At 45.2% G+C, this 250,784-nt stretch overlaps 5 protein-coding genes across 11 annotated transcripts; 2 read left to right on the forward strand and 3 right to left on the reverse strand.

The window, feature by feature from the left end:
• The first annotated feature begins 290 nt into the window (after positions 1-290).
• Cd80 (CD80 molecule) lies at positions 291-32,120 on the forward strand. 3 transcript variants are annotated; one of them, XM_075962506.1, is made up of 9 exons: positions 291-371; positions 462-607; positions 851-935; positions 1,564-1,879; positions 18,879-19,196; positions 22,675-22,956; positions 26,346-26,441; positions 28,286-28,376; positions 29,897-32,120. In XM_075962506.1, the coding sequence occupies exons 4-8, from the start codon at positions 1,777-1,779 to the stop codon at positions 28,372-28,374; spliced, it is 888 nt and encodes a 295-aa protein (XP_075818621.1). In that variant the 5' UTR covers positions 291-371; positions 462-607; positions 851-935; positions 1,564-1,776; the 3' UTR covers positions 28,375-28,376; positions 29,897-32,120. The 3 variants fall into 3 exon arrangements, with proteins under 3 accessions (XP_075818621.1, XP_075818613.1, XP_075818606.1); XM_075962498.1 differs by having other exon boundaries at positions 462-935; positions 1,576-1,879; XM_075962491.1 differs by lacking the exons at positions 291-371; positions 462-607; positions 851-935 and having other exon boundaries at positions 1,361-1,879.
• A 1,585-nt stretch (positions 32,121-33,705) lies between these two features.
• On the reverse strand, positions 33,706-57,814 carry Timmdc1 (translocase of inner mitochondrial membrane domain containing 1). Its single transcript, XM_075962517.1, has 7 exons — positions 57,500-57,814; positions 54,948-55,113; positions 49,620-49,708; positions 48,338-48,405; positions 41,889-41,967; positions 37,749-37,859; positions 33,706-34,257 (listed from the first exon to the last, which is right to left on the reverse strand). Exons 1-7 carry the CDS (start codon positions 57,688-57,690, stop codon positions 34,107-34,109), a joined length of 855 nt encoding a protein of 284 aa, XP_075818632.1. The 5' UTR covers positions 57,691-57,814; the 3' UTR covers positions 33,706-34,106.
• A 2,420-nt stretch (positions 57,815-60,234) lies between these two features.
• Poglut1 (protein O-glucosyltransferase 1) lies at positions 60,235-84,722 on the reverse strand. Of its 4 annotated transcripts, none has more exons than XM_075962552.1 (11): positions 84,565-84,722; positions 83,846-84,139; positions 82,419-82,562; positions 79,270-79,405; positions 76,054-76,175; positions 71,592-71,651; positions 69,359-69,458; positions 66,872-66,930; positions 64,661-64,828; positions 62,932-62,988; positions 60,235-62,043 (listed from the first exon to the last, which is right to left on the reverse strand). In XM_075962552.1, the coding sequence occupies exons 3-11, from the start codon at positions 82,511-82,513 to the stop codon at positions 61,887-61,889; spliced, it is 954 nt and encodes a 317-aa protein (XP_075818667.1). In that variant the 5' UTR covers positions 82,514-82,562; positions 83,846-84,139; positions 84,565-84,722; the 3' UTR covers positions 60,235-61,886. The 4 variants fall into 4 exon arrangements, with proteins under 4 accessions (XP_075818667.1, XP_075818640.1, XP_075818658.1 ...); XM_075962525.1 differs by having other exon boundaries at positions 83,846-83,936; positions 84,565-84,720; XM_075962533.1 differs by lacking the exon at positions 60,235-62,043 and adding an exon at positions 62,262-62,399 and having other exon boundaries at positions 83,846-83,936; positions 84,565-84,720.
• A 6,429-nt stretch (positions 84,723-91,151) lies between these two features.
• Tmem39a (transmembrane protein 39A) lies at positions 91,152-119,782 on the forward strand. 2 transcript variants are annotated; one of them, XM_075962562.1, is made up of 9 exons: positions 91,152-91,463; positions 92,449-92,635; positions 101,024-101,246; positions 103,152-103,235; positions 109,402-109,556; positions 113,665-114,007; positions 114,775-114,962; positions 116,683-116,803; positions 119,500-119,782. In XM_075962562.1, the coding sequence occupies exons 2-9, from the start codon at positions 92,523-92,525 to the stop codon at positions 119,731-119,733; spliced, it is 1,461 nt and encodes a 486-aa protein (XP_075818677.1). In that variant the 5' UTR covers positions 91,152-91,463; positions 92,449-92,522; the 3' UTR covers positions 119,734-119,782. The 2 variants fall into 2 exon arrangements, with proteins under 2 accessions (XP_075818677.1, XP_075818686.1); XM_075962571.1 differs by lacking the exons at positions 91,152-91,463; positions 92,449-92,635 and adding an exon at positions 93,799-93,967.
• Positions 119,783-125,831: 6,049 nt separating this feature from the next.
• On the reverse strand, positions 125,832-238,379 carry Arhgap31 (Rho GTPase activating protein 31). Its single transcript, XM_075962584.1, has 12 exons — positions 237,920-238,379; positions 163,502-163,604; positions 161,923-162,067; positions 150,870-150,952; positions 149,818-149,925; positions 149,055-149,197; positions 147,968-148,166; positions 145,126-145,250; positions 138,656-138,718; positions 136,860-137,408; positions 134,835-135,112; positions 125,832-132,342 (listed from the first exon to the last, which is right to left on the reverse strand). The coding sequence occupies exons 1-12, from the start codon at positions 238,017-238,019 to the stop codon at positions 129,949-129,951; spliced, it is 4,290 nt and encodes a 1,429-aa protein (XP_075818699.1). The 5' UTR covers positions 238,020-238,379; the 3' UTR covers positions 125,832-129,948.
• Between the last annotated feature and the right edge of the window lie 12,405 nt (positions 238,380-250,784).

Below are 250,784 nucleotides of genomic sequence, written 5' to 3' on the forward strand. Positions count from 1 at the left end.
TGTAGTTACGGCAAAGAGTAACTCAGTATGCAAACAGAATGCCAGATCAGTGTGGAAGCAGTCAGGATGGCTCCCACACCACAGTCCAGGCAGAGCCAGTGCCTGCCCCTTGCTCTTCCTCTTCTTAGACAGCCAAAACTCTCACCATGGTTAGTTCATCCCTGTGGTGAGGGTAGCCTGCTGGGCGTCTTGCCCAAGTCACACTCTCTCAAAGAGCAAGGGAGCTTCCTCAAGGTTTTGGTAAAGGGAAGTTGGAAAGGGGAAATTCCGCCCCCCCTGCTGTGTTAGTCATATAGACGACAGCAAGAGAAGGCTGTCAGTGGGCCCCACCTTTTGATTCTTAAGACACAAGAAAAAGACATCTTCAGCGAGTAAGTAAATACATTTATGATTTATCAACCGTGGGAAGCCTTAGTAGAACAATTTAACACCAACCTGACCTTTGTTCTTTTCTTTTTAAGACAACAGCTCCTATATCCCAGGCTGGCCTCCAACTTGCTATATAACCCAGGATGATCTGGAACTTCTGATCCTTCTGTCTCCACCTCCCCAGTGTCACCAAGCTGTTCATACAACTCTGGGGCTCGACCTTGGGGCTTCCTGCGTGGTAGGCAGACGTTCTACTGACAAAACCGCCTCCTCAGTCCCAACTTCACTGCTTTTAAAACAAGCATACAGTTGTGACTTGCCCTCAGAGGAGTCTTCTCACGGCTGTGGCATTTCAACACTCTTAGAAAACACCATCAGAATTCTTTTGCGTTTCCTGGATGCTAGCCAATATTTCTATAGGCTGACCTTGAGTTTTTCTAATCAATAAAATGCTAATGGAAAAGTCTCTTCAAACTTACAGGTTAGAGCGTGGCTAGTGAGAGACAATCTGGTATGGCTCGGGGATAGCTCCAAAAGAGGAGATCCACAAATCTGGCCAGTTGTAGGTATGACGTCATTCATTTTCATTTCTCAACTTTAATATGTTTTCTGGAAAAAAACATAAACAAGCCTCTTCACATTATATGGCATAGTCTAAATACATAGTGTTTTTCGTGTGTCTTTTCTTTGCTCTCTTTTTACTGGGACACCCCTCCGTTGGATGAAATCCTGTAGGAGTTATTGTGTTTAAGATCTGAGGTTTTTGATATCCTGTTAACAGATAAAACACTACCCTGGACAAATACATGTTTGCCAGTCCCTCTGTGTTTCTGCGTGTGACTGTGGGGGTGGAGGGTGGAGAAAGTGGGAGGTGGGATTTAAGCTTTCTTGGACTGGTTGATACTGAAGGGTCTCGGTGCTTTTCATTGTTATTGTTTGTGAAATGGGGTCTCACTGTGTTCTGATGTTAGCCACACTCCCAAGCAGAGAACCCTTTCACCCAACTGCTGCTAATTCTCGGAAATGTCCAGAACAAGTCACCTCCCCTAGAGTCCCCCCCCCCACCTTTAAATTCCCCTCATGGCCACACCCTGATTTAGAGGCCACTCAGATTAAGAACTCTCACTCCTCACCCCTCGCAGACGGGAGAGTTTTCAGCTTAGCTCACTCACTGCAAGCAACGACTCTTGTTAGTTTCTGTTTCAGGTTGTGAAACACAGCCTTCGGGGACTCAAGAACTGTCCCATCTCCGTGGAGCCATAGAATTGTCTTCAGCATCTGCCTGGTGTCTACCAACCAGGCTTCTCTCCTACTCTGTTTCCTGATTTTTGTGAACCTAGGAGGTGCCCGGGCTCCCTCTGGCTCTGGCTTCCTGGCTTTCACCATCTAACCAGAGCATCTGAAGCTATGGGGTGCCGACTGAGGCAGGATACACCACCACCCAGGTGTCCACTTCTCTGGCTCATTCATCTCTTTGTGCTGCTGGTTGGTCTTTCTCGAACGTCTTCAGGTAAGGAAGGAACTTCCAGGAACTTGACTTAAGCTCGACGGGTTTTGAGAAAGATGCTGTTCTCTGTGCTGGCTCCCTCGGCTTACTTTGTAGCTGTCTCCTTCTGCTCACTTTGTGAACCAGAGGGACCCTTCAGTGTGTTTCCAGAATACTTTAAAGCTAAGAAAGTTCTGGCTCAAAGACGGTAAAAGGACATTAGGTTCACACAGCAAATTAGAAACCAAGTTAAATCAAGAACTTCAACTCTAACACAGAAGTAGGGACAGCACTGTTTTAACAACACATAAGTCCAGAGAGCAGCTTAGGGCTGTGGCCTCCTCCATCTACAATAGATGTTCCATCACATCTTCTTATGTGCCTACAGCCTTGGTCTGGGATTCTGGTTTTCAAAGAATGTTTCTACGCTATGACTCAATTAATGTGGCCTTCCTGTAAGACCAAACAACGGTGACCTCTTCCGTTTGGTGGGTAGTTGAGAAATGTTATCTTCTTAGTGTGAAATCTTTCTCTTAATATTTCTTCTCGAGCTTTGCTTTCTTCCAGTGTGTCAACACTGACATCTGACTGCTAAGATGTAGTGCAAAATGATTGGTGTTTTAGTTGTTGCTGACAGGCTGTGTGTTTCATATGTGTTGTTTTCTAGTTGTTTCTGATGGCCTGTGTGTTTCCTATGTGTTCTTCAAAGAGCGTTTTGCTCTCAAGGTGATTTTGCTTCTATGTCGGTGGTCTGAAGGGGCTGGACTTCAGGCACTATCAGAAGGGGTGAGGGCTCTGCCCAGATCATGGTTTTCTTGGGAACTGCCATCCACCGTGTCCTGAATGACCTTTTTTAAAGGTCAGGAAACAAAAGATCTGCTTTCTAAGGAATAGCGCAGAAACTGTTTCTCACAAATGAGGAGGAAACCAGAGTTCCAGACAGCAATGCGGAAACTACACTCTCAGAGGCCCTGGTGTCAAATCATTCACCTAAAATCCTGCCCAGAATATCTAAGAATGTGAGAGACAGGAAGAGAGAAAGGAGGGGATGGAGGTACGCAAGCCACCTGCTACAATAGTAGCAGTTTTAGGTTTTCCGTCCCAAGCTGTGAGATTTGGTTGCAGAACCCAGACAACCATGACTTAAGTGCCCATTCATACATCAGGTTCTCTACATAGTCGGCACGTCCAACAGTTACAGTCTTTTCCTGGAGATTAGGGAAGCACTCCCAAACTCTAGTCTTCTGGAGCAACTCCAGACACCCCAAAATGGGGCTTGGGAGTGGATGGGTGGGGTGGAAAAACTCTTAAAAAAAGAGAGAAAGCTGACAACATTTAAAATTGAGAATTGTGCCAGAAAGAGTCAGAAACCAAGCATAGCTGATTCATTTTTAGCCATTAGGAAAGCACCAGGCCCTACAGCTGCCTTCAGTGTCTACTGGGCTGAGTCCCCGAGCATCTTATTCTGAGAGTTCACCTCACCTCAGAAGTAGTTGAGCATGCGCTTCGTGGCTTCAAACATGTTTGCATATGTAAATCCTGAAACGAATCCCACAAGAAATATGAAAATAGGAGGACTACCAAAGCCCAGGCTCTGAGAAAAGAGGGGGACAGGGTCGCTGGAGGAGTACAGCTGAGGGAGGCAGATGTGATAGAGGATTCTGGGCAGGGAGGCAAATTGGCAGACACCTTCTCCCCATTTTAGGCAGAGTCTCGTGTAGCCTAGGCTGGCCTTTACCTCCTACCTCCATCTCCTAAGTGCTAGGATTCCAGATACAGCACTTTGCCCAGTTTAGATATCAGATAGAGGGCATTCCGGGCAAGCACTTTGCCAACCGAGCTACACCATAACTGTCTAGCTCATTCTTTGTAAACACTTAATTCAACAAACACCAGGCAATTTCTGGGTACAAGACATGTTTATTGGTCCTGGGAACAAATTATGAGCTCCTTTCTTTCATGGAATTTATAGTCACTGGAAGGAAGAAGATGAACAATCTAATAATCATTGCATTTATGTGATGACCACAGAGGTGAGAACTTTGAAGGAAAGGTGTTGTTCCGAGGCGCCATTTTCACCTGCTGAGGACCCGCAGACAGACAGTGATGGAGAGAGCAGGACCAGAAGGGAGCATAGCCTCGGGCCTGAGCTTTTAGGGAATCTGAACGATATTCAAACTGCACTGGGAGGGCGAGGAAGGGTTTAGAGGGGGAGGTGGCACTATCTATCTCAGCGCTGGCCATACATTAATTGCGTATATTATCACCTGGGTGGGGGTTAAAAGGCTGTCCCTAGCACAGGGGATTTTTCAGAGAAGTGAAACTATTTTGCATAATCCTATAATGATGTATCTATTGATCATAGACATTTCAAACCCATAGAAAGCCCACCTCCTAGAGGGAATACTACACCGTGACTTGGGGTGAGGGTAATATGTCAGCGTAGGTTCACGGAGTGTGGCAAATGTGTCGCTGCCTCGTGGGATGCTGACGATAGAGGATACTTAGGACCGATCTGTGGGACTCCTGCAGGTTTGTCCACCCAGTTCTCCTGGGAACCTAACACTGCTCTGAAAAATATTTTAAGGTATTTTTGTTTTGGTTTCTAGAGTCAGGGTGTCACTCTGTAGTCCAGGCTGGCCTGGAATTCAGTATGTAGCTCAGGCTTGCCCCCAACCCCCTGCCTCAGCCTTCAGAGTAGCCAGGATTACATATGGGAGCTACCATGCCTGGCTTACGAATCTTACTTGAAAGGTTGCTTCTGCTTAGGTGGCCCAGAACCAGGGCCTGAGACTCTGCATTTATAGTAAGCATCCCAGTGATGCTGAGGCTGGTAGAGCCCTATTTGAGAAGTATGACTGCATGTAAATGATATTCAAAGAAAAACGGAAAGTCAGATGTGTTAACACAGGTGCCGGTAATCTTAGCTACTCCGGAGGTTGAGGCAGGAGGATCAAAAACTCAAAGCCTCAGGCTGGGTGGTGGTGGCTCACACCTTTAAACCCAGCACTTGGGAGGCAGAGGCAGGTGGATCTTTGTGAGTTCAAGGCCAACCTGGTCTACAAAGAGAGTTCCAGGACAGTCGAAGCAGTCACACAGAGAAACCCTGTCTTGAGAAACAAAAACAAAATTCAAGGCCTCCCTGGGTTATAAAGGGAATTCAGGGTTAGCATGGACAACTTAGTGAGACCCTGCCTTAAATAGAAATCATGGACTGGATAGCTCAGTGGGTAGTGTACTTGCGCAGCATACACAAGGTTCTGAGCTTCGACTCTAGTAGGGTATAAACTGGGCATGTGTGATCTCAGCACTTAGGGGGCATAGGCAGAGAGATGAGAAATTTAGAATCACTCTATAGGACATGGTGAATTTGAGACCAGCCTGAACTACAAGAGTCTTTATCTTAAAATAAAATAAAATAAAATAAAAAGCTGCAGATACAGCCCAAGGATAGAGTGCTTGCCTAGCAATGGGAGGCTCTGCATTCAGTTCCTAAGACTGAACAACACACAAAACTCTTGAGCTGGTGAAGCATGAGGAACGGCTCATAGAGCAACCACAATAATTGTGCAAAAACCTAACAGGAGGCTGTTTCTGGAGCCAGATGTGTACGGTGATGTGATTGATGGTTTTGGTGAGGAGAGAGGGGTCAGGTGTGGGAAGGATGGACTGAGACGCGAGCAATATGAAGCAGGTGAGAACTTGGCAGATTTTGGTGAGGATAGGAGTGGTCCGTGGTCCCTCAGGTCAGGTAAGGGAGGGCTGTTTGGGGGCTGTGGAGTTGCCATACCTTCAACCCTGCCCTGGGTCAGGAAGTCACGCCATGGTGATGTGGTCCCCTCTCCCCTTCTACTCTCCAGCCATTGACTTCCAGGGCAAGTGGGCCTTTGACTTTCACAAGATAGGATCCAGCCACACCCTCTCCACCGTCAGGTTTCAGGCATGGTCTCTTGAGGTAGAAATGCACGACTGTATTCCAGAAACTGGTGACTAGGAGGCAACCATCAGGGAAGCCTAAGTATAAGTAGGCTGCCTTTCCTTCGGGGCTGGAATCCTTTCAGGGTGGCTCAGCTCTGAGGGCTGGGGAAAAGCTTTCTGCAGAAGTTGGATAAGCTGGATATGGGTGCGTTAGGAGCTCTGAGGTAGAGAGAAAGCAAGTGTCACAAAGAGTAATCCCATCCACACCCTGCTATCCGAACACAACGGGCCAACACATTTTGTGAGTTATAACCTCTGCCATGGTTCCCCTGATAACTGTAGTTCAAATCTCACACCCTGCTATCTGAACACAACGGGCCAACACATCTCGTGAGTTATAACCTCTGCCACCGATACCCTGATAACTGTAGTTCAAATCTCAGCATCTAAGAGTTTTGAATTTAGGAGACAAAAAATAAAGACCTGATTTCTACAGACTGTAAGGGCTGTATCTAAACTGGAAGGAAAGTCAGGGGCAAGACTCAAATCGCCCCATGACCAGTGAGCCAGCACACATCCTTGTCCCGCTGGAATGCTGCACAGGCCTACCATCAGACCTGTGGAAATCACTTAACAAAAGTTTAGACGTGCCCCATAGTATCGCTTCCACAGAAAAGACTGTGTCCAAGCATCAACTGTCTCCTAACATATGCTAACCAGGCCCAACCCTTCTTAGCTTCCAAGATCCGTCAAGATAGGACACAATTGGTGTGATATGACTGTAGATCCGAATTTGAAATAAACATCTCCATGTATTAGGATGATAAGTAATATTTATGTTTCCCCCCTCTTTCATTCTTTTCAAATTTATTGTGGTTTTTTTTTCTGGCCTTGGAAAATGCTTATTTAACTAGCACATTTATATAATGTATATCACATCTCTTGAGTTATTTTATTTACTTTTTTTTTTTTTTTTTTTGCTTTCAGTGCCGAGCATCAAACCAAGCTTTTGGCAAGTGCACTACTACTGAGCTAACCTCCTCACCTGGTGGATTTTTTTTTTGACTTTTTGAGACAGGGTTTTTCTGTATAGCTTTGGTGCCTGTCCTGGGTCTAGCTCTTATTGACCAGGCTGGCCTTGAACTCACAGAGATTCACCTGCCTCTGTCTCCCGAGTGCTGGAATTAAAGTCTAGAATTAAAACCACTGCCGCCTGGCTTATGAATTTTAAGATGCTGTGCTTAGCTTGTTTCCTTTCTGTTAGGAGACCTGGTAATCCAGCACAAAGACCTTTGCCCAAGGGCTTGGCTACCAAGGAGCCTCCCTATTTGCTCCCGTAGTTAGACTCTAGAAAGATACATCAGACCTGTGTGGAGGAGTGTGAGTGCGTGGGTGCATGTGTGTGTGTGTGTGGTGTGTGTGTATGTGTGTGTGTGTGTGTGTGTATGTGTATGTGTGTGTGTGTGTGGTGTGTGTGTGTGTGTGTGTGTGCGTGTGCCACAACTCTCCTGTGGAGACCAAAGGGAAAACTTGCAAGATTTAGTTCTCTCTACCATGTGGGTCCAGGGTGGAACTCAGGTTATCAGGGTTAGTTATCATCAAGTGCCTAAGCCCATGGAGCCATCTTACCAACTTTTATTTTAATAAAATAATTTAAATAAATTTTAATAAAATAATTAGTTATTTTATTATTTTCTTACTTTCATCCAAAACACCCTTTTCTGAAAAATGTAAAAGTGGGTACATTGAAAGCACCCATTTGGTTTAGGTATGGGCTTTTTTTTTTTTTGAGACAAGTTCTCACTATGTAGCTCCAGCCAGCCTGGAACCCATTATGTAGACCAGGTTGACCTGCCTCTGCCTCCCAAAGGCGTGAGCCACCATGGCTGGTTGATGGCACTCTTAAAAAGAAAGATCTGTGTAGCCCCTAAGCTGCAAGCCGATCATAATACCAAAAATAAAGAGATAAAAACTTAGATTGTCTGAAAAGCTTTAAAACTAACCATTTTAAAGCTAGCGTTTGCTGGGTTTCCGCCTCTCATACTGTGATGAAGCTCTGACTGCTCTGTAGTTTCCGGGCATTTTCAACACCTCGTAACCAGACCCCTCCAGCGGCCACTCTTCCGTGTCGCCTGGCCTTGTCTTCTAGCTACCATGACTCTACTTCCCCTGTGGTGAACCATGCCTTTTCTGCGCGTTTCATAGAGTAGAAGTATATACCCTGAGGTGTCGCGTGTCTGGCTTCTTTTCAGGGTTCATCTATGTTGTAGGGTGTACTGGAGCATCATTGTCTTCACGGCTACTGATGCACTGCTGTAGACCGAGTTCTGAAAAGACGAGTTCGTGGTCTAAAACCAGTGGTCTTACTCTGATTTCTCTTCAAATTATATAACTCTTTCACCTTTTACTAAAACCAGAGGTTTTTATGTCTACTGGTTGGTAGCTCCCTCTCCAGGGTGCTAGTGACTGGGAGTTGAAGTTGGTAAGGGAGGCAGATGGCAAAGCTATCGGGAAAGGCCAGGGCTGCCCTAACCTAGCTGCTTAGTGTCCCCAGTTTGCCACCCAGAGGAGCAGTGCACACACATTTGTTAGAAGTTGTCTTAGGGTTTCTATTGCTGTGATGAAACACCATGACCAAACAATGATTCGGGGAGGGAAGGGTTTATTTGGCTTACACTGCTGTTCATTACTGAAGGAACTCAAGACAGGGACTCAAACAGGGCAGGATCCTGGAGGCAGGAGCTGATGCAGAGGCCATGGAGGGGTGCTGCTTACTGGCTTGCTTCCCATGGCTTCTTATAGAACACAGGACAAGCTGCCCAGGGATGGTACCACCTGCCATGGGCTGGCCCTCCCTTGATCACTAAATGAGAAAATGCCTTACAGCTGGTTTCACGGAGGCATTTCCTCAGCTGAGGCTCCCTCTGATGTCTCTAGCTTGTGTCAAGCTGACACACAAAAGCAGTCAGAGCAGCAGGAAACAGAGTTGTCTCCTCTTCCTACCCATTTTCTCTTACAGCCTCAGCTCCATCCAACTGCTGAGGCCTAGAAGGGGCCTGGTGAGCACCCCATTCAGACCACAGGTCAGACAGTTTCTGCCGTTCCATTCTGGGTGTGGCTCAACCAAGCAGGATGTGGTACATTGTTAGAAGAGCCCTGCCAAAACTTGTATTAGCACTGATGAGACGAATCTGCAGGAAAACACTGCAGGCCTAACGACCCAGGTTCAATCCCCATAATCAACAGCAAAGGAGGAGAACCGAGTCCTGACATTTGTCCTCTGATATCCACGCCATAGCATGTATTCATCCACTTGTTCACACACATAAATAATAAATACAATAAAGATGTAAGAGTCTATGTTTAAAAATTATACAGCGCCACAGTTAAGAAAGCACCTTGCTTGCGTCCTGGTATTACCGTGGTCATCACGTATGGGGTGGAGAGAGCACATCCAGTCTGCAGAAGTGAACCTGAGGCCCAAGGAGGTTTACCCTGCTTTTTAAGGTTATAGTCCTAACTTGTGGTCAGCTAAGCTCCTAATACTTAGCTATGCATTCAGCAGGGGTCCACTTTGTAGGCCCCATTCTCAACGCTGCAGAACAGGCAAAACTTCACAGATGGACTTGCATGTCGTTCATGTACACGGGTACCGTCTATCCCACGTGTAACCTGCATCAGCTGGAGCAAGACTGAAGCCAAAGCCATGCGTAGTGGCTTATACGTGTAATCACAGTATTCTGGCCAGATAAAGCCAGACAAAGGACCCGTAGGGATATGCCTCATCTCAAAAAGCAAAACCAAAACATAACAAAAAGATTGAAGACAAACATATCGGGGTCAGAGCCTAAGGAGCGGCTAGATGGTGATGTTAGAGGGGACTCTGGGAGAGACAGAGGAAGGCTTTTCTGAGTAGGGAACACCAGCCCAGAGTGACTTGGGCCCTGGACCATGTGGACCTCCTCAGGAAGATGCTGGCTTCTCTCACGTCCTAGGCATGGTGAGGAAAGTTAGGTTCAGTGTCCTGTTTGAATCCTCACTCTTGCTTTGTCTGGGGCGTTGAAGAGCCAAGTGGCAACAAACAAACTCGGAGATCCAGTGAGGTTTCAGGAACCCGGGTCCCTCCCGGAGTCACCCACACAGACAAAATTCTTCCAAGACGTTTCTTCCATTTTTTCTCATTGCTCAGCATGAGAGTGCGAACCTGGTTCCTGTGGGAATTTCCAGGCCGCACGGGAAAGTTTTGATTCCTCTTTTCAGTCTGGTTCTTCTTCAGCATGGGGGGTGTGAGGGGTGGGGGCTCAGACAGTAATGGAGAGTAGCCCATTGATGATGACTTGTAGAGAGACATCCATGCCTCTCTGCGTGTGAGTGCACAAAAACTCCTCAGGAACTGCCACTGAAACGAGACAGTTTTGCTTTTGATTATGATTTCTCTCTTGTTTGTATCATCCGGTGTCAAAAGCTGCTGGATGCATTGCATTCTATAGGATGGGAATCAGCAGGTCTGGGGAGGGGATACCCCACTATCTGGGGCCCCAATAAATGATCTGTTTTGTGTCGTAGTGTCCAATAGGTTCAAGCAAGACCAGAGTCCTATACAGCTGCTAAGATCTGTGAGTGAGATTGAAGCAACCAGAGGGGAAGATTTGGGGCAGGCAGAGGGAATGCTGATCCTCCTACAGAAGACTTGCTGTCCCAGGGTCTCCCTGCTTCTATAGTTTAATTGAATTTACTTTTGTGGTGCTCTGGGATATGCAGGTCTTGCACCCTTTTACGGATGAGAAGACAGCTAGCTCGACAAGTAGCAGAGCCCACTAGAGTCGAAGTCCATGGGAACATGTAGTCTGTGCTCTGTGACACATCTTTTAGCTTTCCTGCATCCGCAAATGTGTCCAGGTCATAGCTTGGTATCTTTTCACTCGTGTCGGTTATGACTCTAGAATAGGAATCAGTGACATTCGGCAAAGAAAGCCGGCGAGCTCAACTGTCTCCCATTATGGCTATGAGCTAGGAAGGTGTTACTGGTCCCATCTTGTTTTTCAAGACACAGGGGGCCTGGGAACGAGGCTGCACACATGGGCTTTCCCCAAGGGCACCTTTGTGACTCTGGGGGCACAAGGCAAGATAAATGCCGATGACGGCACTGGGTTGGGGCCTGAGAATTTGGGCTTTAGGGGACACTGCCCCGGAGCCATAACCCTGAGGTCTCATCTGATGAATTTTGTGGTATTGACACGTGCTAGGAGCTAATGAGTTGGGGTTTAGATATTGAAGTGTTGGGCTTTTTTGCGAGAGAGATATACTGATGAGGAAACACGTCTGGTTTTTTGTTGTTGTTGTTGTTGTTTGGTTTTGGTTTTGTTTTATGTGTATAGGATTTTGTACACATGCATGTGTTGTGTACCATGTGTGTGCCTGGTACCCCAGAGACCAGAAGAAGATGCAAGACCCCCCTAGAACTGGAGTTACAGGTGATTATGGGTCATCTTGTAGGAGCTGAGAATTGGAGAGAGGTCCCTCTGGAAGAAGAACCAGGGCTCTTAACCACTGAGCCGTCTCTCCAGCCCCAGGGACCAAGCTTTAAAACGAAACCCACTTAGTAAAACCATGCTAGAGGATAATTGGATGCACAGTGGACAGACAGCCAAGAGGACAGGGTGGAGAGGCCATCAGAGGGCAGGCGTAGGCCGCAAGTGTAAGCCTTGTCCATGTCCCGGGGTGCGGTGAGTCATTCCAGTCTGCAACCATGAGGTGAGTCAAAGCCCGGGAAAAAAGGGACTCTTTCATTTTTTATTTTGTTGGTTTTTTAGTTTTGTTCATTAGAAACAAGGTCTTTTGCAGTCTAGGCTGGCCTCGAACTCTCTGTGTAGCCAGGGATAACCTTACACTCTTGGTCTTCCTACTTCTGCCTCCCTAGGATTCTTGATTTTTATTGCTTGTTTGCTTATTACTTATTTATTTGTATGCACACCCATGGCAAGTGTTAGAGGCCAAAGGGCAACTTGCAGGAGTTAGTTCTCTCCTTCCAACACGTGGGCCCCGAGGATCAAAGCCAGGATGTCAGGTTTATTAACAGTTGCTCTTACCCACTGGTCCCTCCCAAGACTCCTCAAAGAGGAAGAGCTCTGTGGTGGGGCCAGGAGGGAGCCATGCAGGGTTGCCTTAGATCTTTGGGAACTGAATCCTAAAGCTGAGGGAGTCAGGCACCTCAGTTTCTTTTCCCGTCACCATAATAAAATGGCCAGACGAAAGTCACTCGGGGGAGGAAGGGCTCGTTCTGCCCCACAGTTTCAGGGTATCCGTCATGGCGAGGAGTCACGGCAGCAGGAGCAGGAAACAGCTGGCCACATGGCATCCCTGTCGAGAGAAAGTGTGGGAATGCTTGTGATACCCAGCTTCTGAGACGGTGCTGTCCATAACAGGCAGGTCCCCCGCCTCGGTGAGATCAGGATAATTCCCCATAGGCATGCTAAAATCTGACTGAATAAAAAATGAGGACATGGCCACTCCAAGGTGTGACTGGGAAGAAGGTTTTTTATTGTAGCTATGAGAGAGAGTACAGCCAGAGGTATCTGGAGGCATCCAGAGCGGAGAGAAAGATTAGCAGATTGAACATGGCCCGCAGAATAGACTGAGCCATGAGAGGAGAGAGGATGGGGAGAGGGAGAGAGGAAGAGAAGAGAGAGGGACGAGAGGGGGAACCAGGAGAAGGGAGTGTGACTGAAATGCCTGGGTTATTAGGGGAAGCTCAGGAGCTGGAGAGGTTTAGGGTAGAGGGCGGGGTTGTGAGGAGCAGAGAGGAGCCAGAACTCTGTAACAGTGCTTGCAATGCCCAGAGAGCCTGGAGGCCAGCATGGGTATGTTAAACAGGCACCATGGTTAGCCATTTGTCCTGAGTTTCTTTGGGAGCTGACACTGGTCTCTCCAGTGATTCTAGATTCTGTCAAGTGGACAGCTAACACTAATGATTGCAGCTGTCAATAAGAGAGGGGCCTTAAAAGTCGGGGCCAGTAAGAAATATACATAGAAATAGGGCAGCACCTTTTCCTTGGTCTAGTTTCCGTATCTGTAAAATAAGCTGCAGAAAGCAAATGCTGGTAGTGCCCCCCCAGACTTCACAGTCCTCAACTTTGTCCTCCATATTCTTTTGGGGCACAGCAGATTCTTTAACCTGCCCTGGCATTTTGTCTGGGGTCTCTTAAAACCCACCACCTTCTCATGGTACCGGAGGAGCATCCCACTCCCTGGGTGTCCCTGTCTCTGACCCGGTCCATAGGATGTGTATGTAAAATGAGCAAGTGCTTTTCCATTCGTTAGAATGTTCACTGTTTGTTATCCTGTGAATGTGTGGGAGAGAGGAAGATTCAGGGCAACTCCTTGTAGGGACATCGCCATTCTAGGTGCTCCACTGAATGGTACGTATGGTAGGAAAGTGGCAGGTTAATTGCCAATGTAGTAATGGGTATTCAAGGTATAAGGTTGCTGCAAAATACTGAGTTCACTTTAGGCTGCATAATCAGATTTCTATAAAGGAAGTGGCATCTCGACTCTCCTCTGAGTCAGTCTCTCATCTAGTGAAAGGTTTAGTGGCCTTTGCCCCCAAATCAAACTGTGTGGTGGGAAAATGAGAGTGCTCCAAACCACATTAGTAGCCATCAGTAGTGGCTTACACCATTCCTAGAATTCAGGAAGGAATAACTCCCAGCTGAATGATGGAGGTGGGTCTTGTGTATTATCTGTTGCTTTCATTGGTTAATTAATAAAGAAAACTGCTTGGCCTAATAGGACAGAAAATGAGGTAGGCGGAGTAAACAGAACAAAATACTGGGAGAAAGAAGCTGAGTCAGGCAGTCGCCATGATTCTCCCACCGACACAGCCGCAGGTTAAGATCTTCCCTGGTAAGCCACCTCGTGGGCTACACAGATTATTAGAAATGGGTTAGATCAATATGTAAGAGCTAGCTAATAAGAGGCTGGAACTAATGGGCCAGGCAGTGTTTAAAAGAATACAGTTTCCATGTAATTATTTCGGGACATAAGCTAGCTGGCGGCCAGGAGCTGGGCGGCAGGAACGCAGCCCGCTGTTCCTATTTCAACACCCAGCTGATGCAGGAGGATCAAGATAGTCTGCTTGAGCTTCCTAGGGTGACCTTGTCTCAAACAAAACAAAACAAAATGCAGTTCTGTGCAGTGTGTGTGTGTGTGTGTGTGTGTGTGTGGTGTCTGGGCATGCATGTGTGGTGTATATGTGTGTGTGTGCACGTATATGCATGTGTGTGCGTATATGCTTATGTGCATGGATGTGTGTGGTGTGTGTGTGTGAGCACGTAGATGTATGTGTACATATATGCTTATGCATGTGTGTGTATGTGTACATGCATGTGTGTATGTAGGGGAGAGAGAGAGTTGGGGAAAGAGCTGTAGAAGAAACCAAAGGGAAAGTTCCATTGGATAGATTTTTTTGGTTTGTAGTTTGCCTTGGCGGGTCACTCAGTTAGGGGTTGTAACCCGCCTGGCTGATCAGTTATTCCAGGGTCCCGGAGAGGCGCTATCTGAAAGATATGGGGGGGAGAGAGGAAGAAGGCCATGCTAGGTTTGTCAGAGCCTCCTTTTATTAGAGTCATGGTTACAGCTTATATAGCCCCTGGATGAGGAATTTGGGGGGGCAGGGGCATGACCAGAGCAGGAAGGGAACTTGCAGCGTGGTCCAAGCCGGTCACAAGGTCATCGGCCAGGAGGTTAGGTCACGATTCCTCGGTCAGGAAGTCACAAGTTGACACACCTAGTTCTCTAGACAGTTGGAAGGTAGGGCGGGTTCTGCTAACAGGTAATTGGGTGTGGGATAGGCTCTGCCAATTTTGGGGGGAAATGGCTCCTGACATGGTTGTTGTTTATCTTGTTGTGGTTGTTTTGTTGAGACAGAGTCATGTTATGTGGCACTGAGTCGACTAAAATCAGACAAAAGGGTCCTTGTTGCTCTATGAAAGGATCCTTGTTGCTCTATGAAAGGATCCTTGTTGTTGCTCTATGAACGCTGAAGCAAGACGGCAGAACTCCGTGCTCTTCTTCCTCTGTTGGAAATGTCAGACACTTGTGAGATGGAGGTCATAGCTCCCCACAGAGGTCTCAACAGAGACTTTGACATGCTTGGGAAGCTCAGGGCAAAGGGGACTATGATTCTATGCCTTGGGGCTCTTCATCATGAAGAAATAAGGAAGGCAGATAAGAGAAAATACAAAATTAAGAGGGCCATATTTTAAATAGGCAATACAACAGAACATCCTGATTCTTAGCGTTCACATTTGTGAATTGGCCTAGTCTCTGAAATTATTCACATTTTATTTGGGGTATGACAGGCCTTGCTGTGTAGCTCTGGTTGGCCTCTAACTGATGGCAATCCTCCTGCCTCAACCTCTTAAGCACTAGGGTTACAGAAATGTACCATCATGCACAGCTCCAGAATGTATTTAGAGCCCAGAGTCAATACTTGTAGAATTTTAGACATGGATAGAACAGCAGAACTTGTAAACGTCTCTCTATCATTGTTTTTCTCTGTTCTTTATTTCTTCTCTTACCTCTATGCAGATGAATCCTTTCTGTCTCTCTTGAAGTCTTCCTTCTAACTAAATTCATTTTTTCCCTTACAACTTATATACCCCGGGAAAATCTTTCAAGCAATATAAAGATTACAACATGGTTACATTCTATTTTTCAAAAGAATGATTACAATGAATACAAGTATAAAACAGCCTGTTTTCCGTATCTCCCATGTGATTAAACATTTTTTTGTATTACAGGTGAAAAGTTGTCCCAAGAACCCACACTCATTCATACCCAAGCAACTTGTTATCGATGAACACAGTGTAAGCAAGCGAGGGGTTGTTCTCAGCCAGTTCTTTTATTTGCAGGTTACATTTTCTGGTTACAAAGGAAGGACCAATCATTTTATTATTTATCGCAAAGGGTAATCTTTTAAGAAATCTTAGAAGAATCACAAATCTAAACTTTTATTTATAAAAAAGAATACGTGGGCTCTATTTTAAATCCTCGGGGTGCATACCCATTCATCAACAGTTTCTTCTTTAATTTTATTTTTTAAGAAAACTCTTCTTTCATTTTACATATCAATCCTAGTTACCACTCCCTCCCCTCCTCCCATCCCCACCACCATTCCTGCACCCTACCCCATCCCTCCTCAGAGGCTTTGAGGAAGGCCCAAGGCCCTCCTTGCTATATCTAGGCTGAGCAACGTATCCGAATGTGAATGACAGTTGCATGGCTGGGGTGGACTGCAGGCCACTGGCAGAGAGACCAGAATTTATTCTCACTGCTTGCCCTGGCTTTTTGGAGCCCATTCTCTTTGAAGGGATACCTTGCATCAACAGTGTTTTATATCAGAGAGCTGAGGGCAGAAATGATTACCAACCCTTCTCGCAAGAAAGGTGCTCAGCCAGCAATAGCCAGGCTGTTATTATTCTTGTTCCCTGACCTCAACGAGGCCCTCGCTAAGTTATTAAAAATATTACTTTAAAATGTTTTTCAAGATTCTTTTTTACCTCAAAGCCATTAACAAAAACATCTTTGCTTAACCTTAAGTCATAGCAAGCTTTTTTTTTTTTTATGAGGCACACCGGAACCCGTGAACATATCTCTCAACATTAAGATCAAAAGAACTTGAGCTAACTTAGCTTCTGGGATTCAGTTGTTTTTCTTAATCAATAACCTAAGCCACAGTCTATACGGCTCCTCAAGAGAAACTAGCTATGTGACATTTCCTTGTTCCTATTTTCTATCCTTTGCTGCCCCTGGTTTATCAGGGATGGGGCCAACACTTTAAATAGTATATCTTAGGAGGAAATTATCTGTATACTATTCCACTGGTAAAAATGCCCAGTAGGACGGGTTATTTCCATGAGATAATCACTTCACGTTAAAGGCATTGGAGATCCCCCACACCCATTCACACCATGCCAGATACCAGAGAAAAATGGCAGCTGTGAACATGGAAAGACACAGCAGTAGCAAAAGACATGCTGGGTCCAAAGCCCTATCACACTTGCAGTTCCGAGATTCACCCTGCTTGCTGGTGGGCTGATCCCCTGAAATTAATTGCCGCCAGTTGTTCCTCTAACATGGCCACCAGCAACAAAAGAAACAAAAAAGGAAGGGTGTGATAGGTTTTGTGGTGCCAATGGCAGCACACCCACCCGAGATTTGGTCAAAGTCATTTTGTCTTTATCAACCAATATGGTAGACAGAGCACACAGGAAGTAAAAGAGCACTCAGTAGGTGGGGCAGGAAGGCCAGGAGTTTAAGGTCACCCTTGGCTACTTAGAGAATTCAAAGTTAGCCTGAGGTAGTATCAAACCTGACTGATCTGTGAAATCGGGGATATGAAGAGGCATTTGCACACCCATGCTCACAGCACTTATCCATGGCAATAACCAAGAGGTGGAAACAGCTCCGATGCCCATCAACAGATGAGTAGATTTATCAGTTGTGTGTGTGGGTGCGTATGCACATGCATGCATGCGTGTGGGTGGGTGTGAGTATACAACATATAAATTGAGAAAAGGATATATATAAACATATCGAGAGAGAGAAAGAGGGGAGGAGGAAGGGAGGGACACAGACAAAGGAAAATGGAAATTATTTGTGATCACATATCATGTCACGAGGAAATTATAATGGTAAAAATAAAATGGTGCTGTTCCCTGAGAGGTGACCGTGGGCAGCAGGCCACAAGTGGCAGAGAACCCCAGGCAGGGAACCGCATGGTGGGTCAGCCAGTCCCACGAGGAGCTGCAGTGGGTGAGAGACAGAGACGGATAGGCACGCCATGCATGAGGTTGGATATTTGTTTAGTGGGTTATGGAAGGGAAGGGGAAAGGGGACCTGGAGGGAAAAGGGAAAGAAGAGGAGAAGCTACCTCTTTAGGAGAGAGATGCAAAGGAAGAAGTTCAGGGGGGAAGCTGAAGGAAGATCCTCTTGCCTAGGCAGACAGGGGTGTGGGAGGTGCTTATCTCTTAAAGGGACAGAACAGACCATTACAGAAATTATGTCATATAACACAAGATAAATAAATCTTGAAGACATAATATAAAATAAAACAGGCCACCCACAAAAGTCCAGTATATCTAAAGTAGTCAGATTCATAGAAACCAGCAGGAGAACGGTGGTTCCAGGGTGAGAGAAATAGAGGGGAGTTTGTTGTTTAATGTGGAGAGAGATTCATGACACATACAAACAGCTCTGAGCTCTGTCTCACAGCAGTGTGAAGATATTTTTCCATCGTAAACTTAAAAATGGTCACTATAGTAAACTTGATGTATTTCTTCCAGTGCTGACAGCAAACCCCAGGGCCTTGCGCACAATACGCGTGTGCTCTACCATCGAACTACATCCCCAGCAGGGAGGGCCTGCCAGTGTAGGACAAGCTGGCCTCAAACTTCTTGTTCTCCTCCTCAGCTTCCCAAGTGCTAGGATTATAAGTATCCAACATACGTGGTGGTTTATGTGGTTTTTTTTTAACCACAATAAAAATTATAAATGTAAGCCAGCAGTAGAGGCACATGCCTTTAATTCCAGCACTCGGGACGCAGAAGCAGGCAGAGCTCTGTAAGTTCGAGGCCAGCCTGGTCTACAGAGCTAGTTCTAGGACAGGCAGGCTTGTTATACAGAGAAACAAACCCTGTTTCAAAAGACCAAAAATAAATAAATGAACCCATCATTTTGCACAATTAATATACAGTAATAAAACATTATAAAGAAGTGTCGAGGCTGGACGAGGTTGGGCCCACTTTTAATCCCATCACTCAGGAGGCAGGAAGCAGAAGGATCTTGTGAGTTCAGGGCCAGCCTGGTGTCCATCACAAGCTCCAGGACAGCTAGGCCTACATAGAGAAACCCTATCTCTAAAAAAACGATAACAAAACAAACAACATCAACAACAAAAACGTGTTGGGGATCAAAATAAAAATCCTGTCTCAAAAAACAAAAACAAAAATCCATTCTGGAGTCACTCATCACGGCTAGTCACTTGACAGAATGAGTCTGCTGTGCTCAATAACGGTGGTGCAGTCTTTCCTTACGTGTCTTCTAGGTGTTCCCAGAGTGTCCAGGTCGGTGAAAGAAAAGGTTTCATTGCCCTGTGGCTACAACTACTCTGTTGATGAGCTGGCCAGACTCCGGATCTACTGGCAGAAAGAGGGGAAAGTGGTGCTGAGCTACGTCTCTGGGGATAAAGTAGTGTGGCCCCAATATAAGAACCGGACTTTACTTGACATCACAGACAACTTCCGTCTCATGATCCTGCGCCTGTTCCTGTCAGACAGGGGCTTGTATACCTGTGTTGTTCAAAGGCAAGAACAAGGGTCTTACAAACGGAAGCACTTGGAATCTGTGGAGCTGTTGGTCAGAGGTGGGTAGGAGTCTCTGATTTACTGATTTGTAATGTCCTGAAAGTCTCGTCTCTACTGATGTAGGTGACAATTCTATCAAAGAAGGTGGAGTCTCATTTCCTACCTGAGGAGTGGGTTTCCAGTTTTACAGAGAATCTAACTGATGGTTCAAGGGGGAAAAAAATCTGTCAGTGTGCTTTTCTTGTATTTGGACCACACACACAAGGCCACAGTAATCAGACCAGGCACTAGATAGTGGTCTGAAATGCCTTCTGATTCTTGGGAATGTAACTTGAATGTGATGTGCCTGTACTCTGAACTGCACTTGAGAACTTCCTATCCCAGGTAACAAGTCATCTAGGTCACAGACTTTTGACCTTTCTGAATAATTTGTAACTCTACCTTTGTTCATAAACATCCTTATCTTCTCCACTGAGTGACCAAAACTTGTTACCTGAGTCATTTGAGATAAAAAGGACCAATCTTTTTTTTATTTGAACTGTGGTGTGTGTGTGTGTGTGTGCGCGCGCGCGCTTACAGTAGCCAGAAGAAGGTGTTGGATCCCTGGGAGCCACCCAATGTGAGTGCTGGCAACTGACCTTGGGTGTTCTGCAAAAGTAAATTAAGTTGAACACTTTACTCAGTACTTGGAACTGCTGAGCCATCCCTCCAGCCCCAAAAGGCTAATCTTTAGACAGCTCACAGTCTGCCAAGAGCTTCTGAGCAGTGATTCTAAACAGGTTATCTTGTGGAAGGGCTTGGACACAAGGCTGAGGCTGTTGTGAGCTCAGTCAGGTGTGGAAACAATGGCTCTTAGGGAGCTGACTGGTTCTCAGAAAAGCAGAATGAATGAACATGAGTAGTGACTTCCAACATAAGATGCTCAGACTTGCTACTCCAGGGTAAAGCCATGATGTGTGGTTAATAGAAACAAAAGTAACATTTTTATGTTGGCCATCAGTTTAGTAACTTGACTGGGGGGTATGAGCTAGTAAGTAGAAAATAAAAATGCCAACTATAAGTAGCTCAGGAACACATCAAACTTTATTTAGGAGCAAGGCCCATTTTTTATTTGTTTTTTTTTCTTTGTTTTATTTTTGGTTTTTGAAATAGAGTCTCACTATGTAGCTTTGGCTGGCCTGGAGGCTTCCATCAAACTCGAAGAGATTTACCACCAATTCATTATTATTATTATTATTATTGTTTAAAGTGACTTCCTCTCCAATAATATTAAGGGTTTTCCCTTTCCTGGTACCCTGTCAGTACTTGCCCTTCCCCCACTTCTCCCAGTACCACTATGCAGTTTTAGAAGTGCTTTTTGGCAACCTGATTTAAAAGAGAACATCTCCCTAAATACATCCTGTGTGCCAGGTCCCATGCTAAGTGGTTTCTAGTAATGATGTCATTTCCTCCCTTCAGTCCTGGAGCACAAGATTATTAACCCATCTTATTGATGAGCACACTAAGACTAAAAGCCAATTTGTTGTAGGAGCTGCAGGGCTGCATTCTGCCACCCAGCTCCCGCCACCGGCTAGCTTTACCCGAAATAACAACACACAAACTGTATTCCTTTTTTTTTTTCTTTTTTCTTTTTTTTTTTTTTGGTTTTTTGAGACAGGGTTTCTCTGTGGTTTTGGAGCCTGTCCTGGAACTAGCTCTTGTAGACCAGGCTGGTCTCGAACTCACAGAGATCCACCTGCCTCTGCCTCCCAAGTGCTGGGATTAAAGGCGTGCGCTACCACGGCCCGGCCAAACTGTATTCTTTTAAACACTGCTTGGCCCATTAACTCTAGCCCTTACAGGCTAATTCTCATATCCCGATCAACCCATCTCTTATAATCTGTGTAGCATCAGTCTTACGGGGAAAGATTCAGCATGTCTGACCTGGCAGCTTGCTTCATGGCGTCAGCCCGGGAGAGGGGGAGCATGGCCTCTGAGCTCACTTCCTCTTCCTCCTAGCATTCTGTTCTGTTTACCCCGCCTATCTAAATTCTGCCCTATCAGATGGGCCAAGGCAGTTGTTTTTTTTTTTATTACCAATGACCTTCCTCCATCACCAATTAACCCACAGTCACAGAATAGACCTCAGTTGAAGAACTGCTCTTGGTGACCTCTGACCTCGGCACACATGAGTTCTGCAGCACTCAGACTTCTAAGAAGAAAGTTCGTTCTATGGACTGAAGTGGGGGTTTGAGTCCCACGTGATAGGGAGGAGTTAAATCCCTAACGCCTGAGCGTGAGCGAGCAAGGAGTTCAGAGAAGTTTGCACACTTCGCTCTAAGCCTACTTTAGTATCCTACTGAAGGTCAGATACACAAATGGAGTCCTCTCCAGGAGGCCTCTATGTCCCTTCAAGGAATTGTATTGATGCAGGAAGGAATTAATAAAATGTCATGGCTGAGATTACAGATTCAATATTGTACATTTGGGATATAGTTTTATCCGAATACAAGCCTTTTTAAAAAAAATAGTTAGAAAGGGTCTTACTCTTAGCCTAAGCTGGCCTGGTGGAACTCAAAATCCAGGCTGGCCTCAAAATCCTCCCACCTCAGCCTCCAAAGTACAGCCGAGTTACACGTGTGCCCTACCATGCTCAGCTGATCTCAGTTCTGCCACAGGGCTGCGGGCTCCCCACACCTGTTGGTGTAGAAAATAAAATTACAAACATCAATCCATCAGGTTAGGGCTATTTAACTTCTTTTTTGTTTGTTTGTTTTGTTTTTCAAGGCAGGATTTCTCAGTGTAGCTTTGGAGCCTATACTAGAACTCACTCAGTAGACCAGGCTGACCTCAGACTCACAGAGACCCACCTGCCTCTGTCTCCTGAGTGCTGGGATTAAAGGCGTGCGCTGCCACCGCCCAGTGCTATTTAACATTTTTTCATTTTGTTTGTTTGTTTTTTGAGACTCTCTCTAGGTAGCCTTGGAACTCCCTCTGTAGACTAGGCTGGCCTCAAACTCACAAAAATACACCTACCTTTACCTCCCCAGTGTTGAAATTAAAGGCATGTGCCACCCTGGCGGGCTTTGGGCTTTTTTTTTTTTGACAGGGTCTCACTCTATTTTCCAGGTTGGCCCCACACTTGTGGAATCTGAGCAAGCCTTCTCCCTCAGCCTAGGACTCCAGGCATGCCCTACCCTTTTCACTTGATGCTTTACCCTATTAAAAGGCAGTCCGACCTCCTAAGGTTGTCATACAGAGAATTTCCAGAGTTAACTGACAGGAACTCAATAAGCATTCAGTTTTCTCATCTCCTCTTAAAGTAGCAAACAGTACATTTATCCACACAAACCTATTGCTCTCTCTAAGAGCTTTCCTATCTCCTTCAAGCTAGGAGACAACAGACGTGACCAATTTAAACCAGCTCTTTTACTAACGACTTATAGAGACTTGCACATTCGACCTTATTCTGTCATCCTTTTTGAAGCTTGATCACTTATTGACCATGTACACACAGATCTGTACCTGTGTATAATCGCACGTTTGTTCTGTCTCCAGCTGACTACGCAATCCCTAATATAACTCACTTTGGAAATCCATCTGCGGACATTAGAAGAATAATGTGCTTCTCCTCTGGAGGTTTCCCGAAGCCTGACCTCTCCTGGTTGGTAAATGGAAAAGAAATAAGAGGCATCAATACAACAATTTCTCAGGATCCTGAATCTGAACTATACACTGTCAGCAGCCAACTGGATTTCAACGTGACATACAACCACAGCATTGTGTGCCACATAGCATATGGAGACTCTCAAGTGTCAAAGAACTACACCTGGGAAAAACGTAAGCCACATTGCCCTGGAAAGTGTCTACCGTAGGGTATCCAAAAGAATAACCCAGCCAGCTTTATGTTAGAACTGAACTCCCTGACTCTGATGGTAATGTTAGTCATGTTAGACATTCAGGATGTGTCGTTATGACTCACTGACGTCACTAGACAGGTGATGGTGATATTACTAGACTCATTTTATTTTCTTTTAATAAATATTCTAAAATGTACAGGCCTAATAACGGCTGTCTTTTCTGAAAGCACCAAATTTTGTCCTTCTTTATAATTTCCTGACTCTGGCATTTTCAATCTCAATGGTCCCATGGTATCAAACCACTGTCTTTTTGGAATGGATTTTTGTTTTTAGAACTACTCATTCACTCTGGGTGTGGGGCTGGAGCACATCCAAAGCCCTAGATTTGATCCCAACTTCTGGTTCATCCAGAGCCAAGTCTGGTAAAGTTATGTGATCAGAGTCTTTAAGGACAATGGCTGGGATGGGTGGGAAATAGGTCATTTTGAGTCAATAGTTTTTCTTATAAGTAGTAAACTTATGGAATTCCCTTTCTCTAAAGGTGAAATTATAAAATGAAGAAACTGTTTTGATATAAACATATGTATCTGAAATTCGTGGCAGGTTTTCAGGGTTCTCAGATACCAGAATGCTCATCTAATTTGAAGGGGATTTGAATGAGTTTACTGAGGCCCACTAGGGACTCTCCTCCCAACTCAGCCCCACTCTAAGGACGTCTTCTGTGTCTGTGCAGTGCGGAAGCAAGGCAGTGTGACAGTCAGTAGTACATGTGCATTTAATGTGAGCGGCAGCATGGCTTCTGCCTTCCTCTTTATTTCCAGCTGACATAGCTCAGCAATTTATTCTTTCAGATCTGACCTGGATTCTTTTAACTATGTTCTTCTGTAGGTAATAAGGAAATTTCCTGAGAACATTAGTCTCCAGTACAAACCAAATATCTGCATGATTTTAACACCCCAAACTCATTTCTTCATCGCTTTTTATGTATTCTGAAATTTTACTTAAAAAAGTCTTGGCTCATAAAGTGGACACTAGTTTATTAATTTGAACTTCATTTTTACTTTAGAGAGCTATCACTAACAAGTTTTATATAATTTTAAAGGTGGGGATTTAGTTTAGTCAGTCATTTTTGTAATATGGGTATATGTGAGATTTAGGACAAAAGTGCTGGAATGTTTCTGGAAGAATTCAGACAGTATTTTAGACTCTGCAGGTCATGCAGACTCATCGCGATGCACCTGAATACGCACGCACAGGCGAGCACGGTCTTGCTGTGCAGCCTGAGTTGGCCTTGACCTCATTCCAACCTCGGCCTCCCTGGAAATAGAGAAATGAGCAACTGCACATGACTGATTTCTAATTTCTCGGCTCAGGCCCTGTTGCTTTGACTGCTCATGGGGTCTGCTTTTGTCGACGGAGAGTTTTATTATTTTTTTAAGATAAATCTATTTATTTATTTATTATGTGTTCAGTATTCTACTTGCAAACCAGAAGAGGGCACCAGATCTCTCTATAGATGGCTGTGAGCCACCATGTGGTTGCTGGGAATTGAACTCAGGACCTCAGGAAGAGCAGCCAATGCTCTTAACCTCTGAGCCATCTCTCCAGCCCTTGACGAAGAGTTTTAAAGAAAAGTCTCAAATCTCACTAACCAGACAGCCATCGTTGTTTGGGGCAAGAGTTAGGATAAGTGATTGTTTGTGAGATGAGTTTGGACGCTAGTGAGTGGCAGAAAGATCCAGACTAAGAAGGTCCTGGGGGAAAGGGGCTCGGCATCAGGGTCTTCTGAGACAGCACAGAAGTCCACAAAAGGCAGTTGGGAAATGAGAACAAGGAAGGTGTGACACGCTTGCTTGGGTGGCTGAGGATGCCGTTCAGGGCAGTGGCAAATGTGGGCAGTAGACGGTGGGCTTTGCGGGGGAAACCGTGAGCTGGGAAAGATGGCTCAGCAGGTAAGAATGTGGGCTGTTCTCCCAGAAGACCTGTCTTTCATGTCTAGAACCACAGAGTGGTTTACAAAAATCTGTAACTCCAGTCCCAGAAGAATTTGATGCCCTCTTCTGGCCTATGGTGCACAGACATACACACAGGCAAAACACCCACACACAGACAATAAAAACAGATAAAGCTTTAAGAAGAAAACACAGTGAATTTCGTTTGCATCAGTCGGCTTCCAGTCATGTGGTAAGCAGCTGGATCTATAATAAATACATCTAGAGTCGAGAAATGAGATAAGAAATGCAAGGTTCAAACTCAGAAATGAGATGGTATTTCAAGCTTTGGATGTGGATGAGATTATACTGGCAGACAGGGCCACAGACAGACACCATGGAAAGAAACAATGATATGGAGAAGCTAAGATGAGGAAAAAGTGCCTGCAAAGAAAGATGAATGTTACAAACAGAAACAGGGGAGTGTGGGATCTCAGATGCCAAGGACAAGGTGGTTCATGGGGCCAAAGGCTGAAATAAGCTCAAAGAGAAACTTCATCCACGAGGCTTGGTAATGGGAAAAGCTGAGAATGAATTAGTGTTTGAGATTTGCTTATAAGCCATTCCAGAGAAGCCAGAGAGGGAGGTTATGTTGCTAATATTCCCTTCAAATCATGTCCCTGGCCTTTCTTCAGATGTTGCTAGTTCTCAAAGCGAATAAGAAATGAATGGTATAGCTGCTACCTCAGTGAGGACTGGATGGCAGCAAAACACACATCAATCTCTTTGTCCTGCTGCCCCAGCAGGCTTTGTATCGGCCATGTGCTCCATGTGAGACTAGACATTCATCAGAAGCTATCACACATGGCTGTCTTCCAGTCTGGCCCTCTAATACCAATTCAGAGCCATTGTTGGCTCCTTTAGTCTCCCCCAAACTTAGGACTGGAAGGCAAAAGCAGATGAATCCTGAAGAGAATGCAAAGCCTCCTGAATCTTCAGGCAACCACTCCATGGAGTATAAGAGTGGAGGCGGAGGATGTGAAGAGACCATGCAAGAGAAAGACAGGGGGCGTAATAGAGGAGACAAGAGTAGGTCTGTCTGTTTATATTATGACATTGCTAGTAAGACTCAGTCATATCAGCTACAGAAATGAACTGTGGAGATAATAGCTTTTAAGGTATCTCCTTAGAATCTTCCTTCATGCCAAGTTAGCTCAGGCAATGCAAACGCTCACGTTACTTTTTTCATCTTCAGTATCTATCATTTGAACGTTAGCTGCCCACGATATGTTCTTGGTAGGATTTTGCAGGAGAGTGTGTATCTGTGTATCTGGCATAGTCAAAGATTCTCCACAGGTGCGCGGTGAAGAGGCACAGGATGGGAACCTGGCAATGGGCTGCACATTATAACTGATACTATTTTTTTTTCTCTCCACAGCCCCAGAAGCCCCTCCTGACAGAAATCACACAACCACAATCTTAATAATTGGGCTAGGAGTCTCTTTTGCAATACTTATAGCCTTCGTTATGTACAGTAAGTACTACCTTCATCATCGTGATTAATCCATGGAAGCCTAGACTCCATCATGCATGTCAGCACATCTTTGGCACCCCAGTCTAGTCTTTGATCATGTTTGCAGCAAATCTACAGGAACTTTAGATTCTTAATTATTTCTCTCATCAAATTCTGTCCATTCACCATAGAAAGAAAATCCTGGATCCCTACTGTATACCTAGGATTCTCCGAGGCATTAAAATTCTGAAGACAGAAAAGTCATGGTTCTTAAGACCCAGTCTGAAAGATAACTATAGGACACACACCTATAATCTCTGCACTCGTGAGACTGAAACAGGAGGACAGACAGCTAGAAACTGGACTGAGCTACACAGGAACTTTGAGGCTATAGCAAAGTCCTGTCTTAAAAGGGATGAGTGTATTTTAGATCAATCTTGCCAATTTCCCATACTTTCTATTTTTTTGGAGACACCGATGCTTTAGACTACTTTGAAAGCATCTCTGATGCTGACTGACACTCTCATCTCTGGATTTGGAGGAAAGGAAGAATGACAAGGTTCAGAGGCAGAGTCTTTTCTTTGGTAGAGATCACTAAGACCTAGGAAGCTAGATGCCATAAATTGGTGCGGGACAATTCTGTATTCTGTCAATTATGTTTTAAATAAATGCTGATTGGCCAGTAGCCAGGCAGAAAGTATAGGCAAGACAACCAGACAGGAAGTAGAGGTAGGGCAAGGGGAACAGGAGGATTCTGGGAAGGAGGAAGCCCATTCTTTCTGAAGTCCTGTCCAGACACCGAAGAAGCAGGATGTGCTCTGCCCTACTGAGAAAGGTACCGAGCCATGTGGCTAACATAGGTAAGAATAATGGGTTAATATAAGCTATGAGTTAATAAGAAGCCTGAGCTAATGGACCAATCAGTTTATAACTTATAGAGACCTCAGTGTGATTTTCTCTGGGACTAAATGGCTAGGGAACCGGGCAGACAGAAACCTCAGTCAACAACAAATGGCTTTTGCCAATCCTCAATTACTCAAAATATTTTTGTATCAATGAGGCTGTAGTTGGTTAGAAGATATGTCTAGGAAACTATAGGTTTTTAAATTGTGGCATTAGATATGGCCTGCCCTCAATCTCGGCGATTGACTAAAGAGGACTTTCTAGTTCAGACCTATGGTCATAATCACCCAGAAGCTATCAACTAGACTAGGAGTCACAGCCCCTGAGCAAATCAAATTAGAAGAGTAACATCTGCTGACTTTTTTTTTTTTTGGTTTTTCGAGACAGGGTTTCTCTGTGGCTTTGGAGCCTGTCCTGGAACTAGCTCTGTAGACCAGGCTGGTCTCGAACTGACAGAGATCCGCCTGCCTCTGCCTCCCGAGTGCTGGGATTAAAGGCGTGCGCCACCATCACCCGGCTTCATCTGCTGACTTTATAACCTTCAGCACACATAAGCAAAAAAAGTCAAAGCTCAAATAGATGTTATGCTCTGCTATGAGAAGATCACCTTAAGATACAAAAGCTAGTGAACTCATAATGTTTCTAAAACAAATTAACTAATCTTACTCTCCAGTTCAGAGTCTGTCATTCTCACCAAATAATACTTTGTTATAGTAGAATTTTACTATATATAAGATGTTCACAAGAGGATGCTTCCTCATCTTTCCACAAACAACAATAACAGCAAGACATTTTTTCAGGAATTGCCAATTGTCCCTGGAGATGGGAGGGAGGTATTTGAAACTCTCCTGGTTTAAGAACCATACTCTAGGTATAAGATAGTAGTGGGATGTTTTGCTGAAATACAGAGGCATGATTTATGGGATCCTCATCTGTTGTTATAATTTATCCTTCTCTTCAAGGATGTTTCAGAAGGAATGAGGCAAGCGAAAGAGAAAACAACATCATTTACCTAGGGCCTGTAGAAGTATCAACCGAACAGAATGTCTGAAGGTAACCATCTACCTTCCTTTAGCCCTTCTCTACCCATGTGGCATACATGGTATTATGTGGATCATGAGGTACAATCTTCCTTTCAGCACTGTGATAGCTGATCTTTTGGACGACTGGACACAAAATAGAAGAGAAAACCCTTAAATGAGGATTTCTCTCCATCAGGTTGCCTGCGAGCAAGTTTGAGCACTTGCTAGGTTGATGATTGACAGGGGAGGGCCCAGACCACTATGGGTAGTGACACTGCTCAGCAGGTGATCCTGGATGATAGGAGAAAGAGGAATGAGAAAGATGGGGAGTGAGGCAGTAGACGGCATCCTTTCATAGCCTTCACATCAGTCCTTGCTTCGTTTCTTGCTTGAGTTTCTACTTGCTTTACCTCGATGATGAGAACCTATAAGATGTAAACCTCCTCCTCCCCCAAATTTCTTTAGTTCAGTGTTTTATCACAACAGAAACCTAAGTAGGACATATATTGGTGCCAGGAGTGGGGTATTGTGTACTGACAGACCTGACCATGTTGTTATAGGGAGGACTGTGCAGTGCTTAGAGAGCTCTGGAAAAGCCATTGGTGCTTAATGCTCAATCCCTTGCTGCCTGTGGCATTGGGGGAGCTAGCCGGGGCCGAGCTGGAGGGCTCACCCTGGTGATGAGGTCGTAGAGCTGGTGGGCTAACCAAACTCAGCTACCACCCAGGCCCACATCCATGGCTATGAGTTGATCCACCCCACCAGTGAATTGCTGGAGCACACGAAGGAGCTGGTCCAGCATATCTCCATTGTTTTCCATGGCATGGTTTGCAGTCAGTTCATGTGAAATGCCGCGGTGCCTGCAGTGAAAACACACACTTTGGATTTGGTCCTGTGACTCCACATGAACTAGAACAGTGGAAGTCTAAATGCTCTTCCAGCCAGTGGGGTGAACACAGCATTAACTTCTGTGAAAATCACAGTTAACACCGGTCAAATGTGTGCATTTCTACAACTCCATGGTCGTTTATGGAAGAGAACACTGGGACTGAATGTATGTCTTTCAAAGCTCAAAGCAAAGGTCAGGTTGGAGGCACAGTTCATAGTCTACTAGTTTTACTGGACTGGCAATCTCTTTAGGCTAGTTAGCCCCCTTACATAATACTTGAGAAAGTTCTCATCTAAAATGAGATTATTTACTAAGTAGTAATCTATCTTCACATAAGTGACTGAGGTAATACTAGCCTTCCATAGAACTTCCAGACGCCTTGAAGTGGCTTTTGCTCTTTGGTACTTCTTGATCTACCAATGGAGAACTGAGAAGCAAAACCTAAGAGGTCACTTGGAGTGCCGGGTGCTTAATAAACATTTGCTTGGTGAATACATTGCATTTCATGCAATAAAAATTAGACTATTTTTATATTCCTTATCAGGTATCTATTATGTTACCTCAATTTAAGTATATAGTTGGCCTTGAGGTTTAAAACATAGTATTTTTCTCTCTTCAAATATTAGGGTTGAAATATTCATTTATTTCTTTTGTTCCCTCAGGTCTCACCTACATTTGCTACCGGCCTCTTCTGTAAATGTCTTCAGGAATCTAAGACTACCCAACAGTGCCTTGCAAACGTGTGTTCTCTAGGCGACGCCTCTCCAGTGTTTTGCAGAAGATCAGAGAGGGATGTAACACATACTACAGTAGCCATGTAGATCTTGAGAAAGCAGTTTAGAGACTGAATTCTTTGTCTGGAAGGGACATTGGGGAACACTAGCACATCTGCCCAACTACCATAGACCCGCACAATGTTTTAAAGTAGGATACACACAAACACACAAACACCTGGTGTTTTAAGATAGGGTCTTACCCTGTTGCTCAAGGTGACACAGAAGTCACTATGTGGCCCAGATAAGTTTCAAACACACGGCAATCCTCCTGCACTAACTAGTGCCAGAATTACAGGTGTGAGCTACCACACTTGGTAGAACACTAGTTGTATTAATGAAGACACTGAGTGAGGCTCCAGGAGGGGACCTGAATTTTGAAGGTGAGTCAGAATCCAGACTTCCCGGCTCTACTGCTCTCTCAGTTAGACCCTAAGCTCTGAGCTCGTAGATAAGCTAATTTGAAATGTTGGTATTACTTGCCTAGCTAGCATCTATGAGGCTCTAGGTGCTTTTTGTTTGTTTTTAGAGATAGGGTCCCTCTGTATCTGTAGCTCTGGCTGTCCTGACACTCACCTAGTAAATCAGGCTGGCCTCGAACTCAGAGACCCATGTGTCTCTGCCTCCCTAGTGCTGGGATTAAAGGCATGTGCCACCACTGCCCAGCTGTTTGTTTTCCTAAGGCCTATTGGGCCTAGTGTAATTTGTAGGAAATATTTTGGTATGTATACCCATACAAGGGTAATACAAATATTAGTAATTTAGTAATTTTCAGTCTGCATTTTTTCATGTATTTTCCTTTCATTTTCTCGGGTTCAAGAGAAAACAGAATGATCAAACATGATTTTTTTTTTCTGGTATCTAACATGAATGCATGTCTTTCAAACCTCAAAGCAAAAGTCAGGTTGGAGGCACAGTTCATAGTCTACTAGTTCATATTGGACTGGCAATCTCTTTAGGCTAGTTTGCCCCTTTACATAATACTTGAGATAAGTTCTCATTTAAAATGAGATCATTTACTAAGTAGTAATCTATCTTCACATAAGTGACTGAGGTGATACTAGCCTTCCATAGAACTTCCAGACGCCTTGAAGTGGCTTTTGCTCCTTGTTATTTCTTCATCTGCTACCAATGGAGAACTGAGAAGTAAGACGTAAGTCAGACACAGTAGCACACACCTGTAATCCCAGCACTGGATGGGGAGGGGGCGGTGTTAAGGCAGGAGGATTGAATTCCAGGCAGCATGGGTTGCATAAGACCCTAAGACCCACCTTCTCTCTGACCCCCAAAGGAAGGGAAAACAAGAAGTAGCCACTGCCGCTTCTACGTTGAAGGTTCCCTTTTCTCTGAAATCATCATCCACAACTTACACAAGGGCAGGAGTGGATTTGACTTAAGGCAAGACAGTCAGATATTCTCATTTGAAAATTTGGAGTTGGACATCAAAAGGCAGCCAAGTCTCAATGTGGCTGGATGAGTAATTTTAAGGACTCTGTTGTACTGTCCAAGAAATGGGCCCATTTTTATATGGCTGCTCTCAGAACAAGTCACCAAAGAAGATTAAAAGCAGTGGACTGGCAAGCTGGCAAAACATTGGAAGCAAACCCAAACAAGAGCGAGGGAAGCTGCTGCGTTTAACTAAGACTCAATGATCTTTAGGCTGACCAAATGAGACATCAAGAAGATTAAGTGATAAAAAGGAACAATCTATGGAGCAACTTAGGAAGTAAGCTGTATTAAATTATTGACTACTACATTTGATAAATGTTTTTTAGAGGTATACTTTGATTTTATTACTCAGGTATTTTTTAGGTTAAAAGTAAAATTATTTTTAAAAGCGACTCTCTAGTTTTATGAATTTTTTAAAGATCTCGTCTGTGTAACACAAGGAGCAGGATGATCTTGCTGATCTGTCATTTTTAAGGGGGTAATTATAGAAGACACGATTCATGAGAATGGTTCTAACACATAATTCACTGTGCCAATATACCTGTGTAGAGGCTTTTATATCCTTACAGCTATGAATATTTACTATCATTTAAGTATTGTGCTAAAATTTTTGTTGGGAAAAGTTCATGCACATATGCATCCCTCCTCCTTATACGTTTACCAACACAAAAGACTTCTGTGGCCACCAAAGCTGTGGGAGTTTCTCCCAGCCAGCCAGGAAGCCATTACTTTTGGATGGACGACAGCTCCAGTGTCTCCAAGGCCCTCCTTGTGTGATGAGTTTGCTTGATGAGCAAATCTCAGGCTGCAGGAAACACACCGAACTGGAACATGCCTTGGGCAAAACATGGGGAAGTGAGGAGTTTCTGCACCTTCCCTACAGGCCCGCCTCTGGGAACCGGCAGCTCTCCGCCACTGTCCAGCTGGGCAGTCAGGGAAGCCTCACAGGCACAGTGATTACATTTCTCAGCTCATCTCCCTAAGCAGAGGTTGTGAGCCGGAACAGGAAGCGCCTGTTCTCTACTCGGCTAAGAACTTGTAGATGACCCGGTCCTCATCCCCGAGAGGCCACCAGCCTTCCTGCGACTCTGCAACATGTACAAAGAAAGATACCATCACTTGTGGTTTCCAGGATTCAGGAAGCTGGGTGTCAAGGACGAAATGCAAATATATACTTAATACTATCACCCTCAAATAATCTCATTTAATGTCTACTTCCAAACATATACTACCATACTTAGTGAAAAATCTGAGCCTCAAAGTCCAATGGGGCTGAGGCTCTAACTCAGAGGCTGCTTGCCTAGTATGTGCGAGACTCCAGGGTTATCAAATGCTTTTGCAGTAAGTCACACAGTTACTGTGCTCCTGGCTGACATGGACAGTGAGTGGTTTGTCCCTGCAGGCTTCACCTTTAGCACTGTGCTATGCTGTTGTTACAGACCTCGCTTCAGAGTAGAACCAATTCACCGAGAGAATGCTAGCAGTTCCTTCCCTCCGTCAGATCCACAGGATGTATTCCAGGACCACAGTGGCCGCCTGAAGCTGTACACAGTGCAGGGTCCTTTCCCTCAAAGGGCACACTGCGAGCCTGTCTTAGTGCGCGGGAGCTGTCAGCAGCGCTACCCATGCACCCTGGAGCCACTGTTTTAACACAGGCACTGTCATTCCACGGACTCAATTTGATAACCAAGATCAGGTGACAGATGGACAGACAGAGTGGGGAATGCCAGGCCAAGGAGTATGTGCTATCTCAGGAGGCCTGGGGTGAGATTTCATCATCCAACCTAGAAAGGCACAACATTTAAAACTTGGTCCTCCTGGAATCTTCCATTTAATATTTCCAGACCAAAGCTAACTGCAAGCAACTAAAGCTAAAGAAAGCAAAACCAAAGACTAGAGAAGTGCTGCCTGCGTAGTTCAGTCTTTTGTTTCCTCCCCATCGGCTTCTCCTTGGTGTAGGGCTGGCGTGTCTTCTCTGGCATCTTCTGTACACTGAACACAGATGCTCCTTCAGCAATGGGGAGAGGAAACAAAGCTGGACAATATCCGCCTGCTTCCATTTCATTAAATCACATTCAAATGGCACAGGAATCACCTTTTATTCCTATTAAAGCGAAACTAAATGCACTGAGCCCACACTGTCTGAAGGCCCAGAGGAAGGTGATTTCACAGGCCATTTCCTTTACCTAGTTCCTTCTCTTTTCAGTCACTCCAAGAGAACATTCTTAAAAGACTGGGGAGAGAATAGGTAATCCAGACAATCCAGTTTTATTCTTTTGGGAAGTACTTTACTTGCATAAAATCTAGAGAGAAAGAGAAATATTAAGTATTCAGATGGATCAATGATCAGTATAGATAAGAGAATGCAACCCAATTCTATGGGTTATTTCTTGGTTCTGTTGTGGTTTTTGTGGGTACGTATTTTTGAAACAGGGTCTCATTATGTAGCTCATACTAACCGCACATCATCTTTCTCAGCCTCCCAAGCAGCTGGGATTAGTGTGTGGCACCAGCTTTGATGGCCTAATTCTTCCTGTGGAGAGAGAAGGTAAGAAGCAAGTCACTGCAACCACAGGTGCCAGCACCTGCATTTGTCAGGGCGAGAAGTAGCCTGGCACTGGCATTCCTAGACACACAGAGCCCCTCATCCTCAGTCTTTGTCTTGTTGATCTGGTGATGGAGGGTTCCTCGGGAGGTCCAGCAGCTCCTGGATTCTCTGAGCATCTTCCTCAGGCCGAATCCTCTCTAAGCCACTTTCAATTTCCTCAGGGAGGAGTTCAGTGAATTGCAGTTTTCTTCTCCTACGATCAAAGGATAAACACGCATCAAGCTCTGCTTCAGCACTTGTCCTTACAGACTCCAAACAAGATGGCAACGTCTATCACACACTCCCTACTTTGCCATGACAACTTATGAGCAAACATTGGTCTTTGCATTCACAATACAACACTTCTCTCTCCTACCCTGCTGTCTACCCATGATCTCCACATCACCAAAATGGACACTGACCACCCAACAAGATCTGGGACACTGTCCTGCATTCCTCCCAAAAGATGAATGAGAGCTAAAGTATACATTTCAAACTGGGCTGTCCTCCTCCCCTTCAGACTCGGGGGGCCGTGAGTCCCCGCCACCATGTAAACGTTCTCACAGAGCTTGTCTCAACTCATAAGACTGCACTGGTGATCTAGGTGATGCCAATTAGGCAACTCTACAGATACATATTTATGAAGAGTAGAATCTAATTCTACTAATTTCTAAGAGATTACTCCTTTTCCTAAATAGAATTTTAGTAACTATCTTCGTTTTTTGGTTTTTCAAGGGATTTTTTTTTATTTGGTTTGGATTTTTCCCCCTCTTTTCTTTTTTGGTTTTTTGAGACAGGGTTTCTCTGTAGCTTTGGAGTCTGTCCTGGCCTTGAACTCACAGAGATCTGCCTGCCTCTGCCTCCTGAGTGCTGGGATTAAAGGCGCGCGCCACCACAGCCCAGTTTAGTAACTTTCTTTAATTATCAAGGCCACCTACATCTTAAGTGTCAACCCAATCAAATTTGACCATTTTTCTATCGTAACTTTATGGCCAGTCTTCTATATTTTCTGCTAGGACGATTTTTTTAAAATTTATTTATTTATTAAAGATTTCTGTCTCTTCCCCACCACCGCCTCCCATTTCCCTCCCCCTCCCCCAATCAAGTCCCCCTCCCTCATCTGGCCAAAGAGCAATCAGGGTTCCCTGCCCTGTGGGAAGTCCAAGGACCACCCACCTCCATCCAGGTCTAGTAAGGTGAGCATCCAAACTGCGTAGGCTCCCACAAAGCCAGTACGTGCAGTAGGATCAAAAACCCATTGTCACTGATCTTGAATTCTCAGTACTCCTCATTGTCCGCTATGTTCAGCGAGTCCGGTTTTATCCCAGGCTTTTTCAGACCCAGGCCAGCTGGCCTTGGTGAGTTCCCGATAGAACATCCCCATTGTCTCAGTGTGTGGGTGCACCCCTCGCGGTCCTGAGGCCTTATCATACAACAAAAGTATATGCTCTACTATGTTCATAGCAGCATTGTTTGTAATAGCCAAAACCTGGAAACAACCTAGATGCCCTTCAATGGAAGAATGGATGAAGAAAGTATGGAATATATACATATTAGAGTACTACTCAGCAGTAAAAAACAAGGACTTCTTGAATTTTGCATGCAAATGGATGGAAATAGAAAACACTATCCTGGCCGGGCAATGGTGGCGCACGCCTTTAATCCCAGCACTCGGGAGGCAGAGGCAGGCGGATCTCTGTGAGTTCGAGACCAGCCTGGTCTACAGAGCTAGTTCCAGGACAGGCTCCAAAGCCACAGAGAAACCCTGTCTCGAAAAACCAAAAAAAAAAAAGAAAAAGAAAACACTATCCTGAGTGAGGTAAGCCAGACCCAAAAAGAGGAACATGGGACGTACTCACTCACATTTGGTTTCTAGCCATAAATAAAGGACATTGAGCCTATAATTAGTGATCCTAGAGAAGCTAAATAAGAAGGAGAACCCAAAGAAAAATATATAGGCATCCTCCTGAATATTAACCTTCATCAGGCGATGAAAGGAGACAGAGACAGAAACCCACATTGGAGCACCGGACAGAAATCTCAAGGTCCAAATCAGGAGAAGGAGAGAGAGCACGAGCTAGGACAATTTTTTAAGATGGTTTTATTTCTCTGTCATTTTCAGGCACAGAAGCTCAGACATAAAAGTGACATAAACATTTGAGCTAGCTCTTCCTAGGAATAAACAGTGAAACCAACTCTAGTTTATGTCAAACTGAGATTTAAGCCCAGGCTCCAAATCAAGGTTCTGCTCTTCTACAGCACTTAAGTACTTGGGAAGAGACCTACGTAGATCTATCACAAACGTCCATTTGTGTTTCTGTGTAACCAAAACAACTTCAAATAAAATCCCTGGGAAAAAAAACCCTGCTTATTTGTCCAATTAGAAAAGCAACAGCAGACAGAGGCAGGCTGATCTCTCTGAGTTTAAGGCCAGTCTGGTCTACAGAGTGAGCTCCAGGACAGCCAGGCTACAGAGAAACCTTGTCTAAAAAAAAAAAAAAAAAAAAAAAAAGGCAGCAGCTGTGCCAGCAGCTCTCGTCTCAGACAAGGAGCTGACCCGTGATGAGCGCCCACACTCAGGAGTGCTATAAGGCAGCAGCCAGGAGAGCCTGCACATTCTATACAGGGTCAGTCTCAGGCTCACCACCTTAGCCCACAAACTGGAGATTACTGAACCAGGCCCACAAGCCCAGTTACTAGGAGGCTGACAAAAGAGGACCACAAGTTCAGAGGGCAGTCTGGGCAACATGGTGAGACACTGGAGATTTGGTTCAGTGTACTTGTTTAGAGCACTTGTTTAGCATTGAGAAGGTCTCCAGCACTGAAAACAAATATTATAGCATATGAAATGATGAGACAGAAGCAAACATTTTCATAAACCACAGTGGCAACCCATCCACAAACAACTATTTTATCTACCTCATTTCTTCATCTAAATCAAGAAGTAAAATTTCAAATATGGACACATAGCAGATAACATATTCTCTCTCTCTCTCACTCTGTGTGTGTCTGTGTGTGTGAAACCAAGTAATACTACATAAACCAAGCTGACCAACATGATCACCCTGCCTCAGCTGACACTTTAAAAACAGAAGTATCCCATCTGCATTTCCCCTGCAGGGGAGTATTACAGAGGTAGGCAGAGGGTTAAGAGCTGGAGGAACTAGAATGTGGTGAACACTATCTTCTAGGCATGGACTGGCCTCAGCCTTGTGACCTCAGAGGAGCTGTAATTACCTGCATGAGACTTGCACAAGGCGGGCCTGTCAGCATTCCTTCCTGGGCCAGCATGCAGGCCCTCCCCAGCCCTGCATATTTATTTATAGGCAGTTCATGGTTACTGGGGAAGCAGAAGATGCTTTTGTCAGCACAGAGCCACATGCAAGGTGGCCATGCTCCTGCAGACAACTATGCACCAATGTTCTTGTAGTAACGGTAATTAAACCCACTGAGTCACAAAAGAAAAAGGAAGAAAAGGAGGAAGGACAGACAGACCTACAACAAGATCCTGATCAGACTAAAAATAAAATTGGAGTCTTTCATTTTTCCAATCCCTTAATGAAACAGAATTAAAAGACAATTCAGATGAAGAGGGCGGAAGGCTTGGCACACCCCCGTCTTTGAACTGTGTGGTAGTTGGGAGAGCCCGTGTCATAATGTGGGCTGTCTAGGAAGTCAGAGCAGCAGTCTTCGCACGCTCCTTACCACTCTTCCAGCTTCTGCTCACGGGATGCCTTCTGGTCCTTCTGCCTCCTCTCCTGGACCGTCTCATCACAGTAAGCCTGCAGTGCCATCATCAGGCTTCCCATGGGCGTGCTGAGGGAAAAGAGGAAGTTCAAGGAGAAAGTCATTAGCCTATTTGACACAGGACCGTCCCTGCCCGTCAACAGCAGAACCCGCTGTCAGATATGGAAGCATTTGACAATTTACACCTCTTTCAAACAGAAAAACATACTGAGGCCATTTTCCTCCTGGCTTGAACAACAAAGAAAAACAATCATTGTAGCTTCATTGAATAGTATAAAACAGTAACAGATCTAGAAATTGGTTCTTTCTTTTTTAAAATTATGAATAAGAAATAAACCAAGACAAAGGAGGAAATACATATATATGACTAGTTTAATTAAGCTGCTTCAAACTGGAAGCTTCTCAAAAAGGAATGACTAGTTCATTCAGGACAGTACCAGCCCCCGGAGGACAAGACCTGTGGAGAAGATGAAGATGCTACTGGCTTTGAGGGACGGGCCATGGAAACACCTTATAGTCTCGAGTCTACTATAACTGACAGCTGCTATGTCACCAGCTATGGATAAGAGATGGACAGAGGTGCTGGGGAGAAGGGGTTGCAGTAAGAGCTCTTGCTGCTCTCTCAGAGGACCCAGGTTTGGTTCATACTGCTTGTAACTCTGACTCCAAAGGACCGATGCCCTGCACATAAATACATGCAGGTATTCATATGCACACAGAAATTAAGAAGAAACGTCTTTAGGGGCTGGTAAAGTGCTTGCCATGCATGGGTGTTGAGTTTGCATCCCCAGCACCCATATAAAACCAGGTGTGGCAGTATCCCTAGGGCTTGCTCACTACCCTGTCCAGCTGATCCGTGAGCTCCAGGTTCACTGAATGATCCAATCACAAAAACAAAGTAGATGGGGCTGAGGATGTAGCTTAGTGGTAAAGCCATTTCCTATCATGGACAATGTCCTAGGTTTGAATCCCAGTAACACAATAAATAAATAAAGCAATAAGGTGGAAAGTGAGAGGAAGACACCCTAACACTGATCTCTGGCTTCCACACCCATGAACACAAATGTATGTGTATACTAAAACACATGTACATACACAAAAGAAACTGATTTAGATAATTATCATAGAAACAAACAGAATTTTCTTTCCTATGTCCTCAAGGAGCAAGTTTTGACTCTGACATAAGTCAAATTCTTTCTAGCTAGAACTTTAATAAACTCATTAAAAATTATCTTTGCTAAGCAAAAGAAATCAAAAACTACATCAGCAGAATGGATAAAGAAAATGCCCCCCCCCAGAGAGAGAGAGAGAGAGAGAGAGAGAGAATTATGCATCATTAAAAAAGGAAACTGTTACATGCCACAACATAAATAAATCTCAAGCATGTTATGCTAGGTGAAATAAAGCAGTTATAAAAGGACAAAATGTAATTCCATTCATTCAAATACTATATGATTCCAGTGTGTATGCCAAATTTATAGAAAATGGAAAGTAGAACGAAGGTTGCCAATAGCTGGGCATAGTGATGAGAAAGATTATAGTTTAAGATGTATAGAGTTACAGGTATAAGACAAAAAACATTTTGGAGGTGCTGTAAATATTTATATGTATAACACTACTGAACTGCACACTTAAAAATGGCTAAAATGTGGGAAAGGAAATAGGAGAAGATGACCAATAAGAACTTTACTCATGTGACTCTATAAAGTGTCTGATGCTCTGAATAAAATTGGCTACTGCATGAGACTTTAGTCTGCTTCATTTTTAGGCTCCATTTTCCCAGGTCCCACCACCTCTAGAGAAGTAGACACTCCATCATGAGCACAAGGAGACAGTACACCTGTGACTTTATCATGTCCCATGCAAACATGGATTTTGCAGATTTGAATCAATCAGAAAGATTACTGGGAGAGCCCTTTAAAAGCTGTTTCCTCTGGTTGGACAAAAGTAGACAATCCAAAGTGTGGGGAGAGGTACTGCGATTCTGAACGTGGACGGCATGAGAAAGATGAGGGTGGCCTCTAGGAACAGAAAGGGAGTGTCTGGCTTACAGTCCCAGTGAGGAAGCACACATTGCAGACCTATACACTTTGGCTCAGACTCATCCAGGTACATAGCAGGGAGTGGTATAGCTCAATCACGCAACAGTTTTAGCTTTACAGTTCATTTTGGTTTACTGTTATTTTTTGAGACAAGTTCTCATGTAGCCCAAGCTGGCTATGTACCAAAGATGACCTTGAATGCCCATCTTTATATTCTAAGAGCTGGGACTACAGGTGTGTGCAGCCACACAAAACACTGCTTTGGCTTTTTTAAGGCAGCTCCACACTGACTGTGATATTATCTGTACACCTTACACTCCTGCCAACAGCGCATGCAGATCCCTTTCACTCCTATCCTTGCCAACACAGACTAAACCAATATACCAAACATCTAAAGTTAACATTATTATAATGGGTATGTGATACACACAAGGGCACAACTGCACCTACACAGCATCCCTGACAAAAACACTTAACCCAAATCTAAAGCAAGAATGATCAGCTGCACGCCTTTAATCCCAGCATCATGAGGCAGAGACAGGCAAATCTCTGTGAGTTTGAGGCCAGCGTGGTCTACAGAGTGAGTTCCAGGACAGCCAGAGATACACAAAGAAATGTTGTCTTGGAAAACAACAACAACAACAACAAAAAGAATAAACAGAGCAAACTATGGGAGAACCACTCTGGGTGCTGCTGTGGAGGCTGAAGGACTTTGGAATCAGACTTCCTTTCATAGAAGAGCTGGAACACGCCTACTGCGGTACCTGTACCACAAGTTTACCGTAGGTGAGGCGTGCTGACACATTTAGCGGTAAGCATTTATAAAATCTCAAATAGTTTAACCAAAAAAGGGAAGAAAGGAAGAATGAATGTACCTCATACACATACAGAGATATAAATAACAAATATGGAAACGTTAGCAATTGGTGAATTCAAGTAAAAACCATATGCAGTCTTTGAGTTTTGCTGCTGTTTGATTTTTGAATAGTACTAAGAATTGAACTTAGCCTTGTGCAGATTGGGTAAATGCTGTTACTGAACTACATTCCCAGTCCTGACATGGGTCTTTATAGAAGGTGTGTGTTGTCCCTGCCCTGCCCCAACCCCTTTGTTTTTCGAGACAGTGTTTTCTGTGTAGCCCTAGCTGTCTTGGAACTTGCTTTGTCAACCAGGCTGGTCTTAAACTCAGAGATTTGCCTGCCTCTGCCACCCAAGTGCTGGGATTAAAGGTGTGTACCACCAAGCCACGCTTTATAAGGTCTTTTTGTTTTTGTTTTTGGAGACAGGGTTTCTTTGTAGCTTTGAAGCCTGCCCTGGAACTCACTCTGTAGACCAGTCTGGCCTTGAACTCACAAGGATCCACCTGCCTCTGGCGTTGAGTGCGTCACCACTGCCCAGCTCATAGGGTCTTAGTATATTTGTTAATCCAACTTTTCTGTAGGTTTGAAATTGTTCAATTTTTTTAGCATTTTAGCTAGGGAAGAAAACTTTAAATATGTATCCAGTTAAACAAAACAAATACAATTTTAAAACATTACAAAACACAAGTCCTATATGAACAATTTTCTGTTCATTTTTCTTGCTCCTTATGAATGTTTTTGTTCAAATTACAAGTAATTTCAAGAACTGGTGACATTTAAACATATTTTACCCAGTGAAAAGGAATCTTGAATATCCATGCTATTTCACTCCACGGTGCTGTTATTACTGTTTTAATTATACAGTGACGACTATAAATAAACAAGTGGACCGTCAGAGCTGGAGATATGGTTCAGCGATAAAGAATGAACACTGTTCTTGTAGAGAACCTCAGTTTTATTCCTGGCACCCATATCAGGCAGCTTACAACTGCCTGGAACACTCCTTGGGGACATACACATGTATACATAAACAATAAACATCTCATAGCCCCCTCCCCACAATAAGGAACTGAACAGTCACAGCCATTGTCAATAGAGGACATACACCGTTTAAAGACTGTGAGGACTAAATTTGTTCTTTATAATAGACACGTTTAGTAGACAACCCGTTTAGACTACACCATGTGAAGACTTACCCTAACAAAGCTCCAATTATACCACCAGCCACCAGGCCTCGAATACCCAAGTTTACTCTGAAAAGACCTCCGGTGACAGCTATTTAAAAGGAAAAAAACCAGAGGCGATATTAGGTCATCTTTAAATGCTAGACTTCTACTCTTTCACAGTAAGAACAAAGACCTCCAGGTGAACTTTCGGAACCACCATGAACAGTGTGATGACATCCAGGAAGGTAACTTTCTGTCCACTCCACAGACAAAGAAAGAAAATATTTTAACATTTTAAATATCCTCGGTGTTACTGGGTAGTGGTGGCACATGCCTTTAATCTCAGCACTTGGGAAACAGAGGTAAGTAACTGGATCTCTGAGTTTGATGACAGTCTGGTCTCCAGAGTGAGTCCCAGGACAGTCAGAGCTACACAGAGAAATTGTCTTAAAAAACAAAAACAAAAACCACCACCAAAAACAAACAAACCAACAAAAAAAACCCTCCATTTTTCCTAGGGCTCTACGACCATTCTACTTCTTTTTTTTCCTGCCCATTTTCTCTTAAACGTCGACAGACAGTTCACTTCACCTTCTCCCACAGCTCACACCTCTTTCATGTCTTTCTTCTTTGAGGCAACTTGGTCCAAAATGAAGAGAGCAGCAACAACAAACGCCTTTCTCCCAGCCTCGCCCATCTGCACGCTGGCTGCACTGTGCGCAGCAGATCTGCAGAGGCAGCATTTAGCATGGGATGCCACCTGGTGACCTACACAGGGGGTGCACCTCTTTTCACTACAATTTCATTTCTAGGACACTCATTTCATCTTCGTTTCTAAAAACAGGGTCTCATGTAACTCAGCAGGGAGTTGAGAATGACCTTGAACTTCAGGCCTCCACTTTCTGGGTGCTGAGATGACAGCCATGCACCACCACCTACAGTCTATGCGGTGCTCCTTGCATGCTAAGCCAGCGTGCTACCAACTGGGACACACACATTCCAGCTATTTCCCCCTTTATTCTGCACAGTACAACTAAGGACATCTTAGGTGGCAAAAATTTTCAGGTGTTTATCTGGGGTTTTCATTTCTATTTAACTATTATATTTTCATTGAAAATTTTCTAAATTAACAAGAATAAAAACCACTTTTAGTCTCATTACTCAGAAACGGCTAGTCTTCTAAACAAAATACTAAGAAACAAAATAGGGCCATGTTATTTATATATATTTAACTTTTAATTTTCTCTGAATATATTATTAAATTACATTATCATTAATTTTTCAGTTTCGGCCTGATGATGGTCATGCATACCTTTAATCCCAGCACTTGGGAGGCAGATCTCTGTGAGTTCAAGGCCAGCCTAGTCTACAAGAGCTAGTTCCAGGACAGTCAGGGCTGTTACACAGAGAAACTGTCTCAAAAAAAAAAAAAAGTCAGCTTTAATATTAAAGTTTCCTACATGATTCTATTACTGGATTGCATGGACATTCGGACATTCCACAAATTTTTATCTTAACACCAGTTTTCTATTTGTAAATGTTTTAAATAAAGACACTCCTGTGCATAAATCTTTATACATTTGATAGCTTTTTTAAAATAAACTCACAGAAATGAAATTTTGGGATAAGGGGTATGAAGATTTTTATTTAAAAAAAAAATTTATTTCAGAATGTGAGTTTGGGAGGGGTGTGGCCAGCACACCTGCTGCTAACTGCTGAGTCATCTCTCCAGCCCCAAGGTGTGCTGGCTATTCTTGCTTGTCAACTTGTCTACATCTGGAATTAACTAAGGTCCAAATATTGAGGAACACACCTGTGAGGGCTTTTTGCTTAACCTGAAACAGGAAGATGCGCTTCTAATATGAATCTTTAATCTGGCCCACACCTTCAGCTGGAAACCTCTATAAGCACAGGAAGAAGGGAACTTTTGCTCTTGCTTGGCCAGCACGTCCACTGGCATTAGAGCCTACTTATTCAGATTCTGGCACACACTGAAGACCAGGTGAGACAGCTAGCCCCACAGACTGAGCAACTACTGTTCATAAGTAGCCATTGTTGGATTAGCTGGACCACAACAGATCCCCTTTCTATATAATACTGAGGTTCATTCTGTAAATTCTTTTACCCCTAGAAAACCCTGACTAGTACACCAAGGTACGAACATTTTTAAGGCTTTGAACTTAAATTACTATGCTGCTATTCAAAAAAGGTACACACAGTTACCTCCAATTCAAAATATGCAATTGTACACTTCCCTCCATTCTTCCATTCTTCTTCTTCTTCTTCTTCTTCTTTTTTTCTTTGAGAAAGGGGCAATGAGGACCTTGTATAGCACAGACTGGCCTGGAACTCACTATGCAACCAAGATTTTTGATCCACTTGTTTCTGGCTCTCAAGAGCTCAAGTTAAAGATATATACGACCACATATGGATCTTCTACATTCTAGGTTGATGAGCCCCAATTTCACAGGCTTTAAAAATGGCAGCTAACTTAAATTATATTTCTCTTAACTATAGAGAAAGGTGAGTAATTAGTCACCTGTGTTATTTATGTCAGTTAAGTCTTTTTTGTTGTTGTTTATTTCATTGCCAATTAAGATAACCTTTCTTTTTGATATATAGGAATTTTTATTGAGTACTATCTGAACACATTATTACTCAGGGATCATTTCACATTTAATGTCTTCTGTAGTAGTTTATGCCAATCAAAGCATAAACTATATATAATTTCCTATAATTTAATTTTTATGCTTTAAAACATACACATAAACAAACATACATATTTATATATCTTCCTACTCAGAAAGCTAATACATATGCAGCTATATTCCCCCTAACATTTCATCAATTTTTACTTAAGTATTTTAATGAATCTTATATTTCATTATATTAAATACTGCTGCAATTTGATTTTTTCCCACACAATTAATAACTGTTATGAAGCCCATGAACTGTCAATCCTCTCTTCATGGATCTAATATATCACCTTTAGTTTAGACAGACCCGTACAATTAGTCTTTATTTCTAACTCTTTGAAGTCTGTCCAACAGCTCTGCAAACAACCCCAGTATGCTATATATTGTTTTTTATTCATGTTTGGATTTTACATGGAAATATTCCCTAATTCTTTAGGGAAATGTTTCGCTATGCTCATAGAATCAGCATTTTAGACAGATGCTATATAGTTTAGCAAGTTCTTTATTAAAACAAAAACAATTATAGCTTTTATTTGATTGCTTTTCATTTAATAACTGAGATCAAAGGCCGGTTTAGTTTTTCTGGTATGTAGAGGCACTTAAAATTGTTCAGTGTTTAACATTTCATAGGCTTTCCAATAGTATAGCCTCTAACAAGCCTAGGCTGCTCCAAGCCCTGGCCATAGGCTGTTTAGCTTATACCAAGAAGCTGGAAAGCATCTAAATCTGCACGCAGTGTGCACCAGGCAGACTTGAGGTGTTTGTGCTCAAGTATATGGTCCTTATGAGACTGTGCAAAACAGACAAGCACATTAACAGGGCACGGTGTCATAAGTGTGTCCCTGACAGGATCAAGAGGGATTTTCTAATTGAGGAAAAGACACTTTTCTTCCTTTTTTTTTTCCTTTTTTCTCTTTTTTTGGTTTTTCAAGACAGAGTTTCTCTGTGCAGCCTTGACTGTCCTGGTATGCACAGAGATCCACCTGTCTCTGCCTCCTGAGTGCTGGGATTAAAGATGTGCACCACCACAGCCCAGCAATATGGGGCTTTCTTAGTTATAAAAGTCAAGTCTCAGTTAAAAACCAAAACAAAAGAAGCCACTTTAGGTATAAACTGCCAAGGTGTGAATCTCCACGGTTATTTTTCTTGGAGTTTGCTGAACTTCTTAGATGAACATATTAACACATTCAGATTTGGAGAGGTTATTGTGCTTCTTTTCCCCAAATATGTTGCCTGCTTTTCTCCCTCTCCTCTCTAGCTAGTATTTCCATTACACATTAGTATACTCAGTGCATTTTCCTCACTCCTAAAATTCTGTCTTCCAGAGGAAATGATCTGTACTGATCTAGCTTCAAGTTCATTCAACTCTGTTCCTCCACCTGGCTAAACTTTTTTTAGCCAGGTGGTGGTGGCACACACTAATCCCAGCACTCGGGAGGCAGAGGCAGACAGATCTCTGAGTTAGAGGCCAGTCTTGTCTATAAAATGAGTTCCAGGACAACCAGGGCTACACAGAGAGACCCCCGCTCGAAAAAAGAAGCAACAAAAACAAAACAATTTTTTTTTACACAGTCTTACTCTACAGCCCACACTGTACTCAAACTTGAGGTATTTCTCCTATCTTCGCTGTCCAGTTGATGAGATTACAGGTGCGAGCCACCATGCCTGGTTGATTCTTTCCTCTGCTCTCTTAAATCTATGGTTCAGTTCTCCAGTAAAAATTTAAAAATATTTTTGTACACATACAACTGCACACTTGTGTGTTGGTATATGTGTGCACATGTATGCATGTATGTGTATGTGTGTACATATGTGCCATAGCATGTATGTAAAGTTCAAAGGAAAACTTCAGGTTATGGGTCCTCATTCTCCACTTAGTTGAGATAACGGTCTCTCTGTTGTCTTTCCACAGCTTACAGCAGGCTGGCTGGGCCCCAAAGAGTCTACAGATGCTCTCATTTCTGTATCCCATCTCCCAGTAGGAATGTTGGAATCACAGATACTTGTGCTGTGTATCTGGCTCTTACATAGGTTCTGAGGATTTGAACTTCGTCCCTTACATTTACATGGCAAGTGGTTTTACCCAGAGTCTTATCCCTAGTTGTCTAGTGGATTTTTAATTTCCAGTACTTCATTACCAACACCAGCTATTTCGATTTGATTACTTTAAAATTTCCTATCCTCATCATTACATTTTGATTTGACATTATTTGGGTTCATCAGCTCTTTCCAACATGTAGTTCCCTTCTACTTGTTAGTAACTTACACCCCACCCCATATTTTTCCATGTCTTGTTGCTATTACTGTTGAAAATGAACATTTTTGCTGGGTTGCATGGTGCACATCTTTAATCCCAGGACTAGGGAGGCAGGCACAGGCAGATCTCTGTGAATTCGAGGCCAGTCTAGTCTACAAAGCGAGTTCTAGGACAGCTAGGACTGTTTCACAGGAAAACTGTCTCAAACACACACACACACACACACACACACACACACAAACAAAACGAGAGAGAGAGAGAGAGAGAGAGAGAGAGAGAGAGAGAGAGAGAGAGAGAGAGAATGAACTTTTTCTTTTTGAGACAAAGGCTCATGTGGCCCAGTCTAGCCGCAAACTCTCTACATAGACAATAATGAGTCTGATTTTCTGATCTTCTCACCTCCATCTTCCAAGTGCTGGGATTATGGGAATGTGCTACAACTTACAGCTCGAAAACGGACTCATAAAGCAATATATTTTAGCAGCTCCTGAGTTGAACCGTGTCCCTCCCATGCTGAGGGTCTGCATTTAGGTAGTGATTTGCCTAGATCAAATCTATGTGTTTTCCTGAAGAGCAGAGCCACTGATGTCTGTTCTGAGTCCTTATTTTTATGTCTGGCTTCCTGAGAAGAGTCAGTCAACAACTCCTTGTACGTTGTGATTAAAGCTTGGCCAACAAACCTGTCTGTGGCTTAGCAAATGCATTTGAACTTCAGTTTACATTCCTTTCTAGCTTTCACACTGTGTCCACAAGAACTCACATACGACCAAAGAAAAACAGCTTCTAAGGCCCACACTAGTCTCTCCTGAGCACACATAGATCACCATTATTACCCTCTCCATTTGTTTTTGTTCTTTCTTATTTTTTATTTTTTAAGATACAGAGGCTTTACCTGCTGCCTGGGTTGGCCTTGAACTTGTGGCCTCAAATGATTTTCCTGTCTCAGCCTCTCAAGCAGCTACCTCTGGTTTTATTGTCTCCTCAACAGTTCCATTAAAATCCAGCCTGGTTTGTTAGTCTGTGGCTCATGCCAAATGGATTAGAACCTTAGGGTAGCTAGGTTAGAAGTCCCTGACTGCTTTAAACAACTTCCTAGATGTGGACTTTCCTGTGCTCTCTTCCAGAGGGTCCAAAGTGTAAAAACGAAAGGCACCTGTCACCACACATGGCTCCTCTACTCTATTTTTAATGCTCATTTTAAGTGGTGTGTCACCGCGAGAGAAGAGCTTTAAACAAAACCAAACTCTTACCACGAGAAAGTCTGACCCTTTCTTCTTCACACCTGTCTCACCTCAAGCTACTTCCCTTCCCTGTGCTTGAAACAACATCTCCAGCGATTTCCTGTTGACGCTCCTCTATCCCACTCTCCTACAGTTTTCTCCTCCCCAACCTGCAGCTGTCAGTTTGATGATCTCAAAGACTCAATGACCTGTCCATGTTCCATTATTTGCTACTTTCTGTCATAAATCCTATACATTCTAAACCATATGTGAAATTAAAATACGAACAAGAATAAAACATCTTACCTCCAGCAATGACAAAATGGCTCAAGGAGTTTTTATTTCGATACACTGTTAGTCCAGTGTTCACTGTGCTGGAAGGAGGAAAAACAAAACATTTCACCTTGCTAACTGCTATTTCATTGGAATGATAGTTTAAACACCCTGTTAGACGAAAGAGGCAGCTCATTTGGCAGAGTGCTTGCCTACCACACACAAGGTGCGGGTTCAATTCCTGCACCATACCAGACTAGGCATGGGAGTTCAAATCTCTAATCCCCGAATTGGGGATTAGGAGTCAGGAGAATCAGAAATCCAAAGTCATCCTCAGCTACACATGCAGACTGGGCTGCATGAGACCCTGCCTTAAAAACAAAAACAGAACCCAGAAACAACAACAGCAAAAGTCCCTGTATTTGAAAGCGTTGTCCTAGTCTAGGCTCCTTTGGTGTGTTCTAGACTAACATGCCTATGTGTTTTTAGGTAAAACTGCTGAAGAATGAAAAAAAAGAATCAAATTCCTAAAACAAATATTTATTCAGAAATAGCAATTTAGAAAGAAGGGATCTGCAGAATTGTCCTTTCTTCAAAACTTTAATTCTAGTTCTGGTATGGCAGCACACTGTAATCTCAGGATTTGGGAGGGTAAGAAGAGTTCAAGTTTGAGACCAGCCTTGGCTACACAGCAAGTTTAAGTTCAGCCTGAGTTTCATAGCAAGATGTTCACAGCAAAAAAATAAAAAAAAATAAAAAAAAACAAAAAAATAAAATAAAAAAAAACACAACAAAAAACAAAACAAAACAAAACCTATACCTGTTTTTGACCCTAGTTGTAGAGCTCTATCATGGATGCAGAACTAATACTGAACCAATTTCTCATGCACATACAAGTTATTAAGAAAAGGGCACTATGGGGTTAGCGGCACGACTCTGGGTAAGGACTCTGCAGCCCAGCCTGGCCTGCTTCAGTCCCCAGGGTTACACGGTGAAAGGAGAACTGATTCCTCCACGTTGTTCTTGGACTGCCACATGTACACTATGGCACAGGCATTTGCACACAGACACGGACATGGATACACACATACATGTAAAAGAATTTTTAAGAGACAAGTTTATGTACGTGTTCAGTTTCATAGCACCTCTTGCTCAAAGGATGCTCTCCTAAAGAACACTGGCATGGTGGCACATGTCTCAATTCCAGGAGAATGACAGTCTGAAGCCAGTAGAGACTGCACTGTGTTCTAGGTCACCAAGAGACTCTCCCCTACCCCCCAAAGATGAAGACTCTCTTGCACAACTGAGAACTTACTTGAATATGGTCACGAAGACCGCAGTTCTCCAACTCCAACGCCAGCCATACCGAATGAAGCCCCTCGTGGCAGCTCGGTGTGCACTTTGCTAAAAATAATTTGTTAAAATGCGGTGAGGTTCCAAGATACTCTGACATTTTCCTTATTCTAAAACTGTACTGCAGAAATGTCAGCTGCAAATTAATCAAGTACACCTAAATAGAAACATAGGGGAAAAAATTCTAGAATGATCATTAAGAACTAACATGAGCAACACCTTGGGAGTCAAAGAGAAAAGGGCTAAGATGCTATTGGCTCCTCCCTGTTTGAGAGACAATCATATCTTCTCATGCAGTGCCAGCTACATCCCTGATACATGATGGTGAAGACTGGAAGTATTTGGCTGTACTGGGCACCTGGTTACCAGAGCTACTTTTATCTCTAAGAAGTTAATGACCCATTAATCAATGACCATTAATCGACTTCAACTACATGGTTTACATGTTCCTGTATGATTCCAACTACGGCAAGTTCCACAGCATGGTCATGGCTCACAATGAGAAGAAACCCGTCATCACAGGGAAAGCCATCTCCATGTTCCAGGACAGAGATCCCATCAATAACACATGAAGTGACGCTGGTGACAAACACCCTGTGGAGTCTACCTGCATATTCAGGGCCCACTTGAAGGGTGGAGCCAAACCGTTATCATCTCCGCCTTCTGATGATCCCAAGCCAGTGATAGATGTGAACCACGGCGGGTTTAACAGCTCACTCAAAACCATAAGCAGTACCTTCTGTACCACTGTTTACCCTTATCCTCACCCCCTGGGCCAAGGTCATCCATGACAACTCCAGCATCATGGAAGAACTTCATCGATTCCAATCCAGAAGACCATGGACAGCCCCTTGGGAAACAAGCATGGGGCTGTGGGGTGGCTCTGCAACTACTCGTGTTGCCATGGTTGTGCACAAGGTTATATCAGAGCTAAGGGGGAGCTTCCGGACATGGTCTTCCAGGTTCTCACCCTCGGTAATTCATCACGAGTCTGGCATCAAGAAGGTAGTGAAATACAGATCGGAAGCCACCCTAAAGGGCACACAGAGCTCTATCAAATGCCAGGTTATCTCCTGCATCTTTAATAGTGATACCCACTCTTCCATCTTTGATGCTGAGGTCACTGCCCTTCATGACCACCCTGTCAAGCTCATTTTCTGGTATGACAACCAATTCAGGTAGGCAACAGAGTGATGGATCCCACCCACCTGGCCTTCCAGGACTTAGAAGCCCCAGAGTACCCATCCCAACAAGAACACAAGATCCTCTGCTTCTGGGTCCCAACTCAACCCCCAGTGCACTGGGCATCTTCCCTCAGTTTCCATCGCAGACCCCCAGAAGAAGTGCAGGGGCTTAGGGAGTCCTACTCTCAAGTACCATCAATAAAGTTCACTGTTGGGCTGGAGAGACGGCTCAGCAGTTAAGAGCACTTGCTAACCTTCCAGAGAACCTAAGTTCAGTTCCCCACACCCACATGGTGGCTCCTAACAATCCATAACTCCAGTGCCATTAGCTCCAACACCCTCTTTCTGACTTCTGCAGACAGCAGGCATGCCCACGGCACACACACATACACATGCGCATGCACACTTGTGCACAGGCAAACACTCATACATATTTAAAAAATAATTTTATTGTAAACCCCCACCGGAAGGAAGGAAGGAAGGAAGGAAGGAAGGAAGGAAGGAAGGAAGGAAGGAAGGGAGGGAGGGAAAGGCTTAAGCTCTAGTTTCAGTCAGGCACAGTGGCGCACACCTGTGAGGCAGGCAGACCTCTCTGAGTTCGAGGTCAGCCTCATCTACAGAGTGAGTTCCAGGACGGCCAGAACTGCAATAGTAACTCTGTCTCAGGAAAAAAAACAAAAAAAGAAAAACAAAAAGTGTTAGCTTCAACTAAGCGTCTGCCAATTAAGCAGTAAGCTCAATGACAGTTATAAAATCAGAAATAACAATACTTTTTACATTCAAAAGAAATGTGTGGGAAAAAAACAAATGCTGAGGAAACAATTAAAAGCAAGGATTAAAATAATATAGGTATGAAGGGAAAGAAGAGAAGAAAAAAATATTTACTGATAACCCTTTATACAAAATTGAAAAAAAAAAAAAAAGCTAATGGCTTAGCCAAAAGGAGCTAGCCACTAAAGCCTACAAGCCAAGTCTGAGCCTTGGAACCCACATCAAAACTGAAGCACAACTGCAGCGAGATGGGAGGAGACAGAAGAGTCACCTAGAAACTGGACGGCCAGCAAGCCAGAGTACAGGGAGCAGTGGTAGAAACATAGTGACCTTGGCGCTCAAGGTAGAAGGTGACTCCCAACACTGTCCTCTCGACATTCTACACATCTGGGCATACATGTATAAAAACTAAAATAATATAATAAAAAAAATAAAAAGTGAACCCATTACCTCATTCCCACTCTCTTCAGGGAAGTGTCTTAGCACTAACTAGAGCTTCCGCGGGAAGATTACCACTAGCATCTATAGGGCGGTAAGGAATAACCTCAGAACTGAAAGGTAAGAAGGCTGTCCCCAGAGCACATTTTTATCTATTAGCCATCACACATCAGGTCTAGTATAGCATCGTGAGATAAAATTTGTATTTGTAAGGATTGTAAGAAAATCCACATGATGATCCAAACTCCTATATGACCTTCGGCAAGTCAAAACTTCTCTACAAAGAACCAGTATAGGGGCTGGGAGAACTGGAGATGGCTCAGCAGCTAAGAAGGCTCGCCGCTCTTGCAGAGGACCTGAGCTTGGTTCCCAGCACCCATGCAGGACAGCTCACAACTTCCTGTAACTTCAACTCAGGGGATCTGATGTTTTTCTCTGGCTTCTGCAGACACCTACACATACAAGGCAGATACCACACACATGCACATGCAACACCCCCCCAACTTAAAAAAATAAAATAAATATTTTAAAAAAGTATCAGTATGAACTCATAGTTTTAAAAGATAGCTAACAATACTGACCTAGTGTCTGAATGCACAAACTATGGATCAAGATACATACACACAGACGCACAGACGCACAGACAGACAGACAGACAGACAGACAGACAGACAGACAGACACGCACGCATGTACCCTCCCTCTCTCTCTCTCCCCCAGTCAAAAACAATAATACCTTGGAAGAGTAGAGCACACAGAGGACCCGGGGCTTGATTTCTAAATACCAATCTTCCCTAAAAGAAACAGTAGTTCCACCAGACGTGATATAGCATGCCATTAATCTCAGCACTGGGAAGGCAAAGGCAGGAAGATCTCTGTGAGTTCGAGTCCAGCCTGGTCTACAGAGAGAGTTCTAGAACAGCCAGGTCTATATAGATAGACCTTGCCTAAAACAAAACCAAAACAACTCTGAATTCCTTGAAGAAATGGCTACTTTCAAGGAATAGAAAAAAGTTGAGTCAGCCAGGAATACTGTGAGCTGAAAGCCAGTCTGAACTACCAAGTAAGACCCTTCTTAAAAAGAAAAAAAAAAAAAAACCTCAAGGCCTGAGGAACTACTTAAAAGGTTACAATAGTCCCAAATACATGCCAAATGGAGTATCAGAACAAATGACAGCAATGGAATATAACTCTACTGAATAAAAATCTGACCCCAAGGTCCAAATCAGGAGCAGAAGGAGAGAGAGCACGAGCAAGGAACTCAGGACCGCGAGGGGTGCACCCACACACTGAGACAATGGGGATGTTCTATAGGGAACTCACCAAGGCCAGCTGGACTGGGTCTGAAAAAGCCTGGGATACAACCGGACTTGCTGAACATAGCGGACAATGAGGACTACTGAGAACTCAAGAACAATGGCAATGGGTTTTTGATCCTACTGCACATACTGGCTTTGTGGGAGCCCAGGCAGTTTGGATGCTCACCTTACTAGACCTGGATGGAGGTGGGTGGTTCTTGGACTTCCCACAGGGCAGGGAACCCTGATTGCTCTTTGGCCTGACGAGGGAGGGGGACTTGACTGGGAGAGGGGGAGGGAAATGGGAGGTGGTGGCGGGGAAGAGACAGAAATCTTTAATAAATAAATAAATTAAAAAAAAGAATTAGAAAAAGGCTATTCAACAATCATGTCAGTAAAAACCATTTCGAGAAAGAATGAATTGAATTCTAAAAGCACAGGGAAAATTAAAATGGAATATTTATAAAATCTCAGGGTTTCTAACAAGAATCTGTAAAATACGTATTTCCTTAAAAGAGAAAACATAGTAACCTTATATTATAGGAACCCGGCAGATCTCATCTTACCCAAGTAACTAAAGTTCACATCAAGAGTCAGAGAACAAACAGGATGTTTCTGAAACAAGGCACTGAAATATCATTTCTAGGGTACTGCACAAAACAAGTCTAAATCTCCCCTCTGTCTGTCTGTCCTGTGCAAGTGTGCCATGGCATACACATGGGTCAGAGGACAATTTATTAAGAGTCTGGTCTCTCCTTGCCTCCATCCTGGGGACCAAACTCAGGTTGTCTAGCTTGGCGGTAAGCGTCTTTAGCCACTGACCCATCTCAAGGCCCACAAATCTGATGTTTTTGGTTTTTGAGTGGAGGGATTCTCTTCAGAACCTCTAAATCTTTCGCCTTTCACAAATCTGAATTTTATCATGAGAAACTGTGGTGGCTTGAAAGAAAATGGCCCCCAAAGGAAGTGGCACTACTTAGGAGGTGTGGCCTTGTGGGAGGAAGTGTGTCACTGCGGAGGTAGGCTTTGAAGTCTCATATATGCTCAAGCCTCTCCTAGTGTCTCAGATCACTTCCTGCTGCCTACCTACCAAGATATAAAACTGTCAGCTCCTTCTCCAGCATCACATCTGCCTGCAGCCACCATGTCCCACTATGATAATGGACTAAACCTCTGAACTGTAAGCCAGTCCCAATTAAATGTTTTCCTTACTGTGAGTTGTCATGGTCATGGTGTCTCTCACAGCAATAGAAATCCTAAGATGGAAACTATCAAGCAGATTTAAATTGAGCGGCATTCTACAAGTGGTCTACAATCTTCAAAACTGCCCAAGACTAGCAGAAACTGTTTCAGACTAATGGATTCTAAAGAGGCATGCAGCAAATTCAGTAGGTAATCTATCGTTAGATGCTACACTAGAAAACAATGATCTTTCTTTTAGACAGTGGCTGAAGAAGAAAATTCATCTAGGTACTTTAGCATTAGTGTTCCATTGCTGCTAAGTGTAGATCTAACTTCTTCACCCTGACATACCTAACAAATCTGAAGCATACAGAGAATAGTAAAATTGGTGCTTCCCTATTAGCATTTCAATACTTACCACAGCATCAAAGCGGTTATGATACATCTCCCCCTGACTCTGCTCAATGTAGCGTTTTTTCGCATAAATAAAAGCAGGTATTCCTCCATACGCCCAGCCAATGATGCCTGCTGAAACAGCTGCCCTCAAGATATAGTCAACTTCCTTTGGAATTTTCTCTTGTTCACTAAAACCCAAAAAAGAAAATGCTGTTGGGACGTTATTCAAAATACTGTGTTCCAAATTATCCCAAATGCTGGTACCACACTTTCTGTGACGGGCAGAACGGATGAAATGCTGCTGTGAGTTCCACAGCAGCTACAGAAAGCAGCACAGGTCAGGTGTAACGGTGGACACTGCGATTACAGCACTCAGGAGGCTGGGGGAAGGGGAGGCATGAGATGGAAGCCAGCCTTTGCTACATAATGGAACCCTGCTCCAAAACCAAAACAGCAACACACTAACTGCACTCTATGCTATTAGAAAACTAGGATAATAACTGTCCTTGGAGGAAAGGGCACAAGGGGGAGCTCCTGGGATACAGGTAACAATTTCTGGTGTTGCTTGCACAGATATGCTCATCTATGAAAACTCATTAATAAGCACAGTTTGGTATATTTCTAATACTTCCATTTTTAAATTCTAAGCTAATAAACGCCACATGAACTCGAGATTTTTTTAATTTATTATTACATATACAGTGTTCTGCCTGCACGCCAGAAGAGGGCGCCAGACCTCATTACAGATGGTTGTGAGCCACCACAGGGTTACTGGGAATAGAATTCGGGACCTCTGGAAGAGCAACCTGTGCTCTTAACCTCCGAGCCATCTTTCCCACCCAATTCATGAGGTTTTTAAGAGCAACACATAAAATATGAATTTCAAACATCTGGAACGTGGATTCTAAAGATGTTAAAGCCCAGAGGCCAGAGCGATGGCTCAATGGGTAAGAGAACTTGCTGTACTTGCAGAGGACTCTGGTTCTCTTCCCAGAACCCACATGAGGGTTCCAACTGCAGGACATCTGACTCTCCTTACCCCTTTGGGTATGAAGCACCTGCACAGTGCACACACATACATGCAAACATTCAAACACATGAATAAAAAAATAAAAATCTTTTTTAGGAAAAAAAAGTCACAAGCCTTACTAAACACTGGCTTTATGATATACCCAGACTGGCACTAACAGAGCACTGGAAGCCATCACAATGGCCCCAGGCTATGCTCATGCCGCTGGAGAGGCTGAGGTGGGAAAATCTCTGAGGCCTGGAGTTCCAGGCCCGCCTGAAGAGCACAGCGAGTGTCACTCTTTATTGAGACAGCATCTCACATTGCCTGGGAACTCCTGATCCTCCCGCCTTCACCTCAGGGGATGGTACTGCAGGCTCGGGCCTCCATGCCTAGCTTTAAAATCGTACAAGGGAAAAAAGTCCTGAGAAAATTCACTATGCAGTAGGCAGCACAGGTCAATCTAAAGTAAGGAAGAGCTGTTTAATTCATGTTATGCCTCTCGAATACATAAAAACTAGAACTTTGTTTCCAGGATGGACTCTTTAAAATAGTTTAACAATATGGCACTTCTGCAGTGCCCCTCCTAAGGGAACCATTAGATGACAAGCTTTCTTCTCAAAGTGTGTGACCCTAATTCTCAACCACTACGCTCTGCCTTCATGCACAAAAGAAGTTAAAACTCTTTAGGAAACAAATCCTTACATTCACATTAATAAGAAAACTGCCATAATTTAAATTTTCCATTGATGGGCTGGAGAGATGGCTCAGTGGTTAAGAGCATTGCCTGCTCTTCCAAAGGTCCTGAGTTCAATTCCCGGCAACCACATGGTGGCTCACAACCATTTGTAATGAGGTCTGGTGCCCTCTTCTGGTCTGCAGGCATACACACAGACAGAACATTGTATACGTAATAAATAAATAAATATTTAAAAAAAATAAATTTTCCATTGAACATAACTTTAAAAAGTCATCTACATAAAAACTGATCGGGGTTCGGTTCCTAGAATCCTTGCCTGCTGGCTTGCAACTACAGGTAAACTCCACTTTCACGGAGCTCCGATGCCTCTGTGCACATATCACAAAATGAACGTACACATAAAAATGCAGGTGGGAACCCGGGGGCGGAGAGGAAAGAGCGGGCAGAGAAGGGAAAACAGCTGTCACTGTTTCTAGTTTCTTGTGCAAAATAAAACAAAATTGACAATTCTCTCTGCCCCTCCCCAATTCCCACTTGTAGTATATAGGGCCACTACTGGTCAAGAAAGATCAAAGTCTGAGACCAAATGAAATATGAAAAAGAATGTTAGTGTGAACTTATACAGTTCCCAGTGATTACCATATGACAATAACAGGGGCGGTCCGATTTTTCTAATATATACAATTAGGGTACGATGTTGTTTTAACAGCGTGACTTTGAATGAGTGTGCCTCAAACACCAGCGTGCCAACCACGTGCAGAAGGACGCTACGAGCAGGGCAGAGAACGTCAGCGTGGTCACTAGGCCCACGTGCCGCGGCCGGCGCCCCCCAGTCACCCTCCCCACACACCCGAGGCCTTTTTACTCTTTGGCAAACAGCTGCCGGAGGCGGTCCCATCCGGATTCCGGGGAACCGGGTTCGGAGACGCGGGAGTGCGCCTCCCGATCCGCAAAGCCTTGGGAATCCGCAGCCACAGCGCCGGCAGCAAAGACTCGGGGAAAGGGACCCCATGCCCGGCACAGGAAGCTGCGGGGTGCGGGCGGCGGCGCCTCCATGGCGCCCCCCAAACCCGCGGACAGGCACCCTGGGGCCGGCGAGCACCGTGGGCGACGGTGACCTGCACAGCAGAACAGGACGATGTTCGGGACACCGGACCTCACAGCCGGCCCCCGGAAGCACGAGACCGGAAGTCCCACCCCTAGCGGTGGAAAAGGCCGAGGGGAGGGTCGACGGCGGAACCCTGGCTGAAAGCTCTTCCGCTCAGGGGAGGGTGTGTGACGGTCGTGCCCCGGAAGTGAGTTGGCGGCGGCGGTATCTTTTCAATGAGATGCTAAGGTCTTTGGTCGAGTCAGTTGGTCTGGGGCGGGCTCCGCTCAGCGTAAGATGCTCACGGATTTAAGTGAGGTGACTCGTTTAAGATACAGAAAGCCCACGCAGAAGGCAACAGTACTTTATGCAGTGCAAATGGCTTGCGGAAAGAGAGAGGCGATGTGCCAAGCCCAAGCTTCACCAAGCTTCTCTGGTGGACCGAGCAGAGTTCACCCTTGCCCTGGCATTAGGGGCAGCCGTATAGCTCCAAGATTTGAGAAGGCTTTTTGAAGCATCAGCTCTGGGCATTTTTTTATAGCGTGGGTTCCGATACAAGTATTCATAGGCTTATTACTCTGAGAGGGCAAAAGATCTAGAATTTTAATCGTTTAATAACTGGAACTATTATTTCCTATTACCTTCTGCTAAGAACATGTGCTTCGAAGTCTAGCTTTCATTGCAATGCCCTCTCATTGGATGAAGTGTCCCAAGACTGGAATTTAAGCCTTTAGGAAATGGTGCAGGAGTCCTGATTTGGCCATACATGATGAGGCCGACCAGCCCGGGCTTCACAAGACCACAGCATGGTTCCCAGCACTTATATCAGGAATATCACAACCACCTGTACTCCAGTTCCAGCGTACCATACCAGTTCAGGACTCCCGAGGGCGCACCCGCACACATTTTTTTTTTCAAGTGTAAATTGTTCTCTATTCGCATATACACCTAAAGGCCAGAAGAGGGCATCAGATCCCACTACAGATGACTGTAAACCACTAAGTGGTTCATGGGAATCGAACTGGGGGACTTCTGGAAAAAATGTCGATGCTCTTAACTGCATGCTGAACCGTCTTTCCAGCCCCTACTTTTTTTTTTTTTTTAAGCAAACCGCCAAGGCAAAAAAAAGTTCACCAAGGTAAAATATTCCCAGTTGGTTTGTGTAATATGTAATCCTCGGCAGTTAGCACGTATCCCATATTCTTTGCGTACTCCTTCACCTACTTCCTTCTTTTCTAGTTAAAGTACCCGGCTGGATACACAGCTCAGTGGTGCTCTGCAGCCACCTCCATAGGGCACTAATTAATTAATTAGGAACTTTCACAAGATCTGTGTATATATAGTAAGTAGGATTTGGGGAGCCGACTGTGGGACACCTCTAAGATGAGGGCCAGAAACACCTGTCAACACTTACTGCAGTGTCGTCATTTCCTGTCTGCTGAGTTCTCTCAAGAGGACTGAAGCTGAACATTCATCTCTGCCCTTCTGGATCACCAATCTGTGTTTAACCCGAAGGAGCTGTTATTTCCACCCCCACCCCCATTTCTCTGTGTAGCCTTGGCTGTTCTATACTTTATAGAACAGGCTGGCCTCAAACTCAGAGATCTGCCTGCTTCAAGTAATTATCTGTTGAATAAAGAATTGAGATCCTAATACCTGGCTCTAGTTCGCACCTGTTTGGTGTCCCCCCTCTTTTTTTTTTAAAGGTGGGCACTGGGGTGAAGGTCATAAGGCTGGTAAGACCAACAAATGGTTGTATTGCCTGTCTGCCTGACCTGAAGGAAAAGCTGAGTGTTCTCATTGATCTGCCATTCCATTCTTGAGGTCTTGGGACTGATCCTCAGATCTGGAGCTAGAGTCATTCTGGAATCAGGGTAGCCTCCGAATGGGGACAGGGCAAAGGCTGGACAGACATTGACAAAATCATTTACATATAACTCAAATATCCCCAGGATCCTGTGCCCTGTAGACAGACACAAATGATAACAGATACATTCCACTAACCCTACAGACTGATTTTGTTGTATTAGGCGGTACTGGGAACTGAGCCTATGCCAGACAAGCTATTTTCCAGCCTCAACAATTCATTTGTAAAGTTGCCTTTGCTACCTCGGACCTTGGCTTCTGCTCCCCGTTCCTGCTCTTGCTCATCTCTCTCCAACTCTCTTCCTGGGTCAGCCTCCCATATTTCCCAGGCCATCAGAGCTTACCTTCTTGTTCCACAGGAAAGTACTCTGCCTCTCCTGTACTCTGATCATTCTGAAGGGTCTCAAAGTCACAAGGCTGTCGTGGAGGAGTGATCAAAGCTCACTTTAACACACCGCTCTTTCATCCTCAGGACATAGCTTGCAAACAGGGTAGCCAACAGTGACGGATCTCAATCATCACTGCTTGGAACCAATCACTCCTTGTTCCCCAGCCCATGGAGCTGAATTCTAAACCCAACAGCTTTTCCTGTTGTCAATTTTCTCTTGAGTCGGCAGGTTCCCTTGGGCAGGTTCACCAAGTACAACTCTTAGAAAACACATTATATTTGGTTATACCTTTTCCACAGTAGAGAGGATGAATTTTTCTGAGGAGAAAATGGTAAGTTTGGAGCTGAGCTAGCATGAAGGCTAACAAAATCTCCCCAAGTATGAGCACACAAACTATTTCCAAAAGCATTCACTTTACAGTGTTACACGTCATTCTCATGTGCACTGAGGGACACAGAACAGTATAAAACCCAAGGGACTTTTGTTGTTTTCAAAACAAAGATACCCCTTGCTACTCAAGAGGGCAAGAGACGATCTGTATTCATCCATTTCTTCTAATGCATCTCATCCACTCCGCAGTCAGTAACAGAGCAATTTAAAAATAGAATTTAGTTAAGTCAGGTGACTGTGTCAGTCCATCCCCCCCCCCTCCCCCCACGGTTCTTCAGTAACTGTTCTGTGTGAGGCACTGTGCTAGATAACGGGGACACCAAGAGCAGCGAAACATCGTTCTCACCATCAATAAGCTTACGGAACAGCGGAAGAAACAGCCAAGTAACTGCACCGCAGCGTGACAGCGTATCATACAGGCACGAGCAGACTGTTACAATAGTCCCTAGCGACCAAGAATGAAGCCCAGAGAGGTGATGTCGGAAATGTAGCTTGAACTAACTGTCCATACATGTGTTTCAGAAGGGAAATAAGGAAGTACTCCAATGATGATTTACACTAAAATACCTCTTGTAGGAGTAAAAATGACAGCTATAAGTGCTCTATGAATTGACACTTCATGATGTGTTCACATATGAAGATCAGGGTCTCTGCAAACTGAGATGGTCCTGCTGCTGCTAACTTAAGAAGGCAAAATCAAAGGCTTATGAGACAGGCCCTTGTGTAGTCAGACTGTCCTTGAACCCTTGTGTAGCTGATGGTGGCCATGAACTCATCCTCCGGCCTCTACTTCCGAAGTGTCAGGATAACAGGGACATTGTTTCGTTTTGTTTTTTTAACAAGATTGCTTCCTAAATGTATTAAGAAATCTCTCTCCTTTAGAGAGAGAATAAAAAGGGCATGAAGGCACAAAATGGGCACTTGAAACCCAATTGCAAAACTTACTCATGCAATTGAAGCATTATAGAAACCTCCTGAGGGCCAAAGAATTTATGCTTCTATAAAAGAGAACGCCAACAGCGCTGCACGGCACAGCCATTGCTTCCTTTGACTCTTCAGGAAATGGTCACTGCGGTACTTTTCACAAACCCCATAGGATTTCTACATTAAAATAAAGCAACAGACATCAAGCCTAGAATAACTTCAAAGTTGCAAATATGAATTATACCAAACGATGGATGGTCTGCTCCAAATAACAGAACAAAGGGCGTCTTCACAGGGAGCCAGTCAGTTTCACAGTGAGGATACATGGAGATGACCTGAGGCACACGCTGTGATTGGTCATGAGAAAAATGAAGGTTGGAATGCAGTTCCAAATCCGTCTTTCATGATTTCGGAGAGCTGTTCATCACGCACATTTTAGATCGTTCTTGTTACTCCCTTCAGATACAACATGATAAGGAAAACTAGAAGTTTGGCTTGGCCAAAGGTGTTCAAAGTCTAGTTGTCACGCTCATGGTACACATGTCACCACAGAACGTCACAGATCCGCTGTCAAGATTCCGGCCCTCCGATGATGACTACAGTTCAGTTTTCAGAAGTCTGGGAATGATCTGACCATATTCTTTCCTTCGTGTTACATTATAGGACAGGAACTTGGAGTATTCAGTCAAGAGGTTCTCCCAGTAACAGGTGATGTCGTCCATCTGCAAATGGTGGATGATGAACCTGCTTCCTCTAGAGATAAGATTAACAAGAGCATTTTACATCATAAGCTTTAAAAATAACAAGCCTACAAATGGTTAGGCTGCTTTACCATGAGCCTTGTTCTGAGTATTCTATTTGATTTAATTCACCTGCACCTCACAACCAACCCTGTAACTGTCCTATCCCTATGTATGTATTTAGCAATAGAACTTAATGTTTGTTTCCAAAAACAAGCATTATTACCAGCCAATATTCATTATAAACACTTAAGTTTGTCATTGTTGTTTTGTCTTGGTGTGATTTGGAATTTTGAGATGTCTTACTTTTTACTTCAGGATAGCCTAAAATTCACTTCACAGCCCTGATGGATGATGAACCTGCTTCCCCTAGAGATAAGATTAACAAGAGCATTTTACATCATAAGCTTTAAAAATAACAAGCCTACAAATGGTTGGTCTAGAACTCAAAGCAGTTCTCTTGACTCAGTCTCTCTGTTGCTGGGGTTACAGGTGTGAGTCATCACGCTCAGCTAAAAACATCTGTCTTAGTTCCTCAAAGACTGAGGTCTGGGGCTTGGAGAGAGGGTGCAATGGTTAAGGGTGTACTGCTCTGGCAAAGGACCAGCTCATACTGCTTTATCTCCAGTGCCAGGGGGCTGATGCCTCTGACCTGGACACCAGCCCTGATGTGCACATACCCAGACACAGACATACAATTTAAAAGTAAAATGAACCGTAAAAGACTGAAATCTATTTGTGTAAAAGGGGGAGCAATTGTGGACTGTGTATTTGGCTCCAGGACCGCTTTAACTCTGGGTTACCTTTGTAATGAAGCTGAGGTATGGACATTATCATGTAACTCTATTTAGAAAGCTTTAGGACAGATGAGGACAAAAAAGGACAAATGAATAGAGCTTACCTTTTAGCAATTTCCTGAGCAATATCATCATTTGCTTTTACAAATTCCAACAGCTCCCTAAAATGACAAGAACCATGACACTGTAGAGGCTGGGAAGGTGGCTCTGCTGCTAGCGAGTCAGCCATGCAAGCACAGGGACCCGTGTTCAACACCAGTACCACGGAAGAAGCCTAGAATGGTGGCTTGTGCTTTTGATTCCTGTGCTAGTAAGGTGGAGACCAGTGGATCCCTGGAGCTGTGGTCAGCCAGCCAATTCTAATAAGCGAGCACAAGGTCCCAGGAAGAGATTCTGTCTCAAAGAGAACAAAAGGTTTGGCCCCTGAAGAACACCACCTAAGGTTGACCTCTGTTCTTCATATACACATGAACAAACACACATGCACCACACACACACACACACACACACACACACACACACATCTTGAGCTTTTAAAATATAAACCACACTCATAATACCAAGTAAGAAAGACAATAGATACATCTGTAGATAAGTAGGTTGTAGATGATTTCTTTAAAACAAAGCTATCAGGGTGCCTGCCTAAAGAGCTAAAGTAACAGCAAAGATAAAACCTCAATATACAAAGCCAGGAATGATGGGGCATGGTGTATGCTGATAATCCCAGCACACAGGAGGCAGAAGCAGGAGGATCAGGAGTTCAAGGCCACCCCAACTATATAGCAAGTTTGAAGACAGCCTGAGTTACATAAAATGGTATCTCAAAAAATACAAAAGACAAAGGGAAAAAAATACAAGTTAAAGTAAGATTGTTACAATAATCATAATAAACCAAGTATAATAAATAATTTCTAGCCGGGAAGTGGTGGTGCACACTTTTAATCCCAGCACTCGGAAGGCAGAGGCAGGCGAGTCTCTGTGATTTCGAGGCCAGCCTGATCTATACAAGCTAGTTCCAGACAGGCTCCAAAGCTACAAAGAAACTCTGTCTCAAAAAAACAAAAAACAAAACAAAAAAGAGAACAAAAAACAAAAAAATCATTTCTGGGGCCAGAAAAATGGCTCAGCAGGTGGCAGCAACAGCCTGACAAGAAAAGTCTACCCTGGAACCCATATGAAAACTGGATGTGGTGGCAATCTTGTTATCTCAGCAGGAGGCAGGGACAGGAGAGTCACCAAGAAGCCCGAGAGCCAGTCAGCCTGGAGTGTACATCACAGTTGCCGAGACAAGCAGAAGGCAAGACCAGACTCCTGGAGTTATTCTCTGACGACTACATATACAATGGCATGTGCATATGCTCGCTGACAAGTGTTTCCCCCAACACACACACACACACACACACAAATAAATAAAAAAATTTAATTTCCAACTTGCTCTCCAAATTCTTGTTCTAGCCAGAGGAGGGAACTGGTTCCCATTCCTGGCCCTTCTCCACACCTCTTTCTGTCTCCCATCATGAAAGACTCGGCTAAGGCTTCACTAACCAACAACATAACAAGGCCAAATCTATCTTCAGTTGTTGAAAGAGCAAAGCCTCTCACTTCACGTACACATTACGTTAGAATCAGCACTGTGAATTAAAGCACTTTTCAAGTTCAATCCCATGTATCCCTGCCTGGATAATACACAGCAGTATACAGTGTGTATGGGGGGCGGGGGGAGATTTCATTGAAAATTGAAAATGAAATCACCCTGAGGAAACATAAGTAGTCACTTAAGAGACTTAGGAGAAAATGGCCATAGGAAACTGAGGTTGGGAGGTAAGTGCTTACTGAACATTGGAGAGGTCTGTTTTGACTGGGATGTAGTGAACCCATGGCTTTAACTGTGGGTAGAAGAATTCAACCCACTCATCACCAACATGGAAGACCAGCGAACCACACAAGAAGAGATGTTTGAACCGGAAACTTGCAGCTACACCTCGGAAATTAAACAGATACCTGAGAAAGAGAAGACAGCACACTTCACTTTCCGCAGCTGCCGCCACAAAGAATACCTCCCCCTTCTCCACACCATTCCCTCACTCCTGCTCTGTCTTAGGGTCTCCCTCCTTCCCTTTTATAATTCGTTCCTTTTTGGTTAGTTGTCACCTTGACACCAACTAGAATCACTTGGGAAGGACTCAGTTGAGAAGACTCCGCTATCAGTTTACCTATAGGCAAGTCAGTAGGGGCGTTTCATCGATTAGTGATTGGCATGGGAGAGCCCAGCTCGTGGGGGTGATGCCGCCCGTGGGCAGGCTATTCCGGGTCATATAAGGAGGCAGGCTTAGCAGGCCATAGGCAACAATCCAGTAATTAGTCCTCCTCTATGGCCTCTGCTTCAGTACCTGGCTCTAGGTTCCTACCTTGAGTTCCTGCCCTGAATCCCCTGGATGATGGACTGCAGGCTAGAAACTGAAATAAAGCCTTTCTCCTCAAGTGCTTTTTGGTCATGGTATTTTACTACAGTAATAAAAACCCTAACCATAGGCCGGGCAGTGGTGGCGCACGCCTTTAATCCCAGCACTCGGGAGGCAGAGGCAGGCGGATCTCTGTGAGTTCGAGACCAGCCTGGTCTACAAAAGATAGTTCCAGGACAGGCTTCAAAACCACAGAGAAACCCTGTCTCGAAAAAAAAAAGAAAGAAAGAAACCCTAACCATAACATAGTCTTGCGCTTTACCTTAAACTAGACTTAGACTCAGAAATCCTCCTGCCTCATTCCCCCAAGTGCTGAGGCTGTAGGGATTGAGCCACCATGCCCTATTCTCAGTCTTCAAAACCACATCAGTATATATCTGTGCAGTTTCCATAAATTCCTTGCTTTTCCTGGGTTGTTTCAGGAATATCAGCTAAACAAAAGAAATAATTTCTCCAGAGAGTTATGTGGGACCAGTAGCTATGTGCTAGGTAGAAAACAGATAAGATCAGGAAGAATAATAGGTTTGGTTTTGTTTTTATAGATTTTAGACATATATATATATATATATATATATATATATGTGTGTGTGTGTATGAAGTAATAATGATATACATTAAAACCAAAAGTAATAAAACTGGGCTGTAAAGTGGCTCAGCAGGTGCTCGCCACCAAGCCTGAGGCCTGCATCACATCTTCAGAGCCTGGAGAGTGAAGGGGAGAACAGATCCTACTGAGTTGTAGTAGGACCTCCACGTGTATGCAATGGCACCCAAGCACCCACACAAAATAATAAATGTAAAAAATACGCTTTGAAAAGAGTAAAGAACTCCACGTGTTCCATACGGTGGAACACACCTACGATCCCAGCCTCGGAGAGGTGGAGACAGAAGCAGCAGAAGCTCAAGCTCACCCCGGCTACATACTGAGTTATATACGGTGTCAGGCTCCCAAATCTTTGTTCCCCTCATCAGTCCACCAGGCCACAGACAGGCCGTCTTCTGGATATCACCTCTTCTTCCAAGGCACAGGGAGACAAGTCTAAGCTAAGCAGTCCTCGAGAAGATGTTCCCCGCAGAGAGCTCTGAGAGGACCGCAGAGACTGAGAAGACCGCAGAGAGCTCTGAGAGGACCGCAGAGACCTCTGAGAAGACTGCTCTCGTCTCAGCATTGCTCATTCAGTGGGCGTCTCCAACAGAGGAGCACCATCCTGCAAGTTCCACTGGGTATAACCAAACGGCCTCACTCCCGAGTCCCAGTTCAATCCTCCTCCCAGCCTCAGTTTGCCTGTTTGTTGTAATGATGGGAATGAACCTAGGGCCTCCATCATGCACATGCTCCAATGCCAAGTTGTACCTGGAGCTCCGCATTGTAACATGCGTCACTATGGCAAATATGTAATCTAACTGTTGGGAGGAGGGCGGTGGAGAGGTGATCCTGCCACTTTAATGAACGGTAATTAACTCAAGTCAGTGCACTGCATGCCTCAGGGAAAGCCAACCAAATTAACTAACACTTGAGATGAAAGTCTCCAAAGTGAAGAGTTTAGAAAGCAATACAGACATAAGTAACTGGAAGCCTTACTTGTATTTGCAGTGATCCACCAGGTGAACATCCTTAGCAGCTGGCTTTCCCAAGGTATCCTGTAGGTGAAAAGAAGTTCTCACCACTAGCACTGTTAAAACATTTCACCATCATCACCTCATTGAAGCATCGTGATGAACAAAATACACCCAGGAGGCGTTATCCTTCTCACCAGACCACTGAGGAGCCCAAGGTTTCCAGTGGGAACTTGCTCGGTGTCATGTTATCTTAATAGCAAATAGTTTGGACTCAGGTCTGTTTGGTTTGAGTCTGAACTCACCTGAAGTCAGGCTACCTTCCTTTGGACTAAGAGGCTGTGGTGCATCGCGCACCTCCCTCCGTGGGAACTACACACACACAGTCACCAGCGCTGACTAATGGAGCTCACAGCCGGAACTCCCAGAGACAGTCATTGAGCCTCTGCTAACATTTCACTAGGTGGCATGAGATTTCTCACAAAAGCCCACACCATGCCTGTAATCCCAATGGGGGATTTTACTGTTGAAGTTCAAGTGAAGGTGGAGTCGGGAGGATCAGTTCAACACCACCCTAAGTTGCATCAAAAGTTTAAGGCCAGCTTAGGCTACTGAAGACCCTATCTCAAATTCAATCAATCAATCAATCAATCAATCAATTAATCATTCATGAAAATCCAGATTTCTAAATTTTCCTGAAGGACAGTAACGATAACAAAGACCTAGCAAAGCAAGCTCCCGTCCCCACTTGGCAGCAGTCACCGGGAGCTGTCCATGCGCCTCCGGCCTGCTCTTGCCTGTTTGCTTCACCGTCCCCTCTACAGGAGGATGCTAACAACCTGTGTGATGAATCAAAGTGTGGGAACAGCTAGAGCATGGTAGCTTGGATTTCATCTGTTAGCAATTCCTGGTTTAAATGAATGGTTCTTCATCTCTTTGCTGGTGCTACCCTTCTCCTGCTTAGTTTAGGTTTTGAGACAGGGTTTCAGAGCCCGGTTAGGCTCAAAGTCACTAACTGTGGATGCTCTTGAATTCCTGTGCATATTTGTGTTAAGGTTTCTTAAACTCCTTTGCTCCAGTTTGACTAAAACTGCATAAGACAGGCTAAGGGTGGGGCTGGAGAGGGCTCAGTAGTTAAGAGTACTTGCTGCTCTTACAGAGGACCTGAGCTCAATTCCAAGCTTCCTCATGGCAGCTCACAACTGTCTATAACTCTAGCACCGTCTTCTGCAGGCACCAGGCACACATACATGTACTCTTACATACATACATGCAGGCAAAACACTCATACATATTATACATTTTTTTTCAAGACAGGCTTTCTCTGTAGCTTTGGAGCCTGTCCTGGAACTAGCTCTGTAGACCAGGCTGACCTCAAACTCACAAAGATCTGCCTATCTCTGCCTCCCGAGCGCTGGGATTAAAGACATGTGCCACCACCGTCCGGCTAAAACAAAAAATTTAAATTAAAAACAAAACAGGCTAATGGTGTAGCTCAAGTAGAGTGTCTGTCTAGCGCTCTAAGGTTTGATCCCCACTATGGCAACAATGAAAATGTATAAATAAAATTTATGCAAATAATTTCAGATATACACTGGGTTTTTCTCCATGAAGCTTAAACCTTTTTTCTCATACGCTGTGTTGAAATTGTAAATGAGAAAATTAGGACTTTAAATTCTTACTTAAGACAAGAAGTCACAGTCAGGACAGATGGACCTTAAAACTAAAGGTCACATTTTTCATCTTTTAAGGAAATGAAGATTCCTGGAACTCTGGCCCCAGACACTTAGTCATTTAACGCACTGTTTAAGCTCGTAGGTTTTACTCTACAGCCACTGAGAACCATTCATCTAAACCAGGGGTTGCTGAACTATAGCCCACAGACCAAATCCAGCCCGGCATGTGATGGCATAGAACTCGTGTTCTAGATATTCTCACATTTTCAAGGGACTGGGGGAAAAGGAGAAAGAAATATATCTTTGGTATGTAAAAATAACATGAACTGCAGGTATAGTGACATGCAACTTCAGTCCCATCACTTGGGAGGCAGAGAGAGGCAAGCTGATCTCTATGAGTTCGAGGCCAGCTTGATCTAGTAAGTTCCAGTATAGCTAGAGACACGTAGTGACACCCTGTCTCAAAAAAAAAAGAAAGAAAAAAGAAAAGACATGAAATTCAAATCTCACATGAAATTCAAATTTTTGGTGTCCATAAATAACTAGGAAATAGTCATGTTGTGAAGCTGCCTGCTCCTTTCACCGTTACTGCAGGCCATGCAGTAATGACCTGGGCAGACCCACATTTCCTATCTGGCCGAGTGGCTGACACACTCGGCACAGCACCGTGAGTGAAGTCTGAAGACAGAGTGTTACAGACGCGCTAATGCTGGTGCACGGAACTTGCTCCACGGTCATCTCACCGCTGAGCGGACACCTAATCTGAAATTCTACCCGGCTGCCACTGCTCGCAGAGTCACCACTGCTGTGGTTCTGGTCAGAGGGCGGCTGATTACTTTCATAGATTTCCAGGCCTGGTTTTTGGTGTATTCTGCATCAACGAGTTTGGGATTTTTCCGAGACAGAAGAATAAGGGGATCTCTTTCTGGGCTTGTCCTACGGAGAAAATACAGAACATAAATCTATGTGGCCTACACCATAATGTCCCAAGTCCCTAAAAGGTGAGCAGCACTGGCCAGGGAGGTGGCTGCTGGCACAGATGGGGTAATTCTCTGGGTCTGGTACAGTAAAGGGAGGGTATCGTGGGTAGTGCAACATTTTGGTGGTTCAGGCTACTCCCAATTTACACATCAAAGATGGGAAGTATTGAGTCTTTCTTTACTTACATCCAGTTTTACTGTTTTGAAACAGGATTGCATGTAGTCCAGGCTACCCTCGAACTAACCATATAGCCAATGTGGCCTTCAATTCCTGATCCTGATTGGTATCTCCCAGGCACTGGGATTATAAGTATGCGCCACCACATATGGCCTGCATCTGGTCAATATGATTGTACTGGCTAGGTTTACGTCAACTTGTTGTAAGCTAGAGTCATCAGAGAGGAGAGAGCCTCAGTTAAGGACATGTCACCCTAAGATCTGGCTGTAAGGCATTTTCTTAATCAGTGATCAATGGGGGCGGGCCCAGCCCATTGTGGGCTGTGCCATCCCTGGGCTGCTTTCTGTAAGAAAGCAGGCTGTGCAGGCCAGTAAGTAGCACTCCTTTGCAGCCACTGCATCAGTTCCTGCCTCCAGGTTCCTAGCTGTAAGTTCCTGGCTTTTGATGATGAACCGTTCCGTGGAACTGTGAAGGAAATAAACTCTTTCCTCCCCGAGTTGCTTTTGGTCATGGTGTTTCATCACAGTAACCCTAAGGCACTGATGTTCTAGTCACCACAGCTCTATTTCAGGGAATAGTTTTCTTTTTTTAGACGGTTCAACCAATACCTATCATCATTGCCTTTTACAGCTGTGTGGCTACATAACCACCACTCACCAAAAAAATAGCTACACGGCCTTTGTCGTGCACTGTGATGGCTATTCTTGGTTGCCAACCATGAATATATAATATTTAAAGTTGAAAACCAATATAGTATTTAAATTTGAAAACAAGCTAGGCATAGAAGCACATATCTTTAATCCCAGTATTCATGAGGCCAAGGAGGATCTCTGTGAGTTCAAGGCCAGTCTGAACTATATAGAGAGCTCCAGGCCAGTCAGGTCTACAAAGTGAGACCCTGTCTCAAAATATACACAAATGAAAAAAAAGACAAGACCACAGTAATTACATGCTACAAAGACTGAGTTAACTGTTGGGGACTTGACTTCTTTGAATTCCAGTTTAATTGTGAGTGATTCGGCAAATAGTTGATGCCCTATTTTGTTTTATTTTTTTATTCATTTATTTATTTATTTATTTATTTTGTAGTGATAAGACCATGACCAAAAGCAACTTGGGGAAGAAAGGTCTGATTGGCTTACATATCCTGATCACAATTGATTTTTGAGGAAACTGGGGAGCAACTTTGCAAAAGAAGGAACCACAGAGGAAAGTCACTTATTGGCTCGTTTCCAGCCAGGGTAATGTTTAGCTACTTTTCTTATCCTTTCTGGGACCTCATACCCAGGGAGGCATGGCCCACCAAGGGACAGGCCCTCCCACGTCAATCACCAAAGAAGAAACTGCCCCACGGGCATGGCTGTACAGTGATCTGAGGGAGGTATTTTTCTCAATGGAAGTTCTCTCCTCCCAGGTGACTCTAGTTTGGGTTAAGTTGACAAAAACTAACCAGCACAACTGGATTCTTCTCAGGTTTAAGATCCTGCCAGTACGTGTTGTTGGTGATGGTGGCTGTTTTGAGACAGGTCTCACCATATAATCCTGGTGGGCCTGGAAACCACTATGAGATTTAGGCTGGCCTGAAACTTAACCTATAGACCAGGCTGGTCTGGAACCCAATCCTGAAGACAAGGAAGGCCTGGGGCTTGTAGTCCTACTTCTGTCTCTGGATTGCAAGATTACAGATGGGTGCCACCACGCTTGGTCATCATTCCACATCCATTTCTGCCCCTGCGTCTTGAGTGCAAGATCACAGCTGTGTGCTCCTGCACCTAGCTATCACTCCTCGTTCACTTCCTGGTTATTTTAGCTTTCCCTTTGAGCAACAGGATACATTAGACCCTCAAGACTGCATAATTTTACCCACTGCTTGGAAGAATATTGTTATTACAGGTCAGAAAACATAATTACCTTGATCCTCGGAAATATGCTGTAGAATTTTTCTTTTCCCATGGCCACTGTGCTGCTGACCTGAAAATACAATTTTTTTTTTTAAATTAGTTTTGGGGCTTTTTTCTAGACTATCTGTTTTAACCATTTCTGAATATTAGTTCAGAACTTTGTACCTTTAAATAAACCTGTCCAAGGCTACTGAAACAAGCCATGAGTAAAAGCACAAACCCTTCGATTACTGTTTTGATGTTCTGAAGGGGCTTGCCAGGAATAGCTACAAATTCACAAACCCACTAACATTAACTTACTGAAACATGGTCCAGATGGCATTCATAGGACCATTGAGCTGGCAGTGAGGGTTTCCTCTCTGAGGAGAAGGCTATTAATAAAAATAGCACGTGACAAGAAATGCGAAGGAACTGAGTGAAAGGGAATTCACTTCCTGGCTTCATGCTTTGGGAATAAATCAAAGAGCACCAGATGTTATGTACTATGCTATCTGAAAGGACCCTGGGATTCTTAAGGCTTCATGATGCTCTAAGAAAGATGAAGTCCCTGAAAGGCAGGAGTTAGTGGACATTATCATGACCAGCCTTCCTTGCTAGAGTTCACATAGCTTTTAACTGCCCTTGCAGGAACACCCCCACCCTGCACAGAAGTCTATGCAGTGTCTTCCTCTATGTAGGGGAAGGCTGAGCTGGAGTAGATGAGGGACAGTGGGCTGTATTACAGAAACAGAAAAACACAGGATGTGAACTTTGTGAGGTCTAGGAGGATTTCAGACAGTGGCATACTTCTTGTTTCCACTCACCTGAGAGCGATGCTTGGTCCTTCCAAGGCTCTCAGACCTCTGCCCTCGGCTAACCTGGTCCATCCTTTAACCCTTTATTTTCCTTTCTTTTTACAGAAGGGCTACATGTAGTCCAGGCTGGCCTCACACTCTTGAGTCTCCTTGCTCTGCCTCCCAAGTGCCAGGATGCAGGTGAATGGCACCACTGCCTGGTTTCCAGCGGTGCTGAGAAAGACACCTAGGTCTCTAGGCATGCCGGAAAAGCAGTCTACCAACGAAAGACATCTCCAGTCCTATCTTTTCAATTGTGTATCCAAGGCTGGGACTTGCTATGTAGCCCAGTAGCTCAGGCTGGTCTTGAACTTGCCACCTTCCTGTTTTAGCCTTGCAAGCGCTGGGATTGCACCAGGTATATACCACCAGGCCCAGCTAGCACTTTCTTTTTGTCTTGAGCCAGGCTATCACTGTGCAGCCCTTACTGGCCTAGAGCTCGCTGCTTTGCTGAAGCTAACCATTTTTCTTTTCTTTTTTTAAAATTTATTTATTTATTATATATATGGTGTCCTGCTCAGTCATGCCTGCAGGCCAGAAGAGGGCACCCACCAGATCTCATTACAGATGGTTGTGAGCCACCATGTGGTTGCTGGGAATTGAACCCAGGACCTCTGGAAGAACAGCCAGTGCTCTTAACCTCTGAGTCATCTCTCCAGCCCCACTTTTCTTTTTCTAATGTGCATTGGTGTTTTTCCTGCATGTATGTCTGTGTGGAGTTACAGACAGTTGTTAGTTGCTATGAAGGTGCTGGGAGTTGAACCCCGGTCCTCTGAAAGAGCAGTCAGTGCCCTTAAACGCTGAGCCATTTATCCAGCCCCCGCCTTAGCTCTGCTATCTTAAAGCTTGCGTGAGGCCCCAGCCACTGCTTCCTGGGTGCTAGAACTGTAGCCATTGTTTGTGACAACTTTATCTGACTCTCCAGCCCAAGGCCAGAACTATTTCTTATTCCTCCGAAGTATAAACTATCCACTGATGGGAGGGTTTTGTCCTTTTGTCGTTAGTGGGAATGACACAGACATTTGTTTCAGAGTCTGTGGTAAAGCATAAAGCGTTGCAAAAGCACCTGGAATCCCCCTGCCCACAGCAGCTGGGGAAGACTCCAGTGACGACGTCCTCAGGGCTGGAGAGAAGGCTCATCAGATAAGGGTATGTGCTGCTCTGAGAGGGTACTGAGTTCAGTTCCCAGTACCCATGTTCCACAGCTAACAACTGTCCCGCTCCACAGACCCAACACCCTCTTCTGGCCTCTGAGGGCGCTGCGTTTGGTGCATAACCCCACACACAGAAACACACATACACATCAGTTAAACCTAAGAAAGAATTTGTCAAAGGATTTCCTTCCAACAGTGCTGGCACGCATCTGCAAGCTCGGCACTTGGGAAATCAAAGCAGAAAGATGACTAGGTCAAGGTCATCATTAACCACAAGGGGAATCTGAGGTCAACCTAGGCTGTATGTCTCAAAAGTAAATAAAATGAAACTGTCCATTCATTTCTCCACGTAGCTGGGTCCTCCTCCCCTTTTCACAGCACTAGACGCTTCGGCCAGTACCTTGCACATGCTAGGGAAGTGTTCTATTGCTGAGCCACATCTGTAGCCCTGACTGGCACTGTCTCTGTTTGCTTACCTACCCACGCGACATGTGGCTACGTCTGGAAACATTTCTGAGGAACTGCTACTGGCATTTAGTGGTCAGAGATGTTAAATATCCCAGAAGGAACAGGACAGCTCCTTACCACAAAGAACTACCCAGTCCAAGTATCAGTATTACCAAGCCTGAGCAGGCTCGCTCAATGGAACAGAAGGCACGCCACGTCTCCAGAGCACTTCTGTGTTTTAATCAGCCCCCTCTGAATCTCCAGCCACATTTGTAAAGGTAACAGACTCTGGGAACAAGATGAATTACATTATTTGCCCTCTTTGCATCCTAGAGACGACCTATAATGACTGTGTTTCTGGAAAAGTAAGTACCAATGAGCCAGGTACGGTGGTACATGCCTGTAATCCCAGCACTCAGTAGACTGAAGCTGGCCAATGGCAAATTCAAGATGAGCTTGCTTTACATGGCAAGACTCCATGGGCAGGGCACCACCAGCGTAACCCCGATACTGTGAAAATCATGACTGTAAGATATAGCTAGTTTAGGAAGTGTAGACGGCCAGACCCTGAGAAGTCTGGTAGGATGGAGTCAGTAGGCCAAGGCATGTCTCGGTCCCGAGGATTTGGAATATACTTGTCGTTAATATATGTAAGGGTCCACTACAACCCAGCATTAGCACCAATTATTAAGCACATTCCAAGTAATTTTAAAAAACCAAACAGAGCAGTAACTACCTATAAGGCTGGTATTTGGGAAGGCAAACCCCAGTATCCAGGAAGATCAGGGGTTTGAGCCCAGTCTGAGCTACACATTCAAGGACAGCCTGGGTTACAAAGTGAGACTGGTTCAACAGATTCTCTCCCCTTCCTCACAGCAAGGTCACTTAATTTATTCTCTCTTAACAAGATAACGACGCACAGCACGGAGTGTGGTGGCTCACGCCTGTAAACCCAGCACTCGGCAGAGTGAAACGGGAGGGCTGCTCCAGTCTGAGCTGGCCTGGGAGCTACATAACAACTTCCGGGTCAGGCTGGGGCACTGAGTGAGACCCTGTGTTTAAGAATATTTAAAATAAAAAAAAATTAAAAGAAAATGGTGCTGGAGAGATGATTCAGTGGTCAAGAGTACTTGGTGCCCTTGCAGAGGATCTGGGTTCAGTTCTCCGTGTTCACATGACAGCTCACAACCACCTGTAACTCTTAGTTCTAGAGGATCTGATGCCCTCTTCTATCTAGGGGACCTTAGGCGTGCATGTGGTACATATGCAGACGTGTAGGGAAACATGCAAATAAAATAAAAAATCATCTTAATAAAGCTTAAAGACTCTTGTAACCCTTCCCTGAGAGGCACTGCTGACAATTTAGGATAGTGTCTTCTGCCCTTTCTGATAGGGATCTCTAAAATTTGAGTAGGGTCTTCTTATTTCCAGGCTACCCTCAAACATGGTTGAGGTTGGTCTTGAACTTGGGATTCCCCTACCTCCACCTCTCCAGTGCTGGGATTACAGGCATGAGCCACCATGACCAGTCTGTGCAGTGCTGGGCATCGAATCCTGGGCTTCATGCCTGCAAGGTAAGTGTCCTCGGGCCCGACAGGAATACTTATATACACACAAAACTGCTCATACTACGTGACAGTCTCCTGACTTTTATATTGTGTGTGTGTATACTTTTCTATGCGTGAGCATATAACGGGGCTAGAAGAAGACATAGCTGTCAGACTTTATTCCCTCGAGATAGGTGTTTCACTGACAGGGCTCTGGCCATTTTTGCTAGGCGAGCTGGCCAGGGAGCTCCCAGGATCCACCTGTCTCTGGTCCCAGGAACTCTGGGGGTTACAGGCACACACAACTATGCCTGAGTTTTACGTGGATGCTCCATAGCCAAGCTCATATCCTCAGGCTGCACAGCTGGCACCCTCCCTACTAAGCCATCGCCTCAGCCCAGGTGGGAATCTTAAATTACTGACTGTATTCTGCTGCTTACCCCATGAAAACTCACAGCGAGGGAGAAACAAAACCTTTCCAAAGGACCTACCTTAGCAGATCTTCTCTGAAGAGGTCCCACCGTCCAAGACCAGTAGGATAAAGTGGCCATACAGCAGGGCCCCCTTCCCAAAATGTCCATGCAGGATACATGATATCATGGTACTCCGATGTCTTTGACAGAAACAGAAAGGCATTCTGAGTAAGTTTTGGGAGAGAATGAGAAGCAGCCAGTTGTATTCATTATACAGAGTTGGGATAAAGGCCTTCATGGTGCCAGGGAAATACTGCATTTGTCTGCGAGGTTAGCTCTGAGAACACAGGTCCATGACAGAGCACTTTATAGAGCACCTACTGACAACAAGTGAGGCCCTAAATGCAATACCCAACACCACAAAACATCATCTCTTTCTTTTTTCTTTTTTGAGACAGGGTTTCTCTGTGCAACAGCCCTGGCTGTCCTGTAACTAGCTCTTGTAGACTAGGCTGGCCTCGAACTCAGAGATCCGCCTGCCTCTGCCTCCTGAGTGCTGGGATTAAGGGCGTGCGCCACCAATGCCTGACTAAGGCATCACCTCTTATGCCTAGACTGTAGACATTAGAAGGCAAGAATTACCAGGGGTAAATATAGCAGATCTGCTGGGTTGGGGTGGTGCACACCTTTAAGTCCATCACTCTAGAGGCAGTGGCAGGTGGAATTCTGTGGGTTCGAGGCCAGCCACATCTATACAGTGAGTTCTAAGACAGCCAGGGCTACACAGTGAAACCCTGTCTTGAGGGGTAAAAAAAAGTAACAGACTCTCTGAATCCCAGAATTTTTAACCATATTAAAGGTCAAGTTTTTCAGTTCTTTAAAATTCTGGAGGTTTTTTTCTTTTTTTGAGGAAGGAAGGATAATATTCCCAATTATGAATAATCAGTTCTGTCAAAACGTAACTGCTGTTACATCCTCGTGTTTCCCCTGCTTTTCCAGTTCTGAGTTATTTCCCAGGGGGTATTCTGAGAGTAAGAATCAGGAAATAACACCGATCATGGTGGTCTGAACGCCGACTCTTCCTCTTCGCCAGAAGTGAGCGCTCCACTGTATGCCTCCATGTCCAGGGAATGGGGGAATAAAATCTACCTATGGATTTATTTTCCAAACCCAAGATGACTTACAACAGCTTGATAAGAAACTGTCTGATGACTAGTAAGTCATGATCTGGTGTCACCTCACACTGTGGGTGTCCCTGTTGAGCTCATACTGGCTGTTCGTGGATCAGAAGGACCAGGGGAAGAACGGAAGAATGCAAGGAGTCTAATCACATACATGGGTGAGGGGTGCTTGCTGTTGTTTTTTGTTTTTCGTTGATGTTTGTTTGTTTGTTTGTTTGTCTGAGATAGGACCTTACTGAATAACTCTGGCTGGCCTGGAACTTATCATAGACCAGGCTGGCCTCTAATATAGTGGTCCTTCCCTTTCTGCCTCCTCAGTGCTGGGATAAGCCAGGGATCTTACAGGCCGAAGCCAACAAGTCCAACACACATATTTTTGGGCAAAAGTTTAAAATCCTCTGTTCCTACCCTATGGCTGCCTCTATTATGTGGCTACTTACAAAGCCTTTAACCCACTGTTTCTCCACTGCAACTCCAGGTGTAAGGCCTAACTCCTCTCAAGCACTTAGAAAGTCCAGGTGACCCATCAAGCATCTCCAACAAAGCAGTTGTTCAGTAGGAACTTCTCAGTTAACCAAAGCCAACAGACTGCAATTCCTCCTCTGGATGTTGCTGTCAGAGACTGTGAGAGCCAGGAGGGAAGTAACAGGAAAACAAAGGCAATAAAAGTGACATCACACTGGAACCAGCTTTTGAGAAACCAGCATAAACCACTTAAAACACAGGAAGTAAGTCTCTCGAGAACACTGTGATAAAGAGAGAGGGGCGGCTAGGAGACGGCCCGAAAGGTAAAGTGTCTGTCTTGCAAGCATGAAGACCCAAGTTCCAGTCCCTGAAGTCACAAAAAGCTGGGCACAGTGGCACACAGTAGACCCCTGGGGCTTGCTGCCCTGCCAGGCAGCCTAGTCAGTAAGCTCCAGGCCAATGAGAGATCTTGACTCAAAAACAAGGCAGATGGCTCTGAGAAACAACACCCATGGTTGAGCTCTGGCCTCAGAGCCCACACACATACATCCATGTATTGACCTCTGGCCTCAGAATCCACACACATACATCCATGTATTGACCTCTGGCCTCAAAATCCACACACATACATCCATGTATTGACCTCTGGCCTAAGAGTCCACACATATACATCCATGTGCAACTGTCCCCACACAAAAACAAAAAGGAAAAAGAGAAAAGAAAGAAAAAAATTAAGAATGCTGCTTTGGCTGGGCATTGGTGGCACACACCTTTAATCCCAGCACCTGGGAGGCAGAAGCAGGTGGATGTCTGTAATTCAAGGCCAGCCTGATCTACAAAGCAAGTTCTAGGGTAGCCAGGGCAGTTACACAAGGAAACCCTGTCTTGGAAAAAAGAATACTATGTTGAAGAAAGCAAACCAGAGCACCTGTTCCTTCACTCAAAGTCCATGGCGTCCTAAACCCACTGTCTTTCGGCCATCCCACCCGATTCAGGATGCTTCATACCTGGTTTCTATAGAAGGTACTCCTTGCCAATACAGCATCTGCATGAGCCTGAGTACAGACAGGCTGCTTTCCTGCCCCAAATTCTCCAAGTCCATAGGTGTCACTCCACTTCTATCCTCCCTAATAGGATCCTAACTCCCTCTCACTCACCTTCTTGGTCACCCTAGGCCCATCTTTACAATACACTCTTTAGACACAAACCATGTATTACTCAGCACCTTCAATGTTAGATTTCGGCTATGCTGAGTGCCTGGGACACAGACAAAGACAGGACCGAGGATACTCAGCACTGTGGCTACTGGATACACTATAGGAATATGAGAAACATTTCTCAAATGACAGCACTCCCTAACTAAGCATGTGAGCTTTCCTGGATTCCTGTGAGAGCTGTAGGCTCCTAAGGCACCCTTCTCCCTAGCCATAGATACTAGGCTAAGGTACCCTTCTTACATTACATAGGGTCTTCAACTCTATTTCACCAGTCTTGTGGTTCGGTGATTGTGAATTAACACAGAACAAGTTCATTCCTGGATGATGGCCAGCCTCATCCTCACCATTACCCATCAGACTGCCGATGAAGATCTCTTGCTCCTATCGGAGGATCTCACCCTCTGTTCCCATGTGGCCCTTCCTGTGCTCACCTTACTGAAGGAGAAGACAGGGATGGTTGGCTCCATCCACTTAGGAACCTGAGGATAATCTCGTACATTGATGACCATTTCCATGTCTGGGAGACGCTGAATCACTGCCAAAAGAAAGTGTTCCACACCACTACACCTGTCAACCAGACAAAAACACAAAATCGTCAAGAGTCGTGCCTGCAAGCTGTAGGGCGAGGAAGGATGCTAACATTACGGTGAAACAAGCCAGTGCCCAGACCTTCAGCCCACTGCACAGTCCCCTGAATGCAATGCTTCTACAGCGACTACGCCCCTTTTCACAAGGCACAGTTTACTGTTCTTAGCTAAATTGCTTCCACAGTCCTAACTTTGAAGAGAATACCACTTCTACACACATCACTTCTCTGATCGTTACCCGGTCTTTCTTCCCACGACACAGACTAGTTTAATCAGTAGAAAAGACGCAAATTTTAATAGAGAAAGTGAAGACCTTATTTCCTAATTCTGTTCCTTCCCACACGAAGACACTGCTATAGCTTGGAGCTGGGATGTCTGGTCCTCGGCTGGAAGGTGACGGTAAACAGTTAACATAGGGTGGTTCTGGATCACAGAAGCCACGCTTCCAAGGAGAGCGTGAGCTGTTGCATTCTCTCCCTCCCTCCCGGGATCCTCACCGTCCCAAGTAACGGAGTGTAAGCAGGTTTCTCTACCCAGCATGCCCTCCATGCTGCCCTGAATAACCACAGACCCCAAAGCAAGACAGCCAACTGACCAGACTGAAACCATGAGCCAAAATAAAACGATCCTCTATGCTTACTGGTCTCAGATGTTTTGTTGCAGTAGCGGGAAGCTGACTAACATACAGAGTTAGGGTTTTTACTGCTGTGGAGAGACACCATGACAGCGGCAACTCTTATAAAGAAAGTATTTAATTGGGGTGGCATATAGTTCAGAGGTGCAATCCTTTATCATCAGGACAGAAAGTATGGTGGCATGCAGGCAGACGTAGTGAGTGTCATGACAGGTGACACGCACGCAGGCAGATGTGGTGCAGGCTATGGCTTGACCAGAAGGGAGCAGGAAGTTGACTGACTCACTGGGCAGAATTCTAAGCATAAGAAACCTCAAAGCCCACCCCCACAGTGACACACTTCCTCCAACAAGGCCACACCCACTCCAACAAAGCCACACCTCCAAAGAGTGCTACTCTCCATAAGATTATGAGGGCAAATTACATTCAAACTACCAATGGTACCATTTTACTTTCTTCCAAGGTTAGCTCTTGATGAAGGAAAACCTTTCATACGTTCAACCTAAATACAGATCATTATCAAAACTTGCTCTGCAAGACAGAAACAGACCGATAAAATCATGAAGACCAAAACACCACTTTCTCACTGCATTCCCTGAGAAGCCTCAGAGAACTTATTTATTTTTCTGAAAGAAAGGGAAAATGTTTGGCTTCTTTCTGCCCTATCCTTTGAGGTCCTACTGCCACCACTCCAGGAGCTGACAGATCTAGCAGCTCACCAACTGATCAGAATTTTCTGGCAACATGACTAGTCTGGAACTTACTACATAGACCATCTGGCCTCAAACTTTTGGTCATCTTCCTTCTCTGCCTCCCAAGACCCAACATTTCAGCCACTATGCCAGGCTAAAACAGTTTAACACACAAGGAGATAGCTACCAAATAAATATTATTTCTTATTATTTTATAGTCTATTATTACAATTATAATTATTAAATATTATTTATAAATATTACATACATATTTTACATGTAAGAAGATAACTACCAAATAAAATCAATGGTTCATAAACATAAAATACTTGTGTATGTAATGTATTAATAATAAGGAAGTGTCAATGAGACCAGATAACTTTTTAGAATATGATTGACAAAGATTCTAAAAGTCTAATACGCTGCATTGTAGTAGAGGGCATAAGGTTTACTTAAGAGCATGAGAGTCAGACTTGGTGGCACACATCTTCAATCCTAGCGCTATGGAGAAAGAAACAGGTGGAACTCTGAGTTCAAGGCCAGCCTGGTCTACGTAGCAAGTTCCAGGTCAACCAGAGCTACATAATGAAACACCGTCTCAAATAAATTAGTAAATGAATTAATTAAAAATCTTTAAAAAGCATGGGAAACAAAAAACAAAATACAGTACTTAGCCTAGCTATTCTGGGAATTCAGCCTACACGTGTACATGTCCATGACCAGTGTGCGCAGAGGTATATGCATATATAAGCATAGTAAAGCTTATATTGGTCAGATTTTATAGAGGTTTTGTAAGGAGTAATTTAAATATTCACTGATAGAGGACTAAATGAAGAAATCCATACAGTGAGCTATTACTATGCCGTCATAAACCTGCATAGAAATACCTGGCTCACAACACACATTTATAAATCCCTCTGCTTCACTTTCTCCTGTAGCCCACATTACCCTACCATGATGGAGGAAGGTCATTGGCTAATAAAGGAACTGCCTTGGCCCATCTCATTGGTTAGGAGATAGGTGGGAGGAGTAAACAGAACAGAACGCTGGGAGAAAGAGGAAGTGAGGTCAGACTCCACAGCTCTCCTCTCAGGAGCAGACACCTCAGAGAGACGCCATGCCCCAGCTCCGACCCAGGATGGACTTAGGCTAGAATCTTCCCGGTAAGACCGGTGCTACAGTTTATTAGAAATGGGTTGATCGGGATATCAGAATTAGCCAGTAAGGGCTAGAGCTCATGGGCCAAGCAGTGATTAAAAGAATACAGTGTCCGTGTAATTATTTCGGGGCATAAGCTAGCCGAGCAGGCGGCTGGGGTGTTGGGGACGCAGCCCCGCCGCCCTTATTACTACACTACCAGGTTTCATTACTCTAGTCTTCATAGCCTGTGAAACCAGGCCAACAAACAAACAAACAAACAAATAAATAAATGAAACAGAAGGCAGAGCCAATGCCATCAAAATTAATGATGTACAATAGATTGCGTAAAATAGCTGGTAATAAAAAATAAATAAAATCCCAGGCAAGGTGAGTTATCCACACTTCCTGAAATAGGAGGAAAGATTCACTCGTTAATCTTCTAAGTTGGCATCTAGGAGGACTTGACAGTATCGTTAGCCTACATGTAGCATCCTTAGAAGATACCAGAAGATACGTCTTCATCTTACCTGGAGGGGAACATGCAGTCATCTTCCCGAAATAATCTGTGCTTAATGATCTGGTAGTGGGTCCCTAGCTTCCGCCTGACCACCTCAGCCATCATCTTCCTGGAGATACCACCTCGGAAAGGAGTGAGGTCCCCTTGGATGACGCTGTGAAAGAATGGAAACCATTGAGGAAAGCAGGCCAAGAAATCCCGATAAATTCCGTCTATTCCCAAGTGCATCTTGTTCAAAGAATAAACTAAACAGGGGAAAGTAATGGATAGGAATGAGCAACTCTTCTAAAAGCACTATGGGTAACTAAAGAAAAAAAAAAAGATCAAACTCAGAACCTGGGGAAGATGGGCTTGCACAAGGTTCTGAGTTCACAACCCCAGCATCAGTGAACACAGCCATAACCCCAGCCCTGTGGAGGGTGGAGAGGCAGATCACCAAAGGCTCGCTGGCCCCAGTCTGGTTCAGTGAGAGACCCAGACTTTGCAGAATAAGGCACAGTGACACCTGAAAGAAACATACCAAAACACACACAATCCAACATGCTGAGGCGTAGTTCAGTTAAGAGTGCTTGCTTGGCATGGGCAAGGTCTTAGGTCTGGTCTCCAGCACCACAAAAGCAAAGTGTCAAACATAGCAAAGCAACAGGAAGAAGTCCATGTTTCTTCTTCTTTCCTCCATCAGGCTTGCCCCCCTCCCCTTGGATGGCCTATTCATGCCACACCCACGACCATAGCCCCGCCATCTCACAGATGTCCTATTTTCCTTTATTTTAACGGCGAGGCTCATGCTCCCCAGCATTGGCTGCAATCACCAGGAAATCAGTTGCTTTACATCTCTTTTCAAGTTCAGCACCATGTAAGTTTCAACAAGTATCGTTAGCATCAGGAGAATTTTTGAAGAATCTTAGAAAGACGAAGGGCAAGGACTGCTGTTTATCTGAGCTTTCGGAGGAATGACATGGCTTGCCATAAGGGGTAGTCAGTGGGAAACGTAGATTAGAACCCCTCAGGCTTGCTGTCCACGGGCTTATCTTTCTACTATACTAAACCCAGGCCAAACTTGCATACCTTAAAGATTAAAAACCAAGAGGAAATACTGATTATATTATATAGATGATATATACGCTCATTCCTTCAACAAGCAATTGCAAAGGGTCAGCACCAGAGAGAAGACATAGCATCAGGTCCAAAGATGTTTTCAGTCCGTGGGTGAAACAGAAAAGCACATTTGCTAAATCCCACAGGAAGTAGAGGCCATGTGGAGAATACTGAGCCTCCCAGGGCATTTTCTCATGGTGGAAGAGCCACCTAAGGTACCCCTTCAGCTCTCACGACATCCTTAGATCACTGATAACTGCCATCAAGATCTCTTGCAGGACTTTGGAAAGTTTCCCTAGGTCAAGAATCCAGCTCTCGGGGACACATTAAAGAACTCACCCGTGATAGCAGCTGCAGTTTTGACTTGTACATGGTTCATAATTCTCCAAAGCCCTGTTAATTTGGTCAATAAATACTTTCCATTTTGAGCCTTCAAAAAGTGAAGGAAATGAGAGTTAACAAAATACCCTTGGCATTCGCATGTGCAAGCAGCAGGCAGAAGCAACAGAAGACCAACACTTGCAGAAATCCCCTTCCTTTCCCAGTAGTGGAAACGAAATGCCAAGAAGGATTCTTTGTGTAACTTGTCGGGGCTTGAGTCAAGTCTGCTCCTCTACCTGGGCCATCAGGTATCTAAGAAATTGGAAAAGTCACAAGCTTAATGTTCGGCCTTAAACGGCTATGGATACAGTGGACTTCGACAAGGATTCTCACCTAATCAAACTGAGCCCCTTCGAGAGAGAACCAATGCAAAGTCTTAGACATAACCCTCCCTCATCTGTTGTTCTGCCATAACAGGTAGGAGTCTCCCTCTCAAAAGGGTGCAAAACACAGGGGACGTCCCTCTTTCTCCCTACCACCCCCAGTTCTGGAAGATGGGTCCAGGGATAGAAGCAGCAGAGGCCCAGACACCTCTGCTCTCCCCCGCCCACGCCGGCCGCCCAGCTCGCGCTGCAGCCACACGGCATTCTCCGCGCGCCGGGGGGCAGGAGCGAGCGCCTCGGGAACCAAGCGCACCCCAATTCGCGGCGGCAGGCTTGGCCCTGCCCGGAGCCCACCTGACTCCTTCTGGCGGGCCTGCACCCGGAGCAGGAGCAATAGCAGCATCCATGGCCCAAGCCGACAGCCCGCCAGCCGCTCCATCGCCCGCAGGCCACTGCGGATCCCGGCCTGCACGCCGGCGGAAGCGCCGCCCTGCACAGGGGTGGCCGCGGACGCCAGGCACGTGGGAGCTGCCCGACACAAAGATGGCTGCCCGGCACCCCGCCCCCACCTCCCCTGCAGGCACCTAGAAGCTAATCAAGATAGCACTGCTAGTAATGGTCATTCCTTCCGTTTTGTAACAAAATGAAGGTCAGAGGGAGTACATTTCTTGCCACAGCTACACACAGAGACTAGGCTAGGTCATCCCAGAACACCAAACAGTTTATTTATTGAGCATATGGATGGATGCAAACTGTCAAGTCACAAAGTGCTGCAAATAGGTTAGCATGGGTCACTTTACAATAGGAATTTATAGCAATTATAACACAAATTGGCGGTGGTAAACAAGATTTATAGTAAGCCCTTATCTTGAACTTAGGCTAGAATATCAAGCAAATTGAACATTTTAAAGCTATATCATTATCATTAAGTTCTTTTTTTTTTTTTTTTTTTTTTTTTTGGTTTTTTGAGACAGGGTTTCTCAGTGGTTTTGGAGCCTGTCCTGGAACTAGCTCTTGTACACCAGGCTGGTCTCGAACTCACAGAGATCCGCCTGCCTCTGCCTCCCGAGTGCTGGGATTAAAGGCGTGCGCCACCACCGCCCGGCCTCTTTTTTTTTTTCTTGAGACAGAGTGTTATTATATAGCTCAGGCTGATCTCTAACTCACTATCCTTTTGCCTCAGCTTCCAAAGTGTGGAGGTACATGAAATGCGGAACTGAACTTCAAATGTGTTAGTGTTTTTATAAGCAAACAACAAACCAGGAGACTCACAGCTGCCAATCACAAAAGGACTATACTGGAGACTTGGCTCAGCGACCACGAGCACACACTGCTGCTCCTGCAGAAGATCTGAGTTTAATTTTCAACACCAATGTCCCATGAGTCATAGCTGCCTGTAATTCCCCAGTTTCTAGGAGATCCAACATCTGGCCTCTGACCCCAGAGGACACCCACACTCAAGGGCACATACTTGCACACAGACTCATTTGTGCTTGACAATAATAAAAATCAATCTCTTTAAAAAGAGAAAAGGCCAGTGCAACCTGGGCAAGTATGATTTTTTTCTTTAAAAAATGTTTCTTATTAATAACTGTTATGGTAAAAATAAAACGCCGCAGGTCCCCCAGTGGCCCGGGGGCCATGAGGGGCAGTGGATCCCAGGCAGGGAAGTGTGTCGCGGATGAGAGACCTAGACGGATAGGCAAGCCATGCTGAGTCCTTTCAGATGAAAACAATTCAGGAGGAGAGCAGAGGGTTATTTGCAGAGACTATGACATAAAAAGGATGAGACATAAAGAAAAGGTTGGGAGGAGGGCCCAAACTAAACTCTCCTAGTCCCCTGACATCCCAGTCCCTTTCCTCCAGGATAACCAACTTAATAATTTTCAAGGCATTGTTCCTACCTTTCACATTTCCTATTATATTGTTACATTCCTCATTGCCATTCCTTCCAGGGGATATGGAAGTGATGTTTGTAGTGGGGGTGTTGTGTTGAGTGGTTATGAAGCTGGTTTTTGCTTGCTTGCTTGTTTTTGTTTTGTTTTAGTTTGCTTTGTATGGGTGGTCTTGACTTGATATATACAAGCAGGAACATGACAAGAGACCCTGACCACTTAAAGCTCATCAATGAAGCCTAAGGAAGGGCTTCCCTTCAGCAAAAAGGATTGGGTAGGGACATAAAGTAACAGGAAGAAAGAAAAAAAGAGACCAAAGGACAGTTTCTATTTTGTTTTATTGCTAGGACACTTTCTGACAAACCTGTTTCAGCTCTGGCTTAGCATAGGTAGGAAGTTTTCAACAAGCTATTTGGCATCAGTTCGTAAGTTTCTTCTGTAAAATGGGAATCATGGGGCTATCTAACAAGGTGTTCGCAGATTTCTTTTTTTAAGACTGGGTCTTTGTACTGTCCACACTACTATGTGTACTATGGTACTACGCCTGTAGGGTGGAGCCTGCACTACAGGACCATTCACGAGCTGGGAAAGGGCCTGGAGATTGAAACACACAAAGACACCCAGACAGAGAGGCAGGTCATCCTTGAAACAAGAATGCCTCCTTTATTGTGTACCAGAACCGCTAATATATGGATCCTTAACTGACAGCCACGCCCCCAGCCAAACCCATCAGAAAACACTCCCTTGCCATTAGGAACTCCTGAGGGTCTCATGCTCAGAGTAGCTGCAAACACAGGAAAACAAGTTGTTTTTCTCAGAGCAGCTGCAAGCACAACAGGTTGTTTACAGGAAATACAGGGTCTGGGTCCACAGTCCCAACAGGTCTTCTGTAACCCGGCTGAGGATGAAGCTGAGGATGACTTTGAACTCTTGAGCTTCCTGCCTCCACTTCTCAAGGGTTGAGATTACAGGCATGTGTGCCCACCCCTTGCAGTTTTTGTTTCCTTTTCAGTACTGGGGAGTCTCATTCTGGTTCTCACTTATGATAAATGCTCTGTCTCTAAGCTACATTCCCAGCCTGGTCGTGAAGTCAATGAAATATGTAGTCTAGCCGTATTCATTCCTACACAAATACACATGTGTAAAAATCAAGATGCCCAGCTGGGGGGAGGCTCAGTGGCTAAAGTGCTTGCTGTACAAGGTGAAGCAGGAGTTAATGCTTGTAAACCGCCTTCGCGGGTTACTCAGTCTAGGGGTTGTAACCTGCCTGGCAGGGTCAGTAATTCCAGGGTCCTGAGGAGGTGCTATCTGGAAGATATAAGTGGGAGACAGGAACAAGGCCAAGCAGGGTTCTTGTCAAAGCCTTCGTTTATTAGAGTATGGTTACAGCTTATATAGGATGAGGAATTTGGGGGGAGGGGGGAGGAGGCAGGAGCCTGGGCTCTCGCGGTCCACGTAGGTCACATAGGCCAGGAGGTTACGACAGGTCAGGTCACGATTCCTCAGCCAGGAATTCACAAGTTGACACACCTAGTTCCCTAGATAGTTTGGAATGTGGGGCGGGTTCCGCTAACAGATAGCTCTCTATTAACAGATAATTGGGTGTGGGGTAGGCTATGTCAATAAAACAGTTCTCAATACAATTGGGGGTGTGGGGTTCTCTGCAGACTCCCCAGGGCGATGGTTTCTGTAATAATTTTTGGGGGAAACGGCTCCTGACAAACGCTCTCCAGAACCTATGCAAAGCTGGACGTGGTAGTGCACATCTGTAATCCTAGCAAGCCTATGATAAGATGGGGTGGTGGCGGAGAGAGGGACTCCCCAGATGCTCATTATAGCAGCTCATAACCTGGCATAAGAAGCAGCCAACAAGCCGGGCGGTGGTGGCACACGCCTTTAATCCCAGCACTTGGGAGGCAGAGGCAGGCGGATCTCTGTAAATTTGAGGCCAGCCTGGTCTATAGAGCTAGTTCCAGGACAGCTAAGACTATAACACAGAAAAACCCTGTCTCAAAAAGAAAAAAAAAGCAGCAGTCAACATTAGAAACCCTGTCTCAGACAAGGTAGAAAGCAAAAACCAATACCCAAGGTTCTACGACCTCCACACTTCTCCCCTGGCATCCATATGCCACACCCATATATACATACATCACATACACATATATAAAAAAATTGATGTGCATATGAGATGGAACATGTGGCATTTCTCTTTTCAAACCTGGTACCTCGCCTTTAATCCCAGCACTTGGGAGGCAGAGGCAGGCGGATCTCTGTGAGTTCGAGACCAGCCTGGTCTACAGAGCGAGTTCCAGGACAGGCTCCAAAGCCACAGAGAAACCCTGTCTTGAAAAAGCAAAAAAAAAAAAAAAAAACCTGGTACCTCACTAATACAATATTTTCCAGTTCCATCCATTATATTGTTTTCCTTTGCAGCTTAATAAAATTCCATTGTATATGAACTGCATTTTATGATCCATTCATCTGTAGACTGACTCAGTTCCCTCGCTTTTGTGAATGGAACAGCAGTAAACATGGATGTGCAAACATCTTTGTGTATACATGTCTGGAACTGTTGCAGCTAGATCACAGATCAGTGTCTTTGTTTCCTTTTCAGACACCTCCTTGAAGATTTCCACAGTGGCTGCAACTCCACCAACTCTCCCCTTCCTAGCGAGCATTTTTTTTCTTGATAAATTCTGATAGAGATGAGATCAGAATTCTGATTCTGACTGAGGTAAGATGGAATCTCAAAGTGGCTTTAATTTGCATTTCTATGAGAGATAGGGATGTGGAACACCTTATTTATTTATTTATTTATTTATTTACTTATTTATTTAAGATTTCTGTCTCTTCTCCGCCACCGCCTCCCACATCCCTCCCCTCCCCCAACCAACTCCCCCTCTCTCATCAGCCTGAAGAGCAGACCAAGCAAACCAGGTTCCCTGCCCTGTGGGGAGTCCAAGGACCTCCCACCTCCTTCCAGGTCTAGTAAGGTGGAACACCTTTTTAAAAGAAGCCTCTATTAGCTCTTTTTTTCTTTAAATTTTATTTTACGTGCACTGGAGTGAATGTGTCAGATCTCCTGGAACTGGAGTTACAGAGTTGTGAACTGCCATGTGGTCACTGGGAATTGAACCTGGGTCCTCTGGAAGAGCAGCCAGTGCTCTTAATCACTGAGCCATCTCTCCATCAACAACCTCTTTTAAAATCATTTATTTTAAAAAAACAGAACACTTTTAAAATCATTTATTGGCCATTTTTCTTCAAGACAGAGTCTAAGTATAACAGGGCCCAGACCTTTGTAGGCCCTGAGACCTTAGTACAACTGACTCCATGATGTAAATGCCATTTATGCTGTAAAGCTCACCATGTAGATAGCACCACCTTCCAAAAACTAAAATAAAAACCTACAAAGCCCATAGTTCTGGGGAAGTCTCTAAATGTACTAACCTTGCTTTTTGGCATCTGTGGTTCCACTTCTGGCTAACTGTTCTTGCTAACTTAAGTGTGTCAACCAAGAACATGGTTTTTGTGCTTAGAAGCTCATCCTGAGAAAGGCTCAATACTACACTGGGATCCGAACACCCAGTGTGGTCACCTGCCAGCTAATAGACTTTCCGTTGGTTTAAATCCACATCCAAGCGGTCTTCTCTTGTGAGTGCCCGCGACACCATGCAGTCCCAGCTGGCTTGGAATTTGCTACATAAACCAGTGTGGCCTAGAACTCAGTGATCTGCCTGTCTCTGCCTCTTGAGTGCTGGGATTAAAGGTCTTGGATTTCTTTCTCATGAGAACTATCAGTCAGGTTCATTGGCTGAATTATTATTGATTGCCGTTTTTGTAGGTTGTTTTAACTTTTAAAATTCGCAGGCGTTTTTTTTTTTTTTTTTTTTTTTTTTTGGTTTTCGAGACAGGGTTTCTCTGTGATTTTGGAGTCTGTCCTGGAACTAGCTCTTGTAGACCAGGCTGGTCTCGAACTCACAGAGATCCACCTGCCTCTGCCTCCCAAGTGCTGGGATTAAAGGCGTGCGCCACCACCGCCCGCCCGGCTGTTTTTTTTTTTTTTTGTGAGGTCTTATATAGCACTGGCTTGCAAAGCAATTGAGGATAACCTTCAACTCTTGCTCCTTTGGCCCCCAACACACCAGGCTGCATTTTGATGGTATTTTAATTCTAAACTACTGACAGTTCTGGAACTCATATTTGAGCTGCCCATCTTTTTTTCTTTTTTTTTGCTGGGGTAAAGGTCGGGGCTTGAACTCAGCAAGGTAAGCGCTACCATTAGTCCTCCTTATCTTTTTATGCCTCACTTTCTATCCACAGGAAAACAGCTTAGTCATCTCTGGAGCCTCCGCTAAAATGCCAAACTCTCCGTAAACCTTTTTCAATATTGATGCTAGCCGGGTGGTGGTGGCGCACGCCTTTAATCCCAGCATTCGGGAGGCAGAGGCAGGCAGATCTCTGTGATTTCGAGGCCAGCCTGGTCTACAAGAGCTAGTTCCAGGACAGGCTCCAAAGCTACAGAGAAACCCTGTCTCGAAAAAAAAAAATATTGACGCTAGCGCCATCCTAGAGTTTATTAACTTCTTGTATGCCATACCTGGACCTCGGATATACTTTTAATCTTGCATTTATTGTTAACAGTATTACTGCGCCTGCTGCTGCATTCTTTTTTTTTTAATAGACTGAACTTTTCTAGATCTCGGTTTTTATTTCTAATATCTACCTAGTTCATTATTTATCCGTGCAAGGGGAAGTCTGGAGGCTCAAGCAATTTCAACATCTGATTTCAACAAGCAATTTATGCATGTGACTTTAGGTGGGGTCTCCGAATATCCCTCCTGCTGTGAGGGTACCACTGGCTGACTGAAGCCAGGGAGGTTTAAGAAAAACAAAAAAACAAAACGAAACCGCAAGCCACGCGTGGGCGGGAAAGCCCAGCCACCCGCCCCCAGGCCCGCGGGAGCGTCCCACTGCGCAGGTGCACCGGGAGGCTGGCCAGCCGGCTCCGCTGGCTGCAAGTCAGTTTCCGGGGGCCAGCTCGACGCGGAGCTGACGTCATCGCTGCGCGCTGCCACGTCTCCTCAGCTCCTGGGCGATGGAGGCTGAGGATGAGTGGTGATGGGGTCGGGCTCTGCTTCTGGGTTTAGCTCTGGCTCTGGCACGGACTCCCGGTCTGGGTCTGGTAATCTAGAGACCCTACCCGATTTTTCGACTCTCCAGTGGGTACCGGCCTGCGTCCCGGCAGCTGTTTTGGAGCGCTTCAAAGAAGGGAGGGAGTTCGGGTGCCTGGGGTCGGGTCTGTGAAGCCACCGCCTCCTCCCAGGAATCCTGCTCCGTGGCTGGCCTGTTCCATGCGTGAGTTTTCCTTACCTGCTTTGTCGTCCCGCTGTCCTGGCGTGCTTCGGCCCTTTCGGTCGCCGGGCTGGGACTGCTTGGTGATTTCTTCTGGGGGCTAGTCTATTCAAGTTTGTGGTTTCTGGCCGTCCACCTTGACCCACCCCCACGCTCTTGTGTCTCAGCCTTTCCCCCTTCACCTTACTTTCTCTTTAATTAAGGATCAGTTGTCCTTGCGTCTAACAGTTTGGATTCTTTGTCCCATCTGGCGTTAGTTGTTAGTCTGCAGACAGAGGATCTGGAATAGGGAACATCGGATCCCCCTGCAGTAGTAACAGTTCGAAAACGGGTTTTTTTCTTCTTTTTATCTCCCCCCGCCCCCAACGTATAGTTTCCGGAGTATTTTTAGTTGTATTTAGAAAATATTTGGCATATATTCTCAGAACCATATTTGCCTAAATTGAGGAAAACAATCCTTTTTTTTCTCCCCAGTGAAGATCTTTAAGTTTCATTAATTTTTTTAAAAAGTGGTTTTACAGTAGCTTTTCTGAAACAGGCAACCATTTGAATGAACTGAAGAAACCACGGGTTAAATGGCGTGGTCAAGGTCTGATAATACGGGGCACATCTTATCTCCGGCAGATCCCTGGATAACAAACAACCTATTATTTTGGGCAGTGATAAGCTTCCTGTATTTCAGGTGCCTTTAATGTGAAATACCCAATTGGACAGAAGTTGTGTTGTTTCATGTAAACTTTCACCTGACTGTGGTGTTTTATAGGACGAGAAGTCGGCAACAAAAGACACAGTTGTGACTTGCCCAATGCCGAGCAAAGCGTAGATCAGATTTTAAGCCTCTGACCTTACCCCAAGGTCCAAACAGTATCCACAAATGAGAACCAAACAAAATCTGCTCACTTAGTTTTAATGTTTGCTTGTTACACTGACTTCTTTAAGCACTTAACTGGTATTTAGGGTTTTATTTTTTTCCTTTTTTATTATTCAGAGTTGAAGTAAGTTGCCGACCATTAGCCTGGGTTGCAACTGCAGGTGGCATTGGAAACTGCCTGGGTCCTGGACATGCCCAGTAGAAGGAGGGGTCCTAGTCGGCAGCAGCTAAGCCGGTCAGCTTTACCTTCTATACAGACGTTGGTCGGTGGCGGCTGTGGCAATGGAACAGGCTTGAGAAACAGGTAAAGAAAAAAATGAGTGTGTGCGTGGTAATTTGCATAATTTGTGATATATTATCGGTAAGACTAATACAAAAGTCATTCTATTCAAATATTTGCTTATCAAACTTGGTTCTTGTCACTGACGTAGAAATTCTACCTTTGAAGACTGAGAGCTTACTATTTCACAGTACTTTGCAGGTCGAATGATAGTTCACAGGGACCCCAAAGTGGACGAGTATTTTTTTATTTTATTTCTCGCTTAACAATATTTTAAAATTTTTTATGTGTATGAGTATTTTGCCTGCATGTATGTCTGTGCACCACTTACATGCCTGGTGTCTACGGATGCCAAAAGAGGTTGTTGGATTCCCTAGACCTGGATGGAGTTGAGATGGTTCTGAGCCACCATATGTATTCTGGGGACCATATCTGAGTCCTCTGGAAGAGCAGCCAATGCTCTTAACCATGGAGCCATCTCTCAAGTCCCAACCTCCTTTTAAAAAGCTACCCATTGAGTCCACTTTGTGCCGCTCATATACTTGTGGTGGTGGGACCATTCACTGAAGTGTGGTTGGCCTGCCAGGTGCCACACCTTTAAAGAAAGAAGCCATCAGCTTTCCATAGCTCCTTTTAGGGATGGGGGCTCACAAGCCCTTTCCTCTGCTCTTGCCTCTCCACATTTTATTATTAAAAGTTAATCAGGCAAATGTTATTTGATATTAATAATAGCTGTCAACTGTAACACGAAATGCTAAGAATTGTGCCGTGTTACATAGGATACAAGAATTTGTTTGGGGTGTTGTGCGCGCAAGGTCAAGTGCTACTCCTCAGGTACTCATTAATTTTGAGACAGGGCTCTAAGTGGCCAAAAAGTCACCAGATAGGCTGGCTCAGCTTGTTGAGCTCCAGGCATCTGCCTGTCTCCTCAGTGCTGGGATTATAGCGTAGACCATTATGTCCAGTTTTTTAAAGAACCTTGTACATAAGCACTGTCTCTACATCACTCCCACCCCTCCTAGTTCCTCATGGTCTCTTTATTATTGTTATGTGTACATACATACATGTGTATATGTATAAACAACCCACTAAGTCCATTTACTGTTGCTCATATACCCATGCGTCCAGAGCTGACCCCTCCTAGACAGGAGTTCATCCCTGGAGGCAACTCATTCTCCCTTTCCCAGCGGTCGTTGACCACCTGCAGCTCTTCATCTGTGGTTGTGGAATTTCTCTGTCCGTGTTGGCAAGCCAGCTGCTTTCCCATTATGCTGGTCTTTTCTGGCATCCATAACGCATGAGATTTCATCGGTGTATTTTTTCCTGTCATGCCTCGGGGACACTATCTGCCAACAGGTATTCTGTAGACTCTTTCTGCCTGCCCTTCTGATAATTTTCCCCAAGCCCTAGGTGTAGGGGTTGTGTTGCAGATGGAGCAGTTGGAGTGGGCACCTCCCAGTCTATAACTGCATTTGACCAATTGTGGCCCTCTGTAATGGTCTCCATCTGCTGCAAAACGAAGCTTCTTTGATAAGGCCCGAGAGCTACACTTATCTGTGGGTCTAAAGATGAGGATTTAGATTATGGTTGGAAAACACAGGGTTAGGAGGAGGACGGCAGTAGGTTCTCTTCTCAGCCTTGTGAACTCTCTGGACATGGATAGCTGTCTATGTTTCTAGTACCAGGAATAAATTTCCTCTTATTGAGTGGTCTTAAAGTTCAGTTAAGACAGTTACTAGCTACCCCCAATATAAAAATGTTATTGTGCCATTGGGATATTGTTGTGGTTCATAGGCTTAAGCTGGGTAAGATTGCTACTCTCCTTTGGCAGCTTGCTTGCGTACATCTTCTCTTAGGAGAACTAGTCCTCATAAAATAACCTGGAGGATTCCAGAGCTGTTTCAGCTCAGTTTCTGTAAGTACTATGCCTGAAGTGTGTGGTGTCATCACAAAGTCTTACCTTCAAGTTCTGGAAGGCAGCAGCAATAGTCATATTGTTTGGGGAGACTCTTGTAGTCCTCTGACCAACAGCTCGAAGGGAGATTTCCCATGCTTGTGGGGTCTTGTTAGATAGTGAATGGCTCTTAGTGGGAGCATCGTCACCCTGTGTGGGATAACCCTATTATTAAAATACACACCCACAGATAAAAGCATGCTAAGCATGTGCTTTACTACTGAGTTACATACCCAGCCCAGGATGCGATATTTTGTGCTGATCGTATCCAGGGCAACTCTTGTCTTTGGAGGCTTGATCATGGAGCAGCGCAGAGATGCTTTTACCTAGTCATGCGTTTGGTCAAGATAATTTTTTCCTGAATATTTTTGTTTTCCCTTGTTTTAATGTTTGGTTTCCAGAGTTACCAATCAGTACCACTCCTGTCTTTCAGGCTCTCCTGATTATATTTGAGAGTTTGTTTGGAGGTTCCAGCACAGGAGCATAGCCACTCCTGACCTAACACTGGTCCTCTTCCATTCATGGAAGGTCATTCTCTGACGGAGAGCACAGCTTGGAGCTGTGAGGATAGACAGGATACCCATCCAGCCACTCAGGTTAGCTGAGTCAGCCCTGTTTTTCTTCCTCCTTGGCTTCCTTGACTCCTCTAGCTTATTGTGTTCCCAGAGCTGCTGCCTGCTTCCTCCTGATCTGCTCTAGGTAGCTTGGAAGGAAGAGGTGGCCAGGAAATCCTGGAAGTTGGGCCAGGTTTACTAGTCCTCTCAGCTAGACTAACTTTTTTTTCCAATTTATTTTTATTTTATGTGCATTGGTGTTTTGCCTGTATGCATGTTTGTGTGAGGATGCCAGATTCTCTGGAACTGGAGTTACAGACAGTGTGAGCTACCATGTGGTGCTTTAGGCCCCTAGACTAACTTTTAATGTTTAATTACTGGGATGGTGAAAATATCTTTAAGGCTAAGGAAAGCAAGCAATCTGCTATTTCAAAAGAGTTGAAGCCCAGCTTTGGTGGTGCACACCAGTATTCCGAGTACATGGGGGCTGGGCTGGGAGGATCTAGAGCACAAGGCCAACCTTGGCTACTTGTTCAGACCTTATCTCAAACAAACAAAAGTGACCAGAGCTGAAGTTTCATTCCTAGGTAGTTCTGCTTATACTTGGATTCTGTAAACACTGTAGTGGGAGGAAAGAGGAACATTTGAAAATGCTGATACTTTAGTATTTGTTTATTAAGACAGATTTTTTTTTCTTCAACACAGGGTTTCTCTGTGTAGCTTTGGAACTTGCCCTGGAACTCACTCCGTAGACCAGGCTGGCCTCGAACTCACAGAGATCTGCCTACCTCTGCCTCCCAAGTGCTGGGATTAAAGGTGTGTGTTACCACCTTTGGCTGAGACAGAGTCTTACTATGAAGTCTTGGCTAGCCTGAAGCAAACTGTGTATACCATGCTGGCCTCAAATGTACAGAGGTCTGCCTGCCTCGCCTCCTAAGTACAGGGTTAAAGGCACGTGCCACCAAGCCTACTGACAGTGTTGATAGTTACTAGATAGATAGATAGTTGATAGACACTTATTTTGAGTAGGGGGTTTCTATGTATGTTCCTATTTTTGTAGCTCCTATTGACTTTCAAGGTTTCAATGTATTATTTTGATCTACCATTTTCCAGCCCTCTTCCTTTTTTTTTTGGTTTGTCGAGACAAGGTTTTGCTGTAGCTTTGAGTCTGTCCTGGTACTAGCTCTTGTACACCAGGCTGGCCTCAAACTCACAAAGGTCGCCTTTCTCTGCCTCCCAGGTGCTAGGATTAAAGATGTGCGTCACCACCAACCAGCTTTTTTTCTACTTTTAATACATGTAATTTTTGCAATTTTAGTTGAGGGGATGGAAGAAAGTGTTTTTCAGTTGATTAAAATGAAAGAAGTATTTAGTTCACTTAAAAATCATTGTGACTGCCAGGCGGCGGTGGCACACACCTTTAATCCCAGCAGTTGGGAGGCAGAGGCAGGTGGGTCTCTGTGAGTTCGAGACCAGCCTGGTGTACAAGAGCTAGTTCCAGGACAGGCTCCGAAGCTACAGAGAAACCCTGTCTTGAAAAAAAAATTTTTTTATCATATGTTTACCTCAAAAGATTAGTTTGGACAAAGAAGTTTTTCCAAATCTCTTGCAGAGATTCCCCCACCTGTGCCTCCCAAGTGCCAGGATTGTGTGTGCCACCATACCTGGTTTCCCCTGGAAACTTTCTCGACTTATTCCTTTGTTTACCTAAATTCTGCTGCTTCCTGGCCCCATGAAGATATTGCTTGCTATATCCTTCTTACACATAAACTATATGCAAGAATATAGTAAGAGTTCAGTGTAAACATTTCACATACAGTTTAGGCACAGTGTACCATTTTTATTATCTAGGGAAAGTTGTTTTGTGTTTAATCCTTAGAGAGCGATGTTTACCAATCACGTTACTAAATACAGTCCTCCTAAGCAGGTCTTTGAAGACAGCTATATACATTACTTTTCTTATTGTGGCATCCAAGTCTGTCCAACACAGTTTATGGAAGGAAGGGTTTCTTGTGGTCCATAGCTTAAGAGAGTGTGGTCCCCTCATTGTGGGGAGGTGTGGCAGAGGTTGTGGGGGTAGGATATGCAGCTGGGACTCAACTTCTGGGGAGACATGAGAGCTATGCTACTCCTCATGATGCTTCCTCTTCTCCATTTCATCTCAGGCCGTGGGATCGTGACACCCATGTTCACAGTGAACTTTCCCTTCGATCGTGACACCCACGTTCACAGTGAACTTTCCCTTCTTAGTAATCCTTCGGGAAAGCCCTCACACAGGCCCAGAGGGGGAGAATCCAGTCCAGTTAGGTGAATGCCATCTTTTTTCTAGGGAAGTCTGGTGTTAGAGGAGAGTGTTCTTGTGGCTGGTCTCTAAAGAAAACCTTAGCCGTTGCCCAGTGTAGTGGTGAATGCCTGTAATCCTGGCACTTTGGAGGCGGAGGCAAGGAGAACTCTGGAGTTCAAAACTAACCTAGTCTATGCAGGGATTTCTAGGCCAGCCGGGGGCTACATAGAGCCTTAAGGACAAAAGAAAAAAAAAATCTAGGGTTTTGAGTTTCTAAAGAGCCTTCTTGGTAGATTCTTGGTACCTTGCATATATTGTAACAACTTGCTGCTATTGTATAGTGGTGTGGTGTGTTTTAATAAATAAAGCTTGCCTGAAGATCAGAGGGCAAAACTACAGAGAAACCCCTGTCTCAGAAAAAAAAAAAACCCAAAAAACAAACAAATTGTGTTTTAATAATCAAAGCTTGCCTGAAAGTCAGAGGGCAAAATAGCCATACAGGCCCGGGAGTGGTGGCACACACCTTTAATCCCAGGACTCGGGAGACAAAGGCAGATGGATTTCTGTGAGTTCAAGACTATCTAAAAGAGAAACAGCTCACTAAGTTGATCCCAGCACTTGGGATCACATGATTTTAATTCCAGCACTAGGGAGGTGGAGACAGAATTAATATGGCTGGGTGGAGAGAGGAGTATAAAGGGGAAGAGACAGAGTGTGGGGTGTGGTGTGTGTGGAGTCTTCAGGATTTGTAGAGATGGGATCTTGTCCAATTTCGGTGTGAGGTCGAGGTAAGAGCCAATTGCTGGCTTTTCTAGATCTTCAGGTGGAACTCCAATGTCCCTGGGTTTTTATAATTGGTGCTAGACTACTGGAATTAAGTGCGTCTGAATAGAATTCTTTTTTTGTTTGTTTGTTTGTTTTTTTCGAGACAGGGTTTCTCTGTGGCTTTGGAGCCTGTCCTGGAACTAGCTCTGTAGACCAGGCTGGTCTCGACTGAATAGAATTCTTAAATCTGGCTAAAGAATATAACACATGTAGAGTGTAGGCCTAGCATGCTAGAGGCTCTGAATTAGGTCTCCAGCAAACTGTTGAGCCAGGTGGGGACATACAGGTCTGTAATTTCCAATATTCCAGAGGCAAAAACAGGAGGATTAAGAGTTAAAAACAACAGCAACCAAAATAGCAAAGAAGTTGGGGTTCTTAAGTCTATATGTATATCCTACTAAAAGGTTCCCTCCCCCTGTGCTAGGATGCAACCCAGGGCTTTCCACATATTAGGCAGACACTTTATTACCCCTGAGCTGTACCCTCAGACTAGGTATAGTACTTTTACTTTTCCTAAATATTTACTTCGGCAATTAATTTTCTTACATGTATTCACTAAATGTATTTATTTTTAAACTATTTAGAATTTTAGTTTTCATTAGTGTATAATCATATATGGACTGTGACATAGTATTTTGATGTATCTGCATTGTACAATTATTTGAATGATTTTAGTTTGTAAGACTTTGGATATATCTCCCCTCTAGCTTTCAACTTTATCAGATGACTTGATCTGACAGATGCTATGGGACGGCTTTCCTTTTTCCTTCTGATGTCCTGTATTGCTGTGGCTTACCTTACCTCTTGTCTTTTGGCTTGAAGTGTAAAAGCTAAAGCTGCAGAAAGCATCACAAGTGTGGATCTCCTGTGTCAGTCCATACTTTGGAAGTTGGCTTGTTTAGTGGAACAAGTATCTCAATCTATTTTCCTTGGAGAGATTTTTATGACCTTTTAAACTCATAAATAGCATACGCATTGCACATGCTTTCACCCTTTATTTTTACTGAAGGGACAGGAATTGTTCATTTGTTAGATTCAGAGGCTCCTGACTTCGTTACATTTCATCAGCATTTTTAGTTTCGACAGTTATGGCTAACTGAAGTGAGGTAGCTGGGGTGCCAAGCCTTTGCATTCAAGTCATAGTGTTCTTCGTTATTCAGAATGAGCAAAGTTCATGTTCCCAGGAGTCCCTTAAAGTACCGTAAATGCCACATGCCAGCTAGGGTTCTATATTTGGAAATTTTAGAGTGGTAACACTAATACTGTTCCTTCTCTTGGTATTAAAACCAATCCTGTTTTTCCTCGTCATGTAAATAAGATCAGCCTTTCGATCTCTGTAACTATTTCTGTTTTTTCACTTGTATAGCGCTTCCTGATCTGTAAGTAGGCATGGCGGAAGAACAAGAAGATAAGAACTAACAATTCTAACTTTTGTGCTGTAAGAGATCTTTCTCTTTCATGATTGCATTGACCTGCTGTTTTCTTAAATGTGTGTATCAGCAGTGAATTAAAGAAAGCATATTCGAGACCATAATTTAGTAGCTAAGACATAAATCTATATAAATTATGTGATGGAATTAAAAGATATGCGAATAAAGGCATAATTTAAATTTGATGATAAGAGAGGTGTCAGTTTTGAGTTAGCGTGAACTCCACAGAGGATAGATATGTTCGAAACGTCCCCCAAATAATCCCCATGCTTTCCTCTTGTGCCTGTGGGGAGAGCGTATATAGTACCATAGCATGTGTGGGGTCAGAGGGGAGCTTGCAGGAGTTTGTGTTTTCTTACTGTACGGGTCCCAGTGTTCAAAATTGAGTTGTCAGTATTGGTGGCTGGCACCTCTACCCACCGAGCCATCCTCCTAGCTAGTTAGCTTTTCTTTTCGTTTTTTGTTTGTGATTCTACAGATCTAACCCAGATAATTGTATGTACTAAACTAATACTCTATCTTTGAGATAGCCCCCCTCCAAGTCCCTTAAAAATCTTGAAGAAGGAATAAAATAAGAATATCTAAAAAAAATTTTAAGGAAGGTGATTATGGAGGGAGGGCACTGCATTTAAAAGGAACAAAGTGCCCAAAGGGAATAATACATATGTTTCAGACAGCATATATGTGGACATCATATGTGCTACAGGTAGAGAAGGGACTGGTGGGAAGGTCACGTTGTTAAGAAAAGGCCTGTGTATGACTTACTAAAAAAAATTGGCTTTTAATTCATTGGCAATGGAGAACTATCTTGAAGATTCCAGTAAGAGAATAATCTCATAATTTCACTTAGAAAGATCCTTGAAGGCAGGTTAGAGGTCTTGATGAAGGTAGACTTGGGGTTTGTTGTAGTAATTTAGGTGAAAGTTGGTAAATGGTTGAGCCAAGATAGTGCATTGAGAGGGGAAAGTGAGGCTAAAGAAAATTTTATAAAGTAGAATCCAGTCCATTAGAGAGTGGTTGAATATGGAGAGGTAGAGGAGAAGTTCTAGCTTAGATTTTTTTTCCTGTGGGTGGCCAGCAGAATAAGCCATGGACTAGTGTCAAGGCTATGGGGTGGGTGGCACAGATGTTCAGTAGACAACTAGGTAATGAGACTAAACTCAAGGGAGCTCTGTGGTTTAGTCTCCATGCCCAGGAGATAATGGAAAGCATGGCTTCATTTTATCACTGATGTAATGTGTAGGAAGAGAAGAAAAATGGGAAAGCAGCAGTTAGAGGTGGGTGGAGGAGCCACCAGGGTTTTTAGGCACTGTGACACTGAATGAAGGCTATCACCATTTGAGTTAACTCTGATTTCTTTTTCAGGAATGGTAGTGCTATTGGCCTTCCAGTCCCACCTATCACAGCCTTAATCACCCCAGGTCCTGTTCGTCATTGCCAAATTCCTGACTTACCAGTAGATGGGAACCTGTTCTTTGAATTTCTTTTCTTCATCTACCTGCTGATTGTTCTGTTCATTCAGTACATCAACATCTATAAGACTGTGTGGTGGTACCCATACAATCATCCTGCATCTTGTACTTCACTGGTAAGTCTTCAGATGCCTAACGTTCATTGTCAGGAGGCAGGAAAGCAGCTGGAGACAGTGTTTTACATAGCCCAAGCTGGTCCGGAACTGAGTGTGTAGCCAAGGATGACCCTGAACTATTAATTCTTCTATTTCTGCCTCCAGAGTGCTACCACCTATCTAGAAATAAATCCTCTAATAAGGCATTGTGATACTAAAACTCAGATTTTCAGAAATAAAGCTTCCTAAATTGTTAAAATATAAATATTGCCAGAGGAAATGAAAGTAGAAATTAAAATGCAGGAAATGTTTAATAACATATCAAAAAGTGTTTGATGTTTGGCTTCCTCTGCTTCATGCTAAATGCATTGCCAGATGTCACTATGATTGTATTCCAGCAACGTTTCCACCCAAGAGGGTAGAAACTACCATCTTTTAATGTGTGACCTTCAAGGTGATATAGTTCAACTTTGTGATCCAGAAATGGAAGTGTGAATAGGAAAATAAAAAAGATTATTTTTGAGTCGGGCCTCATGTATTACATGTACTAAAGATGGTAGATTTCCAGTTCTCCTCCTCCTGTCTCCTGAAAGCTGGGATTATAAGTGCCTAGGTGGTGCTGGAACTGTAACTCAGGGTTTCATGCGCGCCAGGCAAGCAGTCTTATCAACTGAGCTATAGCCCAGTTCTTAAAGGAGCATGCCTTATGGGTCATGTTTCTATCAGTTTCCTATGTATGCTCCAAACAGTAAGGGAGGCTAGAATGTCCATATGTTAATCCGAATAAAATTGTATTCTGTTACCAAAACTAGCTCTGTGTGCTGAGTAGTCACCACATTATGGATTAGAGAGATGATTTAGCAGTTAAGAATGTTTCCTCCTCTTCCAGAAAACCCAGTTGTGTTCCTACACCTGATCTGTCTTTGACTCCCAACTACCTTAACTCCAGGTCCAGAGGGTACCTCTTCTGTCCTCCATCTACATGCACATGCACAGAACACATAATTAGAAAATATTTTTAAAAGGCAGACAGTAGGTTTGTTTGTTTTTTGTTTTTGTTTCCTCCGTTATTTAGAGAGGCAGTGACAGTCAGGAAGCAGAGAGAGTTTTCCAAAGAGGGTCTGTATAAAATGTTCATGATTCTAGGCAGAGTACTTGACATACACATTATCCAAGCCAGAAACCACTGGTCACTTAATTTGTGTGTGTTGAGGACCACAAAATATTTATCTTCCTTAGCACAGTGTCCTTAATGTTGGAAAGGCTGCCTGCCATTATTTGAGTGTTAGATACATATTTAAGCAAATGTACATTTCGGTTCCTAGGATACTGTTCCTAAAGCTTTGTTCTTGTCACAGTAATATGAACAGACTTAGAAGAAACTAGACTCTGGGTGAGGGCTGTTTTATAGAAGAGATGAGCTCCAAGACACATTTCTAAATCGTTAGGAACGGCAAATGAGCAGAAGAGATATAACACATAGTAGAAGGCTTAGCAGTAGACACTCAGATTAATGTGTACAGAGACGAACAGTTGTAACTCCTCAAACACTCAGAGTCCCAGATGATCTGTGTAATTGGACACACTATAGATCCGTTGTTTTCATAATTCTGCAGGGTATTACTCGTTAACTGTCTTTTTTTTGAGATCGTGTCTTGCTATCTAGAGCAGGCGTGTGTCACCATCACCATGCTCAGCTCTTTTCAAAATCAAAAGGGAATGCATTTTAGATAGTTGTTTAATGTTTGGACAGATACGGCAGTTTGTCGTGAAAAGAGAAGTAGCAGGTAGGCAGTCTTGGGGCATCTGAATCCCTGTGTTCTGTACTGGTCTCAGAAGACCTTCAGGGGTGGGCTCTGCTGCCGCTGTACAGTGAGCTGGGTGCGCACGGTGCTTCTCTGACGCACTTCTTTGTTTCTCTTATAGAATTTTCATCTCATTGATTATCACCTGGCAGCATTCATCACAGTGATGCTTGCGAGGAGGCTCGTTTGGGCCCTCATTTCAGAGGTATATTGGCTCGTTCACTTCTTCTGTCACCTGGGGCTGGGCTTAGTTGCTAGAATGGGATCAGATTCCAAATGTGAAATGACTAAATAGAATTTTAATACAACTACAAATTAATTGCTTCTGTATGCCTTGTTCTGATACTTAAGAAAAAAGTTTTCCTACAGTGTTTAAATTCCAAATGTGAAGTAATTTAAGAGAATTCTTTGAAATCTAATTTGTAGGATTGTAGGATCTGAGGTTATTTTAGCTGGTAGATTTTTTTTTTCTAAATGCAATCTTTAATTTTGAAGTTCTAGTTAAATACAGGATGTGTTTCAGGTAATGAGTTACTTGTACATGCATAGTTGAGTCTGAAATACTGTTTCAGATAACATTCACTTGAAATGGTTTGTATACCACTTTTGAAATTTCCTAACAAGAAATAATTTGAGGCTTTTAGGACTTACAGTTTTGAAAAGACAGTGTTAAATTTTGGTGTGATTAATTTTCAGAACCTAAGCTTTAGTGGGCCAAGGAGGAAAGAACTGCAGCATAAGGATCTTTTAAAAGCTTACTGTTATTGGTATGGTAGCATTGGCATTGGTATCATTTCTCAGATGTCTGTACACTTGGTGAGGGAGGAAAATGCTTTCATAACTTCTACTATATCTAACATGAAAATGATGTTCAAACAAAAATGGTAACTTAGCTAAAGTGGTTGATTATTTTTAATCTTGGAAAATTTTATTTCAGTGTGAAATTTTAAATGAATATTTGCTATAATCATGGGTAATTGAGACTCAACTTTCTCTTTTTTTTTTTTTGTTTGTTTTTTGTTTTTCGAGACAGAGTTTCTCTGTGGCTTTGGAGCCTGTCCCGGAACTAGCTCTGTAGACCAGGCTGGTCTCGAACTCACAGAGATCCGCCTGCCTCTGCCTCCCGAGTGCTGGGATTAAAGGCGTGCGCCACCATCGCCCGGCTCAACTTTCTCTTTTTAAAAGATTTTTTTTTTATTTGTATGTATGTGTTTGTGTGAGTGTATGTTGTGTGTGCTGGTGCCCATGGAGGCCAGAAGAGGGGGTTCAGATCTCTTGGAGCTGGACTTATAGATGGTTGTGAGCCACCTGATGTGGATGCTGGGGACCAAATTCTGTTCCTTTGGAAGAGAGCTTCAAGCTCTTGACCACCAAGCCATGTCTGAAGCCCCAGTGCTTTCCTCCAGAGCAGACATAAACATCTGTATGTGTGGGTTCTAACAGAAGAAGTGGATTTCTGTGAACGCAGTGGTTGAATTTAACTGCAAAGCTATGGTAGTAAGATGGCTTTTTTCCACAGTGGGAAACCTTTCACCAAGTTTGGTTTAGGTGATCAAAGTAGATATTGAGCTTGATGCAGTGGCACAGGCCTGAAGTACCAACACTTGGGAGGAAAAGGCCATATGATTAGCAGTCTTGCAAGTAGTGAGTTTCAGGCCAGCCTTTTTACATATTCAAAAGGAAACAAAATAAAAATTGCTTTTTTTTTTAGTATTAATTATGGAACCATGGCCTCATATATACTGGGCAAGTGCTGTATTCCTAAGCCTTCTTTTTGCTTATTATTTTGAGATAGAGTCTTATTAAATTACCTAGACTAGCTTTGAACCCACTCTATTGACCAGGCAAACCTTGAACTTCCTGTCTTCCTGCTTGAGTTTAATAGCTAAGATTATAGGTCTGGCCTAGATTGCCCCCCCCCCTTATTTTTTTTTCTTACTGGATGCTTAGTTTGGATAGTTCCAGAAATAAACTTCATTTAGAATAATTGTTTTGTTCTTTTGATTTAACTAAACATTGTTTTGTTTTCATCCTTCAGTTACTTAGAAATGGTATTTGTTAGTTGGGTGCAGTAGTGCTTACCTGTGATGCCAGCACTCAGGAGGATCAGGAAGAAGGCTATCCTTGGGTACACAGTGCGTTGAGGTCAGTCTAGGGTACCTGAGATCCTTTGCATATGTTCTGTTCTGCGACTGAGAATTCCTGTTGCTGCAGAGACTAAAACTTGAAGCACTTACTGCTTTTGTTGGTGACGTCATAATAAGCAACTTTTGCAGTGTGTTAGGAGTATGCATTAACTTTTTTCAGAGCTGTCTGCCATTCTTACTAGAAACAGATGCTGAATTTAGGCAGATTTTTAATCCAAGACTGAAATTGTACGTTGTACACGAAGGGAGTGTGTAGTAATTACAGCACATTCATATACTGGGTCTGTGTGCAGATATTGAAAGGTAGCAGGGTGTTTGCTGTTGACGTTCAAGTAAGCGCAGACGCATGGGGCTTTTAAAGAGAGTGGGTTTGTTGTTTGGTATGTTTGACAAAAGTTCCTAATATGTAACCCTGGCTAGCCTGGCACTTAACTGTGTGACCCCAGTTTGCCTTAGAACTCATGGTTGTCTGCCTGTCTCAGTCTCCTGGGTGCTGAGTTTCCAAGCTTGTACCATCATCCTTGGCTTTAAGACAGAAAAGTTGAAGGAACAAAGTCGTTCGCTGATGTGAAAACTTGTCTCTGCGAGGATATGCAGACTGATGCCAGGCCTTTGTTGGTGTCTGGGGACAGTACCAGGTTCCCACCAAAAACACTGTGTTTATCTTTTGTATCTGAGTGCTGTGGCTACCACCTATTAAAAAACTAAAAATCTAGAGCTGTATCATAATTCTCTCCTAAAATATCTAAATTAGGTGGGTAAAGCTCATCATAAAACATCTTTTCTAGAAGCCTTCCATTAAAATATGTTTGCCTTCTTTTGTTTTCTTATGCCACAGAAAGGATCCCTACCTGAGAAAGACCAGTCATTTTTAAGGACAGGCTGGAGGTAATTAATTCAGAAAGCTGAACTGCTCAGAAGGGACTACCTCTCTCCCTAGGTAGACTCTGTTCACCTCCAGGCCAAACCTGCTTTACTGCTCCACAAGACTAAACAGAAATTCAGCTTTCACCATTTTGAACCAATTCTTTTTAAACATTTCTCCAGGCAAGAAAATAGGGTATTCCATTGGAAAAAACTAAAAGCAAAGTAGAAAATTAAAAATTACAGTCCTATTATAAAGAACCAAATTTCTTCTAATCATTATATACATATAGAAGTTTGGTGTCTGTGTGTGTTTGTGTTTATGTATTTTTCATGTGTTCTGAGAACATATATTTGTCACTTAGTGTTACAAATATTTTTCTACCCTTTCCTTAGCCTTCCTTCGTTTTCCTCAGGTCTCAGTTTAAATATAATTAACGCTTGAGAATGGTGTGGGGCAGGAGTCCTAGGGACTGAACACAGGGCTTCCCCACACACCAGGCAAGAGACCTAGAGATCTCCTACTACATTGTAGCCATAGCCTATGTTTTACCTTCTGTTTCACTGAATGGCTCAGGCTAGACTTGAACTCACTCTGAGCCCAGGCAGGCGTTGGCCTTGCAGTCTTCCTGCCTCACTCAGTGTGTGGGCTCACAGGTCTGCACTACCAGGCACTAAATACTTGCCGCTAAAAGTCTTGTCATGTGCTCTCCTGGTAGCATAGGCTTTTCCTGTAGCACTCATCACACTTTAAAAATCATTGTTGAGGCCGGGCGGTGGTGGCGCACGCCTTTAATCCCAGCATTTGGGAGGCAGAGGCAGGTGGATCTCTGTGAGTTCAAGACCAGCCTGGTCTACAAGAGCTAGTTCCAGGCCAGGCTCCAAAACCACAGAGAAACCCTGTCTCAAAAAAAAAAAAAAAAAATCATTGTTGACGTTTAAGTTTAGCATTTGCATTTCTTGACTGGGTAGCTTCATCACAGTGGTTAAGAATTTGGGTTCTGGAATAAGGCAAAAATCACTGAGCAATACAAATCTACTTTAGTGCCACTACACGGAAGCAGTCTTTATTTTAGTTTTTGATACAGAGTCTTTGTGTGTAGTCCAGGCTGGCCTCAAACTCATGATCTTCCTGCCTTAGCTCCTCCTTGTTGGGAAGATAAGTATGTACCATGGTACTAGCTTGCCTTCTTTTAAATTCCTAACCTTTTTTTTTGTGTGTGGTTTTTTTTGAGGCAGGGTTTCTCTGTGGCTTTGGCCTCGAACTCACAGAGATCCCCTTGCCTCTGCCTCCTGAGTGCTGGGATTAAAGGAGTGCACCACCACCACCACCACCTGGCTTTAAATTTCTAATTTTAAGTTGAGAATGGAGATGGTGGAGTAGCTCCAGTGGCTTAAGTAACTTCCCCAGGATTACACATGAAGTCCTTTGGTGTGGGTATGTATTCAGGAGTGAAATGGAGCTATAGCTTAAAATATCTTGAGCCTTTCCCACAGTTTGATGCTTAAGCAGAGGTATAGCATTCATTTAATGATACTTCGCATTTTTACTTGCATATACTGTGTGTGTCTACAGTGTATCTGTGTGAGTATATGTACAAATGCTGTTGTGTAATGTAACGTAGTATAGTATAATGACACAAAAAGATCTGAGAAATACATTGCAAGGTTTTCTTGTGTGAACATTGCATAGCGTATTTACACAAACTTGGATGATGGTTGTCAGTCTCCCTGTGTGACTTCTTGATGTATTTAAGGGGTGATGCTGCCAGAGATGTACTGTGTACTATTCTATAGTAAGCTTATAATGAATAACATTAAGACATTGATCAGAGTATATGTAGTCTAGCTCCAATAGTTTTTATCAACATTATTGTATGTAACTGTGTTGTACTTTTATATAACTGGGAGTATAGTAGGTATGTTTGAATCAGCATCACCACACACACACTAGGAACTGTGACATTCTGACAGCTAAGTCACTGACGAGGAGTTTTTAAAGTCCATTTAATGCTTTCTTTAGAGATGAGGTCTTGCTATGTTGCTCAGACTGACTTCAGTCTTCAGACCCCAAGCAGCTGGTATGAAGGCATGTGATATAAATAGCATACAACTCTCTCTTAATTTTGTTCAAGCACTACAATGTATTCAGTCAACTGAGCATTACTGTAGTGTGTCGTACCTGTACATTATATGTGTTAAGTACCATGATCTTTAAGGCGTAGATGTAAAGAGAGACTCGAAACACTACCTCCCAATCTGTGTTGGTGACTGCAGATCACTTTTACTCCCTTTCTGGGTCCAAGACTACTGTTTAGAGCTGGTACATGTCTTAATCCCAAAGGAGGCTGAGACAGAGTTATGAGTCTGAGGTCAGCCTGTGTCTCTAAGAGAAAAACGACAACAGAACAAACAGAAGGACTGATGTGTGAGGTGAATGGGGACCTGCTGATCTCCCTGCAGTTTGTTCATGGTGTCTACATCATTTTAGAAAAAAAACAAACAAGAAAACATGACATGTGAAGCTTCAGCTTTTGACAAGTAACAAGTATTCCTTTTTTTTTTTGCTATATGTAGTTAGTTTTACATTTTTGGGATTAAGAAGGCATATTTGAGCAACTGGGGTAAAAAATCAAATGTGATAATTCATTGTTTCCATGTGTGCAGAAGTTTAAAAAAATTTAAAAAGAAATCACAAAAATTGATTATGGAACTTTAGTAGTTTATAAAATACCCAGCAAAAAGTTCAGAAGTAAAGATTTAAAAAAGAACTATTGAGGCCCTTGTTGTCTGGTAGGACATTAGGAGAGAAGAGTCAGCGATTCTCCATCTTTTGTTTCTTCTTTTTCATGGCACTGTTGAACCTAATTTAGCCAGGTGGCCTTGGGCTTGTCCAGGCGGATTTTAAACTTGTGACCTTCCTGCCTCAGCCTCCGCATAGCGGGGGCTCCGGGCCTTGCCCAGCACCTTCCATCTTGTTTGTACATAAAAATCCCATAGGTTGTTGAAATACAGATTCCTTGGTTCAGAATCTTGTTGCATATTTCTGGACAAGAAGTTAGGTATTGATGCATTTAATAAGCAGCTGGTGGTGTTCTGATGACCGATTCTGGGCCAGGGATAAGCAAGTGATAGTTGTGCAGACTTATGGGATGTCTGCATGAGGGGTATGCAGTAAAAAAAGGAAATAACAGTGCCTAGAGAAGTCTGAATTTCCAACTGTTAGGAAGGTAGGTGTGGATGGGGCAAGGTTTACTTTTTTGTGTTTAGTTTTCTCTAAATCCCAGCTCTTACTCTGAGGCACTGAGTAGCTGGTGTACAAATGTATACAAGTTTCTTTCCGTGCTTCCACACTTGCAGGCCACTAAGGCAGGTGCAGCATCCATGATTCACTACACGGCTCTGATACTGGCCCGCCTGGTGCTACTTACTCTGTGTGGATGGGTGCTTTGCTGGACCCTGGTTAATCTTTTCCGAAGCCATTCAGTCCTCAATCTCCTCTTCCTTGGATATCCGTGAGTATTTCAGTTTTAAATTTTATTGGCAAATCTTCAGAAGTTATTTGAGTTATGCAAATGACATAATGGAGGGGAAAATGAGATTCTTCATACATAAAGTAAGAATGTAGAAAATTGGAAAGCTAGTAGATACAATTTGTTTTCTTTTCTTAATTTTTTTATGATTTACTTATCTTTATTTTATGTGCATTGTTGTGAAGGTATCAGATTCCCTGGAACTAGATTTTCAGACAGTTGTGAGCTGCCATGTGGGTGCTGGGAATTGAACCCGGGTCCTCTGGAAGAGCAGTCAGTGCTCTTAACCGCTGAACCATTTCTCCAGCCTATAATTTATTTTCTAAACTAGGGTAGTTGGGGAAGCAGGTATAAACCAAGAGCACGTGGCTATCCTCCCGGTGGAGAATTAATTTCAATAAGCACTCTTCACCTAGTAAAGGTCTGTAGTTTAAGAGGAATGTGATCATCAAGATGGCTAGCAGACTTTTTAATTTAAATGGCTTATTGCAAAGCATGGTAGCTCGTGGCTTTAATCTCAGTACTTGGAAGGCAAGGCTGGTGAATCTCTTGAGTTCAAGACTAGCCAGGGCTACATGATGAGACATTGCTTCACCCTGCCCCCTCCAAAAGCTTATTTATTCTCTACATCCCACACAATAGTAATAAACATGTGCTATGGACAAATCTTGGGTTTAAATATATTTACCTTTTTTATGTTTTGAAACTTATATAATCTACCTTTTATATAAGCATTAATTAAAAAGGCATGAGAAATTTAAAATACTGAGTATTGGAACCACCACATCTTTTCCATTTATTCATAAGGTTGTTTTTTTTTTTAAAAGCCACCCTCATTTCTTCCCTTTGGTTTTCAGTGGATTCTTCGTAAATCAGTCCAAGTCTGACAACTGTGGCTCTTAACCATGCCCTGAATCTGCCCATTCCCAGCACTTGAAAGGTGGAGGCAGGAGGAGCATCAGTTCAGGGTCATCCTGAACTACATAGCTTGAGACTCAAATTTCAAGTGTGTTGTCGCTCCCTTCTTTAACGTCCTTCCTTGCCGGGCCAGAGAGATGGCTTAATGATTAAGAGCACTGGCTGCTCTCCAGAGGATCCTGTTTCGGTTCCGAGAACCTACCTGGTGGTGGCTCATAACCATCTATAGTTCCAGTTTCAGGCAATCTATTTCGTTGTTGGTTTTGATTTTGGTTTTTCGAGACAGGGTTTCTCTGTACTTTAGAGCCTGTCCTGGAACTATCTCTTGTAGCCCAGGCTGGCCTCGAACTCACAGAGATCCGCCTGCCTCTGCCTCCTGAGTGCTGGGATTAAAGGCGTGCGCCACTACTGGCCAGCTATTGTTTGTGATTTTTGAGACAGGGTTTCTCTGTGGAACATCCCTGGCTGTCCTGGAACCCTGTAGACCAGGCTGCTCTCAAACTCCCAGAGATCTGCCTGCCTCTGCCTCCTGAGTGCTGGGATTAAAGGTGTGCATCACCACCGCCCGTCTTCAGGCAATCTTGGCACTCTTTTCTGACCCCACAGGCATCGGGTACTCAGGTGGTTCTCATACATACATGCAGGCAAGTACACAGACATCCTTAAAAATGCTTTGCTGAATCCCTTAATTTATAGAGTCCTCTGTGGTCTGATGTTCTCTTCTGCTTCCTCTCATCTTACCCTCAGTCAGTTATTTGCTGCCATAGGACTTCACCACATGACATATCACCATGATAGATATTTATTGCATGGGTGTTGAGGTTAGCTGGGAATCGGGGCCTCTCCGGAACTATCTGCCTGGGTTTATCTACAGACTTGGGATTAACTGGCCACTATAATGCTACTCTCTGTTCCCCATGTCTCATCCTCTAGCAGGCTAGTCTGGGTATGATTACATGAGTTTGGCAGAGTATCAAGAGAGAGTATATCAAGAGAGTGTGATAGGGGTTGGTCACTTTACCCACAGGATGAAGCCAAGCAGTCACATAGGAAGTGTGATAGAACAAGGAAGACTGAAGAATTGGGGTCCCCATCACACTTTATTGTACATTTAACCTCTTGTTTTGTTTTGTTGAGTTTAGTTTTTGAGACAGGATTTCTTGTGTAACTCTTGACTGTCTTGGAACTCACTCTGTAGACCAGGCTGACCTCAAACTCAGCAATCCTCCTGCCTCTGCCTCCCAAGTACTGGAATTAAAAGCTTGTACCACCACTACCTGGTATGTTTCAGCAACATCAAATTTAATGAAACATATAGCTTTCATAGTTTTGAATGATTTTTTTTATTTGTTTTTGTTTGAGACAGGGTCTCACTGTATGGCCTAGAATGTACTATGTCGCCAAGGTTGACCTCAGACTTTTGGCAGGATACTTGTTTGATGGTTCCAAGTGCACAGGGGATTTTTCTACCTGCTTCTTGTGCTTCTTAACGCCATCCCACCCTCTCAAGGGCATCTTCACAGTGGGTCCTGGAGCTATCCCAAACCGTTCTCTCAATCAGTAAATAGCTCATCCTTTTCCTTCCATAGAAAATTATGAACAGGGGCTGGCGAGATGGCTCAGCGGTTGGGAGCATTGCATGCTCTTCCAAAGGTCCCGAGTTCAATTCCCAGCAACCACATGGTGGCTCACAACCATCTGTAATGAGGTCTGCTACCCTCTTCTGGCATGTGGGCATACACGCAGACAGAATACTTTATACATAATAAATAAATAAATTTTTTTTTAAAAAAAAGCTAGTTCTAGGACAGCCGGGACTGTTATAACACAGAGAAACCCTGTCTCGAAAAACCAACAAAATAAAATGCTTTAGGAATCAATAGTTAGAGTAAGTCTAAAATATTCACATGGATGGTTGGGAGGTATACACAGCTCAAGGTAGGTTTTTCTTAACATGTGCATTAAACATAAAGCATTAGCATTAAGCCCTGGGTTTAATCTCCAGGATCAAAAGAAAAATTGTCAATATTCTCAAAAAAATTAGTTCTTTATCCAAATATTACTGTGTGTAGAAATTTATTGTACTTGTAACCTTTTCGTTAATTTACCAAATATTTTCTGTGAGACTTTTATTTCATCAGCTATTTTAGGCACCAAGGTTATCAGTGAATTAACCAGACTTAAATTGTTTTGTAGAGTTTAAATTGGTAACGTGGGAAAGTAATCCAAGAAAATAATACCATCCCCAAATAATATATCTATTAAATGCACAGGAAGTAGTAAAGTCTTATGAAAAATAATAAGGAAATGAGTCAGTATTATGGGACTCCACGTGGTTTTGTTATGTTTTGTCCCTGCCCCAATAAGGTACTTGACAGTCCAGCTCCTCTACCCGTGTGCACTGTGCACACAGCCTTCTCTGAACAGTGCATCTAGCAGCCGTGGCCCCCACTTCAATCAGCTTCATATCCATCCCTCTCTGAGCCGGTGTGTGGCTGAGCAGCCAGGAATAAACAAGTGGCCTCCTACCACAGGTGTGGAATAGGTTTCTTCTCCCCTAACAATTACCAGATTTACACAGTTTTTTTTCAAATATATTCCCAACAAAGAATGCAAAGACTGAGCTGACCTTAAATTGTTGGGGTAGATAAACATTAAGTCACAGTCCTGAAGTGGATTTTGGGGGAAATCTTCTATTTATCATATTATGCAAGTGCATAATTTTGACTATGTAATTAGAATCAGATGCATTATGGGAAGGGATGTGCATAGTAGCAAAATGATTATATGGCATAATCTATCAATCAAAAGAGAGATCGCCCTCATTGCAATCCTGAGTAACTAAAGTCACCCTCCCTGAACCCCAGAAAAGAAGCCCTGAAGAGTAATCTGGGCCTTGGGCATCAGTGTGAGCCTTTATTTCAGTTCTTTGAGTAGGAGTCCAAGAACCTGGCAACACCCAGCTCAGACCCTGACCCCTGGCAGTCACCATATAGAAAAGCTGCATTCTGGAAAACTGTTCACTCAGTAAAAATGATCGTTTCTAGGTATTTTTATGTAGTGTCATTGGGCATAAAAGGCATTATTCTACAATGCATACATACTGCTCCATGATGTGGTTAACGTGATGTGTAAGAGTCGTCTCATTTTCCTGTTCACTCTTGTGTTACAGGTTTGGTGTTTATGTTCCTCTCTGCTGTTTCCACCAAGATAGTAGAGCCCATCTTCTTCTCACAGACTATGTGGTTCAGCACCAGGCAGTAGAGGAAGGTGCTTCCAATGTGGGCAGTTTGGCCAAATCCAAAGATTTCCTCTCCTTATTGCTGGAGTCGCTGAAAGAACAGTTTAATAATGCCACACCCATCCCCACCCACAGCTGCCCCCTATCTCCCGATCTCATTCGCAATGAAGTAGAATGCTTGAAAGCAGATTTCAACCACAGAATCAAGGAAGTTCTCTTCAACTCCCTCTTCAGTGCCTACTACGTTGCATTTCTCCCGCTGTGCTTTGTGAAGGTAAGCAGGTGGCCTGCTCTCTGGACTCCCTGGATTTGTGTGTCAATTACATAAGCTGGGTATTTCTTGTTTAATTCCCCTTTTCTCTGTCTCCCCTTTGGCAGCCTGGATGGTGGAGTTCGGCTGCATCTGGAGTGCACTAATACCGCTCCTGGTTGGCGGATAGGTATTTCCATATATGTGATGCACCCCATAGTAGCTCCCCCCTTTCTTCCTTCCTTCCTTTTTTCTTTGCTTTTCTTTTTTAATTTTTTTAAAAAAGTTTCTGGGAAAAATAAAGAGTGAACTTACAATAGAATTGTTACATAGCAGCTTAAGAGAACCAAGATTTCAATGAAATTTAGCCTGCTGTGGTTGATATTAACAGGGTCATCTTGAATTTAACCTAACCTCTATCTAAAATCAATTTATTTCAATAGAAAAGATAAATGATCTGGATATCACATGGGGCCCAAAGCTTTTGGGATGTTGTAGTGTCCTCCTCTCCCCATCAGAAGCACGCTGCAGCTGGACTGGCCCTTCAGACGCACTCGGGTCTTCCAGGAGGAAACACATAGAACATAATTGTCTCCCTCCCAGCCCTAACTCGCACAGCCAGAAAGTCAGGTTGATTTTGGAGGACTCTGCTCCTGAAGTTTCTGCACGGACAGCAGGACAACCAGTGCATGTTGACTCAGTGGCATTTGTCTGCAGGGCGTATGTCCACACCCTTCCCTGCCTCAGTTCACTGCCAGTGCATGGATCGCTTCTCTTATGGTCTCTTCCAGAGTACCCAGTATTACGACATGCGCTGGTCATGTGAGCACCTCATTATGGTGTGGATCAATGCTTTTGTCATGCTTACCACGCAGCTGCTGCCATCCAAATACTGTGATTTGCTACATAAATCAGCTGCTCACCTGGGCAAGTGGCAGAAGTTGGAACATGGGTTCTACAGCAATGCTCCACAGCACATGTGAGTAGGTTAGAGGGTAACCGTGTAACATTTCTCTTCATGATACTGGTCATGTTTATATGCTTTGTGCGTCATTCTCGTCCTCGCTTTAAACGTTTGTTTTTTATTTATGTGTGTGCTTGTCATCATACTAAAAAGAATACAGGACATTAACTCATTTCTACCACCGTCACCAGCTCCTCGAATGGGTCCACATTTCAGCTGCCCAGCCACTCCAGAGTGCATTATACTCTGGATTTTCCTTTCAGTCTTTACCTTTTGCCCAAATGCAAGAATATTTGGGAATATATGTGTATGTATGTCTTTTAACTGTAAGACATGAGGTTTGTCTTCTCATCTCCATTGCTGCAGCTGTGTAGCTTGAATTTGCTGCTTTCAACTTTTCTAATAAGTCCAAATCTGGTCTAGTAATTTTTCTTGCCTATATTTCTTTCCTTTTTCTTCCTAATCTCTGTACTGTTTGTCTCCCTGTCTCTGACTGTGTGCCTTTACTAGTCGTTTCTGTGCATGGTTCAGAATGCCTAACTTCCAAATGCTTTTCTCCCAAATGCTTTTCTTGTCAGTTCTGAGCACACTCTCATAACCGTCTCTTAGGCCTGGGCCATCTTCAAACATGGACCCTCTTCGCTTTCCTCCCTTTTATAATTTAAATATTCCGCAAATTTCATCTACCAGTTTCCCTCTCATGAAATGGGACAGATTGAGGTGACCTTCCTTCCCCTCTCCCCCCTCAGAGTTCTCCCTTCAATTATCTGCCTTGATGTCTGATACAGATTAGCACAGGCCTTCAAGCCCAGGAACTGAAAGAAAACCTGAATGTGGGCAAAGGACAGATTTCAGTAACAGTTGAAAGTCCAGTCCTAGTACTGTACATCTTCAGGCTACTGGTGGCCATGAGGTGTATCATCACCTTAATGCTGGTAAGTGTGAGCAAGGCCGGTGGAACGTGTTCTCAACTGGGAACACTTCAGGGTGCTAGAATAATTTTTATTTTTAACATATCTAAACTGCTGTCCCAGTTCTTATCCTAGGAAACTAACATTTCCAAAATCAGGAAGTGATAAATTAACTTAGATTTAAGTGAAAAAAAAGTTTAATTTGAAGATTTTCATCCTGCAACTCCATTACATTGATGCTGGAAAGAAACAAGCTTTTCCTTCCCTAATTTCTTTTCCTTAGAGAAACCTCTGTAGAAAAATGAACCAAGAAGATGGTAAAGAGAAATGTCTGTGTACTAGTACCATGTGTTCTGTGTTCTGCTTTATAGCTGCTCCCATCTGTGAGGCACTTGAGTTATGTGATTAGCAAACAGATCCTGTATGGGGTGTGTGACGCAGCAAATGTCTTCTTGCTGTTGTTGTCACCGGCTTTCACTTCTTGTTTGTATCCTCTTCCTGCTCACTTGGGATCCAGATGACAGTCGCCCTCTTATACTTTGTTTTCTGGCCTGCTCACTCTCCCACGCCTGTAAGTCCTTCAACACTGAGTCAACTGTATCACTCGGTAGTTTCTCTGTAATGTATAACAATGAAGTAAGTCATCGTAACAAATCCTTTCTAACTCCTAAGAGCTTGGCTATGGAATTACTGTATGTGTGTTCAGAATTCAGGCAGATGAAGCCTTGAATGCTTAATCTGATTTCCATAGAAATATAGCTGGCCTTTCAAAACACTGTCCCCCAATTCTCAGTGTTCTAATATTGCATTTCTTTCTCCCATAGTTGGTCAGAAAACACAATATGGCCTCAAGGGGTGCTGGTGCGGCACAGCAGATGTCTATATAGAGCCATGGGACCTTACAACGTGGCAGTGCCTTCAGATGTATCCCATGCCCGCTTTTATGCAAGTACCACTTACTTATTTCTCAAGAGTAAACTTAAAAGTGTTAGGAGGCCACTCTGTATGTAAGCATCTAGCACAGTATGTAATACACTATAGGAAGTTGATACTGGCCCTTGACCTTGAGAAATGTCTTTGGAAAGGCAGCCTGAAGTCCACATATCATTGCTCAAAATAAGGCAATTACGTGATTTCCTCTTTCACTTCATAGTTTAATTTGGTAGTGGTGTGGTTTGGGGTATCCTTCAGATACGTTGTATATGAGCCTGGCATGGTGGCGTATTGTATTCCCAGCACTTGGGAGGTGGAGGCAGGAGGATCAAGAACTCAAGGTCAGTCTTGTCTGTATTGACCCTGTCCAAGAATTAACGAGATCTGTGCATTAAAGTTAAAGTACTATTTAATGCAGTAATAATGGGGTCTTTTGAAGTGTTTACCTGAGTTTGAAAGAAAGTTAAAAAAATTAAAATTGAAGAGGAAAAAACAGTAGGCTCTTATTAATTCAGCTCCTATCCCATTTGAACTCAGCCATGAGCTGTGCTCTAATTGAGCGTTTTTTTTAGAACTCCAGCTCTAAGAGTCAGAAGTCTCTGCTTCTAAAGAAAGGGCGGGGGCTGACCAGGGTGGGTGGGGGAAATGGATACGCAGAGGTGTGTGGTGTAGTGCCTTTGAATTCTGTTAGGAGATGGAGGTTTTAGTTTTTAAAAGTTTTTTTCCCCCCATTTTTCCCTCCCAGTTCCTTGTAAGAGCACCACAGACTTTCTGGTTATGGAGGCTTTTGACCTCTGAGGACTGACATTAGGGCAAGATGCCTGGAAATAGCTGTGGGAGAGAAGAGCTTGAGCAGGGTGAGGGCCTTGAGAAGGAGACAACAGCCTTTCCTCTACTTGTGGGATTGCCTTAAGATGAGGAGTGGATCATGTCACAGCTCCATAAGCTTTGATTTCTCCATAAGTATTTAATTCAGCCAGTGCAATCTTGCATATTTGGGAATGAATTATTTTGACCAGTGCTGTCCCTTAAGCTATACCAATTAGATATCTTATTGTAATTTTTTGTTCATGTTGGACAGCTGGAAAACCAAGCCAAATTCATATAAGAAAGATGAACTAATTGCTGGTTTTGTACAACCAAATAGGTAAATCACTACTTCTCAAAAGTGATCCTAGGGCTACCTAAATTGTCATGTTTGTGACAATGATGGGGCCTCTTTTCTAGACTTCTGAGTCAGAATCCTGGAGGAGCCCAGGAATTTAGAACAGTTTTGTCTAAAGTAAGAACATTCAAATTCATATAAACCGCTCTGTGTACGTAGAAGGCAGCTCACACCAGAAATCCTATCCTTTGGGAAAGTAGAGGCAGAAGGATCAGAGTTTCAAGGCCTTTGGCTACAGTGTGAAAAATCCCCAATAAATCAAACCTAATAAAACCTGTCCATTAGCAGTAGCTGTTACACTTTAAAACCTTTATGACCTGATCAGTTTCTAGGTTACTAGTACAGTTAACTACACTTTGCTGTAGAATTTGAAATGGCTTTTTTTTTATGCTAACAAAGGGAAATGGCTATTCTTAATCTTTCTACAACAGTAATTCTGAGCCATTTTATACATGGAGTTGCTGAATATGTTAATATGATTCAAGTTCAAGACTTCCTTTCCCCTGAAGACTGCCCAGAGAAGCCAAGTGTCCTTGAGAGCAGCCAAGGCAATTTAACTTCCATCCACATTAGTTGTTTTTAGTTGGCATACCAGTATAGACCACGTCTGTCTTCATTTGAATGTAGGGCTCTGTGGGTTCATGTTAGGTTGCAATCTGTGTCTCCATATTCAGAGTACCTTTTTAAATAAACTAGGATTAGCCCCTTAGAGTAAAAAATCTGATGAGGGAAAATAAGAAGTCCCATTTTTAGCGTGGCTCTGATGCCTGTTCAGTTCCCATTTTTCTTCTTTGCTTGCCTTTTCGAACCTGATTTTTCCATATTGGGGGAAGGAAAACATGCTCAGCAGAAGTGTGCGAGGTAGAGGGTTTCAGTCAGTGATCATAGTTGGCAGATGGTTTAAGGGAAGATTACGACACTGTTGTAGCTTGGCGAGGTGGCACGTACCTGTAATCCCGCACTCACAAGGCAAAGGGGGAGAGGACTGCTAGTGTCAGCTGGCTTGGGCTACATAGGAAGCCCTGCAGAATTTAAGAAGCTGTCATACTGATATTTCAGTTTGTAATAGTTTTCTCTTTCCCCAGACTTGCCTAATATTGGTATTTATGCCTTACATTAGACCCTAAGATCCTAAGCTAAGAATGATTAACAATACATTTTTGAGTAGTTATATTGCTACTACATTGCAATTTTAATTTTTGAGTCTGGTACAAATTCTAAATTATTTCCATGTGGTCTTTTTACCAATCTGGTCTTAGGTAAATATGCTTTGGAATGTCTTAGATAAAATAACATCATGATACCATGTTAGAAAAAAATCATATTGGGCATAGTCGTTTCTTACATTTTAGAGGCATTGCAATAAAATTTTTCATAGTTGATGAGGGAAAAGGAGAAAGGTTTCAGATCTCAGAAATGGTTCAGCACTGAATATGCAGATGTGCTTGATACTGGGTGTGTGAACTTAGAACTATGGAGCAGTTTAGGAAAATGAATTCAGTAATTTCAGTTTTCCCATGATACAACATTTTGTTTCCTACAGTTCCTGTTTCATCGCCCGTTAAGGCTGCTGAACCTGCTCATCTTCATTGAGGGCAGTGTCGTCTTCTACCAGCTCTATTCTTTGCTGCGGTCAGAGAAGTGGAACCACACACTCTCCATGGCGCTCATCCTTTTCTGCAACTACTACGTTCTGTTTAAGCTCCTCCGGGACAGAATCGTCTTAGGCAGGGCGTACTCCTACCCCCTCAACAGTTACGAACTCAAGGCAAATTAAGCTGCCTCTCAACTCGAGGGAGAACTCAGATAAAAATATTTTCATACGATCTATTTTTTTCTTGCGATTTTTATAAATATTTAAGATATTTTATATTTTGTATACTATTATGTTTTGAAAGTTGGGAAGGGCAAGGGATATTAAATGTATCCATAAACAAGGTGATGTTATCTTTCATGTGTTAGCATATTTGAATATAATACATGACAGGTCGCCCTTTCAGTAAAAGCTTAACCTGTTTGTCTGGCTTTGGAGTAACATTCACCTAGAAACATGTCTTGTATATCTCTTGACACAGTGTCTTAGGTGTGTCTGTTTTCTCTCCAGTCTTTCCTTAGCTTTAGCTCCTCCCCTGGCCCTAGTAATTGCTGTAGAAAAAAGAGATGGATGGAGTTGCCTTCTAGCCCTCAGTGCCCTCTAATTTACATGCTAATAGTGCTGGGGTAATTTCAGCAAACTGGGTTCAAATCTTGGGTCAGGTGCTCTTTGTTGCCTACTGGGAGGAGACCGTCCTAAGCTCCTCTTTGCTGACCTGTTCTTGTGATACTTCTGATTCATTTCACCTGGTGTTCTGGGGTTTGCTGTCACTTTCATGGCTTTTGCTTCCAAAGATTTTCATTTTACTTTTAGTTATATATGTAATAGTGCTTTTCAAAGACAGGAAGTGTATAGTGTGCCTACGTTCATGAAGATGTGAAGCTGGATCCCAGGGAGAGGATGAGTGGAAACACGGGTCTCTAGAGTGTGTGGGAGATTGAAAACCCTCAACCAGTGGGGAGGATGGGCATGCCCTTGGCAGAAATAGCCTTAGGTGCAGTCTCGCTGCTACCTCTTTATAGTAGCGCTGTGCTTGGAGTTCTCGGGAAGGAAAAATAGGAGAAGTTGCTGCTCTGTCCTCAGAATTTGACCTGTACCCAAAATTGGTGTTTTAAATTTCATACTCAAAGGCTGCAGATCAGCTCCGCGGCACTGTGCTTGTTTCATATGCACGGGGCTCTTCATTCCTCAGCATTGCAAAGAGAAGTAAATAAATTCCATACTTTAGAACCTTCATATTTGTGCATTAGCCCTTTAGGACACCTCTGTCCTTGCTATGAGAGTTATTGTGCTTACAGCTTCTTGTTTTAGAGAAGAAATAGAGCTGGGCTTACCTGCTTAGACTTTGAAGCTTTGGATGATCCAGATGTGACTTATTAAGCGAAAAAGCAACCTGATAGTTAAAAAATTTAGCTCTGCAAACAATTGAGGAAGTATTAAAAGGAAGCACATTCTAGGAATAGGTTTGTGCACTGCCCACCTTTGTGTTGCAGCTAGCCAAGGCTTTCTTAGTTTGATGTGGATGCTGCTCTTAACATTTGAGTATCTGACAACCAGTCTGCTAGCGTTCTGCAGATGTGTTGTCCTCCAGGTGTCCTAGGTGTCCTCTAGGCAGGCATTGGGCAGTAGGAAAGGCAGGTGCTCATCCTGAGGGCGTGTGCTGAGCTCTTTAGTCAGCAAGGCTGTAGTCAGGTTCTGGCAGTAGTGATGAGTGCAGTAGAGAGGGCAGTCAAGACCAGGAAACAGGAAGTGGCACCTGTTAAAGGCATCTTTTAAAGAGGAAAGCGGGACTTAATTTGGAAAGCCATAGAATGGCTGAAATGGCTCACGACTACCAGCTGTTAGAAGGCGTCTCTAAGGAGTGCTTTTGTTTTCTTTTCACAGCCCTTCTGTATCGGTGTCTGGAATGGGAAATTACGGGTGTGTATCACCATCTGTCTGAGGAGATGCCCCTTTTTTTCCTCTCTCCCTCCTTCCGTCCTCTCTCTTCCTTCTTCCCCTCACTTCCCCCCAGCAGAGTTTCTCTATGTAGCCCTAACTATCCTGGAACTCTCTTTGTAGCGCAGGCTGGTCTTGAACTCAGATCGCCTGTCTCTGCCTGCCAAGTGCTGGGATTAAAGGCTTGCACCATGCCTGGCTGAGATTATTTTATTTTTAAAGGAAGAATCTTGTAAAGTAGTCCAGGCTGGCCTTGGGCTTGTGCTGCTCAAACCTGAGTCTCCACAGTAGTGGTGTGTGTTACCATATTCATTTCAGGGCTGATGTGTAATTCTGTGTCTGGAGGCCAGAGGCACTGGATCACCTGGAGCTGGAATTACAGGTGGTTGTGAGCTATCTAATGTGGATACTTGGAACTGAGCTTAGGTTTCCTGGAAGAGCAGTAAGTTCTCTAAACTGCTGAGCCATCTCTATAGACCTTTAACATAAAAGTGATTTTGTCAGCCAGGCGGTGGTGGTGTACTCTTTTAGTCCTAACATTTAGGGGGCAGAAGCAGGCGGATCTCTGTGAGTTCCAGGCTAGCCTGGTCTGCAAAGTGAGCTCCAGGACAGCCAGGCTGTTATACAGAGAAACCCTGTCTCAGGAAAAGGAAAATTATTTAGTTTGTGCATGTGTTTTTACAAGTGAGTGTGTCTTTGGAAGGCAGATAATAATTTTTGGGAGTTCTCTCCTAACTTTACATGGATCTATGGGTTGCAATCAGGTGTCAGGCTTGTGTGGAAGTGCCTTCATCTGCTGAGCCATCTCACAGCCTTAGGATCTGATTTCTCAGCAAAAGTCAGACACAGCGAGATAAAGCCATGTGTGCTTTAGCCATAGTGAGGATACAGCTGACAGTCTGCTGGAGTTGAACTCAGGTTGTGCGGCCTGGTAGCAAAGCCTTATCCACTAAGCCATCCAGCCAACCCAAGAACTTCATTTTATAGCAGCAAGAGCATTGACTTTATGGGGAATCACTTTGTACAGTGGAGGAAGAAGAAAAGGAAAGCACAGAGTTAGTATATTAGCTTTCTTGCCATTTAAAGTGGTTCAGCTAAATATAGCTGAGACACCGAAGGCCGGGAAGCTGCCATCTAGCTATGCTTTCCTTGGAATCTAGTTTTCCTTTTCTTGGCTAACAGTTGAGCTAGGTTTTGAGGTCAGCTAAGGGTGCATAGTAAGACCCTTGTGTCTCAGCAGCAACAACAAAAGGTCCCAAGTTGGTTCTTGTGTACAGAAACAGTTGAGATAATTAATGAGAGAAGATAGGCGTTTTTAAAAACAATTTAATGTGCCGGGCGGTGGTGGCGCACGCCTTTAATCCCAGCACTCGGGAGGCAGAGGCAGGCGGATCTCTGAGTTCGAGACCAGCCTGGTCTACAGAGCTAGTTCCAGGACAGGCTCCAAAAAGCCACAGAGAAACCCTGTCTCGAAAAACCAAAAAAAAAAAAAAAAAAATTTAATGTGTATGAGTCTTTTGTTCCCATGTATGTCTGCAGTGTGTCATCTGATACCCATGGAAGCCAGAACAGGGTGTTGGATCCCCTAGGAACTGAGTTATAGATTCTTAGGAGCCCCCATATGGGTGCTGGGAATCAAACTTGGATTTTCTGGAAGAACCCCCATGTTGTTCTCTGCAGAAAAACTGATCCGTCTCTCCAGCCCCCTAGACTGGTCTTATAAACATGATTCTTCCTCTGTTGAGAGCTGGTTTGGTACAAGAAGAGCAGATGGGTGCCAGGCAGGTTGAGTGGACACCATAAAGCCATATGTGGCGGTGTATACCTGTCATCCTGGTACTCAGGAGTCTGAGGCTGTCTTCAGATTTGATGATAGTGTTGTTAGAATAGTGGTGGGCCAGGCATTGGCAGTCTCCACAAATGAAGTAGAGTAACAAGAACAGAAAGAAGGTTCCAGAGAGTGAAGGCAGGACTTTAGGATAACAAAATACGGAGTATGAAATGATGTATGTGTAACCCTAGAAGCACATAGTCAGAAGTCATCAGAGAGCAAGGTAGATCAGTGGTAAAGGCACTTGCCATCAAGCCTGACAGCCTGAGTTCAATTCCTGAACTCTGGAGAAAACTTTCAGACCTGCAGCTTGTCCTCTGTCCTCCACATGTGCACTTTGGCACTTGACACACACACACAATTCTAAGTGAGTAAAATTGAACTGTAAACATAGGCCTGATGAAAGAAGCCCATGATCTCTGATACTGAGGAACTGGAGGCAGGAGGGTCAAAATCCAAGGCCTAGTTAACTATAGAGTAAATTAAAGACTAGTCTGAAAAACTCAGACCCTGTCTCAAAATCAAAAGCCAAAAAGAGTACAGGGTTGGGGAGTGGTGAAGTGGTGTAGGTAAAGTACTTACTGTCAGTGTGGACAGTGCTTTTGGTTCCTGGACCTTGTGGAAGGAACTGACTGAAAATTGCCTTCTGCTCTCCACATACGCCTCAACCCCATCATGTTCACACACGTGATAAATGTCATTTTGAAAAACGAATGCAGGGCTAGAGAGGCGGCTCAGCCGTTAGGAGCACTTGTTCTTGAAGAAGACCTGGATTTGGTTCACAGCACCCACGTGGTGCCTCACAACCACCCGTAACTCCAGTTCTAGAGGGCCTGGTACCTCCTGAACTCTATTGGTAACGAGTACACTTGCAGGCAAAAGACACACATAATAGAAAATTTGAGGACTAGAGATAGGTAAGTCTGGTAAACTGCTTGCCCGGCATATATGAGGGCTTAGTAATACCAAGTAAGAAAAGAAGAACCATGTATAATTATTGCACGGGTGTTGGTAGATATCCCTTAAGAACAAAATTCTTCCAGGTGCTGATGGGATACTTGATAGTAGGAAGTGGAGCCTGGTACTAAATCTAGGACATTTGGCACATTGACTGTACCACACCTGAAAAAGAGTTAAAATAGTTAAAAAGAGAAAAATAGTTGGGACCATGCATTCTGATAGGGCTTTTGTGGGGGACACGGAGGAGCAATGGTGCAGGAGCAGAGTGAGAAGCTGGGAGGACATCTTACGACAAAGAAGTCTGGTGGAGTAGAAGTATCCTCAAAGTCAGGAAGTGAACAGTTGAGAGAAGAGACTAAATGTATGTTCCTTTCACACCCCGATTCCCGTGTGTGTGTGTGTGTGTGTGTGTGTGTGTGTGTGTGTGTGTGTGTGTGTGTGTGTGTGTGTGGTGATAAATGCTAGGATAGCGAACGTTGGCTTTACTCTTTCAAACACTGGATGATGGATGACCACTCGGTCCTCAGGGTGGGGTCTGGCTCAGTGGACAAACCCCTTGCTGTGCAAGTTCAGATCCCCAGCACCCACAGAAAAGTTGTGCAGGGGTGGCAAGTCATAATCCCAGCCCTTGGCAGGGGAGATAGAGTATCCCAAGGGCAAGCCAGCTAGACTAGCCTACTGAGCAAGCTCCAAGCTTGGTGAGAGGGTCCACCTTAGGAAATAACATGGAGAGTGATTGCAGATGACATCTTCCATCAGTCTCTGGCCTCCACACACTTCGAACATGCATAGGTGCACAAATCACAGTGTCCACCCCCAAAACAAAAGTCCATAACTGATTCAAGTTATAAGGAACCCGAGCCTGCACTTATGCAGTGGGTTCATAGCTCTGTTTAAGCTACAGAGTTTCAAGGAGTTGGCTGTCTTTTTTTGTTGTTGTTGTTACAGCTTGTACTTGGTACAGGATGTCAATTTATCCTGGGTGTTTGGTTAAATGACTGTGGTAAGAGAGCGAAGTTGCAAACAGTTGATTATTAAGATGTAGCAAAAACAAGCTAATGGAAGCCGAGCATGGTGACGCGTGCGTGTAATCTTGACACTTGGGAGGCTGAAGCAAGACTGCTGTAAGTCCAAGGCCAGACTGGACTACATAGTTTCAGGCCAGTCTGATCCAGAGAGTGAGACCCCATCATAAGTTTCTTTCCCTATGACCCGCATTTATGTGTATGGGTGTTTGGCCTGATGTGTGTTTATACCCCATGTGTGTGCATGGTGAAAGCCAGAAGAAGGGAGGAATCTCCTAGAGTGGGTGCTGGGAATCCACTCAGGTCCTCCGGAAGGACAGCCAGTGCTCAGCTGCTGAACCGTCTCTCTGGCAGCTCCTCTCATCAACTGGTTTTAAAAGCAAACCCAAAATTTATGGAAGGTTTGTGAAATCTGACCTTGATGTCACACAACAAACTAGCAATGTGAGCATAACGCCTTGTGATTTATGTCCTTGTGTTGATTTTGGTGACCCCCATGTCCTCTAACCAATAGTCCATCCCAAGAATTATATTTTATATGATTTATTAGAGTACATTTTAAAGCATAACAATCTCTTTTAATTATACTTAAATTTCTCTATGGGTATGTTTAATATATTTTTTTAATGAATAGAAAACATTTTGATTATATCTTTGGAAACATTTGTAGAGTTCAAAAACAGCTTGCAATCGATGATGGCTGCCAGTAGGGTCCTTTGAAAAAAGTGCTTTGCATTGCAGAATTTTAAGCCAGAAAGTACGGTGGCGCTATGTCGATTCAAAGCATAGGGGTTCGTGGCTTCTTACATTAGCACCTACTTTTTGACCCACATTGAGAACCCAGCCCTGCATTGCTCACGTACCCCAACCTAAGTGATCGCTGTGTGTGTCAATCATTTTGTACTGCCTGAACTGGCCGGTCTCAGCCAGTCACCTTCTGCCGTATCCCCCTCCTGTTATTTTCTCCTTCCACCTCTGTTTGGCTCGGAAAGGAGGGTACATTTGTTGTAATTACACACTCTGAGCTGACCTTCCTCTTTGAAATGTCTGCAATACTCTTGGCCAGCAAACCCCAAGATGCATGTTGTCATCAAGCAGGACCAGCTTGATAGAAGGTAGTCCTAATTTATGTAAGCAGGGATTGGGCTTACTAGAAACTTCTTCCATCCCAGTCCGAGACAAACTATCTTACAGTCTCTGAAGGGTCCTCCCCCCACCATTTTTGAGACAGGGTTTCTCTGTAGTTTTGGCACCTATCCTGGAACTAGCTTTTGTAGACCAGGCTGGCCTCTGTCTCCCAAGTGCTGGGATTAAAGTCGTGAGCCACCACTGCCTGGCTTTCCAGAGCTTCTTAATCAACAGTTCGTCTTGGGCCTGTGATTTTATCAACTGCAGAAATTGACTTTTTTTTTTGATGATCGAAGTCTCTGAAATCCTTTCTTATGGTGTGTGGGATCTGAGCCTACTTGGTTTATAAGTAGACATCCAACAGGTAGACCTTACAGCCAACAAGGACTGTGCAAACCATCAGAAATACTTAGTAGCTCATTTTCACTTTGATCTTTAAAAACAGAATTCTCAACACCCAAGTGTCTTACTGGTACATTTTATTGGACTTGCAATTCTGCTTAACTAGATTATTTGAAATTAGTAGGTCATTTGATACTGTTAACATCCCTACTGAAAGGCGCTAGTCGCCGCTTTCTGCCTTCTCTTGGCATCTAGTGGTTCTCACCCTGCTCCCAGCTGTTTCGGGCTCTTGGATTGCCAGTGTCCCTCCTCTTCGTCAGACGCCTCACCAGTGTGGGAGTGCCAAGGTAACTAGTGCCCTCTCTCCAGCCTTTGATAAAGGCTTGATGAGGATGCTGACAGTGACATTTTTAGTGTCTCCAGAGTCCAGAATTTTATCTTGGGTACAATTTTGAATTTTAAGGCTTATGTTAAGCCAGTAGTGTATTTCATAATGACATCTTGGTCAGATCTCTTCATATTCTAAGAATAAAGGACAAAAATTCAATGCTCTTTCTCCACTCGATTTTGGCAAAAAAGGGGGGGGGGACCATCTTGTGAGGACTGTTTTGTAAATAAATATGGATTATTGACTTAAGCAACAGTAATATGTCAAAAAAAAGGGTACATGTAAGCATTTTGCTTGAACTTCAGCCTTGAAAATGAGCTCCCCCGGGTTGCGGACTGGCAGTTGCTCTGAGGAGTGACTCCTGCTCTTTTTGGCCTATCAGCAGTCCTGACGACAGTACTACTTCACCTGGATGGAAGCAAGTAGTCTGCTTGCCATTCTCAGGGATCCAGTATTAGAGCCCCCGGTGGTGGCCAAATGGCGACCCAGGGCATCTTGAGGAAAAATTTCTTTGCCATGGAATGAGTTTCATCAATGCAGGCTTACCCAGCCCACAAAGTGTATGAATATGTATGTGACCGTTGATAGCTGTAAGACCGTCAAAAAAGGACCACACTTGAGAAACAGGACTCTGAGATGGGAAAGTCCCAAACCCTTCTGGAATTGACTGGCTAAGAAAACTTGAAGTAAGGAAGATTTCCAAATAAGTATCAGGGGGTCATGGGGACACCCACATGCCCGTTCTTCTGAAGGTGATGTCGCAAATGAATGTTATCTAAAGGAGCATGGCAATCATTCTAGAAACCCGCCCTCAGGATTGAAGTCATTTGTTAGTGTACAGATGGTGGCTTTTCTGTCTACCTGCCAGTACAAATACATCCTAGACGTATTAGAAAATTTAAAACAGTAATTAAGTAGTTTCAGTGTTCCGGTGCGTGGCTCTCTCCCTCTCACGTCCCACTGGAACGAGTCTTTGCTAAGGCATTACCATGAGTGCGCTGAGCCTCGCTCAGAGCTTGCTAAGGCAGGGATGCGGTTTCAGATCTTCAGAACACGGCCTTTCTCATCTCTCCACACATATTTCTTCACCTTCCGTGACTAGGGGGGACTGCTGTGTCCTAAGATTTCTCGTGGGTTGATATCTCATGGCTGTTGGTCCAGTGCTTTCCTTGCCTACCAAGAAAGCAAAGGCTGAAGACCTAGTAACTGTTCCTGCGCTCCCTCACGGGGGCTCACTCTCATTAGCTGACTTACTAGTTAGCCTTGGCCCAGGCCCTGCTTAAAGGGGTAGGACAGGACTTCAGATCCTTGCGGTTAACCTGGGAGGAAAGGAGGGCATGACATCTGTGCTGAGGCTTCCTTCCACATTTCCACTGGAGATGACTTCAGCTGAGCCCCACCCAGTCGAGTACTGACTGACAGGGGTCAGCCCGCGGGTGCTGCTAGTCTTTCTCTAAACTGAGCTTCTGGACAGAGCTCAGCCAGGCTGGGGTCTGAAAAGTGCCCCATTAAGCGTTTGAATGGAAGTACCAGGTATCTTCCAGCAGGTGTAAGGAACACCAGATTGGTTTACTGCATCTGTTTGTGTCTAGACAATGTCAAAGAGCAAATCTGAGTGCTCAGGTGGATGGTGAAGGGGAAATTAAGACAGAGAGAGGTGTCTCAAATCTGCCCTTGAGTGAGAGAAGGAGAAAGGAAGGGAGCCACTGGCTAAAGGCAACACCTCTTTGAGGACCATGAATGTCAGTGACAGCCACTGCTGGGGCCCCTCATTGACCCCTCTCCTGTCATGCTGGGCCCAGACAGCTTAGTGATGAATGGTCAAGCTGAGCTAGAATTTTCTCCCCGATGCCTGGCCAACTTTAAACACATCAGGTCCCTATGAAGTTGTGCCTTTCTTTGAGGCTTCTCCCTATGAGGCACTTGGATTCTGGTACTAGTAAGAAAGCAGACACGTCACTCCTGCAGACCTGTATGACTTTTCCGTCCCACACTATGTGACTTGCGGTCTTCAGTCCCCCTAACTGCTGGGTTTGTTCATCAGAGTTCAGCACAGGGCAGGTGGAGGGAGTCGCGAAGCCAGCACCAGGAAGCGTTCGTGGGTGGTGCCAATCTGGGGCTCTGCTCTTGAGTACTGATTGTGACTTTCTCTGTGGTTCATGGATCACCTCGGACAGGTTTGTAGCAATCCCAGGGAGAGAGCGCAAGAAAGTTCCCCCACCTGGATACCTTAAGTGCATGTTAGTTTGCATTTTCAGATCTGCTTCTACTTGGGGGTAAGACATTTTTACAGAGCTTACAGAAAACTGGTCTAAGAGAACACGCTTTAAAGAGCCTAAGAAAAGCACGAAGAAGCCTTCGGTGGCAACAGGAAGATTTTTCTGACTCAGGCAAAGGATTGTTCTTTCTTTCAAGGGATACTAACACAGCCAGCTCTGAACAGTATCAGACAGTGGTGATGGAGAAATGCTGTGACTCACAGCCGAGCCCCAGTTTCCGCCAGAGGCAAGAATTCCATCTGCTTCCCTTGCCTAACCTTCCCAACTTGCTCCTGTGGACTTACTTAAATCGGACTTTTTGGTCCTTGTCTTGACCATTCTTCTGGCAAACGGACTCATGCGTGGTCAAAGACAAAGAGAGAGGCAGGGAAGTGGGAGATGGGGGTGGTCAGAGGCCAAAATAAGCCTCCATTTAGATAACTCGTGCCTGGAAAAATGGCCAGTTGGTCCTACAATAACCTCCAGATGAACCTGACGTTTTTGCAGACACCATCAGGCCAACTGGTCTCATTCTATTTGCCTCCCACTTCTTCCATCCAGAATCACGGATCTCCGCTGGGGCTGGTAAAAACAGCTTGTTGACGTCTCTAGTCTCTGGCCATTCTTAGGGATGGTCATCTTATTCCTAAGAGTAACCCCTTCCGCTGTGACCCACGTGTTTTCCGCCAACTCTCCACAGAGAAGGCCAGGGGAGACTGTCTGAGTGGGGCTTCTGATGGGGGACAGCAGGACCTTGGGATCTATCATTGCGGAGGAGGAGGGTAGGTGGTCCATGATGGGGAATAAGATTAGGCTCTGAGGTCTTCCCGGCCTTGACCTGTGGAAAGACTTAGGACCCGCAGACGCTCGCTCCAGTTTCGAAGAAAGAAGGTTCTCCCCTGATGGTTCTGTCTCTGATGTGCGTTTCCTGCATGGCACCATCGCATCCTGTGTGGAGAGCAGACTGGCGGCCCCTGGTTCCGGAGAGCAGAAGGATCCCTCGCACGCGCAGGATGCAGGGCTGTCCTTCCTCTGGGATGCAAAGGCTCCTGTCTCTTGCTTTGGTTGCTGCTCTTCCTCTGGGCTTTCCAGGGAGGAGGGAGAATCATCTTTGGTGAGTTTCTGAGGGGTCTCAGTGGTTGAAACAGGCTCTTCCTGCTTCCTCTCTAGAGGCTGAGCCCCCCCTTCCCCTGTGTTCTGAGAGGGCAGGGGCTGTGGGATCTGCGTGTACTGAATCTTGGGTGGGATCACAGGGACAGCCTTGGCCTGACACATTTTGATCATGAAGGAGGTTCTTACCGCTGACACACTCACAGGAGCTGAGTTCCGACGGCCTGTCAGAGCATGGGCAACCATGTTCAGGTCCTGAGTTTCCTGGTGGTTCCAGGGGGCTGCTTGACAGTGAGAGGAGGTCACCCAGGTGACCTTGGCGTCTCCTAGTTCAGAGAGCTCTATGCCAGGTGAACTAAATGAAGCCCCGTTCTCAAGTCGGAAGAGGTCAGCCATGGGTGTGGCAGAGTCCAAGTTGAGGGAGGAAGGCCTGTGTTTCCCTTTGGAGGGCACACACTCAGTGCTCTTATGCTGTAGCTTCAGGGGGTGCTCCCCAGGCGAGGTGCTGTCTGGAGCCCTAGGTGAACGTTCTGTGCTGCTCTCAGGCCTGGGGACACGGCTGTGTTCCACCTGAGGGTTGCTGAGTCCTTGCTCTGGTTCCTGCTCCTTTCCCTCTTCCAGACTGCTGAAGTTGGTTTCCACTGGTTTGGGCGGTACACCAGACGGTCCCTTCTGGCTGGGAAGAGCCTCTAACCCTTTCAGGCCAGAGAATTCTCTGAAGGCTTTCAGGGCTTTTTCCTCCCACCCAGCACTCTTATTTCTGGCCGCGGGGGGCTGCAGGGGCTCATAATTCCTCTCCGTTTCAAGGTCGGCACAGCTGCTGGAGAAAGGAATCTCGAGAGTCCAGTGACTCTGACCAGTGCTTTTGCTATCTAGAGAGCGGCTCTGGCGAAGGCTGGGCCTGTGGCAAAGTCTCCTCTCCAGTCGGTGGGCCTGGGCGCACTGCACCTGCGACTCCTGCACTTCTTTCAGGGTGGGAGAATGAAGGGGACTGGTCACCCACTGGGGCTCCTCCCACGGTTCTACCATCTCCAGGCCGTGCTGAGCTGTGTCTGTCCCCGTGTCATCTTCATCACAGTCTGAAGGCTCCTGTGCTGCGTGGGGGGCATCCCCCTCTTCTGGAGGGGAGACTTCGACCTCCTGTTCTGGGCTCGGAAGACTGGGGCCTTTGCTCTCGGGAACTGCGCACTTTGCATTTTGCTTCTCGTTGAGGCTGGCAATGGCCTCTTCTCTCTGACAGAGGCTAGTGACGCCAGGACTGTCTCTGGGTTTTGGCTGCTCTGTGTAGGCATCTGTCCTGGAATCCATGGATGATCTGTCTCTGTCAGGGCCTTCCTTTGACAGCAAGACTCGAGGCTCCTCCTCCAGAGGAGTTGGAGGGGGAGGAGCAGGAGGAAGTGGAGGAGAGAGATTTCTAGGGCCTCCTGTGTCTGTCCTAGCTGGAGAAGACACCTTCTCAAACAGAAGTAATTGCAGAGGTGCCAGACCGGCTGGGTCCGGGCTGAGCACCTGCTTGGACTCTGACCGAGGGATGCTGCCAACCGGCTCCAGCTTCTCTCTATTGGCGAGGACGGCAGCCTCCTGTGTGCTCTGATTGGCTGAGTCCCTCGTCCACACTTGCAGAGGTGGAGAGCTACAGGGCAAACTCGCAGAGGCCTCTGGGAAGGGAAATGGGGCTGGCTCTGTCTCAATTATTGGACTTCTCTTCTGATCAGGGGGTGGCAACGAGGAGAGCTCCTCCTCTGATTCAATGATTTTCAGTTCCTGTTGAATCTCAGGCCAGATCAGGGTGTGAGCTAAGTCATCTTCATCCTGAAAAACAAGAGGACCCTGGTTACTTTGGAGTCCAAGAGGGAATGGGGTGATGCCATATTCCAGCCAGTGAAGGAGGCAGCCCCAGCCATAACCATGGGTGTCTGGAATAGGTTGTGTCTTCCTGTTTAACTTTTTCAACATCCTAAGATGATACCAGGTAAAGGCTTGTTAAATAGATTAAACAAATGACCTGAATCATACAGTAGATTGGGATGGAAATCCAGTCCTGTCCACAGAGGAACTCAGTCTGCGGCTGACCCTCCTCAGTCAGTTCTTAGCACACGCAAGTGCTTAGCCTAGCAAGTGCTCCGTCACTGAGCTACGACCCAGACTCCCACTTACCTGTAGTGCATTCCTTGCCTTTATCATATCAAAATGCAATTCCCTTGTAAAAAGAAGCATCTCAGGGAGTCTCCACCCCCCCCCAGAGGTGTGCGTCATTCTGCGAAAGTCTGATATGCCTCTGACCTTTCATCTCTTCACCCGGCTCTGCGTCTAGAGTACTTGAGGGTTAAATCCAGGGTCGTCTCGACATGTACTTTTCTCTCCCACCCTCCCTCCGTCCTTCTTCCTTCCTTTCTTTTTTTCTGTCTGTCTCTTCTTTCTTTCTTTTTTTTTTTGAGACAGGGTTTCTTTGTGTAGCTTTGGAGCCTGTCTTGGAACTCACTTTGTAGACCAGGCTGGCCTCGGACTCACAGAGATCCGCCTGCCTCTGCTTCCTGAGGGCTGGGATTAAAGGCGTGTGCCATCACCGCCCGGCCCCTTTTATTTCTTTCTTTTTTTTTTTTTTTTTTGGTTTTTCGAGACAGGGTTTCTCTGTGGCTTTGGAGCCTGTCCTGGAACTAGCTCTGTAGACCAGGCTGGTCTCGAACTCACAGAGATCCACCTGCCTCTGCCTCCTCGGCCAAAACCAACTGGATTCTACTTCCCTGCATTCCTGTGTGAACAGTTCTGCCCTTTCTTGTTTCCTTACTTCACTCAATGTTTCCCTTCATGGATCTTTTACTCAGAAACCCTGTTATGTCTCCTCACCACTCCATACCTCCACTGCGCCCTGGACGCTGACTTTTCCCTGTGAGGCTGGCAGGGACAGTGGTGACAGTCTTGGTCGCACAGCCCAGCACAGTGCCTGGCACAGAGTGGGGATTTAGGCCATGTGCCCAGTGAAGGAATGACCTGAGGCCTTGATTTGCTAACTTGTAGTCACCCTGGTTCTTCCAGCACCAACCGTCTTCCTCGAGGTATTGTCGCTGGTATTGGGGTTCTCCTCACGAGACTCCAACCCCCAAAGAATCTCTGCCAATGCAAACATGCTTTATGGGAACCCTTGCTCAACCCTCCTGAGGCCACAATATTTGCCTAACTCAGCTTTGCCCTAACTCTCCCCATATGGTCCTTTTGGTGTTTTCTGGAAGCAAGTTAAAACGCTGTAGGCTTCCTTTACCCCCCGGCCCACGCCTCTGATCACGGTTCTTACAAATGCAGGCCTTCTCCCTGGGTGTCCCCCCAAAACCTCCTCACACCTTCTACATAAAGACATCTCATAAAAACACTTGTGGAAAACATCACCCCTAAAAAACAGATACGGGTTGTCAGCTTTGGCATCGGATTTGACCTTCTCTAGAAGCACAGACTAGAGCCTGGGAACTTCTCAGGTTTTCTAGAGAGCCCGAGACAAACACCAGACTGCCATGTCTGAGAGAAGAAAAGGGGGTTCATGATTGGTCATCTTGTTTGGAACTAGGATATAAGGAGCAGGCTTCATGTTGCTTCTGGGCTTGAGTGTCATTGCATGCTAAGGACATGCAGTGGTTTATGGGCCAGCATTATTCAGAGTTGCGTCTGCCTTGGGAATCTGAGCTAAATGATTCCTTCACCTCATGGCAGACCTCCCTGAGGCCTGCCACGGAGAAACTCCAGACTGAAAAGTTGGTTTTATTTTGTTTGTTTTGGGAGACAGGGTCTCAAACATCCGAGGTTATCCCAAACGATCTTAAAACCATGGTCCTCCAGTTCCCATCCCCCAAGTGATGGGATCATAGGTGTAGGCCAGCATTCCTGCCTAGTGAGACTTCTAAAGATATAGACGGGGCAAGGAAGATGGCCAGTGAGTAGGGGTGCTAGCCTTGCAAGCCTGACAGTCTGCGCCTGATCTCCGGAGCCCACGTAAAAACCTCATCTGTAATCCCAGCGCGCCTGTGGTGAAGTACGAGATCTGGAAGCCTGGGATCTGGTCATCCTGCAGCCCATAGTGCAGCAGAAACAACAAAAGAGAGAGGCACTGCCTTAACAAGTAAGGCAAGAAGAGACTCCCCAAATTCTACCCCCCACATAAACACACATGCAGCAGTGATCACACTTACAAAATGAAAACCTAAAAAAAAAAACAATAAGTAAATAAATCTCTCTTGCAGCAACCCTTAACATTTCTTTAAAAATCTGCTTTAAATTGTGCCGTCTGTGACTAGAGCAGGCAGAGTCCACCTTACCATCTCGTGGAGAAGCATCACTTCCGTCCTGGCCCTGAGGCCCTCTTGCGGAGCAGTGTTCCTCAGCTGGTCAGCCCCCTGGCTCTCCTCCACCACCTTCTCGGCATCTGGCGTCTTCTCTGGGTCCCTTGAAAGTTGAGAGCCCAGGGATATTTCCAAGGTTTTCTTCTCCACTTGGGTACCTGGGTCGAGGGGAGGGCCTTGGCTACCTTCTGCCGTCCCCAGGGCTTCAGGTTCTGGCACGGTGTCCTCGGGAGCCGCCTTCTTAGCCACAGAAGCTGCAAGGAGGACGGGCGTGATCAGTACAAAGGGCTCTTTTCCCAAAGGCCCTTGTGGCACCCTCCCATCCCTGTCCTGCCTCCCCGCCCTGCTTTACAGAGACTCACTGGTACCCCCCCCCCCCCCATTCTTTATGCTTTTCTCGACAACATTCCTGCCTCAGATTCTGGCCATCAGCTACTCCAGGGTTCTCGACTGGAAGCCATTCTGCTCCAAACTCCCCCAGCCCCCTGGGGACATTGGTGATTTCTGAAGACAGTTTTGGTTGTCACAACCTTGGAGGCGATGAGTTCTTTTGGTTCCTCGAGCACAGCTTTTTAAACCGTAGGCTGTGCCCGCACGTGAGGCCACGTAACTGAATGTGCAGGTTGTGAAAATGTTGCTACAAGTGAAAGGCGTCTGGAGGAGACGGCAGCCAAGATGAATTCAAAACCAAACGGACAGTTAATTTTAGACGTTCACTGCAGTGCTCACCTGGGCTGCATTGCACAGTTTCGTGGCAGTCTTGGTTCTGAACACTGTGTTGCCGTCCTACCAAGCAACACCAACAAATACTGGCCGACACACCTTGGTTCAGATTTGAGATTAATAACATGCTAGCAAGTAGTGGCTCCCCACTTACTGGGAAGTTTAGGGAAAATAATTCCTCTACAAGAAAATGGGGATTATCTAATAATAATTACCACTACCTCAGAAGGTTGTCTTGAGAAGTGAGATTATACATGTTGGGCACAATAGGAGGTTCTGAAAATGTTGGTTGAGACAGAAACATTCTCTTGGCTTGACTGTCAGTAAACCTTTCTGTTGAGATTCTCCCTATTTCATTTTAGGGCTGTTGGTCAAAAAGAGTCCTTCCTAAGTGGCTTATGCCTGTAATCCAAGCACTAGGGAGGCGGACACAGTGGGATCTGTGGTTGGAGACCAGCCTGCCTACAAGGGAAGAAGTCTGGAGCAACAGTAGAAACTCCTGCTCAGCCTGCACACAGTTCAAAGACTGTATTGGCCTTGGTGTGGGAGACCTCATCAGTCTGGGATTGCTGTGGTCAACCCGAAGGAAGCACTCTCTCATGGCTAGGTGTGCTAGCCCTATTCTGTGCAGATATGAGGTAGAAGCAAGGAGGGATGGGCAAATAGAAAATACATCCAGAAATACAGGCCCATCAATTCCAGTTCTCTAGCTCAGCCTCCGGCTTTTCCCTCCTGAGTTCTCACCGTGTGTGCTAATAAAGAAGTTAGTATCATTTATTGAGTACTTAGTATCTATTGGACACTGCTCTGAGATCTTTCCATGTGCCAACCAAATGTTCACACAAACTTACAAACAAGGTATGGTTATCAACACCAGCATTTTATGCATTAAGAAACTGAGGCACGTGGGCTGGAGAGATGGCTCAGAGGTTAAGAGCACTGACTGCTCTTCCAGAGGTCCTGAGTTCAATTCCCAGCACCTACATGGTGGCTCACAGCCATCTGTAATGAGATCTGGTGCCCTCTTCGGGCCAGCAAGCATACAGACAGACAGAACACTGTATACATAATAAATAAATAAATAAATAAATCTTAAAAAAAAAAAGAAAGAAGGAAAGAAACAGGCACAGGCAGAGCATGGGTTTGCAGCAGCCATTCTGGCCCTGGAGCCCACCATCCCAACCACCTCACCACACTGCCCTGAAAATCCTATTTAAGCCAGTTCAAAGATCGTGTCCTGTCTTGCAATGGAGGGAGACCCTCCGGCCCCTATTTTACCTGGAAGAGACTCAGCTCCCAGAGGCTTCTCTTCTTCTGGCCATCCTCCACTTTCTGAACCTTGGAAAGAAAACTCTTCCAGGCTGGAGAGAGACTGCAGCTCTTTGGGGGGTGTTCTGCACGGGGTGCTGTTGGTACTGATGACAGCGGACACGCGCAGTGGCACCGACACAGCGAAGGGCTCCGAGATGTTGAGCGCCTTTCGCTGGTGGCGCGGTGAGGGCTCCATCTGGAACAGACTGCTGGTGAAGACGGATTTGCCGGGACTGTCGCTGGAGGTGTAGAACATCCCCAGAAGCTTGGGGGCGGACTGCTCGCTCTCAGGGTCTCCGATGGGGCGGAACACCTTCAGCTGCTCAGGCAGGGGACGGATCTGACCGCCCACCTCACAGCCCCCCTCAGCCCCAGCCGGCATCCCCTCCTGACCCCATTCGCTCTCCTTGCTGAGGTCGCAGGAGCTGCCGGCGCTGCCCGCGTGCATTTTTGTGGCTGGAATGAAAAATCCACCAGTGGTCACCGTTCGATTGAAATTGCCTTTGCTTTCTTTCCCTGGTGAAGAAGAACAAGTCGTGGTTAGCATCGTGGGTGTCCACAGTCTACGCCTGGGGGAACCGCTTTCCTTGAAACTTGTAGCTGAGTTTGCTGGTTGTTTGACAAAAAGCGGAACTGCTAGAACAAATGTCAATCCCCCGTTGTTATCAACTCTTATGTGACCCACACCAGCAGGTAATACATAGCAAATACGCCATTATGCTGGGTTGCCTTTGTCAACTTGACATAAACCTAGGCACATTTGGGAAAGGGACTCTCAGTTGACAAAGATGCCTCCACCACATCGCCTCTAGGAGAGCCTGTGGGGCATTTTCTTAACTGAGTGATTGATGTGGCAGGGCCCAGCTCACTGTGGGTGGTGCCTGGACAGGTGGTCTTGGGTTGTGTAAGAAAGCAGGTCAATCAAGCCATGAGGAGCAAGCCAGGAAGCAGCACTCCTCTATGGACTCTCTTTCGCTCCCGGCCTCAGGTTCCTGCCCTGACTTCCCTGAGAAAGTTACAAGGTAAATAAACCCCTTCCTCCCCAGGCTGCTTTTTGCCCTGGGGTTTATCACAGCAGTAGAAACCCTAAAACATTGGCATAAACAAGTCTATCAGTTCAAAATGAAGACCGAAACTCTGTGAAACTCATGACCAGGAAACTCACAAATTCAAGACACATGATTATCCTGGAATAAACAAACCAGTGTTTGGCTCTTTCTGTATAGGTTTCCTCTGTCTTAGTTTTTAGCTTGTTGACCTTTAATGTGGTCTAATTTTGAGTGAAAAGTCCCTGTGGTCTCCTCTGTGGCTAGAGGAAAGCTGGAGAAAGGGAAAGTTTTAGATCTTGTTTGGGATGAGCCAGGGAAGGATTTGGGGCTAGGTGGTCGTGTATAAAGATAACCACAGGTAAGCGACTTGGTACTAATTGTGGCATCTCACTGTGGTGCTTTGAAAGAGGACCCCCCCCCCACACACACACCATAAGCTCATTTATTTGACACGTAGTCCCTAGTTGATGGACTGATTAGAGAAGGATTAGGAGGTGTGGCCTTGTTGGAGGAAGTACATAAGTAGGGATGGGCTTGGGGTTTCCAAAGCCCACACGTCTGCTTGCCTGCCATTATGCCTCCTGCCATGATGATAACGGACGATATCGGACTATCTGGAATTGTAAGCAAGTCCTTAATTAAATGCTTTCTTTTATAAGTCGCCTTGGTCAGGGTGTGTCTTCACAGCAAGAGAGTAATAACAAAGACACTCACCTTCCACGGGCACTGAACACAGCGAGTCCATGCTTTTAGCTGGTCGGATAGTAGCTTTTTCCACTAAAGATAAGAGAAAAAAATACCCTGGATGAATATACATCAAGAAGAAACATTCAGAACGATAGGTTAGGCTATAAGCATATGAGAACAAACTCCAGCAAATGGTTTCAAGTACTACAACATATTATCTCCTTACAGAATTGCCCTGTTCCATTCTACACGTCCCCACTTTCCTGTCTGGGACTGACCTCACGACAAGAGAGCGCAGACTGCGCTTATTAATACTTTACAAGTAAAGTTAAATTGTAACTTCATCGAACGAGAATTCCTGCATCCAGTGTAGCTGAACAAAGAGTGATCAGGGAGTTGGAGCAAAGGCTCAGTGGTTAAGAGCTCTGCTCTTTCAGAGAGACTGGGTTTTTTTGTTTTGTTTTGTTTTTTGTTTTTTCCCCAAGACAGGGTTTCTCTGCGGTTTTAGAGCCTGTCCTGGAACTAGCTCTTGTAGACCAGGCTGGTCTCGAACTCACAGAGATCTGCCTGCCTCTGCCTCCCAAGTGCTGGGATTAAAGGCGTGCGCCACCACCACCCGGCTGAGAGCCTGGGTTTGATTCCCAGAACCCACACAGCATCTCACAACTGTCCCTAACTCCAGTGCTAAGGGATCTGATGCCCTCTTCTGACCTCCCAGGGAACTGCATGAACATGGTGCAGACAAACATCCATACACATAAAATAATAAAATACATATCAAATAATAAAAATAATGAACATGGTGCGGACAAACATTCATACACATAAAATAATAAACATAATTTTAAAAAGTACTCCAGATGGATTCATGGGGTAGACTCTAAGGAACCTGGGAAATCTCTTATCCAGCAGACGGGAGAGCAGGATTGTTGGCTGCAACCATACCGAGCAGCACCAGGAATTTGGTACAAGTGAGCCGGCCTGGGGGTGCCGCCGTCAGCTTTACTCCAGGGGCTGTGCTCCAGGGAATCTGTGGACTGATTGTTCCTCACCCACCAACCTCCGCAGTGAACAGATCCCTACAAAATGGAGTCCCTTTGGACTCAGACTATGAACCTGGTATACTTTATGCATCATTACAAGCTACCATAGCTGGGACTTGGGAAGTGTTGGTTTAAATGAGTCAAGAGCCCATTGCTAGCACAGGAACAGGCACAGCTGTGGTAGGAGTTTGATCCCCAAACATTCATAGGTTGGAAGCTTAGCTCTTCAGCACGTCAGGGTTGGGAGGAGTTGGGTTATGGGGGCAGAGATCTCGTAAATGGCTTAATGACTGTCTTGCTGGGATGGGATAGCTACAGTGAGAGTCTGTACTTTCTCCAGTCCAGCATGAGACTCTCACCAGAAGTCAAGAAGGTGCAGCATGGCCATGATCTTAGACTTCCTAACCTGGAGAACTATAAATCACTATTCTCCATAAGTTACCCAGCCTCAGGGATTCTCTTACAGTAAAGGAAACAGGATTAGGACCAATATTTCTTCCCGGTCAAGCTTGCTAGGAGGAAGACGAGAACGAGGAGGCTAAGAAGCGCAGAACTAACTGCCATTAAGGTAAGTGTGTATTTGCACAGATCTGGGTTTGAGTTATCTCTGTCACTTTGCAGCTGTGCATCCTCAGACACACAGCTCTGTTTTGGGGGAGGGTTAGACATCTTTTCATTCTTTTTCAAGACAAGGTTTTTTCTATGTAGCTCTGTCTGTCCTAGAACTCACTCTGTAGACCAGTGTGGCCTCAAACTCACAGAGATCCGCCTGTCTCTGCCTCCTGAGTATGGGGATTAAAGGCATGCTGCACCAAGGCCAGCAGAGTGTATCTTTTTGATGAATAAAAGAAAAACAAGAGTTGTTAAGACTAAATGAGAAATGACTATAAAGTAATTATATTGTCCTAAACTAGAACAGATATTCAATTAAAAATAATACATAGTAGTGAGTTCCAGACCAGCTAGGGCCACATAGTGCGAACCTGTCTTACAAACAAAACATACTCTTTGTGTCTTTAGGATCAGCCAGTGCTCTCACCACAGGGGAAAATGGGAGGCTGTTCCACGAGAAGCAGTCAGAGTTGGCACAAACTCAAATTGGGCAATAACTCATGCCTGTTTTTATTCCTCTTTTTAAAAATTTCCCTTCTTTCTCCCCTTATTCCAAACTCTCCTCTTCTAAGAGGTTCCAAATTAAACAGCTGGCCTCCTCTGCTTGGGGATTCTCTGACTTGGCCACATGGGAGGACTGGCCTTGGCTTCACACAAGCCCTCAGATGCACTGAGCGCCTCCAACCTCCTCACTCTCAATGGCATGCCAAGATTTTTACCGTTGGAGAGAGGCTGTCTGTGTAGGATCGTGAACTGATTTATCATCCCAAAGCTGCCTGGCTGGCGTCCCTCCGTCTGTGTATTCTGAGACAGGCTCTGCCTTGCTTTCTGTATCTCTCTGTCTCTGGGCTCCAGTTATCATGTGGTGACCTCAAGGGGCTGGGACCAGGTAATCATGAACTAACCCCGAGTCAGCCCCCTCCATCCGCCCAAGCTCTGTACTTTCAGCAATAGTTCTGAAGCATTCCAAAGCATCTTCTCTAGTCGCTAAGAGTCTGGTTTGGACCCATTGACTCCTGCCTATACTTAGAGGATATTTTTGCCTGAGGTGTTGATCTGGCCTCCTGGAGGTCCACCCACTAGCCCACCCGTTTTTTAAAAAGTGAATCTTATGTAAACCAGGCTGTCTTTGAACTCACTATATAGCTGAGGATAACTTTAAGATCCTGATTCTCCTGCCCCTACCTCCTAAGTGCTGAGATCACAGGCAGGTGCTACCGTGCCAAGTTTGTGCAGTGTTGGAAGGCTGAACCTTGGGCCTCCTGCATCCCAGATAAAAACTCTCCTGAGCTTGTCCTCAGCTGTGGCCCTCCAGTCATCTGGTAACCTTTGTGGTCTCTTCTGAAGATTCTTTCACTCAGAGGTAAAGTCTCCAGCCCTGTGACTTCGGCGTTCCTCTGCTCAGAAGTTTATTTTGATCTAAAGCAAAATTTAAATATTGAAACCAGTGTCTGGAATCTCTTCAAAGCCTAGGCATCTGTGTTGTCACGACCTCATTTGTTTTCTCACGCTTTCTCATCTGTTTAGTTTTTAAAAATGTGCTTGAACATGTCCCTCTCTCCGCTGCCAATAAACTCCCAATACTATTCGTGGCTAATCAATTTTTAAAATGCCCTTAGGGGGCTTAGGAAATGGCTCAACACGTAAGGTGCTTGCTCTGTGACATGGCAACCTGAGTTTGGGTCCCCAGCATCCACATAAAAGTCAAGACTAGCGGCACATGTTGGGAGGTGGACACAGATTGTGTGTGTGTGCGTGTGTGTGTGTGTGTGTGTGTGTGTGTGTGTGCTGGGGTGGGGTTTCTGGTCATCCAGTCTAGCCAGTGAGAGAGCATGTCGTAACATAACAAAACAAAACAAGGGGAGAGCAGTATAGCATTAACGTCTAGCCTCCACAGGCGTGGGCACATGTACGTGCACACATATATGCATGTACCCAAACATACTCCACATACACATACAAAATTTTCAAATACCCTCTGTCATGGAAATGTTAACATATTGTTCACATATGTGAATCCACTGATTTCCCCTTTTAAAAAGTCGCTCACAACAGTATTGCAAACCGTGGTTCCACAGAGACCACGCTGGGAGATTATGGACTTCAGTGGCCTGCCTTTGAGGAGGGATTTGGGTCCTGAGCTTCAGAGTCTGGAGTCCTGAGCAATGCTGTTCTGGCTAAAGCAGCCTCTCCTCTAGCCATAGTTACTCTGGCGACACTGGGGGAGCCACTTGCAATACCATCCTCTGACGTCATTTTACTCCCACCTCCCACCAAGGCTCAGCTGGCTCGGTTCTGTTTCCAATCATTTGGTTCTAAGACCTTAACCTAGTGGCTTTCAAGCCTGGCTGAATGGTAGAACTACTTAGGGAGTTTTTTTTTTCTCAAGATTTATTTATTTATTATGAATACAACATTCTGCCCCCATGTATGCTCACACGCCAGAAGAGGGCACCAGATCTCATGACAGACAATTGTGAGCCACCATGTGGTTGCTGGGAATTGAACTCACAACCTCTGGAAGAGCAGCCAGTGCTTGTAACCACTGAGCCATCTCTCCAGCCCACTTAGGGAGTTTTTAAAGGTCACTGACACTCAAGGAGAAACTGCTGTGGCAATGGGACTCTCTGGGTGACTCTGAGACACTACCCTGCTGGGCACATGACACCCCATGAACTCAACCACCATTTGGTCCAGCACCTCGGATTTGTGCCTTCTGATAAACCACAGAACTCTTTCTATTTCGAGATCACAGTCCATTGTTTATTTCATCTTATTTTGTTCTCTTGGTTTTTGTCTTTTTATTTCTGGCCTCTTCCGTTCCGTAACAAATCCTCTCTTTGCTGTGCTGAGGCAGTCTCTCATCATAGACTAGGGTTTCCTGTCAGGTACTCACTCTTCCTCCCAGAGTCCGTGGAGAGTCCTAATTTCTTACTTGTATGAGTTTGGCATGCTTTGACACTCCGTCCTCCTCACTTGAACCAGTTTTGCATTTGATGAAAGGTATGTTAACCACACAACTGTTACAGATACCTACCCAGAATCCCTCTCCCTTTGCCCTATTTACAAAGCTCTTGTACTTCTGTAAATGGAAATTGAATGGTTTAATTTCCATTCCTCGTGCCAGTGGTTGGTTCAGAACCCAGGTTAATCAGCCCCGGGAACCCCTTTGGCCACAGAGCCTGGTCCTGTGGTCCAGTGAAGGCTACTGAGACCAGGGGAGACTCACAGCAGGACACTTGATGAGAACTGCTGAGCAAGCTACCAGAGTGACATTCCTTCTGCCCTTGGGGACAGCGATGCTCAAGGAGAAAAGCTGACTCTGATTATCACAGCCAAAGAAGTCAGCCTAGAGCAGTACTGACGCAAATCGGACAGAACAGCCGAGGAAGACAGGATGAAATGGAGACACAGCCTCTGTGTTAGGGCACCCCTAAATCTCCTTACTACTGGAATGTCCGATGCTGCCACTGAACTGAATTTATTCTTAGTTATAGCAGAAATCACCATGACTGCTGTCCGCCACACACCTATGCGGAGGTAAACACAACTCAGGTTTCTAGTATTTCTACATTTTGTCCCTTGTCTTGAAATTATCACTCTGCCTGCATAAAGAAGTTAGAGATATTGCCCCTCATTTTCTCTATAGAAGTCCACTTCTTCCCAACACTTAGTTAATATTTCAAACATTCATAAAAATTGAATATTTTTCTAAACCTACCATCTAATTTCAATGGTTGCTGGCATCTTCCTATTGATTTTATTTGTTCATTTTATACCTACATTTCCCTGAATCACTTGAAAGTAAGTCTTGTTATTTTGACATTTCATTTTAACTACTTCAACTACAGCGTACACCTCCTAAGAAACATTAGCATACTGTACAATTCTTCAAAATCACCTAGTAGCCAGTACATACCCACAGTTTCCTACTGGGCCTTAAAATTGTCTTTGTAGGTTTTGTAAAATACAGACAAACGAACAAATAAGCAAACCAGGATGCAGACGAGATTTGTATTTGTGCCTTCGCACTTTGCACGAACTAAATCATTGTGGAGGTTTTCCTTGGCTTTCCATGACAATATCCAGGATGGGCCGACCAGATTCTGCGTTATGTAGCGGTCCCCTCAATTTTTTTCTTTTGCTCAGGAATAAATCCAGGGGAAAGCACCCCATTAAAATCACAGCACTGAGTGCCAAGGGACAGAACTTCTACAGCAGAATTCCAACTAACAGACCATGGCTTTTTGAGAAAATTATAGAAATAACCGTTGCAGGCAAGATCTAACCAGTGCTGCTGAAATACACAACACACCGTATTTTAACCAAGTAACCCAAACCAGCTCTACCAACAATAAGGCGCTGGCATGGTGTGCCTCTTGACATGACCCAGAGGCAGGCACAGCACACAGCCTGTGTGGATTCATAGCTCCAGCATCATGCTGAGAGAAACTAAAGAACAGCTCCACCGTGGAGGAGACTGAGGATGTACCACAGCCAAATGAAGTACGGACCCCAGGTTTGGGCTTGGACCAGAAGAAGGACATTTGTGGGACAATTGGTTAAGTATGACTCTTAACCTATATAAATCAGTCAATAGAATTGTATTCATATTATCTTTTTGTTTTGATAGTGGTTCTATAGTTGTGATGTTAGCATTAGATTTCATGGAAGGTGTACACACTGAACATTTTTGTAAGTAAAACATTATCATCATCATCTTAAAAAACCCTAGTGAATATATATATATATATTTTTTACTAGTTAATGTAAAGTGATCAAATGTGAAACCCAGCTAAGAACCACAGTGTGTTTGCCAGAAGCCATGGTGCTGCTCCTCACCTGAGAGCCTCTGCCCTCTCACGAACACACTCCCGTTTCTGCTCAGCTTGGATTTCGAGTCCGACCCAGAACGTCCCAGGTGAAATATTGATTTCCATTTCTTTGATTTACTGGAAAGCTTTCTCCTGAAACAACCAAGCCATACAGGTTAGTTGAACTTGTCATTTCAAGGCAGTGTTTTGTTTTGAGGCAGGGTCCACAGTAGACCAGGCTGGCTCAAACTCATGCTCATTTCTGACTCAGTCTCTCAAGGGGGATTGCAAATCCGGGGGGAACATCAAAGTTACAGTTTCAGTTATGAGTGGCTTTGATAGTTCTAGAAGTTTCCCTCTAAAAGTCAAGACGCACCTGACTATAGCCTATCTGGGGATGGCCTGGGTGATCAAGCAAGTGAAGGCTGAGACCCTTCTCCTCGGAACTACAGCCAAAGATTGTTGTCTATCAAAGGCAGGGATGGGAGGCCAACATAGGCAGCAGCCAGTGGAACGCTCAGTGATCACAAGCAAACACACAGTTCTGAAACCCTGGAGGAAGTCCATGAAGCACCCTAGTCCTAGCTCTTCAAATGTGCCGAAGTCTTTTTTGACAAAAAGAGGTGTAAACAAGCCAGAGGTGGTGGTGCACGCCTTTATTCCAGGCACTAGGGAAAGTGAGGCAGGAGGATCTCTGTGAGCTCGAGGTCGGCCTGGTCTACATAGTGAGTTTCAGGACAGCCAGGGGTATGTAGAGACACCCTCTCATAAACAAACAAACAGGAGTAAACAGCGAGGGCCACAGACTCCATTTCTGTGTCTCTGCCTGGTGGCCATGTGACTAGGGTATGTCGCGTGAGGTGAAGGCTGACAATAACTCAGGATGGAGGGGTGGTAAAGAATGCGTTCTGGTGCTGATGGGAGATATGTAGCTTGCCAGCGGGCCAGGGGTCTTGGTAAAGAAATGCATCAGGGTCAGCACACGGCCTACTCAGCCTCCTACCAGGCTGTTTGGGGATGAGGATGTGGGTAGGTGACTGACACAGCATTGGGCTGGCTCGTGAGAACCTGGTACCACCAGGGGTCACCACAGAGGCAGGTCCTCCTTGGGATCCACCCAGCCAGGATCTGGAGTGAAGTTCAGGGTGAAACCCTGTAACTTGGGGTTCTCATAAGGCACCTATATCCACAGGGCTCTCACTGAACACTGGGTCTCGGGTTTAGCGGGTCTTCAGGATCAGTAAGTGACAAGCTTGCAAACTCGTTGTCTTCTCCCTGGCTCAGCTTGATAGCCCGAGCACTTAGCCTTGGGCTGTATTACACAGAGCAGCATAAATTAAACTGGCATGGCGCTGGGGCTGAAGGCAGAGACAATGCAGCAGATGGTCCCTCTGAGGTCCCCCTCTTCACCCCCGGGAGGGAGTCTTACTCTGTACTGATTTAGAAAGGTGCTGGCCATTTTGCTCTAGTTGGGTACAATCTGTCCGCTCTAGGAAGCAGCGCTTTCGCAGGGAAGTTGAGGCATGCCATTCCTACAGCACAAGCCTCCTCTAGTTAGCCAGGGTGGCAGATTTCTCCCCTTTTAAACAGCTCGCTATCTTGGGGAAGGGACTGGCTCGTGAAACAGAAAGGATGACACCATCCAATGAAAAGGTGCCCTCGCCTTTGTCTGATAAGGGTGTGCGACTCTGGCTCCAGGCATTGCCTTCTTCCGTGGCGGGTACAATGAGGAGGTGGAGACCGAGGTTGTGGCAGAAGAGGAACTAAGGAAAGAGGATACCCTATAGGTACCAATGACGACTTGCTTTGAAAGGGAGAAGGACCAAGGAGATGGCTCAGTCAATAAAGTGCTTGCCACTCAACCTGAAGGCCTGAGTTGGATCCAAAATCTCAAGTAAAAAGCTGAATATTACCCGACAGGCCATGGGAAGTGGGCAGCTTGGCTATTCAGTTCGTTGTGTGTCCAGTCTCATGCACACACCATATTGAGTTTAGTCCAGACGGCATTATTTATTTAAGGTGAACAGAGTACACACTTGTAATGCCTGTGCCTGGAAGGCACAGACAGGTGAATCCTTTGGTATCATGGAGCCAGACTAGCCTACTTCATAAACTCCAGGCCAATGATGGAAATGTTTTAAAAAAGGAAGGGAGGAAGGAAGGAGGGAGGGAGAGAGGGAGAGGGAGAGGGAGGGAAGGAAGGAAGGAAGGAAGGAAGGAAGGAAGGAAGGAAGGAAGGAAGGAAGGAAGGTAGCATCTGAAGAACAACCTGTTCCCTGGCCACACACCTGCAAACCTGCACACACATGTCTTCGTGAACACATACAAACACGCATGTAGACAGACACAGAAAGAAGATGAGGGGTGTTCTCTGGAAGGATGAGAAGAAGCAAGGAAGTCAGAAATGCCATCCCTGAGGGCTGCCACTGAGAACTCTCGGACTAGAGCAGCCCCATCTGTCAACCTGCATCTGTCATAGGCTCATCTCTCGGTCCTTTTTGGTGTCATGTAAGGGTGGAGGTCATGAAGAGGGAGCCAAGCATTCATTTTTGGCAACTGGCTTTGTAAACTGCTGGCCTGTTTTGTCTACTCTTTGGCAGGAAAGACTCACCACTCACTTGGTACCTTGCGTCTTTGGCAGGGGACCAGAGCTCACCGGGGCTCTGGGGCAGTGGGTGAAAGCATCACCATGGACGATGGTGAACCCGAGGAGACGGCTCCCTTTCCTTTGAGCACATCTGTCTGTACCCCACCTGGACTGCACTCCAACCCATACCGCTATTACTCATGGCCCCGAGACTGGACGCCTCGCCTCCTTTGTCCCCCCTCCACCCGCAAATCCTTCAGAATTCTGGAAGAATGCCAATTACTTGCTGTCTGGTAACTCAAGGACTGTGTGGAAGAGGGTGCCCATGGGAGGGACGATCTCAGGCAGGCTGTTTTCTCGTCTTTCCTTTCGAGCAGGGTGGTTTGTCGCCAGGCTTCGGGCCTGAGCCTCCTCCAGGCTTACCAACTTCATGGGCAGGGACAGGGCTGGCAAGGTCAGGCTTTTGGTGATGACACGGCTTTCTGGAAACCAAAGAAGAGTTTAGCTCGGGAGCAGGTCCGAGCTCAGGCCTGGTCAGAGCTCTCATCTATAAGCCTTCCACTTGAACTCCCTGACTGGGGGGAGGGAGGGCACTGCATGCCAACTGGGGCTTTTTTTTTTTAACCACAGGGGAGTCTAGGGCAGAGGTTGTGCAAGGAAACTGTCGGCTCTCCTGCTCACAGCTGGTGGAGGGCAGAGAGGGGTGTCAGGAGGTTCCTGCTTTCTGGACTTTCCATGGAGTGACTCTTCATAGGCTCGCTCATTCATCCCACAACATTTACTGGGTGCTTACTGTGATCCAGAGTTTTGGCAATGGTTCTTTAATCCCCAAAACTCTGCTAAGTGCTGCGGTCAGATAAGAAGGTGGCTTAGACTAAGATTGAGGAGGAGGCTGCCCCTCCTCCCACAGCCGAGGACCGCATTCTTTAAGGCCATGGATGTCTGGAGTCTACTATTCCTAGGCATCTGTCTCTAGAGGGACAGAGCATTTATCTAGTGTACTCTTCCCTCAGAGAGGGTGGCTCTTTCCTTGCGGCCTCTACTTGGAGTGTTTCTATTATAGTCACTGTCCCCCCACTCTGGGGTGTTCCCTTTAGGGTGGATGTGATGAAGGCATGGCTGATGTACAAGGGTCTCCCTTCTCTGATGACAGTAACTTGAGGCAGTTTTACACACCCTCCCCTCACCCTACCCAAGGACATTTGGCGATATCTGGAGATTGGTCCCACACTGTCCATGCAGCCTAGCCTGACCTGGAATGCCTGCTTTTCCTGCCTCCACTTTCAGACTCACTTATTTGGGGGCTCTATGATTAGGACAATAAAGGAGGACGGGTATTTGGGGGCGTAGGCCATGGGGGGAGCCATTACCATCCTGCTGCAGAGGCCCTGGAGCACCACTGTTGAAGATTTGGTCCGCATGATTCAGTATGAATTCAATCACCACCTGCTGGACCCGGACTGCCAGAAAGGCTGCGTCTCCGTTGCAAATAGTGGCTTCGATTTTTTTACACCTGCGCGGGAGAAACACATCCAGAATGACTGTGCCTTACAATGAGCACGGCTGCTGGGTCTTTTGTCTGGGACACATGTTTTGGCTTTTCATGACCAATCAGAGAGTGTCTCCCAACAGACGCGAAGCCCAACCCACTGAATAGACGGGAAGTCACTGTCACACACTCTACATAGCAAGACTACAGACACTGTCCATAAATGCACAGGACGGACTTGTTTTGCTTCATGGGATTCCCTTCCACCTTTATCCTGCTGTCTCACGTGAGTCACGCATGAAGCAGTTGATTCAAGTCACAGGCATAGGTGACCTCATCAAAACCAAGAGAAGCCAATGAGCCCCAGAGACAAAAAAAAAAAAGGCCTTTTCGAGAAATGGAAGCAAACATAGAGATCCATAACTTTAGGCACATTGGGATAACAGCCAACAGATGCCTTTGGAACCAGGGTTTCCATGCTGGTAGGCCAAGAGCTTAGCTTTTAAGGCACTATAAGTTCATATATGCTATAAAAAGACCACTGAGCCTTAGGGCTGTCTTCCAGAGCTTTCACTTTGAAGCACCCAGGCTTTGTTTCCACTCAGAGTATTATGGGCTGCTCTGAGCCCACGGGTGGTAGTTACCTGAGGAGGTTCGGGGCCCACACCAGGGCCAGGTTCCTGGCGTGCATGTTGGTCTTGCTGCTGAATGAGGCGATGTGGGCCAGGTGTCGGATCAGGTATTCCAAGGTCCTGAAATGGTTCACGTGTTGGTTGGATGCTTGGCAAAGTAAGAAATGTCAGCACCCATGTGAAGCCTGTCACTTGAAGGTCACACCCAAGTTGGGAATGTAAGACACCCTAAATTATGAACTTTGAAGGAGTAGTAGGAAGAGATCAAGATTGATAAAGAAGCTTTCTTGACCCCAGGGCCACTGACTTGGGATGGGGACAGGTGTCAGTGTCGTCAGATGTCAGCGGTAGCTGCTGAAGCTGGTCCATAGACGGGACCAGGGAACCACAGACTGCACACCCTCAGCTGGTGGTGAACAACTTGCTTCTTTTCCACCCTGGGAAAAATTCACCTCCCCACGATCCTCAAAGAGGCTCTCATCTTGATTGCCTGAGAACATCCATATGGCTACAGATTAACTTGCAAGCAGGCTCATCTCAGAGACAGACATTTGTCGACCACAGAGAAGTTCTTTTTAACACCACGCCAAACTCTGCCCTCTTTTGAAAAGTGGGCAGATGTAGACGATACTGGGAAAGTTAGTACCGCTTGGGCTCATCTGTGAGACTAGAAAGGAGGGGGTGACACCTGGGCTAATTTTAAGGAGCCACTAGAGATAATACGCTCAAGAACCACAGGCACCCACAGCTTAAAGCCATCTGGAATTCCAAAAGTTTGTTTACAGTTTAATTCTGGTTATGACCAAGGATGTCACTCTGAGGCTGGCTTGTGTGACAGCGAGGACCATGACTTGCTTTGGGACTCTGATGAGTGCCCTGCAAGTGGAGACAGGTTTCCCTTGGCTGCCACTGTCCCTGGTTGGACACCTGCCCATCCGCTAACACCGACTGCTCACTGATTTCCAAAGGCGTCCAGGGAAGCCACCATCTGTTTATTCCAGTTGCTATGCATCCCCACCTCCTCGATGCTTTACCACACCAGAGTCTGGATGGTTTTTTCTTACCTATAATGGGGCGGGGGGAGCTCCTGGATAACATTCTGGATTCGGGCCAGCTGGCCCTCTTCCGGGCAATGAGACACTGCTTCCTGTGGGGAAGAACGGGAAGTAGCTGGTGAGCACCCAGGGGCCAGTACCCTTCCTGCACATGCTGGTCTTACTCAGGACTCAAGTCCTCCAGCTTTACAAATGAGTGCTTGCAGATCCCATCCCAGAAGCATTCTGGTCTGTGGCAGCAGCCAGCCACATGCCCTTTCTGAGTTTCACCGAGTCAAGGGTCTCCACTCTGTATGCACACAGCAGTGGGTGGGGCTCCGTGTGCCCTCAGATGCTGTTTGGTGTCTGGGAAAGCACAGATAGCATCTAAAAGTGTCCTGCAAGGCAGAGAGTCATAGAGAGTCACATTCAGAGAGACAGCATTAGACAGAGACGTCCCAGGGGCACACAAGTCTACTAGCCCTTCTGGGTGTGAATAAGTGACTCACTTGTCACCTAGCCTGGGACTATTCTATGACTCCCAGTCCTCAGCTGCTGCCTGTTTTGGCTGCCAAGAAGCAGAGAAGACGTGCCTTCCTTATCAGGGATAAGAGTTTTGTCCCCAGGATCTGGTGGCCTTGCCCTGATTTGCTATCTGCTTAGATCCTGTGTGGGCATTTTGTTCTCATCAGTCCAGGGCCTTGCTGGGGAGGCAGGAACACCGTGAGGACAGTGAGATGACAGCCTGGCTCGTGTCCATCTCTCACTAGCCCGAGGCTGCCGCGCGACACTAACATCCCTGTTTCCTATCTTAACCATAGATCCTACCTGTGTGCAATGATTGCAGTCGACGGTCAACTTGACAGAAGCTAAAGCCCTGTCAAGTCTTTTGGCTTGCCTATGGAGGACTATCTAGCTTAGATTAACTGAATCCAGAGATGCACTGGTCCATAGGTGCCCCGAATTACAAAGGAGACATAGAGCTGACCTGCTGGCCTCAAGCATCCTTGCTGCTGCCTGACTCGGTGCAATGCGACTAGCTGCCGCTTGCTTTTGCTTTTTTTTTTTTTTTTTTTTTTTTTTTTGTTTTGTTTTTCGAGACAGGGTTTCTCTGTGGTTTTGGAGCCTGACCTGGAACTAGCTCTTGTAGACCAGGCAGGTCTCGAACTCACAGAGATCTGCCAGCCTCTGCCTCCCAAGTGCTGGGATTAAAGGCGTGTGCCACCACCACCCAGCTGCCGCTTGCTTTTGCATTGACCTGGATAATCACCGCTGGTGGCGGCTGCAACGGAAGCAAAAAGGAAGATTCGAATCTGCGGGCTTTGTACACTGTGTTTGCCCACATTTATTAATAAATATGAGCAGGCATTTCTGGCTTGTGATTCTGGGGTGCTGGATGTGGCTTAGTGGTAGAGCATTTGCTCAGCATGTACAAGGCTCTGCCAGCCCAACGAAACAAATAAACAAACACCCAGAGTTCCGTTATGGCACTGTAGGATTTGGTGGTGATTGGAGCTTCTCAGAAGGGTGAAGCAGGAAGGCCATGAGTTCAAGGCCTGCCTAGTCTATAGAATGAGTTCCAGGGTCTCCCTAATAACATATCAAGATCCTGTTTCAAAAATCACTGTCCTTATTCTTGCTATTTGTGTGTGGGTGTATTTGCACACGGTATATGTGTGAAGGCCGAGAACAGTATGTGGGAGTTGGTTGTCTCTTTCCATGATGCGGGTCCCAGGGACCAAACTCAGGTCTTTGAGCCCTACCCCTGCCTTCTTCCTGGAGTGTTATTTAGACATCAGAATCTTAGGGGCCACACTCCCAGGAGGCAGGGGGAAGCTCACAGGAGAAGGCATCCAGGGATGCAGAATGCAGCATGGGTCTTCACAGCTTGGTTCCATGGAGCAACACACCCCGGGAGAGTTTGGGAGGCTGCAGGGCTGTCCTTGCACAGCCAGGACCAAGGTCTGCAGAGCTTTGTGCCACTCCCCTCATTATAAAAGGTGTCTCGCGCTGAATGTTGGGGCCCTGGCCAATAATAGCAAAGGAAAACTGAAAGACATATTTGGGAATAAAAGCACAGGTGGAGATAGCAGCCCTCATGGAAAGTTCTTCAATATTTTAGGGAGCAGTTCAGTCATTGTCATTTTTAAAGCCAGTGTTTCTCAACCTGTGGTTGTGACTCGTGTGTGTGTGTGTTATGGGGGTTGAATAACCCTTTCACAGGGGTCGCCTAGGACTATCGGAAAACACAGGCATTTACATTATATTCACAACAGTGACAAAATTACAGTTATTCAGTAGCAATGGAAATAATTTTATGTTTGGGGGTGAGCCCAACATGCGGATCTGTATTAAAGGGACAGGACACAGCACTAGGAAAGTTGAGAACCACTGTCTTAAGCGAAGGGGCAGGTTGACCCCTGATGCTTGCTGGGCCCAGTGGGAATTACCTTTTATTTCCTTACTCACAGTCTCTCCCCACTTGCACCCCCATTCTATCCAGAAACTCGCTTTCCTTTCCTTTCCATTTAATTACTTAACCAGACAGGGTCTTTCTGTGTAAGCCAGGTTGGCCTCGAACTCACAGTCTTCTTGCCTCAACCTCCCCCAAGCTGGTATTTGTGGGAGGTGATACCAAGCTTGACTTAAATCTTCATTTTTCTCTAGCGGGAGATCTGGCCACTGCAAATTCACTTTGGGTTTGTGTTCCCCAACTAAGACAGAAGATCTTGTTGTGGGCATTTTGGGGAGAAGAGTTTAAGTTTAACACACTCTAATTTGTGTGTGTGTGTGTGTGTGTGTGTGTGTGTGTGTGTGTGTGTGTGTGTATGTGTGTGTGTGTGGTATGTGCAAGCCAGAGGACAATATGCCTTACCTGCTAAGGTCCCCTGGCTATAGTGTTGTGTTATCAATTACTCAAAAATGACTATAAATCATTTTATTAAATTATTTGACACCATAACTGCATTTTTTAAAAAAGTGATAATCAGAAAAAAATTAGAAAAAGGTTCATTTTCCTTGAAACTACAGACCGTCAGTCTCTGGGGGTAATTACTGTGTGGCTTCTAGATAGTCCTTGTGCGTGTGTCCTTGTTCCATCATGGATGTAATCAACCCCGGATGACCATGTCCTCCTGTGACTCCTCTGTCTCATCTCCCATCACGGCCACCTTGCTTGCTCCATGCTGGTCCCTGGTCTCTACAGCTCAAGCTCAGCATCTTCCTCACCTCCAAGCCAAGGCCTCTGGACCTGCTGTTTCTTGTTGTCACCCACTTCACCAGATACTGGTATAATCTGTTCCCTCACTCTATCCCTATCTGCTCAGATTCTGCCTCATGGAGAGAACGATGCTGACCCTAAAATAGCAGTCCCTGTCCATGCATATCTCTCCAGCCCGGGGCTATTTTTCTTCACTGTGTTAGTAACACTACGTTCACAGTCTGTAGCCGCTCTAACGAAACATCTCTGTGTTACAAGAGTTTGCCATCTCTCTCTCTCTCTCTTATCCAAATAGAACTAAAGTAACAATAAGTACGGCTTGTATCTGTCTCCTTCACCATTAGCTCTCCAGGACCCGGACCGAGAAGGTCCTAACAAACAGCCCTTGAATGGAATAAACAACCGAATTAGTCAATATTCTGCTTGATGCTTAAACATGGCTGACAGCCACACGTGGGCCACACCGTGAGGGCAGTGCCACCTGGGAGAACTCTCCATTATGCTAAGCACTGTCTTGCTAGGATCAGCCCCTCCACCTAGGCCCCTGACAGGGAGACCAGTTTGGTTTTCCCAAGGTTAAAAGTTTCTGAGATCAAGGGTCTTTCCTTTTTATTTTTAAAAAGATGTTTCAAAAGATTCGGGTTTTTATTTATGTTTATGTGCATGTGTGTGCTTGCATGGGTTATGTACCTCCCTTGCTCTGGCTGTTTAAGGAGGCTAGAGGACATGGGGTTGCCTGCATCTGGTGGTCGTGATGCCTGGTGCTGGGAACCAAGCTCAAGTCCTTTGCTAGAGCAGCAGTAAGTGCTCTTAGCTGCTGAGCCATTGCTTCACCTTCCTATTTTATTTCTAATTCTGTATGATGTGCATGCATGCATGTGTCTCTGTGGGCATGTGCGCGCATGTGCGCATGTGTGTGCGTGTTTGTGTGTGTGTGCTCGCATGCGTGCATGCATGTGCATGTGTGCAAGTGCCCACAAAGGCCAGAGACGTTGGATCCCTTGGAGCTGGAGTTACAAGTGGCCATGAGCTGCCAAACATCATTCCTCTGGAAGAGCAGCACTAATTCATCACTGCGGAGCCCCCTCTCCAGTCCCAAGCGTCTCTCAGTTTTAAAAAGGTCCCTGACAAGCCAAGACAGTTGCTTTCCACTCCTCCGGCTCTGGAGCCACCCTGAGCTCATAACCCACTTGCCATTGTGAGTTTCTGATTAGCCCCAAGCTGTATTTTTGGGTGACTTATTTGAGTCAACAAACTTGTGAGCAAACATTTGCTGAGTAATCATTCCGACATTTTCGTATCGCTGGAAGGAAGACGCAGGATAATGAGTTAAATAAATATGGTCCTGTCCTTAGGTGGAATTCTAATTCAACAAAGGAGATTAGTACATGAAGAACGGATTTAAAGAGGGCTGTGGAGATGGCCCAGAGCACTTGCCGTCAAAGTATGAGGACTGAGTTGGTATTCCAAGACCCCACGTAAAGAAATGGCCCAAATGCCTTTAAGGCCACGACTGGGGTGGAGACTGTGGAGACAGTGTGTCCCTGGAGCCCCTGGCTAGTTCGCCAGGCCCAAATGCTGAGCTTCAGGCTCAGTGAGACTGCTTTAAGGGAATAAGGGGACGGGGGGGGGGGGGACGAGAGAGAGCAACACACAAGGCCCTTCTGCATTTAGGGACATAGATGTATGCAGCTCCCTCCCCGGAAATGATCTTAATATAAATGCAATAAATAATTAAGCCATCATTCCCCAGGACCTCCAAATTAGCAATGTTCATTTGAGTTTAATAATTTTAATTGGATCAATGAGAAGAAAATTTGAATTTTTCCTAAAACGAATGTTGCTTTTTTTTTTTCTCTGCAAAACAAGGTACATTGAATAATTGTGCCCAAAGATGCCAGGTTCTGCATCCTGGAATGTGGAAATGTTACCTTATTTGAGAGAGAAAAAAGGGGGGTGGTCTTTGTGAACCTTGAGGAGGGGAATGATCTTAGATTCTCTAGCTCATCCCCAAATGCAAATCTCCTCTGTCCTACGAGAGGGAGACACAACCAGGAGAGAATCTCATTTGACCCCAGATGCAAAATTGAGGGACATGCCCAAAAGCCCATAAAAGTCAACAGCTATTAGGGCTGGAAGAGGCAAGGACTACCGGACTACCCTTTTCTCCATGCCTCTGGAGGGAGCAAGGAACTTGGAAGCCACCTCTAGGACACTGTTTTTAATTCTTGGCTCTCAGAGGTGTGACAGAATAGATTAGCATCGTGATTGTTTTTAACTGTCAACAATTAACACAATCTGAATTGCCTGGGACAAGGGCAGTTACTGAGGGGACTGTCTAGAGTGGATTGGTTTGTGGTACATCTCTGTGGCAATTTCTTCTTCGCTCCCTCCCTCCCTTCTTTCCTTCGCCTCCCCCTCCCACAGACAGGGTCTTATTGCACATCACTGGACAGCCTGGAATTTACTCTGTAGATCTGACTGGCATCAACACAGAGATGCACCTGCCTCTTCCTCCCAAGTGCTGTGATTAATGGCGTGTGCTACCACCAGAAGGGTTTCCTTAATTGAGCGCGGAAGACCATTCTTGAATGTAGGAAGCACTGTGGGTGCATGTGACAGTCAAGGGACAATCTGTAGGGGTCAACTTTCTTCTTACATCAGAATGTTAGGCGTGGTGGCACCTACGCTTGCCTCCCGAAAACCCCCAGCGTTGCTTTTATTATGTTTTATTTTATTATTTTTATGTGCGCGGGTATTTTGCCTGCATGTATGTCTTTGCCACTTGCATTCAGTGCCCTAGGACGCCAGAAGAGGGCATCAGAGCCCCTAAAGTTAAAAGATTGAGCGGCCATGTGAGTGTTAGGAATCGAACTCAGGTCCTCAGGAGAGCAGACAGTGCTCTTAACCTCTGAGCCACCTCTTCAACTTTAAACTGGTTTTGTCCAAGTCTTTTTTTGTCATAGCAACAGGAAATAAAACTAGGACAGTCAGTTTGTGGTAATTCTGTTACAGGAGTCAACTTGAATAACTTGAAAGTTGCAGAAAAAAATGTGTTTTTTTAAAATTATTTATTCCTTAGAAGGGATCACTATCAACCTACTTACCCAAGAAGCAGAAGAGAAGCCCCGCCGCCCCGCATCCTCCAGCCCCAATATGAGCACTGTCTTGCCTTCCTATGCACCCTCACAGATTGCTTTCTTCCTATTTAATTTCATACCGTGGCCAGTAAACAGTCTTCAGAGCAGTCTTCCTGCCTACACAATTTTGAAACGACAGATTTGCCATTTATTTGTCTTCGATGGTAGCGATGTAGCTATTCTCCAAAATTGGGATGCTATGTATAATACCACAGTGAATATAGTTGTATATCAATTATTCGAGTTAACTTCTAATTATTATTATTATTATTATTATTATTTTGTTTTTCGAGACAGGGTTTCTCTGTTAACTTCTAATTATTACCCTCAAATTGGGTCCTAGAGTTACTGGATTAAAGAGCACAACATGTTCATGACCTTGATCATAATTTCAAATAACTTCCCGGGGTGCCCACCTAATTTACATTTCCAGTAGAAGATTATAAAAAGTGGGTTTTCTCACAGACTTGCCAGCATGAAATGTAATGTTGATTTTCTTTTTAAGAGTGTGATCATCAATTAGAGCACATGCTGGTTTTGTGGAGAACTCTGGCTTGTTTCCCAACATTCACACAAAGCTCACAGCCACCTCCAGGACACAGCGCCTCCAGTTCCAGGCTTCTAGCGCCGTCTTGGGCACCCGCAATTCATGGAGGGACACACACATATACGTAAATGAAAACAAACAAATCTTTAAAAATTAACATGCAAGCTGGGCAGCAGTGGTGATGCACGCCTTTAATTCCAGGGCTCAGAGGCAGAGACAGGCAGATCTCTGTGAGTTTGAGGCCAGCCTGGTCTACACAGGGAGTTCTAGGACAGCCAGGACTGTTACACACACAAAAAAATTAACATGCAAATATATTTTTCTAGTAGTTTTTACATAATTATGTTTTTCTGAATTGTCTGTTGAATTTTTTTACTCATTTATTAAGTGAGATATTGTGTATTTTTCTTTTTATTGTAGCAATTCTCTACAATTAAGGAATATTACTTTTTGTCATTTATTAAGAATTATTAAATATTTATGAATATGAGTGCTCTATTTCCATATATACTAGCATGACAGCAGAGGGTATCATGTGAGCCACCATGTGGTTGCTGAGAATTGAACTCAGGACCTCTGACGGAACAGGCAGTGCTCTTAACCACTGAGCCATCTCTCCAGCCCGAATGGAGTGTTTTTAACAGATGGTCTCACGTAGCCCTGACTGGCCTCCCACTTGGCATACGGCTGCAGCTGACCCTGAATTCTCAACCCTTTTCCTTCATATCCCAGTGCTGAGGTTGCAGGGGCGCACCACCATGCCCTGCTGAAGACTATGTATACAGTATGTCGAATCCCCTGAAATTGGGGTCCCCTGGAAGAGCAGCCGATTCTCTGAACTCCTAAGTCATTTCTCTAGCCCAAGGGAAGAAAATCATTGTGTGTGTGTGTGTGTGTGTGCGTGCGCCATTTCTCTGGCAGTCTAAAATAGTTTTTATAATTCATATTTGTGTTTTAATGTTATCGACGTATTTTTTTAGCATAGGAAAAGGTAACGCATATGTGGTTCAGCTTGTCAAATTTGGCTTTTGTTATCTTTCCCTCTGCTTTTGTTGTGCGGACATTGTTCAGCACTCTGAGGCCTGCAAATGGTAAGAAGGCAGGCGTTTTCCCTGGTAGTTTGCCGGCTCTCAGCAGGGCTTGTGAACTTCGTCCTTCACTGGGTCTCCTGCTATGCTACTTAGTAGCTGAGACTTTCCAGATCCCACACTGTATCTGAGGGGTGTGGGAGTTGAGAGGAACTTGAGTCTTTATCACCGCCTAAAGCAGTACTCGTCTGTGAGTGAGCGACAGTAAGAAAGGCTTCCTAAGGAGCTAAGAGAGATCCTAACAGAGTAACCACGTAGTTACGCGGCAGCTGTTAGCATAATTAACGTTACTCTCCCATTAATATCTTAAATCCTCGTATTAATCCAGTGAGGTAGTATTTGGCTTCCGCCAGGCAAGTAAGTTGAACAAACTGTGACAGTGTAATAAGACTGTAATCTTCCCATTTCCAAAGGGGTGCTTATAATGTCACCTCCTCCATGACTGCAGTCCAAGAAATCCACCAAAGGACAACTTTGCAGCATCATTAATATCAGTAGGTCCTACCTCTGCAGAGATTAGTAACCAAAACAACACATTCCCCTTTGACTGTTTAGTGTCCATAAACTGTTTAAATTCAAGTCATTTCCTTCGATCAGATGAAAAGCTGACCAAATGCTGCCTTCCGGCTTTTTTTTTCTATTTTTTCTATTCTCCCAGTCCCTGTGACAGGACCAAAAGATGAACACTGTCAGGGAAGGAGTGGGGATGGAGGAATTGACCCAAGGCTGTTGACAAAGTTAGGAAGAAATGGCTTCTGAAGTTTCTTATCAAGGACTCCCCTAGCTCTACACCAGCAGCTACAGGTCGGTGGAGTCGCCAGCATTTATAATTAAGTTTTTGTGTGCTTTGGGCTATTGTTATTTCACTAACAATCATGTATTCTGGGGAGAGGTTATGAAAATCAGTATATAAAAGAGTAAATACTACATACCATCAAGATAAATACCACCCTTGAATTTCCTTCCTTTTAAAAAATTACTTTTTCTTACAATATTACTTGCGGGGTGTGTGTGTGTGTGTGATGTGTGTGTGTGCCTGTGTGTGTGTGTGTGTGATGTGTGTGTGTGCGTGTGTGCCACGGCATGTGTGTGCATGTCACAGGACAAGTTGTGGGCATCGGCTCTCTCCCTCTAGTGTGTTGGTCTCAGAGACTGACCTTGAGCGTGGGTCATTAGGGTGGGCAGCTGAACCACTTTAACATTGTGAGACTGCTTTTCTTTTAAGATTTATTTATATGTATGTAATTGTGCCTTCGTGAGGTTATGTGCACCACATATGCACCGGATACCCAAGGAGGCCAGAGGGAAATGGAATTACAGGTGAATTTTAATGACTGAACCATTTCTCCTGTCCTCCCAAGCCTTTCTTAATATACATTTATGTTTTTTTCCAACTTTTCAATTATGACTGGAACCTTGTTCCTGTATCAGTGAAAACACTTAAATCTATTGTGAAGTTCCAAGCCCAATTCTTAAGAATAATTCTTCTTGCTAGGCAATGGTGGCTCATGCCTTTAATCCCCTCACTTGAGAGACAGAAGCAGGTGAATCTGTGAGTTCGAGGCCAGCCTGGTCTACAAAGTGAGTTCTAGGACAGCTAGGGCTACACAGAGAAATCTGTCTTGAAAAAAAGAAAAAACTACCCCTCCAAAAAAGAATAATTATCCATTTATTTGTGCATGACTTTGAATGAAGGAACTTTTCACGTGGTCCCAAGTTTATTACGGGATATGGGGAAACATCCTGTCACACCACTAGAGCCCAGATCTGGTTCCTTTTTATCTCCGACGCTAATTCGAGCAGTCCCCTGGCTCCTGCCCTCTCACACTCCACTGTCCTTGTGGGGACGAGTAAGTGCTCAGTGTACCTTCCTCAGTAACCCTCTGAGTCGTTCTAATTTCTTTCCTCTCCAGACTTAGTTCTGTGGCCAATTATCTTAGCAGCTCCCATCCCTCCCCCCTTTTGCTTTTCCATTAAACCACCTATTCTATAATCTATCTAAGTAGGCAGACGTGTTACGCCCTATTTTAGTCCTTTTATTTGTTAAAGATTTTAATCGACATGCTTGGTATTATCTTTCACTATAACATTATCAGAACAAAATCTGTTCTTGTCGAGTCTGCCCTCCATTCTGGCCTCTGTCTGAGTTCCTCTTGTCCCCTTCCACCCACCAAAGTCTCTTTCTACATTCATGTTACATGTGTCCTGTGGCCCTCCCCCATTTTCTGCACACCCTTTCCCCCTTTCTGGGTCTACACTCTAGTGTCCTAGCTTGTACCCACTTACACACCCACTGGTACACACACACACACACACACACACACACACACACACACACACACAAAACCATCATGAGCTCGCGTCAGAATGTGAGAGAAAACATCCAGGCTTTGTCTCCCTGCGCCTGGCTACCTGACTTTACTGTTTGCTTTATGCATGTGTTTGGGGCTATTATTCTCTTTTCTGCTCACCCATGGGCGCCTCACTTGGTGGCTATGCTGCTTGGATGTAGCTATTCTGTTATTGGATGTAGCTATCAGCAGCCCACTAGCCTGGCCCATCCTCTCTCCCCCTGGTCCAGGTGCTTTTCTGTTTCCCTTCTCTTCTTATCTTTCTGACCTATCTTTTGATGTTTGGGGGATTCTCTCTCCCTTTTCTACCTACTGGTCTTTGTCCTCGATCCCCCAACAAAACCAGAAGGAACCCTCTTTTGAAAATGAACCATCTTGGCTTATAGCAAGCGCTGGGGGGGCCCTCAGATTCCTGCCCTGCCTCTGTTGTGTGACCTTGGGCCAGCCACTTTACTTCTTTGGTTCTCAGTTTCCTCCTGGTACAATGAGGCACATTCAGTTGAATAAACAAAGAAATAATTTAAGCCAGCTCTTAAAACAAACAGCACCATTCTGAAAACTCAAGAAAGAAAGAGCTAGCAAACTGCCCTCCTCCCCTCGCCATCTTACTTCCACCACGATGCTAAGATAATGCCAACCAGCTGGTGAGTTTTATTATTGTTATTTCAGTGTTGAAACTGCCCTTGGACGGTCCATGCATCCCACCCGCTAACCACAATGAAAATCCAAACACTCACCGTGAATTTCTCATAGAGCTCATAGGTCAGGAGGGGGTTGGGCAGCTCCCTGAAGTACAGCTTGCACAGGGAGCCCACACAGTGGATGTCTTGGAGGTACACTTCCCTTGTCAGATCTGGACATTGATCTGAGCCGAACTCTTGCCTGAAACAACACAGACGGAGACATAACAATCCCGGGGAACAGGCGCTCGATGTCAGCAGCCGCTCGGAGGCACGGGGTAAAAAGAGCCTACACGGCTGATCTGCCTGTACTCTTGACCTCCCTTCTACTCCGGGCACCAGGAGGTTGGAGAGACACCACTTTCGGAGGCTGAAGCTTGCATGGAAGTAAGCTGTGACCTGAAGTCAGAAAACTCATTTGAGAACAGACGTACCCATGGCACTGTATCTATGCCTTGGTCACAGGCACTGGGAGGATATGAAAAGTTTGCCAGAAGAGCCTGCTGAGATTTCAGCTTCCCCTAAGCCTTACTCAAAATTAAACTCTTTTTTTTTTAAACCAGTGATACCTAAAACCTGAAAGAGGGGTGAGATGGGGTGGGCAAGGGTGGGGAGAGTGTCATGTCTTATCACAGACCTCCACAGGCATGTCACAAATTTCTTCATCTGGATACTCAAACTCAAGGCTTAAGGACCTAAATCAACTTGCATATTGACTTTGCAATAGGAGTGTTCTACAGAAACAGGAGGATTGCCCTGAGTTCCAGCCTGGGCTACAGACTAAGATCCTGTCTCAAAAAAAAAAAATTAAAATATATATTTTTATTATTTTAAAATATTTATACTAAACAAGCATATAATAAATATATTTTAAAAACCACTAAATATTCTTTTGGTGTTATAAATAATGAGCAAAATAATGTCTATTAAATTAATCACAGAAAAAATATATATTTCAATATATTTCATATGTTCTATATACAGTCTCTCTCTCTATTTTTTAGCTTAAAGGTTCTTATGGATCATCCATTTAAAAAATTACTGGTGTACGGGGGAGGTGGAGGGCACACTTGCTATTGATTGTGTATGAAGATCAGAGGATGATTTCATGGAGTCTCTCTACTTATGTAGGCTCCAGGGATGGAACTCAGATCACAGGACTTGCCCGGCAAGCATCTTTACTTGTGGTGCCATATCACTGGCCCCAAGTAACTTCAAAACGTCAGCATTGATTAAAGACATGTACAGTTACTTCTAATTTCACAGCCACCTGAAATATCTAGTGTATCCGAAGAAAATCTCCCCTAAGGGCCTTAGAGTTCTGAGTATGGTGTGAGGGACCCCAATCTAACTGGGCTTTAGAGAGAACAGGTTTCCTAACTTGTCATTTAGATCACATGAGGCAAATCCAATCCACCAGAGAAGCACAAACCCTACCCAAGACAAAGAAAAAGGCACTTTCATTGGAAAGAGTTTCACCAGGCTGGGACCCCCCTGATTAGTTAGTGTTAGAACTGCCAGGCAGCCGTGCCTCACAGAGGCCATCTTTCCGTTTCCTGGGACTCCCAACAAGTGCCAGCAGGGACCCAACAAAGGCAGGCTCACTGGGGGAGTCTGGGCTCTTCTGTCGGCTTACCTTAGCCGCTGGATGTTTGAGGTGACGCCCGAGAGACGGTAGATTCCATCCACAATGCCGTGAGTCTCTATAAATTCGGCGCAGCTCTTCAGCACATATGGAACTGTGGACGAGAAGAGAAGAACAGCCGATATTAGAGGGCAATCTGCCCTGTAGAGATTTCTCCCTCACAATGCAGGTAAATTCAAAGAGAAACAGGTTGGGATTCAGGATAGTTACAAGCGGGGCCAATTGCTCTTTTATTTATTAGTAAAGTTAATAAAGTTTCAAATTCTCATGTCTTTGAAGCCCAGTGGGTGTGGTGGTGCACATCTGTAATCTGAACACTGGCGAGTCCAGGGTCATCTTCAGTAAATTTGAGGATTCATACAAACACACAAACAAATAAAACACCCCCCATCTTCATATGTCTCAAGAATGTTTTTTCCTTCCTGTGTGTAACTGATGCATGCCCTCATTTAAAAGGTGAGAACCCCAGTCCTTTCTTCTAGTCGTTTATTTAAATGGGTCATCTATAAAAGGGTCTGCTACGGCCTCTTGTATTTGCATCCCGCTCCCAGGTTCAGAGTCCCCTAGTGGTACGGAATGGCTGTGCGGGTTTTCTCCTGGGTTGACGCTGAAGGGCCATAGACAGAGTGAAGGAATGACGCAGGTCTTTGAGATGCACAGTAAGTTATTTCTACCTGGGTCCCTTGACCAGTCTGCCTGAGGTCCCCTTGTGAGAGTGTGGTGAATGGTGACGTGGTGTGGGATAGCCCAAGTCTCAGACTAAAGTGTTTTATGGTTGCTGGATACCTAAGGGTGATTGACATAGGACCTCCATGAACTAAGGATTCCTTAGTGTTGTGCTGCCCCTCCCAATCCTTTCTTGGATTGGACTAATGCCAATTCATTCTTGTTTATTGCACAAGCTTCCTCCTAAATGCAAGTTCATACTGGACTGGATCTTTCTCATTTTTAGATAGGGCATTGATAGCTAGGCCAGGTTAGCCTTGAACTCATCAAGCTTCCCCATTATTGGGCTTAGGCAACCACTACCACATCTGTCTTAGATCAAACCTTTGTCTTGGTAATACTAGTTGTTCAAATCCAACATTCTACCTAGACACAAGGTATTGGTTCAATCGTCTCATTATTGCTACGGGTGCTGGAGGATCTAACCCAGCGCTGCTTGGATACAAGGCATGAACTCTGTCACTACGCCACAACCTCACCCACTGACAACGTCTTTGAAGCATTTCCTTTCTCTTGCTGTTTTCAAATAATTGTAAGTTAGGCCCTTACTCAAGTCCATCATTCTTAAAAATACCCTGCCCATCCCTACAGGCGAACGCATACCAGGGCCTCTCCCTTCAACAACACATCCTTATTCTGTTCATGGCTTATCCTGCAAGACGGGAATTGGGGTGAAGCTTCCAGTTAACCCAGGTACAAAAAGGTCAGGGGGTGGATTTGGGGTTGGAAATATCAGAGGCCAGAGACCGAAGAGGTGGATCCACTTCCTGTGAGTGAGTCGAGGGCAGGGGTGGGGTGTGTGAGCAAGCCAGACTCCCAGATCCTTCTCCCATCTCTGAGCAGAAAAGGTACAGTTGGATCTGCTTTATTGCATAGGAACTTTGCTAAGTCTGTGTGTCTTACCCTAAAGAGAGAAACACAAAGAATGCCAGTGCTCGCTCTCTCTCTCTCTCTCTCTCTCTCTCTCTCTCTCTCTCTCTCTCTCTCTTACACACACACACAACACACACACACACACACACACACACACACACACACACACACACACACTGAGAAAGTGAGAGAGAGAGAGAGAGATGAAATTTCTGTCATATAAGCAAGAACTGATTCTTGCAACACCACTCAAAGCTCTTCTGTAACGTGTCACATGTGGCGTGTGGCTGAGAATTCAGACAGAGATGCCAAGCTGCCTTTGTGGCCTGAGATTAGAATACATAATGAAGTCATCAGTGACATTACCCTCATGGTAGGACTGAAATTATCCATTTATCCCAGATCCTGGACATCAGACATACTCTGGAATGACAGCTGTTATTTCTGGTTTGTGGCTTATGTAGGACATGCATTTCTAGTTTGCATTCTCTTGATGACAACAGAGCTTAGCTCCTCCCTTCCCAACGAACTGTCAACTTCATCTCTTCTCCCTGAAGTGACAGCTGGTCTTATTTGAGAGTAATTGTGCTTCTGTGTGGTCTCTGTGCCCTTAGGTGACTCTGTGGGGGGCACAAATGCATTGCTAACTTTATTATTTATTTATTCATTTATTTTTAAGTGTGTAGTCCAGGCTAACCTCTACCTCGCGATCTTCTTGCCTTCGCCTCCTTCAGCAAATCCTACGAGCACGCACCACCTCAAATAGTGGCATCGCGTATTTTAGAGATAGGAAAATACACAGGAAGCCCTTGTTCACAGCTCTACGGGAGAGAGAGGGACTGTTATAACTCCTCCCCAAAAGGGGGCACAGCCCCAGTCCCAAACTTAGCTGTCCTGCATTCCCATCTTGAACCAGGTGGGAAGGTGCAGGTCTCTCTTACTTTCAGCAGCGGGAAAGGAGTCTCTTCATCTCCCGACTTAGGCAGCCAAGTGTGTCCCCTAGCCACCAGAGCTGAAAAGCCACTGGCCCAGCTTAGAGCTTGTGAAATGCAGATGTACAGACCACGGGGACCTTGTCAACCTTCATATTCCAGTTCAGTAAGAAGCTGGTGGGGGGGAGTGTCAAGGAATTTACTTTTTGGACAAATTCTGAGGTGACACTGCTGCCAATCGGCAGTGACACTCGGGGCAGTGAGGGCCTAAAGGGAGATGGTACTGGGGGATGGTGTTGCTGGGGCCACCAAGATGGAGAGATGGCTTAGCAAGCACTGTAACTTCCTCCTTTTCCAGAGGACCTGGGTTTGGTTCCCAGCACCCACGCTGAGTGGCTCACAACTACCTACAGTTACAACTCCAGTTCCAGGGGATCTGACACCCTCTTTGTGGGCATCCTCACAAACATGGCATGCACACACGCGCACACACACACACACACACACACACACACCCCAAAACACTTCAACAAGAGTTTAGTCTCCAAGTCTCAGGATTCCTTGCTGCTTCCAGAGTCCAGCGACATCAAGGACAGTTTAAGATTCTCCTCAGGGTGGAGTGCTGATAGAAGTGAGCCCAGTGACCGCAGATGGCTAGAAAGCCTCCCTTGTCAACACGGGGAGGAGTGACTGTGGAGGCCGGAGTCACAGAGTTTGGTCTCTGGGCTCTATCTGGGTCTCTCCCACACGGGTCCACACGGTTGCTGGCTAGGATACAATGGTATCATCTCTGAGTTGTTTCACGGACACTTTTCCCCAACTCCCTTTTCTGGTTTGCTTTTGTTTTTCCTGGATCAGCAATCTTGAAAGTTATCTTCTAATCGGCACAGAGGTTTTCCTTAGATGGCTTCTGGCAGAAGAGAAAGCCTGCCACCTGCCCTATTTACATAGCCCCGTAGTCTCCTTGCCTCTAAGCAGGCGCAGGAAAACACGCTTTTGCCCTGATGAACCACGTGGTGGGTCTCTGCGACCCCTGACTCCTCCAAGCGTTTAGAGCAGAAAGGGCCACAGGAAAGCTTTCCATGTTCCCCCAGAAGTCGTGACTCTGTGAACAGCCTCGGTTTCCTGGTGGCTAGGGTCTGGGGTAGATGGGAGCAGGCAGACTTCTCTTTGGTCACTGTGGGGACGTGTGAATGAAGTCACATTCTTTCCGACCACAGTAAATTGTCTTTGTTAGGGGCACTGGTGTGCTCCTTCCCTGTTCTTACTTCTTATTGGTTGGCTGTCATCCACTGGGTTCTGTATTCCTGACCTTCACGTAAAGTGTGGCAAATTACACCTCGAACACACACACACACACGCGTGTGTGTGTATGAAATATATATATATATATATATATATATACATACACACAGGAACAAAACTCAGACAGCAACAAGTGACAAGCCCAGGGTTATATCTCAAAGACATGAGGATGGGTGACAGAAGCCATTCCATTCAAGTTCACCTGGCATGATTCCACATATATAAACTCCAGGAAATAGGGACTAGAGAGATGTCACAGCAGTTAATAGCATTTACCACTGTTGCAGAGGACCTGGGTTCAATTCCCACCGTCCTCATGGCAATTCACCACTATCCATAACTCCAGTTCCAGAACATCCAACACTCTCTCCTGGCTTCTATGAGCACCAGGTATGCACATGGTACACACGCACGCGCGCGCGCACACACACACATACACACAATATATATATATATAAATAAATAAATCTTTAAAAACAAAAACTGCAGGGAGTGCAAATGAGCTTGCAGAGGAAAATGTAGGGGTGGAGCCTAGGCAGGCAGGATAGGCTAAGGGGCGGCTGGATTGTTTGAGACCATAGGAAGGTTCCCAGTGCCTCTGGTTAGTGAAGACTAAGGAAGCCTAAAAGGCAATGGAGCAGGAGGGAGACCAGTTGCGCAGGGAAAGAAATCCTTTGACATCATTGTGAGTGGCAGGAGATGGCCGAGCAACTGAGGCCTCCTTGTGCCGTTTCCAAGTGATGCAGACAGGCTCGACATCCTCCACCACTTGGTCCATCACCCAGAACTCCCTTAGAGTTTCCTCCCCAGAATCCCAGAGCCGTAGTCACAGTGGCCCCGTGATTCTGTCCCATCAGCCCCTGTTCTTCCACAGTTCCCGTTTCCCCTAAGCCTCACACACTGTCTCTGTCCCATCAGCCCCTGCTCTTCCACAGTTCCCGTTTCCCCTAAGCCTCACGCACTGTCTCTGTCCCCTCCTCTCCTCTGTGAGGCTCCTCATGCAGATCCCTGTCCCCATCACCCTGATTCTCATTTCGTTGTCTCCTCTCCTCCTCCTAGCCTAAGGTGGAAAATTAAAGATGTGTAAATTTGTGGTACTTGGTTAACAGAATACAGTATATTTTCTTTTTCAAAAAAATGAACTACTTCCTACTTTTCTAAGGAAAAATTAAAAATATGTGGTTTTAGTCTGGCTTTAGAGAAAAAAAATTCTTTAAAAAACTTCTTTTGGAGTGGTCTATACCTGTGATCCCAGAACTTGGGAGGTGGAGGCAGGAGGATCAGAAGTTCAGTGTCATCTTCAGCTACAGAAGGATTATGAGGCCAGCCTGGGCATCACTGAGATTGGAGCAGAGAGATAGCTGAGCAGGTAGCAGGCTTGCTGCTAAGGTTCACAATCTGAGCTACCACATGGTAGAAGGAGAGAACTCCCCAAAATTGTCCTCTGAGTGCGACCCTACCTGCTGTGGTGCACACAGGTCCTCCCTCCCCAATATATTAAAAGAAAAAACTCCGCATGGTAAGAAGGGGCAAACCTGGGGCTATATCTCAAAGACACAAGGATAGGTGACAGAAGCCAGTCGAATTCATAAGGCACGATTCCATACATAAAAAGTTCCAAGAACTAGGGGCTTGAGGGCCCCCAACAGAGGAGGCTTCTGATCATTCCACAGCCTTTAATACTTATTGTTGTCTCTTTTTCTTACGGTCATCCTCCTGGGGGCACACTGGTATTTACTGTGGTTTTAATTTCCATTTTTTTCCCCAATGACTGATAAACAATAAGAAAATAAATGTGAAAAATTTAAGCTATAACTCAAATTACATAAAACTCATCATTTAGAGTGCCTGATGAAGTGGGTTTTTTGAAAGTACATTTACAACTTCAGGGAGCATCACACATCTTATTGCAGAGCATTTCATTAACCGTCCCCTGCCACCCCACAAAAAAACCCCAGCAAATTGATGATTACTTCCTTCCCATCCTCCTCCCTGGAGCCCTCGGCCAGCTTTCTATTTCCACGGGTTTCCCTGTTTCAGACATTCTACAGAAACGGAATCTCACAATGTGTAGTCCCCCGATGGGCCTTTTCCCCACCTAGCATAGCCTTCTCAAGACCGGTTCCCACCGCAGCATGTGTTGGCCCTTTGTTCCTTTCCGTGGTTGATATTATTCTAACCAAATTCCTCGTTTTGCTTATCCCTTCACCAGTTGGTGGAAAGTTCATCTGTTTCCACTCTTTGGCTAGAGTGAACAAAGAAGGTTCCTCCATGTACATATTTTTGTGTGTGTGGACAGAGAGATTTTTTATTCTCTTGGCTATCGATCTAGGAACGGGAGGGTAACGCTACATTTCACTCTTGGGGAACTGCCAAACTGTTCTTCCAGACAACTCCCACTGGACAATCTAGGAGGATTCCGGTCACTCCACACCCTTGTCAACACTTGTTATTGTCTATCGTTCCTTACGGCCATCCTCCTGGGATGCGCTGGCATTTACTGTGGTTTTCATTTGCATTTTGCTGATGACGAATGACGCTTAGCGTCTTTTTCTGGGGTGCCTGGCCATTTGTGTATCTTCTCTGGAGACTCTTTCAACTCTACTTTTAGTTGAGTTGCTTGTCTTTTTGTGCAGTTGTAATAGTTCTTGAAATACTCAGGATGGGAGATTATCATCACATCTGCGTTTGGCAAATGTTTTCTTCTAAGTGATGGGCTGTCTTTATACTTAATTTTTTTTGTAAAAAAAATTTCAAATTTTTGAAATAATAATTACATCATTGTCCTCTTCCCTTTCCTCTTTCCATAACCAGTCCCCACCCCATTCCTTTCTTTGCTCTTTTTCAAATTCATGGGCTCTTTTTTTCATTTATATGATGTTACATGCATATACGGATATACATACATATTCCTTAATATAACCTGCTCGGTCTGTATGATGTTACTCCCACATACGTGTTCAGGGCTGACCGTTTGGTTCTGCATAGCCACCTGGTGTGCTCTTCCCTAGGGAAGGCTATTGCTCCCACTCTCAGCACTCCTTAGTTGCTTCTAGTTCCCTGGGTAGGGCTGAAGCCTCCTGGTCGTCCCTTCACTTCGGCATGCCTGTTGGTGTTGTTTCAGTCCAACTCCTGTCTCGGCAGTCATGCATATGGGCATAGGTTCTAACATTACAGGGAACTACAGTACCACTGCAAACTCCCTGATCCTCTGGCTCTTGGAAACTTTAACCTCTCTCATCCACAACGTTCCCTGAGCTTTAGGTGTGGGAGTGTGCTGTACATGTATCTGGCCTCCACAGCTCTGCAGGTTGATTGGTTGAGACTTTCTGTAGTGGGCTGTCTGTGGCAAAGAGAAGTTTCCTTGACGAGGGGTGAAACTACACTTAACTGTGGGTATAATGATAAATGTTTACAGTGTAGTTAGGGGTTTTGCTGGTTTAGTAAAGTAGTGGTTGTAGGATCCCTTCCAAGATCCATGATTTCATGAGTACTGAGTAGCTCAAGTTTTTAAAAATTGATTTATTTCATTTTAAAATTAATGTCTTTCCAAGCATAGTGGTATGTGCCTTTAATCCCAACGACGGGAAGGCTGAGGCAGGCAGACCTGTGTGTTCAAGGCCAGCCAGGTTTATGTAAAGAATTCCAGGACGTTCAGAGTTACACAGTGAGGTCGTGTCTTAAAAATAAACAAGTAGAAACTGGGTGGTGGTGGCGCACGCCTTTAATCCCAGTACTCGGGAGGCAGAGGCAGAGGCAGGTGGATCTCTGGGAGTTTGAGGCCAGCCTGAACTACAAGACCTAGTTCCAGGACATGTTCCAAAGCTACAGAGAAACCCTGTGTTGTAAACACACACACAGACACACACACTAAAAAAAGCAAAAACCAAAACCAAACAAAAAATAGAGAGATAAATAGATAAAATTAATGCCTTAAGCTAGCAAACAAAGCCACCTTTAATTATATAAAATTTTAAGACTCAAATTGTCATTGGCAATACTTGCACTTATTTCTGGTTTTCTTTAAAGCTGAGAGGTTTTAAATTTGGATAAAATTTGAATTTTCAATTTATCTTTTTTGTTTGCTGTTTGTGGTTTTGGTATCAGGAAGAAACTTATCTCTGATATGTTGTCTACACGCTTTGGTCCTCTGCTGTCACGTGCACAGGAAACGAAGCTGTTAACAAGGCACGTTGTTGATTGTCACAGATGAGGGCACACAAATGCAGAGGCCAACTGTCCTTTGGGGTCTAAGTTGTTATTCCATTCCAGGAATTCTGGAACCTGCCTTAGGAACCTATTAGAAGTCATACACATTCAGCTCATAAAGAACTAGAATATGAACTGGGCATGGAGGCTCAGGCTTTTTGGTCCGGTACTCAGGAGGCTGAGGCAGGGGAATAGCCATGAGTTTGAGATCCAGGCCAGGATTGCCTGGGTTCTAGCTTCTTTTAAACAGCTGCTTCCTCAGTGGACTCTGCACTCCCATGAGCTGGTGCTGGGTTTTACAGAGGGCACATCCCTGCCTTGGCCTACTGCTTCTTCTCCATGGGGGCTCCTCTACCTGCCTAGCTTGGCTCTGATGCCTTCTTAAGGCAGAGCTTCCTACATGAGTTTATCTCTCTAGTGCCTTCTGACTTGACAGCACTCCCTAGAACTGTCTGAGCTCAGTTCAACTTCAAATTATACTTATATATTATGTACAACTTTTTCATACACACATGAACACATAAATGATTTTTCAGTTCTTGTATTGGCAGAGATTTGATAAATTTTCTTACAAACTATGCTGGCAAACATTTGGAAAGAGTAGCTTTGCCAGTCATGGCAAATAAAAGAAAAGAAAAAGAAAAAAAAAGAAAAGGAAAAAAATCACTAACATAAAAAAGGAACATTCAGATTGTAAAATATTATATAATTAATAAAAAGACTACCAAAATTTCATTTTCCTATTGGTGACTGAATTTATGACTTTCTTTTATATCCCTCCCTATATATTAACTCATATGCAAGCGAATATATGCTTTTTCTTTCATTCTATAAAGTAAACAGATGCTAGTTAGCATATTGTTACATTCATCTAATAAAACAAAAATAACAAGAAGGATATAAAAGAAAGTCATAAATTCAGCACCAATAGGAAAAGCAACAGGGAAGTATATTTCTCCAGAATACATCACCTTTAAATTATTTCATAAATACGAAAAAAGTCTACTGTCCAGGGGCAAGGTCCTGTCCATCTCTTTGCCGTCCCCATTTCTAACTGTGCTCTACTGAGATGTGGGACCTTCAGGGAAGGAGGCATGTCGCATGTCAGGCACTACTTTTAGGTGGCCTTTCATTTGCTTGTTTTGCCGCATTTTCTATTGTACAAGCAGAGCCAGCCCACCGAACAGATGAAGTTCCTCTCTGTTTTGAAACAAGAAAGTTTATTTAAGAGAGGTTGAACGCGAGTTGCCCAACACCACGGAGCTACTCAGTGCTGAGCTGGGCTCCAACCCCAGCTCTGTCTGATGCCACAGGCCATACCTTTTCTATGACATCACTAGGGAGCCATGAAGAAGGGAGAAAACCCCAGGCCTACCGAGATTCTCTTCAGGACAGGGCCTGTGAGCTCTGCTGCCTGGGGAGGACAGAAGAGTGGTCCTTTATCCTTGGTTGCCAAAGTGACAAGAATTCCACGGCCACTGGCCGACCTAGGTGTTACACATCTCTCCTCAATAACACCACTTAAAGTGTCTTTGAAAAGGTTACAAAAGAATACAAGTGGCTTTTAGAAAATGAGAACTGCTTCCAGAACCGGGTGTGGTGGTACACCCCTGGAATTCAGCTGGAGAGGAGGTCAAGGGCAGACTGGAATATGAGAAACAGTATCTATCAACTAACAACAACAAAACCCCAACCAACCAACCGAGCAAAGGAAAACATATTTTGTTTATATATTAAGTGGGGGTGGTGGGGGTGTTGGGACATGACTCGAGGACACTATCGGAATGTGAATAGTGATTACTAGATACTAGATCTGTATCTAGAGTCTAGATGGCGAAGAATAAATGCCTTTGCTTTTCTGAGTCTTCTGGAGGAGCGCTTTCTAAACCCAGGGTTCTGAAGAGCAAGATGAATTGGAAGAAGTTGGAGGGGTTCCCGAGATCAGTGAGGCAATGCAATGTTTGCGGAAGTCCTTTCCCGTGATCCCGTGAGGCGATTGCCCACATTAAGCACAAGTGTTTGCCTAACCTGTTGGCACAGCCTCCAAGGGCTGGCTCTGCTCAGCTCAGGCTCCCAGAAAAGGCTCCAGTCATGAGCCTGTCCCTAGGGACCAGGGGGCTCACTGGGTCCTCCCCTCTTTCCATCTCCAGGGTCTCAGATGCTAAGTCAAATCACATGGGCCTTGATACTGTGACTCCTTTTCATCCATTACTATACCCTGTGCAGTCCCGACAACCACCTTATGAGGGAGGTATTCACCCTGTTATACAAATGGGGAGGCGTCTTAGAGGCATTGAGCAACATGGCCAATGGGAAAACATCCAGCAAAACCCATTAAGGGCTTTAGACAGGCACAAAAAAAATCGTAACCGGTGTTTTTATTTTTATTTTGTTTTATTATTATTATTTACAAAGACTGCACACAGTAGAGGGGTACAGGCAGGAATTTCGGGGTTTGGCCAACTACAGGAAATAATGTGCAATTTGTAGTACTCCAGCTGTGTGAGAAGGACCGTGTTAGAGAGAGCTGGACCTGGTTCTTCGCACTCAGGGCTTACTCTGTTGTGAGACAAATGGGTAAAGGTGTGCGTGTGGGGAGACCCTGTCAGAGCCGCGCAGTGGAATTCTAACCCGTGGCAGGAGTGATTTGAAGTGAGGGGATACGCACTGTGTGTCTTATGAGTGCTTGGTCAATCGGCCCATAACAAGCGCTTGGTGTGGGCTGAGCAGGGAACAGCATAAACAAGGTAGAACCAGAGAAATAATGCGGCGCATCCCAGGAATGCTGCCTAGACCAGTCTGGTGGAAGGGTGCAGGTTAATGGGGGAATTTGGAAACGAGGGCCAGGGAAGATTGCGATACTAGGATTCCTCTTTGCGCGCATGCCCCGTGGCTTCTCCAGAGTCAGTTTCCATCCGGGCGGCTCCCTGGCTAGATCTGCAGCTGCCTTTCCGGGCAGACCCTTGAGAGGACCTGACGGACAAAGGGTGCCTCTGGGTGTAGGCATTGGGTTGGGGTGGGTGTACGCATGGTGCTGGGCAGAAAGTGTGGCGTGGGATGAGGCTACAAGGAGTACCCTGCTTGGGGCCTTGAACTGGCCTTTACCTTGCACAGGGACATTCAGGACTGCTGTCTGCTGACAGTGGAGGCAGCTAGACTGTTTAATTTGAAAAGACTATTTTTTTTAAAGCATCCTTCTCACTATCTGCCCGAGAATAAGGCTTTGTTCTTAAGAGATGCGTACAGAAGGCTGTCCTTCTATCAGGCCAGGAGAGGCTAACAGGACAGAGAGCTGTCAACCCCCAGCACATTCCCAAGCCCAATTTGTGAGCAAGAACAGATAATTTAAAATGCATAACATCCGAGCTTCCCTGCTTAAGGACAAAACCATCCTGAGCCTGCAGCCAGGGGCTGTATTTGCAGGGACCAAGGATATAGCTCACAAGGCCTGATGGCTCATGCCTGATATCCTAGCACTTGGGAGATAGAGGCGAGAGGTTATCCTTGTTTACAAGTCAAGTTCAAAGCTAGCCTGGGAGAACCCCCCCCATCTGTCTGCTATCTGTCTGTCTATCCATCCATCATGTCCATCTATCTATCCATCTGTCTGTCTGTCCGTCAGTCCGTCCGTCCATCCATCCATCCATCTATCTTTTTTTTTTTTTTTTTTTTGGTTTTTCAAGACAGGGTTTCTCTGTGGCTTTGGAGCCTGTCCTGGAACTAGCTCTGTAGACCAGGCTGGTCTTGAACTCACAGAGATCTGCCTGCCTCTGCTTCCCAAGTTCTGGGATTAAAGGCGTGTGCCACCATCGCCCCGGCTTATCTATCTATCTATCTATCTATCTATCTATCTATCTATCTATCTATCTATCTATCTATCCATCCATCTATCTATCTATCTATCTATCTTTGCTGGACAGGTAGTTTTATCGCTACCAGCTTCTCAGGGAACCTGTGGGTGGAACCCCCTCCCTGGCCATGGGCAAAGAAGAGGGTCATGCATACCTACAGACAAAAAGTCTCAGGAAGAGGAAAACTGTAAACTCAGAAGGTCAGCGAGAGGCGAACAAGAAAATAAATCTGTTTCTCGAAATGCTGCTTACACAGGAGGACAACGAAACCTGTGTCTCCCTTGGTTATGTGTCCAGGCCACTGTTATTTGTGTATTCCTAGGGCAGTCGGGGCAGGTCTGACCAAATGCTCTTGGAACCACAGGCTTCGCTATTATTTTATTTAATTCTTATAACCCTGAGGAGGAGGTGTTGCTATTCTTATTTCCTATAAAACAAGAAAACTCTCTCTCTCTCTCTCTCTCTCTCTCTCTCTCTCTCTCTCTCTCTCTCTCTCTCTCTGTGTGTGTGTGTGTGTGTGTGTGTGTGTGTGTGTGTGTGTGTTTGTGTGTCTAGTTTTTCCAAAGTCTATCCCAGGAGGTGGCAGCAGGTTTAAACCCAGAGCTTCCTGGATCAGACCTTACTCTGGGGGAAACCCTGGAGCGTATTGACAAAGAACAATGTTACTATCCTGATGCTTCACTAGGAAGCCTTACCTGGAGGTAGAGATTGCATGTGTGGTCCTGTGTAGAGGAAAGAGGTTGATTTCGGGATGCCCTCATGATTTCTCTAATTTCTCTGTTTTATTTTCTGAGACAGGGTCTCTTACTGAACCTGGAGCTTGCTGGTTCGGCTATACTGGCGGGTCAAGGATCTATGGCAGATCAAAGAGCTTGTAGTAGCACTGGGATGCACCTAAAGTTCTTGAACTTTTCAGTAGGTTTTAATAAGCATAACCCCACTTCAGGGAAACCTAGACACAGGTTAAGGAAGGGAAGAATAGAAAAAAGAACAACACAGGGGCATTTCCCAAGTCATGAGGGCTTAGGTGAGGAAGTAGGAAGCCTGGTCTCTTCCTGCTCCCCAGGAATCAGATGTAGACCTTGGAGGACAGCAGTTCACCCCTTCTTTGACCTGTGACAAGAACCACTCAGGACAGCAACATGAGCCAGTAGAGGTCCGGGGGCATCAGCTCCTCCACTCTCAGACTTTTCTCTGTCCTGGGAGGCAGTTCTGGACGGAATGAGGACCACTATTTCCTTCGGAACTAACGTCCCAAGGTCTGTCAGCTTCCAGGATGAAGCTGGGAAGAGAGGCTGGGTAAGAACCTAGGAGTCCAGTCCACCTGCTGATGTTTGGGTCCTTGCTCATGGTGGTTTACATCCTTGTCTTCCTGGACAAAGGAGGGCAGTTATTCTTGTTTGCTAGTTGTGTTTTTGTTTCTCATTTGTATTCTTCATGACTCTCCAACTCACCCCACCCATACGAACGGAAATTTCTGTTAAATAAAATATAAACTTTGGCCTCAGAAGGTTTAAATGCATCTGCTTCATTGTGGCTGGACTCCCATTAACCCCAACACTATATTTACCCTGCCAAAGTCGGAGTCCTCCAGGGACTTAACTGTAACGTAGCTCTTAGTTCACCTAAGGGTCTGCCCTCTGCTGATGTCACCGTCCCTTTCTTCTGCTTATTGTGCCCTCTGGTTTCCTGGGCGGTGCAGCTTCCTAATGGTTTCCAGACCCATGGCACTGCGGGCTTCTGCCAGGTCAGTAGCTTTCCTGACATCAGTTTGGTCGCTGGGAGATGGGGAGAAGTCAGAGAATGTGACTTCATCCCTGTGAGCAGGCTAAGACCCTGTGAAGAGCTGCCAGGTAACAGTTCCTCAGTGCCCTACCCCCACCCCAGCATCTCTTCATTTCCTGCCTAATATTCCTGAGCCACAGGCAACCATTGTTTCCAGAACAGCTCTGCTTGGAAGCCTTGGTACTGAGGCCTCCCAGCGCTTCCTGTTGTTACAAGATTTCTTTTTCCTGCTGAAAACAAGGGTACCTTCCTGCAGCCCGTAACCCTTTTCAGGCAACTCATGTTGTGCGCAAGCTTGTTCAGTGATGGGAAACACGGGGTGCTCAGTAACTTATTCCATTTAACGTGTTTTAAAATTTATTATTTGAGACCGAGCAGTCGACTCCACCAACCCTGGTGACCTAAGTTCCATCCCCAGGCAGCAAATGGTTGAAGGAAAGAACCAACTACCGCCAGTTGTCCTTGACCTCCAAACCCTCCAAGCCCCAAGTATTATAAATAAAATGCATTTGCAAACTTTTAAATTTTACTGTGCAAGTAATCACTAGAAAGAAGCTACAAATGAACGTAAGAAAAAAGTCAACCGAATCTCACCCTCTGCAACAGCAATGAAATCTCCTCAAGTGTTTCTGACTTAAGAAATGTGTCTACAGCCACAGTTTACCTCGGGACTTGGGCCTTGTCTCAGGGACATTCCCAAGAGTCTAAATGAGGCAGGGAGATATCTGTCCAGAACCAGCGTTCTGAGCGAATAGCCTTCTGGAGGTTCTCTATTATCAGGGTACAAAAGTGTCTCCTCAGTCAGAGCTGACAGAAAATATACACTTAGGAAGCGTCCCTTGAAAGATCTCAAGAGCACCCTTGGAGAAAGATCTTTTTAAAATAGCGTATGTATGTATGCATGTATGTATGTATATATGTATAACATGAGAGGAGAAATGGGCCAGTTGCTACACCGATCTGCCTGCTCTTGAGTTAGCAGAGAACTTTGAGCTCCCTCCCGCAACATCACTCTCTAATTTACAGCCAACTTGTTGCAGGACTCCGGAGACCAACCCTCACGCCTTTCCCGGAGCCCTAACAGGCTGGGACTGTGTTCTTCAACAACCATCTGAGAGACGCCATCCCTAAGGCTAGCCTTGCCACTTCAGAGGAAGCCGTTTTCAACTTGACTCCAGTCCCCCCAGCGCTGCTGAAGCACTCGCTTGTGTTACAAGTCCTGAGAACCTGAGTCCTTTGAGCCTTGGTTTTGTGGCCCTAGGGAACAGAGCTGAGGGTTATGGGTGACCACGGCAGACGGCGCCCTTCCCCCTTCGCAGATCACTCGTTCTCAGTCTGCTTCTGCAGAGGGGTCGCCCCTGCATCTCAGCAGACACCGCATTATCTCCTGGAAAACCGGGCAAATGCTGGCGCAATCCATGATTTGTTAACACCGGGATGGTGACTTCCAGGCTTCTGTCCTTAAGTTTTGCGACCCAAACAGCTGTCATACCCTCTGAAGCGTCTCTTCTGAAGGCCAGCACCCATCCAGAGACCCGTCCTTAGAGGACCCTGACAGCTCCCTCCTCGTCTGCTCTCTGTCTCTCCTGACCTCAGGGCTGTCTTCAGAAGTGATTTTTGCCAGATATATTTAGGATTAAGGCTGAAAGATTATGAATTGGAGGGGACTTCGATAAACATCCTTGACTCTGTGCCAGGCAACTGAGGCCCCAGGGAGTCCAGGGCCCTAATCAAGGCCACCCAGCTCCACAGTGGCCAAGCCCCGAGCTGGAGAGAGACTGAAAAGGGCAAGTGTACTTGGTCAAGTGCCTCGCATTCCCCTTCTCTCTAATTTTCAGAATGAAGGCGTAACTACCCAGTAGGTTTCTTTGTGCCCAAACTAACACATGCTTTGATGGCATCATAATTCAGGGTGTTTAAGTTAAGACACGCCCTTAGCGGTCAAATCAAATTAATCATGTTTATCTGATCCCCACATGTAAAGCCCTTGTGATTCAAAGATATACCTCAGAAGATACTGCCCGTGACCTCGACCTGCAAGTTAGTTCAATTACATGCCGCTAAATGGTGGGTAGAACAAAAATATCAGGCAGAACCCTTGTTCATTCTATAGCTGTGGGCCAGAGTCATTGGACTTAATGATATCTTTTCTGGAGAGGAAAGGGAGTGGGCTGCCAGAGAGTGCCTCTCCTCTGTAAATATGCAATATTTTGGAAAAAAAAAAGCCCAGACCCTGATCCCGTGCAGAGAGGAGGGATTCATTTATTTTTGTAAGGCTCTGGTGATTCCTGTTTGAAGAGGGTGCAGGCATGCAATAGATTGTCCTAGGCTTAAATTTACTGCAGAGAGATGGAAATAGCAGGGTGTGGTCACAGCTGGGAGGGAGGGGACTCAGGTTAGGAGCTCTGAAAGCCCGCTGAGGACTGCAGAGAGACCAGCTAGGCACCAGCGCCATAGGGAAGATGGGGCATTCCCTGGCTGAGGGCCCGATGGAGGCTCAAGGGGACTGGTCAGGCCCCAGGAGATGTGACCCATTCCCTGCCTCTAGAGAGAGGAGGCGGTGAGCCCTCGAGTGAGCACATAGGAGAGATATCCAAGGACTGACAGCCTTTATGACCTGGCCGGAGGAAAGAAGACACTGGCTTCTGTCTTGTGATTTGCAGCCACGCGCTGGTCTCCCTTAGCGACCAGCTATAAGGCTATTTAAGCAACTGGGAAGGGTACAGAACAGGGCCAAGTGAGTTTACTGATTAGGTCCTCCGCAGGAGACAAGCCAGAGCCGTATCCCACCCTTCCCCAAGGCTTCCCAGGTGTATTCACCCTTCAAGTACTTCTTGCCTGCTCTGTGCACAGAGACTGAATAGCACATAGCCGGAAGCTAGGGTGGGATCCTCACCTTCAGGGAGCCTGGTGTCTTGCAGGAAGAAGTCCCTGCACATAAATCTTTCCCTGGCTTCTATTTAAGCAGATGAGGCCCATCTGCTTGGGTTTTAACCCTTCCAATTATGATCAGGGCATGCATTCTGTAGGTAGAATATCTTCCTCCTACTGTGCAGGGGCAGGATTAGTTTGTGATAGCTTGCTTTCACTTTAAAACGTTTCTTGTTTGGAGTAAAGACTTTGTATGATCACCTTACTAAGAAGGTTTGGCTTGCTTGTTTGTAAACTGGGGTTAATAATAAAAATCTACCTAAGGGTAGCTGAGAGACTTAGGGAAAACAGTGTGTAAGCCTAGAGCCAGACATTATGCAGAGAGAGAGAGAGAGAGAGAGAGAGAAAGAGAAGAGAAGAGAAGAGAAGAGAAGAGAAGAGAAGAGAAGGGGAGTGAAGAACTGAGAGGAGAGAGAGAGAAGAGAGGAGAGAAGAGGAGAGGGAAGGGGGAGAGGGAGAGGGAGAAAGAGAGGAGAGGAGAGAGAGGGAGAGAGAGACACACAGAGAGTGTCTCTTTGGAACTCACAGTTCTAAAGAATGTCTCCATAAAATCTCAGGGAATCCTTTGGAAGAGAAGGCGGAAAGGGTGTAAGAGCCAAAGAAGGATGGGGCCAAGGCTTTCTCAGTCAACTAAGCAAGGCTCATATGAAATCACAGAGATTGAAGCAACAAGCACAGGGCTGACATGGGTCTGCACCAGGTCCTCTGTGTATGTCTTACAGCTTTCAGGCTAATATTTCTACAGGACTCCCGAGTGTGAACGAGGGGCCTCTGATTCTTGTACCTGCTCTCGGGGCTCCTTTCCGTCTTCTGGTTTGCCAGGTCCAGACTAGATGTGATGGTTTTTGTTTTATCTTATTCTATTTTATTTTGGCAGGTATGGTTGTTATCTCTAAGAAGCTCTTCCTAAGCATTTTTCTATGGAGAGACAGAAGGGGGGTGGATCCAGAAGGGAGGGGAACAGTAAACAGGATAGTGTATGAGAAAAGAGTCTATTTTTAATAACAACAACAATAATAAACCAAACAGTGTCTTAGAATTCCAATGATATGAACAACTTCCTTGCCTCTCCCTGTATCCCTCACACCCTGCATCTGCCCCTACAAGCAGGGTCTTCATGTCTCTACAAAGGGCTTCATGAAAGAGTCTGTCATAGTGGGGTGAGCCTGTAAGAACGCAGGTCGGTGGGCTGGCCAGGGAACCTGACCCGTCCTGCAGGCCACGTAATTCGTGGGCCTTGAGTTCGGGATCACCTGGGTAGGAAGGGAGGGAAAGAGAGAGAGAGAACCAAGCGCGAGTAAAGAATGACAGAGTCAATCTGAAATGCGTCAAGGTTCCGTTTATTGCAGGCAGTGATTTATTCTTATAGGGCAATTCCCTCACACCCTGCATCTGCCCTTACAAGCAGGGTCTTCATGTCTCTACAAAGGGCTTCATGGAGGAGTCTGTCATAGTGGGGTGAGCCTGTAAGAACGCAGGTGGGTGGGCTGGCCAGGGAAGCTGTGTCTCACACAGTCCCAGACAGAAACACAGGACCATGGAGGTCCTTCATTCCCTTTCCGAGTAGGGTGCCATATAAGACAGTATATAATCGCTGGTTTCAGTATTGCCCCAGTATTGCATGGACCCTTTGTTAAGACGTGATTTGTTGTTTGCAAATATATTTTCTAAAATCTATTTGATAATGATTAGAAAATATATATATGCACTAAGATATATTAGAAGATATATTGATTGCTGATGTTCAAATTTGGTTGGGTATCCAGTGTTCCTGGCTCCTAACTATGTCCCCATTTCTGAGTCCCCTCTCCTCTGCTGCCCTCAGGCTAGAGGATGTGTTCCCAGGAAGCCTCATCTCGCCAAACTCTAATTGACCCTTACTTGCCCTACAGGCTAGCCCCAAGCCTGTGCACTCTCCACCTCTCAAATGCCTGAGCTCCTTCCCAGAAGAACTGAAGAAATGAGAGAGTGACAGGTACAAGGACTGATGTGTGTATGGTGGTGTGTGTGGTGTGTGGTGTGGTGTGTGTGTATGTGTGTGATGTGTGTGCTGTGTGTGTGCTGTGTGCATGTGTGTGCACAGTGTGTGTGGTGTGGTGTGTGTGATGTGTGTGCTGTGTGTGTGCTGTGTGCATGTGTGTGCGTGGTGTGTGGTATGTGTGGTATGTGTGCACGGTGTGTGTGGTGTGGTGTGTGTGTGTGTGTGTGTGTGTGTGTGTGCGTGCGCGCATGCGCGTGAGCTCACGCTCAGTGTGCAGGCCTTCAGGGTGCCCAGATGAGTCTGAGGTCCCCTCCCATCCAGAGAAGGGGAAGCTATCCTGAACTTGGTTCCAGGAAGAGAAAGCAAGGATGAAGACAGCTTTGACATCCCAAGCAGGCTTTTGCTTCCTGTGGAATCCCTGCCTTCCACCTGTCCCAGCGTGCTCCCTGCTTCTGTTTCTTCTTGGCTACTAGGCATGTATTTGATCATAGGAGGGTGTAGACCGATATATATATATCTTAGAAAAGGGTGGAGGAGGAATTTACCAAGCTATCTCTAAGTTGAAGGAGCTTACATTTTGAAGTCCTTTCCTTCCTTCCCCACTTAAAATAATTATAAAGTGCTAAACTTGGGCTAAGTGTCTGATAGATAATACTTCACACACACTGTATACACACACCCAAACCACACACGCACATATGCACACCACACACACAAACACACACACACCACATCATCTACACAACATACCACACACACAATCACACACACACATAAACACACATACACTACTATCACACACACCACACAGACACACCACACACACCATACTATACAGATACACACACCACACACCGTCTAATCAATCATTCCTTTCATAATTACTGTCAGATGTCAGGAGCCTACAGTGTAAACAGTACAGCAACTGTAGCTGTCTTCCTTTTATAGATGAGAAATCAAAGGCTGAGTGAATTCAACTCCCCTGCTGAATAGCACTCCTATGTAAACAGAACAGCAGGTCTTTAGGGCTGTCTCTCTGACTCCCAATCCCAAGCCATACCAGCCTGCTATTCCACCCTTTCCCAGTACCCACTCTGGTCCTGATTAAGTAATCAGTAAATATTTCTGAGTGAATGCACGATTGAATGTACAAATGAATGTAAACAGACAGGGGAGGGATGTTTACCTCTGTAGGCTCATCTGACAGTAATTCTCAAAAGAATGATTGGCTAGAGGGTATCTATATATTTTGATTAAAAACATCATTATTAATATGTGTGTTTGTGTGTGTGTGCGCGCATGTGTGCACACTGGCCATGTAGAGGTGAGAGGGTAACTTTTGTGAGCTGGCTCTTTCCTTCCACCATATGTGTCCTGGGGAATCCAATTCAGGTTATCAGGCTTGGCAGCAAGTACCTTTACCTGAGCCATATTGCCAGCCCATAGTTTTGGCTCTGAAAATTTATCAAAGTAACGTTTTTTTTGGAGATAGTTTAGGGTGTCCTTGAACTTGAAGCAATCCTCCTGCCTCAGCCTCCCAAGTGGGGTTTCAGGTATGACCACCATTCACAGCTACCAGAGTCGTCTGCCATGAGAGGCTTCACGTCTGCTCCATTTGTGACACTATTCAGTGCTCTGCTCGCAGCTCCTGCACCACAGCTGATATGCTCGGGCATCTACTTCACGCACGACAGTGTTTAAGAGGAACACTTCACAGCTAAGTGTTTCTGTGCAATTCGGGAGTCACTGTTTTGTTTGTTTGTTTGTTTGTTTTTGAAGGGGGTTCATCCTTTTGGGAGTCTTAACTCAGAGCCTCTGGCTGGCCCTTCCATTTTCAAGGATTTTATTGAGACATATTCTGACCTTCAATTTATGCAAAACAGCGGTAACCATGGTCTCTGCACAGTTCTGGGTATCCCATTGAGAAACTTATTTTTTCTTTTGATCTTGCTGTACATTTGGTATTCATTTTTTCTTGGTGTGTTTCCATTTACACATGAATGACAGTCTGGTTTTAGCTAGGACTAGATGAAAATGCAGAGCTTTCTAATGGAAACCCTTGAACCGGGGGCCTTGGTTACAGTTGCTCTTTCAAAGCTCAGACGGTTTGTACACATTCTGTTTTACACACACACACACACACACACACACACACACACACACACACACACACCGAGAGAGAGAGAGAGAGAGAGAGAGAGAGAGAGAGAGAGAGAGAGAGAGAGAGAGATCCCAAGACAGCAGGGTGTGAAGCAGAGGTCTACTTTCTTTGAAGACATATGTATGACAGGAAATAGGGAAAACAAGCCCACCATCTTGAGAAGGAAGCAGTAGGACCAGGTTGGTTACAAGCTGTGACATCAGGTCTGGGATGGTTTTGATCAACATTCCAAGAGTGTTTACAATTCTCAAGTCTCTCGACAGAAAGTAACAGGACCCTTGGGAGGGCCTGGAGAGTTCCAATGATGAATTGCACACAGATTTCTGGTTGTTTCATGATACCAGTGATGGACATGTCCCTACCACCAGAGCAAGTGCACAGCCACCAAGGAGTGGTCCCATAAAAGATGTTGCCAGAAAGGCTAAATATAAGCCGACAAAGAAGGACTGAAAGCAGGTAATGGCCACAAGTTATGAAAGAGGGCATAAAAGCAATTGTTTTTCTAATTCTAATTCTGTCATATTTTTTTGGTGGTAGATAAAATATAACCAACACTGAGGTGTAAAATTTAATGCGAAGCCCCACACTTTCTATTCTGTATGCCTAAGTTCATTAAGCTGTATAGACTTTGGATCTGGATAATTTTTATATGTGATTTTTAAAAAAAATTTATTTGCAAGTTTTTCAAAATAATAAAGTTTATCAATTAAAAAAATTAAAAGACAGTGCTCATGTCTGTAGGAATATGCTTTTGAAGGGTTAAGAGTCACGCTGTTCTCAGTAGTGGAACTTCTTGTTCATTGTTAGAACCACATTTGAAAGGTTAGCAATGCTCAGCTGGGAATATTTTCTTTTTGCTATCTGTGTGACCTCTTTGTGCCTTAGTATCCTCATTTGCCAAATGGGGGAACGTGATCATCTCATACAGCTGCTGAGTCAACAGAGTGCCTGGCATGTCACAGTACTACGGACAGGTTTGCTACCATCATCATCCATGCTACCACCACCACCATCATCATTGCCATCATCATCACCATCATTTTCACCACCACTGCCAGCATCATTATCATCATTGTGATCATCATGACCATTATCATTGTGGCCATCATGACCATTATCATTGTGGCCATCATGACCATTATCATTGTCCCCACCACCACCATCATCACTGTCACCATCATGACCATTATCATTGTCCCCACCACCACCATCATCACTGTCACCATCATGACCATTTTCATTGTCCCCACCACCCCCATCATCACTGTCACCATCATGACCATTATCATTGTCCCCACCACCACCATCATCACTGTCACCATCATGATCATTATCATTGTCCCCACCACACCCATCATCACTGTTACCATCATGACCATTATCATTGTCCCCCCCCCCACCATTACTGTAACCATCATGACCATTATCATTGTCCCCACCACCATCATCACTGTAACCATCATGACCATTATCAATGTCCCCACCACCACCATCACTGTCACCATTATGACCATTATCATTGTCCCCCCATCATCACTGTCACCATCATGACCATTATCATTGTCCCCACCACCACCATCATCACTGTCACCATCATGACCATTATCATTGTCCCCACCACCCCAATCATCACTGTCACCATCATGACCATTATCATTGTCCCCACCACCATCATCACTGTCACCATCATGACCATTATCATTGTCCCCACCACCATCATCATCACTGTCACCATCATGACCATTATCATTGTCCCCCACCACCCCCATCATCACTGTCACCATCATGACCATTATCATTGTCCCCCACCACCCCCATCATCACTGTCACCATCATGACCATTATCATTGTCCCCACCACCATCATCACTGTCACCATCATGACCATTATCATTGTCCCCACCACCATCATCACTGTCACCATCATGACCATTATCATTGTCCCCACCACCACCATCATCACTGTCACCATCATGACCATTATCATTGTCCCCACCACCATCATCACTGTCACCATCATGACCATTATCATTGTCCCCACCACCCCAATCATCACTGTCACCATCATGACCATTATCATTGTCCCCACCACCATCATCACTGTCACCATCATGACTATTATCATTGTCCCCACCACCACCATCACTGTCACCATCATGACCATTATCATTGTCCCCACCACCCCCATCGTCACTGTCACCATCATGACTATTATCATTGTCCCCACTACCGTCATCATCACTGTCACCATCATGACCATTATCATTGTCCCCACCACCCCCATCATCACTGTCACCATCATGACCATTATCATTGTCCCCCTCACCACCATCACTGTCACCATCATGACTATTATCATTGTCCCCACTACCGCCATCATCATTTTCACCATCATGACCATTATCATTGTCCCTACCACCACCATCACTGTCACCATCATGACCATTATCATTGTCCCCACCACCCCCATCATCACTGTCACCATCATGACCATTATCGTTGTCCCCACCACCATCACTGTCACCATCATGACCTTATCATTGTCCCCACCACCACCATCATCACTGTCACCATCATGACCATTATCATTGTCCCCACCACCCCCATCATCACTGTCACCATCATGACCATTATCATTGTCCCCACCACCACCATCATCACTGTCACCATCATGACCATTATCATTGTCCCCACCACCACCATCATCACTGTCACCATCATGACCATTATCGTTGTCCCCACCACCATCACTGTCACCATGATGACCATTATCATTGTCCCCACCACCATCATCACTGTCACCATCATGACCATTATCATTGTCCCCACCACCATCATCACTGTCACCATCATGACCATTATCATTGTCCCCACCACCATCATCACTGTCACCATCATGACCATTATCATTGTCCCCACCACCACCATCACTGTCACCATCATGACCTTATCATTGTCCCCACCACCATCATCACTGTCACCATCATGACCATTATCATTGTCCCCACCACCCCCATCATCACTGTCACCATCATGACCATTATCATTGTCCTCACCACCCCCATCATCACTGTCACCATCATGACCATTATCATTGTCCCCACCACCCTCATCATCACTGTCACCATCATGATCATTATCATTGTCCCCACCACCACCATCATCACTGTCACCATCATGATCATTATCATTGTCCCCACCACCACCATCATCACTGTCACCATCATGATCATTATCATTGTCCCCACCACCACCATCACTGTCACCATCATGACCATTATCATTGTCCCCACCACCATCATCACTGTCACCATCATGACCATTATCATTGTCCCCACCACCCCCATCATCACTGTCACCATCATGACCATTATCATTGTCCCCACCACCACCATCACTGTCACCATCATGACCATTATCATTGTCCCTACCACCACCATCATCATTATCATCATTGTCACCACCATCATCATCAACACGGGTGGCAGAAGCAGTAACTTAAAGTGACTCTGAATGCTGTGCATCTTTCCTGTGTTCCAGTTAGATGACCCTTCTCTCTCTATCCTGATGCAGTCTTCTCTCCTATTCCATCCAGATATAAACTCTCTCACATCCTTGCTGCTCCTTTCCCTTTCCCCTAACAATTATCAACAGCACTGCTGTTCTGTTCTCAGAGCCTAGCATATAGTAGTTGCTTGGTAGGTAGTTTTTATTTGATTCCAGTCTCTCTAAATGCTGTTTGGATGTGCCCTGTCTCCCTACTCCTTGGCTGCCTTTGATCCCCAAAAGCTTCTTGACTAATAGAACATCCATGTCTTCTCATTCTCCGTTTTCTAGTCTTTTACAAAATCCAAACTTTGCTTTTTCATTTCACAAGTATTTACAGGTACATGCTGTGTACAAACCCCGCTAGGCACTTGCAAGAAATCTTTTGATGTTCCCATACAGTTCACACACTAAGTCCTTGTAGACCTTTGGAAAGCTCCATCCACCAGCTAAATGAATAGGGGAAAAAAAGGGGTATAAAAGAGATCTTATATTTTTGAAAAATAACCAAGATATGTACCCAGACATGCATGAGCAGTCTTGTGAAAGCAGAGGGGGAAATAATACATCTAAGATTATCCTAGATATTATTGACCAAGATAGTCAACAAAATTAAACTTCTCCACAAAGACTCTAACTTCTCTTTGAAGATAGCACCCTTGGCTTTTGTGTTGAAGCAGTGTATGAGCAACGGACATCTGGAGGCACATCTCCGTGGTGTTCGATGCACTCTTCCCTGCACCCTATACACTAAGAATTATTGTTCTCATTTTCAGAGGTGGAAATGGTCAACAAAGTGGGTTCCTCGTCCTTCCACACAGCTGAGAAGTGGCCCAGGTTCTGCCCATCCTACATGGCTGCCACGACTGCTCATTGGGTCAATTGGTGCCAATTTTCACAAATATTAAATGTACTCTTGTGTGTAATCAATCACCAAGCTTTTCCGGAATGAGATGTTTTGAAAGCGATGCACTGGAAGACCCCTATGACTCTCCAGCTGTGGGACACTACTAGAACACTTAATTTACATGAAAAGGAAAAAGAAAAGAAACTATCTTTAGCATGGCCACCAGAGTCTGCAGCTCTAACAGCTTAGGGCCCCCTCTCAATTCAGCCCCTTTACTGGAAAAATTACTGATTTCTACATATCAGACACACTCCAAATGTATGGCTCAACAAAAATAAAAATACTAGAAGACATGTGTCTCACTGTGGATTTAATTTTTATTTTGTAGTGATGATGCATATGTCTTTGGGTTTTTCATCTGGACACCCTCTTCAGTGAAATGCCTGCTTGTATCTTTTGTCAGTTCTGTAACTGGATTGCTCTATTTTTTTTTTCTGCTGAGATTGAAAATTTCTTCCCACATTCTATGTACCAGTCATTTGTCGGTTCGTGGTTGGCATATATTTCCTCCCTTTTCGTAGATGATCTTTTCATCTTTTAGCAGAGTCCTTTGTTGAACAAAAATGTTTTATCTTCAGTGAAACCGGATGTATCTGTGTTTCCATTTATAGATGACACTTTTGGAGTTAACTCTAAGAATTTCTTTGCCTAGCCATGGATTCCAAAGATTTTCTTTAAATACGTTGTAAGACTTATGGTTTTGCACTTTATATTTAAGGCGATGATCACTTTTCAGGGCAGGAGAGCTGACTTGGTGGTTAAGCTCATACACTCAAACTGCTCTTGCACTGAACCTCAGTTGGTTCCCAGTATCTACAATGGCAGCTCACGACCTCCTGTAACTACAGCTCCAGAGAATCCAGCACTCCCTTCCGACCTCCTCCAGCACCTGTCCGCAGGTGCACATTCCCACACAGAGACACACAGATATTATATATTAAAAATAAAATCTTTAAAAATGTCTGTAATCACTTTCAAACAAATTTTTATATAAAGCATAAACTATACATTAGGATTCTATTTTAAGCATGCCTTTAATCCCAGCACTTGGGAGGCAGAGGCAGTCGGATCTCTGTGAGTTCGAGTCCAGCCTGGTCTACAAGAGCTAGTTCCAGGACAGGCACCAAAGCTACACAGAGAAACTCTGTCTCAAAAAACAAAACAAAACAAGACAAAACAAACAAATAAAAAACAAAGATTCTTTTTTGTTTTGTTTTCCGGTAGGGTCTTATATAGCCAGGTCTAGCTTCAAACTTTGTCTGTATCTAAGAATGGCCTTGAACTCCTGATCCTCCTGTCTCTGCCTCCCAAGTTCTAAGTTATAGATTTGTCCCGCCATGCCCAGCTCACACTTAATTTTAATCCATGAATGTGAATTTCTCTAGCACCATTTCTTGAAAGGGTCTCCTTCCTCCATTGTGTTACTTACATACTCCTATAAAAATAGTTTGGTGGGACTGGTTTTGGCAGCTATTCCTAGGTTTTCCATTCCACTCCACAGATCCACATATCTACCCTTCCTTAATACAGCACTGTCTTTAGACTGTGACTACATACTAGACCTTCATATTGAGAAGATTGATCCTTCATACTTTATTCTTGTATAAGGTTGTTCTAGACCTTCCCTGCCTGTGTTTTTTCACATGAATTGTAAAATAAGATTGTGTTTATTTACAAAAAGGAAAAATGCCTGTATTAAACAAAGTAGGTCAATTTCAGGGAAAATTGATATCTTTCCTATGTTAATTTATAACATTCATCCGTTCCTTCTCCATCCCTATAACTACCAACCTGGCTGGGCGGTGGTGGCACACGCCTTTAATCCCAGAACTTGGTAGGCATAGGCAGGCAGATCTCTGTGAGTTCGAGGCCAGCCTGGTCTACAGAGAAAGTGCCAGGACAGGCTCCAAAGCTACACAGAGAAAGCCTTGAACCCTTCCCAAAAGACAACAAACAAACAAACAAAAACAAAACCCTACCACCCTGCAAGAAAACATAACTAATCAATGCCTATACTTCTTGGCCAGTCTTATAACCACACTTTGGGTTGTAGTCTTCTGCTGTCTCCTCTCATGTTAAGTGTGGATGAACCTCAAACTCTCCACCAGGGTGCTCTCTTATTTAGGAATCCCCAGCTGCTTCCTACTGTAGAATTGGACCTGGTTTTGCCCTTGTATTTAAGCTCATAGAGCTTCTAATTCTCAGTTGGAAAGACTCTACACCTTCTTGGTCAGGAATTCCTGACTGTTTCTTGCCTTCCAACCCAAACTTACTCAGTGCAACAAATAGTTAGGAAACAACTCACTGGGTTTGTACATGTTTGTGTACAGTGGTTGACTCAGAACATCTGTCACCAGAGCAGATCATTTGTTTACATCTTTGTTTGACATAAGCTCTCTTTGTAGCTCTGAACTTGTTACTAGCTGACTTTGAACTCTTGATCCCATGCTTCCACTTCCCAAGTGCTGGGATTACAAGTGTGTAACCACGTCAGGCTAGCTCAGGCCATTTGTAAGATGCTCTCCCTGGGGAGTGGAATCATGCTCTGTAACAAGCATGTCATACAGTAGCAGTAGGAACTGACATTTTATTATCTCATTTTTTACTCTTAAGAAAATTGGCTAACAAATAATATAGTTTTATTTTAACTGATTAATACATTATTGTTGTGTGCACGTGCCTGACATGCACGTGTGGGCGCTGTTTCCACATTCACGTGTGGAGGTCAGAGGACAACTTCGTGGTATTGGATCACTCCATCTACCTTTCTGTGAGTCCCATGGATTGACCAGGTTGCTGGGCTTTTGTGACAAGTGCCTTTCCTGGCTGAGCCATTCCACTGGCCCCCAAATTCTATTTTAAAGTTATGTAAATTCAGCACAATAATTACTTTGTGTGTGAAGTAAAATCTACACTTGTGAAATAAAGATATGGCGTCTCTAGATTGGCATCATGTCATTGTTCCAAGTCTTTGGCTTACAAGAAACACTTGAGGCAGTTCCACACCAAGTCATGTTCTGCTTTCTCTCTCTCTCTCTCTCTCTCTCTCTCTCTCTCTCTCTCTCTCTCTCTCTCTCTTTTCTCTCTCTTTTCCTTTTTTTTTTTTGAGACAGGGTTTCTCTATATAGCCCTGGCTGTCCTGGAACTAGCTCTTGTAGACCAGGCTGGCCTCGAACTCACAGTGATCTGCTTTGCCTCTGCTTCCCAAGCACTGGGATTAAAGGTGTGCACCACCACCGCCCAGCCTCATGGTCTGCTTTTCCTCTCTGTCTATAATCATTGTGCTGTTTTGATTAATTTCCCAATTATTATTTGAGTGTAATCTATATAGAGGCAGGGACTGGAAGCACCACGCATACATACAGTGAAGTTAAACTACTTCTGCCAGGATGAATGAGCACAGCGTCAATGGGAATCCATGTGTGTCAAGGAGGATTGCAATCAGGTCTGCAAACCACAGTCGAAGAGAGTGCAAAGCTTATTAAGGAATAAATGCTAAGAGCCCAACTCATCTGTTCACTAAAGTTCTAGTAAAACTACACCAATATGCTAATTTTATCTGCACATGTTATTGAAATTGATGGGCTCCAAAAATGCTAACCTAATTTTAACATGTGACTAGAAATTCCATCCAAGAGAAATAAAAACATACATTCAGGGCAGTGGGGAGAGTGCTTGCCTAGCTTGCATATGGCCACGGATCTGGTCCCTAGAAACTCATAAAATAAAACTCAAACCAAAACCAACCAAATGCTCATATAAAACATTATCATAAATGTTAATAGCAAAAGTAGGAAAACCTCATATGCCCATCAGATGATGGATAAATAGCCTCTGGTATAGCCACACAGTAGAATTCAACCTTGCTATAAAAGGACTTAAGGACCTATATGCTTCTGCACAAATGGATTTTGAAAAAAGTATGTTATGTGCAAGACGTCACATCCAGAATATCACATACCATATAATCCCACTCATGTGACATGCCCGGAGTAGGAAATCTATAGAGAGAGACAGCACGTTGGTAGTCACACAAGGAGGAAAAGAGTAGGGGGAGGCAGGAATGGAGTCCCTGCAAGGGCAGCGAAAGCAGTCTGAAATAGCCGTAGTCGGTGTCTGCACAGCCATGGACTCCCGTACACGTTCAGAGGGTGAGTTGTATTGTGGGTAAATTATACTCAACACAACTTCTTTTAAAAGAAACAATAGTTAACAGTGCAACTGTTCGGAATTGAGACAAATAAAATATTTTGGAGACAAGGAGCATTTTATCATGGGTATGGATGGCTCAGGGATGATTACGGAAAGTGGAGCTTTTCCTAGCTGGTTACACTGTCATATTTAATGTCCTTACAGACAAGTGGGTATTATTTATTTCAGGTGCGTGGGAAGGCTCTCCCCGGCCCTTACATTTTGAAGTATCATCATATCATCATTTTCATGGCTCATCTAGTGATGGAATGTTAGAAGAAGTTACTTTCATGCAGAGAAAAGTTCAACTCGAGACCTGTAAGACATTTTGAACGAAAAAGAATGAGCCTCCTGTCTGGAAGCAGGAGAGCTGAGCGCTAGCGAGGCTTCTGTCACGGATCTAGAAACCTCTGCATGCAAGCGCACTTAACCCAGGGTCTAGATCTCTTGGAGCCGTGAGCTCTGCGCTCAGGATCTGGGAAGCGTGTGCTGGAAGGGAAGCTTTGGATCTTTCCAGTTCCAAAGCAGTCAGAACTCCCGTGTCCGCAATGGTGAAGGTTATGAGACACCACAGACCTGTGCCCTTACTATAGAATCTGGGGCCTCTACAGTGCCTGCTGCCTGAAGCCCATGAATCTTCCTCCATAAGCCCTTTTTCTCCTTAGTTCCTCTTTCCCCAAACTCACCTCCCCTACCCAGGAAGACTGCCTTTCCTTAGAGTTTCCCAACCCTGCTTCATTCTGGCCATCTCCCCTCTCTCCCCCCAACCTCATTGGCTAGGGAAGTGTAGGTCTCTACTCTTGGAAACCTTACTTGCTCTTTGGCAATGTCGTAAACATTGGCCAGATCCTATAACATCATAAACACTATTATTCTTTTCTTGAGACAAAGCCTTGTTTATCCCTGTATATGGCTTTATAGTTGAAGACGACCTTAAATTTCTGATTCTCCTCCCCAGGGCCCTTGAATGCTAGGTTTACAGGCACACACCACCATGCCAGAGAAGTGCTGGGGACCACACTCAGGGCTTCATTGCATGCTGGGTAAAATCTCTACAGCTGAACTCTGCCCCCAATCCCCAAATGCTGTTTTAAGAGAACCTTTTACATTCATTATTATCTGAGTCATGCAAATTTTGCAAGTGAGGCCTGATCTCGGCTTTGAGAAGTCTGTGCCTCGGAGAGTTCTAAAGAACTTGTTTCAAGGCACTCAGTCAATCACCGCGAGATCTACACATAGTTTTCGCTTCCTGTTCCAGTTTAGGATGGCACAGAGGAGCAGACCTCATTGAAATTACAGTCTGCACAAACTTTTGTGAGTTGGGCTTGGAGCCTAACCACTACTTTTTAAAAAAATTTCAAGCCATGGGAAAATGCATTTCAGATCCCAAACAATCAACATACAGATGTTTCTCTAAAGCAGAGCAGTCTTGTATCTGTTGTCTCTCATTAAAGAGTTGATTTTTTTATCGATCCCATTATCATACTGGTCAGGGCCCAAGGTGAAGACTGGAAAATAAAGGCCTCATGAGATGAGATGTTTCTTCAAGCTACTTTTTTTTATTTAAATGGAAGATTTATTTAGAGTATATAGTTTCTCTTGTTTGGGTTATCTCAGTGTTGGGGAAGTAATAGGTCCTTGATGAATATTTATTGAATCTATTAAAAATATTTTTAGGATGGTTGAGATGGCTCAGCAGGGAAAGGTGCCGGCTACTAAGCCTGACGACCAGAGTTTGATCTCTGGGACCCATGCGGTGAAAGAGGAGGACCAAGTAGGGACCCACATGGTGGGAGGAGAGAACTGACTTCTTCAAGACGTTCTCTGCCTGTGACGCCATGGCCTTCATGAGGGCACACATGTACACATACACTCTCACACACAAATTAAAGTGTAATAAGATTATTTGCATTTTATTATCTCTCTAAAATTATATTTATTCTGTTACAGTGTTTGTGCATATTTATGAGACCCAATGTGACATTTCCGTGCACGTACGAAATGGGTAGTGATCAGATTCAGATAACAGGCACATCTAGTGGCCTAAACGACTGCATCTTTATGTCAGGAACACTCAAAATCATTATCAAGTAAGCTACTTCATTTCTCGGAGCCCCTGTTTCCGCTGTAGAATATAGGCAAGGTTATAAAAAATTTCTGTAAGGATTACATAAATAATGCCTGTTTGTCCTAAGCACCTTATGTAGTTCAAGATCAGCTTGCACTGAGTGTGGAATACTACTCTTCTTTAAAGTAGGAAATCCACCTGAGTGGCTGGAAATATGTACCTGTAAGAATCACCTGAAACCTTCCCAGTGGGCAGCCCTTGTTTATCTGCGGTGTTGTGGGAGGTTCTTAGGAGCACTCTCTTCTATTCCTAGTGTTCTGCAATATGGATGGTGAGTTAAACAGTCTTCTCCCTAGAGATGGGTGACTGGCAGGTCCCAAGAGTTGAGACTTCATAGACCCAAGGACAGCAGTGAAATCTTGCCTTTGTCAAGAGTATCGCCAGTGAGCAGAGAGCTACTGTTTGGATGTTTCCAGAAGCAGTGCCCAGGTTCCTGTTGAGAGTCTGAAGCCAGGGTAGAGCTTGCCAGGTCTAGGGAGCCCAGCCAAAGGAGCCAGCGGTCACACAGTTTCTGGTCAGGCAGAAGCTTTGTCAAGGAGCCAGGCCGTAATGGTACGGTGAGGGGGGGGCGGGAGTGGGGGCCAATACAGCAAGCCAAACAGGAGGTGAAGGGAAGCCAGGAGACAAGGTGTCAGGGACACTAGTCAGGGAAGCCAGCGAGGTGCCCGAAGGGCGATGGGTTTTACTAGTTAGGGGCATCAGTCATTCCTCTGGGGCCTGGCTCCATCCTTCCTCATCTTTAAAAGGACCGAGGCATTGTCTAGCAAATATCCGGGTACACCCTCTAGATGAAGTCGTGTCCGTGTGCCAGAGTTGAACAGTGACGCTGAGGAGACTGTCTGGGCTAAGAAGGAGCAAGCTCTAAGTGGCAGAGCCATTTAAACCTCCCGTGGCCTGACTCTCTCCCATCCGTGCCAGAGTTACATTCTGTAAGCAGAGTGGGAGGACCGTGTCGGTTTTATCCAAGTATCAAAATTCTCACTAAATAACTGCAGTGAATCGCTTCTCACAAGAAAAGCGCAATGGTCAAAAGCCCCATTAGAGGCGTGAGGATCTGGGAGGACAAGGAACAAGGGGCTGGAGGCAGAGCAAGGTCCCATCTGCTTCTGCATCCCTTTACTCTCTTACACCCATTTTCTCACCTGCTGACCCAGATCTCCACTGTCCTGAGGTCAAGGACAGGGTACAGGATGATATGCAAGCATCCCAGAGACAGGGGCTGCCCCACGGTGCCCCCACACAGGCAGGGAACAAAGGATCAGTCCTTTGTAAGACAAAGGTCGAGAAAAAAACACATTATATTTTTAAAAGAATGCAATCCAGGTAATTATGACAAACACATTCTAATATTTCTCCAAATATCAATAAATTATCTCTTTAAATTGTAGGCAGTGTGTCCGTGAGAGTTGCTAATTCTGTCTTCTTCCGTAAATACAAAATGGAAAAGAAAATCTCAACCAAAGGGTGGTATAGCTATGTGGATGATAGTGCCCGGGTATAGTATTAATACGTTTTGTAGGGATGTAGAAGTGTATACATACATGCAGGTGTCTCACCCATGCACACGTATGTGGAGGTCAGAGGTCAACACTGGATGTCTTCTTCCATCACTCTCTACCTTTCCTAAATATTTGTTTTATTTTATGTGTATGAGTGCTTTGTACACAAGTATGTATGTGCACCACATGCGTGCACAGTGCCCATGGAGGCCAGGGGAGAGTACTGGAACATGAAACTGGAGTTACGGGTAGTTGTGAGCCACCAGGTGGGTGCTGGAAACTGAGCCTGGTCGTCTGCAAAATCAACAAGCGCTCTGGACTACCGAGCATCTCTCCACCTCTCTACCTTAATTGTTGAGATAGGGTTTCTCACTAACCTGATCTGGCTGCTTCGGCTGGACTGGCGGTCCCTCCTTCTCTGTTTCCCCAGCACTGCATTACCGGTTCAGGCCCCTGCACCCGGCTTACATGCGGGTTGCTGGGGATCTGAACTTAGGTCTTCATGCTGCACACCAAGCAGTTTACCCAGGGAACCATTTCCCCAGCCAACTGGGTATTAATATTAGCAGAAATTCGGAGCCTCCTTTTGAAGAAGAAAGGAAAAATCTTGTTTGAGCCAGAACACTAGGATATGTTGTTTTGGGTCATGGGGTTCCAGTATGTTGACCAAACAGTGCCTTTCATCAGGGCATCGTAGTGTTTCACAAAAATAATCTTGAGCTCCGCAAGATGACAAGCCTGGCTCTTCTCCAAGCTGGCCCTGGCTGGTTCTGTAAAACCTTAGGCAAGGGCCTCCCGCATCCCCTGTGCCCTCATGTGGAAAATGGAGACAGTTGTGTCAGCCTATTGGGTTAAAGGGAGCAACATCTGCCTGCTTTCTATGACACAGAAGAGGACACGGGTAAATGGAGGTCCTCCTCATCCTAATGGAAGAACCTTGACCTCCTTTCTAGCATTGCCAGGACGTCACAGACAAAGACCAGGGCAATTCTCTGCTACTTATCAGTGTGAGTGAGCGGCTGGGCCAGGAAGCAAAAACAGCCAACACAGCCAATCCACAGTAATAGAAACACAGGGTCTGGAATGTGCATGTGTGTGTATGCACATGGGTGTGTTATATGTGAAATGCCTGCAAAGTCCTTTTCACTTCTTGAAGAAGCTTTTTTTTTTTTTTTTATAATACTGAAGGATCTAGAAGAGACCAGTGAGTGGTTCTCAGCCTTCCTAATGCTGTGACCCTTTAGCTCAGTTCCTCATGTGGTGACCCCGACCATAAAATTATTTTCATTGCTACTTCATAACGGTAATTTTGTAACTCTTATGAATTGTCATATAAATATCTGATATGCAGGATATTTGATATGCAACCCCTGTGACCCCCAAAGGGGTCATTCAACCCCCAAAGGGGTCACAACCCACAGGCTGAGAACCACTGACTAAGAGACAGTCCCGTGTGGAGAAGGGCGAAGGAGTCTGGGAAATTTAACCTGGAAAAGGAGAATTCTAACTATAGAAAACTGCTTTCAAATATTTGAGGGTTTTCAGTAGAACTAGGTGAAGCTATATTTTCTGCGACTCTGTAACTCACAACAGGACTCAGAGGCAGAGTTGATGAAGCTGCTGTTTAGCTCAGTCAGGTGGCACCGCCCCCCCCCCCCCCCCGGGCATAGGCTGCTCTCAGGTGGTCAGCACCCTGTGGCTGCATGTGACCGAGCGATTCTGTCGGCCTCCTGACTCCAAAATGTCTCCCAGGGTCAGTTACCCTATGATGTGTCTTTGTATCCATTGATTCTGAACAAAATCCTGGGTTCTACAATCCTGTCAAAGTTGGTCCCTGTTAAATCAGATTTTATAAATGCCAAGTTTCTCAAGCTGGTTGTTCAAGGTGAATGGCTACCCCTGAACATAGTTGGTAGATTCTGAAACCTCAGAGAATTGTCACTGGTACAGAACTAATATTTACGAGTTCCCAGGAGTTGTCCATAATACCCTCCCAAATCACCCCAGCCCAGCCCAGAGCCATGGTCCTCTTTATTTACTGCTTCGTCCGAAATGAAAATAGTTTAAAATGTAATTATGTGCTCGTCTTTTTGCTTTATTTAAAGCCTTTAATATCACTTTGCTTAACTCCTTCCGTTTTTTTGTTTTTTTCTCTCATCTTTATGAAGTTCAGCGCACAGTAGCGTGTCCACGAGTTACCATTCATGGACCTAGGGACATAGATATACCGCAGACAGAAACAGTAAAGGGCTTCTTTTGAGCGAGCGCCTTTTTCTTACACACACAACTGTGAATGTTGCCTGGGCTATCTCTTGTCAGGCGTGGAGCCCTTTAGCAATGTGACTGAAGGCAGACACAATGTTCCATTATTCAGCCCAGGGACCCTGGGGCAGTCTGAGGACCCCGTGGCTTGTTTGGTTAAGAGCAGACTATCAGAAGTGGACATTCGAAACATGTCAGCAGTTTCAGGGGCGCACCCAATGACATTTTAATCTGAAAAATTATAAACAACAGCACTCCTCCCACAGGCCAAGCCACCTCCCGAGGAATGCACAGTGGGACGGATGTGAAGGAGTCATTGATAAGGATGGCAGCTTGCAGGGCCCCAACCAGGCGAGAGTTTGACAGCTAAGATTATTTTGAATGCTTTCAAAGACACACACTCCACAGACACATTGAGACACAGACCACAGAGCTGCTGTGCCTAACGAGCGAGCAGCACACCCATTTAGTTCCGCCTTCTTCCAAGTGTGGGAAAGATAAAGACTTCAAGGAGCCAAACCCTCCTTCCTGGTCTAGATATTTGGTTCAAGCATAGGTACTTGGAGGCTGTCTCGTCTTTATCTTCTTACAGATAAGGAAACTCGGGTTCTGAGAGAGGGGAGGTGACTTCTTTAGCATCATCAGACACTTAGGTTTAGAATTCCTGATTCTGACTAGAGTTGATGATGTGGCTGTAGAAAGTAAATATCCATACTAAATCACGACAAACAACCCTAGAGACAAGCCAAAGCCACTGGTGACTGGACAGTACAGGTTCATCTCTCAGAAGTCACACGGCATCTCGCTGAACCAATGCAACACAGGCCAGAGGGTGCTCACAGAGGGTCAGGTGACAGTCTGTGTTCTTCCTGTGAAGCCAGCTGGCTGAGGTCTCACGAGGACTAGAAATGGCTGCACCGTCTTTCATCACCCTGGGGGTCTCTGGACCCTCTGAAGAGAGGAAACAGTGTATGGGGAAACCACCAATCCTGTCTCCTACATTTTCCCCGAGTGAACCCTGTGCCTTTTTCCTCACCACAACACTGGCTGGAACTATGAGATCAGTTGGAATAATCAGATAATTGAAGTATCTACTCCCCTCCCCCGAGCCGATTATATGAAGCAACTGGTTCATTGAGTCACAGATGATGGCGGAAAAGCCGCCTTGCAAGGACACAGCCCCATTCTCTTATCCTCTTTGACTGGCCAGTGTCTGCCTGTTTACCCAGACAGGGTCTTCATTTACCCGTTCTTCAGCGCTACAGAGGCCTTGCACAATGAGTCTTGGACGGTGCCCCAGTGAGGGCGCTGTGGATGGACGCCTCTCAATCCGCTCATGTTCGGCCACAGAACAGTCTCCCCTTTCATGGCACCGTGGAATGAGCGCCAGCTCTGTGCGCGGGCACGCAGGGCATCCTCTGTCTGACAGCCAAGGCCTGTTCCCAAGTTCCCCATGGTAGCCTTGGATACGGCCGCGTGGGGGTGGGAGGCCTGTAAGAGGCCTTTGTACCCCCGAGACTCTGTGGAAGGAGGCCATGGACAGCTGGCTTCTGGGCCCGCCAAGGAGAGGAAAGGGACGGAAAGGAGCTGAATCAGGTGTGGATCCACTCAGCAAACATCTTAGGCTCCCCAGCTCCCCTTGAACACCGCTGCTGTTGTGTGGCAAGTGTGCGTGATCCTGGTTATGCAATAGTACATAGGCAAGCTCTGGCGACATGATGCAGGCTGGGTTGACATGTGGCTCATGGGGGTAGGGGAGACAGAAAGAGAAGCTTGGAAACTGTTTGCCACCATGACCTAAATGACAACGGAGTGACAGGACCCCCAATGTCTAGTTCCTGGAATTCACTCAGGACTGTGCGCCCTAGGCTCACCTATATTGTCGCTCTTGCTTTTCTGTAGACTTTTTAGGTTCCTTCCAAAGTAGATGATCATGTCCTGAGGTCCCAGCATGGGCAATGTAATTCCCCAGTAACATGTTATTGGGATGGTAATAATGATAATAATGATTATTATCTTCTGGGCATCTGTTTAAATCACCCATCCATTGTATATCAGCTATTGCTTATATGGCTTCATAACCTTCTAATGGCAATCTTAAAATGGGATTTATTGTTTCCTTTAATAAATAAGAACAGCAGCAATCTTTTTTTCCACTTGGGGCTCTCTGTTTCCAAAGCTTGTATTGTCATTATATGTTGGTGCAAAAGTAGTAAGGAAATACTGAATTCAATTTGAAACTATCTTCATGGACCTCTTATTGTCCCATAATGTGAATTCAATTTTTGTCACCACCCCTTGTCTGAAAGGTGGAAGCAGTTACAAGAACACTATATTTAAAACGAGATGTGGCTGACAAAGACATTGTTACATCTTCAGCTGCATTACCACAGAAATACAGGCTCTAAGAAGAGGGAGTGGGAGATCCTGCACCATTCAGGCTGTTTTTCTTGGTGGCACAGTTAGAGAGAGGAACAGACAACCGGCATTCCAGAGCAGTCTGAGATTGTTAAAGGGGCATCTGACTTCGATAGCAAACCATGCAGACACACAAAGTGCAACCCTTTCCTGTGCTGAGAAAACTGAGGAGCCGAGGTTACTTGACTTCAACAAGGGTCCTGATGCCTGAGGTCATGTTGTGGCTAAGGTAGGCTGGGAGAGAGGAAGTGGCAATCTTCAAAGTTTGAAACATTGTCCCAAGAGCCACGTCCTCGCGTGGGGTAGTTTGAACAGTCCTGCACCTGCCTAAGGGTACTGCTAACTGTTCAAGGGAAGGCCTTGCCCCAGTATTTGGAGCTGTTCATGAGGTAACAGTCAGCTGTGTGAGGAGTGAGCTGGAGGTGTCCAAGGAGAGGCAGGAATGGGTGATGTATGGTTAACCACAGTAAAGTACCAGGACTTCCAAACCCGACTTCCGCAGTCATGAGTTACTTCCCCATGAGAAATGTTGCCTCCCTTCCCATTTTCTCTCTAAGGTCTCATTTAACTATAATCTGCTGTATTTGGAGGCCTTTACCTTTTCTCTTCATTTGAAACACAATTGTGTTTTAAAACATGCTAAAACTAATCACTGATGGGGTTTATCAGATTTTCCTGAAGTAATTTGTTTTAAATAGCAAAGCTCTTTGATCACACATCAGGCTTCTAACACAGAACATTTAAAGGCAAATCTCCAGCCCACGGGGAGGGCAATTTATTTTTATGCACTTGCTGTTTCAAATGTTCCTCCCTAATGACCAATTCCTGTCTTAATTTCCTCTTCTTTGACGGAACAGTTGCAAAATGGAGTCTCTTGGCTTCTCCTGCCCATGAATGCTGAATCTTGTGCTGACAACAACATATATATAGACACTCATTCATTCGTTGTTTCATTCAACAAACAGGTAAAGAGTATCCAGATTGTTCCAGGCACTGGGGAAAGCAGTACACATCCCCAACAAAATTCTCTCTCACCAATAAAATGGAGCTGCATTTATTGGAGGAGACAGGCAGTAAGTAAGATGATGAGGTAAATATATACAAGACAAAACATAGAGTTGATGGTGACAAGCTCAGAAGGAAAAGCTCCAGCAGAGAGAAGTGTGTGGGAGGAGGGAAGGAAGAGAAAGAGGATGCTGTCATTTAATTGGTTGAGCAAATCCCTTGAGCTCTTATTTAACCAGCGGGAGCCCCTCTAGGAGGTAATAGGCTTGAATGAGCCCCAGCATACATCACGCAGTGGGGACAGCAGAAGCAAAGCTGCAGCCATGTTCTGAAGCCCTGCCAAGTGCTTAGCATCATGTATCAGAAACAGAACTAAAACACCCGCCCCTGAACACCAGGATCTTGAAGAGGAAAGGACACATCTGCACCCCACACAATAGGCACTTCACTGCCAAGTGCTAAATTGGGTAGATCAGATCAGTTTATTTGTGCTAGAGCAGCCATTGTCCCAGGAACCCCTCCTCACATGCCCCCACCCCCAGGACTTGGAACCCCCAGAACACCTCCTAATCTACAGCGCCCTTCCCATACTTCTGCACTAGATCTCAGGTACCCTTTGAAACCCACCCAAAACTCGTCCATCTTTGCTATGTTAAGCACTTTGTGACCACACAGCATCCAGTGTTTCTCTTTTTTTCTGACTTTAGGAGGTAGCGGGTCTCCCACAGTCTACAGAGTCAGAACTCCAAGTACAACACACTCACGAGTGATCAGATGTGCACCCTGCAGTCTGAGAAGCCCGGCACACATCATCAAACGTCACTACCCTGGTAAAGCCCAGGGAAACTGTCAAAATTCCTATGTCTTCTCCCACCTTCTGAGATTCCGATGAGCCTCAGTGAAACTGGGCATTGAGGTTTTTTCCCCAAAAAACTTTCCAGGTGATTTCAATTTGCAAGCAAAGTCTGAGAATGACCAGTAGCTTCTCTTTCATTTCCCTCCAACTCTCCCACCTCTGTTTGCTGAGGCTGTCAAACAGCTTGTCTTAAAGCCATGCCATTTATTCTTCTGAGTTAGAGTCTTAGGTATATGGTGGCAGAGCCTGGTTTCCCCTCCACCCTTCCTCCTCTGGCTTGAGGCTCTGAGACTCGTCTCATAGAGGCCTTTGCAGAATGAATAAGAACAGCAATGGGCAGAAGCAGGCAGTAGACTCACAGCCTCTGGCAAGTCACTTAAATATCTTCTCCATAAAGGAGGAATGACAGTCTTTACAGTTCACCTCATGAACACAGAGTCTTGGAGAAGAGCAGAAGCAAACATATATGAATGTGTTATTTATTTTTATTAATAGAGCACTGACAGACATGGAAGTTTGGGTGGATTCTTATCTAATAGTCCTAAGACACTTCTTTCAAATTTTAAAACCACCCTAGCTTCTACCCTAGAAGTAGAAGCAAGAATTTCAGGCAAAGTTTTACTGTAGCATCCAAAGAAGAACTGGATATATGTGGTCTCCGTACTGGCATGATTTGGAGCCATGCAATAGTTGTTACTTCATCCGCTCATTATTAGTTGGAAGTAATTATATGACCTGAAAATGGTTTAAATTAGCACCCAACACTAGGAGAGTGGTCAATATAACCAACGAGGTCCAGTTTAATGACATCAGGTCATTCTCATTCTGCCCTGCTGAAGCAGGGCTGGAACTGACTGCTTACCCACAGCACCTAGCTTCTCCTTTTAAGGAAAAGCCCATTTTCAGTTAGCCGCTCTGTTGATCTGCTGGCTGAAAGATCCAAAGACCCTGGTTTGTCCAACGCAAGATTTCTGTTTTACTACAAGCAGCAGTTTGTTAAAATTTACCTCTCAAAGCTGAGGGTATAATTTAGTGATAGAGCTCTTGTCTATCTAGCAAGCTTGAGGCTCTGGATTCAGTCCTTGGTACAGGATAAAAAAGTCACCTCTCAGGGCTGTATACTAGAAGTTAGGATAGCTACAGCTGTACTACTTTAATCTAGACTGGGGGCTCTTGAATTACTTTTTCTCCTTGTGATTCCTTATTGCCCGAGAAATTTTTACATGACTCCAAGTATATCTAAGTATATAAAATAGGTATACAAACCAACCACTGACTGGTAATTTAATAATTTAAAAACAATTATTGCCATACAAGTAATTTCACCATTTTTTCAATTTTATTTTTTAAACTTTTATTTTATGAGCATGAGTGTTTTGCCTGCTTGCATGTCATTGTGAAGGTGTCAGGTCCCCTGAAATTGAGGTTAGAGACAGTTGTGAGCTGCCATGTGGGTGCTGGGAATTGAAGCCAGGCCCTCAGGAAAAGCAGCTTTAACCACTGAGCCACCTCTTCAGCCCCAATTTCACCATTTATTAAAGACAAAGGCACATTTGCATACTAATGAGATGGTGTGCTTATTTTTGCATGAAGAATTAAATCTTGGCTAAATATTAATATTGCCTGACATAGAGCCTCTCTGATGGTTTTTCAAGTTTGCTGAGATTTATTTTACACTTATCAATGCTGAGAATGCTTCTTTGTAAATACAGAATAGCAGAGATATCTTTTATTAGAAATTTTGTCCTGATCCAAGCAAAACATTCCTTCATAATTTTTGTATAAAACTGAAGTCAGAAATTCAGGAATATTTCTTTTTAAAATCAAACATTTTGACAATGCATCCAAAGATTCATTGATATTTCCATGCTGAAGTATGACAGCAGGAACATATAAAAACACTTTGTTTTCTGTAATTAAGCCATTATATTTCTATAACAACAGAAGACTGTGCTGTGTTCATAAGAACAGTATCATTCACACCATACAGTTTGAGGTTTTGGGCAGTCTTCCTTGGTTCTGTTTAATGTGGTACTCAGGTAAGCCGTGCCGTGCAGGCTATGTGTTCAGGATCAAGGCTGCAATGGAGTACCTTGATGGGACACTGGTGAGTGATACCAGAAACACTTTGGGTTCATTACATGTTTGATTTTGAATTAATTTTTGGTGGTTGTATGCTCAGACACCTTACACTGTTGTCAAAATTTCTGGGGCCTCCCCTCAGATTCACTTATGTGACCTCGTTTTAAGAATTTATGATCGCCAAGGCTGTTACACGGAATAATCCTGCCTCAAAAAACAGAAATCAAACAAACAAACAAAGAAGAATCTATGATCTAGACCAAGTAATTGAGAAGGTAACAAAAAGATACTTCTGCCTACATATGGACCAGATGGTGAGCGGGATCACTGTCCTTAAGTCTTTTTTATTCCACAAATTAAGTTTAAAAGATTTGGGGGACCCACATACGATTGTTAGACTTTTCTTTTTTTGAGAAAAAACATCAACCAACAATAATATGTCAATGACCACCATTTTGTTATAGAATAGTTCAAGATAAATAAAGCTACGAAGACTCATGTTTAGCATAAAGAGCTGCCCTTTATGGGAGGGAACCCTAAGCTAAAGTTGTGAGGACACAGTGAGGTGAGCAAGTGATATGGCTCTAGATTGTCTAGAGGTCTGTATCTGAAAGCCACGGTTCCAAAGTCCAGGAGGGGCTGAATGTTGTTGAAAATGTCTGGCATCCAACAGACAGCACCAGGGCTTTGGCACCTTTACCTTCTGGTAAAGGCATATTCTAAAAGGGGGAAAGTGAAAGGGCAGAAAAGCAAAACCACAAGAGTGATTTTACCTAGGATGGCCGACAGGTCCTGACGGCAGAACGCAATGGTGTGGGCAGAAGGGCTCTCAGCCCTTGATTACTGAGCAGGTTTGACAGGAGCCCCACAGCTACTACCTAAAAAAGAGAACATTCAGGGGCAGCGCCCTCATGCTGACTCGTCTTTGATTCATGAGCTCACGGCTCACTTTCTTCCAGGACCCAGGAGGGAAGTGGAAATGGAAACAGGGTACAGCCCCAACATAAACTAGAAAAGCAGTTTCCATTCAAGGAAGGGTGGAGGAGACAGACTGAACTCGAACGCTTTCACAGTGAAAAGAATCCCTGCCGGGAGGGCCAGAAAACACTCTCTGGTATAGACGATCTCTCTGTGGCAGGGAGGCTGCAGTTATTAGGACCAGGACCCTCTGCAGGCCGTGCACCTGGTGAGCTCACTGCCTGGGCCCCAGCCTCAGCTCCCAAGGACACTCTAGGGGTTTCCCTTGGCCTTCTCTCCGGCAGTTCATCACACATCCCATGAGACAGTTAAACTATTTCCTTAAATTATGACGCATCCTCTCTCTTTCTCTGACCAGGCAGGTTTCCCCTCTCCTCGGATAGGGCAAAAAACAAACAAAAAACCCTAAGTCAAAACTCTACATTCTTGCCGCGCAGCCTCGCAAGGCCAGTACCATGGCGGAGTGGAGGAGCAGCAGACAGGGCCTCTGGGGCACATGACCCCATCCCAACAACCCTGGCTTTGGATAGATGCTTGGGCACAGCAGGGTGAGGGGAAGCATGGCCTGGGTATCAAGAGGGAGGCATGGGCCATTGCAGTCTGAGGGGCCCCGCTCAGCCCAGCACCAACTCTCCTACCTCAGTAGCTTCTCCACCAGAAACTATTTTGTTTTCACCATGGGCCTCTCCAGGGCCATGGGTGTGGGTGTGGGGGGCTGGGCTGAACAGTAGTGGGGACAAAGATGGGGTGCTGGGTGCCCCCTGGCATAGGGAGTCTTCCCAAACTAACTCTTGGGCTCAAGCGGGGCAGTATGGGAACTAGGCCTGGAAGAGCGATTGTTTCCAAATCTCACCTACCAGGCAAAGCCAGCTCATTAATGAAGCCTTGGCTATAAAACGAGGCTGGGGCACTTGCACTCTATACTCTTAGTTTCCGTTTATCTCTGAGATAAATGCTGTTTTTCTATTGTAGAGACAGGAGAAATCGAAATTCTGGTCTCTGGTCCCATCTTCCTACTCCTAGACCCCGTGATGCCAAGGGATTGTCTCTGTTAGTGACGACTATCACCCGTTATTTCTTTTTCTTGCTTTTGTTTTTTCGAGACAGGGTTTCTCTGTGGTTTTGGAGCCTGTCCTGGAACTAGCACTTGTAGACCAGGCTGGCTTCGAACTCACAGAAATCCACCTGTCTCTGCCTCCCAAGTGCTGGGATTAAAGGTGTGCGCCACCACCACCTGTCTTTACCTGTTATATCTCATGTTAGAATTCTTTCATCCAAAATCAAGTCCAGACTAATATACAACTTTAAATCCAGTAATTTTCTTGAGATAATATATTTTAAAGAACTATTGTAGCAAAAGAGCCACATACTTAACAAAATATTTGCTGTGGCCTTATATATGATATTAAAATGATTTACAAGTGAAATATCTAATAACAGAGAAAAAAGGCACATATTTTATTTACATAAAACTATTACAAGATCTTAATGTTATATATACGATCTGATAAAAAAAAGATAGGTCATAATTGAAAAAACATAGATTCAAAACAGTAAGTTACATATTATTATATAACATAATCACGAAATACATAGAACACACACATATAAACAGTAAGAGAATTGCCCCTCATAACAACTATAAATGATATAATTATATCCACTTTTCCTTTCTATGACATGTTTTTCAGGCTTTCTACATTCAGGGTAAGTATGTATTACTAATTAAAATGAAAAAGTATGATTTAAAAAATATATATTTGAAATCACTGCTGAAAAGGAATCTCACTAATCCTCGTGCAAAAATGAACTTGTCTTTGAGCAGTTTTTCTATATCTTAAAAGAGTACGTGGACATTAAGAAGGATATGTTGAGTTTTACATGTTTGAGACATAAATGAAAAGGAAGGGCATGGCACAGGGTACCAAGCATGGGAGGATCTTTGAGATTTAAACGCATAAAGAGGAAATGGTGAGATTCTAGTGGATTCCTTATTGGCCAGGGTGTGCCGAGTTCTGAGCAGAAGAGACTGGGGTGGGGCCGCTAATGACAAAGAAGAGATCACACACGTGACTTAAGAAAGGAAGAAGGGGTATGCCAAGCATGGAGATGGTATCGGAAGATTTTTAAAAAAAATTTTTTCAGAATTCTTTCTAATCTCAAAATGCTTCACTTAATGAATTCACATTTAACTGGAAGTTACTGTTGTCTTTGCACAGGTGTTCTTGGGCATAGGTGCATGTCAAGTGTGTTCCCACGTGTTCTTGGGCATAGGTGCATGTCAAGTGTGTTCACACGTGTTCTTGGGTCTAGGTGCGTGTCAAGTGTGTTCCTCAGTTGCTCTCTAACTTTTCTTCTTATATTTTTCTTTCACATATTTTTACAGGTGTGCAAGAGCACATGCACACTCCTTCCATGGCCTGCAGGTAAAGGTCAGAGGTCAACTTGCTTGACTCAGGTCTCTCCCTTGACCACGTGGGGCTCAGGGATGAAACTCAGGTCTTCAGGCTTCTCAGCAAGTGCCCTTACTAGCAGAGCAATCTCACTGGTCCTCTGCCTTACTTTTGGAGACAGGCAATCTTACTAAAGCTGGAGCTCATTGACGTGGCTAGACCGGCTGGCTCAAAGTCTCTCGAGATCTTTTTATGTCTGCCTTTTCAGTGTTAGGATTAAAAATGTCACAAGTAGCTTTTTAAGGGAGTGCTGGGGATCTGAACTCAGGTACTTGTCCTTCCAACTGAACTATCTCCCCAACTCATGACTCAAGAATTTTTATCTCGACCCAAGCGAGATGATTGTCGTGCCCATTTGAGGTTGGAAAAGACCTACCCATCAAGTGGTCATCCTATTTAGGGCCTACTCCTGTTCAACAGGGAGGGAAAGAAGAAATCAGGATGGCCTCACGAAGGTAGCTGCAGGAGCAGATACAACTTGATGCGTTTTACCTTGTCTAAGAACTGTTTCACCGTTTGTGAAGATTGGATGGTATGTGGAGAATGGAGTGTGTCTTTCATGTAAGCTGACACTATGGATAACACTTCCAGTGATTTATGAAGCATACAGTGTGCTGAAGGCTTGTGTTTCAGGAATGGGATGGAGGTCTCGGAATCTCTGGGTGGTGCATGCAGAATTTACCAGGCCATATATAGATTTCTCTTTTGGTTTTCAGGAACTCCCAGTGGTGGTTCCAATTCCCTTACCTTACTTCTCCTGGGTGAGAGAGGAGAAGTTGTACTTGAGGGGTTCCCCCATTACTCAAACAATTTTATATGATTTAAAAGAGCACACGGAAGAGGGAAATCCCTTTACCGACTTCCCATCTCACAGTGATCTCATCAAGAGTGGGCCAGCCTGCCTTACTTTTCTTTTTTCTGTCTACCTTTTCTCTCCCCTCTTTCTTTGTAGATTTTTTTGTTTGTATGTGTTCATGCATGTGTGTGTGTGTGTGCATGCGTGTGTGTGTGTGTGCGTGTGCATGTGTGTGTGTGCGTGTGTGTGTGCAGTGCATGTGTCTGAACATATATGTAGGGGCGAAAGGTCCTTCCTTCTTTTCTTCCTTTATCGTTTTCCCCCTTCGGTCTTCAGCAAGTTGTACTGTTTTCACTAGGGATAAACCAGGAGGACTCACTAGGTTTCAGGTAAAACACGGACTCTGTCCGAATAGTTGTCGGTTCCCTCCTCCCTATGCTGTTTTCCAGGCCCTGGAAGAGATGACAAGGGGCAGCAGGAACCACCCATCACTGTCCCACTTTTGAAAGGAAAGGGTACTGGAACAGGAGCCAGGATGTGTTCACACTAGGAAAACACTACGCTTTGTACTAATCCTGATTTTGTGTTGGGTGTGATCTCGTGTTGGTGCCCAGATGGAAGATGGAAACGGTCTTCCCTGGTAGCCAGCAACTCACAGAATTCAGAGAGATGCTACTTTCTTAAGATGCCTCCTGATGCTGCCACGTGCAGTGATTTCTTAACAACACCATCAAAATTTTTAAAAGGTGGTGTTGGAACCATTTTAACCATCACAACAGAAAAGATTTCTGTTTATTTTGCTTAAAAAAATCAAAATACCAACCTAAGCATTTGCATGGACACTTGGACTCAACCAAACTACTAAGGAGTTTTTCTGACTTGGGCCTAAAATAAATAAATAAAGCCTCAGCCCAGTTCTCTAAAAAGATCACTTTTTGAAAATATGGGGTGAAATGGGGGAGGCAGGGTGGGGGGGCTTTTATCTTATAACAGCCTGGCAGAGAGCGATCCCTGTGGTCGGTGTCTTGTTCTGTTTGGGAATGCATTTGAGTTCAGCTGTGGAATTCTCTCTAGTCAAACATCTGCTCCCCAGTTGTTTAAGTTTGTTTGGTATTGGCCCAAAGGCGGCAGCACAAGAGAAGAATTTTTAACAATGAGTCCCAAGATAGATCAAACCAGCGGCAATGCTTATTTTGAAAAAGCATTTTTTTAGGTACCATCTGACCTGAATATGAAAAAAAAAGGCCAAGTCATTAGAGCAGGGATGGGTGTCCATCTGTTGCTGGAATGTAGTTTAACTTGTTTTTACCATTTCTCAAATTTTTCTGCTCAGAAATTCTTCATTGAAATATTGCTGTATCATCTACCAGCGAGCCTACCTTTTTGAATGTCTGGAAATTTGAATGCTTATCTCAAAATTTTGAGATTTCTTTTTCAATATCTCTTTTGGAGTGTGCAAGAGTTAAAAGCTTCTAGAACCAGAAAAATCAATCTCACAGCGTCGGCTAAGTGCTGAAATCCCTAGAAATTTGTAAATTTCTTTTAGTCAAGAAAAGAGGGAACGGCTACCTCTTCAATTCCAAGAAGCTGAGCTGAATTATTTGGTAAGAAAACAAAAGATCTCCTTAGATACCTACAACCAAGTTCAAGGCAAGCTAAGCCAAGCCACAGTTTCAGAGTAAAGTCTCATTTAACTAAAAATTCAAATTATTGGTTGACATTCTCAAGAAATATTAGAGTTCGACTGTTTGGTCATCAATGTTATCTCTTAAAAATATTCTTTTATATGCCCAAGAGTTTTAATGGAGATAATGTATTATGGTTTTAAATTTTTATCCACTGAAAAGCCATTGAGACCTAGTGTTTAAAATTGTAGAAACAGCTGGGTTTAGTTTCAGAGCAGAAAGAGAGAGAGAGAGAGATGAAAGTAGCCACGATCCTAACCCCTCAGAACAACTGTTCAAAGAACGGTGAAGAAAATGATGGCAGGAACCTGACCTGGGGAAGCAGTGTTTCCTCAGTGAACTCTGTAAGCTCCGTTCTATGCACTATTTAAGATGTCCTCAAAGCATCCCCATGAGGTTTCCCACGTGGGTGTATATGCGTGTGAGTTCAGGGGTGTAAGTGGAGGCCAGAGGACAACCTCAGCTGGATCCTAGGAAGCTATATACCTTGTTTTGTTTTGTTTTATTTTTTTGGAGACAGGATTTACCAGTGGGGCCTAGGATTCCCCAGGTAGGCTCAGTTGGCTAGCTGGAGAGACCCAGGGATCCACTCGTCTCTGCCTGTCCACTGCTGGGATTACAAGCATGAGCCACCACACCTTTTGGTTTAATGCAGTGTTTGGGATGGAACTTAGAGTCCCAAACAGCAAGCTCTTTACCAACTGAATTATTTCCCAGTCCCCCAAGCAAACATAAAGGGACTGAAGTCTAGCCGGGCATTGGGGTGGACATCTACAATCCCAGCCCTCTGGAGGTCAAGGCAGGAAGATCATCAGGTGTTCAAGGCTACATTGGAAGACACAGACTCTGTCTAAAAACAAGCCAAAAATCAAAATAAGGCCAGACAAAGACAACACCAGCAACTACTCCTCCCAAATACCTAATATACGCATGTGTGTGTGTGTACACACACAAACAGGAATAAAATGAGAAAGAAAAAAATGTAAGTGATGTTTAGTGAAGAATCTTGTGTTATTTCACACCAACCTTCACTAACAAGGGCAGGACTCCCTCCCACACAGCTGACCATTTCTAGTAATCTAAAGCTACATTTAATTTCACAGTTTCCATGGTTTCTGTCCCTCTTTCTTTCCCTCTATCCTTCCTTAGCTCTTCCCATTCCTCTCATGTTAATTGTGACACATCTCTGGTGACAGAAGTCACTCTGTGTCACTAATGTTCTTGGCAGAGACACGTGTCTTCTTAGGGCCTGATAGTACAGCCTTCGAATCCCAGACACCCTGGAGGCTGATGTAGAAGAATCACCTGTTCCAAGCCACAACAGGCTACAGAGTGAGTTCCGTGCAAGCCTGGGCAACGTGGAATCTGTCTAAAACTAAGAATGCACATGAAGAGAGGGTTGGGGTGCAGTCCAGTGGCAGAGCATGCGCCTAGCATGTGCCTAGCCCTGGCTTTCATCCCCAGTACCAGAGGAGATGGAAGAAGGGAGAAGAAGAGGGAAGGAATATTAGCTGCTTGCAGAAGTTGGGGTTGGACAGATGGCTCAGCAGCTAAGCGATGCTGCTCTTGCAGAAGGCACAAGTTCGGTTCCCAGCACCCATGCCCAGTGGCTCACAATTTCCTCTAACTCCAGCTCCAGGAGATCTGTTACCTCTGACCTCAGGGGTACCTGCACTTATGGGCACATACTCCCACACAGACACATATTTAAGATGATAAACATGAACAGTGTCATTTAATGCCAGCTCTATAATTCTATCTTATTTCTTTCTTGTTTCCATTGAAAATAAAATTTCCATCATCATACAAAACACAAGCTAGCACACTGCAGACTGGTGCTATGTGCTGTTTATTTCTGTTCTCTCTCTCTCTCTCTCTCTCTCTCTCTCTCTCTCTCTCTCTCTCTCTCTCTCTTCCTTCCTTCCTTCTGTTCTTTCGTTCTTTCTCCCCCCCCCCGCCCAACCATTGATTCTGTGTGTCTGGAAGAGAGGTTGACAGACCCCCCCCCCCAGAAGAAGTTACTGAATAGGTGAACAGAGGAAAACCAGGAAGGGCTGGGAGGTGAGTTGTCTGGCTGGCAGGGTGACCTTCACACAAAAAGAAGTTTTGCGTCTGATTTGCCTGTTTAAAGAGCCAGGATGTGATCTCCAAACCAACAGAAAGCATATAATACCCAGTTCTGATGTATGTTTCCAAGGCCTTAAACAAAGAGCACCGGCAAACAGAGCTCTCCCGCCAAATCAGGCTGAGGAGCCCCAAGCCCTCCTGCCAGGCACCTCTAGTGGCCCTAGCTTAGCTCAGAAATAAAATTACTTGCTCTTAATATCCCTCAACATAAACAGGCAAAACCAATTTCTTAAGATTAGAGCAGGGCCCCACAGTGCCTACTCCCTCCAAGCCCCTGACTCGAGCCCACTGCGAGCCAGAGGTTGCCAAGCCTAAAGGCAACAGGCCAAGAATTCCACGCTTTCTTGGAAACCTGATTATTTCTCTTCAGAGCTGAGTCTGCCCTAACCAGAGCAAGGGGTGTGAAAATAGAAGGTTTGGCTTCCTAGTGAAATGGCTTGGGGGTATTGGATTGCTGTGAGCTGTATTAAGTTTATCCAGTCTTAAAATAACATTTCTGCATGGAGAAAATCATTCCCCCAAACATCTCCCTCCACCCGGCCACTGAAGAAACTGTTCGTGTTTCATAGTCCTTTAGCAACTCAAGATTTTCACGACACGGTATTCAGTTTTGTGCCTTTATCTTGCCAGATCCTGTGACCTCCTGAAGCAAGCTATCATTATCTCATTTTGCAAATGAGGAAGTTGGGGCTGAGATTTAGGGAAAGAATCCTTCAAAGTCATGGGACTAGTGTACAGGCTTTCGGATTCCTACAAGAGTTTTAAATGTGCACACTGCATCAATAGACCTCACTTCCTAGGGTGAATCTAGGGCACAGATTTGGTATTGGCAGCGCCGTGTCCTTGGGGAATGGGTGTCCTCTTTGTATACTAAGTCTCATAATTACCTGCCTTGCCTACGTCACAGATTTTAGAAGAACAAATGAGGTTCAGAGCAAGCACTTAGTCACATGCAAAGGCTTACTCTTCTGTTCCTCCTACCCCAACATGCTGGCAGGCTCTCTAGTCTTCTATTAACTTGGACCTCACATTTACAGATCCCATCCAATCCAATCTGTCCTACATTCTGTAGGTATTGTGCAAGTCTCTTATTAATGTCAGCAGCTGGCTATTGACCAGAGCAGCAAGCTAACCCGGCTTCTGTACAACCTCAAACCAAAGCTCTTTTCTCCCCTCATTAGGGATGTGAGGATGCCCTGGCGAAAGTCCTGAGGCTGCTCTGCTAGGAGTCCCAGGCAATGGCTCTAGAGACCATGGGTCAGACTGGTGCCTTCGGAAGGGCCTCAGAACAGGCAGAGGGGACACCGGGTCTCTGTGGAGTCATCCCAGGCCAGAGTCTTGTCTTCAGAACTTGAACTTGGCAAGTGTACCTGAGAGGATCTGTTTTCTGCGGCTAAGTTCAGAGGAACACGACTTTGTAGAGTCACATGGAAATTTAATCATTTTTTTTTAAATAGGCGTTCAAAATTGGGCTTTGGCTTTTTATAGACGAGGGCTTCCCTGAGGAGCATCGCTGCAAACGGCGGAGCTCATCTCAGAACAGAGAAAGCTGCACTAATTTTGGGTTGGGAGATGACGGCTCATTGAGTAAGTGCGCTTGCTGTGCAAGTAATTAGAACCTGAGTTTGGATCCTCTAGCGCCCACCTGAACCGCTAACTGTGACGGCAGTGGGGGATGGGAGTGAAGACAGCCACACTGCAGCTTGATGGCCGCCTGCCTAGCTGAAAAATGGCCAGCTCCAGCTTCACCACGAGGCCCATCTCAAGGGAATACGGTGGAGAGAGATGGCAGAGGACACCTGGATGTCCTTCTCTGCCCTCCTCAAACAGGAGCACGCACACCTCCCGGGACATACACAACACGCATTTCTTTTTATGTTAGGGATAAGTATGTTTTGATAAAATGAAAACAACTTTTCTTGGAGTTTTCATTATGCGTGTTCCTGGGGATAGCAGCAGCAACAGAAAATCCACAGGCCACACAAACACATTAATGTACACAGAAGAGAGAAACATCCATCCAAAGGAACGTATTGGTAATGTTGATGTAGATATCCCTAAGTATTTGGTTAAAATAAAACAAAAAACAGAATTACACTATATAGGCTGCTTGCAAGCTTTTTTTTTTTTTTTTACCTTTTTAAAACACATGCTGTGTTTTGGGATATTCCATTAAATGTGTCATATTTGTAACTAGCTATATTACAAAAGGACTTTTTCTCTCTCTCAAGCTGTGAGGAAGGCTGAGAACTCTTTCTTTCCATCGAAAGGTACCACAGTCTGACGCTCGGTCTCCTGAGACCCTGGCGCTCATGAGCAACTCGCTGACCTCTCATTTCTGGCCAACACCAACAAGCAGCCAAAAAAGCAGCTGCTTCTTCTCGAGCGAGCGAGTGACTTCACCCTCCAGGGCCTCAGGTTGGCCTCGAGTTAAAGGAGAGGCTTGGATAGCAATTTGCTGGGATTCGTTCAGCTCTACAAAGTGCCACGTTAGCTTCGCATTCACTTGGGTCTGTGTTTGTCTTGGCACAGGGTAACCCCAGGACAGTGTAGGAAGGGGTCCCCCAGAAGCACTGGCTGCACACCTGATGTTACACTTCACGGCCCCGAGGAAGTGCAGCTGGCAGCAGACAGCTGGAGCTGGTGAGGCTGGGGGAGGTAGAGGCCCGTGCACGGTTATGTTAGGGAAAGCGGCTCTGCTAACTTCCACAGTAATGTTTGCAGGAGGCATCACACTCACAACACAGAAGTAAGTACAACCTTTGGGGCCAGTGAGCGCTTCCTGGGCCAAAGTCTAAACTATAGGCTAACTGTGGATCTTGTTCCCTGTTTCGGAAGCCCAAGTCTTGCACCTAGCCTATATCATCTAGTTTTTCACCCTCTTTGTAGTTACTCGTTTATGAGAGGTGAGCATAGAGTCTCAGTATGTATCCTACAATGGCCTTGAAGTCTCAGTCTTTCCCATTCCACCTCCCAAGTACTGTTTTCAGGTTGAGCCACAGAAGTGAAGATTCAGAAGTGCAAACCCACCTAAGGTAAGATGACCGATGCTGAAAAGGACTCAGCCTGTGTTCCACCATGGCTTCCTCCCCAGCCTCCAGTTTCCACGGGGATATACACGGACACACAGATGCACGCACACACGCAGAATGTCCACACAGACACCTCCACCGTCACCTCACTGACACACAGGACTAACCCAGGATGGCCTTTTCCTCGGTCCAGCCACTCGTCCAACCAATATTTCTAAGTATTTCTGTAAGTATTTTGGATCAGGTGATGACGCAGGACACATGGCTTCTGGAATCTTGGAATTGACCCAAGATCATCTCTAGGGTATAGGATGAAGTAGGGGCAGGTTGGAACGAGCATGTTTATATCTAGGCAGTGTTAGGAAATGCTGACAGCCATGTTGGTGAAGTGTGGGGGTAAAAGGGAAAACATGGACAGGACACTCCTTCTTAGAGCAGCGAGGGAAGGCATTACGGACGTCCAAGCTGAGGTCTAGAAGGCTTGGTGAGGGGACACAGAAGGGTGTGGGAGGAACATGGCACCTGGCCCACCCGTGGTTGCTCCCGTGTGGCTAAGACTAATGCTCAGGTGGGAGGCGGTGTCCACCGAGGCTGCTGAGGAGACAGTGTTTGGGAGTGAAGGGCTAACGTGTCTGCTGTAGGTGGAGTCGAGGGTCTCTTCTGAGCATGTCAGGAAGCCATTGAAGGGCCTAGTAGTACTGTCTGTTCAGACACTCTCATTTTGCCCATGTAAGAATCTAGGTGTACAGCCATTTTGTGATGTCCAATTAAAACCCACTCTGGTTGTAATTTCTGCAAAGATAGAACTGTCCGACTTTACTGTACTTTTCCAGTTTGAGCTGCCACGTCTTTTCACCTGCTTTTGTCACTCTGGCTGGGTCCCTGTGGTTGGGGCCAGGTTAGTTCAGATAACTAGTATGATTAAGATACCGTCGGTATGGGAATCGGGGCCAAACAGCTTCTAGCTGTTCCTCAGCCTCTGCCTTGACCTTTTGCCTTAGACTCTAGCTGACAGAAAACGGATTGACCTCACAAATCCTGAAAAGCAAGTTTGAATAATTCGAAGCATATGGCTATCAAGTTTTACCCTCATCCTAGGCAAAGTAAAACAGCATTAATATCCAATAAACTAGAGCTTATAGAAACTACTTACATGAATGATGCGTGGATCATACAACATGCTTAATAAATGATCTATTTATTCATGTTTAATCAATGAGAGGTAGCCTAAGGGCACTTATAAAACAGTGATCCACACATAAAGAACTCGACAAACACATGGTGATATTTTTACTAAACTATATTTGCTTGCACATATATGCAGGGCACCCATGGAAATATTTCCAAAAAAATCAACAGTCCTTGCATTTAGGGAGAGGAACAGGAAAGCTATGGGTAGGGATGAGAGGGAGAGTGGTTTTTTTTTTTTATGTGGTACTTGAAATATTTTAAAAAACTGTGCAACAGAATTCCACGCAGTTAAAAACAAATACTATGAACTCAGGACTGTAAACATGAGCAGCTCTCCAAGACTTACTATTATTTGAAATCAGCATCTTTCAAAACATATGCATCTGTGCTGAACAGTTTTACGTCAATTTGACACAAGCTATAGTCATCTGAGGGAAGGAAACCTCATTTGAGAAAATGCTTCCATAAGATCTGGCTATAGGCAGGGTTGTAAAGTATTTTCTTGATTAGTGATTGATGGGGGAAGGCCCAGTCCATGGTGGGTACTGCTATCCCACGGCTGATGGTCCTGGATTCTACAAGAAAGCAGGCTAAGCAAGGAAGCAGCATCCCTCCCTAGCCTCTGCATCCGCTCCTGTCTCCAGGCCTGCCCTCTTTGAGTTCCTGTCCTGACTTCTTTTGAGGATGAGCTGCGACATGGAAGCAGAAGTCAAACAAAAACTTGATTTTTGGTCACAGCATTTCATTGCAGCAATAGAAACCCTGACTAAGACAGCATCCTATAACTTTTTGGAGAAGAAATGATGAAAATCGGTTTCTATGTCTATTTTTAGTGCACACACAAAGGACAGCATCAGTGCCTCGGCACAGCAAAAGAGCAAGGAGCCACCGTGCTCTGTGCATTTAAATGACTGAGAGCCAAAAACTTCATTCCCTCAGTAGTACAGCACCATTCAGGGCTCAATACTCACATGTGACAGGTGACTGCTACATTAGACAGAAAATAGGGAGCTTTTCCATCATGCAAAAAGTTTGGCTTGGTAAGAGTAGTATAGACAAACCAGCCCAGACCGGTAATTGACCAATAGAGTGACAGCCTTGTAAGATGGAACTTTATATTTTCTGATTCTTCTCATTTTCCCCCCAATTACTTTTGTAATTTCACAGGAGGAAAATGATGACTTTCACCGGTAGCAGTTATTCATTTCTCTTTAAAACAATACCCTGATTTTTTCTCCTATATGTTGGCTAGTACTATGTCAACAGGACACAAGCTAAAGATGTATCTGTGAAGAGGAGCCCTTAAATGAGAACATGCTTCCATAAGATTGGCCTGTGGCAGGTCTGTGGTGCACTTTCTTTACGAGTGATTGATGTGGGAGGACCCAGCTCCCACATCTGGGCAGGTGGTCCTGGGTGGAGAGACCCAGCTCCCACATCTGGGCAGGTGGCCCTGGTTGGAGAGACCCAGCTCCCACATCTGGGCAGGTGGTCCTGGGTGGGAAGACCCAGCTCCCATATCTGGGCAGGTGGCCCTGGGTGGAGAGACCCAGCTCCCACATCTGGGCAGGTGGTCCTGGGTGGGAAGACCCAGCTCCCACATCTGGGCAGGTGGCCCTGGGTGGAGAGACCCAGCTCCCACATCTGGGCAGATGGTCCTGGGTGGGAAGATCCAGCTCCCACATCTGGGCAGGTGGTCCTGGGTAGGGGAGACCCAGCTCCCACATCTGGGCAGGTGGTCCTGGGTGGGAAGACCCAGCTCCCACATCTGGGCAGGTGGTTCTGGATGGAGAGACCCAGCTCCCACATCTGGGCAGGTGGTCCTGGGTGGGAAGACCCAGCTCCCACATCTGGGCAGGTGGTTCTGGATGGAGAGACCCAGCTCCCACATCTGGGCAGGTGGTCCTGGATGCTCTAAGAAGGCAGGATGCACAAGCCATGGGGAGCAAGCCAGTGAGCAATGCTTCTCTAAGGCATCTACTCCAGTTCCTACTTCCAGGTTCTGCCTTGAGTTCCTGCCCTGGCTGCCCTTCACAATGACCTGCAATTGAAACATGCAAGCTGAAACAATGCCTCCCAAGTTGCTTTTGGTCATGGTATTTATCACAGCAATAGAAACCCTAAGACACCAAGAGTTTAATATTCACTCAGAAGCCAAGAGAGTTACAAAAAGTTACCAAAGGAGCTGTATTGGTCTTTGTTTTACAACAATGAAACACCCTAGGCTCGCTAACCATTTTGAAGGTTCATGGCCATGGTGCTAGCAATGACTCAGCCTTGGTAAGGACCTTATAATGTGATAATAGGATTTTGCATGAGAGGAAGAGATCAAATCACACTGAGAGGCAGGAAGCAAAAGAGTCTGATACCCCATGATGCCTTGAGGGAAAACACCTTCAGCTGGCTTTAGGATCTGCCACTGGGCCCATATCTTAAAGGTCCTACCATCTAACTTCGAATACCCTAGGGACCCAGACACATGAAACCTGGGATGGAAGTGAAACGTACGAAGCAGGAGCCATTCTGGTAAAGATGCAATGAGATTCTAGAGTGAACGCAGCTCAGGAGCAGCTTACCAGGCCCTGGTGACCATGGTGCCCCATCTCAGTCCCACCTGGGCTGCTTTTTAATAACACAGGATGCTTGCCCTCTGGCAAAGTAAAACTTAAATTACTTTCCATTCTTGTAGTTCTAGAGGAGGAATTGGGGCGCTGGACTGAGAGGTCCACTTCCAAGGAAATCTGAAGTCCCCTATGAGACAAAGACAGGGACGGGGGAAAGGACACTGCTTTGATGTGGGCACAGCTGTCTGAGTGGAACGGGGTAGAGTCAGAAAGGACAGTGATATAATATCTGCTTATGAGCAGATGACAAAAGTTGCTAAAAGCACTGGAAGGCAAGGAGGTGGGCTGGAATAGAAGCATGACCAGGAAGCAGATGGCGGGAAACGTCACACAGCTTTTTACCTCTGAGGAAACTTGGATTTGAAATATTAAACATCCTTCTGATTGTCATCCACAAGACAGAGCAAAAGAACATTTCCTAAGGTGATAAATAAATGGGACAAACTTTGAAACTCTGATTTATAGTTGCTAGGGGTAGATCTCAATTTCCCTCTAACTGAAAGAAATTCATCCCTTGACTGGGGACAGTGTTTTCTCAACAGCAGTGATAGAAACCACAAAAAGGACATGGTGGCTTTAGAGTGTGGGTCTCTTGAGATTCTTCCTTTACCACTAGAGTTGACGGAGACAGTTTTGTCCTGACCATCCCCTTCTCCCTGGAGGAGTTGCTCATGCAGTCAGAACCTGTTCCTGAAAGCACCGCCCATGAAAGGAAGTACCCTCTCCCTGGTGCCCTCCTGAGAATGTGGATCTGGCTTGACTGTGTTATACCTCTATGCCTTTGTGTAGCCGATGCCTCTAATCTAGACTATCTCCCCTTCAGGGAGAGAGCCCACTCATCTTGCAGGATTCCACTCCTCTGAGTCAGAACTGATGTTATCCACTTCCTACTGGGATGTGTCCGAAGATCAGCTTGGGACAAGTCTGTCTTTTGAATGAGATAGGGATTCTTCCTTGGGGACAGAAAATGCTTGTCCATTCCTTTGTTCCTTCTGACTCAGTGGTTGATGCGTGGTAAGAGTTTCATAAATGTTGGTGGCATTTGATGTGCGTCCTGCACCTGTAACACCCAGTTACTGTTATCCTTGAACTGACCATATGTGCTAGGAGAAAAAAAAAAGACTGTGGTTGGTTGAGTAATTCTCCCCCTCCCCCAAAGAGATCTACATCCTTATTCCTGGAATCTGTGACTGCTGCCTTATATGGCAAAAGGGACCTTGCACACGTGACCAAGTTAAAGATCTTGATCTTGAGATGCTGAAGTTCCCTTGGATCACCTGAGTGGTTTTATTGTGGCCATGAGGTCTTTATAACAGAGGTGGGAGATGCAGACTTGAGAAGAGAGGCAGGGGGTGAACACGAATGAGACATTGGGGGCTACAAGTCAAGGCATGGGAATGGCTTCTAGAAGCTGGACATAGATTTGACTCTTCTGCCTTAGAGCCTCAGGGAAGAAGCAGACCCTACAGGCCAAATGCAGAGCAGGAGTCAATGGGCCCAGTCTGCATAGGGCTCATTTGCTTTGACTCAAGGAAGGAAATAACTTAGGGAGTTCTGACAGTTGATGGAGGTGACGGGTAGTGGATGTCTAGGCAAGGGCAGGGACCTTGGGAGTGGGAACAAGTGCCCAGCTGGGGCTGTGCTGGGGTTAGAATGGACAGGAATGCTGGGGGCTAAAGGCAGAGGTGGAGGGTCTGGATTCTCCACACCAGGTTCTTTCATCTACCACTTTCTGCCTGTTGGATTTTAAGACATGCCAGACAACCCATCCCACCCTATCCATCCAACTGTCTGTCTGTCTGTCTGTCCTTCAGAGGTATCTTTTCGGCTCTAAAGAGCTGTCTCTTTAAATCTAAGTTGTGTTGGGAAGGATGAAGCTGATCCCCTTCCCACTGAGATGCAAACAGCTGATAGTGCCTTTAATCCCCAGGTCTCAGCCCCTTGGAGCCTTCAAGGCATTATACAACTGGAGTCTCCCTAAGTGAAGTTCCCCAAACCCTGTTGCCAAGGCCAGGCCTCCTGACCTGGTGAGCCATCTGGTTAAGAGCATTGGAGAATCTCCTTTTCTGTATACTACCTGGTGGTCCTGGGATGTTCTTTAACTATCTCTAACTGTTTTCCTGGAGTAGTTCCTCCCAAGTCTAGTCTAACCAGTTCTCCCCAGACAGGGTCTCCTGGTACAGACAGGTTGGCCTGGAATCTGCTCTGCTGTGGAGCTTGTGACAGCCTGGACCTTGATATCTTCCCGCCTTGGCCTCTGAGTGCTGGGACTATTTAGGTACCATTTGTGGTACCAGTTTGTTCTTGTGGCCGTGTGGCCTGAATCTGAGCTGCCCAAAGGGCAGGACATTGAGTTCCCCACTGTTGTTGGCTCTCCTGGAGTTGCCTGTCAGGTGAAGCTTGCCTCTGTTTGGGTAAGTTAAGAATGGTGATACAGTCAGACGGAGTGGGACGGGCTTCACTTTAAACTTGGATTCGCCAAGACCGCATCACTTCTCTGAGCCTTCCTGTTCTCACTGAAAAACGGTTGCATTATAAATGAAATAATCCAGCCACAAAGGAACAAATACTTCCCTCCCATGCCTGTGCGATCCTTGAAGTCATATCCCTGGAGATGGAAACTAGATTGGAGATCTGGGTCTGTGGGAGGGGAGACCAGGATGTTAGCATTTAATGGGGACAGGGCTCAGTTCGGGAAGGTGAAGTAATCAGAAGATGGACATGGTGACAGTTGTGCACAAATGCAAATGTGCTCACTATTGCCAAATCGTATACTTAATGAATAAATATATAAAATAATAAAAATGATACATTTTGTGCTACGCATATTTTGCCATAATTAAAAGCAACTGCTGGTATAGCTCAGTGATAGAGAGCTCACCTAGCATGCTTTAGGGCCTAAAGAGAAGAGTTATTAATAATATCTACTTTTCATTATTATATCCAACCATACTGCTGAGCTATATTGACCAAAGCAGCATGTTTGACATAAAGAAAACAACCCAGACAGGACAGAATGAAGAGTCCAGAAACAAGCCAAGAGACTTACAGCCAGCTAAGTCTTTACAAAGGCACCGAGACCATACAGCCAGTCTCTTACATCAGTGGTGCTGGGAAAACTAGATGCATAATGTGTAACAATGAAACCACACCCATAATAAATAAATCACCTCATAATAAATCACCTCAAGATGGACTGGAGACAAATGTAAGGCCCCAAATCATGAAACAACGAGAAAGGAAATCACAGAGGAAATGTCTCAGGCCATTAGTTTGGATCCTTTCTCGGACAGGACCCCAAAAGTACAGAATCCAGAGGCAAAAGCTGAAGAAATCTCAGCTAAGGGAGTGTTCAACATGGGGAGAGGCGACTTGCAGAATGGGAGAAAACATCTGCAAACCTCTCATTTGAAAAGGGATTAATATCCAGAACACACAAGGCACTGCAAAATCTCAGCAACAAAACCCTCCTATTAGAACATATCCCAGGGCTGCGGATATAGCTCAGCTGGTAGTGTTTTCCTACCATTTGAGAGGCGCTGGGTTCAAGTCCCCACAATGAATAACCTGGACATGAAGATGTACCTCTGTAATGCTAGCATTCAGGAGGTAGAGGCAAGAGGATCACAGATCCTCCCTGGTTACACAGTGAGTTCAAGGCTACATGACACCCTGTCTCAAACAACAACAAAATAAGCACAAAAATCTGATTATCTGTATCTCAAAAGAAGGGATGCAAGTAACTAAAAGTGTATGGAACAGTTTTCAACATCACAGATGAATATGAATCGAAGCCACATAAGCTATCCTTTCACCCTACTTAGAAAGACGACCATCAAACAATCAAAACTAACAAACACTAGTGGGTATACAGAGATAGGGGAAGTCTCAGAACATTGGTGGGATCGAAAATTATTAGTATAGTCATTATGGAAAATAGTATGGATGTTTCTCAGAGGACTAGGAATGGAATTACCATATGATCCAGTGATCCCACTTCTGGGTTTATATCCAAAGAAAAGGAAATCAGTACATAGGAGAGATTTCTACAGTTCTACATTTCTTGAAACACTATTCATAATAATCAAGATAGAGTGTCATATAGATGAATGCCATATATATGTTTGTGTGTATATGTAAATGTATATGTGTCATTCATCTGTTGATGGATCTGTCTCTGTCTCTGTCTCTCTCTCTCTCTTACACACACACACACACACACACACACACACACACACACACACACACACACAGGAATACCAATAAAATTTGGCCACTAAAAAGAAAATCCTGCCATTTTTTGCAATATGGAATATGCCTGGGGAACAATGTAACATGTATCAGGTAGAGAAAGACAAATAAATGCCACGTATTCTCAGATGTGGAAAGCTAAAGAAGCTGATTTCATAGAAGCAGAGAGGATAATTGTGCTTCCCAGCGCCCAGGTGAGATGTGACTGAGAGAGGATGGTTAATACTCAGTGGTATAGCTGGTTAAGACTAACTTAGTGTTCAGTAGTACAGTTAATACTCAGTGGTATAGCTGGTTAGGACTAACTTAGTGTTCAGTAGTACAGTTAATACTCAGTGGTATAGCTGGTTAGGACTTAGTGTTCAGTAGTACAGTTAATACTCAGTGGTATAGCTGGTTAGGACTAACTTAGTGTTCAGTAGTACAGTTGGGTATTACCATTGACAGTAGATTCCAGGCTTCAAAGAGCTAATACAACTCTTTTTAAATGCTTCTAAAACAGGAACTAATCAGTCTTTGAGGCGATAGACCTGCCACTTACCCTGATCTGCTCGTTACTCACTGTACTGCAATATCACACTGTACTCCATAAATGTGTGCAGTCATTATATGCCAATGACATCATAAAACCTGCCTCCCAGACCTGCTTCCAGGGACCCATGAGTCAACGCTGCAAGGCCTGCTGAGTGGCAGCGTCTCCATAAACAGAAGCCGTAATCCCACACCTCTGGCAGAGCAGAGCCTTATCAGGCAGCATGTGAGGTACACCGTGCAGACACAACATCCAGCGACTGTCTAGCACTTCACAGACCTAGACCGTAACAGGGTTTTTTGTTTCCAGGAATCCACCATGGAAGGGATGGGTATCTTCTAACAGCTTAGACCTTGAATTACCATCATCCAGTTACCAGGTGTTGGAGTTGGCCAAGATCTCCAAGCTGGTTGGGGTGAGAATCTACTAGGTGCTATGCTTTCAGCTTTAATGCCTGGAATCTTTGTAAGCCGCACTTAAGATCTGGAGGTGGAGATAGCATCCTAGAGACAGGCTAAGTCAAATCCCATGGGTCTTCCCAGCCGTGGGAAGAGGAGCTGTGACTGCAAGAATGGTCAGAAGGCTAAGTGTCATTGCCTTTAAAGAAGGATCTAGAAGCTAAGGAGTGTGAGGTGCTTCTAGAAGGTGCAAAGGTAAGGAAATGGATTCTCTGCCATCTCCCTAGAAAGGAACACACTGCTGGCACGTGGTGACACACGTGCTGGACTTCCAGACCTGGGAAGTAGCGCTCTAGATTTATGTTACATTGCTAAGCCCGTGGTAAGTGGTTATGGCAGCAACAGGAAATGAGCAGGAGGGGCTGCAGGCAGGAAGGCCTCCGCGGTGCGGTGTGTGAAGCTGCTTTACTTGCTCACGACAATCAGCACCCTGGGCAATGTTGGTCACCTGCAGCATTCACAGCCCATGGCTGCCTACATCACCTGGACGGAGTGTCCCCCTCTCAAAGCCCAGAGAACACACAGACCACTTGCTGGGAAAGTCTGTTATCTGCCAGAGTGCAGGTCTGTTCCTGCAGCTACTTCACCATTATTCGGAGCTCAGCCCACCTTGACATTGTGGGGCAGACAGACAGGCACGTGTGAAGGGCCTCTTGCCCTCCTGTTTCGTCAAAGATGGATGCAACGTAGGCTTTCTGTTCAGATTTTCCCTTCTGAAGCCCGGGTGCAAACATGGCTGTCCCTGTAATTACAAACTTCCACCACAACACATGTCCCCACTTTGGGTTTTGTTTTAAGACTCGTTTCCTTGAGAGATTATTAAAGAAATGTGAGCCTTGAAAAGTTTGCCGGGATCCCATCCCAGCTATGTTTACCAACAGATAAGATTCTTAAAGCTGGCCTTTCAATGCAGCCAACCGTAGAAGTCAATAATTTTGTGTATCTAAGAGAATAAAAAAAAGCAGCGTTTGTTCTCAGCACTCTCGACTTCCACAGCTCTGGAATCACATTCCGAGTGACGAGGCTCAACCTGGGTATTGCTTCCTGACACCACACAGTCGCTCACATTTCCCGGAGTCCACTAAGGCAGCCCTGGTTCCTTCATGCTTGAAAATGACCCAGAGGAAAAGTCTGATGTCATAGGAAAGCAAATTGACAGACTTCCTCCAAAATAAAGTCGGAAACAAAACTCAACAACTCCAGACACTCTGTTCCCATAAAAATTTTAAAAGATTTTTTTTTCTCTTCTGACTTAGAAAGTAATAATTCATGTCTCCCGTTGACATTGGGGGCAACAGCAAAAAAATTCTGAGGATTATCAAGTCACATGATTTCACTTTCTGGCTTCTCCCAGCTGCCTACTCACCGTGGCCACACCTGAGATTTGCAGGCCACAGCTATTGGCCATTTAAACCTCTATTCCATGTTCATTTTGTTTACAAGAGATCCAAACATGCACACGTGGAAGTTAAAGACGATCTGACTAATCTTCAGTTAACATTAATTTTGAAAATATTTTTTTTTTCTGGAGACAGAGTCTCTTTATGTAGTCCTGACCACACTGGAACTCACTACATAGACCATGCTGACCTTGAACTCACGGAGACAGAGGAGACAGAGCCTTTGCCTTCCAAGCGCTGCTATCAAAGGCAAGCACCACTCTGCCAGTCTTTAAATTAAATCTTGAAGGAACTGTATTTTTCTCATTGTGGCTTAGAAGTTTTTTTTTTTGACTCATATTTCAAAACTCATACTCTCCCTGGGGACTCTATCCCTTTCATTCTGGAGCCAAATCGTCTGTAAGGGCATAAAGGAAAGGGAGGTGGGATCTCTGCTTCATTTAGAAGTCCTGCTTCAGATGGGGGAATACAGGATGCTCACAGATGACGTCATAGGTGTATTTTCCTGACCTTAAGCTGTAGGCCCGGTGCCCAGGCCATTACAGTTTTCAAGCCGCTCCACTGGGGCCCCAGCCAGGGTTCCACTGTTGGCCCCGAGCTTACTTTAGAGTCTTGCATTTAATACTGCTTTCTCCATAAAGGAAAAGTACCCTTCTCCATTAACACCAAGCCCACGTTCTAGCCATCAGCCAAATAACAAAGGATTTTCCAAGTATGGACCCAAAGAGACATGTGCGCATTGCAGGCCACACCGAAACTCAAACAGCTAGAGCTTATTAAGAAAGCCAACAATTGATGCCAAACTCCGAGTCCCGAAGTGAACGGCAAGACAAAAGCCAGAAAGAGGAACAAAAATATGCATTGAAGGGGAGGGGCCAACAGGGAGGTGTCGAGTTCTATGGAAGGATTGACATCATTGTTTCCCAGTGATACTAGGCATACAGGAAACAGATGGCTAAGAAGTGGTGGGAGGGGCTACTTAGGGTAATGGCGGCTCGCAGTGCTTCCAATGTTGCTTTTGGGAACCTACCTAGGAACCCTTTCTTGGAAAAACCAGGAGTGGGAACTCTGTTCTCAGGGTTGCAGAAACTACTTCAGACCCCACCGAAGCTAGTCTAGCAACACATGGGAAAATGAAACTCTGCATAGCCCACTGCCAGCAAAGCCATGGCTATCTGGGACCCTAGCAGACAAAGCCACTGGGAGAAACCGAGTGTCCATCAGATGTGGTTGGAGTCCTGTTCCTTCCACTTTCCAGCCAGGTGACCCTGACAAGTGACTATCAGAGTTGCTCCTCACCCATCAAACAGAGACAGATGAGGTTGAGGTTGAACATTTCTATGCCTTATAGCTATAGACCTAAGAAACCCAGTTAGCTATGTGCGTTGGCAAACGCCTTTTATTCTAGTACTTAAGCAGCAGAGGCCAGCAAGGTTAATATTCGGTCTTCCGGGGTGAGTAAGACCATGTCTCAAAAAAATTTTTTTTAATTATTTTTTAAAATGGGGGAAAGGATTGCCGTACAATCCTGACAACCTGAATTGGATCAGCAGATTCCACGGTGGAAGGGGAGAACCAACTTCCACAAGCTGTCTTCCGACCGCTACATGAACACACAATAATAATTAAAAGAAAAAGAAACAAAATCTGGGTGGGCAGTATCTTCTCTTTCTCTGAGCATGTGTGTACATGCGTGTGTTTGTGCAGGTGCACGGGTACGTGTGTGGACACTGTGTGGAAGCCAGAGGAGAACCTCACGAGTTCCTCTTCAGGGGCTGGCCATCTTGTTTTTAGAGGGGGTCTATCACCTGCCCGGAACTCACCAAGTAGGCTGGGCTGGCTAGCCAATGAGCCATAGGGATCCACATGGAGCCATACCTGGCTTCTTTCTTTCTTTCTTTCTTTCTTTCTTTCTTTCTTTCTTTCTTTCTTTCTTTCTTTCTTTCCTTCTTTCTTCCTTCCTTTCTTCCTTCCTTCCTTCCTTTCTTTTTTTTTTTTTTAAAACAAAACATGGGTTCTGAGGATTAAACCTGGGTCCTTCTGTTTGCACAGTGTGATAGAGCTGTCTCCTCAGGACTCTTCTCTTTATTTCTGTTATCCTGTTCCCTTCTTTCTTTCCTTCCTCCCTTCGCTTTTCTTACTTCCTAGTTGCTTGTTTGTCATCTTCTTCTCCTCCTCCTTTCTTTTGACGGGTCTTGCTATGTAGCTCTGGCTGGCTTCCTAGCTGCCTTCAAACTCAGGATAGAGTCTGGTCTGGCCTCAAAACTACAAGCTTTCCTCCCTCAGCATCCTGAGCATTAGAATTATTGGTAGGTGCCACCAGGACCTGCACAGTTAACATATTTTTTTTTGGGTGGGGGGAGCCTTATCTTTCTGTAAAAGGCTTTATTTTTCTGGGCCCAGCCAGGCAGACCAGAGGCTGTTCTTATCCTTGCAGCTGCTGTGTGTGCACCTAATGGTGGAATCTTTTTTCTGCCCTGGAGACACACTTCTTTCTTCCCCATCTCTTAGCGGCCTTTCCAGAGTTCAAACTTCCCCGGAGGCAGCAGAGACTGTGACCAAACCCAAGGATCAGGCAAAGGCTCCTAGTTTCCTGCCTCTCGACTCCAGCCACCCCTCTCCCAGTTCCTCTGCTGTCCCTTACAGTCAGGGATCTTTATTTTATTGACTTTGCCAGCTACAAATAACCCTCTGTCCAGTGGCTGTCAGTCAGCTGCCGCAGGTGTTAGTATCCCTTGCTTAAACATTCTCTACAGCCCTCACTTTACTCTTCTTTATAATTTGTAGAAAGTTGGTTTCTTGTCTTTTGATCATCTCTAGGCCAAGACCAATTTGAGAACACCAAGAGGGCAGTGATTCTCAACCTTCCTAATGTCGAGGCCTTTTAATGCAGCTCCTCATGTTGTGGTGACCCCCCAACCATAAAATCGTTTTTGTTGCTACTTTATAATTGTAATTTTGCTACTGTTATGAATCATAATGTAAATATCTGTGTTTTCCAGTGGTCTTAGGTGACCCCTGCTGAGTCCCGCTGCAGTAGGGTCTAGTGCATTTACCATTCCCTTCCATTTTTGTTGCTTTAATTTGAAGTCCCACCAAGGTAGTTTCTGATGAAAAGTCTACGGATGAGGCTGGAGGTGGAGGTCGGTGCTACTGTGCTTGCCTGGCAAGGGCAAGGTCATGGGTCCCACACTCAGTACTGACCCCCTGTCTCCACACACACTAAAAGTTGTCTTTAAAAAAGCAGAACAAAACATGAAGTAAAATCCTAAATATCTCTTCTCTGGGGGAAGAGATATTCACATGAGTTTCTGCAAAGGCTCTTTCCCAACTCATTTCTCTGCCAGCTGTTTCCAGATGTGTTCTGGCATCTGTAACAGTGTGAGCTGGTATATACTGCTTTTCAGAGGCATGAATAGCACTCAACCCTCTGCCCTCCGAAGGCATCGTGGGCCAGCATCAAACCATGGGTGAGGTACCAGAGCATGACGTACCAGCCAAGCTTGAGCCAGAACCGAAAGTGCCAGCGATTCGATCTCAGAAACTCAATTGGTTCACACCAAGGAGTGAGGTGGCAAAAGGCAGCTTCTGCAGAGTTCCAGGCAAAGTCTGGGTTGTTTTCTATCCTATCCGGGTCTGGCTACAAACCCCCCATGGGACCATGAAAGAGACTTGGAGTCCTGATCACACAGTAGATGAGTGGGGTCCTCGTCACCAGCCACCTAAAAAGGGCTCCAATACCCACTTCCCGGATAGGAAGAGAGATCCCAGATAGACACCAAGCAACGATCATGCACCTACCACAGGATCCCAGAGATACATATACAGCCAGGAACAACACTGAACGGTGGGCAGAAGGGAGAGGGAACTGGGGGCCTCTGACTCTCTAAGGACACGGGTATTTCCAGAAGGAAGAGGCAGCTTGCGGCTACAGTGGGGAAGGAAGGACCTAGGAGGACTGAGAACTGGTGGGTTTGGATAGATGTCAGTGTGTGTTTGCTCAAACGCAGGCACACGCTGTTCACAAACCAGCTTGCAGGGGACAAAGCCCTTCTCACTCCCCAATTGTTATGACTGTCTCTGGGTCAGGCTGGGAGAAGGCAAAGCAAAAGGCAAAATATTTAGGTTTTGTGAGGAACAAAATAGGTTAAGTAAAAATTATGAATTATTCTCTTCTGGGAGATATGATTCCAGACTGTGTCCTTGGGTGTCTTAGAGAGCTGGGTTTAAAGCTTACATTTCTGATCTGGATAATCTTGGTGAATAATTTAACCTCTCAGAACTCAGTTCTCCTTTGTAGAAAGGGTGGATGTGAAGACATCAATTGTTAAAGAGGTTGAAAATATTCCTTGGTGTGAACAAAGCGGCTGGCACAAAAACAAAACAAAACAAAAACCAATATTGATAACAATAGCAGTATGGTCTGGTTTGGAACTCGGCCTTCACACTGGGTCCCTGGGTCCCTTCCCTCTTTCCAAGAAACCTCCCCGCCCCTCCCCCTCCAACCACCTAGCAAACTGTAGCCAGCCAGCTTTTTCCAGTGGAGGAGAGTTCCTTCTCTTAACCTTTATCTAAGGTTGCTTCCAGGCAAGAGCAGTCCAACAAGGGCCAGGCTCCTAGAGTCCTAGCAGGCTGGAGCCCCGCCTTCCATAGTACTTGAGGCCAGCTTTTTGAGAGAGAGGCGCCAAGATCAGTTCAACTCAAGCCTGGCCTTTGTGTTGGAGCCTTGGGAGAAATACTTAGGAGGACTGGTCGGCACATGCACTAATAAGATTAATTTGAAGAGTGGGAGAAGCGGGAGGGGGGACAACGGGGGGGGGGGGAGGGCGGGATGCTGCATTTGATTTAAATGTGCGGCGCACAATATGTGGGGGAAAGAACTCATTCCATGTCCCTGACTCCGAGACTGGCCTGTAGGAACCACAAGAAGGAAGTGGGATCCTGAGACCCTTGGGCCAGAGAAGACAGGCAGCTCAGCGTGGGCAGTCTGCTCTGGAGGGAATGAGCAATAGGAAGCCCTGACCAGGTGGTTTTATCACTACTTTCTTCCAGAAACATTAGCTACAATATCCAGTGGCAGAGTGGGTGGTGGTGAAAGGTTCCCATGCCCAGCCTGAGTCTTGGAACTTTCAGTCCCACCCACTTCTTCCACCCACTGCTCAGAGCCACACACTGCATCAAATCCCAGGAAAGCTGTTTGGTAGGGAGGCCATCCCTGGGAACAAACTGTCCCAGCAAGTGCTTGAGAATTGTCTTTGTCAACCAAACTCTGGAATTCTCACTGTTTCCCTCCCTCACAAGAAAGCTTTCAGGGCTGCCCCACGGAGGCTGTACAGGGCTGACTGGCCTCAAACCCACAATCAAGGGGAGGACAGACAGTTGCATCCAACGCTGCAGTCTGGACCTCGTTTCTGTATGGGTAGGATGTGCTCCTTCTCTGTCTGTTTTCTTCTGCGCCAGTCTAGGAGGGAGCCACAAGCTCTCCCCTGTCCCGCAGATGGGTCTCTGACTCTAGGTGGGGGGCTGGGGTGGGGGCTGGGGAGGAGGGAGTGGGCTTCCTTAGAGGCAATGGCACTGGGACTTCCTGGAGCTGGGAGGCACCTGGGAGGCTGCCAGGGGTTGACATGGGAGAAGTGAGGGCAGGGCTGTTCCTGTGGTCAAGGAGCTCTTGGCAGAGGTCTGGAGAGCCTGCAGAAGGCAGCCATGTGGTAGGTGGAAGTAGCTGTTTCCATTCTCCGTGTGGGTTGTTTGTTATACCCAGAAACAAAGCCGACTAGGCTGGCCTGAGGGTTGGCCAGGCGGTTTGCTCTGGGCTTCATGCCTTTACCCCTCTCTTGCCTCTTCCAGTTCCACTCTGGCATTCTGAAGTGGGGATACCTCTAAGCTCAGTCCCCTCAGGCCACTGTTCTGTCTTCACAATGTCCCCAACTAGAACCCAACTGAGACTTCTCTTTCAGTTTTCTGAGGCCTAGAAGGAATTGGCTATCTCTGGTCTTTAAAAAACTTGCTGTAGCCAGGCGGTGGTGGTGCACGCCTTTAATCCCAGCACTTGGGATGTAGAGGCAGGTGGATCTCTGTGAGTTCGAGGCCAGCCTGGTCTCTAACTTGAAATCTTTGAGCCTACCCCGGCTCTCAGATCTACTGATGCACGTTTGTTTCAGGATGACATTTTTCTTTTCTATGCCTGTGTGCTGAAGGTCTTCTCAGCAACTCGGGGAAGGCCCTGCATCAACTGGACTTTCCACTAGTGTGCCAAGCAATCCTGCTTCCATTTCTTCTGGGCGATTGATAAACGCCCTCACTTCACAGAAGCCTCATTCAGTCTTGGTAGTTGTGGGAGGGTAAATTCAGGCTGTTTTGCTGGTGACAGGTGTGGGTCCTCAGACAGGTGTTTTACCCATATCAACCCATGTGTTTTCACATCTGTCCCGTTACCTCTATTTCACAAGACGGGAAACTGAGACCCAGAGGCAGGAAGCAACTCTCTCCAGGGTCAGTCATCTGGGAACAAGCAAAGCTGAGACTCTAGGCAGGAGAGTTCCAGCAGTCTTAGGGGAAGCACCAGCAAAGTCCCCTAACTTGGATTAGGAACACTTCTAGATCTTTCTATAGCCGAGACACACTTGGTGAGGAGTTAGCTGCGGAAGGTGTGCAGATGATGCACCAGACAAGGATTAAGCTGCAGAGATGCTGTCCCTGTCTCCATTCAGCACTAAATCTTAAACAGAAAAGTATTCGCCTCCTTTGCTATGACCTTGCTCTGTTTATGTCTGTACAGTATCTTGTCTGTGTAACGGGAGTCTGAAGCTTTCCCATCTTCTCCTACAACTGCCTCTTCAAAGTCAACAGGTGCCGAAGGTTGGCTGGTTCACATCCCTGAGACTATGTGTTTCTTATAGCCAAAGCCCATCTTTCTCCCCCCCCCCCATCCAAACCATGGCTGGGATAGAGTTCTGTTTATTGGATTAATAAATAAAGGAAATGAATAAACCAAGTGAGGGAACTATTTAGCTTCAGAAACGAAATGAAAAGAAGTGACAACTGATGTTCCCACTGCTCCCCCTCATCCTTCGAAACACTAGCAAGTTCCGAGCAAGGGCAGCATTACATTGGCGTGGGCCAGTGGTTTGTTCTGAACCTCCGTCGCCTCTCAAACTAAATCGACGTTATACCTATAAATCTTTGTTTTATATTAATCTACACATTTTCAGCCTGATAAGGATGAGAAGAATTCTTCAGCAATGAAAAGGTTCACACTTTTTATGGAACATCCAGAGGGGACTCTACTTACGCAGGGAACATGGCCTACAAACTAAGCAACGCATACAGCTTCTCCACCCTGTCCACGTACCAAAACCATCTCGGAGAGGTTTTGATTTAGTTGGTCTCACATGGGCCCCTGCATTGCTATTTTTTTCCCCCTTTGAGAGATGAAAAGAGGATCTGACAATGTAGCCCAGGCTGGTCTCAAACTCTTGATCCTCCTGCCTCAACCTCCCAAGTGCGGGGACGACAGTTGTGTGCTATGTGCAGTGGCTTCAACATTTTAAAGGACTTTCTAGCTGGTTAAAAATCTGTCACCATCATTTGCCTGCCATTAAGGCACTAGGTGAGATCAGTCTCGTTTTCCACCAAGGAGCAGGTAAAACGAATAATGATGGATCAGAAAGGCAAGGAAGTCTTAGCTCTTAAAGTGTGGCCAGCCCAGAGGATAAGATGGTTTCCATCCTAGCAACTGGCTTCTGGTCCCATCACCCCCAAGCTCTGTTAGAAGACCCAGATTACTTGGCTCGAAAGGGAGTGATAGGAATGACCGTGACCCACATTCCAGATCTCTGGGCTTCACTCACGCCCTAGTGCCATGGGTAACAATAATCTGATGGGTTTCAACACATCATAAAAGACCTCCACATTTAGCGATCAAAAAGAAGAAAGAGAGGAGTAAATTCTTTACATCAGCAGTAGGGAGGTGATCTGAGATAGGAAGAGAGAATTTGAGAGAATTAGCCGGTTCCCAGAGGACGAACTTCAGATTGGGGCAGAGTCATTCTGCCTATGGGTAAGTGAAAAAAACGTTCCCAGCAGTCACCTTATGGCCTGCTGTGGCCTGCTTATCAGGCGACAGAAAAGTGGCCAGAGGCTGGGGGTGTAGCTCAGGGTTAGAACACTTGACTACCTTTGGGGAATCCCCTGCTTTGATCCACAACACTGGGGGTGGAAGGGAGAAGTGGGAAGTTGTCACACCAGGCTTCTGTGCTGCTGGGGATGGTCCCAGCAGGGTGTGAACCCACTGTCCATGTGGCTACCTGCAGGAACTGCGTGTTCAATGTGCATGTTTCTAAGGAAAGGGAGCTCAGCTTTCATCAACCTCCCAAAGATTAAGCTTGATAGTTGGCCATGAGTAATACTCACGCTAGACTGAAAGAAAAAAAAGGTGGCTTTTCACCCTACCCTGTCCGATTTGTCTGGTCAGAGGTAGCCAGGCTAGACTTGAACTAGAGAAGTAGCTCACAGCCGTCCCTTTTGTGCTCAGTTTCTCTCTGTCTCCCTGGAGCGAGCACTCACTCACTGCAGCTTCCCCTATCCAGAGCGCCAGGCTCAGCTAGCGGTCACCAGCTTTGTCCTCCACTCCAGTCTGCGACTTTGCTCCCTCTATATTCTTGTGCTCCCAAACTGAAACCCATTCCCTTCCATTTTTACCTAGGTCCAGTGTCCTGCCTTTAACCCCAAAGTTCAATGACCATGACATGATTATTGAATAGGCCCTTCCCAGCTTCCTGGTTCCTGCTTACCACCTCCAACATTCTGAGATGCTCTTCCAAGGTCATGGACAAAGGGGTAGTGCCCTGCTCAGCCCTTCCTCACCTGGGTCAGAATCCGGGCCTTGCCTATTAACTTATACATGTCTCTGCATTGTTTTAGAAAAAAAACATTTATCAATTCTATCATCATCTCACACACGCGCATGCACACAGACATACATAGATACACACACACATACATAGACACACACACATACATAGACACACACACACACACACAAGGAGAGCAATGACTTTTGGCTGTCTTGAGGCAGAAGTTCTATTTAGTCTCATTTATATGAGCTGCTTATTATTCGTGGCTAATTTCCACATCATACGACATTGTGGGATCAAGAGTGCCAGCTGCCTTCCACCTCAGAACCAAACTCTTTTCAGGTGTGGCCAGTCTTAAACGGTTGCTCATCTGTGGCAGGGCTGTTTGCTTTCAATCTGGGGGCAGGGATCATTAAAAGAGAGAGCCAGAAAGAGGTCTGGATCCTCTCCATCCTGTGCTGGATCCTCCCCATTCTGTGTGGTGACGAGCCTTGGGCCTCTACTCCTCTCTCCCTCTCAGGATGGAGAGCACAGAGCACCAGCCCTCCATGTTTTCTCCTGAACATCAGTTCCCTTTCTCCTTTCCCATATGAAGCACACAGAAGTCCAGAATACAAAAACAGGTTTGAGAGAGAAGCTGCCTAAGGGTGCCTATGAAGTTCTCTCCCAGAGCCCTAGGGTTTTCAGGTTCTTCCTTAACCTGTGACTTTTTAAGACTGGGGTGTGGCTAACAGGGCCCTTATACAACTCTCACAGCCTGTGTGTGTGTGTGTGTGTGTGTGTGTGTGTGTGTGTGTCTCAGAACAACACCCACAAGACAGGAGGTGGCATCCCAGGAGCATGCCCAGTGTCCCTAAGGTTAACATGAGGACCCCTGCCAAAACAAGTGGAGACAAATATTTCATTCGTTATTTCAGGCCACAGTGGTTAAGATGTGTCCTTGGGCTTCTGTCAAGCTCAGGAAAGCTCAGCCTAAGTGATTTTATTTCAAAACGACCTCTGCAGAGTGTTGTGGAGAATTCAATGAATTGACTTCAGTTATGCCTCCGGTTCAGAGGCGGTTTTGAAACCAGCGGTTCCTCCAAGCTCTAAAATACTAAGCCATTTGTCCTAATGACACAGCAGACTCTGGACTCCCGAATACCACAGGAATATCACACCACTGCAAATTGCTAGGGCTGCTGAGTCTTCAAAAAGGGGAAATGAAACAAAAGCCCTGCACTGTTTCTGGGATGCCTGCTTGATACAGACAAACCAAGTTGTTTTGGGGACTAGTTTTCCTGGAGGAAGAACTACTCTGTCCAGTTGCCTGGCCCTAAGCTTTCTTTTGTTGTGCCTATCTCTCCGTAAATACGGAGTGGGCTCTTTTCTCTTTCTCTGGAGTTTCCAAAGCTTTTTAATGTCATGGCTAAGTGCAGAATCAGTCAGCATTACAAAAGGAGTCATTTAACGCTCAATTTCCCCAACTTTCCTATATTAAGAACTTTTACTGTAGCGTAGATAGTTGTTTTGTTTTGTTTTTTGAGACAGGGTTTCTCTGTAGTTTTGGAGCCTGCCAGGAACTAGCTCTGTAGGCCAGGCTGGTCTCGAACTCACAGAGACCACCTGCCTCTGGCTCCTAAGCGCTGGGATTAAAGGAGTGCGCCACCACCGCCCAGCTAGGGTAGTTTTCATTCTCCCTCACCCAACAAACATTTAAATTGTCTCTGCTGGCTCCACTTTTTCTTTTTCCAAGCTGACTTTGACTTTTCTTTACAGCCCAAACTATTTTAAAGCCGAGGCCCTCTGACCTCTTTACAGAAAACTTCTTCTATGACACACCAAATGCTAATCTGAAAGCCAAGAGGAGGTAAAGGGTCTGGTGGGGGGGCAGAGTTAAGGGAGGTACGATATATTTGGCATCAACTCAGAGATACAGAAAACGTTGGTGCAACCACTCCCCCGGCCAGGATTCCCCACCCCACTCCCATCACCCTGCCTTCTACCACATTAATAAAGAAAGGATGTGGGCGAGTGAAACAGGACAGTACAGGAGGGACATTTAAGATGGTCACAGTGGCACATCCAGAGAAACCTACCCATGACCGCTCCACGCGTCAGTCACCGCCCCCCCCAATCTTTCTCTCCCAACACCCGAAGTTTAAGATCAGAGCCTCCACTGCCACAGCTACACCCCACTCAACCACTCCTATGACACGTCGGAAGGACAGACAGGGCTCCTGAACGTCGGGGTGGCAGGGTTGTTCTTAAGTACCGTGTACTTTTTTTTTTAAGTACAGTGAGCGCACGAGCCTGGAACACATTAACTTGTGAACGGCATCCAACATACCCCAAGAGAATCCATCGCTCTTAAACAAAAAAGGGGGAGGGGGTACATTACCATCCTGTCCCGAGCTCTCCAGATACTCTGTCAGGTCACATCCAAACGCACTGGCGGCTCCCTTTCGTTTCAGCTTCTGCTTGGCACCCTTGTTCTTCATGAGTTAGTCCCACAGAGGCTGACCCTCCGTCTCCGCTCTCTGCTCCGCACCGCTGACGAGGGTTTAGGGGTCGGGTCACCGGGGCAGAGCCGCGCCGCAGGTCGGCATGGGAGAGCAGATCGGGTCGTGCACCGCCCCGGGCGGGTGTCACCTCCCTCCTCGGGCTCCCGCGGCGTCTCCCCCGCGTTTCTCCGCTGAGCCTTGCGAGGAGCAGGGGCCGGGGCGCGGCGGCGAGGGGACCGCCCCGGGGCTGTGAGTGTGCTCCGCCCTAGGCCCGCGTTCTCTCTTCAGACCGCTGGGGGATCGCGAACAGCAAGCATCCCGTCCCCTCGCCCGCCCTCGCGCCGTCCCTTTTTTCCTGTTTTACAAATCCCAGGATCGTCCAGCTCAGGAAGCGCTGGAAGGAAGTCAGCTCAGGAGGGGGGCGGAGGTTGGAAATTTTTGGCAGCTCTAAGTGTGTGTGTGTGTGTGTGTGTGTGTGTGTGTGTGTGTGTGTGTACGAGCGCGCGCGCGATCGAAGGAAGTAAGTGGGTGGGTTGAGCGGTGCGGGCTGGGGGAGAGATCGTGCTCGACCGAGGCGGGTCTACGAGTCCAGAGATCGCCCAGGGCCGCCCCGGAGGAAATCGGCCTCGCGAGGACCGGCTGCCTCCCGCCCGCTTCCTGCCGCCAGCCCGGCTCTTTGCAAGGCGCAGGAGGCGGCGCCCGCCGGACTCGTCAGGGAGGGCGCGGGATGGGTGCTCACGAAGTTATCCTCCTTGTCATCCCAGTTCTGACACTTTCTATTTCAGTGCCTGCCTTTCTCCTCCGCAAACACATACAAGGATAGTGACATTAACAAGGACTGGGATTCCAGAAACCTGACCTACAGAGCCTTTTTTTTTTGGCCACTCCCATCTCTCCTAGCCAGGGTCTGAGGTCCCTGAAGCCCAGACATCTCCTCTCCCACGCTGAGGTTAGGATACCCTAGGGCGAGAAAGGTGCAGCTTTGTAACCACTGCCCAGGAAGTTATATTTCTAGTTACAAACTCAAATTCAGACAGACAGACAGACAGACACACACACACACACACACACACACGCTTGCCAACCTTGCTAAATGCAAGAGATTTGAGCAGAGAATCCGGGATTTAAGTGTGCTCTGTCATTTCTGCCATCACACAGAGAACAGTTTCCCAGGTTGTTTTAAAACTCGAGGCATGTGCCTTCAGGAGGGCATGTTTTCCTTCACTTAGCTGGAATTCCTTGACTTCTGTGTACTCAGCACACAGCCAGCACTCAAAGTCTTGTGCGTTAACAATTTGAAGATTAGATTAAACTTCCTGCATACATTTGAATCCATATATAGGCTTAAAGGGTAGGGATAGTCATATAGCTGGCAAAAAACATTATGGGTAGTATTTTAGTTACTGATTCTGCTTAAAGTCACTTATGCTTCACCATGACAGTTTATAAACTTTGAACTCTGACCTTTTCTGTATCTCAGGACATAACCTGATAGCTAGCCTATCAAATCTGGCCTACAGATGTGTGTGTGTGTGTGTGTAACATATCATGTTTTTTTTTCAAAAAAAGCAGCTAATATTAAAGAATTAAGATATTTCTCCATTAGGAATCTGTATTTCTGTCATCTCCTATGAAATGGAAGCTCTGGTTATACCACAAGCGTGTTCTCACATAGCCAGGACTGCGAGAGCTAAGACACGTTAGCTCCCTTTAGAGAGGAGCCTTCTAATCTGGAGCTCCCCCCCCATCAGCCTTTACACCTGCCTGGCCCCTGGAGCCACTCGAGCTTGTGCCCAGTCCCCAAGCTCTCCTGCCTTCCACATTCCCATCTGTCTCAATGACACACCACTGGCTCCGTCTTCCTGATGACCACTGACTCATTGCTCTCCCTCCTCCTCCTTCCAAGCTAGCCCAGCCCAAAAGGATGAGTCCTTCAGGGTGCCGCACAGATGGGGGGGGGCTCTTCATGGTCAGGCCTCCTTGGTAGTAATAAAATACCCCTCAATGGTTAGAATACTCCCCACCCCCTTTGCTAAGGCCAAGCTCCTCCCACCCCACCCCCCTCATCCTAAGTACTAGAAACCTAGTGGGCACTCCTGTGCTTGCTTACTCAAATCTATCAAAGACTCTGTTTCCAGCAGTCAGAGCAGAAATTCCTAAGGATCCTGTAAGCTGTTTGGATTATTTAATATATTGGCTTATTTCTCCTTTTTTTTTCTAGAGAAGCATCTCTTTGCTTAGCAGTTTACCTCATTAAGGGATTTCAGAGCCTTATTTTTTCTCTCTTCTTGTTTACTTTAAGCAGATTCTTTTGTAGGACCATGGTGTGTGTGTGTGTGTGTGTGTGTGTGTAATCAGATTTGGGTTCCAAAGGGTTCTTCCGTTGTACTGCGGATTTCCTAGGATGCAAGGTTATATGGCAATAGGGTAGGAATGTTCACTGAAGGAATAAGTAAGCTGTCTGGTGATAAGTTATGAATTTACTGGAAAGCGTTTTTTGCTTACGGAGACCCACCACTGAGAAGCAACTGTGGTTGCTTACGACTCCCTTACCTGGCACCTACTGAGGACGAATGGCTACCCAAGTCTTCCTCACCATTAATATACAGAAGACCGGCAAGCAGTATTAATAGGTTTTAGCATCACTTGTGGTAACGACCTTTTCTTTACCCAGTTTGCCCATACGACTAGATTTAGTATCAGCAACTTCCTCATCATTCCTCTCCCTCTCCAGGTAGCCTATTAAATGCTCAATCTGTTGTCCAGCCAGATGCATTTCTTACTGACTTCCGTCTCACCCTGCCTCCAGCTGTCCCTGTTCTAAAGGTGCTGGGATGGTATCTGGGGGTGAGATCAGCTGCGAGGGAAGCTCTTCCGTGACAATGACGGTTGTGTCTTATCTAGCCCTCTGTACTCCAGGGTTCTCAGGCCAACAAAGGACAAAGGGTGGTCAGGTAAACGGACTTCAGAAAGCTGGCATCCAGGGCTCCATGATTGTACTTCTTGTGCACGGTGCCTGTTTATGTTCCATTGCAAACGGCAGCTCCAAAGGTCCAGATGGGGTGAACCAAGCTTGCTTAGAGAGCATGCAAACTGCCGAAGCCACACTGCCAACCCCTAAGAAAACACAAGTAGCTGGGCAGTGGTGGCGCATGCCTTTAATCCCAGCACTCAGGAGGCAGAGGCAGGCGGTTCTCTGTGAGTTCACGACCAGCCTGGTCTACAAGAGCTAGTTCCAGGACAGGCTCCAAAACCACAGAGAAATCCTGTCTCGAAAAACAAAAAACAAAAAAAAAAAAAGAAAAGAAAAGAAAGAAAGAAAACACAAGTAAAGAACTCCTTCATGAGAGTAAAGGAATCAGTTCTCCATCCTGACCAGTCTATTCCCCAGGGCTCTGCCGTCTCCATGACTATGAAAGCTAGTGTTGCTCCGAGCAGGACTTCCAAGAGTGAGCAAGAACAGTGTGAAGAACGAGTGAGAAGGGAATTCCAAGAGTCTCCCCATCTCCAATACGGCCAGGGACAGTCTGCCTGTGTGCCCGCCTGTCTACCTCGTTCTTTTGGATTCCAGACTTGGAAAGCAGCGTCACTCAAGGTGAGAGCCTTACATATTGCTTTGCCCTCCCTATTGAAAGAGCAAGTAAGGAGGAATTTGGGGATGGGAAAGATGGAAGGGAAGAGAAATGTTAGAAAAACATTTGACTTTCCCCCTCCCGCCTCCCCCTCCTTCTCTCCCTCCTCTCCCCTTCCCCCCTCCACAGAGTCTAGATGTAGGAAGGCTGTGTCAGAAGCCAAACCAAGTTCCTAAGAACTGGGCACTGGTTAGGCTAAAATTCTCCCTACTTCTTGGCACATCAAGGGGCACACCAGAGGGCATCTAGGAAGAAATATTCTTTAGCAGTTTGAAAGGTAAGATAGAGAAGACACTGACAGAATGGAAGATGAGTAGCTACATGTAATATTTGAAACAAGTTGAGAAATTAAAATTTCCTTACCAGTATTTTAGTTATGCTCTAATATCTTTACACTAAATACTGTCGCTGTGTGTGTGTGTGTGCGCGTGCGCGAGCGCGCGCTTTACTCTAATCTAGAGGTCTGGAGATTTTCTGCGTTCTCTGATTTTTTTTTTTAAATCACTGTGACATTTGACCAATATGCACAGCTTGCCCTGAAATGGGTTTTTAGCATTTCAGACTCTGTGAGCAGGCACAAAACTCACTTGTCCCACTCAACATGGGCCCGGAGGTTGCCAAAGAGCAGCGGGACACTTCCTTCCTGGTCCAGGACTGAGAAGAGACTTCAAGACTAGAAGGAGAGCCAAATGTCCCTGCTGAATTGCTATTATGCCCCCATCAGAACCTACACAGCCCACATCTGAACTAGCACAGGGCTTAGCCCTAGGCTCCGAGTCTACCTTTGAATCTGTTTGGCTTGAGGCCTTTGATCAGGGGCCCAGAGAGAAAAATGACTGGGCTGTTCTTTTTTAAGAGGGCCCCAGAGTGTGCCCCCAGCGTCTGGAGGTGTTTTTTGATCCCCCCCCCCCCAGTAGCTACAACTTGAGATCGTTTCTTTTGCTATGTCTTCAAGAACTTCTCAAACTGGAAAGTCTTGGCGCAGGAAAACCATCCTGCATTGACTTGGGATAAAAACCGTCTTTGACTTATTTCTGTAATCCCGGTTTGGTTCTGGTGCCTCCTCCTTCAGCCTCTGTTTTTCCTTTCACTGGGTTCTGTACCCCTTGGGAACATTGCCTTTTTTTTTTCTGACTTGGAAAAAAAGAAACTATAGAAGGATCAGAGCCCGGGCTCCGAGCCCCATCTGTCTCCCTCCAGGGTCCCTCCACGTTGGAGCAAGCGATTTTCTTAGGTGGGTGGGGATCTGTCCCCGCCCCGTTCATTGTGTTCCACAGTTTCCTGTACACTGCCTCTAACCCTTTACCAATCTGCCAGGCGCCATTTAGCACAAAAGAAAGGGGAGGGGGCAGGGACTGCTGAGGAAGAACATCCCTATAAATAGCCCTCTTGAGCGAAATTGTTTTCCTCGTACACAGTTGTTGTTAGGCCTTGACGCCCTGTCGTCTTCCTCCGCAGTCCCCTCCCCTTCCATTCCAGCCTTCTTCTCCAGGACTTCTTGCTTTTCTCCTCAGGCCTGCTGGGAGATGCAGGTGTAGTGGGGGGCTTGAGGAAAGCTGCAACTCTCCAGCCCAGGTTTTTGCTCCCAGCTGCAGGTAGAGGCTGTGGGCGGAGGTGGACCTGGGTCCTAGGTCAGGCACTGCAGAGTTTTGGCCCTATGACCCTTGGTTGGGCAAATTTTCTAACCTTGCTGATCCTCAGGGCTCTCCTCTTAATGAGGGTGGCGGGAACACCTTACGGAGTTTCTCTGAGGATTGGAAAGGCCTGATGATTAATCTATACCTACATAGATCCTACATAGGTCCTGCATACACAAATGAGTCTTTGTTTGTTTGTTTGTTGGTCTCTTTTACACAGAGTAAATCTTCATTTTCTTGCAGTTCATCCAGTGTTTCAGGGGTGTCCACCCCACCCCCATCCCCATTTTGCATCCTGGTTTCCTATCTCATATAAACCGGTTTGTAAGCCTTAAACATATTTGATTTACATTTATTTATTTATACTTTCCTCGGTTCCCACGCGAGTTCCGATAATTTACTTTATATTTAAGTGACTGGAACCTAGTAGCGTTTTCAAAAGGGTAAGAGAGTCCCTTCCTGGAGGAGGGACAGTGCCTTTTGTAGGTACTTTGGGAGTGATTTTGTCATGGCTCACTCTCTTCTCTTGTCTCATCCATCCCAGGCTCCGCTTTCATTACTACTTTGGGAACATAGCATAGAGAAGTCAGCATGAAAATAAGAGGTAAAATAGTCACAAATGCACATTGTTGTCTCCGTATAACCATGACCCCCACAGTGAATGTTTTCAGTTGGGATGATATATTCCTGTTGTTTCTCCTTATGTCAAATATATATATTGTAACTATGTCTATATAGTTACAAAGTTGTAGGGCTTGGGGGTAGTGAGGAAGTGGCTCGAATTAACCAAAATCACACTTGAAAAATAATTTTACAATGTTCTGCATTTTCAATGGTTAGTACACAAGTACTGAACTCTTTATACGGATCCTAAATGAGACCAGTCAAACATGCGGAGTCTGATGTACTGTTATTTTTTCACAGATCTATGTGTGTGTGTGTGTCCACGTCTGTATTTATGTCTGTCTCCATGCATTGCACATTCATTTGACTTCATGGGAGTCTTCTCTAATTCCTCTTGATTTATGATTTATAATTCCTAATAATTTAAAAGATCCACAGGTTTAGTCTCTAATCTTACATATAAAGCAGAGCTTCTATAATTAAGAATCTTCCAGTGGATATTTTAATTCTTCCTGAGATGAGATGTCCCCCACAGTCCCGATTGCACACGTTCTGCCCCGTCTTCAAACTAGAAGGTGTTTTTGGCTTTTTCTTTAGAATATGTAGTCAGTGTTCGGTTGACTTTCATCCTCCCCAAATTGCTGAATTTCTAATAAGGTGGGATGTGACTTTATTAGTAATAGAATGGTTATGATGTAATTAGTTAAGACTCAATTAACTGGAACAGGGTGAGTCTCTGACCCAGTTTGTATCCATCCTGGACACCAGAAGATGCCGTGGAGAGATGAAGGTAACTAGAACGATGCTCCAACAAGGCAAATGTGGTTTGAGTAAGAGTGGTTCCCAGAGGCTCATATATTTGAGTGCTTAGTCACCAAGAAGTAGCGCTATTTGAGAAGAATTAGGAGGTGTGGATTTGTCATAGGAAGAGTGCCACTGGGAATGGACTTTGAGTTTCAAAAGCCCACATCAGGCACGGTGTTCCTCTCTCTCTCTCTCTCTCTCTCTCTCTCTCTCTCTCTCTCTCTCTCTCTCTCTCTCTCTCTCTCTCTCTCTGTAGCTCTCAGCTACTTCTCCAGTGCCAGCCATGCCTGCTGCTGTGCTCCCTGTCCTGATGGCCATGGGTGCAAGCCAGGCCCAATTAAATGCTTGGTCACAGTGCCTCTTCACAGCAATAGAACAGTGACTAAGACAGCAAGGAATATTGAAGATTGCCAGAAAACCACCAGACACTTGGGAAGAGTGTGAATCAGGTTTGTCTCACAGCCCTCAGAAGAAACCCCCTCAAGAGCACCTTGATCTTAGATTTCTAGAATTTGGAATGGTGAGACAATACAGTTTTGGTGTTTAAACACAATTTGTAGTACTTCATTATGGGAGCCCAACCAATATCATAATTAAGTAAGCTAAATAACCCAGGTCCTGAACCTGAAGTTGTTACCCCAATGATGAAATTGGAAACAGTCTAAGTTACCTCTGACTCTCTCCTGGTGGAGTCTCTAGTGTCAGTAGTTCCAGATGGGAGGGAAGCTAAACAACTGTTTACAAACAGTGTACGTTAGCAAGATGCTTCAGGTGGTCAAGGATGACTGCTGTGAAAATAGACAGAGACCCTGTGGTCCAGAGGACGGTGGGATGTGGGAAATCAGGGGCAGTCTTCTCACATCTCCTGGTCGGTCCCCTTTATCCACAGGAAGATGTTTCTAAACTAAAACTGCAGTGTCAAACCTTATAGACAATGGTGTGTGTATGTGTGCACATGTACACTTATTTTCAAATTCAGTTTATAAGTTAGGGACAGTAAGATAATAACAACGAAAACATACTAGAATAGAACATTTTTGTAACATCGCACATTCCCGTCTAGTATTTTTAGTCTTCAGTGGCTCCAGGTAATGGCAGTAGAGGGAACTATTACATTTTGAAGGACACCGAAGTCTTTCTTTTGCTTGGGAACCAGAGAAAGGGAAGCTCCGTGGAACCACCTTAAGGGCCCAGTCCCCACTCCAGGGTCTCCCCACCCTGAGTCACCACAGATTCCTACTCTTCCATGAGAAATTTGGTGACTATCCTAAGGCCCGAACACTGACATTTTTGAGAGTCTATGAAATCTCATTACACTCAGCATTTATTTATCGACTGGCCTGGCCTGTCAATACTATGTTCATGACAGCAAGGTAGCTTTTCTAAAAATACCCTCAGAGGTGTAGGGGGCCAGGATCTGTTCATGTCAATATAGGATGCAGGAGAGGGGTGCAAATCTGGCTTGTGCCGAGGGAGGAGCTAGACAGGATAGGCCAGTGTGTTATAGATCTGAGTCCAGACTGGGTCCTATTGTACAGGGTCTACAGGGTTGGCTAACCCTGGGTGGAGGGGAGATGCAGGAAGCTACAGGGAAGGTAACACTGCTTCCACAATACTTCCTCCCCCATGCCTGAGCAAGAGAGGAAGTGCACCTTAGCTCTGTGGGTGTCTCAGCCCAGGAGTGAAGCTGCTTGGAGTCCTGTCTTTGTCTTGTCACTAACTTTAGTCCCACAATCGGTCTTGAAGCCTAGCTGTACCATCCTATGGTTTTGTCAAGGGAATTTATCAAGACTGTCAGTTTGCATGGACGCCGAGTAACATAGACTAAAGAAGTGTAAGTTTACCCTGCATCCCCAGAAGTTATCTGTAAGATTACCATCACAAGGTTTATTTGCATAGTCTGAAACTATATACAATATCTCAGCCTTTCAGGAATTGGGCTTGGCTTATTAAAATTCCACAGACTTCCAGGAGGATCCCAGTCAACATTAGCATTTGAGATGTGGGTTTGCCATCTAGTGGGCATCTTTGAATATGTATGCATTATAAACACCCAAGTAACACGCACATGTACACAGAGACGTGCGCACCCTCCCCTTCAGGGTTTCAACGACGTTAGTTATCTTTCTCTCTCATCCTTAATGCTTAAAGCTCAAGCAGAATTTGGGGCCCAAGACTGGCAAATGTGTCCCGTGTCTCAGTTTATGTGTGTCGAGGTAGAAGAAGGTTTTATACTATGTGAAGGTTTTATACTGCGTGTGTTTGCACATATAGGAGAGAGTATCCGGGTTCCGTGGGGGCTCAGTTGAACTCTCTGTACTTTTGTCTACCTTTCGTGCTCCACTTGAAAATTACTGAGCCAGAACAGAGCACCGAGGGACACGTCACAGGTACAGCCACAGCCACAGCAGATACTCGGTAAACACTCATTTCCTTCCTCTTCACTCACGCCCACTTTTGTAAAAGCTGTATTCCTAACGACAGTTTCCATGTGCACTTGGTGTGTGAGGCACTGCTTTGCCCGCAGCATTGCCATGGTCGGGGGACTGGCTTGTGGGAATGCAGAGATGGGTAAGACCTAGTTTAGAACATTCAGAGCCGGAAACAAGAGTTTTGCAAGAGAATCCAGCAGGTTAGGTCTCAGACACTGGGGGTAAAATTTCTGGAGTTTCAAGCTAGACTTTCCCTTGGAAGGACTCTCTTACCCTTGCGTGCTTTCCCCAATAAAGAGTGTGCTGATGGTAAGGGAAGGAGGAGCCCCACCAGCCCCCATGTGGTGCGAGATATTGAGGGAAGGCCAGAGCAGGGATTTCATAAGACTTTCTTCTGGCTTATGAAGGGAATCCCCCTTTGATGTCCTCGTGGCATGGAGGTGGAGATTTAAGTTCCCTTTCTGTTATTTTTGGATGTGGGTTAGTGTTTCTTTGGAAAACAGCATCGTGTGGAGACAGGCTGTGAAGTGCCTGAGCTTCGTCTGGAAAACATGCATGCACAGACCATAAAACTTTAAAAATAGACATAGTCTACTGTCCTCATCTGTCTTAAATCTGAAATCGAACAACAGCAAGACAATAAGGCAGAACATGGGACATTTATTTTAAAAGTAATGCATATGTTTGGCTACAGAATTCAGAGAGTACAAAGTAATACCAACCGGAAAAGGGCAAGTTTTCTCGTGGAAAGTCTGTTGTCAGTTCCCTTGGCCATTAGCACTGTGACTGTAACGTCTATGCGGACGTCACAGTTTCCCCATGGCACAACCTGGTTCAGTGTGCGCTAACTCCCTGCTGTGAGTGATGGGAAATGCAGTCACTTCTGATGCCTTTCCATTTCCGGTTCCTCTTGTGTATTTTTCTTTCCTCCTCATTTTTGGTTGCGATTGTAAATTTATTTCTTTATCTGTTTTGACAAGGTCTCACAATGCAGCTCCTACTGACCTGAAATTTGCTATGTAGACCAGACTGCCCTCAAACGCACAGAGATCCACCTGCTTCTCAAGTGCTGGGACTAAAGGTGTGTACACCATGCCTGGACACTTTAAGTTCTAGTTTGGCCAGTATTAGTGGAGGCCTTGTCAGTGCTCTGTTGCTGTACAGAGTACCTACATATGAAGAGAAGAGGTTTACTTCAGTTTATGGTTCTGGAGGGCTGAGGAATACAAACTCTGTAGTTCAGGATTATTGAGAGTGGAATATTTCATCTCTGGCTATAGCCAAGGATACGCCCACTTCTCAGCACTTACCTTGCAGGTTTTTTCCTGCATATGCGCTAAGGGTCTGTTATTTGGTTTATTAATATTTAGGATTATTTCCCTTAATAACTGACCCATCTTTTACTCATATAAAATGAACAACCTTCTTTATTCTATTAATAGTCTTTGCTTTGATGTATTTGGTTTTTTTTGCTTGATATTGAAAACAAAACAAAACTGGCGTCTCATTTTCTTTGTTTCTTTCTTACATGTCTGCGTGTATATGGGTCTCTCTTTCTCTCTCTCTCCACCTCCCTGTCATCTGCTCTGGCGACTGAACCCAGGGACTTGTACACACTAAGCACATACTCTGCTACTGAACTATAGTCCTTGTTTCGTTTTAAAAACTTTTAATTAACTTTTTATTTATTTGTATGTGGGTGGTGGCGGGGAGGGCATAGAATGTACGTAGAGGCCAGAGGGCAATTTGCAGAAGTCACCTCTTTTCTTCCTCCATGTGGGCTCCAGGAGTTGAACTCAGACTTTCAGGCTTGACGGCAAACGCTTTAATTTGCTGTGACATCCATCTTCCTGCTCCTTTGTGTTTCTTTTGATTTGTATTAGTGGTTTATCTTTTCCCAGTTTTAAAAAAAACCATTTGTTGCTATTACCAACTTTATAGTTACATCTCAGTGTGCTTTCAGGCAGCGTATAGTAGATTCTTGGTTGTAAATGTTTTAGCTTAAATTATATGTTTATGTGTGTCTGTGTGTGTGTGTGGGGGGGGTGCATGTGACCACAGGGCCCACAGAAGAGGGGGGCAGATCCTCTGGAGCTGGAGTTACAGCAGGTTGTGAGCTGCTGAGGTAGGTACCGGGAATTGAACTCCAGTCCTCTGCCAGAGCAGTATGTGCTCTTAACTACTTCCAGCTCCAAAGTTTTGCCTTTTTCACTGGCTCTAAGAATCTGCCTTCTAATGGGTGTTTTTATGTATAATTAATAATATTGTTCAAGCAGATTTCCTTCTGATTGCTTTCTATTTGTCGCATCTGTTATTTGCTCTGCTTTTCCTGCACACTTTAAAATTATTTTTTACTAACTTTTAAAAGATCAAAACATAATTAAGTGTCCCTCTATTCCTTCCTCCAACTCCTCCCATGCGCTGCTCCCTTGTTCCCTTCCAACGCCTGGCATCTCCCCTCCCTGGCTGTTATTGTTACATATATAAACACACAAACACATAGATATAATCTACTGGGTCTTTCCGTGTCCCGTGTATGTGATTTCAGGGCTGACTACTTGGAATCGGATAACCAATCAAGAGGTTGCTCCTTGAGGGAAGATTATTTGTCCACTTTTTTTGAACTAATAGAGTTTGTGAGAGTGGAGTGCAGGGCAGAGGTGTAGTCTATACACACGTGTGCACAGAGGTCAGAGGCGAGCATTAAGTGTTCCCTTCTATCACTAGGCTGGCCACCAACCCCCAGCAATCCTCTTGGCACTGCCTTCTGCACTGCTGGGTTTAAGGGCAGGTGGGAGACCCCTCTTGGCTGGTTACGTGGACCCTGAGATCTGAACTTAGGTCATCAAAGCTGTGCACCAAGCACTCAGCCATGAGGTCGCTCTCCAGCCCCATAAAAAACCTTATGGCTATGTTTTATCTCCTTTGTTGCCATACCAGCTACAATCTATTTTTGAGGCAGGCAAGCACAAAAACCAGCTCAGTAATGTGGGACTCTATTTAGGTTGGGTTATGCACCTCCTAATAATTCAACTGACAGCTAGTTCCTTTACCTGTAAGCTATGCATACACAGCTGTCTCCAAATAATGGATCCAGCAACCCTGGACCCCACCTGCAGGGAGTACACATACATTCCCTCTCTGATCTATGGGGTAAATTTCTCTTACCCTAGCAACATTTTTTTGTCAATTCTTTGAGGATTCCGTACAGTATACTTTGATTATATTTATCACCTACCTCTCCTCCTAGTTCCCAGATTTTTCTCCTCACAGTTTCCCACTCACTCTCTACTTCATGCCCCCCCATCTCTCTCTCTCTCTCTCTCTCTCTCTCTCTCTCTCTCTCTCTCTCTCTCTCTCTCTCTCTCTCTCTCTCTCCAGGGCTTTTCTATATACCCCAGCTGTCCTGGAACTCACTCTGTAGACCAGGCTGGCCTTGAACTCACAGAGATCTGCCTGCCTCTGCCTCCCTAATGCTGGGATGAAGGGTATGCAACACCACACTCAGATAGATGCTCCTGTTCGTCTTTTCTCTCTCTCTTTCTCTAGTAACCCAAGTACAACTTGTACAGACCATACACTCTAGGGGCTATCCATGGAGCATGGTCAACTGTGCACAGGGCCACACCCTTC

This window comes from Microtus pennsylvanicus, chromosome 1 (genome assembly GCF_037038515.1).
Source record: "Microtus pennsylvanicus isolate mMicPen1 chromosome 1, mMicPen1.hap1, whole genome shotgun sequence".
Lineage (NCBI taxonomy): Eukaryota > Metazoa > Chordata > Mammalia > Rodentia > Cricetidae > Microtus > Microtus pennsylvanicus.

Coding starts and splice junctions, on each gene's coding strand:
- Tmem39a (XM_075962562.1), top strand. CDS start 92,523: ATGCCCAGTAGAAGGAGGGGTCCTAGTCGGCAGCAGCTAAGCCGGTCA. Junction 114,008..114,774: donor TCCCGCTGTGCTTTGTGAAG/GTAAGCAGGTGG, acceptor GGTCTCTTCCAG/AGTACCCAGTATTACGACAT. Junction 114,963..116,682: donor AGCAATGCTCCACAGCACAT/GTGAGTAGGTTA, acceptor TTTCTCCCATAG/TTGGTCAGAAAACACAATAT.
- Poglut1 (XM_075962525.1), bottom strand. CDS start 84,649: ATGGAGCGGCTGGCGGGCTGTCGGCTTGGGCCATGGATGCTGCTATTG. Junction 64,829..66,871: donor GTGGATCACTGCAAATACAA/GTAAGGCTTCCA, acceptor TCTCTTTCTCAG/GTATCTGTTTAATTTCCGAG. Junction 62,044..62,931: donor GCTCAGGAAATTGCTAAAAG/GTAAGCTCTATT, acceptor TCTTATCTCTAG/AGGAAGCAGGTTCATCATCC.
- Timmdc1 (XM_075962517.1), bottom strand. CDS start 57,690: ATGGAGGCGCCGCCGCCCGCACCCCGCAGCTTCCTGTGCCGGGCATGG. Junction 49,709..54,947: donor ATAACCGCTTTGATGCTGTG/GTAAGTATTGAA, acceptor AATTATTTTTAG/CAAAGTGCACACCGAGCTGC. Junction 37,860..41,888: donor ATAATTGGAGCTTTGTTAGG/GTAAGTCTTCAC, acceptor CTTTTCCCTCAG/CACGCCCATGGGAAGCCTGA.
- Cd80 (XM_075962498.1), top strand. CDS start 1,777: ATGGGGTGCCGACTGAGGCAGGATACACCACCACCCAGGTGTCCACTT. Junction 1,880..18,878: donor TCTTTCTCGAACGTCTTCAG/GTAAGGAAGGAA, acceptor CGTGTCTTCTAG/GTGTTCCCAGAGTGTCCAGG. Junction 22,957..26,345: donor GAACTACACCTGGGAAAAAC/GTAAGCCACATT, acceptor TTCTCTCCACAG/CCCCAGAAGCCCCTCCTGAC.
- Arhgap31 (XM_075962584.1), bottom strand. CDS start 238,019: ATGAAGAACAAGGGTGCCAAGCAGAAGCTGAAACGAAAGGGAGCCGCC. Junction 149,926..150,869: donor CTCCCCCCGCCCCATTATAG/GTAAGAAAAAAC, acceptor GAACCATTTCAG/GACCTTGGAATACCTGATCC. Junction 137,409..138,655: donor GTGTTCAGTGCCCGTGGAAG/GTGAGTGTCTTT, acceptor CTTCTTCACCAG/GGAAAGAAAGCAAAGGCAAT.